This window comes from Uloborus diversus, chromosome 1 (assembly GCF_026930045.1).
Source record: "Uloborus diversus isolate 005 chromosome 1, Udiv.v.3.1, whole genome shotgun sequence".
Taxonomy (NCBI): domain Eukaryota; kingdom Metazoa; phylum Arthropoda; class Arachnida; order Araneae; family Uloboridae; genus Uloborus; species Uloborus diversus.
This window is the reverse complement of record NC_072731.1, coordinates 4,345,046-4,557,349: the sequence shown is the minus strand read 5'-3', so window position 1 is coordinate 4,557,349 and position 212,304 is coordinate 4,345,046. Positions and strand designations below refer to the sequence as shown.

Genomic DNA, 212,304 nt, shown 5'->3' with positions numbered 1-212,304 from the left:
GCAAATTCCGAATGCCATTACTTTCCGTTAAATCACCTTAGATGGCCTAAAATTGCATTTCAACGCTTCAATTTCTCAAAATTCCCGGGAGACCCCCTCCCCTCCATCCATTTGAATATCAGCGAAGGAAAACAAACAAAGAAATCCATCCCTCATTTTGTCAACAATCATGGGAGCTCGAAATCTTCACTTGGCACTGGCCTAAGCCTCTGGGAATAACTGGGGGAGGGGGGGGGGGTGATACGATTTCAATAGAGATCTGATATGTGAGATGGGGCGTAATCTTTAAGTTTGGCCTAGGGGCGTAAATAGATGTTAATCCGGCCCTGACAGCAAGCGTAAACATTCAGCGCGCCAACGCTCATCATTTGTGATGTCATAAAGATTACGCCTTGTTTGAAAAATCGGACAATTTAAAGAATCTCTTTATTTTAAAAAAAAGTAAGGTCAAAAAAAATTTTGAAATTAAGTCTGTGGCGGGCCTCCGCGCAGGTGACCCCATAGCACCTACAGCCTTGAAATTTTGTGAAAAATTATTTCAAGACCCGGTGGTTTGCACCTGGGGTTTTGTTTTTTAAAATTCGAATTAGTTTTTTTTTAAATTAATTTTTAAACTTAAAATTTGCATTAATTGCCTATTAAAGGGGTGAAAATTATTTGCACATATTAATATTACATATCGTTGGAAAGGGTAGAATTTTTCGCGTTCTACGCAATTTGTTTCACTGCTCTAACTTAAATACTGCGCGAGTTATTTGCGTTTTTATCTCGAATTTTTTAAGGCTTAGCTGAAATTTTAGCACTACTTTCTTCATTAAATCTATCAGTAAAAAGTAAAAGAATGGACCCACAGTTTTCTTTTCTACACCACTGGAAAGAGCGGCTTTTTTTACTCCAGATCTAACTCGAACTATGGTCGAAAAACTTAGTTTCTGTCTCCAAAGAAATAAAAGTTACGATCAATTTTAATCAAGTTCGAAAAATCTCGTTTCCATATTATTGATGTTGTATTTGGCGTTGCCATAGTTATGTCTTTTCGATTCGTTTGTTTCTTCTTTCTTATTCAAAAATTTTAAGCGTTTCCATTTTAACGGAAAATCTGAGGCTCAACTCAATTCAAGCCTCGAGCTAAAGAGCAAAATATATTACAAGAGACCACGAATATGAAAGCGACTTTTCAAACGTGCACAACTGCAGTTTTGCAATGATCAGGAGCCTCCTAGCACTTATCGCTCTGCAAGTTGGTACAAATTATTTTGGTGTTTTCCCATTTGGTTCAAAAATTTCTCCACGGGGGACTCCGCCCAACTGAACGGAAACACGATTGACCAATCGGGTGTCTTCCAACTCTACGTAGGGTTTGAAGGGAGGGGCTTAGGTGCTCGGACATTCAAGGCTGTTTTCAAGAGTAAATTTCTAAGCTTAAAAATCTGGCGCCTTAGCTTGGCGCAATTTTTAGCACCATTCGGGGTTTAGAGCGTGGGTTGCCATTGAAAAGTTCAAAATGGTAGAGAAGAGAGCAACTGGGCTAGCACCATTCGGGATTTGGGGGGGGGGGAGTCCTTTTGAAAAGTTCCACGTGGTGAAACTGGTTGCACGTGCCTATGCAAAATGGGAAAATTCATTGAGAGCAATCGTCAGGGTAGCAGACAGGAAATAACATTCGGCTCAGGCATCCACTTCCAGGGAAAACCGGCGTCTCCGATTAATTTAAAAAACATTCTAGTGATAAAATATTAATTAATTCTAAGGAAAATAATAAACATTTATAGTTTATTTTCAACTGAAAAATTAAGTATAATGACTTTATTAATTATTTGTTCAAAGTAAAAAATCAAATGCTAATTTAAATAATAATCTACTTTATTAAAACCGATTAATAATATGTTATTAAAAAAGAGCAAATAATCGCTTTTTTAAAATAGCTAATTTTAGCGTTCATTGAATGATTGATCAGGAACTTGGAAGCTATTTTCTCTAATTTTTTTTTAATAACTGTTGTAATAATTGATAATTAGTTTGTAATAATTGATAATTAGTATTTTGCACATAATCAGTTGTGCATTTAAGCAAAATTCACCGGGGGAGGAGGGGGGGTCGTATTTGACGATTTTGCCAACTAACTTAAAAATATATTTTCATCTCGAAAACCGCGTTTCTCATCTCATATGCTTCTAAGTTCCAAATAAAGTTCAGTATTATTAGCCGATCGGATCAAAATATTCACTTTTGAATGCAGCAGAGAATACTTCTGCGTTTAGAGATGGACACCCCAGCAAAAGTCTCTCATTTGCGTTTGACTTTTTTTTTAAATTCAGTAAAAAGAAAAAAGTGATCTTAGAAAAAATTGTATTGTACTTTTTGTAGAATGTGCAGACAGAAGTTTATAACTTGTATTAATTTATAAACACAAGCGTTTAGTAAGCCGCACTTACATTGTATGAACCTCAATAATTTTATTTATATTTTAGCACTAGAACAAAAATTGGTGGAGTGCATGGGTTCAAATGCCATTTTTTTTTCAAACACATAGTAACTTTTTTCAAACAAAACACACTCTCTCTCTCTCCCACACATCAAAGCAGCTTCTGTTTCCACTTTCGGAGAGGTCATTAATATTCTTTGTCATTACTAGCATATAATAGACAAAATAAAAATGAAAAAAATCAGGAGAATTGCGTTGCATTAAATGACTAACTATGGGCATAGTTTAGGTTTTTTTTTTTTTTTTTTTTTTTTTTTTTTTTTTTTTTAACTTAGATTGTTTTTGAACTGTGATGTTACAGTTCTGGTTCTTGGTAAAAACTAATTCTCATGGTGATGGAACTTTGCACTCTTATAGCTGTGAAATTTTCATTAATTTTCAACAACGATTCATACATTTTTCTGACATAAATTGAAATGCACTGGTTTGGCCAGTTATGGTCACTCTAGCTTAGTAATGGTTGAGGCATACACAGACATTTTTGGGTTCGTCGCACATGACTTTTACGGTCGCCCTTCCATATTGTTAACTCCTACGGTGCTAATTATATTTCACCCCCCCCCCTTTAAAAATCCCGAGCCCCCCCCCCCCCCCGCTCTGCGCACGCCCCTGAGTTAAGGGCCAGGGCCATACTAAAAACTAAAACTGGTCATGCTCGCTGAGTTCAATTATTTTCAGGAAATACACAAAAAAGTATGTTAAAACTTATTTTTTTAGCAACATCATCAAATTTCAAGTAACCAATTCCAGCGTATTTAAATTGAAATTTGGATAAATAACCCCCATTTTTATTAAGCACTTTTATTACTTGGCCTGGTTGTCACGGAAAAATCTGAGGCCTGCTTTCACTTATATCTCAGCAATTAAACCACTTACGGATTTCGGGATTTCTTTTAATGATTTGCTTAATTTAATGGTACAGCTAAACGCTGAAAAATTAATATTCTAAAATTAAATTATTTTTTCGGTTAGGATGGAAAACAGCAAACTTCATGCAATTTCCCCATTAAATGTTTGAATATAAAACCCATTCTTACAAATTTCGTTGCCTTGAAACAGTATTGTTAATCGTAATCATAATGACTATATTGAATCAAGGCATCAATGAAGCAAGCATGAAATTTATTCACTGTCGTTGCTTTTTTAGGGTTTTTATCCTCATCCATGCCAAAAATCGATAACAGGGCTAACTAAAGAGACATATTAGATTCTTTATCACAAAACGTATGTTGTGAACCATTCTTTTGCTTATATCTCAGCTAACTTCGAGGCTTCGGAATTTCACTAAATGATTTGTTTAATCTTAAGGTACAACATAACGCTAAATAAAAATTTTGTTTAAAAACGAAAATCTTCAAAATAACGGATTTTTTTTTTTGAAAAATACTAAGCACTTCACATGATGCACTCAAAATGACAAAAAAACTTTTTTGATTCAGAAAGGCAATTATATAAGAAAGGACAAAGTATTCCTGTAGTTTTCAATTATTTCAAGAAAAAGACTTCACTAACGAAGAAAAGTGCGCTCAAGTCATTTCAAATCAAACTTTCCCATTAAGAAAAATATGCATGTTTCAACCCTCAAATTTGTGATTGAAAGCTAGAAAATGATAAAACATTCTCCACATGACTTGAGCCGTACTTTTCTTCGTTTGTAAAACCTTTTTCTTGGATAGTTGAAAACTACACAGATACTTAAATTGTCCTTTCTGACCCGGAAAAGTTATTTTGTCCTTTTGAGTGCATTATGAAAAGTGCTTAGTATTTAAAAAAAAAATCTCTTATTAATCGTATATTTTAAAAGCGATTTTTGACAAATCGCTTTCAAAAGGTTCGTTTGAACCAGGGCTGCGGAGTCGGATGGAAAATGGCCGACTCCGACTCCTAGATTTTTTTTAAATCTATTTATTTATTTATTTATTTTTTTTCAATCCACTCCAACTAATGGGAATGAGGAAAACCTCAAAACATAGATTGAAATACAACTAATTCCTTTTTATGAAAATATAGCGTTGTATTTCATTGCTAACCTAAGATGCATACAACGTTAGAAACTAAACTTGAATATGAAGTTTTCCAATAGTTCGGATTTTATAAGTAAGAATACTTTAAAATCCCATGCTTTAAAATAATTGAAAAGAATTAATTTGCTCTCCTTTAATGTATAGCATATAAATGTTGATCAAATCGTTCGCTTTCCATTTTTGAAACTGTACTTGAGAGAAAAAAAAAATTAGCTGGACATTTTACATTACATCCATGATTTTAAATAAAAAAAGTAGCAGTTAATGTAAACTAGCAATAAATTAATATTTTTTTACATTTATTACTAATTAACATTATGGATTTTTTTTTCTATTTATGGTGTCATATTTGTTTAGAATAGTAAAACTAATGTAATGTGTCAGAAGATTTAATAAACATTGAAAAGCAGTAAGATTTAAATTTAAGGTCTAAGTATTTTTTTTAAACATTTAAATTAATTTAAATGAGAAAAAAATAATAAGTAAGAATTATAATTAATATTGTGATATGGTATTATACTGATACTTTCATTCATTGAATAAAAAATGTTTCGTTGGAAATTTTTCGAATTTTTAAATTTGTTCACTATGCGGTTGTCGAATGTTGAAGTAGGGGAATATGCGACAAAGTGAATAAGCGGGGCAAAGTGAAATGGTGAAATATTTACTCTGCTGTTAGCGCTACCTATCTAGTAATATTTTAACTATGTAGTAAAAAATGTAACCTATTCTAGCTAAGAAAAGAATAACTCTGACAATCATAGAATGTGATAACACAAGCAATTTTCGAGAAATGATTCTCGTACTGTAATACTTTATTGTAAGTCGAAAATTATTCTAGGTATTATTAAATGATAAATTTCTTGTAATTAACATTTGAACTATTAATTGAGACCTAATATTCGATGCAACATTTATTTAGTTAATATTAAGCCTATTAATATTTTAATTATTTTGCACAGTCAGACAAGTACATGCGGGAAAAGTGAAGAATTAATTTCGTTTAATTATTCAATCATTTATTAAATCTTTTACGCAATTTATTAATTACTTTATTAACATACCTTAATTTAGTAATTCAATTATTCATTCATTTATACACTTATTTTCTTATTCATTCACTGTTTTACTCACTCGTTTATTTGTCCCCATACATTAATTAAATTATTTAATTATATATTTGTTTATTTCTTTCAGCATCTTTTCATTTATTCATTCAACCTTTTATTTACTGATTCCTTTGATCAAAAATATTTTATTTCAAACTTATTTCATTTTTCACTTTGCCCCATGAAAAAATAAAGCGAAGTTTTTCCACTTTTTTTTTTTTTTTTTTGAAAGCGAAAATTCACCGCCGAAAATGAAAAATACTATTTCAATGCACGTTTTATTATAAAATACAATGTTCTTTCATGTACTGTAATTTTCAAAACAAATTTCCGACTTGTTCATTTTGAAAAAGCTCAGTCAGCTTAACCATTTCACTTTGCCCCACATTCCCCTACTCTGCCAAAACAAATAATCGGTTTGTCTGCCGATATACAGTATACCGAATACCAAGTATTCCGTGCATCTCTAAAATAATAATAATAATAATAAATAAAGAAAGAAAGAATTAATCATCAAAATTCAAAGAACTGGGTGGAGAGGTTTTCAAGAAGTTGTTTAGAATTTTATGCTATTTAACATTTATTTACCCGGGATTGCTTTTTTAAAAACTAATCTAAAGTTTATTAGTTTTATTTTATTTTTATCCTCATTCTGGTAACTTTATCAAAATAAGTTTTTGATTTATGTTTTTCCTTTATTTATCCTTGTTGATTTCTAGCTGCTTTTTTTCATTGTGCTGTAATCTAATTTTATAATCTGGACATGGACATAGACTGTAAAGTTTTGATAATTTCGATAATTTTGTAAACTTCTCTATGGGAAAATCATTGTGTTTTATTGAAAACAAAAATAGCATTTATAATCAGTTCATTCATTTGTCACTAAAATAATTTTAATTCACTTAAGACATTAATTATGTAATTAGTTTATAGTTTGGAAATTTTAAGCTTAAAATATAATTGTGTTGTGCATTATTTTTTTTGTTTTCTATGTAGGCAATAAATACTTTCATTATCAATTTGAGCGAGAAAAGTAAAACACGCGAAATTTTCGCCATAATAATACGAGTCTTTTCCCCCTTTCTCACCACCCCTCGACAATAGGAGTAGATAACACAGCATGTTCCCTCCTGTATTCCTACCTCCATTGCAAGCAATCCTTCCACCATGTATTGGCATTTATCGATATTTAGGGATCGCCAAAACAGTTTATTTTAGACAGTGGGCAAAGATGGCGATGGAGTGGCCCAGACTTTCAATTCTCTTTATTAGGAGGTAGGTGTTCTCCACGTGACAAGCTTATCTTGATGTGTTTGACAGTTTGGGCCAGATGGAACCTCACCATTATTTTAAAACCAGGAGAAGGGGTGCTTTTTGTTCCAAAAGGAGCTCATAATGCGTTTTTAATCTGTTTCTTTTTAATTGAAGATTTAAATCTTTCCGAATCAAATAAGATTGCGAAGCAATCTTCGGGGGTTGGTGAGCGTTAACGAGCAGGGGGCAGAGCCCCCTAGTTAATTAAAAATTAACTGTTGTAAAATTAAAACTATTTCTCTATAATTAACTGTTGCACTATTAAAACTTGTTTATATATTTGTTTATTTATTTATTTAATTGAGCAATCACGATTGCTTATTGTTCTCACTTGACTGTTTTTTGGCGTTCCTATGATTTTATTTTCCCACCAGCACCCTCCGCAGCATCACCGTCGACCGGCTCCTCACGATGCTGCTCCTCTAGCGAAAACCGTCTCCAGGTTTCGTCAATATCCTACACTTACACGCATACATACACGCACCTACACACATATACATATATACACCTACACATACATACACCTACACACATACATACACCTACGCACATACATACACCTACACACATACATACATTTACACACATACATACACCTACACACATACATACACGTACACACATACACAAACACATACACACCTACACACTCACATACACACAACTACCCACACACATACACCTACACACATACATACACCTACACACATACACAAACACATACACACACAAACACACACACACCTACACACTCACATACACACAACTACCCACACACTCATGCCTACACACAGACACAAACACACATGCCTACACACATACACATACCCCCGACACACAAATACACATACCCCCTACACACAAACACACATACCCCCCACACACAAACACACATGCCTACATATACACATACACTCGTGATTGCGAAAAACTTAATTTGAATTCAAGTTGACAAAATTCAAATTAATTTTTTTTTAATTAATTTATTTTTATTTATTTATTTATTTATTTATTTATTTATTTATTTTTTGCTTGTTTTATCAACTTCAGTGACTAAAGGTAGTACTTTCAACTGCAGAAAACAATCCCATTAAGCAAATTTCATCCCTAACGCTAGAAAACACTTCTTTATTCTAAAGAAAAAGCAATACAGTGAAACCTCCCTTAACGGACACTCCCGAATAACGGACACCTCTAATTAACGGACATTTTTTCAAGTCCCAGTCCCTCAATATAGGCCATTCCATGTCATTCCCTCTGAATAACGGACACTCCGAATAACGGACAGTTATTTCACAAAAAATTTCCCTTACGATCGTAGCACTTCCGATTTTTTTTCTTTTCACAGAATATCTTAGTAACTGCTTGCCTTATTACAAAGCTTTTCATCCTCCACAACTGATATTCCACCCCCCCCCCCCGGTCATTTCCTTATCACTGTTTCTTAGAATTAAAAGGGTGGTAATGGGCAGAGGCAGCGATTGGGGGCTTAAAAGTTGGAGGCAGAAAAAAAAAGAACTAAAAGGCACGGTACTTTTTGCGGGCAGCAAAAAATGAAAAAGAAAAGAAAAAGTCATAATTTTGTTATGGCTAGTTTTGAGAGTATTGAAGCAGATAAGTGAAAACTGATGTCAGTCTAACAATTAACATACGTTTTTCTTAAGATTTTAATGAATTTTGTACACAATAACTATTCAAAAGTTAAGATAAAAAAGAGGAAACTGGGTGCTTTTTCTAACTGAGGCTCTCGGGAGATGCAATTGAGCAGACCGGCGCCGGTAGTAGTCGGCTTTATGGCGCCGTGGTTTCGTTGGGTTGTTTAATTTTTAGACATGAAAAAGATTTGCCCATATTCAAGGTCATATTGCCAACTGCCAATCGTGCAATAGTGATACTTGAGATAAAATAAATAAATTAACCATAAAAAGTGTGTGGGGGGAGGGGGGTTGCTCCGCGGAATCGCTGCCGTTGGCAAAAAAGAGATGTCAAACTGTTTTAACTGATTACTTTAATTGATTAAATGCTTTTTAAGACAAGTGTCTGCTGTCAGTATACCTTTATAAAGAAAAAACAGATTAATTACACTTGACATAAAACGTAGTAAACCTTTTGCAATTTTTTCGATTGTGTTCTACAAAGGGAACAACAGCATATTTTGAAAAAGGTAAATTAAGTAGTTCCTCCCAATAACGGACAAAACTTCTGGTCCCTTGACTGTCCGCTATTCGGAGGTTTCACTGTATTTAAGGTACACAACTTGCTGCAATTAGCACATATGTTTTTTTTTTTTTTTTTTTTTTTGTAAGTAGGGTGATTTTGTTTTATTGTCTTGCTTACTTCACTATTGAAGGATATAAGATAAGAAACATCTGGTACTCTCGCTGTTTCAGCACATTACAAACATTCCGAATACATTTGAGGCAGTGAGCAGCAAAGGGATGTCAGTGCCAAAGTTAAAGATCTCGAGATAACCTGTACAAATGATAGGAGAAACTCTACTGTGCGTTGGTGCAAGGGATAGTACTAGTAGCCCTGGTAGGTTCTGCAATACAGCGTGATTTACAGAAAAAAAAATGAATGAAAGTTTACCTGGGATCCGAACTACAAATGCATTTTTCTCGAAACTTAAAGAAAGTCCATTTATATTTCTTTGCTTGTCACTAACACAGTTGATTTTTAAGTCCCTACATCATAAAACTTACACATGGTAAAGTATTTCAGCTATATAATTACTCTTTGGAAATACTAAAATTACGCTAAAATAAATCAATTTAACTTAAAATGGCACGTGATAGGAGTTTTCTGTCTTTGAAAGTGGTTTCAGCACGCTGAAAACACCTTAAAGACATTCCAACTTCGGAGTCAGTAATTTCATCGTGGACTATTGAAAAAAGCCTAGTTCTTTCTTTCCCACCATTTAGTGTCATCTTGAGCCACGTCAGAAGTGGGAAACAAAATAAATTATTTTAATTTAGGTACCATGAAGTGGGGCTACTTGAGCCTCCAGGGGCTACTTGAAACCATGAGAAAAAGTGTTAAAATCCGTCCTGGTCCTACATAACTGAATGTATAGACTTAAAAAAACTTTCTCCATTACAGATAGCAGTACTAAGTAGAGGCTGGAGCATGAAACAAAGTTTTTGCTATTCCCGCCTTTTTCTGATTGAGGTTATGATTGCAAGTTGTCTAAACAGTTGTTTTTAGTGTCTGCAAACTTTCACATGTAAGTTCATGGAAACATCTGATATGATCAAGGTCAAGATAGTTTTATGTTTGCATTCTATTTCTTAATACACTAACAGTGTTTTAAGGTTATAGCTATATAATTAACACAGTAACTAAGATAAGTTAGTAAAAGTGCACTGGTTGCCTTAAAATGGGTCTACTTGAACCCAGCATTCAAACAGCTCCAAACCACATTTCATCACTAATTATGTTAAGTAAGGTTTGTAATCTTTTAAAATAAAGAGTTTAGTTACTATTTATACCCGTTTTTTACAGATCTGGGGATAGAAAGGGTCCGAAAGTAAAAGGGAACCCCTTGAAGTAGGAAATAATGCGGATTATTAAGAGGAAAATTACAATTGTGTCCAGATTCAACTAATTCCGGAGAAATATCTTAGAGAGTGGCATCAGCCCATTCTCACTTAAGTAAATTAACTCTAAAAAGGAAATTAAAAGATCGTTCACAAAACAAGCCTGGGCATCCTGTAGTATTTAGTAGCTAGGAAGAGCAAGTATTAAATAATCTCAGAGAAAAAAAAATCCACCCAAGCCAATGGGAATGAAAATCTCCATTGAGAGATTTTCATTCTTTCTAATGTTGAAATAATGAGCATTTCATTTGGTTTTATCTGTAGTTCGATTATGTTTCTATTTGTGAAATTATATTTGCCGAAAAATAAATTTTTATGTATACGTTGATTTTATATTTATTTACATAAATATTTTGCAATTTATATAAATAGTTTGCTCACTAGAATGTACATTTTGAGTTTATTTTTCAAAATCGTTGGTCCTTCTTAATACCTCATCTGTTTTACAGCTTTTTCTAATGGATTTGCTGAGTGGGATCAAGTAGCCCCAGCGTGGAGCTACTTGAACCCAATTTTTAAAAATAGAAAAAATATATAAAGGGTTAAAATTGTTGTTTATATTTGAAAAAAATGCTTTAGGTGGTAGCAGAACGTCTGAAAAGTGGTAAAAACAAGGTTATCAGTTCACATTGTGGGTTTAACAAAGCATTCAGTGTAAAACTCGCAAAAAGTATGATATTTCGGGTCCAAGTAGCCCCACTTTACGATAGTGCAACATAAATGCAGCAAAATAAAGTTTCTAAATGTTAAAAATTCATCTTTTGTACCATACAACATCACAAGATTTCCATCATTGATAATATTGCATAGGGTATCATAATGTAGGAAGTGAACTTTCAACAATTTTAAAAATAGCTTCCAAACAGCCACTTTAGAATGATTCATCAATGCAATAGACTTTGTACTTATTGCCAACTTTTTTTTTTTTTACTAATCATGATTGCTAATTGTTTTCACTTGACATTCCGTTTCCTTTTTGTTTTTTCTTCCGTCCGTGACGTTCCGTTTCCTTTTTCAGATTGGACCGGGGCCTCTGCAGCACCACCGCCTATCGGCCTTTGCAGGCGCTTCTCCTCTGGTCCTGACCTATCTCCGCCAGAATCCAGTGGCGTGCATGTCCTACACACACGCGCGCTGTTACACACTCTCACACACACGCACACGCCTTTACACACATACACACTGACACACACACACACCCGACTTTACACACATACACTCACGCCTTTGTGCATATGCACAGGTCTACACACACACAAGCCCAGCCTACACGTGAACGCACGCCTACACACACACACACAACTATGCACACGTAACCGCCCAGGAGGAGAGGCAGGCTTGAGGGGACAGAAGTCGTTTCTAGAAACAATAACTCAATGAGTAGGGTCCTGCCGAAACTCGTGATTGCGAAAAACATAATTTAAATTCAAAAATTCAATTTTTTTAATTTTTTTTTTGTAAAATAAAGAGTAGAAAACATGTTTGTAACCTTGCCAGGAGAGTGCAGCACAAGGCTTTTTTATACCATGATTTTATTGACTTGGTTTGGTGTATATGTCTGTTCGGGTGAAATCTTGTAGTTAAATTTTAATCGGATTCTTTTGAAATTTAGTATGCCACCTCAGACCCGATGACAATACAATATTCCATAATCAAATTAATCAATCTATTGGACCGCTATAATTGCTTTAAAGTATAAATTACACAGATAAATCATTTTAAAAATATTTTTATATTGGCAACAATACCTTTGAGTTCCATTTTTATCACTTTTCCTTGCATTTTGGAAGCAATTGCGTGACTAATTCAAGTTTTAATGGTTCGTGTAGAACATGAAGATTTTTTTCTCACTGACATAGATTTAAAAAAAAAATTTCAACAATATCAGGACCCCAACTAAAACTATAGTAGAATCATTGTATTAATGTGTCCCCGTCGAACGGCTGAGTAAAAAAAAATCATGTTTATCACTGTTGAATATAATTTATTGAAGCAATTTCTCTGAAGCAGTAAATATTTCTAAAATGCCTAAAGAGCAGAGTGAAAAATCCTCAATACGCTTAAAATTGTAGAGTTTGTGCCAGATAGACGTAGAACTAAAGCTCACATTAATGAAACTGAGATTTGACAGCGTGCGTTTAACGATGATAGATGGCATTTAATGAAAAATCGAATTTAGAAAGGACTTTTTTCTTCCCCTCCCCCCTCGTCAGCCGTCATCACCCCAAATAACAGCAAGTGTGACTTTAGATATAGCAAGAAGTGATTCTACTCTTCTCCAAAATCACTCGAGCATCACTCGCTTCAACTCACTTAGCAGATCCGGGAACAATGTCTTGCTCCGCCAAGCGCGACGCTCATTTAAGTAGTTTCTCTCCATTTTTTTTCTTTTATTTGTGTTATTTTAAGTTCTTTGTTTTGGTTTCTTTCACAAAGGAATGTGTTCTTTTATGTGTGTAAGCCAGTAGGTTAAGAGAGCGCTCTCTGGAGTTATTTAGATTCTTCAGAACGTTACCCGTTATTTCGCGGATAGTAAATGGCATCAGTGCCACAAACAGTTTCATGAAGGGGATGGGGAGGGGGGGAGATAAAGAGGATTTTTTTTCCTTCAACAAATAGTTTGCTATGGTTCCCACAGCTAGTTTGGAATGAGTTTAAAGATGGTGTTTACTTCATTTCTTATGGAATTTTTGAATGTTTTAAAAGATCTTTTATATGCACAGTAAAAAACACTTTTTTTTTTTAATAACTCAACAATGAATTGTTTTCTTCCTGCAAATAAGATAAGTAGGCCTAGGATTTATGGGATCCTATGCAACTTTCTTCGCAGCCTCTAACTTTTTATTTTATTCTCCTCTTACTATGATTCGTTTTCAAATTAATATTGTAAATATTGCCAATGAATGAAATAAAAAGTTCTTTTTTTTCTGAAAGTTTTTCATCAACAAAAATTTACATGAATATAAGACACCAAGATAGATTACAGATTTCTGATAGAGATTTAGATACGATGGCTTTTTGAAAAGTACCCAACCTTTGGCTTTAGAATAAATATTGCAAATCTGGATCACTGGAAACCTTTTCGCCCTCAAGGTAGTCTCTTTGGGATTTTGCTTAATTCTCCCTGCGGTTCTTCAATTGTTGGAAGCATTCCTAGAGGACCTGTTTCAGAGTGGAGCATTGCTCGGTTGCCGTTGCAAACATAATATCCTTTCCTGTCTGAAATATTTTACCATTCAATTGCCTCTTGAGTTTGGGGAACAGCCAGAAGTCGTAAGAGGCCATATCAGGAGAGTATTGTGCCCATTGAAACATCTGAACTTGGTTTTTCGCCAAAAACGTTGAAATCAAGAGGAAATGATCAGGAAAATCTTCGCCGAAAGCCGTCTGCATCTTCCAAATGGTTTTCACTTGGCTATCACCCGATTTCTGTCAAAATTTGATGCAGTAGAGCGGCAAAAAAAAAGTTCGGAAAATTGTTCTCGGAAGTGTTTTGAAAGCTGTTCCATAACGTATGCTTCAAAGTGCTCTTAAAAAAGGGGACAAGTATCCGAAGTGTCTGAAGATTTGTGTGTAAGCTATTCTTTTTTTACATAAGATAGACAGTTTATTTTAAAAAGAAAAAGAAACCAGTTAATCGCTCTAGCAAGAAGCAAAATTTCAGATACATGTTTCTAGTCTAACAGAAACCTTTTGTCAAAGCATGAAATTGTGTGCTCCGGAGTGAAAATAAAGCGTGTTGGCTTTTTTTCCCTCCAAAACTAACAATGTTAGACTTGGGTAAAGGCCCTCTAACTCTGAAACATGGGTTTTCAGCTTAATTGCTTGCGTGTGCTTTACTTTTGGTTCGGTATTTCGATTTTGTTATTAGTTTTTTCTTCTTTCAAACTCGTTCTAATTTTATAAAAAATACTCAAGCTATGTTTTCTTAAAAGTTTGAATAACGGAGAAGATTTTGCTTTCACTGAAAAATGTTAACTAAGACTTAATTTTAACTTCAAACAGCATCGATTTTTTTTTGATACGAAAGAAAATAAATGAGAATGAAAAACAGAATATAATAAAATCATCCTTCTAAAATAAACGCAAAACGGAAAAAAATGGTTTAAAATATTAATCTGCTGATTTTAAGTGTTTTTGTTTTTACCAAAATGTGCTTTATCATTCCTCTTGTTCGTCCTTCCCAACCCCTTCCAAACGCGACGTCTTTTTTGAACTGCCTGTATTGAGAAATCTTGAGCTTGCTTATTAATCGCACTCCGGCTCCCAAAACCTAGCGGACGGATTTCTATAGTCTTTTTGATTGGTCTGACAACTCCCCCCCCCCCCCATATGTCTCTTTTCAAATTACAGTGACTCCCAAAAGTGTTCGCACACCTACGACTTTCTACAAAATAGGCCCCTATCCATTGGTTAGAATTAATATTTCGAAATAGGTAATTAATTATAAGATCTATGATCACTTTTTGACAAAACTACATGAAAAATTTTTAAAAAATATTAAAACTTAATTTTTTAAAAATCAAAAACCAAAACGTGCAGGAAATTTTATCTCACAAAAGTCTTTGTACACTTTTTAAAAATGTCTATATATTAATGAATAATCTAACTTTTGATTAAGTTATTAATTAGTAGAATATCTTACAGTATTCATAACACCTTTAAAACGTCTGATGGGAATAGATTTCATTCTTTTTCTTCCTTTTTTTGCGTAATTTCTGAGTAAGTGTTCAACCTCACTTCGAGTCTTACTGTTTCTAGCTCTATTTTCGTTTCAAAGCCTTATTTTCGTAATCTAGCCTCCAGATATCTCTAAATATGTTACATGAAATTCAAATCTGGAGATTGAGGGGGTATTTTCTAAACTTTAGGACAATTTTCGAGACACTAGACGCCAACGTTGAAAACCCTGTCTTTCTTATCATTGTCTTGATAAAAAACAAAGTTGTTTCCAATAACCAAATTTCTAGCTAAGAGTTTAAAATTGGTTTTTAAAATATTTAAATGAACAGCATGATTCATTATTTCATCAAAAAATTACAAACTACTAAGTCCTGATGCTGATATGCATCCTCACACTAGAACACCTCCACCGTCCTTATTAACTGATCCAACTAAGTTCTTAAGATGAAGTTCTTATTTTTTTTCTTCTACTTACAATCATACAACAATTTAACCAAAAATGTTGAATTCAATTTTATCTGTAAGTAAGACGCAATTCCAAAACATTTTGAGCTTATTTATCTTTGATTTTGCGACGAAGAGCGTAAGCTTTCTGTTTTTCGCACGACCAAGAAAATTTCTGCGGAAAAAGGTCCCATTTAATCGAGCTAATCAGAGAACTTGGCGAACAATTTTAGGTAAAAATTATATGTACAATTTTTCATTTAACTCTGCAGAAATTTTTACAGCACTCAAATGTATATTTTTTATAAATTTTTTAACTTTAAATTTCCGATCACGCTTTGCCAACTTTACCGGTTAACCTTTTCTTACCTTGTTTTCCGTCCGATTCTTTTCTTAAAAGCATTTTATCAACCACTTTACTATAGAATGGAATAAATTAAATAATTTAGAGACATCTCAAACCAATTTTACGCTACTGAGAGGAAAAAATTGAAACTTCAAATGGTGTTTGTTGTTTTTTACGAATACCAGCCATTTTAAAATAATAAGCACAATATTTAGGAATAAATAAACAAAAAATTCAAGTCAAATGACTTTTAAAGGTCAACACAATGCAAAAATATTAAAAAAACGGCATATGATAATTTTAACCATGAATTTATTCGAAAATATTTGAGTGTACGATGACTTTTGTGACGTGCAATTTCTCTGTCTCTTCGTTTTCTGACCCATTTCAAAAAGAAGATCCGTCAATATTTTGAAAAAACCAATGGGTTGTATTTAGAATGACATAAGAATGATGTGAAAAAATATTGGACTTCATAGTCGAATTTAGTTTCGCGTTATTTTGGTTTTACTAAAAAATTTCAAAGTGTACGAACACTTTTGGGAGAAACTGTATATCTTATCTTACGAACAACAATCGCAAAACTTTGATTTTCATGTCAAAGTTCATCTGAAATTGAGCCCTATTTTTTGACAGAAAAAATTTTAAATTCTGCCATGAACTTTTAGGATTTTTAAAAAATAAATTAGATCTTATGAATTACTAACCGTACCCGCTCGGCTTTGCACGTGGTAGAAAATTAAAAGATCATTTGTTTAGCCTGTATATTCACAAATAATGGATGATGAATTTCTCGTCAGTGTGCTAGGTTAATTTGCTCGCCTATACTACGGTTTCCCGTTATGATTATTTGGTAATGTCCTCGTACATGTTATGATAATGTTATCGGTAAAATGTTCTTAAAATTGGAATAGAAAAGAACAAAATCGAGTTTTTGAAAAATCGCTACGAGGTGCAAACGCCCATGCTAGAACTTAATTTTGTGCCAAATTTCAAGAAAATCGACAGAACGGTCTAGGTGCTATGTGCGTCACAGAGACCCGGACAGGGATTCATACAGAGATCCAGACAGAGAGAATCTAAGCTTTATTATTAGTAGAGATTGAGCAATCACGAATTGCTTATTGTTTCATTTGACTGTTGAATGACGCCCCGTGCTTTTTATTTTGCCCCCGCCTTCCTCTGCAGCACACTGGCCCCTCCCGATGCTGCTACTCTAGCGAGCAAAGTCTCCAGGTTGAGTCCGTATCCTACACACACGCGTACATACACACTCACGCCTACATAAACACACGCACGCCTACACACATGAACGCCTACGCACACTCGCGTACATACACATACACACACAAGAGCGCGCGTACATACATGCACACACACAAACGCGAGCTTACATGCGTACGCTTGTGATTGGCAAAAAACATAATTTGAATTCAAGGTGTCAAAAATTCAAATTTTAATTATTTTTTTCCTTGTTGAGTCGAATGATAATCCATGGTTTATATATAAAAACTGCAAAAAGCGTCCCGACTTCTGTTCAGTCTACTCAAAAACATATGAATTTAAATTAAAGAGATTGAAATGCGCTAGAATTTTATTTTTTTCAATTACGAGCTGGGATTTATGCGACTATCAACCTTTCCTGTAAAAAACCTAGTTTCCAATAATAAAATATTTAAACTTCCATTATCTTTGATAAAAAGTATTATTTAGAGAAATTTTATCATTTTTTAATAAAAATCCCACACTTGCAATTGACTGTAATTAACTTTCCCTTGAGGAAAAAAAGAAAATTTGAGCTTCATAACAGAAATCCTGTAGAGGCAATTAATTAAAAGTTTGTTATAGATCTAGTTTCAAGTATCAATAAAGTAAAGGTAAGTAAACCAGCCAATGCAATTATTTGATCTTAGCTTCTTTCTAAAGACTTTTTTTTTTTTTTTGTTTGCTATTCTCGTATCTAAGGAACGCCTTATTTTCAACATGTTATAATATTTTGTGTGGGAAGTAGACTTCACTCGTCTAAATAAATGAAAGATGCTGTCAAATAAAGATTTCAAACTGCCGTATAAAATAATGGCGACGAAGGATAATTCTTTTGAATAAAATATTCGCTATCTTAAAATATTTATTTTTGAAAGTTAAACGAACTAACTACAGCCGTAGCAAAATGGTAGACTGTTATTATTTCGTGATTAGTTTTCAACCCTCATGTAATTATTTTTTAAACATTTATTGATGTTAAAATTAACGAGGGAGATGTATAGCCCAAAACATTAGAAATGAGTTTTAAAATGTATATTTTATACATTTTATAAGTACAGTATAACTGTATGTTTTATTTTCCAGCAAAAGAAAAATGTCAATCCTTATATATTATTTCTGTAGCATGTTTTTTGTTTCTACGCGAGATCTTCCTCAATTCTTGATCAATTTCTTTAATTTACACCTTTTTTTTAAAGCTTATCGTGCAGGCTACTGACGAAAAATAGACTCACGGTTTAAAAATTGTTTTTTTCTGTCAAAAAAAAAACCTGTTTTAAAGAACCAAAATGGGGTTTTCGGTTAAATTTATAACTTTAACTTGCACTGTCACCGCCAGAGCTGAATAGCTCGATCGGCAGAGCGTTCGACTGTAACCAGGAAAATGAGTGTTTGGGCCCATGTCTGGACAATCTGCATCAAAAAATTAGAGAAATAACGCGCATTACATAAACGCTTAATAACAATGAATAACAAATATAAGGGAATAAAATAGATGAGATGAAAACTCTCCTTGCTGTTATAAAAACTTGATGCAAGAGCTAAATTGATTCTTAATTGTAAGGCTTTTTTTTTTTTTTTTAACTTTAGCTCCGGTAATAAAATTAAAGCATAATGTAAGCGAAAATATAAGTATCAGGTTATGATTTCAGACTACAATAGAGTTGTTTTTTGTTCAGAAAAAATAACAAATTGTGTATTGAAATATAGATTCTTCAAATGAGGTTTTGACTCTTTGTACAAATTAAAAAAAATTGCTACCACAATTTGAAGGGTAAAATATATTTTTTTTCTTCTTTTTACAAAAAAACAAAAAGCCTTTCACATTTTTACTACATTCGAAAAGCTACGCTTAAAAAAGAACTTAGTTCAAATTATTTTGTATTTTAACCGTGCTGTTAAATGATGAACACGTGCTGCCATCAAGGCCATAACAGTTCAAACAGCCTGCGATAGCAAATTGTATAAATTTTCAAAAATAAAAACACTTATCTTCAATATCTTATTTTATGTACTATTTCTGTAGATTATTTTTCTGTTGGTATGCGAGAGATCTTTCTTATCTCTTGAAGAAATTCCCCCCTCATTTTAAAACTTATCGGACCGGTTAATGACGGAAAATAGATTTGCGGTCTAAAAATCAAGTTTTTGGGAACGCCCCTTGATGTTGCAAAACCTTGATGCAGCCTGTAGTTCTTGTGCAATTTTGTTTTTAAAGCAAAATTCTAATACAAATTTTCAATTTTTTGCGTCGCTTTCGGCAAGGAAAAAAATTAAAATTAACATGTGTTAACATGTTATTAACATTAATTCCTGTGTGTTTCTTTTTTTTCTTTTTTTTTTTTTTAAATAAAGCTTAAAAGCACTGGACTTAGTTATTCGGTCAAATTCACAAGTTTTTTTCGGTAGAGCGTTCGGCTATAAACTATCTGATCATCGGGCAAGCTCGGGCTGTCCGACATAATAGCAAATTCAGATTAATATTACGCATTACATGTACTCATAACATACAACAGATAACACGCGTAATAAAATAAATGCAGTGGGAATGCTACTTGGTGTTTCGCCTCCTTTATGCAGGCTGCAGTTATTATTCGGATAAGCTGACCGTTAATCGAAGGGTGTTCTTTTTTTTTTTTTTTTTTTTTAAGCTTTGACTCCGTCCGGACCACTAAGCATAATGTAAGCATAAAAAAAGTATTAGATCTACCTCAAGGGAATTGTGGAAAACGCCTAAGAACTGAACTGAACTGAGTAGTTAAGTTTCTATAAATTAGCCGGACTCGCGCACCTCGTAGCAGTTGCAGTTGTTATCAGTCCTTCACATTTCGCGCGAGTTCGTTACTGAAATCTTCATGTTGTGTTTATTAGCTAACAAGTTTTATTTGCAACTAACATTGTAGTTCACTGAGTTATAATTAAATTTTTCTCAGTTAAAAGTTCAAGTGTTTGTGCAAGTTGCTTGTGTCACAATTTCTACACGAAAAAAATAGAAGAAATATCTGAAGACCATAGTTCAAATGATTTCATTGCCCCGCGACTTTTGGAAGTGTTGAAGAGGTTGTATGGTAAAAATTTTTGAATCTAGAAATTTACTTTGACGCGCAACAGGAATCCTTTTTGTGCAGAAAAACATTTTCATTGTATGCTGAAATGTAGATTGTTCTAATAGCAGTGTTCGACCTTTTGTACAAATGAAAAAATATTACGCCAAATTGAAACTACGAGTTTCACCCAGTAAACCTTTAATTATTTATTCGAACACGATATAAAACATTAAAATTATGATCAACTTTATTAGTAAGAAATCATTTTCTACTCCTCTGCTTTCGGCTGAAAAAAAAAACATTTTGTCTACGTTCGAAAAATCACACTTAAAAAACGGATTTAGTTCAACTGGTTTTAGTTTTGAATTTTAAGTGTTCGATTAAAAGAAAAACATATGCGGGCATTTAAGCCGTAACGGTTAAAGCAGTCTGCTATGGGAAATTTTTCAATATTCAAAAATAAAATCTCTTATTTTAAATCTAATGTATTACTTCTCTAGAATGTTTGTTTCAATCGCGACGTGAGATCTTCCTCATTCTTTAATTAAATTCCATGTTTTACGAATAATTTTAAATCGTATCATGCTGGTTAATGACAAAACATAGATGCATGATCTTTTTTTTTTTTTTTTCCGGGAAAAAGCATTTTTGCTGTTTTTTCTACGCATTCCTTCAATGAATAGCATTCGAAAAGGAAGGCGCAATTGCTAGGTTTGTTGGAATGTCGTGCTGTTAATCAGAATGGCGCCAGTCCGATTTCGTATCAATAAATATCTCTTTAAGGTTTCTTTTTTTTCCGTCAGATGCTCACATGAGCAGGACTATATTTGCCACAACATGTTTTTCACATGCACAATTACTGCTTTTTCACGAGTCACTCAGCCACACTTTTAATGATATTTATGTTTGCATTGAAAATACGTACAACCAAAAGGTGAGCGATGATCAAATTACCACAATGTTGTATTTAACGAGGTATTGTTACTGATGTCTTCAAATTACGTGCCTTCTCTTGCGCGCTTACTTTTTTCCGTTTAGTTTTTTCGGTTCTTCTTCATAATGTTCTTTCTTTGAAACTTTTAAAGGGTCACAGTACCTTTCAAGCAATTTCTTTTAATTTATATAAATTTTATATTTCTTTGAAACCATAACATGCATACTTATTTCTTTATCAATAATTTATTTTCAAAATTTAAAAATATTGCCTACTTTTTTTTAAAATTCAAAAAATTGAGGAAAATTTCAACTTTTTAAAATTCCTAAGGCTTTTTTATTTTTGCACTAATTTAAAAAACGTTTTTTGCAAAACACTATAATCATCTCTAAAAATCTGTGCATTCATTTGCTTATGAGTTCATTCGAAAATTTTCTGTGATTAATTATGTAAAAAGTCAAAGTTTTTTTTTTTAATTTGGTTTTTAAAGGTTTAACATGCTCTAAACATTAGAGCAATTCATAAAATGCTTATCCAATGCACAGTTTTGTCAAATATGTTATCCCAATTGCAAAAAGTATTACTTTAAAGCTGTATCTTTAATAGAAAAAAATCCTTAGGGATTCTAATGACATGAAAACACAAAAAAAAAACATCATCGAGAAAAAGCAATTTGAAATTTTTCTTTTGCATAAGAACACATTGGGAGCAGGGCCTAAAACCACTCATAAATTCTTAAATATTTGAACTAAAGCATTGAAAATTTTCCCCTGTGTTCAGAATAGTTTTTTGTTTTGAAATAAGAAATATTTTTTTTTTTTGATTGTTTCATCATTTTTGAGGTACTGTAACCCCTTAAAGAGCGAAATGCCTTGTGAAACGATTCGAAGCACAGTGCGGAATTCCGCACGGGTCGACTAGTAAGGTATTAATTGAAATTTAGAAAAGCTTCTAGTGCCCTCAGGACTTTCTATTTATCTATGATATATTTCGATATTTCTACAGCTGTTAAAAATAGATATATATGTTTGCTATTAATACTTATTTCTACTTTGAGTTATAGAAACATTTTCCATTAAGTCAATACATAGAGCTTTTACTTGAAATTTCCATTAGAGTTTATTTCATGCTAGAAGTACTCTTTACGCTTTGATTTGAAAATGTATTAAAATATTTTTACGGAACTAATTACTTTTTACGAAACATATATTTGCATGCTTGCCTTTGACTCTTTGGTAACTTTAGCAATCACGGTACAAGATAAAAAATTTCGCATTTATAAACATGTTTAAGATCTTCACACTTTAGTAGAAACTTACAGCTCCATATTTGTGAAGTCAGGGTGATGTCCCACGTTGGAAACATACCTATCTTACCGGAAAAAAAAGTTGTTTTTGGAACATTGATGATGACCGTGTTTTCAGACTAACAACACTGAGGCCAGCAAGAACAAAATTCAATCGAACTCCAACTATCCGAATCTACTGGGACAGGACTCCGCTCAGGTAATCAAAAATTTGGATGGAGAAGAATAGTTTTTAATCTACATAAATACTAGTGGTACCCACACGGCTTTGCCCGTAGTTGAAAATTAAAAGGTCATTCGGTTCGCCTGTATATTTACAAATAATGGGTGACGAATTTCTCGCCAATTTGCTACGTTCATTTGCTCGACAATGTTACAGTTCCCCGTTCTGATGACTTCGTAATTTAACTATTCCACGTTGTGATAATTTGCTCGGTAAAGTTTTCTTAAAATTGGAATAGAAAAAGAACAAAATCGAATTTTCGAGAAATAGCTTCGTGGTGCACACCCTCATTCTACAAACTTCGTGTCAAATTTCATGAAAATTGGCGGAACGGTCTAAGCGCTATGCTCATCACAGACATCCAGACAGACAGACAAAGATCCATACTTTCAGCTTTATTATTAGTAAAGAAAACAAAGTATATATGTATGTATATATGTATATCTATATAAATGAAACAAAGGATGTTTATGTGAGTATATATATTTGTATGTATGTTACCTGTACAAATCCACAGTTTACGTTAGATATCGGTCAAATTTGGCAGGTAAGTACTTGAGCCCCCGAGGAGAAACGTAGGGAGGTTTTTGTAACGCTAAAAGAGTACCGAACCGTTCGACGTTTAATTTTAGGCCCCGAAAATGGCATTAAATGAAAATAACAATCCGATTTTCCTAATTTCAGTCTCATTAGAAAGCCTGTGAAAAATACCTCTGAAGTAGATTTACTTCCTTCGAATTTCAAAAGAATGAAACTGTAAAATTAACAGGATAAAAGTTCTCAGCAATTTAAAGAAATGGAACCTCAGTATTAAATCGGAAATTGATACTCTGCCGCGAGCTTAGTTTTAATCAATCATTTACTAAATCACTAACGTATTTATTTATTAACTATTTTATTTACATTCTCTTATTCAATAATTCACTTATTAATTTATTCTCTCTCTCCCTCTCTCTCACTCTCTCCCCTCCCACTCACGGTCTAAAAATTGTTTTTTTCTGTCAAAAATAAAACCTATTTAAAAAAAACAGATCGAGGTTTTCGGTTAAATTTATAACTTTAACTTGCACTACGACCGCTGAATAGCTCGATCGGCAGAGCGTTCGACTGGTAACCAGGAGAAGGAGTGATCGGGCCCATGTCCGGAAAATCTGCATCAAAAAACTAGCGAAATATCGCGCGGTACATGAACACTCAATAATGATGAATAACAAATATGAGGGAATAGAATAAATGAGATGGAAACGCTCCTTGCTGTTATGAAAATTTGGTGCAACATACAGCAATTTGATTCCTAAGTGTAAACCTTTTTTTTTTTTTATAAGCTTTTGCTCAGGTCAGAAAATTAAAGCATAATGTAAGCGAAGATATAAGTATCAGGTTTAAGATTTCAGACTACAATGGAATTGTTTTTTGTTCATAAAAGAATAATGAATCGTATTTTGAAATATAGATTCTTCTAATGAGTTTTTGACTCTTCGTACAAATAAAAAAATTACTACCTCAATTTGAAGAGTGAACAACATTTTTTTTCTTCTTTTTGTAAAAAACAAGTAGCCTATCACATTTTTACTACATTCGAAAGCTACGCTTAAAAAAGAATTTAGTTCAGATTATTTTGTATTTTAACCATGCTGTTAAATGATGAACACGTGCTGCCATCTAAGCTGTAACGGTTCAAGCAGCCTGCGATAACAAATTGTAAAAATGTTCAAAAAAAAAAACACTTCTCTTCAATATCTTATCTTATATCTTATTTCCGCCCCCTCCCCCACATTTTAAAACTTATCAGGCCGGCTAATGACGGAAAATAGACTTACGGTCGAAAAATCAATTTTTCGGAAACGCCCTTGCTGTTGCAAAACCTTGATGCAGCCTGCAGTTCTTATGCAGATTTTTGTTTTTCCAAAGCAAAATTCTAATACAATTTTCCAATTTTTTGCGTCGCTTTCGGCAAAGAAAAAAATAAAATTAACCTGTGTGTATGTGTGTGTGTGTGTTTTTTTTTTTTTTTTTTTTTGAGCAATCACGATTGCTTATTGTTCTCATTTGACCGTTTTTGGTGTCCGTGCCTTTTTCAACTTGGACCAGAAGCCTTTGCAGCACCACCGCCCACCGTCCTCTGCTGGCGGCGCGGCGCGGCGCGGCTGCTCCGTTTTGAGCTATCCGATCTCCTGGTCGGAGGCGTCCATGTCCTACACACACGCACGTTCACACACATACAACTTCACACACATACACTCACACGCGCCTACGTGCATACACACAGGTCTACGCACACACACAACTATGCACAAGTAACCGCCCAGGAGGAGAGGCAGGCTTGGGGGGGGGGGGACAGGAGCCGTTTCTAGAAACAATAACTCCAATGAGTAGAGTCCTGTCTCAGTTCGTGATTGCGAAAAACATAATTAGATTCAAAATTTCAGAATTCAAATTATTTTTTTTTTTTTTAATAAAGCTTAAAAGCACTGGACTTAGTTGTTCGGTTAAATTGATATGTTTTTTCGGTAGAGCATTCTGCTATAAACTAACTAAAATTCGGGCAAGCTCGGGCTGTCCGACATAACAGCAAATTCAGATTAATATTACGCATTACATGTACTCATAACATGCAACAGATAACACACGTAATAAATAAATGTAATGAGAATGCTACTTGGGGTTTCGACTCCTTTATGCCGGCTAGAGTTATCATTTAGATAAGTTGACTGTTAATGAAAGGGTGTTCTTCCTTTTTTAAGCTTTGACTCCGTCCGGACCACTAAGCATAATGTAAGCATAAAAAAAGTATTAGACTCAAAAATTCAGACCTCACGAGAACCCTTTTTGTGCAGAAAAACTTTTTCATTGTATGCTGAAATGTAGATTTTTCTAATAGCAGTGTTCGAACTTTTGTACAAAGGAAAAAATACTACGCCAAATTGAAACTACGAGTTTCACCCAGTAATCATTTAATTTGCTATTAGAATACGATACAAAACATTAAAATTATTATCTATTTCATTAGTAAGAAACCATTTTCTACTTCTCTGCCTTCGGCTGAAAAAAAAAATACATTTTGTCTACGTTCGAAAAATCACACTTAAAAAACGGACTCAGTTCAACTGGTTTTGGTTTTGAATTTTAAGTGTTCGATTAAAAGCGAAACACGTGCGGGCATTTAAGCCGGAACGGTTAAAGAGGCCTGCTATGGGAAATAGTTCAATATTTAAAAATAAAAACACTTATTTTCAATCTAATGTATTACTTCTCTAGAATGTTTGTTTTAATCGCTACGTGACATCTTCCTCATTCTTTAATTAAATTCCATGCTTTATGAATAATTTTAAATCGTATCATGCTGGCGAATGACAAAACATAGACGCATGATCCTTTTTTTGGGGGGAGGGGGGGGGGCAAAAAGCTGTTTTTGTTGTTTTTTACTACTTATTCCATCAATAAATCGCATTCGAAAAGGAAGGCGCAATTGCTAAGTTTCTTTGTCGGTTTGGAGTGTCGTGCTGTTTATCAGAATCACGCCAGTTCGACTCCGTGCCAATAAATTCTCTTTAATGTTTCTTTTTGTCCCGTGGGCAGGACTGTATTTGCCACAACCTGTTTTTTCACATGCACAATTACTGCTTTTTCACGAGTCACTCAGCCACACTTTTAATGATATTTATGTTCGCATTGAAAATACGTACAACCAAAAGGTGAGCGATGATCAAATTATCACAACGTTGTATTTAACGAGGTTTTGTTACTGATGTCTTCAAATTACATGCCTTCTCTTGTGCGATTACTTTTTTACTTTTACTTTTTTCGGTTCTTCTTCATAATGTTCTTTCTTTGAAATTTTTAAAGAGCGAAATGCCTTATGAAACGATTCGAAGCACCTTAATTGTAAACAACATCGTTTAAAAAAAAAAATAGTGTTTTTTTTTTTTTTTTAAACATTGCATCAAATCAACAGCGGTTGTTTAAGAGTACTACTTAAAATATTTCAAGCCATCTGAAAGAGATAACTGTTTAGTAGCAACGGAAAAAAGTAGTTTTTGTTTATAAATTTTAGGCAGGGCCGGATTTAGGGGAGGGCAGGCGGGGCTACTGCCCCGGGGCCTCCACAACAAAGGGGCCCCCACAATAAAATTTTTACAAAACATCCTAACTTTCACGGGTCGAAAATATCGGATTTTTTCATATGTATCAAAATATTCGGATATATATCAAAGTATCGGATATTTTCGAAAATCTGATCTTTTCGAGCCCTGATTAGGGGCCTCCACTTCTTCGTTGCTCGGGGCCTCCACACTTCCAAATCCGGCCCTGATTTTAAGATTCATATTCAATAAGCATTTAGTTAAGTAGAGAATTGCAGTGAAATTCCGTTACAACGAATATCAAGGGAACGCAAATTTTGTTCGTTGTAGTGATAATTTCGTTGTGATAGAATTCGAGCAGTGAAATTGAAATTTCATCGCGACTGAAAATTTTGTTCGTTGAAACGGATATTTTGTTGTATTGGTATTCGTTTTCATGGGATTTCGCTGTATATGTTAAAGGTTTCTTTTCAAACCATATTTGCTTATGGCTGTGTGTGTGTCTCTCTGTATGAATCAAGAATAGATCGTAGTTTGGAATAGTTCAAAAGTACTTGAAGTATTTCGGAATTTTTCTGACATTTACATCACTTTGAAATAAAACAAGTGCATTACAAATCAAAAGATCTCTATTTAATTTTTCTGTACGTTCACCCATAATGATAAAAAGGTTCTTCCATAAATGGTGGCGGCGGAGGTGGAGGTAAAAGTTGAGGTGACCATGGAGGAGGCACATAGTTCCGGTGGTGCCATGCGAAACTGGCTTCCCTGGAATTAAACATTAAACAAATTATTTTCTTTGTAAAATTTCAAATGTATCATCAATTAGGCCTTCATTTTAATTATGACCCACGGAAATCCTGCTTTGGTGAAGGGAATTCCAAGAGTCTTGATTCAGTGGTTTACCTCACGTTTCGACGACACTAAAATTTCCTTCCCCCTCTCACTGAGAAATTCCCCAAAATAGGGAAAACTCTAATGGGTTACACTCCCAGTTCACAGACACTATTTTTTCCGAAAATTAAAACTGAAATGAATTATTCAATAACTTATATTTATTATTAGAAAGTTATTTATGTACATATTTGATGATTTTACAGTCGTATATAATGTAAATACGAAAACAAATTGTTAAGAGAGTACTGATATCTTTAATTCTATTTGGTTCCGTTAGACGGCGTAGTATTTTATTTCGGAAACATAGTATTTTGCAGCCTTTTTTTCAGAGAAAGTTTAGTATTTTTCTATTTTTAAATCTAGCAACGATTTTTTATCAACGCCCCCGTAATAATAAAAGAGGCAATTAAAGATGCATATAGTTAAATCTTTCGTAACATTTACTTATCTGTGTGAAAATATGACACTTAAAGCCATTAAAGGAAAAGAAAAACTAGTATGTTGTGGCTATCGTGAAAACCATAACGCACACCTAACATAGGTTTTACCTATGAACTTGCTTAAAAATTATTTGTATGATAGAGCAGATAAAAGTATTGTCCGTTTTCCACGAGAAGGCACTTCGCCCTGCCTTCTCGAAGGCAGAGTTCAATTTTACCCGGGGGTGACCGGTTAACATACCTACGTGCGTCTAAATGAGACAGCCAGACTTCCTAAACTTGGCATGCATTTTAATGTGCAAAAAAGTCATAGTATCCTTTACATCACTTGCTTCACTTGTTTGTTGCTACTTTCGTTATTCTTACATTTTAGAAACTGCTTTTTTTACGACAAAATTCTGTGATCCGAATATGCCTTCTGCCAAAAACAGCGAAGTAGAATCATCGGATACCACGTGACGAAGGCGGAGTCAAGTGCCTTCTCGTGGATAACAGACAATAATTATACATCTATTTTAACTATTTTTTAGGCTTTAGAATATCGTAACCTGTTATCTTTGGGATTGCTGTTGTAATTGATGTGTTGATTATAAAACCTATTCTTACACCCGCTTTACTTATATACTACTAGCCATTAAAATTGCTACGCCAAGAAGGCGACATGGTACAGATATGAACTTTTAACGACAGGAAGAAGATGATGTGATATGCAAATGGTTAACTTTTCAGCGCATTCAGACAACGCAGGCGCTCGCAGCGACACCTACAATGTGTTTAAATGAGAAAATTGTACAGCCAATTTCCCATGGGCAAATTCAATTTGAATTTTGTTGCGTGGTGGAAAATTGTTGTGATGCCTCGTGTAAGAAGTAGAAATGCGTACCAGCACGTTTCTGCCTTTGATAGAGGTCGAATTGTAGCCTATCGAGATAGCGGTTTATCCTACCGCAGTATAGCTGCTCGCGTCGGTCGATATCCAATGACAGTTAGCAGAATATGGAATCGATGGGTTCAGGATAGTAATACAGATGGCCGTGCTGGTTCTCAACGGGCCAGTAATCACCAGCAGACGAGTGGACAGGCCGAGTGTTCTTAATGGATCGTACAGCCACGTCACGAGCCCTGAGTCAAGAAATGGGATTATTTGCAAGATAACAAGTGTCTGCACAAATAGTTCGGCGGCGCGACATTTACAGCAGCATGGACTGTCAGCTCAGAGGCCATGGCTGCGGCTACCATTGACACTGCATCACAGGCAGGAGCGCCTTTAATGGTGTGATCAGCGACGAACCTGAGTGTACCAATGGCGAGACGTCATTTTTTCTGATGAATCCAGGTTCTGCTTACAGCATCATGATGGTCGAATCCGTGTTTGGCGGCATCGTGGTGAACGCACACTGGCAGCGTGCATTCGCCATCGTCATACTGACCCATCCCCTGGCGTGATGGTATGGGGTGTCATTGGATACACATCTCGGTCACCTCTTGTTCGCATTGACGGCACTATGAACAGTCGGCGTTACATTTCTAATGTGCTACGACCCGTGGCACTACCCTTTATTCGAGTCCTGCGAAACTCTACGTTTCCGCAGGATAATGCACGGCCACATGTGGCCGGTATTGGGCAGACTTTCCTTGATACGGAAAATGTTCGACTGATGCCCTGTCCAGCACGTTGTCCAGATTTCTCACCAATAGAAAACGTCAGGTCAATGGTTGCAGAACAACTGGCTCATCAGCAAACTCCAGCCACTATGGTCGATGAACTGTGGCATCGTGTTCAAGCTGCATGAGTGTCTGTACCTGTACATTCCATCCAATCTCTGTATGATTCAATGCCCAGGCGTATAAGCAGTTGTTGCTGCCAGTCTTGGTAGTTCTGGGTACTAATTTTTCAGGATCTATTCATCCATTTTTTTTAATTTTTTTTTACTTTTATTTATTTATTTATGTTTGTTTGTGTTTTTTTTTTTTTTTTTTTTGAAAATTTTATCATTTTTTGTTATTTCCAAAACAATATATGTGTCCAATAAATATTATTTTGTTATCTGCATTTCTTCTGGTGTAGCAATTTTAATGGCCAGTAGTGTACAAACAACAATCTTAAAATAAAGAATTATTAGTAAAATTTCAATTCTTACTGTATCTCTGGTTTTTCTTCTGGAAATACTGGAATAGGAATAGGCAGCATTATGGTCCTGGATTTTCCTTTTACTAGCCATTTTAATAGCCTCTTCAGTAACGTCCCGTCACAACCTTGAATGGTTACTATGACGCCTATACAAAACCAAATGAAGAGCTTCATGAAACTAAATTTCATGACCCTTGATCACCTGAAAGAAAATTGCTTTATCTTTAAAACCCATTTCGTTTGTTTTAAAGTTCTACACAAAGAGTTGCTGAAAACGACCTCCATTGAAGCTATGCTTCTCACGGGACATTGGCGGCCAGAGTGAACTGGAAAAAAAGTGGCATAAAAAAGCGTTCCCCCTGCTTATTTAAAAGCGCATGCGCAGAACTTTGTTTATATGAACTTCACCTTAAGCGAAGCCACAGTGGCGCAATCGGTTAGCGCGTTTGGCGATTAACCGAAAGGTTGGTGATTCAAGCTCACCCGAGGAAGGGATACGGTTTTGAAAAAAAAAAGGCTATCGCAGGGATGTCGCTATGCTTTTATTTTATAACATAAATTTATAATGTTAACGTTGATAATGTTGAATTGAGAAATTTAACTGTATTAACTGAAATTTAATTCAATGTGTTGTTTGAGTATACCTTCAACATTACAAGCTTATGTCTCTCTTTCTAATGGGGCTACTATAATGCAACATTTATGCAGGCATAGTGCAATCCCCCAACATAGCGTCCATTCTTTCATGTAGCATCACTATCGGTGGACGTAATAACCACGAGAATTTTAGCGCCCAGTTTCCCCATCAGATGGAGGCACCCGGGCTCTGGCACCCGATGCGAAACTGTCCTAGGAATTTAATCTTGTCAAAAGCATTCCGAGCCAAACGAGTACTCGAGGGATCTTTTACATGCCACAGAATCATACGACACGGACGCTGTCGGTTTTCAGCATCTTGAAAATCCACCGACTGGAGCCCGGTTCGAACCTGCGTCTTTGGGCGTAAGAGACCATCGTCTAACCACTACACCACTTTGTCGGCTTATAAGCTCTTTTGTTATTAAATAAAATCATAGCTTCTTAGTGACCAGTCCGTCGACTACTATTTTTTTTTCTTTTTGCATAAGCTTTTGCATTTCATTTGCATACCTTTGCAATCTGAATTTAATAATGTTTCCCACTGTGAAAATTGTCTATGCAATTGGTTGAACATCAATTTGAGGCTCATTTCCCGCTTCTAAATTTAAAAGAAAAGTAAACACATATTTTAGGGAAACATTGCTCCCGTAGCTGGCCAATGTAACTTAAATGATTTTGGATTGTAGCGAGTAGGATCAAGTATGGGGAAAAAATAAAGGCATTTTTTTTAGTTAATTCATTATAAATTTATCCCAATCGTTGTAACCCTTTAGCTCAACAGAGAGGGCGTTAATTAATAAAATAGCTAAATGATTTCTTTATTCTTCAACAAATACAAATATGGCTTGTCGGAACTGAAAAGGATGAAACCTTTTGCACCAATTTTAAAATAGTAACAAAGATCTATTTTAAAGTGTGGAATTTCAGAAGGAATACATAAAGGTATACATGAATAAAACCAAGCTATGCTCATAACGCCATTCACATGCGAAGAATCTTTAACTTAGAAATAAGTGTGTGCAATTTGCTTTGAGAATTCGTGCGGAACTTTGGTTTTATTCAAATTCACATTTCTGTACCTCAGAGCCAGACTAGCGTAAATCCGAAAATTCCGATTTTCCGTTTATAGGTGCATTGTATGTAGAATCCTATTCCGCATCCAGCCATGTGAACGCAAATCTTAAGAAAAAAATCATTTGTAATTGATGTGAAGCACCGTTTGTACGTTTTTGAAGGGACTGCATGAAAAAAGCGTACAAATGAAAAAACGTATAATAGGTATAGGTTAATGTGTATTAGACTCTGCAGGGACCAATTTTAAAAACGTATAATTGATAAAAACGTATAAAAGAGAAACGTATAAACGGTGCTTCACTGTATTTTTCAGTGTTAAAAGAGCGCGCGTCCCTTCCTTCGAATGCGCCAGACAAACGTTTCTCCCCTCTCCTGCAAAGTAGCGATTATGTGACTTACGTTGTTCTGGCTCTGAGGTACAAACTTGACGATAGGATACAAATGAAGGGGAAAAGAAAATTACTTTTTTAAAATCACTTTAGATAAAACAGTGTTTAATTAAAAACATTAAACCAGTCAAAATTAACAATTATGTTAAACGAGAAATAACAATGTTTAATGGCACAAAATCGCAGATTACTGCATACACGTGCTTCGAGGTGTTACAAAAAATCCCTTTTTCAATGCGAATGAAGTGGGCTTACGAATGAAAAAACATCCGACAAACGCAGCATCCGACAAAGCCGAAAACCGATCCATTAGCTCACTTATTTTGCGTTGAAAAGGGGGTTTCTTCTAACCCCGAAACACGTGTATGCAATAATCTGCAGTTTTGTGCAATTAAACGTTGTTATTTCGTATTTTACTTTCATGCACAAAGGTATTACTTATTCACCTTTAACATTTATGTTATAAAATGAATAAAAACATATAAGACAAAGATTTCATCAAAAAGTCAGCATACCCTTCAAATATTTTCCATTGCCATAAACATAGAGTCAGACTCACCTCAGAATGACATCTTTCTAATGCTATTAAGAGCAACATTTGCTCTTCTCTTGTGGATCAAAAAAGGAAAAATGTCGTATTTTGGCTCATCGCACGCTTCAGAACATTTGAGAGCGTGCTCAAATAGACAGGCATAAAAGCAAATGACCTGAAACCCTACGGCAGTGAAAGTTACAAGTCCAAAGAAGCTATGTTTAAGAAAATCATCTTTCAATTTAGAAAGAAAAAAAGGGCTTTCGTAGGACATGACTTGCAGTTTTAAGTACCTAATACATGTTTTGGATGACTTTTTTTTTAAACAATCAAATAATTGTTTATTATGGGAAACTAGAAAGGTTTGATCCACTTTCGACAAATACATTTTTTTGTGTTTTTCTAACCGATAGAAAATTTCCGAAATGACTTTATTTATTTCCTTATGATGCAATTTAGTTTTCTATTCGTAATTTTTCAAGAGTGTTCGAACGGGGTCAAGCCTCCCTACTAGAGGAAAGTTTAGCCCACTTAGATTAAAAGTTGAAAAAATAATGCTAAAATAATTACATGTCTAATGATATGCTATTTCAAGCTTCCAGCACCAATTACATCCATGAAAAAACCATAAATTCTTAAAAGAAATTAGTTTTAATCAGTAAAGAGTATTATGGTTGCCAGAAAAGTCCCAATCAAATTTCATTTTCAAAGCAGCTATTTCTGTGCCTCTATTGATTATTGGACGAGGGAGCTTAATGACATCTGTTTTGAACACAGCAGCAACATCTTCTTTTTCAGTGCAAATAAAACTGATGCAATAGATCTTTTAAAAAAATTTATAGAAAATTCTTGTTCATTTACTTTTTAAGAAACAGCAACATAATGTAAGAAAGTTTAGTTATTAATTAAACATTTTACCGTAAATCTCCAATTTCGATGATTAAAACAGTTGTTTGGAAATCTTTGAAATAATCACCTGTATGCTTGAGCTCTGATAAAACAAGAGCCCATGAGTGCGGATCTAAGTCATAATATAAAAGTCTAAAAAAAATTCTGCGTAATCACATCACAGCTGGTAAGAAAGGTTCGCAATTATTTAAGCCGAGTCGCGCTGGCTTTGGCAAGGTGGGTACCATATGATGCTCATCAGCTGAATGAATGTTTAAACATGATGCTCATCAGTTCAATGAATGTTTAAATATGAAAAAGAGAGGTTGGATCAAACCTCTCCTGTCGTCAAACCTTTCTAGTTGAGCAATCACGATTGCTAATTGTTTTCACTTGACCGTCCTTGATGTTTGGTTCCTTTCTCAACCCCACCGTCCTTTGAAGGCAGTGTCCCCCGGAAGCCGCTTCTCCTGGTCGGTCCATGTCCTACACGCACGCATGCTCTCATACACATACACACTCACGCATACACAACTATACACACGTCACCGCCCAAGAGGAGGGGCAGGCTTGGGGGACAGGAGCCGTTTCTAGAAACAATAACTCCAATGAGTAGGGTGCTATCGCAGCTCGTGATTGCGAAAAAGTAATTTGAATTCAAAATTTCGGAATTCAAATTAATCTCCCCCCCCCCCTTACTCTCACTTTACCACAATTGATGTTCCTTCGATTTCTGGACCCGGGCATCTGCGAGCACCTGTGGGGTCCGGCGGACAGTGCTGTTGCTCTTTCAACAGCACTGTTCACCGACCCCGTTTAAAAACACACACACACACACACTGCCGTGCTAAGCACAAAAGTCGTATCTGCTTTTTTTGTCAAAATTGAGCTAATGTCACCGGGTGATTCTTTGGCACATATTTTATCCAAATACAATGTTTTATAGTCATTTATCAATGGGAAATATTTTTTAAAAAATTCTGAAAAAGGTTCATCTGAATCAAAATTATGGAGGCAACCAACCTTAAACGGGAATTTCTCATTTTGAACTCATTTCAAAAGAGTACTTCCTTTATTTCGTAAAAAAAATTACAAACATGACTAAAGAGTTTGTACGAATTTAAACTTACAAAAAAAAAATCCTCCTCCGTAGCTTAACTAACACAGATGATAAATACAGCGCTTTTATAAAAGGCATAGAACTTTGAAGCTTTTAATTTCAACATGGAATATATTACATGGTTATGTGTTTTCATTCTTCTCCATGAATTTTACAAAAATAATTCTGTTAAACGAAGTGTATTTTTTAGTTTAATAATTCAAATTTGTTTCATTCTGCATTTTTATTTTCTTAAACAAATACTATATACCAATCCCCCAATATTCTTACCAGCTTACCCCACGTTGTTTATATAATCTCTTTCCCTGCGGCAGATGTTTCTAGCAATAAATGCTTATGTTCATTATTTGTGCAGCCTTTTTTTTTACTTGCATAAAATATAAAGTAAATAAATATCAATTTGATAAAATCATTTTAAGGTAGAGAAAATATTAATTTCCATAAAGAACTCTATCTTTGTGCTTGATATCTCAGCAGAATATTTTCAATATTTTTTCAATTTTTCCGCAAATTAAAATAAATTATTGAAGTGAAGTTTTAATGTTTAACCTCGATTCAAAAAGAAAAAAAGAAAAGATAGTATAGCATGTTTGAAAATTGTAATAACAATACGTAATAAGCATTTTTTGTTGTTTATTTTCCCACTTCATGCACTAAATTTATAAGTTTTTCTATGTCAATTTGTGTTTCATGATTTGTCATAATTATGGATTTTTCCGTTATACATAGTTTCTACAGCTAAAATAAATGCAGCATTAATTTTATTGTCATATTTGCCGCCTCAAGATATTGTCGACAAAAAGTGAAAAATTCCGGTCTACATTAAATCAGACTAAGAAGCATTTTTTAGATGAACTTCAAATAAATCCAAATCCTTTAGTTGGAGTTGTGATTTTGCTGGATATAAAGTAAAATGTCTGAAAATTTAACCGAACTTCAATTGAAAAATTGAAAGGATAATGAAAATATATGAAAAATTAAAAGGATAATGAAAATATATGATGAGCTTTATATATGTAACAAGCTTTGCTCACCACACTAGTCCCTATTTTCATTATATACCTTTGAAAAAAAATCCATTGATATCAGTCAATTAGTTCTCAAGACACAAACAAACAAGAAAATGCACTTTGTTATTGGGTTTCCCCTATCTTTGGCAGCTCTTCTCCTTTGGCGTTTTTTTTTTTCATTTACTGCGTGAAAATTGCATATTTTAAAAATCAAATATGCTTAGTTAAAAGGTGATACTCCCTTCGTCTCCATCCCAAACTAGTAAGTAGAGCTACGTTTGAATATTTTTGTACTAGTGATTGATTCTGATGATTTTATGATTTTGTTCGAATATTTTTTAAAGATTTCAAGGTACTATACTATCAATTAACAACTTTACTTGGCAAGTATTCCCTCTTAAAATCATTACCAGCTGAGTTAAAAAAATCCGAAGTACACACGCCCTTAAGCTACGCCCCATTTTGTAAGTACTCTATCCCCAGTATAGCAGAAAAATCAGTTTTTTTTCCTACTAAATCCCTATCCATCAGCTAGAAGGTAGCTTTATGTAATTACTAGTTAACTTATGAAATGGAGCGTGGCTTCGAGTGTTGGAGCCCTGGGTTTTTGACTCTAATTTGATAGTGGTTTAAGGAGGTAAAGCGCGGTAAGTAAATGTTGTTTATTGATAACATAGCTCAATAAAATCTCTGAAAAATGAGCAAATAAAATCATAATCACCAGTTTCAGTACTACTTAATTTAAAAGTACTTTATTGGAACTAATTTGGGTGGGGGGGGGGGGGAGAGTACTTCAGAAAACATTCGTGAAGAAAACGGAACACGAAAATCGGAAAAAAAACGGTGTATTTTGGCTATTGGTTAAAATAAAAAATAAATTTAAAAAAAAGTCACAGATCAACAATTTTCGCACTTTTGATTTTTTTTATAGCTCAAAAAAATGAAAATTCACCACTGGATGTGCAAAAGAATTAACTCGTTTAATGGCTAAATAATGCTGATTCTCGATAAATTGAAGAAACTCTAATTCTAGAATATTATTCAGAAATTAATTTCAGAAACTGAGAGTCTAGCTGCCTAAATACAAATTTTGTTCATCCGCTGTAAAAATAACTCAGTCTTGCAATCTGCTTGAAAAAAAGCTGTCAGCATTGAAATAATCATATATTTTGAAAAATATGAAAATTAAATCAGATGCTTTTCGAAGTCACAAGCGAATCGTAGCTTTTTAACTTAAGAAAAAAAAACTCAGATTTTGAAAGAAATCGTGAAAACATGTTTTATTTCAGAAATAAACTGCTGAATTTAATCGTAAAACTTTCCTCGAAATAGAAAAAAGATCCATGTGCATGAGGGCATACACCCATGGACTTAAACCTTCACTTGTTATGTATATATTCTCTTTTTAAAACTTTTTTAGGATGGATCCAACATCACGGAGATAATCGGAACAAGGGCAGACGAAGCCTTTTCCATTATAACAATATTCTAAATGTTCGTATATTATACATTGATTTCATGTTACACATGTTTGGAAATAAAAATAAAAACTTAGGGGTAAAAAGCAAAGGTATATTTTTATAATTATTTAACAAACATTACACTAAATTATTTTTACCAAAAGATTTATTTCACATCTGCATTTTTTTAAGATTTATATTTTCAAATACCTTTTGCAATTTTGGCAGGGAATTGTTTTCAAAGTATGAAGTATGAAATGCATGCAATAATCAAGTTCCTGTATAAAAAATTAAATTTGGCCAAATAAACATTCTACATACAAGCAAAATTAATAAAACAAATAATTAATTGGAAAAAGAAAAAGGTAAGCTTTTTCTTAAGGTTATCTAATTTTATTTTCTGTATCTAATTTTAGAACAAATATGTACTAATTTCAAGTTGTCCATTTATTTGTACTTTTTCTTTGAAATTTGTGATATAAGTTGGATAAAAATCTTTTTTTTTTCTGGAATTTTTTCATGCGATGCAATGAAGACGAAACTTCTCAGCAATTTTCTCCCGAGCATATATCGATCTAACTGTGCATAAAAGTGGCACATGATTTATTTTTCCAGAACCCAATGTCTGCTGAGGAAGTAGCACTTTTATATTCCCAGTAGGGGCAGGGCGATGTAGGAATTTCTACATCGTGATGCATCGCCATCCTTACATCGCGATGTAGCGATGTAGTTCAAACAGTTTGAAATATTCTTTCCGCTTTAGGGGCACCCCCCTCCCCTATTAGGGGAGTTTTCCTTACAAAAATCCAGGCTTTTGTCAGATCTTTTTCTAATTGGCACATAGGTTCTTTAATCACATGGAGTAGTACCCCAGATGAATACTACCCCATGGGGAACTATCCTATGTGGATTTCCAGCATCAAAGGATATCTGGGCCGAATCGGGAAAAGATCCGACGAAAACTGGATTTTTATAAGGAAAACTCCTATGGGGTTTGCCACACATAGCGGGACGAAAACTACACTATGAGAATTCCGAAACATCAAAAGACAAATGTACCAAATTTGGAACAGTTCAGACAAAAACTGGGTTCTTTTAAGACCCCCCCCCCCCCACACACACACACACACACGTGGTTTCCCACTCCATAGCGGGACGAAAACGGGATATCCCGAGCGTCAAAGGACATCTGTGACAATTTTGGAAAAGACATGATAAAACTGGTTTTTTGTAAGAAAACCCCTCATTTGGTGGTTGTCCCCCGTAGCGGGGCGAAAACTACCCTATGAGAATTCCTGAGCATCAATAAACGAACCTCTATGCCAAATTTTGGAAAGATCCGACAAAAAATGAATTCTTTTCAAGGAAAACCCCCCATCGGGGTTGCCCCCCCCCCCCCACCCATACATTGACGAAAGCTAACCTCCGTGAATTCCTGAGCATCAAAGAACCTCTATGGCAAATTTAGAAAAGATCGGACAAAAACTTTTTTTATATATAAGGAGAACCCCCAATGCAGGGTTGCTCCCCCCCCCCATCTCGGAGGGTTGAAAACTACCATGTGTGAATTCCTGAGCATCAGAGGACCTCTGTTCCAAATTTGGAAAAGATATGATAAAAACTGTTTTTTTTTATAAGAACCCCTCCCGTATGGGGGTTGCCCCCCAATAGCGGGAAGGAAACCACCCTATGAGAATTCCTGAGCATCAAATAACGAAACTCTGCCAAATTCGGAAAGATCCAACAAAAACTGGATTTTTTGTAGGAAAACTACCATAGGGGTTGCCCCCCCCCCCCCATAGAAGTCCGAAAACTACCCTGAGTGAATCCTCTTGCATCAAAGAGCCTATGTGTCAAATTTTGGAAAGATCCGACAAAAATTGGATTTTTTCAAGGACTCCCCCCCCCCCTCCCCTTATAAAGTGATGAAAACTACCCTGCCTGATTCTTGAGCATCTAAAAACCTCGGTGGCAAATTTAAAAAAGATCGGACAAAAACTTTTTTTTTAATACGGAGAACCCCCAATGCGGGGTTGTCTATCCCCCCTCACCCTCCACATAGAGGGATATAAACGACCTTGTGTGAATTCCCGAGCCTCCAATTACGAACCTCTGTGCCAAATTTGGAAAATATCCGACAAAAATTAGATTTTTTGAAGGAAAACCCCCATTATGGGGGGTTTGATCTGCAATGATTTGTTTTACCTTTTTTGGGAAGTTGTTTGTTTGCATTTTTACATAAATAAAAATTTGACATATTTTATGTGCCTCTTTTTTTAACAATTACTTGTCTTTTTTTTTTATAGGGGGGGGGGGGGCTGCAGGCCCGTTGTTTTAATTGTTTTCCCAAATATGACAAAGAGTCTGTACTCCATAAAAATTTTACAGAAAACGAACTAAAACAACGGCCAGTCATGTGTAAAAACATGAATGTTCAAAAATCAAGACGGGAGGGGGGGGGAGTCGATTGACCCCCTGAACCCGTAAATGACGGGCCTGTGAAAGTGACTATACGCTGTAAAGTGGGAAACTACGGTGGTAAGATTCTAAAGTTAGGATTTGATCACACGCACACAAATCTTATAAAATACAGTCGAACCTCGTTATAACGAACTTAAAGGGACCATTAAAATCGATTATTATAAAACGTGGTTCGCTTTATCCAAAAAACAATAAACAATAAGAGAAAGATTGCAAAAAAGTTCATTTCAGCAGTTATTTGTTTTAAGCGTGTTCGAATTAACGAGGTTCGACTGTATTCTCAAAAATAAAAAAAAAACTAATGTGCTCAAAGAAAAAAAAGGAAATAAATTTTCTTAAAAATTTACGAAATTAACGTCCTCATATATGACGAAATTAATTTGACGAAACTAATGTTCTCAAAACTACGAAAATGATTGTTAATTTGACGAAACTAGAATGAAGAAATATTTCGTTACATTTGACAAAATTCGCATCCTCAAACCACTAATAAAAGCAATTTCTTCAATTTGACGAAATGTTCGCTCGGAGCATATCCCTGGAAGTGGTTTCGTCAGAAACGAAGAAAATTTCGTCAAATTTGAAAGTCCATTTCTGAGAGTGCACAGTTTAAAAAATACCGATATAGAGCATATTTGATATTTTAACACTGCTACCTAAACAAAAAAGCAAAAACCTTTAGAGATTAGATTGTAAGTTTGGAAGTTGCGTTGGAAATACTTGAATCCAATAAATATTGTGGTTAGTTATTAACTTTAAGTTTAGGATGTTAATATGTACAGTGACGTAAAGTTGTCATCGCTCAGTTTCAGTTATACAGTAAAAAATGATTCAAAACGAACTTATTACAAGACATTATTTTTTTTTATCAGTAGTCAAATAATTGAGATGAGGGAAATCCAGCACAGAAATAAATTTCATAAAGAAAACCATCTTAAAACAAATAACAAGTAGTAAATTTACCTTTCGAGGATGCAGCAAAAAAATGTCATCAATTCCCAAAAGTTTTTTTTTTATTTTAGCGTTTGAAAACTCCCTGTAAATTAGCTACCAATTCACAATCTTTTAATGAATCCTGTTATTTACAGTAATAAAGCTGTATTCAGCGAACTTTCTGAAATGGGTCAGCTCCAAGTGCAAAACCTGGATGAGGGCGCTCTATTCAGAATACGGAAGTTAAGAGACCCGCATGATTTGGTGATGATCAGACTTGTTACATTTGTCTTGATGGCTGTCATGTTTTTACTATGCACTTTTCACTGAGCGAACTCAAATTTATCTCTTTCTATAATCAGGAATTCTCAATAGCTGCTTCAGCACTGGTCTACGGAAAACTTAGACCAGTCGCAAGATATTTTTTTTCTTGCATTTTTGTGAAACTTTTGTTGTCATTTAAAGGTTTTTTTTCTTTTTTATATTTTTGGCGGCATAATTAAAAAATTTTAATGAACTTTTAAAGATTTTTTGTAGCCTAATTTATTTAATTGACGGAATTTTCCTCTTTTAATGCATCTTTTGGAACGACTGTAGTGCCAAGAATTTTGAAATCCCGCAACTATACCCCGCTGAAGTAATTCTGCCTTATAACTTATAATGCAATTGTGCACACTTTTTGATAAATCATATATTTTTTGACAATTGCTACATGAATTATGAAATAACTAAAAAAATAAAACGATTCATCGGGGATCTTTTTGTACGGTATTTAGTACGAATAAAAAACCAAAAAATGTAAGCTAAAAGTTATACAAATTTGACTTTTTGATACACGGAAATCACCTGACTGCAAACTTTTATTGCAAAAACTTCGATTCAATTTGTGAAAAACGAATTTAAGTTCTTCTTTTTTGTCATTGAACTTCATTGAACATTTACTACACGCAGTGGACAGTGGCGCAACTAAAAAAGTTTAGGGTGGACACATTGTAAAAAAATTCTTTTTTAGTAGCGGGGGTCGGGAGGGTTCCCCCCGGAAAAATTTTAAAACTTTTAGTTTTATTGTGTGTAAACGTAATTATCGTAGACTTTCTTTGGTGATGCTAATGAGAAGAAAGGTATAAGTGGTTCAGCGGATATTTGTAGAAATTGAAAACTTAAAAAGACAATTATAGCTAACCTATATTTATTGACGTAATGGAACTCAGGGACTGCTTCCGATCGATTTTCATTAAAAAAAATTTAAAAAAAAAGGAGATCGAAATCAATTCCTCCTTTCCTTCCCAGTTTTCCGAAATTGAAATTCCAAAAACGTAATTGTTGACAAACTTTGAAGATTTTATGGAAAGGGGGTTTTAGAGCTCTACCCGGGAAAATTTTTCGAAATTCAGGTTCTGAAAACTTAAGCAATATTCTATGATACATTAGAAAGAGAGGTTCAAGAGCTATTCCACTAAAATTTTTATGTAAGTGTAGTTTAATTCAAGTCTTAGAAACGCGATTGGTCGCTAATTTAAGGCTGGTAATTTTTTGAAATTGGAGGTCCAAAAACACAACTTTAAGCGATTTTTAATGTTGTTAGGTATGAGAGCTTTCCCATGGAAATCTTGAGAAATTGAATATCTAGATACAAATTTTGGGATGCTCCATAATGCTATCGGTGGGAGAGGGGGGGGGGGAGCTTCAGAGTAGTAGCATTTTGAAGACTCTTATCTTCTAACGAACTAGAAAAGAAGGAAAGAAACAGGGGAAAGAAGCAATTAGCTGACCAATAAACTATAACTGCAGAAACAATTTTGCTCAAAGATTTATTTTTAAAGGAAATAAATATTTTCTTTCAACATTATTATTAGAGTACGCCAGTAATTCTCAACTTGTGAGGCGCGACTCCTGGCGGGCTCGGGGGAGGGGGGGGGGCACGAAAATATCCGAGAGAAAGTATTATTTAAAAGAATTGGCTAACTGACTGAAAGGAAAAGTAGACATACAAATAGCAACGAAAATGCATTTCAACATTTAGTAATTATCATTTTAAAATAACAACTTTTGAATCAAAACTTACTTCGTAAAAACATACCAAATTAAAAAGAAATTTCATAATTCTTATTGACTTCCTTGGGCCTGTCTTGAACAAAGTTTTTCGAAGGAAAGCTTATTATTAGAAATAACCACTCTTAGTTCTGTTTCTAGATTTAACCGAGATCTATATTTTGTCTTCAAAGAAATCACAGCAGAAAATCCAGTTTCACAAAGGTTGGAAGTTGAAAATGGTAATAGAATGCAAAATGTCCTGAAACCAAGATCAAAAACATGAAAACCACGTTAAAAAACAGGAACTGAACATATCTTCAATTGCTAAACATTGTTGGGACACAGGGCACAATTTTCCCTTTTCGGAAGCCAAGATCATTTGCAGACCTACAACAGTAGGTGAATTAGATTTTCTGGAATCCTTTTACATTCATAAAAACTTAAATAATCTTTGCAATGAGTCTTTTGCTGTTCCGCATTTTTCTCCAATCTTATTCAATCTTACATGTTAGAATACGTCATATTTTGCCTCAGCACTCGCTGATAGCTGATTGGTCAATGTTTTTCCGGTTACGCAATTTAAACTTTCCCTTGACCTTGATTCATCCATTTGTACATTTCGCACTGAGGAAGGAGCCTATTGCCTCCGAAACATGTCTGCGTTTTTATAAACTTTTTATCCTTTCTGTGCTTTTAAACGTTGTTTCATTTTTATCCAATTTACCTTGCACAGAGCTATCGCTTTTCAAAATGCCCTTGTTTTTAGTGCGGGAAAAGAATCATCTACTCCTGACCAAAAGTCAAATAGTGATTTACTATAAGTTGTCTTTTCGTTTCGCCACTTGACACAAAGTCTATGATTTTTTTCTACCTCATCAATGGAGAGTCCTTCGGGAATTTTATGAAACAGATCTCTAACCCACTCGTAACTTGCTATCAGTTTGTCGTCATAAAGAAAATACTTTTTAAAATTCTTTGCCAGCATGGCTAAATGATTTTCAATGGTTACAAAAACAACTTTTACACGTTCTTCTTCAGCTTTATAAATTTTACTACTGTTAGAGGTTGATAATCAACCTCATCTAGGTCCTAGATTGCTTCCAATTTATTTGCATTCAGTTCTTTAATTTCCTATGTCCTGATGAGACTATGCTCAAAACAAACTTGTGCGTAGTAATATTATATTTGTTTTCGAAATTATCAATATTTTTATTTAATAACCTGCTTTAACTATCCCAACTAGCTACAGTTTCAAATTTTGACTGCGACCTCTTATTGGCGAGGAGGGGGGGGGGGGGCGTGAGCTCCCGTCAGTGTTCAAAGGGGGCGCAAAGCTTAAAAGGTTGAGAACCCCTACAGTAGACCCTCGTGTTACGTGGGATGACGTTCCACGGAAATACCGCGTAAATTAAGACGTAATAGTAGTGTTAAAATATGGGTAAGGTTCCATAGATTACAAAAAGTACTTCAGTAGTGATAGATGAACATATAACAAGTTTTATGTGTGCTTCTTTCGATACATATGCACAACGTGCATAAAGAAAACATGAGTTAACTTAGTGCTTATGAAACAGAGCTGGTTATGATAGTATTTTGGCAGCCATTAACTATTGTTACAAATTTTATTAATAGTAATTCTTTTTATGATTAATTTGTTGTAATTGAGCTAAATTTGGCGTTTGTTCCATTAATTTTCATCCAATATTATCTTTGTAACTTAACCTGTAAACTATTCCTTATAATGAATATACATCCCCCTAACATTCGAATGACGTATATGGTCCCCTGATAAGATTTGTGAAGGAAATAAAAAAAAAAAAGAAAATAGAGAAAGAATTCGAAGCGCGTCGAATATTGTGGAGACTTCTCTACGATTATAAATTGCCGGGCGTCGTGTGAATGCGAGAGAGATATTCTGCATTTTAACCGTCTGGTCTCAGCCGTTGGCTGGAGAGTGTGTATTAGCTCTTATTGTGAAGTCTTTGCGCTGTGTTTTTGCGTATTTTGATGTAAATACGTGTGCTTCCGTTCAATTTAAGGTGTTAATTGATATTTTTCTGATTGCTACGGTTAATTTGGCAGTTGTGTATTACATTTCTTGTACACAGCTGTAAATAAATCTCCTGTGTTTTTCTTAAGACTGTCTCGTCATTTAAAGAATGTCTTGAAGTAGCCGGACTCGTAACACTATTTTGCTCTGCAGTTATTTGTGGGGCTTTAATGCATCTATGATCAATTGCGTCACTTCCATGATCCTTCACAAACAATTCACAGAAAGATCATTTGCCATTGTCAAGGAATGGCGCAAAATTTTCAGTGGGAAAGCTTTTGGTTGTGTGTCATCGATGTCGGTATCCTCGTTGCTTTCGCCCTACTTTGTTACTTCTAATAGCTCCTCTTCCAGTGACCTCTGAATTGTGGGAGTTTAATAACTCTACTTCCGGAAAGTGCTCCTGGAACCAATCACAAAATGGCTCCAGTGACCCAAGCTCGCTTATTAGCACACTAAAATGCAGTTTATTGCATTTTATCTGCAATCTCAGGAGTTTGGATCTTGAAAGAGGGGAAAATTTTATCTGTTTGCAATACCGTACTCGCGTAAAATCAAAACTCATCCGCTCAAAATAAAATTAAAGGTGGCCCCGCATAAAAAGGGCGTTTACTGAATTTTCTTACCACTTCTTTTTTATCTTAAATAACAAAGAAGTTTTGAAAAACATTCAACTCAGCATTCTGGAAGGAGAGGGGGGCTGTAGGCCCTCCTCTGGCTGCGCCACTGAATACACAGCAGGAGTTTTAAACTGGAAAAAATATCGAAAACATTAAAATAAAGCTAAACGTTCAATTAAAAATGATGTGAAAGGACTTAAACATTAAAAATTATTAATCGGATTCATCCATTTTGGTGGTTAAATCCCTGGTTTCACCGACATTTAAAATTCCCCCCTCCGAGTGCAATTTTGCATTTTGAGATTCCAGATGCCTTAGCAGGTGCGAAACTTAGCGTCAAAATTCTTTGGTGGCAAATGAAAGATTGGATGAAATATTGGGGACTGCTAGATCTAAAAAGTTATCAAGTAAAGGATCTAGATGAGAGCACAGAGTCACTTTTATCTACGGACTCTACATGTACCCAGCAGCATGCAGCATAAAATGGAGTAAATCAGTCGCAATAACAAACTTGGGGGGGGGGGGGCTATAACCAAAGAAAGCTCCAATTTTTAAATAGCACCGGACACCTGGCTGAACGGTTCAAAGAAAAGCAACTGGATCCACTCCGCTGGGATACTTTCACGTGACGTCACAGCACTTTATCACGTGATCAACGAAGGAATCGTGCGGTGTTTACTGTAGGGTGCTTTTCCAGTTTCGGATAAGGTCTTTGCTCAAAGGCATGAAATGTTTTCAATTCAAAGAAGTTTCAGTTGCTTTTCATCATTAATTTTGGAAATCTTTGGATTATTATAAAGCATCAGTTTTCCTGATCAACTGAATGAGAAGTCTGTCATGCAGTTTACTTTCACGTCAAAGCAAAAAATTAAAGCATTGTTTGTATTTTTCGAACAAAATATGCACAGAATAAATGAAATATTTTCTGTATAGAGGTAAAAACTAAAGCTGCTGTAAAAACCAATAGTAAACATCAACAAAATGTTTAAGTACCTATTAAACAAGTTCTAATCACTGCTTTCCAAAAGTTATCTTGTTTTATAATCTTCATTGTGCTATTAGGTGTGCAGTGCGTGACTTTGATCGTGTCAATGTCAAGCAAATAAAGTATTTTTTTTTTTCTTTTGCCAAAAAAAATCTTTAATTACTGGCTGATCTTAGATATTAAGAAAGTGACAAGCGGCGTCTATTTTTGACAAGCAAGGAATTTTTTTTATTATTCAATGCAGCAAATTTTTCAGTTCAGTCAAAGAAAATGATTGACTGAACTTTATCCAAGGCACTAGACTTCAAATGTTTTTGATTCAAATGTCTAGCTTCAAAATAACTTGGCAAAATTTTAAAGGCTAAAGAGGTTTATCGATAACAGCCAAAATTTTTTGTTTAAATATTATCCGCTGCACTTCCTACACATGTTGAAAGCTCGTTCTCGTAACCACATCAATTACAATACAAATAAAACCTGGTATAGTCCAACCACGGATTGCATGGAATTTTCAAACGTCCAGATAAGACGAATCTATGTGAATAAGGGGGGAAAGTAAAAAATTGATGCACGTATTCCGCTCATTTGAATGAGACTCTGCTTCTGAAAAAGCTGACATTGGTAAAAAATAATAGATTCGTCCATTTCTGGCTGTAAAACGGATGTTTGTCTTTCCATACAATCCGTGGTCAGACAGTAAAGGCGTTCCCTGTAACGCCGAAACACGTGTCTGCTGTAATTGGCAAACTTGTGCTTTTTTAACGTTGTTTATATTACTTTACTGTTCAGCACAAAGGTATTTATTTATCCTTTCTTGCGGTTCACGGTTACTGATATTTTCTTTTCTTTTAGTTTAAGCTTCGGCTTAATCTTTGTCCAATTGAATTCTTTCTTTCTGGGTTTCGTACCTAAGAGAAAACTCTTGGCCTTTGCTTGCATTCCTATTGGTTCCTGATCGGTTTATAATTTTCTCATTGGTGTTTGGCTAATCCGCTGTTTTTATCTCTTAAGCTGCATGCTTATCTGCTCTTGGCTTTTGTCGGATGTCTTTTCATCCATAAGCTCATTACATTTTGCATTGAAAAAAGCGTTCCCTGTAACGCCGAAACACGTGTCTGCTGTAATTGGCAAATTTGTGCTTTTTTTAACGTTGTTTATATTACTTTAGTATACATTTGTTTTACATTTCTAGTTTGTGATTGTTTTAAAATCAAAGCAAAAGAGGACAAAGACAAAAAACATGGACCAGAGATGGGGCCGGCTCTAGCAGTTTTGCCACCCCGGACAAATCTTCAAAGTGCTGCCCCTCCCCACGGAAAAAAAAAAGAAAAAAAAAAGAAACGTTCAAACATTACAAGTTTTCCTTTTTGCTTCACAAATATAGTTTATCTCCGTTCTTTCTGGTAATTCTTTATTTTTAACATGAAACGTTCTTCAAAAACAAAACCTGCCCCCCCCCCCCCGAAATGGTTATGATTGAAAGCAGTTGTTTCGCCGTTGTCTGCACCTATTCTTGAATTCATCGGTTCCAAGTACGATCACACTTACTGCACTGTCCGACAGTGGTACAACCGGACAATATTTGAAGGGGGGCACGCTAAAAATGTCCGATATCTGCTAGGGGGGGGTCCGCGAGCTCTCCCCCGGAGAAATGGTTGAAATTGAAATCATAGGAACGCAGTTTTAGACGGTCTCCGGCAATTTAGACGGTGGAAAGTTTCATGGGGCCTTCTGAGGAATCTTGAAGAAACTGAAGTCTTAAAAACGCGATTATAGGCGATATGTGTTGACATTAGAGTAAGGGATGGGACTTGGGTGCTGACTTCAATGTTTTTTTTTTTTTTTTTTTTGAAAGTAGAGGGAAATCGATCGCCCCTCTCACTCCAATTTTTCAATATTGAAGTTCTTAAACGCAGTTACCGAAACTTTGATGATTGAAGGAACATCCAAGAAACATTTCGAAATAGAAGTTTAAAATGCGTAATATATAAGCGATATTCAAGGACTAGTGTGAGGGTTTAAAGGTCTCACCTTATTTTATTTTTATTTTTTTGAAATTATAGTTCTTTCATTTTCAGATTTCATACGGGAGCATAATCTCTATCTATTTAAAGAGGACTCCGTGCTAAGTTGACGATTTGGAGGATATTAGAAGAAGGGGTTCGAGGCGCGAAACCTTTGTCCGGTAGTTTTCCAAAATGGAAGTCTTAAAAACGCACTGTACACCATATTTGCTAACGTTAGAGGCTCTGTAATTTTTCAAATTTTCAAATTTGTAGCTCCAAAAAAAGGAGTCTTAGAAGGTTTTCGATGTTGTTACAAGGTGAGCTGTTTGATAGTTCTTCCCCTGGAAATGTTGCAAAATTGAACCCCTAAAAACGAGATTAACTGAGCAATAATCTATGGTAACTATCGAAAAATTTAGTTTTAAGGTTCTTTTTAAAAGAAAAAAGATTTTTTCACAACATTCTATATTTTTTCCAATTAAAATTGCTCCCTTTTCCCAAGGAGTGTTCATTTCTTCTCTTTAATAATATGGAATATTTTTGAGTTATTATTAAAACATAAAAATATCAGTTTAAATAAACGTTAACTGAAATAATTGATAGCGTTAACGTTAATTTTATAATCCGGGGCGCACCGAATTAAAATTTTTGAGAGCGCCAAAAGTCTCAATACTTTGAATGAAACTCCAAATTTGCCGAATCATCAGACAGAATTTGCGGAGTAAGGATTTTTTCGGAGGTCACAGTGACCTCCTATCGGGGCGCCCCTGCATATAATCAAAGGTTATTTATGTGGAAAAGAAAGTACTACATGTTTAAGAGGAATGTTTTGAGTCTGAGAACTTAAAATCGTTATTCACTTTTATTCATAACTAGAAAATCGCCCGTCAGGATATGACGGGTGAAAATTGCTTCTACATTTGATCGAAGCAATTGCCTCTTTGGTGATATTTTGATAGTTGAAATTTTGACCTTAACTCCAGTCGATGAACCCTAAATCTAGTAGATAGCGTTCATTGTTGACTCCTTTTTTGTTTCTTCATTTCCCTGGAATGACACGGTCTTACCGGATCCAGTTCAGCCTTATCAAAATAAAGCATCTCCCTGCATGTTAAGCGTTACCAAAACATATTATCAAATGATCATGCCATGGCGCGAGTTACATTGTTGATGACGTTAGGAGCGTTGCTTGATCATTGGCAATTATATATATATATATATATATATATATATATATATGACGGTTTCACTCGTACGGTTCCTCAATTGCCGCCCTTTTGGTGGGAGATAGTTAATACATTAAAGAGTCAAAAGTAGTTTAATAAGATTTTAATAAAAAAGAAAAGAAATTTATCTCTTTTTTTCCTTCGTATTTTTCTTGCAGAAGAAAAAAAAAGGAATTCAGATCCCCACCGAAATATTCCAAAACTTAAGTCAAAATTCGGAATTTCAAGCAGTTTTGAGTAACGCTTGTTGAAAAGAGGCTTGGAGCTCCGTCCAGATTTTTTTTTTTTTTTTTTTTTTTCTAAATTAAAATCAGTTTTATGCTTTTTTTTGGTAACGTTAGGGGGTCGGGACTTCTCAAGCAAGTTTCCCGAAATTGAAGAGTTAGAAAGGTAATTTTAGGCTATTTTTGGATACGTGAAGATACTAAGGTTCGGGGGCGTTGTGCGGAGAGCTTTTCAACTGAACTGAAAAATACGTAACTGTAGGCTGTATCTAGTGGTGTAAGGGTCTCCCATGACTCCAACAAAGACTGGATTTTCCTCCCGAAATATTTTCAAACTTGAAATCATCAGTCTATCTTTGATGGCGTTAAAGAGGATAAGAAACGTTCGGCGGGAGATCTCTGGAATTTTACGATGCCGAAGTTTCAAAAACGCAATTGCGGGCTATCTTTGACGGCATAGGTTCCCAAATGTTTCCAAGTCTTCCAAAGTTCCGGGAAGACGAATGGTTTTCTTGTCTCTCCTTGAAACTTTTGTTGGTATTGAAGTTTTAAAAATTCAATATTAGGCTAAGAGATAAGATGGGAAGGGATGGGGTAGGCGTTATCCTTTGGAAATGTTTCGAGAATCAAGGCCTAAAACTGCACTTTTTTGTTGTTTAGTGACGTTAAGAGATAGAAAGGTTCGGTGTTCCTCTTCCCGAAAAATGTGACATTTTTTGAGGTTTTAAGAACGCAATTTTAAGCTGTTTTCGGTAGGTCAAAACTCTCTTATTGGGAAAACGCGTTAAATTTTTTCGCATCAAAAGTATGAAATTGCCGCCCCCAAAGAAGTGCCGCCCGGGGCGGACTGTCCCCTCCACCCTTCCCTAGCTACGCCACTGATTGGGCGCCGGGCATATTGGGTGCCGGGAACATTGGGCGCCGAGCACGTTGGGCCCAGTGTTCCCGGCACCTAATATGCTCGGCCCCCAATGTTCCCGGCACCCAATCTTCTCATTTCGTGATCGCAGGAGGTTTGGCGAATCAAGAACTAAACGGGCAAAAGATGTTTGCCCGCTTACAGAATCCTTCGGAGTTCGTTGAATTCTTAGGATTTGATTTGAAAATTTAGAGTAAGCATTTTCTTAAACGTTACGCGGGATTCTTCTTAAGAATAGTTGTTACCAGGCACTTGCCTATTTACCAGGTGGTCTTATTACTCCATGGAACCAGTTCCTCATTGTGCATCTAGCTAATACTAGATTTGCGGCATAAAAAGATTGCCCAATTTTATATTACTCAAAAATTAAATGAGGAAGACTGCGGAGCTGGAATGAAAATTACTTACTTCAGCTCAGACTCCGGGAATTTTTGGTCCTTTGACTCCGACTCCTTCACTCCGAAATCAGTGATTCTGACTGACTCCGCAGCACTGGAAGAGTTGCGGACTCGGAAAGAAAATGATCGACTCAGACTCCTGAAATTAATGAATCCCCACTCTGACTTTTTTACCCCCAAGTTAGCCCGACTCCGTTTCCGCAGTGCTGCTTTTAACTCATATTTTTCGCTAATTGTCACTAAGTACTTTCGCTAGATTAAAACTTTTAATTTTGCATCTTTACAAAGATAAATTATTTTCTGTTAAATTTTATTTATCTTATAAATTTTTGTTATCTCTTAAACTTTAGTTCATTGACAGTAGCTCAGAAATTACTCATAACAGAGGTAAATAACTCATCATTAGTTGGCCGTTTTAGTTCAGGACAGAAGTAGCAAAAATATTTAAAACATTGTTTCTAGAGCTTTGATGCTTATTGGTTGCTTTGCTATATCTCTGCCATGAAAGGTCCCCAACCCAGGACCGTATCTATTCACCCGCAGTCCCCGCAATACAGGGGGCCCACGGCTCTTAGTGACATAGCAATCCAGTAGAAAGTTTTTGCACCTTGCTGAATTTTTGCAGGGGGCCCCAAAATCTATAATTCCCCCCCCCCACACCTGGCTCTATTACTTTAGTAAATTATTCAATGCAATCAAAAAAAATATAAAAATGATGAACATATACTATTACCATTTCAAAACATATAAATATCTGGAAAATGCCGCTTAAAGAGTTCTCGCCCTCCTAAAAGTAAGTGACAACAGTACCTCTTTTATTCATTTATTTATCCATAACGTCTGTTTTTCAGCCTAAATATTCAACAAGTCATAAATTATTGTTGTTTATCAAGTAAAAAGCTTTGGTTTCTGTGGTAAAAACTTCATTCGTTCTTGTGAATAAATGTTTAAAATTATCCACAAAATTTGCTAATTCGAAGCTTTAACACGGTGTTACTGCATTGTGCTTTTAATAATTGAAAATGCACTGTCGAAACGATTTGTTAAAGTTGATTTCATCGGCAAAATCAAATTAGCAATCATGAAATGTAGATTCAGGAAAATAATTAAACACCTTAGGAAGAAAGAAAGACACAAAGTTGCATTATATGAATAAATATTACGATTATCAATGAGAATAACCGATATTTAGTAGCAAAAATACAATGTGAGATACAGAACATGATAGTGATCACATAGGCGGATTTAGGACTGAGTTCCTGGGGGGGCAGGATTTTTTTTTTTTTTTTTTGAGCAACATTTTTAATTGCCCTCCCCACCCCTCTCCCATGTTTTTCTTTGTTTTCTGTGATGTATAAGGCCATTCTTTACTTTTTTATGTGTCGTTTTCATTACAGTGTGTAATCATGGTGTCCTTTTTGAATTGACCTTAAAAGAGAGGGGGCTGGTATTGAGAGAGTGGCGCAGGGCTCCCTTTTAAGTGGGATATAGAACATCTCCAATTTATGGGGTCCGGGGGTTACTCCCCCGGAGGAAATTATATAAAATGGATATAAAATTCTGCATTTTGATGTCTTATAAAAATTAATTGGAAATAATAGGCATTTTTTTTAAAAAGTTTTACGCTTTAAAAGTGCTTTGTGATGCAAGTTAATACTTGAAAAGAAATGGTGCACAGATTTAGAGAATAGGTATCAAGAGAGTAACATACTACCCATTTGAACAATTCTTAATTTATACACTTGATAAGAAATAAAATTGAAGCACACTTTGCTTTAGGAGTTTCAAAGATTTGTCTAATTATTTTCAAGGTTTGGTTGGTTAGATTGGGTTTTTGGTTCAAGAGCCCTGGTAGGCTATATTGCACCAATTCTTTTCAGGGATTTTAGAACCTATCAATAATTTGCACTTTCCAGTCTCTGAAATTGAGTAGTAGATTATATACAGTTGTACAGTATTGTTCAAACTTTGTAAGAAATTATATGCTCCACGCTGTTACATTGCGTAACACTTGACAGGGATCCCAAGATTAATAACTTGGGATCTCCATAATTGCGTAATGGGGCTTTCCGCGATTGCCTACTGCGCAGCTGCATGAGAGCGCCTGGGTTATATGGCTATAGACAGTCATGAAGGCATGACTGCAAAAAACCTCCTGACCGAATAGCGGGATAACTTAATGGCATATATTTTGACCGCTATTCGGGAAAAAGGGCAATTTGGCTGCCCATCATGTATATTGTGAGTAGAAAAATAAATTACAGTCGAACTTCCATATATCAAACTTCCACATATCAAAATTTTCTATATATCGAAATCCCAGCAAATTTCCATGTTCATTACATAGAAAAATTGTTTCTAATATCGAAAAAATCTCTATATATCGAAATATTTTCGAGATATTCGTAGATTTTTTTTTCTACTTTAAACTGTTTGTCTCATTCTCATGAAAAATGAAGGTTAGATGAGAAATCAAGAAAACACAGTTATAAAAACATTTCATCAGGGAATAATGCGATCTTACATGAATTGTGCAAAACTTTCGTGCCGGAAATATATCTCCCTCACTTTTTCTTTAATTCAGATGTTTTCCTTACAATGTATGATTCTGGAAAATCAGAAATTTAGTTTTGATTTAGTTATTTTACGTTCTGTTTGTTCAATGGTTGGACAATTTTTCCAGTTTTTTGTTTCATTGTTACATACATTCATTGAGTATGGTGTTAACTGTTACATTTGATAGTATTTTGCTGTGCAAAAACCTTTTAGCTATGTACTTCTTTTCCAATAGCATACATTTCAAATCAGCCAATTTCATTTGAACGTGTGAATCCAGAAGGTTCTTCAAAATCTTTCGTCTGTAACAACCCAAAACATCTAGTTTTTGAAATCACGCAAATTGAAAATAAACATTCTGAAAAGAGAGAAAACAAATCGTAACGAGTAGATCGTTCTGTTAGAGCAAATTGGGGAGGGGGGAGGGAGGGTCCCAAAAGTCAATTATTATAAGTGTTGCAGCTGAATGCATAGCTCGTTTAGCCTATATTTTCATTCATATACTTGACCAAATGGTTTTCAGTCCAAAATAGTGAATTTAGACCAATTTTCAGTACCCCAGTGACAGCTGTACTATTTGAATTTAATGCTCTTTTTTTTCTCTTTTTCTTTTCTCCCTTAAGAAAAGGACATTCGCTATTCTCTTCATTTTCATTGAACTATTCAAAAAAGAAAAAATCATGATCTTTTTTTGTTATAAGATTTTGGAAGATAAGTTGTTACTATATAAACTCTTCCCAAAACTGGGGGCATTGCCCCCTTTGCCCCCCCCCCCCATAAATCCACCCATGCTCTTCTGAACTGTTCAAAAACAAAAAAATAATGATTTTTTTTTAAATTTTTGGAAGATGTGTTGTAACTACATAAAGTCCTCCCAAAACTGGGGGGGCATTGCCCCCCTCCGCCCCCCCATAAATCCGCCCATGAGTGATCATCAAAATCAAGTTATCTTGTAGCATATGCAAGCGGTCTTTGTGTTGTCCTTTGGCCACTAGAGGGCGCCTGTGATGCAGGGAGTGTTTTTGCTGCTAATTTGATAAGTGTTTTTTTACTATAATTTTTCATTATTACTGTCTAGTTTTAGGTTTTTTTTACTTCACTTTATCATGTAATTTAGTTTTATTGTGTTTTGGGGGCTCATTTTTGCTGTTATTGTATTCTAGAAGTGTTTTTGCATTTTTTGGAGCTAAGCCTAACATGTGGTGATCTCCTGGTTTTTGATCTTGTGTGCTTTATTGGGTGTAGCAACTGTTTATTTACTGCTGTTTTTAGTATTTATTCTGTGTTTTTTTGCATATTTATCTTTCTGTTTTGCCTTTTGGAACATATTCACTGAGTAGAAATGGGTGTTATATGCATTATGAAAGAGGTAAAGAGTGGGAAGGGGGACAGGTGGATCTCGTGTGATTTATGTCATATGTTCTGCCTGTATAAGGGGGAAAATGAGTCTGTTTTTGAGGAGGATTATATTTGCACTAAATGTGCTGAACTCTCAGACTTAAGACTTAAGATGCTAGTTTTGGAAGCCCAGTTAGCATTAGGGTGTAGGCCAGTTGTAGAGGGTATAAATGTTCCAGAGATTCAGGGGGAAGTTTCAAATGAGGAGTTAGATTGGGAAACTAAGGGTGTAATTTTGGGGGACTCTATGGTAAGGGAGGTGGGTAACACAGTTGGGAGAGTAAAGCGTAAGGTGGCTAGGTGTTGTTTACCAGGGGCTCGGGTAAAAGACATTAATATGGTTGCTGAAAAGAAGGGAGTATTGAATAAGGAGGATATGGTTACTTTGTGGGTGGGAACAAATGATGTAGGCCACAGTAAAAATGAGGAGTTTTCTAGGGAATGGGAATCCCTGTTGGATAAAGCAACCAGCTTTTCGACGAATGTCCAAGTGGTTGGTTTGCTTCCCAGGTATGGAGTGCATAGGAGCTGGCTAAATCAACGTGCGAGGTGTATGAACTTGCTACTGAAGTCAATTTGCGAAAAGCGCAGTATCAGGTTCATTGATGTATGGAGTCATTGTAAACGGGATTGGATTGCTAGGGATGGCCTGCATCTGAGCTCTACAGGGGTCAAAATGGTTAGTGGATTAATTTTAAGGGCTTCGGAGTCAAAAAACTAAGTTGGAATGGGGGGCATGGTTCAAGCATCAGGTATCGAGAGAATGAAATTTTTTTGGGTATTGCTAGGAAAGGAAATAAAGTGACGAACACGAGTAGTAATGTTAACAACTGTAATTTAGGAAATTTCAGGGTGTTAAATAAAAGCAACTTAGGCATGCTTAAAGTTTTCTATACCAATGCTCGCAGTATTAGGAACAAGATGGATGAATTGAAAAGCGTAGTTATGGATGAGAAGTTGGATGTTATTGGAATTACAGAGACATGGGCTACTGAATCTGATGCAGAGTTATTACATATTGCTGGGTATAATTTGTTCAGGCAGGATAGAGTAGGTAAAAGAGGTGGTGGGGTTTTATTTTATGTTAGAGACAATTTTATTTGCAATGAATTGGTCATAAATGATAAGCCTACTGATATTGATATGGTTTGGCTGGAGTTGATGAGCAGTAAGGGCAAAAAGCTACGCTTTGGAAACATTTATAGGCCACCTAATTCAAACCAGGGACAAGATGAACAGATGTACCGTATTATTAGTGACATGTTCAGTAAGGGATCCGTTATCATAATGGGGGATTTCAATTTTCCGGGTATTGATTGGAATAATTTTTATCCTGGTAATGGCAAAGAAGAGGAATTTTTAAAAGTAATTGGTGACTGTTTCTTAGATCAAGTTGTAACTCAGGGAACTCGAGAGGAGGCCATTTTGGATCTAGTTTTTTGTGACATAGGTAGTTTTGTTCAGGGGTTGAGTGTAGGGGAGCATATTGGAGATAGTGATCATAACAGCATTAGGTTCTGGGTTAAATTTGAAGTGTGCAAAGATAATAATTTTAGGTTTGTGCCCAATTTCAGAAACACCAATTTTGTTGCACTTAGGCAGAGCTTGAAAGAGGTTTTTTTCGTCAGGGTTGGAAAATAACGACGTAGATCAGCAGTGGACGGAATTTAAGGATAAACTTGCTAAAACCGTTGGGGACTATGTTCCATTTAGGAGAAAAGGTGTTAGTACCAAAATTTGGCCCATGTGGTTCTCCAGGGAGACTAAAGAAGCTCTTAATTATAAGCAAGCCACTTTTCGTAAGTTTAAAGAAACTGGTCAGAGTGCGGAGAGGCTCCAGTATGGTAAGGCAAGGCGAAATTTTAAGTATTTGGTACGGATTCAGAAAAGGGAATTGGAGCAGAGGCTGGCAGATGACATTGATGGGAACCCTAAGAGGTTTTTTGCCTACGCTAATTCTGGGAAAGCTCGAAACAGTCAAATTGGGCCTTTGGTTGATGAGTATGGAAATTTAATCCAAAACGATAGGGATATTGCAAATGTTCTAAATAACTTTTTTTCCAGTGTGTTTAACGATAACTGTATCTCAACAGTTGACACTAACAAGACACAAGCTATTATACAGCTTGAGGATTTTGTATTTTCCAGGGAGGAGGTTTTATTTCATTTGAAAAAGATTAAAGCAACTAAAGCTCCGGGACCAGATAATATCTATCCAAAAATTTTAGTTGAATGTGCAGAGGAATTAGTGGATGTTATTTTGAATATTTTCAATGCTTCTTATAACTCGGGGACGGTGCCAGAGGACTGGAAGCTGGCTAACATAACGCCACTCTTCAAGAAGGGGTCTAAAGGTATTGCTGGGAATTATAGACCTGTAAGTTTGACTTCGGTGATTTGTAAGATTTTCGATACTTTGATCAAAATTAAGATCATGATGTTCTTAGAGACTAATAGTCTGTTGACTAGTTTGCAGTATGGTTTCAGGAAAGGTAAATCCTGTACTACTAATTTATTGCATTTCTACGACAAGGTTACCTAGATAACAAAAAATGTGTGGATGTTGTTTATATTGATTTTCAAAAAGCTTTTGACAAGGTACCGCATGTTGCTTTTCTCAGCAAGTTAGCTGACATTGGAATAGGAGGAAAAACTTTACTTTGGGTTAGAAATTGGCTTACTGGTAGGAAGCAAAGAGTAGTTGTGAGAGGAAATCATTCTAATTGGAGTGATGTTTTAAGTGGGGTTCCTCAGGGATCAGTTTTAGGGCCTCTTTTGTTTATTATATTTATGAATGACATCAATGAAAATATTTCTGGAAGCATGAATTGTTTTGCTGACGATGTAAAAGTTATGGGGATTGTCGAAAATGAAGAACAAGTAAAACAGCTGCAAGAGGATTTAGATCACATTACTAAGTGGGCAGATAAATGGGGTATGGCAGTTAATGTAGGGAAATGTCAAGTGCTACACTTAGGTCATGGAAATAAGCGTATGAGATATCGTTTGCAGGGTTCAGTCATAAATCAGGCAGAAAATGTTATGGATCTGGGTGTCTTTATAAATCAGGACTTCAAGTTTAGTCAACAGTGCAGTATTGCTAGTAACAAAGCCAACAAAATGCTTGGGTTCATCAATAGATCTATTTCAAACAAATCTAAGAAAGTTCTTCTGCCTTTATATAGGAGTTTAGTAAGACCTCATTTGGAGTATGCTGTTCAGTTTTGGTCGCCTTATCTGAAGAAAGATATTTTTGTATTGGAAAGGGTTCAAAGAAGGGTAACTAAATTAGTAAAGGGACTCTCAGATTTAGATTATGATACCAGACTTAATAGGCTTAACATGTATAGCCTGGAGCAAAGGAGAGTCAGAGGGGACATGATTCAGTTATTTAAATTTATCAAAATGAAAGATGTAAATGGATTAAATTTTTGCGGGGAAAGCAGGACAAGGGGTCATTGTTTTAAGCTATTTAAATCTCAGGCTAACTTGGAAATCAGGAAAAACTATTACTTTAGCCGGGTCGTGGGCACTTGGAATAGCTTACCGGAAGAGGCGGTAATGAGCAAGGGAGTGGATAGCTTTAAGAGGGCCATTGATCTTCATTGGGGACTAATTAATTGACTAGGACCAGCCTAGCTGGGCCCAGAGCCTGTTGCTGGTCGTCACATTTGTATTTGTATTTGTATTTGTATTTAATATACAACGCAAAGACCTTAAACGAAAACACCCACCACCAATGTAAGAAGGAAGTTGAAGGCTTTCCTCTTTTTATAAAAATATCAAATTTCGAAGTAAATCTTGGTAAATCTACAGCAGCCAACATTAGCACGTGCATTTGTTTTTCATTTTGAGCTGCAGCCTTTGTTGTTCTTCTTCAGCTGAGCCAGTGTTAGATGCAGGAGTCGTTACTTTAGTAGATAGTCATTTACTTTAAGAATTTTGGATTGGACTCTGGCATCTCTAAAATTTTGACATGACACATGGCGGCCCGCATGGTTGCATGAACAGAAAAGTAAATAAACTGTAAGCTGAACTACTTTCAAAGGGGAAAAAAAGGTCTTTGACGTAGATTGGAAATGATCGGTAGGATTATAGGTCAAGCATGAAATGCGAAGTTCAATTCAAGCATTTAATTGTGTTCAAGTATTTGAAAGTTTCTTACTTATCCTGAAATTGCGTAAAGATGTACACAAGATCTGCAGCATCGTATAAAACAGATATTTACTTTTAATTACAACTTTACGTTTGCGTATTTTTTGTTGGATATATTTTAAATTTCGAGAATGAAATCAAATTTTTCAACTGTAGAACAATCAGTGCAATTTTTAGAAAACTTTTATCTTTCCACTGTGAAAAATAAAAAAATTCTGCAGACAGTTTTGGGGAATGAAGTATGAATATTTTATATTAATTTCTGAATGGTTTTTAAATTGGCATTTTTATCGCTCTTTCTAACTCAATTCCCATCATAGCTTTTCCAATTATTTCTCAATGCAATTCATTGGCTATATTCGCATAGACAGGGATGCTCCCCCACTAAGAGCAAGGGTGCACCCCTCCCCCTAAATATCGAGATAACCCACCCAAAAAGCAAGAGCCCCCCTTGGTGGGCACCCCTAGCATAGAGCAACTGCTCTACTAACCGGGTGCATTCTAATAGAGCTACGGGTTCATAAAAATATCCTGTAAACACTGACTGGAACATCATCTAATCAACCAACCGGTGCAATGTCAGATGGGTGTCCACCTAGGGCTGGGGTGGGGGGGAGGGTTCATGGCACAGACTGCACCATTGAAATTCTTAGGAGGGTTGTTTTGAGGGGCATTTTTCTCTTTTCTTTTGCGAGGGGGAATCTTTGTTCTTAGGGGGATGATCACATTTTAGAATACTGTTTGCATGGCAGGCCCTATTAACTTTTTCAGGACATAGAAATCAACATGGCCAGGGCCCAATTTCTCAAAACGCAGAATAGGCTGTTGCCTGGGGCGGCAAAATTTTCACGGGAGGAAGCAGTCATTGTTACTACAATTTGTTCATAATTTTTTTAAATAAAGTATTTTATGTTCCTTTTAGAGAGGTAAGTTTAAAATTCTTTATTACTGGCTTAGGGGCGGTAAATTACTGCTTAAATGTTTGCTTAGTTTTAATTTAATTATTATAAAATTATTTCTTACTAAACAGTATTTTTCTTGTTAAAATAACAAATGACATTGTAAGTAAATACTTTTACAAAATTAAACTGTTTATTAATACTAATCAAATAATGTATAGATCTTATATTATTTTTTAAGCTGGACATATATTTTTTATAGTATTATTTTTTTTCTAACCTCGATTTTTTCGGCATGCCGGACAGGACCAGGCAAGTGTTATTGAAAATCTGGTGACCCCTGAATTTTGCGACATACCAGCTAGTGCAGGGAAATACGGTATATACCTCCAGTTCTTCTGTTCGTATAGGAACAAGCTCTGAAATGTGTTCTTTTATTTGTGTTGTATACAATCTCTACCTTTTTATGGTTAATCACTAAAAAAGGAACACCGTTTTGCATAAAGTTTCGTTAAAAATTAAACATTTTTATATAGATTGCACTTTTTGGGCACCGGTGAAACTCTTGCCGTTGCTATTCTGCCCGCAGGCTTTAGCATTGGGGACCTTTGCTCTATGCAAACACATGGGCAGACTTAGATAAAATGAAAAGCTTTCTGCGAACACAAATATTTACTGGAAAATTTTCTGCAAATATTTATTTTGCCTAACTCACCCTTGAATAAAAAATTAAATTTATGTTCAGATATAAAAGAGAGGGAAAAAAAAGTGCTTTAAATCATTTATTTTATTTTATTTTTTTTTTTACAATAACCTATAGTTTGCTTATTTCTCGCCAACTGAAGAAAACTGCCAAAACCATTTTTTTTTACACATGTGCTTTAAAAGGATTTTGGAGCAAGGCTTTTACTGAAATAAACTGGGATTTTCTTAAAAATTCCCTTTAAAAAAATTATTTTTTTTAAATCAACATCAGCAGTTTGTAAAAAAAATTTCTGCAGAGTCAAAAATTTTCTGCAAACACCGTTCGCGTGTTCATCTATATTATGCAAGACTGCATATCATGGGTGTCTACAGAAATTTTGGGGCAAGTCACAAATGACTTTTATGGGCCCCCCTCCATATTGTTTACCCCTATGTTGCTACATTTATTTCACCAATCTTGGGCCCCCTTCAGGCTCGGGCCAACAGGTGTCCTTTCTCCCCCCCCCCCCCCTCGTGCAAACATAGCTATAAATGAACTGGAATAACATCACGAACTCAGTAACTACTTTAGGAATCAAATTTTGAAGGAAAAAAAATCAGAAAGAACAGAAACAAGAGATATTATGCACAATTTTTGGACTTTCAAAAGGTCAACCCGTAAATAGTGAATTCTTTGGACTTATTATGTGTGCAAAATAAGATATTCCCATTTACATTTTAAAACATTTGCATGTTATTTCTGTTCAGATACTTTCACCTCTACATGGAGATTTGCAAGAAAAGATTCTTCATTCCACAGTTCAAAATCCTATTTGCAAGAAGTACCCACCCTCAAGAGCATATCAAAGGTTCTTTTTACGAACACTGATTGATTTTGTAAGTACTTTTTAAATGCCTAAAATAATGCATTTCATTGAAATCTGGTTTTATTTATGTAACTTTAGTTTTTAGTCTTTTTTTTTTACATGTACAATTTGGCAAGAATTGAAAGTATGTATCTTAAATTGTTGAACTGTTTAACTGCAACAGAGTTGTTGTGAATTGTGAAATATAACCCTTTTTTCTCTTATTTTATCAAAATATGATTGATAGTGAAGGTAACGTGTAGTGATGCCTACACTTGCATCAGCACCAGTTAGCACCTATGCAAGATACCAAATTTTAAGTGTAAATGTAGATATATCACAAACATTTCATTTGAAACATTTGTAGTAGAAACTTTACTTATCTAAAGATGTGGATACAATTTTTTAATGTACTTATGCAAACTATGATTTGATGGTTTAATTTTTATGGCGCAAGAGCCCTTGAGGGCTATACTACGCCAAACAATATTTTATTGTATGCTATTTATTTTTCATTCAAGAGTAAAGCAAAAGAAAGCATATTCTGAAGAAGAAAGCATAAAACTTCAAGTTTAATTTAAAAAGTGCAACTGATAAAAACATATAAACATTAAAAACATTTAAACAATTTGAAGATAAAGACAAAATGGACGAAACAATATCTTGAAAAATAAGGAAAGGACGAAATCACATAATGACGAGACAAACACTAAATTAAAAAGGAGAATCCAATCTCCTGGAGGAAGGAGTACAAATTGCGATGGGGTGGCTCCCCCAGCAACTCCTTCAAAGATGGATTAAAATTATTAAAATATTTATAATGAATTAGATTAAAATTTGGGCAGTTGCATAAAATGTGCAACACTGTCTGATTTACATCACATGTAATGCATGTTGGAACTGGTTCATGACATAAGAGATGTTTATGGGTGAATCTGGTATGTGCAATGCGAAGTCGAGCTAATAAGACTTGTTCTCTCCTGGTGATATTTAATGATCCGAAACCTCCAGTGGAGGGCTGGATCAAATGCAATTTATTTTGGATTTCTGCATTCCACGTCCCCTGCCAATACGTGTTGAGGCTTACAACGATGACGTTTTTGATATCATCGAAAGGGACACTATTATCGAACAGGATACTTGCAGCTCTGGCAGCTGAATAGGCTGCTTCATTGCCTGCAATGCCCACATGACCAGGGATCCAACAGAAGGTAACTTGGAAATTATTTTGCATAAGGTTTCTGTGTAAAAGATATGACTGGATGACTATGGGATGGCTATTATTATTGCAGTGAGTGATGGCTTCCACTGAACTCTTTGAGTCAGTGAATATCACCAACTTTTTGTAAACGGATTGGGCTATTGATTGTAGAGATGAAAATATAGCTTTTATTTCTGCAGTAAATACCGAGCAGGATGTGTTTAATTTTTCTGCCGTAACTTGATCATTAATTATTGTGGAAAAGCCGACGTGATCGTTTGATTTTGATCCGTTGGTGAAAAGGGAATTGTATTCAGAATATTTGCTTTTTATGTCATAAAATATTTGTTGATAGACTGTATCGGCAGTAGTTTGTTTGGGGAATTTTGAGAAGTCATTGATTATAGAAGGTATGACTTCGCATGGTTCAATTAGTTTTATTGTGTTGATAGTTTAGAAATCTGATAGCTGCAGGTCTGAGAGTACCCGACTCATTCGGATCCCAAATGTTGGGGTCATTGAAGGCCGGTGTAGAAATAAAGCAACATTAGATGGATTAAAAATATGGAGATGTAGTGAGTGATTGGTGCAAGGTTTTGTTTTGAAGTAAAAATTTAAAAAAAATTAAAATCAAACTATATGTTAATATGTTTACACCATTTATTGATTCTTAAAATATCTATAAATCCCTAAATTACTATTAGAATTAAGTTTAGTTCAAATTATTTCATATTTTAGGTTGAATCTCATGACTTAGAAATTTGTGATAGTCTTGTGGAAGAGTATAGTGCAATATTTATGTTACCCTCTGGAGATGAAATTGGTTATTGTTCATATGTGATTGTAAGTATAAAATTATTCGTTTTCCTCAATGTGTGAAATTTTTTAAAAAAATCATAACATTTTCCAGTCTACATTGCTTCAGATAAATATCGCAAAATTGATTTAACTGATAATCGTATGAACATATCATGTTTTTAATTACCTTTGACAACATTCACCTTTGATAATACCTTTGATGTAGTGTAAGATGAACCTCTATTTTGTGAATTTCTTTACGTAATAAAGTTTTTTTCTCTTGAAAGTAAGAATATTTTAGAAATTTCCTTGTAAAACAACCTTAAAATCTTCAAATAATGTTCCTTAGTTAACAAACGTCTTTCTTGTAAAATATATATATTTGTTTACCCTCTTTAGCATTTTGTTTAAATTGAAAGTGCATACATAGGTATGTCTCTTTAAACACTATTCTTCTTATATGTTGCAATGTCATAAAATATTGTGTTTTAAAATTAAGAAAATAATTTCCCACCCTGTATTCTAAATGAGATTTTTTTTAAGTGAAAAATTACAACAAGTAGAATAGCTCAAATAGCTGGCTATAAAATTTATTATATTTATTTATTTGTCATTAATGTTCAACATTTAGGATGAAGACTGCAGAGTTAGTCTTCAAGAAAACTCTTGTTTTGTTGCAAAAAGTACTACTGGCCTTTTAACATGGGAAGTAAGTATTGTAATTTTAACCTCATTCTGAATATTGCTGCATTCTGAGACATTAGCATTGCCTCAGATCAAGAGTGAGATATCCTACTGTTGCTTTGAGACAGGGCTGGATTTAGGGGAGGGCAGGCAGGGCTACTGCCCCTGGGCCTCTACAACAAAGGGGCCCCCACAATAAAATTTTTACGAAATAGCCTAACTTTCACGGCTCGAAAATATCGGATATATACATATATATATATATATCAAAATATTCGGATATATATCAAAGTATCGGATATTTTTGAAAATATGATGATCTTTTCGAACCCTGATTAGGGGCATCCACTCCTTCGTTCCCCCGGGGCCTCAACACTTCCAAATCTGGCCCTGCTTTGAGACCATGATTAGTGTCTTGACTTGGAGTAATAGTGCAATGATTGAAAACATTTTGATTCAATCATAATACCTGAAAATCGAAAGTATTCCTCCCTTTTAAATTGCTAATTGCAAAAGGTAGCCTGCGAATTTTATATACTACGTAATACGATAAAGGTGTTAAAAAAAACTGCAAATTCTAATCTAAAAGTAAATCATCATCACTAGTGCAGCCAGAAATACCTTCTGGAAGAGAGTGATTGGAAATTGGTAAAGTGAAGCAACAAAAAAAATTAACAGGTCTAACCAGAGGAAAAATATAAAATTTGCTTATCATTTTGTTTTGCAACTGTGTCAAAGAAAGTTACTGTTGCCAATTCATCCAAGGAAAATGTGATGTATTTATCTTTTGAGATGGAGTGGGCATGTGTGTATTTGCACATAGCAGAGGCGAGGCATAATTTATTACGGCACAATACTTTTATTACACATTACTCACATCACGAACACACATACACAACTATATACATCACGAATAGAACTAGAACTGAAACTTCACGCACAAAGATAACAGTTACGGTTACCGCTAACCGGTTACATATCGATATATGACATCCCTTCCCCTTTACAAATCCAGTCTCTGTGGAGCTTTTCTAGATCTTGTGGATCTGCGCAGAGGAGGCGGATCTGCTGTTGACGACACAGGACTGGCTGCGGTGGTGTTGCCATCCGTCGCTGGTTCAGCCTGGTTGGTGTTGGCCGGCAAGACGACTGGTTCAGCTGGTGGCTCTGCTGAACTCCCATTTGTTGTAGCATCCGCTGCTGTTGTCGCAGTAGAACAGTGGGTCCTGGAAGCAAGATTTGGAGCCTTGCCGATTCGTTCCCATTCCTGGTTCTCCAGATTCCCACCGTCCCTCATTTGGTCAACGTGGCGCCGCCACAGTTGCCCATTGACGTTGATGGTATAGTGGAGTTGTCCGTCTTTACTGACAACTTTCCCGAACTTCCACCTTTTATCACCGTGACAGTAGTTGCGCACTGCCACGTTGTCCCCTATGCGAAAGACACGATCCGAGAACTGAAAGTTATCCTTCCTAATCCTGTCTTGGACCCTGGAGTGCAGATCCGGTTTCACCAGGTCGATGCGTGTCCGGATCTCACGCTTCATCAGCAGCATTGCCGGGCTGTGGAGGGTGGTCATGTTCGCAGCCTTCCTATACTGCATCAGGAAGGCGATGAGCTTTTGCTGGATGGTGCCGGGGTACTCCTTCATGGCGCGAAGAGATTGCTTGACGGTAAACACATACCTTTCAGCTTGACCATTGCTGGAAGGCTTGAATGGAGCTGAAGGTCTATGCTTAATCCCGTTCCGGCTCAGGAAGATCTTAAATTCATCGGACTTGAACTGAGGCCCGTTGTCACTAACTATCATCAATGGAAGTCCAAACCTCGCGAAGCAGTCCCTAAGACATTCGATCGTCTTCAATGCTGTAGTATTCTTCATTGGATACGCTTCCAGCCATTTAGAATGTGCATCCACAATGATCAGATACATATATCCGAACAATGGCCCAGCAAAATCAACATGTAGCCTCTCCCAAGGTTTGCTTGGGTACTCCCAATGGTGGACTTTGGCTTTTTGGGGATCTGTTTTAATTTGCGCGCAGTGGACACAATTCTTTACTGCTTCTTCTATATCCTTGTCTATGTTCTTCCAAAACACGAACAATCTTGCTATCGCTTTCATCTTTACCATCCCTAAATGCCCTTCGTGTAACTCCTGTAGCACCCGGCTCTGGAATTGTTTTGGAACCATGACTCTAGATCCGTACATGATGCAACCATCTTGGAGACTGTATTCCGCTTCCTTCCCCTTTAGACCCTCTCCACTTCGAAGTGCCTGCAACAGTGGTCTGCTTTCTTCATCTTCCTCTGTTCCTTTGGCTAATTCCCTGGCAGTGACTGGAAGTGTCTCAATCTGTTGCAGTTGGAAGAGCGTAACATCATCTCGGACTTCCAGTTCTTCTGACTGAGTCGGTAACCTTGAGAGAAAATCAGCATTCCCATGGTCCTTGGTGTTACGGTAGATGATGTCGAATTGGAAGGATTGAAGAGTCAAAGCATAGTGAAGAAGTCGTGTTGCTGCCAAAATTGGTAGACCTTTCTTCGATCCAAAAATTGCAACTAATGGCTTGTGATCAGTTATAAGAATGAATCTTCGTCCCTTTAGGTATAGGTAGAATCTCTTAACTGCCCACACAATTGCGAGGGCTTCCTTATCAATTTGTGAATATTTTTTCTCTGCGTTGTTAAGAGTTCTTGATGCAAAAGCTATAGGTCTTTCTGTTCCGTCGGACATTTTGTGGGATAGCACCGCGTCTAACCCTACTGGACTCGCGTCGGTTGCCAATGTTACTGGAAGTGCAGGGTCATAGTGCACCAGAATTTGTGGGGAACAAATCACCTTTTTAATGTTATGGAATGACTGTTCACAGTCCTTCGACCAGATGAACTTTGTTTCTTTTTTCATTAAATTATTCAACGGATTAGCAATTGTGGCCAAATTTGGACAAAACTTTCCATAAAATTGTACTAACCCCAGAAAACTTTGAACTTCTTGCACATTTTTTGGTTTAGGGGCACTCGCTATTGCACAGACTTTTTCATCTGTTTCATGCAAACCCTTGGAGTCAATCTTGTGACCCAAAAAATTAATCTGTTCCTCAAAAAATTTACTTTTCCTCAAATTTAGTTTTAATCCATGCTCTTTGCATTTTTGAAAAAAAGTTTGCAGTGCCTCAAAATGTGCATCTTGAGTAGGTCCAGTTATACGAACATCGTCCATAAACACTTTAACCCCTGCCATTCCCTGGAACAGACCGTCAACATAGCGCTGCCAAATAGCTGGAGCCGCGTTTAGCCCATACATAAGCCTTTTGCATTTGTACAACCCTTTAGTTGTGTTAATTGTTAAGAGTTTTTGACTATTTTCGTGAACCTTTAGTTGTAAATAAGCGTGTTTAAAATCTAATTTCGAGAATTCTTTTCCCCCATTTAGACAAGAAAATATCTCCTCCAACCTTGGTAAAGGGTGTTGTTGTACCATTATACTAGGATTAAGGGTTACCGAGTAGTCTGCACACAGACGTATTGATCCATCTGATTTTACGACTGGTACTACTGGCGTTGCCCATTCAGATGTTTCCACCTTTTCTATAATTCCCTCCCTTTCTAATCTGTCGATTTCTTGTTCAACACGATCTTTTAAGGCGAACGGAACAGGCCTTGATCGGCAAAATTTCGGTGTAACGTCTGATTTAAGTTCCAATTTTACCTCATAATTGTTTATTTCCCCTAATTTATCATCAAACAATTCTTTAAACTCATTAAGTAGTTTACTCAGATCATATTTCCCATGTGCACGAATTGATTTAATTGAATTCCAATTTATTTTGATTTTGAAAATCCATTCCCTACCCAAAATGGTGTCTAAGTCTTCCCTAACAATGTATAAATTTAATTTCAATTTTTGATTGTTATATTCAACGTTTACATTTACTACCCCCATTGGTACAACTTTCCCCCCATTATACGTAGTGAAAACCAAGTTAGTCTTTTGCAAAGGTTTCTTAGAAATTTCCCTGAACTTCTTTATGTTCATCACAGAAACCGCTCCGCCAGTATCTAACTCCATGACTATAGGGCTGCCCTCAACTGTAATCGTCAGCATTATTGGAGGTCTTTTCCCCTCCTCCGAAATAATGCTATGTAATGGAACTGAGTTTTGGTTTCCATTTTCGGAATCAAGTTCGACACTAACTTGTCTTTGTTTACATTCTCTAGACTTTTGTTTTGCATAACAAGCTCTCTCTATGTGCCCAACCTTCTGACAGAAATGACACTGACTAGTTATAAATTTGCAATTGTTACGATCATGATTCGTTCCGGAGCAACGCGAAAACGATTTATTCTTAGCCTTGAATGCATCTTTCTGTTTACTTTTTTGTTTATATTTATTTTTCCCACCTGGCCTCTCAATTTTCCTTTCTCCCATCTGATGGACATTTACTGTTTTATCTAAAAGCTCAGATGCACCTTTGAGAGCTTTTTCCATAGCCAAAGCAATTTTCAGCGTTCCTTCTAAATTCGTATCATCTTCCTCAAAAATTCTGTTAAGAATAGCTTTATCCCGCAACCCACTAACAAACACATCTCTTAACATTACATTGAGCATGGCTTCCCCATAACAACACGGAACTGAAAGGGATCTTAACTCAGCTAGATAGTCACTAACCGTTTCCCCTTCCCGCTGCTTGCGATTTAAGAACACATGTCTACTGGGTATAATTAGTGGTTTCGGATTTAAATGCTCTTTTAAAGTAGTTTTCAAGCAATCAAAATCTTTATCCAAAGGATTATCAGGAGCTAGAAGGTTCTTGAGCAAATTATACATTTTCGGAGATAAATTTGAAATAAAAGCTAACCCACGTCTATCTTCAGGAACATTTTGAACCTTTAAATATGCTTCAAAGCGTTCAAGAAATGAATCGAAGCTTTCCTGACCTTCTTCAAACTTTTCAAAATGAACAGAAACTTTTGAACCTTCATTTGGTTTCGTTTCTGGCATAACCGCCAATCTGTCCATTAAAAGTTTGTTTTGCTCAATTAAAGCTTGAACCAGAGCCTCCATGATAAAATATTACTAGAAGATTGATTAAAAAACTTTTACCTTGACCTTGGCTGCATCGAGCTTTATTCTAATCCATTAGATTCTGTCGAAACACTTCACAAGAGTTCCGCTGAAGAATTTCATCACTTCACGGGTTTGCAAATCATTTCGTCGCCAGCTGTGATGTATTTATCTTTTGAGATGGAGTGGGCATGTGTGTATTTGCACATAGCAGAGGCGAGGCATAATTTATTACGGCACAATACTTTTATTACACATTACTCACATCACGAACACACATACACAACTATATACATCACGAATAGAACTAGAACTGAAACTTCACGCACAAAGATAACAGTTACGGTTACCGCTAACCGGTTACATATCGATATATGACAGAAAATATGTGTATAAGTTATTCATTCAGTGGTTAGGCTACCCTACTTCTCTCTCTACTATTGTATGTACATGCCTTTTCGACCTGCCTCCCTTTTGCAAATGTTAATGATTTTACTTATTTTAGTTCTAAATCAACCTCTCTTCCTTTGGGGAGGGGGGGGGTTGTGTTTCACTCAAAGGTATACAGTAGATTTTTAAGTTCTAATAAGGCAGTGAGAAGCAAAGGGATGTTTGTGTTTTAAGTAAAACACGTTTAACAATAAGGTCCTAGGAAGGCTTTCATTGAAGAGTTTTTCTAACTCATGCTGTGTAACAGCACCTACCAGGGCTACTAGTACTATCTCGTGCCCCAAGACGGAGGAGAGGTTCACCTATCATTTCTATTAGTTATCTCCAAATTTTTAATTTTGCCACTTGCATCCCTTTGCTTCTCACTGCCTCAAATATACATTTGAAGATATTTATAAAATGTAGGGCACAATATCGAGTTCTGCTTAGTATTCCTTATAAGGCATAAGCATAAACTAAGAGTTAAATGAAATGTTCGTCTCATCTTTGTACAAGTCTTATTTAGGTATAGTGCCTAAAAAGAGTAGTGTGCCGATCGACGGGGAAAAAGTGAGGTCAGATCTGAGGAAAAACCAGATGGCGCTGCGCTCGAGTAGTACGTTATGCTCCTCAATCAGACTCGTTTTAAATCGGCGATTGCATGCTCATTTCGCAGTTTAAAAGCCCCGTTTTTCGGATTGAACTTATTTCTGCGCAAAAGACAAATTCTGTAATAAGTGCTATTTGTTACATGGGTGTTAATTTATTTTTTGAAGAATATAAAATTACCTTATGCTAATTTATCTTCAATGAAAATAGTAGACTATAAGGGGCCATTCATTAAATATGTAAGGGTCCCGTGGGGGAGGGGGATTGGAAAAGCCTCTACTTACCTTTGGGGGGGGGGTCAAACTCATTCTTACGTAATATTTTCCAAGTCGATATTTCACATTAGAAATTGCGCGGTCAACAAGTGATTTGGCAGAGATTATGTTCCATTTGCGTATGGAAGGTAAGAAACGTGTTAGGATAAGACGTTTTTTTATTTGTTTTACAAAGAATGAATAGTGTAAAATATAATAAAAGAGTCGCATTATGTATGGCATGTTTTATTTTTAATTAATATTACATCAAAAAAAAAAAAAAATGTCGAAAAAACATTCAGTTTAGATTCTAACTTTTCAGTAACTATTTCTTTACACAAAAAGTTAAATTTAATAATGTGAATTTAATAACGATTCCAAGATTTGTTATTTTATCATTTTGAAAAACGAAATGGAATTTTACGTAAGAATGGGGGGGGGGGGGGGGTGAAAAATCTTACGTACCCTTACATGGGGGAGGGGGATCAAAAATTGCTAAAATCATTCTTACGTAATTAATGAATAGCCCCTAAGTATTCAATAACTGCGCGTCTCTTATTTCTCTACTAATAATAAAGCTGAAAGTCTCTCTGTCCGGATTTCTGTCTGGATCTCTGTGACGCGGACAGCGCCTAGACCGTTCGGCTGATTTTCATGAAATTTGATACAAAGTTAGTTTGTAGCATGGGGGTGTGCACCTCGAAGCGATTTTAAATTCGATTTTGTTCTTTTTTTATTTTAATTTTAAGAACAGTTTCCGGAGCAAAATTAGTAAATTACGAAATTATAATGACGTGGAACCGTAACGTGGGAAGAGCGAATGAACATAGCCAATTGGCGAGAAATTCATCATCCATTATTTGTAAATATACAAGCTAATCAAATGACATTTTAATTTTCTCCTCTGGGCAAAGTCCTGCGGGTACCGCTACTTTCAAAATAAAACTGCTTCGAAATTCTTAAGCTAATTAAAATTATCAGGGCTTCTCAGTCTGAATCGAAGAGTCGGAGTCGCTTGAAAACCTACAGACTCCGACCTGTTTTTTTTTTTAATTTTCAAGGACTTTCCTTACATTAAAAAAATAATAGAGTCACTTGCTCCGATCACATATAACATACTAATTTGCAAATAACTGCAATTGGCAAAGAGCTGGCTTGATTATTTGTTGAATTTTCGGTAATACTTATCAACGTCAAACTGCTAGTTTGCTTATTTTTATAACGTTCTTTAGAACCTGTCAGCAAACGGTTTTGTTGTCGATAATTATCGAAATAGAAGTGTTTTTGAATCTGACGTTATCATTGTCAAAAAAAAGTATTTATGTATTTTTATCTTTTATCTCATATGTAAAATAGCGAAAGAAATGTATCCTTAAAAACTAAAAACAAATGGGGAACCTCCTCGTCTCTCTCCTTTGTCTAACATTGCTTATGATAGCTTTAAAATATTCTTTTAAAAGGAAGCGCAGCTTCTGAATCTCCCTACCCTTAATCAGGAAACAACATGACAGTGCTACAATTAAAAAATCTAAATAAGTAGCGATCAAAAGAACATTGTGATACATGTTTTTGGAGGCAAAAAATATTTTCCCGTTGTCGATATATGAGATTTTAACGCCTATGGGAATTTTAAGAAAAGAGAGTCTCGTTGTTACAAATTTAGCGAGTTTCGATGGGGACAGACATCTTTCTCACGCCCTGTAGATATGGATGTCCTGCCACATGCAGACGAGGCAATCGTCTGTGAGAAATTGGTACCTTCAATCCCTCGCCAAGTGTTTAAATTTGCCACTTTTCTTAAAATTTTGTTAGACTGAAATACCTTTTATCTCGATAACGGGGCACGATAACAAAAATAATTATCAATTTCGTACAGGATTCTAAAAGGCTAAAATTATTTTTTATTTTTTAATATAACTTACGTGCTCGTTGATTCCGTTTGTCCGAAAGTCGAATGGTCGGTCGCTAACAGTTACCATCCGTAGCGTTGCTGGAGATTTCCAACCTAATCTCCAGACCTATAAACTGTAGAGGTGGTGCTATCATATACCGTGCCCAAGTCGGGCTCTTTCTCATTTAGGGGCCTCATTGACTCAGGAGTCACTCTATTCTGCTTTAAACTCGTGCTGGCTACATGAATGGGGCTTGAGTCTCCCAAGTGGCATTAAAAACAACAACAAACTGCGCCTTAAGCCATCTCGATTGATAATACATTTGAATTAAAATATAAGTATCAAATTTTCAGTCGATTGTGTAAAATTTTGTTTTGAAAACATCCTTGTCTTTGTGTCTACTTCAATAATGATCTTTTTATCGTCAATATTATTTTCCACATAATTTTCATTTTTACAAAAACTACAATATTTGGAGATTTTTTAAATTTCATACAAACCCGATATTCGTTAGGCAAATTAATATGAACAATTTCATTTATAATAGATTTATACGTGGTTATTTCAGTTTCATCTGCCGAAAGACCAAGTTTTATTTTTTTCAAACAAGGAACACTTTTCTTAACTGCATAATTCCTGATGGACCTTTTCTTTGGTAATTTTTTAGTAAAGTATGTTGGCAGACTTGGGAAAATTGTCGGAATTGCCTCATCTTTCAAAAAAGTTTTTCCCCGACGAATCAAAACTTCCTCACCATTTATAATATGCTTAAAATGCGTTTCAATAAAATGTTTTTCGAAATGCAGAGCACAAATTAAGCAATATTTATCAAAAACTTTATCTAACCTGGGAATTAACATTCCACTTTAGTTTTTCTTCATCTGCTGGAGCTTTAAAAAGCGTAACTTTTTCCTTGCATGTTTTGTTTTGTACCCACTTTTGCACCCTGGTACGAAACAAGATGAAGTTTTATTTCTTCCAATGTTCAACTTTGATGCCTCTATTAAAAGCCTTAAATGCTGTTTCATGAAATATTCACGAAATAAAGGTAAAAAAGAGAAACGCAGAACTAAATTGTAACAAAATCCCGCGTCTACTAATGTAAACACTGCGAAATTGAACGTACATCTCGACCGCACTGCCATCTAGCGGTTTTCATACAATTTGTCTTCAAGAATCGTGGGGGAAAAAGCGCCGGTCGGCACACTACTCTTTCTAGGCACTATAATTTAGGTACACAGGGCCCACTGAAGTATAGGCTATTACAAATTTCTATACTTTATGACATGCATTTTCTTTTCATTTATTTACGTAACATTGCTCATTATCATTCTTTTAATTTCTCATTTTACATTTTAGGCTTCCAAATACTTGGTCGATTGGTGCAGGGAAAACGTTGTTGAGTTTGAAAATAAGTAAACAGAAAAATTAATTTGTTGATTAAATAATGAGTTGAAATATGAAATAAGTATTTTTAATTGAAAATAATGCTAATGTGTAATAATGATACTTTTTTTCTAGAAAACATACCAGTAATAAATGATTTGAATTCGTGATTATTAAACATAATAGGGTTGGCTGGGGTAAGTTGGTCACGCCCCCTGCCTTCCCAAAAAAAAATCGGAAAAATGTATATGGCTTATATATACATAAGATTTTTTTTTACATTGATCATGCAACATTTCATTGCAATGATTGCAAAAAAGTCAGAAAAATGTATATGACTTTTATATTTACACACACATACACACACACACATATATATATATAGGGTTTTTTTTTACATTGATCATGTAACATTTCATTGCAATCATTGGTTTTGCTTATATTTGTACTTCATGTAACTTTTTTCTGGCTTAGAACTTATAGCAAATAGATTTTCCCTAACACATTTTTGTGAGTTCAAGCAACATATTTCAATGAAGCATTTTCAAGTTCTTCCGCTCAATAATTATCAAGTTCAGCTATCTTTTTTTTAATACATAAAATACACCTAACACACACCTAAATACATGAAATATTGTACAAATCTTTTTAATGTTTAACTTAAAGTGTATGTTGCAATAGGATTTTTTACCTACAGTATAAGTATCAGAGAAGAAAGGTTCCTTTTACTACGCAAATTTTATGTAGTAAGGGTGAGTCTCCTCACAATAGTGACGATTTTTTAAACAAAAAGCAACTGATTAAGAAATTTCTACAGATAAAATACAAGACAATTACAAAGACCAAAGGATTTTCTGTTCTCTTTTTGTAATCCCAAGAAGACTTTAAAGTATTGCAGATAATGTCCACTTTATAATTAGTTACAAAATATTGTTTTTGTGCTTGATAATGTTGAAAGTAAACAAACTGAACTTATCATAATAAATGATTTAAAAGAAAAATAAGAAGTGAAATATTTTTTCGAAATGAACTGTTACTTGTCCTATCGTTAATTTAATCGGAAATTATTCATTGCTTGCTTCTGTTACATTTGTTATTAAATTTGCTAACCCCCCCCCCCCTGTGCAAAACTCTGCTTTAATTCAGAATTTAAAAAAATGGCAGCTCTGGCTGCATGTATCAAGTCCTTGGTATCAGCTTTTCATTAATTTTAGAAACTTTGAAATCCACTTTAAGGACTTCAGATGAAATGAACTTTGTTCATTTCTGCAAATTAACGTCATTTAAAATTAATATTAATTCAAATTAATTATGATCAAATTAATGTTTGATAAAAAATAAGAAGAGGGCTCAACAGAGCCAAGCAGTGCAACCAGGTCGCTTCTGGGTACAACAACACCAGTAAGAAGACTTGCAGAAACCTTCCAGGTTTAATATCATCCTTTCTATCCAGATTTAATGAAGCAAGACCTTTTAAGCGCCAGACTTAAATCATAGTATAAATGTCCAAAATTTTCCTGTGTAAATTTTGGTTTTTATACCACAATGTAGATCTGGCATTCATGGGCTCTTGGACTGAAAGAGCTCTTTTGTCCTAATATGAGGGCAACCCCTATAAACAACCTGCATCTGAAAGTGTGAATAAGCGCTTGTGTACCAGGCTGAATCGAAAAAGAAAAAAATTAAGTTCATATCATTATTCCACCTATTACGTTTTTTGCCTGACATTGCCCATCCAAGTTACACCAGTTATGATTTTTTGGATTCTATACTAATATGTAAATGTTGGAACTAGACATTTCTTTCACGCTTTTTCCAGCAGAAGCCAAATGAGCAAGCCCAATTAAGCTAACATTAGGATAAAACTGAATAAATGACACAAATGGAAGAAAAATTTGCATTTACTGCCCGTTACTTGCCCAAGATAGAGCAATCCTAATGGGGTCATTTCCAAAATTTTAAAGTATTTTTTTTTTTTCTGAAAGAACATGCTTAAAAACATAGAAGCTGACCATTTCTTTAAAATAATTTCTCTAAGTTTAATATTTCAAAAAAAAATTACTTAAATCGGTGCTCTTTTATCATTTAACGCTTCTGCCGATGACATCACAAATGATGAAATGCCATTCAGTGTTACCATTCACGGTCCAAAATATATAATTCGCATCTTTACTCACATGTAATGGCAATGATATAGTTGATAGCAAGCGTAGCGCACAATTTTTATTCGCTTCTTGATTATCATAATGTGGAAATGCGGTAGAAAGATGCGCCATAGTGCATCATTTGTGACGTCATAAAGACCACGCCAGACATTTTTAAAAAATAATTAAAAAATAACTGTTGGAAAAATGAAAGTATTTTCTGAGTCCATGTTTTTTTTTTTTTTTTTTTTTTTTTTGCTTTATTCTGTCAATTTCAGTGACAAAAAGTATTATTTTTGACTGAAGGAAACAACCCCATTGAGGCCCCTATAGTGGAGGAGCCTACGTTTCCGCCATTTTGGAGCAAACTTGATCCAGTGCTTCGCAGCGATAGCATTGCTGCTGACGTTTACATTTCTTTAGCATGTGTTAAAGTGACTCAAATAGATGGTTGTTCAGCTGTTAATTGTGCAACCAGCTCCAAAAAAGGATTTCAGCTCTTCAGATTTCCAGCAGATGCAGAAAGAAAAAAGAAATGTTTAATTAATAGCCTGCAAAGTGACTGGCAGCCTGGAAACCACGCCAATGGTTTCCGAAATTTCGCCAATATTCACCTTCGCTCTCTCGTTCCCTGTTTGGTGAATGATTGCCAATAAAGGTAGCTTTCCCTGTTGTACGCTTGCTCCAAAATGGCAGATGCGTTGGCCTCTCCAGTTATAGGGGTTCTACTCCTAATGAGATTCTTTGAATTCTTTATTGCTAGTTCAAGGCCAACAAAAGGTGTATTAGAACCTTAACGAGCAAGGTAATAAGCTATTACCTTTACACATGAGAGTCCAGGTACCCAACAGAGTGACCTTATTCAGCAAAATTAATATTTACTCTTGTTACTAATTAAGAAGTGTAAATGATCACCTTTCCACTGACTTTAGATTGGTGGACAAGACACAATTTTCCAACTGAGGCAGTGAGAAGCAAAGGGATGTAAGTAAAATATTAAAAATTTGGAGATAACCAGTATAATTAGTAGGAAAACCTCTGCTCTATTTAGTGGAAAGAGATGGTACTAGAGATGGTGCTGATCCACAGCATGATTTAGAATTTTTTTTCAATGAAAGCCTACCTAGGACTGCAACTTTTAACCTGTTTTACTTGAAACTTTAAAAAGCTCACTTACATCCCTTTGCTTCTCACCGCCTTAATTAATGTTCCATGCAAAAGTCTTGGATTAATTAGGAACCCTTTTATGACAACTGACAGGTGTTTAGTTTTGTATGAATGATTTGGTCTTTACTAACTTTCTACATCACCCCTTAATCTTTATGTGGGGAAATATATATAACGCATTATTAAAAAAAATTCAAATGAAGAAAATTTTATTGTGAAATGTATTCTATATTATTTATTGTATGTATGAATTATTCTTTATTTACATATAACACCAAAAAAATATTGTTGCTTTTAGAAAAGTTTTAGAACTAGGATCTGGTATTGGACTTCTAGGAATAAGTATTTTGAAGCTATGTCATCCATGTGCATACACATTTAGCGATAAAAGTTGGGAAGTATTAAATGTATTGGCTTCCAATATTGCCATTAATTATGACGAAATTGCCAGTGATACAATTATTCAGAAGATGCAGCTAGTATGGTCAACTATATCTAAAGAAGATTCAACTTCTCTAAGCCCAGATATTATAATAGGAGCAGGTAAATATGTTCTCCCTTTTATGTTTCCAAATACTAAATTTTGCAATTTAATAAGATTGATTTAGATTTTTTTTCAAAGCCTTATTATGGATGTATTGTATTCACGAAAAATTTTCCACTTGAATTTCAAGCTAAATTTCCATTTCAATCGTCCATTTCCTGATATCTGGAAGCAATTTTTGTAAGTGATTTTTCTTCTTGTATGTTTCTCCCACTCTTTTTATTTCCTGACTTCTGATTGGTTGGTTCTCGTCTCTTGTCGCAAATTCTATTGGTTGATCCGTTTGATATATACACTGGTGTTGATATGGTTGATGTCCTGTTTTCTTATGTCTTGTTGAGGGGAGAGCATTTTGAACTGATGAAGAGGCTCCATTGTGGCCTTGAAATAGCCATATGTTGTATTTTATTGATAACTTGTGCGTTATATACTTTCGTTTTTCACTTCAATCATGAGTGTCTATGAGTAAAACGACAACGTGTATAATGTACAAATAAAGAGTTAAAAACTCAGAAAACAGCTGTTTCGGGGCTGTCAAATGCAAGCCCCTTCATCAGTGCATTAAAGAAGAACGAAAAGCCCACACAATGTGGACCATACAACAAATTATTATGCAATTGTCGTATGGTCCACATTGTGTGGGCTTTTCATTCTTCTTTTATGCAATGATGAAGGGGCTTGCATTTGACAGCCCCGAAACAGCTGTTTGCTGAGTTTTTAACTCTATTTTAATACTTTATTTGTACTTTATACACGTTGTTGTCGTTTTACTCATTCCAATGTACAAAGTTTCTTAAACTGTCCGAAAGTATGCTGAAGCTAAAGGAGTGTAATCTAATCAATTTGTATTTACTACAATATTCGTAATGCATAAATATAAATACAGTAAAACCCCTCGAAAGCGGACACTAACAGGACAAACATTTTTGTCCATAATAGGGGTGTCCACAGGAAAGGAGCTTTACAATTTTATTTGTTTATTTTACATTATTCATTTTTTACTCTCTACTTAAATATATTTACAATATATACTTTAATGTCTATAACTTTTTAATTTACTAGTTTTTTTTTTAACAAATACATATATGGTAATAATCAAAGCTATTTTATCGGGTTATGTTACATCAAGTATGTTACAGCAAACTTTCCAATTCATTATTGCCACAAAATTTTCCTCTGACGCATCCCTTTTTGAATTCAACACAATGAAAGCAAATACCCCTCCAAACATAATTTACACAGCTGATTAAACAGCTGATCGCATCCAAAACATTAACAGTTTTGAGCAATTCGCTACTAGTTTTAGCATTTTTCATCTTGTTGATCAAATGCATTAAATCTAGCATATTTTTCTAGCATTAAATTTCGGCATCCATAAGTTGACATTTCAACATTGTGTTGGCTAGCAAGAAGATGGTCTCTATATTGTTTACGAATGTGTTTGAAATTGAGTCACATCGATCTATCAAGAAAACAACATACCTCTTTCTCCAGCAAACATTTTATCCAAAATCCAATCTGACATAATACTGGTTCACTGGTTGTCATCCCTCCAGGTTCTTTAATTTGAATGCTAGTCAACTGGTAAATGCTTTAAATCCAGACCTTCGAAGCAAGGGCGCCCGTATGCAAAAGTGTAGGGGGGGGGGGGGCTCAGATATTTTCCCCATGGGTTAGGAGGGTATTTTCTCCATGGAAACCCATTTCAGGACAGATTAAAGTCATTAAAATATTTCATTTGTAATAACTTATTCATTAATCGCTGGAGAATAAATGTTTTCACATTTTTGCAAAGAAAAAAGTACCAAATGCAAGGAAGTTCTAATTTCAAAGGGGGGGGGGGGGGGGCTCGAGCCCCCCTTCCCCCCCCCCTATATGGGCGCCCTTGCTTCAAATTACTGGAGTCTGGTTGCTTCCCGGATGACAAAAGGTTTCAATTTCATGCTATCTATGGTGCTCGTAAAAATTATCAAACATCTCTAGAAATTTACTCACCATAGCAGCTTTCTGTCCATTAAGACAGAGTTTTATCCTGACGAACTCTATAAAACAAGCCTGTTTCATCAACATTATAAATGTAACAAACTTTCCAATGTTTAATTATTTTATTCTCGAAATGTATTTTTTTATTCCTAAATTCAGTTGTCCACAAAAAAGAAAAGATCCATGTAAATGGCTTCCAAAATAGTGCCCGTGTCCATAATTGATGGTGTCTGTAGTAGAGAGGTTTATAATACATTAGGCTCAATGCCTTACAGAGAGGGGGGGGAGGCTCTGCATTTGAAGGGTGTCCGTTAGGAGGGGTTTTACTGTATTAATAAGTTTTCATTATATATAATGAGTATTTGATAATATTTTTCTCCGAAATACTCATTTTAAAAATGTTATACCTAAAAGAATTGCCAATAACTATTACATAAAAACTCTCTTATGTAACGGTAGATTTATGAAAGGAAATTCACAACACTACCAAGACAACTAATTTCAGTTCCATTTATAACTCAAAGGAATGTTATTAAATGTGTAATATTTAGGTGCAAAAAAGAGCTTAATTTTTTTAATGGTTTTTGCTTATAATTTCGTTAAAACCTCATGTAATGATATTTTAACAAAAATTCTTAGTTAAACCAGATAAAAGAACACTAAATTGATAAAATGTATTCACTTATTATATTTTAGAACTTATGCAGTTTCTTTTTTTAATTCAAAATTTTACTATAATACATTATGTAACTACAAAAAATTGTCATTTATTGCATTTAAGTCAATTATTGCACTATATTTTGAACACTTTCTTTTGCATGTATGCATAAATGTCGAAAAATTTGGTTACTATTATGAAAAAAACACATGCATACAAATTGAAATTTTTAATGAAGAATTCAACTTCTACAATAACTAGATTAGAATCAGCTGTATAAATAAATTACATATATATTTATACTTAAATGTTCACATTGAATAAATATTCAACATAAAACATAACTTTGACACATTTTGCTCTGTATTTCATATTTTCTGACAAAATAGTTCTCTAAAAATGTAGTTTTGGATAGGATGGTAAAAACCAACCGTAGTGTCAAAAAGCTTGCCAACCCCTGAACCATATGTTAGCGTTATAATGAAAAAAATTGAAATATTTAGCAATCATAAGAGTATAGTTGAACATGTTTTTTGACACATAAATCATTCCCCCTCACTTCCTCATTGTCGAAGCACAAGGTATTAATGTTGGAGGATATTTCAACAAAAGTCGCCAAATTAGCTAGAAATGGGCAATTAAACTGTCTGTGTCAATTTATCATTCAAAAATATTGACAATTTGATTAGTTTACAGAAACTTCCATTTCTCGCTAATGTTTTCTTAAAATGCTGCCGGACCTTATACTTCAATGACGGGGTGGGGACAAATGATTTATGCAGGAAAAAAACATGTTCATTTTGCAAGTAAGTAAACAAGCTCATTTTGCATAGCACAATCTGTAGAAAAACCCAGCAAAAACTCTGGTCGAAAGCAGGAGGAAAGGTCACCATCTAACAGGGAAATGACCAGAATGCCGTTTAAAGCAGGTTTTCTTCAGGGTAGAAATGTTCCATATGGGGCTTTTGTGTACCTTTATTTCAATCTTTTTTTTAGAAAAACAAGCTGCATGCCTGGTCTAAAATTCCCAAAATACAGTCATTTCTTGATAACTCGAATCTAAAGGGACCAATGAAAAACTTCGACTTATCGGAAGTTCAACCTACCGCTAGTTTCAGATTTCGACATATAAATATTTAAAACCATCGAATATTTTAATTAATATGTACATATAACAGACAAAATTACAGAACTTAAAAGCTTTTAAGCACAATATGCACAGTTTCTCCGTGAAGAGTTCTGAAGACAAGTTGTGTCTGGTCTTGAACTTCTCCAGCCATCCAGCAAAGGTGTGGAAATTTTCTATGTTCAGTAATATAGCATAATTCGTTGCTTTCTCATTCAGCAAACATCTACTTATAGGAATGGCATGGTCATGAAGTCGATGCTGCTGGAACCACTTGAATAGAGCTGATTCTATTTTAGGAAAGGTGCACATCTTCATTTGTTCCAAATTCGGATTCATGGATTCGTACTGCTTTTAAAGTTTCTCTCTTAATATTGTTGACAAAGTATTTGGTGCCATATTTTAATGTATTATCTTTCTTTTTGATTGTTGGATTCCTTTCAATGTTATAAGATTTACTTCACTTTCTAAATCCAAGGTTTTTAGCTTTCGCTTAGACATCTAAAGAAAACTCTCTCTTGGGAACTTATCAGCAAATGATCAAACTAAAGAATGAATGGGGAATGCATCTTAACTTGGGTCAGCCATTGAATAAAAGCACAATAAGTTGATTTAGCAGCTTGACAGCTTAAAAGTAGATTCGTAGACCAGTAACATGTCTACAGTACAAAAAAAAAAGGCCATACTCATTTCCACATGTGTAACTCTTTCATCCCACATTGGCTCAACACAGGTGTTCTCCTTGCTTTAGAGGTCTATTGTGCAGGAATTGCAAGTGAAGGTGAATTTTTCTCTCACAGGCACTTGAATAAAATATTTTTCTTTTTTATTTTATTCTTTCAAAATAAATTTCAAGTCATCTTTGAAAAAACTTTGAGTTAACTTTGAGATATTGAGCATAATTAGCATGGAATTAAAGACAAAGGGATCGTGACTCTATAAAAACTTCAAGTCATAGCAATATTTGAGTTATCGGACTTCGAGTTATCAGGAATTGACTGTATAACTAATTTAAAATTTTCCGAGATTGTATACTTATTTTATTTGGATTTCCTAGAATGATTTTGGAAGTAATAACTATACCTCATATGAATAACATTCTAGTATGTGGTTAAAATTGCAAGTCTTACAAGTTTCATTAAAAACAATATAGTGAAGCAGAAATATGCATAATGAATGAAAGACAGAAAGCTTCGAGCAATTGTTTTTGCAGGCAAAAATTTTAAGCATTTAGATTTTTTATTAAATTGATTTGAAAAAATGTTATATTACATAATCTTGCACTTTTGTAATGTATGACATTCACACTGTACCACTTTTCAAATACATTGGCATCCCATTTTTCTCCTTATGGTCCCAGGTTCACGTCTATTTTTTTTCCACCACCTGTATTGTTGTTTGTATTTTATTGTATTTGATGAAAAGTTAGTATAATGATACCAACATACTAATAAAAATATTTGTTTCAGACTTGGTTTATGATCCAAGTATGGTTGAAAGTCTTACCCATGCCTTAAAAACATTTTTATCTGAAAAAACTGTATGTGCTTACATTGCAAATACTGTAAGAAGTACAGACACAATTCAAGTATTTGAATCAGCATTAGGTACTTCTTTTTCTTTTTTCTGTACTCTTAAATTTACATTTCTTATGTGATTATTAGGGTGGGCTGAAAAATGGATGTTTTCAATAAGTAACTTTAATTGCAACAAAAATAATTTTAAAAATAAATATTTACGTCTTTAGATCACACAAGCTTCAAAATTTGGAAAATCGCTAAAAAGCAATAATATTTCAAAACATTTTATTAAAGTATAAATATTTTAAAATTTTGTCCTAATACCATTAAAATGCTTACTTTTAACACTCTTTTCAGGAACTTTTAAAATTATTTGCATTCTTTTCCAGTTTTTAATTCATGCGTTAGTGGTAAAGTTTTGCAAAATTAACCAAAATTTGACTTTTTCACCTTCTTTCCCCACAGCAGTATTTCTTTTTTACTTCAGCTTTACATTATTTTCAAAAAAATGTGCATTGTGGAGCCCTTTACTGCTAATGCAATAATATTTTATTACATTAACAACCCAGAACTTGCTACGAAGAGGCAACTGCACCCTGTCTTTCACATCCACCGAAAAATGAAAGACAGTTATTTACATATTTACAGTTTATTTACATTTCAATTACTATTTGACTTTAAACAAGTTTCTACCTTTGAATACAAGTTTGAAAATGATCTTATGACTAAGTGTTTTGACATTGATGATCACCTGTATAGGATACCTTTATCAAGATAAAATTTTTTGTATAAATCCATGTCTTATCTCTTTCCCAAGTACCAATATGCCGATTCACTACCAGTTTCACAATATTTTCAATAGCTAGAGGGTGCCTTATGGTCATTTCGCAGAACTAGTGAGAAAAGACTGGTTTGGAAAAATTCACTACTATGAAATTTGTAAAAATCCGATGGGAGAAATCGAAGTTTAAAAGTGACTTGAAAAAGATCGGAAGTATTTAATAAAACACCAGAAAATACTTAACTAGCTATGAGAAACTTTCTTCTACCAGTACTAAGTTTCGAGGTATTAAACTGCGAAGAGCTGGTCAACAGGTTTAATTTCTTCCTTTTGAATAGTTAAAAAAGGACATTTTTGGGGATATTTTATTATATTATAAAACTAAATAATTACAGAAGTTCAGGGGCGGATACAAAAATATTTTTTGGAGGGTGTGCCGGAAATTAAAAGCGACCCCCCCCCCCCCATACAAAGATTCATAATGAAGTTTTCCAGACTTTGTTTTTGAATGGTTTTTTGGGATCCTATAAGGCCAATTAATCTATTTTTAAGTTACATAAATATTATGCACTTAATATACTTTGAATATGGACAGAAAATATCTTTAACGTTTAAACCAATTGAATATTAACCCTTTATAATTTCACCAAGATGCTATAAAATGAGCGGAAATTTTTTTACATTTTTACTATAAAATATGATATATTTATTAAATCATAACGTATCAAGTTTTAATGAAGAGTTCAGAAACTCTTTCTTTGCAAATTTCAAACCAGTTGCTGATTTGTTCTCAAAGTCATACAGTTGTACAGTCACACATTTTGATACAACATGCAATTTCTATTAACATTATAATTGTGCCAAAAAAAAAAAAAAAAAAACATGTGAATATTTAATCAAATATTTTGCAAATAGTAGCTTCCTGGATAAAAATGACTTTTCTATGTAAGTCAACCCATTTTTTCAAAACTGTTAATTATTGATTCCATCAAAGAAGAATTAATGTATGAATTGCGATAAGTGAAACCTGTGTAAATTGACCACTTGCAGTGCATTACTTTAATAGTCAACTTAAACAGTTGGTCAGCTTATAGAAGTTGATTTATATGATATAGGACTAATTCTTCAACTGAAAAATGCGGTCAACTTACAAAGGTGGTCAACTGTACAGGTTTTACTTACATTCCCTTGAACTAACAAGGGAGTTTGCTCTGGCTTCTGACTCCTGTAAGACCCTCTTATCAAACAAAAGCTCTTTTATTCAAATATACCTCGGATATTTGTGTTCTTCTTAAGTAACTAAAAAAAAATATTCATGTTATATAGCAGTCAACTAAAGATTATAAATGAAATAGTGAAACTACTCTATCCCTTTGAGAGGGGTTCCACTCCCCCTAAAATCAACTGCTGCAAAAGTTTGCTTTTTTAAAAAATCTCGTCTCTTACTCAGGCATTGCATTTTTCTCAATAAGGAATGTTGTGGAAAGGATTGTGGACCTTTTTTAGTTAATCTGCAGAAGAAGTATTTTGGGAAGACAAGAGATAAATTTATAAGAACGTTTTTATACTTGCAATTATCAATTCCAAAAGTGAGTCAGAAGCCTAACTTCAAACCTTAACCCAAAAGTAGAAACTTGTTTAAATTTAAATATTAATTGTAAGTCTTTCTTGGTTTGGTGGATGGAAAGGACAAGGTAAACCAGGGAGTGCAGCCAATTCCTTGCAGAGAGTTCTGAGTGGTTAATGCAACACAATATGATTTCATCACCAGCAAAGAGTAGTATAATGCATATCAATTGCAAACTGAACAGTAAAATAAGAAATACTGCAGTGTACAAAAAAAAAGCTGTTTTTTTTTCTTTTTTTCTCAATTTTATGAAACTATATGCCAATGCATGAAGTAAAACTAAAGGAATGAAAATAACTTTCAAGATACATGAAACGAGTATTAAAAGTAAGTATCTGGTTGCTAATCGAAAATATCCATTTTTGGGCCCACCCAAGTGGTTATAAATAAAAATTTTAATTATTTTTCAGGGTCCTTAAAATTGACATTTGAAATTATGAACCCACCCATGAAGTCTTCTTTTATTTATAATGAACCAAATTGTTTTAAGTTGTACAAAATATATATGAAAGAAAAATAAATTTTTATTTTTGTAAAAAATAATAATGAACTATTACTTTTTATAAGAAACATATGAATGTAAGGAATTTCGTATATAAGGAGGCTATATTGATGTCAGACAATTGCTATATTTAAGTGTACAATAATAACATCCAGGCTTCTGGAAGTTTCTTTAAAGAACAAATATATTTAAATGGAAAAGTAAAAGAAAAAACAATTTCATATAAATTTCTACTTTATTTGACAGCGATAATAAGTCCTTTTGACCAGAAGATTACACACCTTGACATTACTATGTACAATTTTAATTTAACTTTGAAACATAGAAAAAGTTACAAAGATTATTTACTGTTTACTACTTTAGTATCTTAGCCAGTACATGTTAGAACGGACACGATTATAATCAGTCATTGCTTCAATTGGACCTAAAACATAAAGTTAAACATACCATTAGATTTAAATGACAAAAAATATGAATGAATTTAAGGGGGTGTTCAAGTCTAGAAATTCAAAAAAAAATCAGATCACCTGGAGGATTAGAATCACGTCAACCAGGAGACCCCCGCCCCCCCTTTTTTTTAAAGTCCCCACTTTGCCAGCCTCCTCCAACTACAATTTTGATTTTTTTTTTTCAACTATTATGCATTTTTATACTTTTAATGTATAATGTATTAATAAAAAACTAATAAAAATGGATAGTGAAATTAGCTGATTTTTTTTTCTATTGTGCCTATAAAATCATCTTAAAATTAAGCCTCTAGACTAGAATACCCCCTTAATATAATATTAGTACATATTTTACTTACCAACAGCAGCAATAGCTGGACATCTGTCATAAATGTATTTTGAACATACATCTTTCAGTTGTTTCAGCGTTATAGACTAAAATAAAAAAAGAAAAGAAAAAAGTCAGATTTGCATTGTATTACAAATACAATAATCTTGCATAATTTTTATAAGTCAGTGCAATTGACTTAAAAAAATTAAATAATCTCTCCTTGTATCTTAAGGTTTTGAAGGCTATTTGTTAGTCTTTTAATCAGAAATTGTTCAAATCATTTGATGTATAAAGTTTAAAAACCATCTAACAATTTAGGGCAAATATGACTTCAGAAATCAACATTTAATGTTTATAGTATAAAATGTAAAAATATATATGTAATTAGTTAAACTGGAGAGAAAAATCCACCCCCCCCCCCTTTTTTTTGGTCTTCAAAGTTTTTTTAGCAACCAACTGTTTAGAATATACTCTAATGTGCTTGGATGCTGAAATCTTGAGAATTTTGATTAACTAACTTTTCCTACTTTTACATCAGCTCATCCTCTTCATAAAAAAAGAATTTTTTACAAATCATAATTTTTATGATTAGTTTCAACAATGAATTAAAAGTTTCAACAAACTCACTCAGCGTCCACTGCCACAGGCTTTTTGGAGCAGTTAAAATATTTCTGATCAGTTTTGGGAAAGAAAAAAATTAACTTCATGGAGCAAATGATCTGTGCAAATACGAACTGGCTAAGACATCCAGCGACTGCATATCATAACCGGAATGTTGGTATAAAACTATTTATTTTAAAATTTTAATTTTCATTTTATTTATTTTTTTTAATCCCATTAATTAAATTTAAAAATACAGTAGAGTCTTGAAAATCCGAGCTAAATGGGGCTCACGCTATCTCGGATTACTGAAAATTTGGATTATCTGGAAAATTCTCAGCGATTTCAATTTTACACTATTCTAATGGTATAAACTGGAACACCTTACCCTTTCTTGTAAAGGGGAAAGGATGCATTTTCTGAGCGAAAAGTTATCACTTAAATTTCAACAAAAAAATTTCAATATTATTTACCTTTAAACGAATTTTTATTAGTTTTTATTTCATGATGTCTATAAATATGTTTGAGTGTAAACTTGAAGGTAGCTAAAAAATGCATTTTGATTGTCTCTAAACCGATTTTTAGAAGTATTTCCCTGATCAGCTGTATGTATGTGCTTACGTAAGTAAAGTACAAGTACCTCTCATAACGCAAAAACAATTAGTCATGGAAGGTTAAAATTTTGAATATACGACTAGTACGACGTCAAGTCATTCAAGAGAGTCACTTCACCTGTGGATTGCTATCTGATATTTCAAAAAGGCTATTGATTTGTTTTTTGCTGCAAAACAATATTTTGAGTCCTTTTTCATGTTAAGTTACTAGCAATTAATTTATCTCTGGTAGTCAATGATTATTTTATGCTACTTGTCAAATGTTGACACCGACCTCTAATACCTTTTTAATATTTTAATTTTATTGTGTGTAGATAAGGAAATTTTACTTTAAAATAGCAAAACATTTTCAATTTTTAAATTCTGATGCAAATAATTTTTAGTTGTTGAATTAAAATATGAATAAAGCAACTTGAATTAAACAGAACCTCAGACTTTTGAGACTCGGATTTTCGAGTCTCTACTGTACCAGAAAATTAGCTTTAAATTATGGATTAAAAACAAAATTTTAACATAGGAAGCAACGAGAATTACGAGAGAACTAGTTATTATTTTCTTATTAACTAATAATTTGAACCAAATTCCTAATTTCACTTTTTTTTTTAATTTTAAATTAAAATCCAGTTTAGGACAAAGGAAACTTAGCTGCTGAAAGAAATGAAATTGAATTTAAAGAAAAGGTGAAATGTAATTGATTCTCTGTCTTGATAAAATTTCATATATTTTAAACTATGCTAAGTAAATTAAATATTTGATTAAGAAACAAGTACTAAAGTTTTTATGCGTTCAAATTGATGTTCACGGACACCAAACCTCCAGTTTTTAAAAACACAACAGATGTTCATTTACTAAAACTTCAAACTGAAATTTGACAGACATAACATGCCAGAGTTGGTTTTTATAATGTGCTAAACTACCTGATTTTGATTTTTTTCCTATAACATTATCAGTCTGCAACAATATATTTAACCTGAGCTTTATGTGCTAGTACCTTTAACTATAAAATTGCTAGAATATCTTATACATTCATACCTCAATCTTGTCGTCCACTTCAGCCAATGGCAATCTTTTTCCATAATGAAGTACTTGCCTAAGCAAAAATATTGCATTTTTCAACATTATAAGACGAAAAAAATAAATGATGTACATCATTGAAATTTTAAAGTCTAGATAGAATAATTATTAACAACATATTCAAAAGAGGTTCCATTGTACAATTATTGGAGATTACTTTAAGTACCGAGGAAAGTGTCTATAATTCAAAACTGTTCGGTAAAAAATGAAACAAGTTTTCAAATTCTAGAGAAAGTGAGTCAATTTCAACAAAATGTATGAACATGGATTTTTTTTTTCTTTTGCATAATTATCCAATATAAAATTACTATATTATTAAAATTTGTAGCGTGAAGAAAATCATGAACTGAAAGATCTGTTGTCATTTTTTTTTCTCGAATATAAACAAATAAAATTCTGATTTTGGGTTTGAGGCTTTTCCTGCAACTGGGGGATTTAAAAAGTTTCCTTTTTGGATACTTTTCTTCAATCTGCCGCAAAATTTTACTGATTTTTTTTGTTCATGCCTGATTGTTGAACATGTGTCACTTGACATAACTTTTATTTTTGAGGTACACCGTGTAAAGCCAGGCAATGGTAGCCAGTATTCTTATAATTTACGAAAACTAAACATAACTAAAATCAAACATAAAATATGCTAGACTAAGATTGTATTTGTGAAAATAACATTTGATTGCCCAAAATATTAAAATATTTACAAGATGCAAAAGGATTGAACTCTTAAACACAACAAGCAATTTTTCGCGAAGTTTGAGCAAGTGCAATGTTGCACTTAAACTCGAATGGTTGCAATGGTTCCAAAAAATAAAAAAGTTTATTATCTACGGAAATTAAAAATAAAATAAGCTAATCTAAGGCGCGTATGTCAAAATAACTTCCGATTGCCAAAAATATCAAAATATTTACAAGATGCAAAAGGATTGAATTCTTAAACATGACAACTAAAAAACGGACTTTGGTAGGAAAAGCAGACCATTTGGGAACCCTGCATTCAGCAAGAAATTTTTAGTGTGACAAATCTTTTGGGTAACATTCATCACCAAATTTCTTTCAACCAAAGCACCAGAAGAAATGAATTACCAACAAAAAAAAGGATGAGACATCAACTACGGTTAAGTGAGAATAATAAGCAATTTATGATTATTAAAAAAAAAAGATCTACCATGAAATGGCGGTTATTTTTTTTCCAGATTATAATGCCAGACAAAAAAGTTTCTTGCAGAAAATAAATTTTCAGAGGAAAGATTTTGGCATTTTATAACATTTGCAATAGCTTCCAATACTGGCCAAAAAAAAAAAAAAAAAAAAAATCAATATTTACCTGCCAATATCAGCACAATTCCGAGTACTTCCATCCAGATCTTGTAAAATGTTAACCTTTAGAATATTTTTAGCTATTCTTAAATCGTTCTCAGTAAAACTTGTACAAAGTTTCATCCTAAAACATAAGTTTTTAAAGAATTAGAGAACAAAGAAAATAGTATAGACTAAGAAGAAACTGTAAAGAAATAATAACACTAAATGTAGAATATACAGGGTATCTGCTACATTTTGAGTTTTGAAATCCATGACTTCTGCTTGTAACTCTCCATGACTCACAGGATGCAATTTTTCCAGAAAAAAACACTAATTTTTCACAAGAATATCTAGATTAGTGTTTTGTAAAAATTAAATTGCAACCATCTGATCTATGCTTTGGACATATGTTTCTAAAAATTCAATTTAAAGTGAAATGTAAATAGAATTTAAAAACAATTTATGCAACAATGACTAGTGATACACCTGAACTAATTAGAGTTTTAACATAATTATTTTGCTACCAAGGACTTATATTTAAAAATCTATATTTTTTGGATTTCAATAAATCATGCAATATTTTTCTATAGGTAAGAATTAAGATGCAAATTTATGATTTTTTTTCTCCAAAAAATCTGATATGATACAATTTTTCAATCACTAAATATACTGAAAGAGAGTTTGAATCACAAAATGATTTTTCAAAATTAAAAGAGTTTCAAACAAGTAGCAATAATGATGTAAAACAACTGGTGTACAACAAAACACTTGAGCTTCATTTTTATTTCCTTTTTTTTTCTTTTGAATTTTTGTAAATAAATATTTGATTTTATATAAACAAATAATAAAACTAAAACTTATTATTATTATTTTAAAGCTAGTAGTTTTTTACAAATTGTGACTAGCAATACTTTCGAAAAATTACTAAAATTAAGTTCACAATAAATAAAATATCAAATTAAAATATATGGTAACTAACTTACCATACCCACACATTACCAGATATAATATACCGCCAAAGTTTTAGGGTAAGCTACACATATTTTAAAAATACCAAAATTTTTGATTTTTGCAACATTTTCAGACTTTTTAAAATTTTTACAATATAAAATTCCCAGATTTCTGTATTTTATCAAATTTCTAAAGGTCTTTAATTAATTCTTTAGACCAATTTTATTTTCTAAAATCTTCATTACTTAAGACATTGCTGAAAATTAATGGTAAGTTTTATGAGTCTCTTGAATCAACACAGATGCAAATGACTCAAAAAATTATCGAGACAAAGGAGAGCGGCAAAATTAAAAGTCTGCAAGTCCTCAAATACATAATTAGACATATGAGGAGGGTTAAAAATAATGCTAAATACATAATTATAAATGTCCAAATGGTAGAATCACATAGTAAAGAAAAAAGAGTTGAGTACTGTAGAAGCGGATGCAATCAAATTTGGAAATGTGTGAAAAACTGGGACTGACTCATACAAGCGTGAGAAACGACTAAGATGTGTAAATTTTGCACCTAATCTGTACAATTCGATAAATATGCATGTTCTTGAACTCAAAATCCATGACCAGTTGTCAGTTTCTATGGTTTTTGAGCATTTTCTGCTGCAAATCATGACTTTTCGATCACAGACGAAATCCATATCTTTCCCGGTGCATGGACACCCTGAATAAAGGAATGTTTTTATCCCACTTTATATTTTATTCTTAAATTCAAAAAAGTCATTAAAACACTTTCTAACCACGGTACATAAAAGCAAACTTACTCTTAAAATGAAATTTAATTTACACAATAGATATCCACAGAAACTAAATAGATTTACTACATGCACGGAATGAGAAGTACCCAACCTCAATTTGATACGTTCAAATTATAACATCAAAAAAATTCAAAAGAAAAAAATTCTAGGTTTTTGATAAAAACCAACTGTTTCTTTTACACGAAAAACATCAAGATTTAAACAGTATTTAAACTTTGCAATAGCCATAAATTTTAGTATTTTTTTGCACCATCAAAAACTTAAATGAAAAATAAGAACAAGTATAAAAGTAAGGTGACCCAGCCAAAATCTTCCCAACAGAAAAAGATCGTGTTTGATTTGGATTATTCCCTAAAAAGTTATCGGGCAGAAGGGATGGGGGGGGGAGTGCACAGAGTATCATCAAGATTTTTTGCAATTGACTTAGAATTATTTCCCCCAAGATCAAAAGAAGAGGAAAAAAATGAAGATAACAAACCATTCATTTTGTAAGTTATACATGAAGTCATCTAGAACCATGCCATCCATTACAAAATAGATTCCCCTGAAAGACAGTAATATTTTGTTCAAAACACAGCATAATAACCTTAAGCTAGAGAATAAGTTATCAAAATATTTTGATGCAAAAGAAAATTATAAAAACAATTGCTATTTGAAAGACAGATTTAAAACATAGAAAGAAAAGAGAGAGAAAAAAAATTTTTAGTAAAAACTTCAAAATTTTATCGTTTTAGAAATAATTACCATAATCCAGTGTCTCTGTACTGAATGTGAAATGCTTCAAAACTGTGACATCTTGGTTCTCCATGGATGTTTTGAATAAGAGGGTTAACTGTGTTCTATAAAGAAAAAGATAACTCAACAATGGAATATAAAATAACTTTCCGATAAACACGAGACATCAAAAGACCAAAATATTTACTTGTCCACAAAGATATTAGAATTCAGAAAACTGCTTAACTCAGATGGAGAAAAAATTGTACCATTTATAGTTTTGTAAATAATTCTAATTAAATGAATAAAAATAAAAAAAATGAAGTAAAAAATACTTACAGCACTAGATGCTAATGTTTTATCCCAACTTCCAATGTGCTATCAAAGAAAATAAATTTATTTAATAATAATACAATTCTTCCAACAAAAATAAGAATTTTAATTCCTGATAAAAAAAAACAAATTTTATTAAACTTACAGTTTTAGCTAACATCAGAGGATATGTGTCCTCTGAATTATGCCCACATGAATCCACAGCAACAGCTACATGTGCGAATGGCATCCAATCATCTCTGTCACGAATCTGAGAGAGGGGGGAAAACCAACTTATAGTAGTTGAAGCATACTTTAGAGCAAAAGGATTTTAATTACTTCATCATACAGACAAAAAAGAACATACAATGACATATTTTCAGTAAATTACCGCCCATTAGCCAGGGCTAAAGCAGAAATACGTGAAATACACCGCCAGCTCAGTCATTTCCAGCCGAGGACTGCAGTTTCGTGCTTATTAGCACTCATCAGCCCGGCATAGGAAAGTGACTGAGCTGGAGATGGAAAACCTCTTAAGGAAACCAAGAGTGCGAAACAAACTGGTAGCTAATATAGAATTAGCAGACCAGACGAGTGACCGAAGCAATGGTTCGGTTCAATTCTAAGATTGAACGCAAAGGCAAGGTATTTTCAGTAAATTACCACCCATTAGCCAGGGCTAAAGCAGAAATACGTGAAATACACCGCCAGCTCAGTCATTTCCAGCCGAGGACTGCAGTTTCGTGCTTATTAGCACTCATCAGCCCGGCATAGGAAAGTGACTGAGCTTTAGATGGAAAACCTCTTAAGGAAGCCAAGAGTGCGAAACAAACTGGTAGCTAATATAGAATTAGCAGACCAGACGAGTGACCGAAGCAATGGTTCGGTTCAATTCTAAGATTGAACGCAAAGGCAAGGTATTTTCAGTAAATTACCGCCCATTAGCCAGGGCTAAAGCAGAAATACGTGAAATACACCGCCAGCTCAGTCATTTCCAGCCGAGGACTGCAGTTTCATGCTTATTAGCACTCATCAGCCCGGCATAGGAAAGTGACTGAGCTTTAGATGGAAAACCTCTTAAGGAAGCCAGGAGTGTGAAACAAACTGGTAGCTAATATAGAATTAGTAGACCAGACGAGTGACCGAAGCAATGGTTTGGTTCAACTCGAAGATTGAACGCGAGGCAAGGTATTTTCAGTAAATTACCGCCCATTAGCCAGGGCTAAAGCAGAAATACGTGAAATACACCGCCAGCTCAGTCATTTCCAGCCGAGGACTGCAGTTTCATGCTTATTAGCACTCATCAGCCCGGCATAGGAAAGTGACTGAGCTTTAGATGGAAAACCTCTTAAGGAAGCCAGGAGTGCGAAACAAACTGGTAGCTAATATAGAATTAGCAGACCAGACGAGTGACCGAAGCAATGGTATGGTTCAACTCGAAGATTGAACGCGAGGCAAGGTATTTTCAGTAAATTACCGCCCATTAGCCAGGGCTAAAGCAGAAATACGTGAAATACACCGCCAGCTCAGTCATTTCCAGCCGAGGACTGCAGTTTCGTGCTTATTAGCACTCATCAGCCCGGCATAGGAAAGTGACTGAGCTTTAGATGGAAAACCTCTTAAGGAAGCCAGGAGTGCGAAACAAACTGGTAGCTAATATAGAATTAGCAGACCAGACGAGTGACCGAAGCAATGGTATGGTTCAACTCGAAGATTGAACGCGAGGCAAGGTATTTTCAGTAAATTACCGCCCATTAGCCAGGGCTAAAGCAGAAATACGTGAAATACACCGCCAGCTCAGTCATTTCCAGCCGAGGACTGCAGTTTCGTGCTTATTAGCACTCATCAGCCCGGCATAGGAAAGTGACTGAGCTGCAGATGGAAAACCTCTTAAGGAAGCCAAGAGTGCGAAACAAACTGGTAGCTTCCTTAAGAGGTTTTCCATCTCCAGCTCAGTCACTTTCCTATGCCGGGCTGATGAGTGCTAATAAGCACGAAACTGCAGTCCTCGGCTGGAAATGACTGAGCTGGCGGTGTATTTCACAATGACATATGCCACACATGCAACATTTTTACTTCAAATCATTACATTCTGCTTGTTAATAGAGCAATACAAAGTAGTTTTCAGTATTATTTTCTTCAAAAACATATTGTGGCTGTTTCTAAACTTAATACACAGTGTTCTTCAACATGTTTTAGCTGAAAGTTCTTATTCTTCATACCAGCGGTTCCCAACCTTTTTTGATTGTGCGGCCTACCAGTTTTGTAGAAAACATGATTGTAGTCCACTAACTACTATGCATTACTTGCACAGCCAAAATTTACTTTCGGGGGGGGGGGGGGGTGCAACTGTTCATAATTGTTCTTAAGTGTAAATAACATATATCATATTAGGACTGAAAGTGCTTTAAAAACAAGAGTTCTGGAAATGTTAATCCCCTTCTCCCCTCATGTCACACCACAGATATAAATATACTGTAAGAGAACAATTTTTAAGAAAGAAAATAACTTAATTGCATTCACTTAGCTGGCATAGCTGTAAGAAAACTGAAAGAAAAGTCATCGAAATTAAAGCTCCATGGGATTTTTGGCGTTGTTTTTCCTCTACGAGGAAATTGAAATCTGGATTGAAACTGGGCAGTTATAGTGTAAAATAATTTATAACATTCAATACATTTCTATGTTATTATTATTTTTTAAACTTCAATGAAATGTCTCGTTCAAATAGGTAGGATGTCGAAAAGCCCCTCAAATGTTTCAATTTGATGATTAGTCAAGCCAGTTTAACAAAGGAGGAGCATTTTAAACTTGAAGCTTGAAGCTAATACTAGTTTCTTTGGCAATTTTCATTAAAGAAGTTTCTGATTCATTATATTTCATTTTCAATTATAGGGGAAAGTTTTTAAGAAATATGAAAAAACTTAATCCTAAAATTCCTCATTGGCGATGAGCCAGGGAGAGTTTCTGAGTGACGGCATATCTATGAATTTTCGCAAAAAAAAACGGAAATTAACACATCAAGATTTATCTTAGGTTCAGATTTCTCGACCAGTGACCACGGATAATACTAGTTTCTCTGCAATTTTCATTAAAGAAGTTTCTGATTCATATACTTAATTTTCAATTATAGGGAAAAGTTCTTAAGAAATATGAAAAACTTAATTCTAAAGTTCCTCACTGACGATGAGCCAGGGAGAGTTTTTGAGTGACGGTATATCTATGAATTTTTGCATAAAACAGAAATTAATACATCAAGATTTATCTTTGGTTCAGATTTTTCGACCAGTATCCATTGCTCAGCACCACGCTGTTCATGGCCCACTTGTAGGCTGCGGCCCATGGGTTGGGAACCATTGTTCTATGCTATAAAAAACCCATCAAGGTATGACGGGTGAAAATTGCTTCTACATTTGAACGAAGCAATTGCCCGGTAATATTTTGATATTGAAATTTTAACCCTAACTCCAATGGATGAACCCTAAACTCCAGTAGATAGCATTCATTGTTGAGCACTCTTTTATTTGTTCATTCTCTTCTGAATTTGAAACGAATGAAGATGTGTACCTTTCCTTAAGTAGAATCAGTTCTATTCAAGAGGTTCCAGCAGTATTAAAATCAAAACCATGCTTTTGATTTTTTTCTTTCAATATTTTTGATTAAACTGAACATATTGTGCTTAAAAACTTTTAAGCTCTGTAATTTCTTCTGTTATATGTACAATTAATTAAAATATTCAATGTTTTGTATTATTAAAATATTGAATACCAAAACTAGCGGGAAGTCGAACTTCCGATAAATCGAAGTTTTTTGTCGGTCCCTTTAGATTCGAGTTATTGCAAATTGACTATATATAAAGTGGACTCTCTTTATTCTGAATGCTTATGGGATTAAAAAAAAGTGTTCAGATATGTTCATTATAGAGGGAGACTGGATAATGCATGTATTTATTCTATTGGGTTAAACAGACTATGCTCAGTACTTTGCCTAGTGAGGTATACCAGTTACTGAGATAGAGGTGCTGAATTTTGTATTGGTGGCTACTGGAATGTCTAACTCAACTTAGTAGGATCTAAACTCATGCACTTACTACTTTCTTTTTCAATTTAAAAAGTTTTACATAACATTTAACAATAAAATATTACGATACAGCTATCGGTGCAGTATCTTGAAGAAAGAGAGTAATTTTTAATCTGCTTTTGCATTGTGCATTCTCATGCAAGGTACGCAAGTGAAAATGTTTCCGAGTAATTTTCAGCTGCATTTTACTTAAAAGGTCTTGAATATTACTTGATACAATTGTTGTATTCTTGAAATATAGTTCAGTGTTAGAAACTTCAGGCTCATCTTGCTCAGTGAATGACTGTATGTGATGCAGAAATATCCAGGAAAATAATTTTTCTTCTTCCTCTCTCCATCTTGCCCTTAATGCCCTTCAATCATTGTGATAAAATTGTAAATGTAGTTAAGGCTTTCCAATTTGATTTGAAGGAGTTACAGAGCACCGATTGTGAACATGTTCAGTATATAGAGCGGTAGACATAGAACAGGGATTTACAAAATAGCATTCGTAATATTGGAGTGTTCAGAGTACAGAGAGGTTAGCCTATATTAAGTCTATGGAGTTTCGCCGGGACCATCAAAATGTGTTCAGAATAACAGGGTGTTCACATTAGAAAGTGTTCAGATCGAGAGAGTCCACTGTACGTATATATACACAAATTCAAAACATTTTCCTTTTTTCCCCCATTTTATTGCGTGATATGTAACTGTTATAGTTAACTTAAAAAACTAAAGCTTCACAATCTGTTAGAACCAAAAAGAATAGGTCCAGAGACATAATGTTTATTAACAATAAGATTTTTCTTTTTCGTTCTGAGATACCCTAACGGCTTGTTTTAATTTTTAATAAGTAATTTTAAAAAATGCTTACCTCACTACCGGTGAACCTACAAGGTTTGATTGTAGGGATCTCATTGGTGTATGTGAGAGGTACTGATGAGAAATTCTTTTCCGCAAGTTTGACTAACTCGTCATGGTTGATACCTATGATGTTTTAGGCTGAATTAATTATTTTAAAAATCATTTCTTAAACATGAAATTCACAATGAAAATATATCATTTACTCATAGTACAGTCAATAGGTAGGCAAAAACCGGCTTGCCTTACAAAAAAAGGGGTAGAAGATTTTTTTTCTTTCAATTTGTATATATTGATCCCAACATAAAAAAACCAAGTTATCCGACGAAAGACCTTGGGAAAAGTTTTAAGGGCCGAAAAACCGGAAAAATTCATGACTTTTTTGGTGTTTTTCAAAATATCTCAAAATTAGTTAATTTTAGCAAAAAAAATTAAATATAAAGTTTAAAGAACATTAAATTTCCTACAACTTTCATACATATAACTTTTTTGTAGCACAGATAGCAAGTGTGCTACAACTTCTTGAAAGTAAAACATCAGCGTGCAGTTTTCTGAATAACAGCATGCGAGAAGGCGCATCGGAAAACGAAGAAAGAAAAGAATCCTGCTGTGTGACCTTGAAAAATATGTGTCTTTCGCAGCTCATGGAGAGATAGTAGCCCCCAACGTTTCCTGACATTGAAAGGGGAAAAACAAATCAAGAAACTAAAAATGTTGCTAAACTTTTCAAACTAAAGGTTCTAGTCAAGTTCAAACTAAAGGTTCTAGTCAAGGACTAATGCACCTTATTTAATGATAAATGTTTTTTTTCTCTCTCGGAATAAAGGAAAATTGTCTATTTTCAAAGAGCTGCAGAGAGCTGGCTATTCATGCTACACAGAAGTTGTAATTATAAAAGTTGTAGGAAATGTAATGCTCTTTAAATTTTATATTTGAGAATTTTCGATAAGTTTAACCATTTCTGAGATAATTTGAAAAAACTCATAAAAGTCATTAATTTTTCCTGTTTTTCGGCCCTCAAAAGTTCTTCCAGGGTCTTTCGTGTTGGATAACTTGCTTTTTCCATGTTGGGACCAATATGTACAAATTTAAAAAATGTTCTATCCCATTTTTTGCAAGGTAAAATGTATCTATTGACTGGACTATCACTGTCTATCATCCTCACCAAACATTCCAAACTTCTTTCCAAAACTTAAGTCGTTAAACTTTTATAAAACATTACATGATAGTAAAAATTCATTTTAATGCTCCCCCCCCCTCTCAAACATATCATTTTATTCACTGAAGAAGACATCCCAAAATGAAAACTTACATTTCTGAACCGCATCAAGACTTTTGCCACAGTTCTCCAATTATTTTTTACATGAAAATTAGGATTGAGGTAACCAATGTACCGAAGTGCGAGAATTACTATAACAGCTTCTACAATACACTGTACCCAGTATGGTAAACAGCTACCCCAATTCCCATGCCAAACTAATATCTGTTTAAGCAATATTTTGACTTCTGCAGCAGTGTTATTTTTTTTCATTTTTTCCAACCACATACAGAATTGGGAAGATCTAAGAAGTTAAAATAGTTCAGAATTTCATTTAATCCTTTCAGAATTGACCAAATATTTACCCAGAACCAATTTATGCAGATTTGATTAAATATGGTTTAAGATTTGACACCATTGTTTTATTTTATGTGGATGTTGCAAACAGATACAGATAAAATTTTCCTTTCTTTAAAAATCCAAACTCCCGAGATTGCAGATTTCCCATAACGAATTTTGGCCTGCTAATAAGCAAGCTTGGACCATTGTAAATATTTTTTTCCAATCGGTTCCAGAGCTCTTTCCAGAAGTAAAGTTATTAAACACACACAGTTCAGAGCTCACGGGAAGAAGAACTTTTAGAAATGACAAAGGAGAACGAAACCAATGAGATTACTGAAATTGATGACACACAACCAAATGCTATCGCATTGAAGATTTTGAGCCATGCGTCGACAATGGCAAATGATCATTCTGATTTGTTAGTGACAAACGATCCCAGCATGGAAATGACGCGAGCAATCATGGATGCGTTAATGCCCTACGAAGAACTACAGAGAAAAATAATTAAATGATTGTCAAAAGAATATCACAACTTTTTTTTTTATAGACACTAAGTTAATTCATATTTTCTTTATACACGATGTACATATGTGTCAAAATAAGTAAGCATTAAACTTATATATTTTTATCTCTCACTAGAATGATTTTTTTTTTCATCTATGGAACCTAACTCCAATGTACCACTACTACTAAGTACTAATGTAAATGGCTTAGATTTACTTGGCATTTCCATAAAACGTAACCCCTGGATAAAACGAAGGTCAACTGTACATTGAAGATTTCCTCTTGAAATCAATCTTATAGACAGCACAGGGAAAATTTAGCAGCATTATAAGGAATAAAATTAACATAGAATGAAATTAATTTCATAGGGAACTGATGAATAAAATAATAATAGTTTGGGGAAAAACATTTAGATTAATAGAATGACAAAATTTGTATTAAAAAATACACCAAAATGATTAGAAATGCTAAAAACTACTACTTTTCAATTATGATTGCATCATGCAGCAATAAAAGTTTTCGCAATATTTATTCACTTAAATCTCTAATATTTATTCTATTTTATTTTATGTAACATTACTGAAAGGTCAATGCACAGTTACATCAACTGTTTAAACATATAAGGTAATGTCATTCTGAAAAATTATAAAATTTGGATGCACAATGTATTTATGAATATGTGTGCGTAGTGTACACTAAAAGAACATGTGAAATATATAAACTTACTGCCAGTAGCTGCTAGAACCATTCTAGGAGCCAGGAAATTATTTCGCACAAAGAATGACAAGTCTTCTTTAGAGATCTTCCTATAACAATTGAAATGTTAGGGACATAAAAATATGTTTATTAGAATTCAACAAAATATTAAAAAGTTTCATTTTTACTGTCTAATAGCTATTAATAAGAAATAACATAACAATTACAGGTCGAAGAGTGCGAGAGACCATTGAAAAAAAAAACAGAAAGGTGACAAAAATGACTAAAACTTGATATACTCAATCAATCATAGGTTTCCCTTATCATGATTCGGTATGAGATAAGGTTTTTGAGGTATATAATCATATTAGTGATGGAATTATGAATTATTATAAAAAAAGATGTGATCATATTTCATTTCCTATTTTATTTTTCAATGATTTCTAATTTTTTATGTTTCTTTCATCACATTCGATAGTTATAATTACCTCAAAACTGCATTGAGCTTCTTTTGCTGCCTGTTTTAAAGTCCTGTTTTTCAAAAGCATCTTTCATTTTATGTGCAGCTTTAGCTAATGGTTTTATATCTTGCTCTCTCCATTTAAAAGAAGGTGATGGTTTTAAAGTTCATTGAACTTTAAAACCATCACTGCAACGCTCTAGCTGCTTTAGCTAACGGTTTTATATCTTGCTCTCTCAATTTAAAAGAAGGTGATGGTTTTAAAGTTCATTGAATTTTGAAACCATCACTCAACGCTACACATAAAAGCATCTTTGATTTTATGTGCAGCTTTAGCTAACGGTTTTATATCCTGCTTTCTCAATTTAAAAGAAGGTGATGGTTTTAAAGTTCATTGAAAGTAGCAAACCTCGCAAACAATGGATTTATTTTTAAAATCTTTTGCAAATTCTCCAAGTCTACGTAATACTTTGTTTCATGAACAATCTAGAATCTTTATTGTTGTCACTACACCCTATATGTCATTCACTCCTTTTATTTAGCGCTTTTCTTCATTAAATTTCTCAATGTTAAATAAATTTTGACAAAAGTGTGACTATGATACCTGGAATAAATCTCAATAACTTTTAAGCACTAAAAATTGCATATGACATTGAATCCATTCTGAAATAAATATATTTAACTATTCTTCAAAAAAAATTTCCATTCAGAAAAAAAAAAACACACACACACACATACATAAATATGCATACTTAATGTTTTTGCTCGGACCAATAACAGACTGTCCTAAAGGAGTTCCCTGATATGCTGTGAGATGCAAGTAGTCTGTGGTCACTAACTTCAAATTACTTTCAGCTTCATCTAACTTCTTCAAGATATTTTGCCTTTCTTCTTCAATTTTTGCATTATCAAAAGAGCTGTTCTGAGTGATGTCAGCCAAAATATCCACAACTACAGGGAAAAAATATGAACATTTGAAATAGTGTTCACTCTAGGAAAAAAAAGGGCAGGGTGCTGGCCTTTGAAAGGGCACTATTTCCAACGCAGTGTCCCCCCCCCCCACCCAAGACCAATGATGCACCACTCAAAAAGTACTGAGTGCCCCCCTCCCCCAAAAAAAATTAAGAGGAGAAATAACACTTAAAACACCTTGCAAATATTCTAACAGTCTAGTCTGCACCATAATCACCCCCCCCCCCCCTCGATCGCCGTCACCACTGACTTTAGTATTAAATATGATTTCATCCAGAAAACGTACTTGTCTGCAGAATAGGGTTAGCTCACCCCCCCCCACACACACACACACAAATGCCAACTAAGCTAAGCACATTTTCCATACTCCGTAGGAACATTTGGCAAAAACTGAAACTTGGCTTTGGGTGTTTTTCAACACTTTTCAGGCCATAATTTTAACTACCTATAAGAGTAAAAAAAAAATTCTAGGCATTTCAAAACCCTTTGAATTTCAATTTAAGAAGAACAGTGTTTAATTACTGATCTCCCCTTTCTACCAAAGAAACTGCCTAGTAATGTGCATTGTGCCATTGAGTATTTTAGTAGACATCAAAATCGTGATGAGTGTAAATTCTCCTTTTTTAAATATACTACACTTCAAATGGAATAATTAACTTAAAATACTGTGTGCAGTGCTTCAAAATGCAGTGGTAGCAAGTTGTAAAACTAAAAAGACTTTATTTGAGCTCTATTTCCTTGCAATGGAGTTGTTCAAATTCATAACACAAATGTGTTGGCAGATGTATGCGCTCCTAAATGCAATACATAAGCAGCTTGGGCCAAGCTAAGATTTTTATCTCAGACAATGTGAAAATTTAATATATCGGCATTTTAATTTTGTGATTTTTTTTAAAATCAATTGCATAATATTTTAATTTATAAAGGAAAAAGAAACAGTGCAAGATCATTTTAGTTAGAAAAAAGCACAAGTATGTCAAAAGTATGGTTTTTATTGTGTCAATAAGTGTTTTAAATAATCTGTTATATGAATCACACATATAAAAAGATAATAAAAATTCTTAGCAAAAAGGAAAGAATTGAATGAACGCCCAGTCAATGCGATGTTTTTCCATTTCAAACGGTTTTGGGGGGGGGGGGGCTGAGGATGGGGGTTAAAAATCTAAGATATTAAAAAAATACCCTTGCATTTTAGCCCAGTAAGCTTTGTACTATGTTCTTCTTAGGAAACAATCAGAAAGTTAACTTTCCAGAAACAGATGTGAAAAGATTGCTACAAAATCACTAGCAATGCACTAAAATTAGCTAGGCCTAATTTCCACGTGCAAACGAAAAACGGACACAAAGGGCTGAAATTGTTAGGAAAATGTCCTATTCCCTCTCATTGTTGATTCTCAGAAGATCAAGGATGGGAAGGAATGAAACAAAGATCTCTCCCTTCCCAGAGGACCCTACTCCTTCCCACAACTTTTCAAATACCCACCCTCAGTAGAAGGAAGAACATGCCTTTGTTTCCTACTGATAAACCTGTTTGAATTCTGAGAATCTCATCCCCTCTTTGCCTATTTATTTGCTTCCCCTTTTGTTTATGGGGCTGTTTTCAGGGTGAAATTCTGGGAACAAGGATAAGACATGAGCGTTTTTGCAGACGATCGCTGGACAAATAAAATTGCCCCAATATTGCGGCAGGTCGAAACGACGGTTGAGGCATCTTTTTAAAAACACAGGGTGCAATTTCTTTTTTTTTTTTTTTTTTGAAAAGGGCGGGGGCGCATTTCGCGATCTAAAAGAAGGGCAGGGCGCATTCTGCTGATATGGAAAAGGGCAGGGCGCTGCGCCCTTCAAAAACGGCCTAGCGTGAACACTAGAAATACATTAGAGAATATAATTCTTTCAATTCAATTTTTTAATAATTATCATTTTTATAATATTTGCAAGCATTGCAAATAAGACTTTTTTCTTGTTTGCTTTTTTCCTTAAAATATTTTTTTTTTAAATTATTTTACTCAATTTCTCTTTTTACTTCATTATGTATGTTTTTCTTTTTTTTTTAATATTAGAATCTAATTGGTCTACATTCTTTTTTTTCTACTAATCTCAGATTTTATAATTGAAATTAAATCCCTTTAAGGTCAATTCTTTAACTAATAGCTCAATGAGCAACTAATGAACATATTGTGTGAATTGAACCAAAAACTTTTTTGTGCAATTTACATCAGAACAACTGAATACAACATAGAGATATTTAGATCATTTATTTATAACTTAAAGCATAGGAGGGAGAAATATATTGACTTTTATTGATAATTAAGTAGTAAGTACATATTTTTAACTTCTCAAAATATAAAATATTTTATAAGTTAAAAGCATCAAAGACTTAACTGCAAATAAACTCGAGATGAAGACTTCAAAAAGCTTTTGAATAAGATAATAGAACTAGGTACTACATTAAAATAAGTAAATTAAAATGCAACAAAGTATTCAAGAAACAGTATAAAAACATTAAGGTCAAATAATGAAATTGGGAAAAGCAATAAAATAAATTAAAATGTATCTAAGACCTTGGGAATCTACCCTCAAACCCAGTTCCGTATTTATAAACTTAGAAAGGAGTAGCAGAAAAAAAAACAGATGTAACTGAGAAATAAATAAATACCTATGTGCTGAGAAATAACAGGAAATATGCAACGTTGTTTAGCACAGTGCTAAACAACGTTGGATATTTCCTGTTATTAACAGATGTAATGTTTATAAATTCAAAATAAACCAACTTCTTTAGAAAAAATTCAATCTCAATGTTTAGCTACTTTTAAAATTCCTTGCAAAAGACACACAAGTAAAATACTTTATATCAATTTTAGAACAGACAAAAAGACAGTTTAAGCCATTTGAAGATTTTTGAGTGCAAACTATTGTTATTCATAAACTAAAAAGAAAAATATATCAGAGTTTAACGAGAGGCTATGATTTTAAAAATACTGCTTCTTCTACGCAACCAAGTTCACATCTTTTTGAACTAACAGAACTGCAACCTGCAGTTCTGTTCTCTGTAAGCCCCACAATGCCTGTTGTGGAACTTAAGATTAACTTTTTTTTATCACTTTGATTTTAGTCTAATTCTTTTAACTGAACAATAGAAAAATAGATATTGAGTCTCACACATTCTATTATAAAAATTAATTATCTATCAGTTAAAAAGAAATAAACAGTTTACAACACTAGAGAGAAAAAATTGAAAATTTTTCCATAATCAGATTAAACCATTGAGACATAATGGCTTCGTTTGAAGTCGCAATGCCACAGAAAATTAAAATTTACTGAATTTAATATGCATTATTATTAATATAAGCAGTGAGAAAAAACAGCAAAGCAATTTTCTTAACTTTTAAATCAAATTAAAATAAATCATAATTATCTTACTATTATTTAACTAGAGGGTCATTCCATGTCAAATCAACACACTTCAAATCAAAATTTTACCTCAGCACTTTAGATTTTCTTGAAATTTTGTACACTGATATCTTGTGCTAATATGAATAAAGTGACAAAATTTCAAATTTTTACCTTGAATATTTTTTGTATGAGTAGTTTTCAAAAACTCGTGAAAATACTAAGAACGAACAATTTTCAAATTGCTATACAAGCTGTCAAAATTGAGCTAGAGAGGTGGGACAGGTGTCATTTTGTATCTTTTTCAATGCTCTTTTCAGAGACATACAACATGACATAGGTTGTAGTAAAGATTTTTTTTTTTTTTTTAAGCAAATCAAAAATTTTTGATTTTATTTTTTCCAAAAAGTACCACTTTTAAAATTTTCAAAAAAATTCTATAAATAGATAGTACTTTCATAAACTACCATGCAAAGTATAATGGTGGAATGGTAATGGGATCTACGTCAAAAAAAAAAAAATATTACTGACTCCTGTTTTTCATAAATACCCAATTTTAACCAAGTAATAATTATTTTACTGTAGTAAATTGTACTGTAGTAAGTGAAAAATATGAATGCATTGTACTTTAAATTCTTCTTATAAAAATATTAGTAAAAATTAAGGCAAATAAAAAACAAAAATTTTAAATAAAATTATATCAATTTATGCTATCATGAAAAGTTTGTTAATTTACAATAAATATTGTTGTAGGCTAAATAGTTTGATAAGCATATTATTTAAAAAAGACATTTCTCTTCCATTCACTTGATCCAGTCTCTGCAGGTCTAGCAAGTTGGTACCTGTTTGTGCTTGTGAGCAAGTTAGAACAAACACCAGTCTGCTACATGGCCTCATTCGGCAAACTAGTATTTGTTCTAACTTGCTCAAGCCAGTCTTCAGTGTCTCCAGAAGCACCCATTCAGAAAAACCCAAACTAACAAGTAAAAACCCAATTTAAAACAAGTATTGTTTTAAATTTTATTCCTGTTTTAAATTATCTATTCCATATTGTAAAATAGTTGTGATACCTTATACATAAAAACAATTATTACATTAAACTTCGGTGTTTCTCGTGTGTTTTAATAGCTAATTTAATCTACGATTAAAACTTGTAATTAAAAAGCAAATTTTAAGATTTTTTTAGAAAATATGGAAACTAGTGAAAAATGCAGTACTGTGGTAAGAGTTCAGTGCTGTAATCCACTGAAGAAAACAATACATTTTGCTCGAGATAGAAACAAACCGAGAAATGTCACATCTTGGATGACAGGTTCATTTCCACAAATATTTGATGGCTCTGTGATTTGTGATTAGTGTAGAAAACATCTAACTAAGTTAAAAAATACAGTGCCTATTAGTGAAAAAAATTCTAAAAATGAAGATTCTTCTGAGTTGGAGGTGAATGTTCCAGACTTTGCAACAAGTTCAGTGATTGTTCAGACACTAAATACTTCACTTCAAGGTAACGAAATCTCCTGAGAAACTTAGATTTGAAGAAATAAGAGGCTACGTCACTGCTGTGTATGACAACAACTGGTGGCTTGTCTATGTATTAGCAAAAACGAAGAACAAGATGAAGTTAAAATTGCATGTAAAAATGCATTGTTTGAAAAGAAACACTGCACGGGAGGGGAGGGGGGGATGTTGCCCGTGACATGGATCTTCCTATTATTTTGAGAACACTGCAGTCACTTGCACATGTGTTGTTTTTACCAATCATGTCAAGGTTGTATATAAAGCCTTGGGGAGATATAAGCCTGCTATCGGCAGTTAAATCTACTGCCAAAATTCTACCTCAAAAGAAAAAAACTATAGCTAACAAGTAAAGTGCAAACTTTGTGAATGGTTGAAAATTTTGTATTTTAGCCAATCATGCTTACCTTTTGGTACATCAGAAGGAAGACAATTGGCATAGAAAGCACTTTCTTCTCTGTCTGTATACGAATTAAACACTGCTCCCATATTTTCTATTTCAATTTCTAAATCCTTCTCGGATCGTTTTGAAGTACCCTAAAAGTATAGACATTCATTTTATTAAAAAATATTTCATTTAATGAGTAGGATTTTTAAACAAGTTCACTGTGTAATACAATTTACAAGCTAATAACGGCTTAAGAATACCTGATGCACTATTTCAAATTAATAAAAATAATTAACAAATTTTTGAGCCTTGCAGTCTTTAACAAAAGTCTAATAAACACCATTTCTTAAAATAAGTTAAATACATTACTGTAATTATACAGTAAAAATTGAACAAATGTCAAATTTTATTTATTTACATAAATACCTTTTACTGTTCAAAGTCAAATAATTTGTGTTTGCCAATTATATAAGCCATGATATTTGTTATCTTTTTTTTTCTACTTGATTAATTAAGCAATAATTTTTATTATTAAATCAAACAAGCCTGGTTTTTGCAATTCAAAATAAATAAATTTTAAATATTTGATCAAATACAATTTTATCTATGTAGATTAACATTTTAGTTTCAAACATACCATATTCCGATAGGTCACCAACAATATTTAATGGTTGAAGTTGAAAGATAATGCAGTGTAGTACCTTTGGCTTCTGATTTTAATTTTTATTTACTTTTTACAAATGCATGCTTGAAGTCTGTATTGAATCAGGAACAAGGAACTTAAAGAAAATACAGTGCCAGATTTATGAAGTTTGATGATGCTTGAAATTTTCAAAGCATTGATTAAAAATAAAAATCTAAGTTTCATTTTAATAATTCAAACATATTTTCATAGATGAGGTTATTGAAAAAACTATATTAAATAGGTATAATATATACATATTAAAACACTGTCAAAATTTAAAATAATTTTTTTTCATCCCTTGATTTTGATACCTGGTCACGATCACCATGATTCAGGAAGTAGGGGGGCAGTTCTCAAAAGGTGGGAACAAACACAGACCTCAACTTTGAAGCTTCAACACCAAATAACTTTCATTTTAATTAACTCAAAAATTTTTGAGTTAAATTATAATACTGTATAGAGACAAGAATTGCCATAAATTTTTGAAAAAATGCTCTTCAAATGCCCTTAAAAAAATATTTTCTTTGCTAAAAGGCACAATTTTGGACATACCAAAACGTTAACTGAGCAAATGTACCATTAAAAAAATTTTTTTTTTAATTATTTCCATACGTTTCAAAAAAAAATTAAAGGCATGAATCTTACACTGAATAATTTTTTGTTAATATTTTACACAAATAACAAAAGTAAAGACAGACTATTTACTTTGTAAACGATTTTAGAAAAAAGTAAGTTTGAAATTTGATGCATGTCCAAAAGTTACGATCTTTACAATGCTATTTTTTGAGAACTAAGTATATGATGTTATTGTTTTAAAGGTATTTATCGATCCTCAGAATCAATTTTTAATTGTTTAAAAGTGTTTTCATAAGCTTTTATGCAGTATCTTAGAAGAAAAGTAATTTTTCTTAAACATACATGCGAGATGTCCAAATGGTGTTACGATCTTGACGCCGATAATTCTGTCCGTTTATTCATAATTTTTAGACGATCCACTGTCTTCTAACCTCAATAAAAAAGGTTATTATAATGTTATCTTCTTTAATCCATCGGTATTTTGCATAATTAATACGTTACACATTGAACAATACATAAATTACAGTGGAAACATGGCTGGTTATGATCGCAACGAAAGCCATTTTGCGCTAAAATCGCCAAGCAAACCTCCATTGGCGACAACACAGTATACGATAAGCTAAAGGTTACCAGAGGGGAATTCCAGTTAGACAAATGTAGTTTATCGTCAGCTGCACCAGTTTTGGCGACGTTATCACCTGCGCTAGCATTTTTTCCCCCCGCTTTTATTATTTTAGATTTTTTTTTCTCCTTTCTTTTGGAAACATAATTTAACGATCTCCAAATAGAAATACGAATTTCTTGTTTCAATTTTTTTAGACATCGTTTTAATTCTTATGACATTAGAAAAAATATTTATTATTAAAACTGATGATGTAACTTTTTATACTTGTATTATTTTTAATTTGAAGCATTTTTTTACCTTTCATCAACTTCTTCAAAATCATTCCAAAACTTTATTATATGTAAAGAGCAGTATGTATAGCCATTCAAGTACTTCATAATTATCCCCTTTATTAATAAATTGCAAAATTCAAAAAGTAGTAAATAAAATTTTCATTGGAAATGTTAAAAATCAGATTAACAATTGTCAAAAATGGTAAAACTTACATTATGATGATGTCCAAAATCCGTTACCTACAGGACAACAATGTCCAAAATCTGTTACCTACAGACTGCTGATTTAATTTGCTAATTAACAATTTTTACAAATACCTGCTGTCTTTTCATGTTCATATATTGTGTTCTAGATATGCATACTATAGAATAAAAGCAAAATTGATGTCAAATTTGAAAATTTTTGAAATTGCTCAAAGTTAACTTTTTTGTTCCCACCTTTTGAGAACTGCCAAGGGATCAATGCCATCCAAAGTTATAGACATGAAATTTATTACCTAGGTTTAAAAATCTATGCATCAAAATCAGCTAATTTGCCGCGAAATATGCACAACAATTGCTTATTTTCTAACACTGAGCAAATACCACAATGCTCATAAGTGGGAAAACAGAACTTAAGCTACTTGCCTTGAATGCCATGTGCTCAACAAAATTGGCAGTACCATTGCTCTCGGGACTTTCAAACCTGCTCCCGGAATCGATCCAAAGGCCCACGGTTGAACAAGGGGTATCTGAATACTCAGTAGCGATTTTAAATCCATTTTCAAGAGTAGTGACTTTTGTCTCAGGAATATTCAACAGTGTTTGCGCATAGGTGGCAGTTGATAGCTTTCGTAGATTTCGAACCTGAAATAAAAGGTTTTAAGATTAAAAAAGCATAATAAAGGCAGGGGTCCGGCCGGAGGAAATTTGGGTCCGTTAACGGATCCTTCACAAAAATCCGATCAACCAAAACGGACCTTTCACAAAATCCCAAACAACCAAAACGAACCTTTTTTTTTTTTGAAAAAAACCGTTTTTTTTACCAACCCTGATGTGGGGTCTTAGTAAGTTCTAGTTGTGCACTTCCCTTTTTGTTTTCAATAGGGTGTTCTAAAATGCCTATTGACTCATTTCTTTAGCCTACTTTCCCAGTAAAAGTCAGAGAAAGAAGAAAAAAACATGAAACAGTGTTCGCGCTCAACTATCCGTAACATGGGTCCCAGGGACCCATTAATGAAATAGATTTGGGTCCTTTGGTGGAAAAAATGACTCCCTTAAATTTTAAACAGAAAATCTTAGTGCGTAAATGAATAATATAAAAATATTTATACTTGGGGGGGGGGGGGAGGCATGAAATAAAATAAATTGGTTATTTTTGCCCTAATTCTTTTGTGATTTTATCATTGTAAAATTACTTTCAAATAATACACTTGCAAGACTCAGTTATGTGAGAAACTATTTGGTCAGTTACAATGAGATTAACTCAAAATTTACTTTAAAAATGGGTTTTACCATAAAATATAAAACAAGTGCCTCTGATTGATCAAGCAAAAAGCACTCCCTTAACTTTTGTTTTCCTGGAAATTTTTCTTAGTGAAAAAAGCAAACAGACCCCCCCCCCCCTTCCCAATTATCATTGGCAATTACATAATAATAATAATAAATCGCAAGCGAATGAACCCAACGCAAAAATCGCGATCGCAAAAACGAAACATTTTCTCATATGAGTGTGAAAATTGCTCATTTGCAATCTTAAATCAGTATATTTGACTTTATTTTGACTTGTTCAAAATATCTGTTTTGATTTTTGTTCTATTTTTAAAAATGGCGCGATCGATTAATACCCGACTTTTGCAAGTCCAAATAAAAATAACCCATCAGAAAGAGATGAATTATTAGAAAAAGAACAAGGTTAAAGTGCTTTTGTATAAAATTCAAGTATTCATAAGCAATTTAACAAGAAAAATGTAAAGTTCCGAACTCTTTGTGTTTAGCGCGATCTGGAAAATATTCGCCATTTTTTTCTCCCCTCTTTTTATTGGGGATGCAAAATGATGATTTTCAAAAGTAATTCTGGTTACATGAATACCAAATTGCAATATTTTTACTGTACAATTGTCTTGTATTAATCCTGAAGATTGCATTGAAAACCTCTCTCATTTTTAGTCTTCATTTCTGTTTTTAGGAATTTCCTCAAGACAAAAGTTGAGGGAAAACTTATTCTTAGAATACAGTACAGTGGGCTATTTGTGAACTTGCTTCCTGAGCTCTGCCCAGGAGGTCACTGTAAGCTCCAGTCTTATCACTAAAATTCCATTGACTGATCCACAATTGGGGTGTGTTTGAATAGCTGATAAACAGATAGGGTCATTTTAGTCCCTTTCTGTTGATTCTCCTGGTCATTTTGAAGCTTAAAAGCATTTACTAAATAGATCTTTAGCATTTTCTCCCATTTTTTTTCTGGTTCTTATCTTTTGGGTTTTCTGGGTCCCTGGGACCCGATTTTTCGCGGAAGTTGCGTCCCTTTCCCGCGAATTTGCGTAAAAAACCCGCTATAGCGCGTAAACGCGAACCCTGATGAAAGAAGGCTTAATGCATCTTGAAAATATCGCGAAAAACAAAAAAAGTCAAAAATAAAAATAATAATTAAATAAACATCGAAAAATTAAAAATTGGAAAGTAGGGCATTGAGATGAGGAAAAATGTTTGTCGGTTTGTCCTTAAATAAGAACTTTTAAGTGAATAGTCCGATTCGAACATTTTTTTTTTGTTTGAAAGATTTCGGCGAGGACACCTCATTCCTATATTTCAATTTTTGATTTGAACTATTTTTCTTTCAATTTTGAACAGTTCAAAAAAACTCCTATGGGGAAATTCAAGGCCATTCCGAACATCGAGGCAAATTTGCTTCAAAAACTTTGTAGGAAAAAGCTTTTGATGAAAAACATGTATATAAAATATCTTTTTGATGCGGACAATTTTCCGTTCAATTTTGAACAGGTCAAATCCCTTAACATTAACTCCTACGGGGAAACTGAAAGTCAACCTAGATTCCGCACTTGAAGGCGGATTTACTTCAAACAAATTGTGTTGGAAATAGCTATTGACAGCAAACTCCCAACTCCCACACTATTAGGGCACCTGACTCCGACTCCTGTGCCCGACAATTAGTCGGACCTCGACCCCCAGACTTCGACTCTGACTTTGTAGCTTTGGCAAAAAAATTATGCACGGAGGAAAAATGACAGACTCCAATTTTTAGACAAGCACATATATTTCCAAATTATAAACTGAAACAGCTAGACGACGATCTGAAACTCCTGAAGAATGTTTTAGTACTATATTTCTTATTTTACACCCATTTTTCTCAGATAACTTTTTATTTTAACTTGAAATGACGATGCTAACTATACCTAAGCAAAATCGGTGCAATAAGAGATTTTCCCTACCCCATCTTTCGTATATTAATTGTTGTTTTGCTATTTGAAAAGTCAAATTTAATTCAAAATGCTTATTGGGCAGACTTGACAGAAATAGTCAGTAATTTAAGACAAGTTTGTATTTAAGTTATCTTATAAAAAGATCGTCCGCAAAATGAATAGAACAATTAACTGACACGTAAGAAACAAGTTTCGGTAACAATTTTGGCCAGTTAAACTTTCAGTGTCAATAAAGGAAGAAACAACTTTGACCATTTTCAAGATACAAACTTACAGATAAGGATTTTAAAAAGGAGCAGGAAGAAAATTTTAATAATTTCACCGCTGCCATGTTGAACGACCCCAAACAACAACCTTGAGTGAGTTTAGATGTACACTAAACTTTTAGAATGAAACTAAAATGAGAGAAATATCATAATCATCTCTCCAAAATTAATAAAGCCTAATATTTATTTTATAACAAACTAAATATTAACTAAGGGTTTTATCTTTACTTGTTCCTGATGTCAAACAAGTATAACATATTTCGCTTTACAACTTTTTCAGCTTGCGTTCGACAAACCTCACCGGTCTACCGGTCAGTACCGGTTGCTAACCGCAGTGTTCAGTTGAGAACTACCGGTTAACTGGTTGCTTCCGATGTCGCTTTATGAGCCTCACCGGTTGATCTACCGATCGACCGCAACTCTAGCTGGTTGATTGGTCTATGGAACCACGTGATATTTTTGACCAATTATATGTATTTTTCACCTGTGTGTTATTCGTCTGCGTCATGTCTGCGCAAGTAACCGGTTTTCAACCGAAAGTGTTCGATGAAGCATTGGTTCGCGAACAACCGGTTAGTAACCGCTAACGTCATTGCTATCACATGATTAATCAGCCGGTTGCTACCGGTCTTGATCCTCTAACGTAAGCTCAGTAAAAAGCAGTTGTGCCAACAGGACTTCTCAACTCATCTGCTGTCGTTGTCATCGAATCACAGTGTTTATTTTTTGCAAAAATCGGTAATACGTATGTTATTCCAAATGTATGAGTTTAAACAATTGATTTGCTGAAAGAGACAATCTTAATGATACAGAAATGGCCACCGACAATTCTGGCTATTACGATTGGAATGCTACCCAAAAAAATGTTGATCCGGCTGGAGGTGCTTATCGTTACGATTTTGGCCAGCCAGAGTTTGGCACACAACCTCAGTTTGGCCAATTCGATTACGACAGTTCTCAAAATGTAAAGATTTCATCTCATCCTAGCTCTGCACAGAATCAGGGTATCTACTATACGCCCCCTACAGCATACGCTGGCAGCATCTTAACTCCTGAAGCTTCATCGCCATTCACTGAAAGCAACGAGGAAAATTATGAAGACGAGCCTCCTTTGCTTGAAGAGCTTGGAATAAATTTTGATCACATTTGGCAAAAGACTATTGCAGTTTTGAACCCAATCAAAGAACCTAATGCTTCAATTTTGCAAGAAACCGATTTGACAGGACCTTTAGTTTTTTGTTTATGTTTTGGTGGATTTCTGCTCCTTAGCGGAAAAGTTCATTTTGGGTACATCTATGGTATTGGTGTAGTGGGGTGCATTTGTATGTACGCATTATTAAATTTAATGAGTGAAAATGGAGTATCTGTTGGTTGCACCATAAGTGTGTTGGGATACTGTCTACTACCCATGGTTGTTTTGTCAGGGCTGTCGGTATTGTCATTAAAAGGTACTATATGTACTGTCTTCACTATTATTGCGGTATCCTGGTGTTCTTTGTCTGCTTCTAAATTATTTGTAACAGCCTTGGCAATGGATCATCAGCAACCTTTAGTTGCATATCCTTGTGCATTATTATATGGGGTATTTGCATTGTTAACTATATTTTAAAGCTGTATTTAAGGTTATGTAATCTCACCCTGTTAATTAAAATATATTTATGAAAAAGTTGTTTGAGAGTTTGTTTAAACACGTTCTTATTAGAAATATTTATCTGCCAAAATTGCTTTTGATGCAGAGTGTACCATTGAAATTTTTAGGGGGAGGGTTGAGGGGTATTTTTCTCATTTGAGTGGGGGGTGCGCTCTTGCTGTTAGGGGGCACCCCTGTTTAATGAAAGTCTAAAATTTTCAAACTAAGCAAAGTTGTTGGACTTAATTTAGGTTTTCATAGTAAATGAGGAACTGTGTGTGTGTGCTCTCTGTTGTTGTTTTTGAATTAATTTGTGTGTAATGTCTTTTCATATTTTGTATGCAAATCAAATATTACATTTTGTAAATGATATTCATTATTCCACATTAATTTTTTTTTTCAAAAGTTTTCATAAAAATTTTAAAAATACAAGATATGAACTGTCTTTTCGCAAGTAATTTAATTGCACATTCAGTGCTTTCTGTATAGAACATGTACTTTCAATGTTGTTTTGGCACAGTTTATTTTTGATGGAGAAATACATATTTTGATTTGAAAAAAAAAACTCAACAAAAAGTGCAATAATATTTACAAAAAAAAAAACTTCTGTTTTAAGTTAAAATTTTTAAATATTTTTTTTTTAATCATTTACTACAGAGCCAAAGTCTTAGGCAAGATTTAATTTTGATGATGTGATAATCTCGATGAGTTTTCTTCGTTTTTCCTGTCATAACCGTTGTTCAGAGAAAGAAAAATCAAGATGAAGTGAAAACCTCATAATAAATTGACCGTATACTTCCAGGAAAAAAGACAGGAACATTTTGGTCATGGTTTTTGAAAATTAGCATTCATTTAAAAAAATTAATAAATCATGTTTACAATCAGCAATTTTATTCAATGTAAATTATTTCTGAATTAGTATCAATAAATTAATGCCTTTTAATTTTTTGAAGCCCTATTTAATTTTTTTTTTTAAACAAGTACCTTTTTTCATGAAATCAAATCAATGGAAAATTCCTGAAATAGATTTTCTCTCACTTTTCATGTAGTTGGTATTGGTAATTAAATCTTAGTGACTTACAAATTAGTTAATACTCCTACTGGTCTTTCGGGCCAGCCAACATGAGTATGTACTGGTCTGCAGACAATTTTATGTTTGCAAGTAAAATTATTTGCTCTTTATGATTACATTTATTAAGTTATTTTAAATACAACTTTCATTTTCTACTAATTTATTAAACATTAAATAAAACACTAAATTATAACTATAAATATATTCAGTGTGCAAATGTACTGTTTTGCAAATAAAGTTCAAAATGGTAAACTAACAAATGATGAAACAAATAAGCAGAGTAAAAAAATTCTACTGATGAGGATCTTTTAAGACTGTTTAGGAAAAAAACTCAAATTTGAAAATTTTTGGTAGCAAATTAGATAAGCAGGTTCATAAATGAAATTGAAAGTCTCCATAAGTAACGGTTCACATTTTATTCTTGCTTTTTTGCTTTAATATTTTTATTTGTTAATTCTCTTATCTGTTTTTATTTAGCTTAGGAATATGGGTTGGTAGAATAGCTCGTATGACCATAATTCTTCTGAAAAACTTGTGACTTAAAACTCAATGAAACCCAACAAAATAGAAATTGATAGGGAAATCATGAAAAAAAAGAATCATCATTGATGCACAATTCAACAAAATACATACCTAGAATCACTCTTGACCAGGGACGGATCCAAAAATTTATGCAAGGAGGGTTAAGTTTCAATGGCCAGCTATTTAACTCTTAATAAAGTGTTAGCGGGGTTAACACTTTTAAGCAGGGGTTGCCCCAAAGGTGATGCCCCCCCTCTCACAATTTTTCATCATAGATCGTATTTCCTCAAATTTTCATTGAAAGTCATATTTCTTTAGGCAGACAGGCCGGTCACTAAGGTGTATCGAAAAATACTTTTTTTCGAAATTCTATTTGTCAAGTTGATAAAAAGTCGTCACTACCGACCCACATCCTACATAAAAAATTTTATCCAAATCAAAAAAAAATTAGGTGTTCCGCACAAGACTTAAAGTTTATAATTTTCTTCAAAAAATCCATTTTTTCTTTTTTTTTTTAAATAACAGAAAAAATGTTAAAAAATTTTCAAGTTGAAAATTGTGAGTTTTAAAGCCAAGAATTATCGTCAAATAAAAGGTTTTGCGCTCAAGCCAGGGTTGGCTTTCTGCCGGCAGAAACTGGTTTCTGCCCTGCCGGTGGCAGAAACTGGTTATAACCGGCAGAAACTGGCAAAAACTAAAAAGCATCTTTATTAATTCAAGTAATTACAAAATGATATTTGTTTAAGTAAACTAAAAAATGTAATTCTATTTCATCATTATAAAAAGTACTCATTGCCCTTGATTTAGTTTGATCAGAAAGAGAACTGTTTAACTGCAGATGCTCGTAGCATTTGTATTAATCTAAAGGAGGAGAATCTTAAGGGCACTTAAGAAAAAGAAGTGACATACAGATTTAAACGGGCAGTTACTGGTTGTTATTTGCTAGCTTATACGTGTCATTTAAAATGCTTGGGATTAAATTTATCATTTGCTCAAGAAGAAAATGCCAGAATTTTACTTGCCGATAGTAACCTCGATTTTATACCTAATATCACAGCTTTACAAAACAAATTGACCCTATTTCCCAAAACTTATTTTTCCAGTCAAATTTTAAAACCACCCCACTTACTACATAGTAGATCATTTTATTTAAAAAATATATACAATTGATGAAAGTTTCATGAATCTTTGCTGTGTCCTTGATGGCTTTGCCAACTAGTTCTTCTGTTGCGAGAGTATTCTGTTATTTCTCCTCTATTCATATTAAATTAAGAAATCATTTAAATTTTCAATTCACCTTTTCTTAGAGACAGCTGCAGAGGGCAAAAAACATAATTTTTGATTTTTAATGATATTGTAATTAAATTGTGCTTTGGCTAACATTTCATTATTTTCCTGTGCTGAATTCCTATTGAGTATCAAATATTTCTTTTATGTCATTTTTTGAGTTTTTGCCAGTTTCTGCCACAAATGTGGCAGAAAGGGGTTTTTGCCATGCCGGTTTTAACCGGTTTCTACCAGTGGTTTTAAACACCTAGGCAGAAACTTGTCAACCCTTACTCAAGCGCCATTTAGGTTCCCGCACAGTACGCAAAAATAAGAATTTTTTTTAAAGTGCAAGTTAGAATTTACTATATTAATGTATTAGCTTTTTTAAAAAAAATTTTGTTTGCAAATGTTGGTTGAAAAATGTCTTTGCTAAAAAAGAATTTTTTAATACATTGTGATATAAATAAAAATTATTTGAATTTATTGTCTTTATATAAGAATAGTTTTGTGAAGTTTAAAAAAAAACTAAAGGTTTGAAAGTAATCTTGCAAACATCACTTTCATTTTATTACATAGAAGTATGTTATCACAAGAATTAAGTATAAAAAACTAAACGCCAAAACATGTGTAGAATATTATGTGTATTATCATATTATATCAAGCCTTTTTCATACACCTGTTTTTCAACAGCGCTAAAAGGAAGCGTAAGTTTTGCTGGAGGCTCTTTCAGTACACCATTTGTAGAGTACTGCCAAGTCATATAATAATAAGCAACCGTCGCGTAGTTTGGTACACAAAAGTGTGCCCTTCGTTTCATATAGAAAGGGATTTTTTTCCCAAAAAATAATGTGACTGATGAAAATGCTGACTACAACTCTTCTACAGCAGTTAGTTTTAGAGCTTAAATAATTGTCAACATTTAGTAGAAAATCTCCACAAACCTCATAACCTTCTAATAATTATTTTTAATACTTTTCTTTTCTTATGGGAGTCATGCTTGGCTTTTGCTCAAGAACTGCAAATTTGAGACAAATATGATGTCTTTGATTTGTATTGCTGTATCCAATTTAACTACATTAACGGTAGTTATTGTATCAGTATATTTTGGTTCATTACAGCAGGGAGTGAACGCTGATTGGTTTTACCGAATCAGTGTCAGTAAAACTTAAAAGAGACATTCAAAAACTGGCGCCCCTTAAAATATTGCAAGTCATCCTGTGTTTCATCCAAGTTTCTGTCACCTCTTAGGAAGGGAATCTTGCAGACTAGTCAACTAATTCATCGAACATAATTTTCAACGTAACAAGCACATTTATAATATCAGCTTCATGGTGACAAAAACATCGGCAGGCACTTTCTACAGGTTAGAGAGCATAAATAATGATAGGCTTTTTATTGCTTTCTACTTAGGAGAAAAATATTGTGCACTTTTAGTAAGTTAGAGGTTTTGAGTGTTTTCCTTAAGCTTATTGAAGCGTTCCAACCTGTTCTGGTTACTCCAGCGGGTTTTGCAATGTGTGCTGCATTTTCTCAATTTTTTCTAAAGTGCAATTTCCTTGGTTTTAAATTTTAGTGACGGTTTTCGAACACGTTATAATTTCTACCCATTTTCTCAATTGCTGAACGTATGAAACTAAAACCTCAAATGAGAATACAGATTCATTTTCATCGTTCATGAGATGAGACACAAAGTTTTTCTTGCTGATCTTGCAGAAATAGGAGGAAGGTGATTCAAACTTCAAATGATGCTTGTGAAAATTCGTTTTATGAGGAGCAAAAGTTCGAAAACATTTGCATCGAAAATCTTTGTGGGACTGGAAATCTTGCGGGATTTTGCTCTCGATCCCACAGGATTAATCCCGAATAATATCATGCGAGATCTTGCAGTATTCGGAGCCGGTATTTCAGGATTAGAAACCCTATTTCTAACCAAGCCACAAGACCTTGTTGTTGTGCTTTTTTTTTTGTGTGAAATTCACGGAAGTTTGGGATAAATTCGGAAGACCTATATGTTATTTAGATAGTTTTTTCCTCCGAATTTACTGTGTACATTTTTCAACTTGAAAGAAAGGAAAAAAAAAATTCTGTTATTCAAAAAAAAATTTTTAGAAAAAATTTAATTTTTTTGGAAAATTATAAATTTTAGGCCTTGTGCAAGACATGTAAATATTTTTTGATTTGTATAAAAAAATTTCTGTGATATGTGGATTGGGTCGGTAGAAGCAACTTTTTACCAACTTGACATCGAAAAAAAGTTTTTTTCGATGCACCCTACTGGTTACGTTACTTTGAAGATATGAAATACAGCTATAAAATAGTTGGAAAAAGCACACACATGTGGTTTGAGGTGGTAGAGTGCTCTGAAAAAAAACGTTAAGCTCACTAGAGATAGCTATTCTTTTGAAAATGAACAAAAAAAACTCAAAATAGCAATAGCCCAGTAAACGGACCTGTTCAATCCTTCGAATTATGACGTGCTAAATGTCGAACAGAACCAAAAAAAAAGTTAACATGATTCCAAGAACTTTTTTTTTCCGGGGGGGGGGGGGGGGCTAAAAAATTGAGGTTAAATAATAATCACATTAAAATTCTTGTCAACTGGGATGAACTATGTGGCAACCCAAATTTCCAGTTTCGGTCCTAATGTGACCAACTACACTAAAAGTACTTATTCCAAATGAAAATCTCGATAGTGATAAAATCATGAATCACAACATAGGATGGAAGGAAGTATTAGGTTAAGAACCGATATCTCCATTGTAAAATTTGTGCAAGTTCAAAATCTTGTAACTAATGACAAGAAAATTGTATAGTAGAAACAAAAATATAACAGATAGTTCAAAATAAATTGTTGATTTAACTGCATTCAAGATCTTTATTTGGTACTTTAATGTTATAAGTAGGTAGCAGAGCATTTTCAATCCTAGCAATTTTTTTCATATTTATTGTCGCCTGAGAAAGAAAATTTTTTTGGCGATGCCGTACGTTAAATATTTATATGCAACCAGCTCAGAGTTTCTCAAGGCCTATATTCAGTAGTGGGCTTCTTAAAGCTGAAATGATGTTAATCCTGATGAAGTGTTAATATGTATCTCTAATATCTTTCGTTTCTTGGAAGCAGATTCAACAATTGGTGAGAACTGGAGATTGCAATATCGGACCAAAAATTCAATACCGGCATTCGATATTTTTAAAATGTGATATACGAATACCGGTTTTTGAAATTTCTCGAAAATTGCTCGAGAAAATATTGTTTTGTTGCCACATTTCATAATTTTGTACAAAAATTGTATTATTATGAAAATTTATTGTGAACAAATATAAAATGAAGGAACAAATGTCATGATAAAAAATCAATTCTAGTAAAAAACATAATGCATCTATTGAATTCTCTAAGCCTGGAACTCATTTTAGTGCTCAACTTTCCTGCAGTTGAAACTTAACTTTCTGAATTCACACAGGTCTGTGAACGATGCGTGATACACCTCCTCTAATTTAATTGCCTAAAAGTATTTTATTTTCAAAACAAATCGGTTTGCTGCATGTCATTTTTGGATAAACCCTTTTGCGTGTGTTTTCTTTCATCTTGTGTGTGTTTCAATTATATTTTTAATTTAAAGTTTGTTGAAATTTCTTTCCTGAGAGGCGATACTTTTCCAATATTAACATAATTTTCTCTTGAATAGGGGGGGTTTGTGTTTACTTTTTTTGCCCTTTGGTTTGAAATTTACGATAAACTTGACTAAGTTTGATCTTGTTAGTTTCTCTTATTCGTTTCAGCTTTCTTATCAAAATTCTTTGCAATAATAATTATGTAAATATCTGAAAAATATCTTTGAATTCGTAGAACATATTTATGCTTTTCCTCTATGCAAATTTTCAAGGCAATATATAATTTCTAAATATTATCTTGCCAAGTATGAAGCCAAATAGCGAGACGGCACAACAAACCAATACTGGTGCCAACAAATTGCCATTTGTAATGCTAACAAGAAACAGTTTTTGTTAAATTTTAGTACAGTTGAGACAAATATTTAAGAAAAAAAATCATAAAGCATTCCTGCAATTGATGGTTTGAATAAATTGTTCATCGGACAAGGGGGGGGGGCATTCAAAGTTACACTCGAAATTAGCTTTCTCAAAAGGGAAAATGAGCGATCAGGGAAATGGAAAAAATAAATACATAATGCACAAAATACTTTTGTTTAATAAAATTCTATTAGTTCATGCTTTTGAAGCTGAATTTTTACATCAATAGATTGATTTCGGTTCTGTTCTGTATCATGGGAAAATAAATGTACATTTAAAATATAAGTAGATATTTAATAAGTTAAATTGAAATTTCTAGAATTAAAACTATTTAATTTTTTCAGCTAACACCAAAAATACCGGTATTACGAAATTGCAAAAATTTTCGAAATACCGGTATTTGGTATACTAGTATTGCAATCCCTAGTGAGAACAATAATATTTTGTTAACGTATTGCTTTTCAAGTACATCTAAAAAAGTACTTCGAATGTTAGAAAAACACAATTTTACAAAATTCCTTTTAAAGCTGAGCAAGACTTGGTTCTCCAAGTACCATAATATTATGCCACAATGTGTCATTATTTCTTCCTTGATTAATTGAAGTAATTAGACCACAATCGGGGAAAATAATATACATTTTCATAGCCAACCCCCCCCCCTCCAGTTATAAAGTTTTCCCCACCGCAGAAAAGCCGTCCTGGACAAAATATAATTTTAAGAAATAAATAAATACCTTACTCAAAGCTGGGGGTGAAAGTAAATTACCTCCTCCTAACACCCCCCCCCCCCAAATGACAGGCCTGCCTAACACTTAGGACAGTGTGAGGCAGTTCAACTTATTTGAGTTGGCAATCTTAATGCAAGAGCTGCACCAAAGATAATAGGGGTAAAGAGGAAGGGGCTTAAAATTCATAATTCAGTCACCATACTGGAGTGGACAAAGACACAGCTCATGTTTGCTGTCAAGTGTATTTTTCTAATGGCCATTCTATCATCGCTACGGTGTGTGCATTTCATATGTGTTTCAATGTTGAGGCACTGGCTGAGAGTAGATTGTTTCATGGATAAATAACTTCTTCCTTGGACTCATAATCATTTGAAGAGCAACGTTTGTCAAGCTGTCGGCAACATACTTGTGGATTTGCCAGAGAGAGTTCAATTCCTATCTGAAGGAAAGATATTTCAGTATTGGAAAGGGTTCAAAGAAAGGTAACTAGACTTGTAAGGGGACTTTAAGATTTAGACTATGATACCAGGCTTAAGAAGCTTGGAGCAAAGGATAATCAGAGGGGACATGATTCAGTTGTTTAAATTTATTAAAATGAAAGATGTTAATGGATTAAATTTTTTGCACGGAAATCAGGAAAATGGGTCATTGTTTTAAGCAGCTTTTTAAATCTCAGGCTAACCTGCAAATCAGGAAAAACTACTAACTTTAGTAGGGTCGTGGGCACTTGGAACAGCTCACCGAAAAAGGCGGTACAGTGAAACCTGTGTAAGTTGACCACTTGCAGTGCACTACTTTAGTGGTCAACTTAAACAGGTGGTCAACTTACAAAGGTTGATTTATATGACAAGGGCTGATTCTGTGCCTGAAAAAGGTGGTGAACTTCACAGGTTTTACTGTACTGAGAAAGGGGGTGGATAGCTTTGAGAGGGCTATTGATCTTCATTGGGGGCTCATAAATTGACTAGGACCAGCCTAGTTGGGCCCAAAGCCTGTCGCTGGTCATCACATTTGTGTTTAAAATGTCATGACACAAGTGTATTCAAAATAATAGACGATCTGTCTGACTCGATCTTTAAATCTGGGTGAAAATTAATTTTCAATGTTGTTCTTTCTGCTATCTAAAGGGAAAACAATATTTCTGCAATGTATGCAAATCCTTGTAGTATTTTTGGAAATACAGCAGTCACAATGAAGAGAGAAATTGGTGCCGAAATCTAATCCTCACCAGTTCACATGTGCACTAAATTTCATTTGATTCCATGCATTGCATTTCGAGATAGATCACAAAAAGGAAAAAGCCAAGTCAAACGCATGCAAAGTCAGACGGACAGTTTCTAAAAAATTATTGAAATAAAGTCTAATAAATGTGCTAATCTGTCAACATTCGAAATTTTTCGCGAGACCACTAGTTTCTTCTGTATAAAATTGACATAAGAGTTCTCAAGCTCAAAATGTATACAGTTAAGCATTGTTTATACATCTCTTTCAGGGTTCGTAATGAGTTTCAGAAATAAAATGAAGGAGTAAAATAAGATTTTGAAAGAATACTAATGGGATGTTATTAAATGATGCTGCACTTTTTTTCAACATATTTGACTCCCTTCCCTTTTTGTCTCACTTCACCTTACTCCTCCTCTTTTTACATGTCATATTTTTTTATAATCATATCGATATAACCAGAGCCGGATTTAAGGGTGGGCAGGCGGGGCTACTGTCCCAGGGCCTCCACAACAAAGGGGCCCCCACAATAAAAAAAAATGTTTACAAAATATCCTAACTTTCACGGGTCCAAAATATTGGATATATACATATATATCAAAATATTTGGATATATATCAAAGTATTTGATATTTTCGAAAATATGTTTTTTCGAACCCTTAATAGGGGCCTCCACTCCTTCATTGCCCCGGGGCTTCCACACTTCCTAATCCGGCCCTGGATATAACTGTGTGACATCACTTATTGTCATCCTCTCTCTTCCCCTTGCCAATTTCATGAACCCGTCTCCCCCTCAAAGCATTGTCCTTTTTAGAATATCATAACTGCAATTTACTAAACAATTGTTTTTTTTAAACACTATCACTTAATATAGTACATATACTTATGTATTTTTGAATATTTAAATAATGATTAGAGAACCTGACTTATGTTGCTGAGAGTGTGGTAGAGGAAAAAACAATCATAAAACTTGAAAAAATAGCCAAGCACCATTTAAGGATGTTTTACTAAATCTTATGAAATGCCTTAGTCATATAATAATATTTTCATTCAATTTTTATAAAATATGATCAATTTGTAAATCACATCTTTATGATAAAAATGAATATACGAAATTACTACATTAAATTCACCCTTATACCTTCGCTCTTGTGATGAAGTTAAGTTGTCGATCGAAGTATTTTATGTTACTATCCAGGGGTCTGGCCAGAGGATATTTGGGTCCGTTAACGGACCCTTCACAAAAATCCGATCAACCAAAACGGACCCTTCACAAAAATCCGATCAACCAAAACGGACCTTTCACAAAATCCCGATCAAACAAAACGGACCCTTCACAAAATTCTGATAAACAAGATCGGATCTTTCACAAATTGTTTATTGAAAGAGCAAATCTGAAAGTAAAATAACGCATATTTCTGTGTATAAACCGATAATTTTTTGAACCTTTTTTTAAGTCAAATAAGAGGGATCAGATTATAATATATTGATATTTAATATAATATTGATATTTAATATAATATGTATTGATATTTTTTTTCAAAATTGGCTAATTTTGAAAAAAAAAAAATCGGCACTCTTGCGATGCTCCTTCAAGCGATAAATAATTCTAACTGCCAAATAAATATAATGGTTCTTTGTTGTATCACAGTTAATTAGCAGTGGTCCTGTTGTAAGCTTTCCTGAAAAGGCATTGGTAAGCACTTTTCTCCCCTCTCATGATTTAATAAACAATAATAATATATATCTGCGAAATGAACTTAGAATTGCAAAGGGATAGTAAGGGTGGGGGAAAAAATATGATCGCTTCAATCGCTTCAGATAGGGTTACCAACTTCAAAATTATCACCACTTAGCGTCTGGCGTTGAACCTTTAATAATGACTTGGTTAGAAAATATTCCCATCATTTTACCAGCTTGTCAATATTTGCGTTTTTACGGTGGGTGTGGTGCGATGTTTAATTGTTATTTTGGGAGAAAATTATATGGGTTTTGATTTTTCGATGCTAACAAGAATGATTAACTTTAAATAAACTCTTTTAATTACTCTTTCTTTTTTCTTTAGATGTCTACATTTTGAAATATGCAATCTTTTAACATCCGATATGAGAATCATATTTTGTTCTTTTTTCAAGCTAACATCGCTTTATTAGGATGCAAATAAATGAAAAGTCTTTTTATTTGTTAGAACTCTCATTTCAAGTTTTTAAAGCAAAATTCCATTTTCTGTTATTAAGTCAAAAATTAAAATGCTGAATAGATGGTTTATTTTATTTTATTTATTTATTTTTTTGTTTCAACTGTGTCCACAGATATTAATGAAATGTTTATCATAGGACTCTAAAATGCAATTTTAAAATAATTTTATCAAAAATATTTCTTTCACTAGCTGTTTTTATACTTTTGATGCCTTCACTTTGAGAATTGCGATCTCTTTGCATCCACTACGGATATCCGATTTTTAGAATTTTTGATGACTGTTACGCTTTGTTAAGAGGTAAACAATTAAAATATCTTTTTATTTTTGTTAAAATCACGGAATTTATAAGTTTTAAACGAAATTCTGTGCTTTTTAAGAGTGTCTTGAGTCAAAAAGTTAAATGCTGAACCCTATTCTGAATTTTATTTTATTAATTTATTTTTTTGGTACAATTATTTTAAATACTGTACCGAAATATTTCTAGTAACTATTTTTCTAGTCTAATTTAACATAATGTAGAATGGTAGATAAATATTGATACTTGAGAAAGATGTCCCCCCCCCCCCCCCCCCCCCGCCAAATATCAGACCACTCCAGAATGATTTTCTCGACATAGAAGAGGAAAACACTCAACTTTAAGTTTAATTGATGCAGTTTGTGCCATCTCTACACTCTAAAATTTCGTTTTAACAAAAAAAATTTTTTTTTTTTGCATAATTATTTGATTTTTCACAAAATTAATTCATTTTTCACAAAATTATTTGATTTTTCACAAAAAACGGACCCTGTGAAAAATCCAGGACAGACCCCTGCTATCATAGAGTAAGGTTTTGTAGTCTTGAACTAAAAAAGAAGGAGTCAAAACCAAAATGAAGGAGTCTGAAGGGCCCTTCGGAAAAATTTCCTAAATGAAGGAGGATTGAAAGAGCGTACAAACCCCTTGTTTTATATACGTTTTTATCATGTATACATTTGTTAAATTCGTCTCTGGAGAGTCAAGTAACATATTAACGTATATCTATTATATGTTTTTTCATTTATGCACTTTTTTCATACAGTCCCTTCAGAAACATACAAACGGTGCTTCACTATGCGATTTATGTGTTAGTGCATTATTGTTCCTTCTCACTAAAAACACACCTGCAATTGAACCTATAAGGGAGAAAATGATTTTAAATTTCACATCTTTAAAAACATTTTTTTTTTTTTTTTGAGCTTTTTTTTTTTTTTTTTACTGTAGCAAACTTCTTAAACCCACTCCACAATACATTTTTTAACTCATTGGAAATATAGACTGACAATAATACATAGAAAAATTAAATTCACACGGTATAAAGCTATGAACCATATTTATTCACAGAATCATTGGTTTGCAAATAGTTTAGTTTAGATTTAACATTTGAGTTAAACATTTATCCAAAGCTTTATAAAAAGAATTATTTTTTTGCCTTAACATTTTAACATAGTATAAAACAATGAAAATGCTAAAACAATAAGTTTAATAAGTCTAGTAGTCAGAATAAATTAAAATGTATAAAATTATCACCAATCATAGCCAAATGTGAGGATTAAATTAACCCTAAAAAGCTCAGAGCAATATTAAAATGTTTTTCTGTGAATAGCGCGTGCATTATCTTCATCATATTCCTTTTTAGATACCCACATCTTTTTGAAGGTATCTAATGAGGCTAAGATAGAACCTCCTATCCATGTTGAATATAGTCTTTCTTGAGGAGCTGAAATTCGTATTTTAACATCCTTTGGTGCTATTTTCTTAACTTCACTCAATAAGCGATCTCCAAAACCTTTGAATAAAGTTGAACCACCGGAAAGAACAATGTTTTGATAAAGGACTCTTCTTAAATCCAGATCTGATTTGTGGATAGCATATACTAATACTTCATGTAAGCCTTCATCTTCTTCACCAATATGATCTGGTCTGAAAAGAATCTCTGGGGCTCTGAATCTAGCAGGACCTATTTCTAACGTGTTTCCGTCAGGAAGGGTATATTGGGCTTTCTCCAATTCTGTGGTTTCTTCACGTTGAGGGTTACTGGCGAGATAGCAAGCTCTCTCTTTAATCATTTTTACTATTTCAAATTCAGCCGTAGTTCGGAAATTCCAACCTTCTTTTCGTAGCAAAGTGCGCAAATGTCGAGTGACATCCCTTCCAGCAATATCTACCCTCATTATGCTGTTAGGCATAGCAAATCCTTCATAAATTGGAACAGCGTGAGTTACACCATCACCAGAGTCCAGTACAACGCCTGTTGTACGACCCGTAGCATAAAGGCTTAGAACAGCCTGCATTGAAATGAACAGTGCAGGTACATTTAAGGTTTCAAAAAATATTTCCGCCGCCTTTTCCCTGTTTCGACGTGGGTTCAAAGGCGCTTCTGTTAATAACACAGGATGCTCTTCTGGGTAAGTTTGGAGTTGCTCCTTTGAATAAATATACTGCCATATTCTTTCCATGTCATTCCAATCAGTGACAATACCGTGTTCCATTGGATAGCGTATGGTAAGTAACCCTCTATGTTCTTCTGCCTTTGGTCCGACAAAAACGTCACCTTCCAGTGCACCAGCCATGACACGAACATGTTTAGGCCTACCAATGTAGTTCGGAAAATGACATTTTGGAACTTGGTCACCTGCGAAACCGGCTTTGATGACACCAGAGCCATTATCAATGACTACAGGTTGATTTATAATGACATCATAAGCTTCCATTTTATAAAAGATGCAGTAAAATATTGAAAATTTATAAACTTTCTTTCACAGAATTCAGTTTCTGAATTTCAATCTGTGATTGTGCTATATCATGCAAAGCTTTACGTATCTGTTCTAATAAAATCTCACCAACATGAACAACTTTTTCTAACTTGAGAGCAGCCTCTTTATTTTCTTTATCTAAACGCTTCAATTCTTCTTGTGACTCTTGAGTAATATCTTCATTAGGTAAAAAATCAATCAAAACATCTATTTCTTTAGCTGTATTAGCAATGAGAGAAGCAAAAGTCTGACAGTAATCTTCTTTAGATTGCTCTGACTTTACGGGAGATTTTTCAAAGTCGGGAAAATTTCCTAACTGTGCAGTAGCTTGTAAGACACCAATACTGTTACAAATATTCTCAGCTTGAGCATCTACAGCATCGTGCAACTGTGTTAAACGATCAGCCATCAGCCTGAAGAAAAAAAATAACAATTCAAACACACACACACATTGTATATATTTGAAAAATGTTCCGACTTTAAATACTGTCAAACCACGGATTGCATGGAATTTTCAAATGTCCAGATAAGACGAATCTATGTGAATAAGGGGGAAAAGTAAAACTTTGATGCGCGTATTCCACTCATTTGAATGAGACTTTGCTTCTGCAAAAGCTGGCATCGGTAAAAAATAATAGATTCGTCCATTTCCGGCTGTAAGACGGACGTTTGTCTTGCCATACAATCCGTGGTCAGACAGTAGACTGAAAAGATCAGCATTAACAGTACCCACGAATACTAGTAGCAATCGCTAACTAATCACTACTTCTCCCAATCCCACTGTTATCAATTGAAACGCCATTAATTGTTTCTTTTGTATATTTTCCAATTATGATTTTTATTTCTGAAACTAAAAAACATATCCCAAGTTTTACTGCGGGGGGAGAAAGGTGGGTTTGTCACTTATTACTTAGTGCACATTGGGTTCACCTAACTTCAGACTTTGGAAGGGGTTCCCAGAACGAAAAAGGTTGGGAAACCCTGATATAGACCAACGTGCGAACGATGTTCACAGAAAATTTTTGGCTTTGCAGAAAATATTTTTAAGCTACTGACGTTAATTTTTTTTAAAGGGGGGGGGGGGAATCCCAGTTTTTAATTCTGCTCCAAATATATGCCATTCTTGCCCTGTCTTTTTTTTTTTTTGTGCAAAATTCTAAAAAATGATTTCTTCTTCAAATAGTGATTATCCTACGCTAATTACTTAAAGATAAAAATTCAAGACAAAGGAGCAAAGATTTGAAAATGGAGACTGCTGCTATTATGACTGTACAATTGTTTATTTTACATAGCCTGAATCACGTAAGAAGAAAATTGAAGTTTGTAAAATAATCAACTTCACAGAGTAAAAAACGCAGATATCCGCACCTCATTAATTTTACTTTTTTAACAGATAATACGTATGAAAATACGGTATTTATTTTTATGCAGAAACACTTAGCTTTAAATGAGTAGCTGTTTTTCTAGATTTGTTTACAAAGTTGTTTACAAAGTTAAAAATTTTGATAAAATTCTGAAGTAAAAAGCAGGTAGTTATTGTTTTATCTTTGTCAACAACTTGAGTAGTTTCAGATCTACATGAACTTGTTCACTATAAAATAAAAATAATAATAATGATCATGTGATTGATATTGAGCAAAAAATAATATTTAAAGAGGTTTTTCTTCAGTTAGTGAAAAATAAGTATAAACTACAGTGAAGCACCGTCGATACGTTTCTCTTTTATACGTTTTTATCAATTATACGTTTTTAAAATTGGTCCATGCAAAGTCTAACACACATTAACCTATACCTATTATACGTTTTTTCGTTTGTACGCTCTTTTCATGCAGTCCCTTCAAAAATGTATAAACGGTGCTTCACTGTATGTTATTGCAAAAAAAAAAAATTTAAAGCACTTTTTTTGTATTTGTTTATTTTAATAGTATTTGTATTTGCAGAAAGCTTTTCATTTTATCTAAGTCTGCCCCTAGTTTTGTCTCACAATTAGTAACCATTTGTTCAAAGCATTGAGAAGGAACTACCCTCTGAAATCAACTCGGGGTGTGTACCCTTTTGGATACTCGCTAAGCGTAAGGGGTGGGGGAGGGGAGTATTCCGGTGCCTGGTTGAACATTTCAGAAATCTGGCAAGCCTAAATAAAAGTAAACAATGCTTTGCCTTTTCAGCAAAAAAAAAAAAAATTCTTGAGAGGGAGAGCTTAAAAATAGTAAAAACTTGCTACCAAGCAGGCGGGGCACTTAAGGGGATTAGGAGGGGCAATTGCCCCCCCCCCCCCCCAGTTATCTGAGAAATTATTTGTTTACTAATACTGAGAGTAGTTTTGTTGTCGCCTTGAAAATGCATTGAGTTTATTATCTTTGCCCCACGTTACTTTGCTACATAAGAATGCTAGACATTTTTGCTTGGGTTTAAATTTCCCATTTCGGAAATGTCTGTAAAAACTTAAAAATTATGAAAAAAAGCGAAGACGAGACTCTCATTTACGGATAGGATACATTGATTTATGTTTAAAAAGGTGATACAGAATCTTGGAAACGCCCAACCATTATATTTAACAAACATAAGATCGCGTTCAAAATATCCCATTGAACAGGAAAAAAAGAGACACAGAAATTTAAAACAGGATATACAAACTTCTGATGAAACAAGATTTTATTAAAATATGTGTGCAAATTGGATGAGTCACACGATGACGCTGATTATACATACATCATATTTATTAAACAAAGCAACAAAATTACATATTGCTTTCAAAAATACTTTGGTCCACTCAAAGACGTAATTATGGTAGAAACAAAGGACTCAAACATAAAAATTAATAATATAAATGCAAAATAATTTTCAAACTTACAATCATCATAGCTCTTCCATAGTTGTTAAATTGACATTAGCTAAGTAGCCGAGCATTATGCCATGTAAAAGTAAGAACTAATAGTTTCCTTTTATACCACCAGTTGAAGACAAGCGAAACACAGAGTTTGCGTTCGTTGACTTCCGGTAGCTAACCGGCGGTTGATCACATGACAAATAATGACGTCGGCTCCAAGGCTTTAGCATGCGCTGACGTCATTAGCTTTCGCGTGATTGACTGGCTACCAGTCCAACGTCCAACTCGTCGAACGCAAAGTGAAAAAAAAAAGAGGCTTGTGTTCGCATGGGGCCGTGGTAGCTAGCCCGATCGGTAGAGTGTCGGATTCGGGGCGGGAGGGTCCTGAAATCGAACCTCGATGGTCGAAGATCCACCGTCGTCATTAAAGGGAACTGGGCGACGTTAAATATGCTCGTGGTCTTAATGTCCTCCAAGTGAAACGATACCTCTGGGGGTGCTAGCACCAGGAAGCTATTAGCTCCTGGTCTAGTTCTAAATTCTCATTAACTGTTCGATCCGATGATGGTGCTGCAATCTATCGGTATAAAAAAAAAATAAAGGCAAGGCACTTAGTATGCAGTCCTCGACATAAATACAGTTGTAGTCAGTTGTGACTCGGAATCGAATGGACAGTATTCACCTGACGTCACTGCAGGTAAAACCCTCACTGCAGTGCATTGTGGGAACTGTAGCAGACGAAAATCCGGCACTACAGCGTATAATAACACTTGCTTTTGTGTGGCTTATAAACTCTTCTTTCTATTTAAAAATGGGAGGTTTTTTACGTTTTTAACTAGGAAACGTTGTAAAAGAATGATGAACGATTCATTTGATACGAAATACTCTCTTTATTATCGTATTTTTACGGGTTTAAGCCTCTTTGGTTCCTTATCAGAAACATGGTGAAAACTCGAATTCTCTTTTTATTTTCCCTGTTTCACAGCATTTTCCATGCATTCGTAAGTCTTTTTAAGCGTTTAACATGTTCATTATGCCCATGAAGTCCAGTTCCTTAAATAAAACGAGTTTTTTTAGCACTACTGACTCTACAATTGGTCAAAATACCCGCAGACGGACAGCTGATGGGACCGTTGCCAAACCGTGAATAAGGTCCATTGTGTTCGCATACGCAATGGTTCTCATAGCAACCATGATGACCGGTGAAAACCTTCTACGGCACTCACTGCAAAGTAATAAGCGGAATGACCGCGGCAACCGGTTTTTCTATTCGAAAGGAAAACTAAGAATTTTTAACAAATGTAATGTTATTTTGAAATAAAATACATACTTATACTGTTACTTCACAGAAATGAATGGATATATTTGAGGCGCGGTGAGCGAACAATTGTATATAGCTCAAAACTAAATAAATAAATATACAACGGAGGCCCGACAGCTTCATTTTGTTCTGCAGACTGACGTTTTCGTCAAAAAGAAAAGGAAAAAAACAGAGACTTTTTTTGTTTTTGTTTTTTAGATCATGAAGAACTGGTTCAATAAAACTTGGATAAAATCTTTGAGAAAATGTATCCCAAACAAAATGTGGGAGGCCTCAAATGCGACTGAGCTTTCCCTAAATTCTGAGGTTGGTCGGACTTAGCCCCTGTTCATCCCCATTTGAAGAAATGAAGTTTAGCATCTGTACACCTAACATGCATAGAAAAGTCCGCGTCCTTTAGAAGTCAGGCGGCGCAATTGCCCCTCTGACTTTGAAAGATTAATGCTTTTACAAATACATAACTGGAAATGTTTTTTTTCTTCCCCCGACCAAGGGCGCTCATATAGGGGGGCTTGAGCCCCACCCCCTAGAAATGAGAACTTCCTTGCTTTTAGTACTGTTTTCTTTGCAAAAATGTAAAATCATTTGTTCTCCAGCTATTAATGAATAAGTAATTAAAAATGTCAAATTTTAATGACTAATCTATTCTGAAATCTGCTTCCATGGGGGAAAAATCCTTCTAAACCATGGTTAAAATATCTGAGCCCCCCCCCCTTACAAATTTGTATATGGGCGCCCATGCCCTCGACAAATTACAATATAGTACTTCCTTCTCCTTCATTCAGCGAATATAATCGAGAAAAGAAAGACAATTCTTGTGGTAACTGCTTATTACTGTCCGGTAAATCAATATCAAACCTCTAGAGTGAATAAGGAGATGGATTATAAATTTCAATTTATCTTTCTTCAAGTTTTTATACGGAGCAGAGAAACAAAAATAGAAATAGGGTGAATCTACCACTCCACCCGAATGTGAATTTAAATAATAAAACTTGAGCTATGCAGTCAAATTGTTGGCTGGCGTTAAATTCTTGTAGGACTTGGGAATCTCTATAAATCAAACTTTTGAATAGAGCAGGGAAAGAGTTCTCAATTGCTACCTCTTTCCAAACTTCAATTTCTTCAAGAAAAGTGTAATGCCTATGTGTTCCAATACTTCATCCTTGAAGAACCAGTATTTTTAATGAGACATTCTATGCTAGATGCTAGTGAAAAGCATAACATAATAAAGCAATTTTTTAGACATTCTTCAGACACACAAGTAACTGCCGACCCATCTAAAAAGCCTGAAGCTGAATAACATTCAAAGTTTGCTTTGAAGTAGACAAACCTACGAGATTTCTTCCTCAGAATGTGTGTCTTGTTGCCATATATCCCTAGTATCTTACAAAACTGTGGCATCAGTTTGCCTTTAGTTTAGAATTAACTTAATTTAATAACACAAAGGAATGATGCTTTTCATGGGCAGCAAGAACCTGGCAAATCAAAACAAAAACTTTGTTAAAAAAAAGAATTGAAGAGAATTCTTTTTAAATGTATATGAGGATATTGATCCTTCCCCCAATCTTTCAACTTCCAGAAAATAGAATTTTTGAGCTAAGTTTGGGAATTAGTTCCGGTTTATCAAAGTATTTCTACGACTTGATTAGCATAAAAACTTCAACCATGTGTCTTATAAACTAAGAATAATATGGGTTGAAACTTCATCAAAAAAAGTTTATGCAGGGAAAGAGATGAGAAAGGGAATTATGTGCAGTAAAATACACATGCTTCTTAATGCAAGCCAAAATTTTGCCAAATATTTAATTTTTGAAATGATTATTGAAAATGAACAAATTGGACACCTTGTATAAAGTTTTTAACAGCAAAAAATACGATTACATTTTATGATCCTATTTTACAACTTGCAAAAATTATTTAATTCAAAAATCTAAGCATTATGAAGTAATTAAAGCTTAATGTACAATGAAGTGAAAATACAATGGGCAATTCTCCTGAAAAGCTAATTTGCATCCCAAATTTTTCAACTTTTCATACGGGGTGCAGTTTGGCATTTTACAGATTATTTGAAGGTTAATTTTATAAATGACGAAAAATGTCAGAATGGATTTTTTTTTTTGCCTTAGTTTTCTTACATTTTGCTTCATGAATAAGTTGATCTATTAATACTTCATTAAATTTATTCTCTAAAATCAAAATAAATGAACTAAAAATTCTAAAGTATTGGAAAATTTAAAAAATACTCATTAAATAATTTTTCAAATGAGCTTCGATTAAACTTATGAAATAAAACATCCAAAGGTTAAAAAATAAACTTTCAAAAATTGGCATCTGAAATTATTGGAAATAACGCATTTTTGTCATGGTATCCTCAGTCTATTATTACCAACTGCATTTTTATAACTTTTGAACTGGATGTTAATGACTAAATCGTAAAACTCTCCTAAAACCCTGGATTACACCATTCTTAGAAGATTTTCAAATGAAATGCAAGGATAGGAAAAATAAATCACTGGAAGAGCTTTTCTGCATTTCATATTTGCTATTCTGCACAAGTTTTCTAAATGTTTCTACATAATATTGCGTTAACTTGAATCTATTCTTTTTCCTCTTTTTGCATTAAGAGAAAAACATGTTCGGGAAGAAAATAACTAGAACTTTATTGCTTCAAATCTCCCCCCCCCCCTTCCTAACGGGGAAAAATATGAAGACTATCTAAAATCATTCAATAGTTGGGGCAAGCTTGACCTGGCTATGTAGATGCTAATCACAACATGGCGACGCTGCCAGGTTAGGTTTGCCCTAACTATAGTTACCTAAGTTCTCTGGTTATCAGAATACAAGACAAATGAGCATTTGAGTTCTTACTGCATGTGCAGATACATATGTGTGTGTCAGCAACGTAAAATAAATTCTTTTGGAGAACAAAAATTTATAATTTTCTTGCAAAAAATATTTATTGCAAAACACATTTTTCAAAAAACTTTGTATAAATATATAAATTACAATTTAAAAACAAAAAGACCAAGTCAGTCTTAAGGATGAAATTTCAGAAGAGATTCTTCAACAGATTTTCTTAAGTATGATATAACTTGCTTAGGTTCATCACTTGCTGTAATGGCAGTACCTGATACAATGAGATTGGCTCCTGCCTGAAATTTGAATTCAATCAATAAATGACAATAAAATTCAATTTATTACAACTATGGTAAAATCAATGCATTTTCATACCCACAACAAGGTACAGTAAAATGTTTAAGGAAAACATGAAAATGTTTCACATTAGAAGTGAAATTTCCAATTTTTAATGAATTTATCCCACTCAGGTCTTTTATTATGATTTTTTTCATTACCCCCCCCCCCCAACAGCAATTTACGTCCTTCTTTCTACCCAAGAAAGAATGATTGCCTTAGCAAATTTTGTGATGGGAAGGTCGGGGAAGAAGGGAGGTGAGGGGGTATTTGCGCGATCACTTGAAAGTGACGGTGAAATGGCCGTGGCAAAACAATAAGCGCACAAGTCTTCAGCAAAAAATAAAATACAAGAAGGGTTGAAAATAATAGTCTACAGAAAGTTGCAAAGGTCTAAGTGGCAGGATAGCATCGTAGACAGAAATGAGCAGGTGTTATGGAAGTGGATGCAATCGGATTTCGAAAATGCGCAAACGCTGACGGTTGCTATGTCATTCTCAAGCCTTTCCTCTTCCCTATTCAGAGCTCTTCTTTTTAACTTAGAAAGAACATGTGAGTCAGCAAAAATCATGACAGGAAGATTGTAATCTATCTCTTGAAAACCCTCGGCTGGGAACTGGAAAAAATACAAAAAGCGAAAAATTGCGAATCCGCCGAAGATTTTATCTCTGGTACCGACGAAGTAAACAAATTTGTGTTGTTATTGTTTAACACCGATATTTTCCTATCATTGTGACCATATCATATGCCCGCTTTTTGTATCGTAAACGACATCGGATTTGCAAGCATTAAACAAACAGATTGCAAGCATTAAAAGTATAAAAACGGTAAATAAAAAGTTTATTAAAGTAAAATAATTTTAGAATTACTATTTAATAGGTCTGCACGATGAAATTATTAATATCACTGCCATATTTGCTGAAAATTCGGAATTGTGAAAAAAAAAGATGAGTAAAGGTTTAAAACCAGACACTAAATGGCGATAATTTTAAAGTTGGTAACCCTAGTTGAAGCTATCACATTTCAATTCGCTGAAAAATGCTCTTTTTTTTTGTTTGTTTGTTTAAGTCAGAGGTTCTCAAACTTCAGACCTCCGCGGACCCCCTCCGGAAAAATTACAAACTTCACACCCCCCCCCCTGCGCAAAGAAAAAAAAAAGATTTTACAGTTAAATCTATTTTTTTATAATATATTTTTATGCTTTTTTTCCTTTAAATTTATCTATTCATTGTTCTGTATGTTTTTCAGAGCTATTGTCTGGTTTTCATTTTTTACATTACTATTTTGAGTTATGGAAGTAGAACTCTATTTGAAATTCAATAAAGAATAAAAATGTTATCACCAAATTTCTGCAACAAGTTAACTAACAAAAATGAACTTTTGAAGTTAGTGAATAAAACGGTTAGCCAAGTTTAAGTGTGTTAATTTTTCATATGAGTTGTATTTTTATGGCGTAGTAGGATTTTAATTATTATTTGTGGTTCGGGCAACCTACCCTGGCAGCGTTGTAATGCTGTATTTAGAATCTGTGTAGCCTTCACAATGGTGCCAGCTTAAGTTTGCCTCAATCATAGGGAGCCACCACCTTCTGCTCGGTATCATCACCAGTCCCAGGAAACTGCAAGCAGTTTCCTTCTTCACAATCAATGCATTATTAATGCTTTAAATGTAATTATAATACTAAAAAATATGCTTACCGTTCATAGAGAAATTCCACTTGCACCAGTGCTACAATTATTATCACCAGTGCTATTTTATTATGTCCAAAGTTTTAAAAAGAATGGTTGAAACTTTGAACCTCAAGGCTGGTTCAATAGTTTGCAGTCGATTTCTTTTTACACTTATAATGTTGCAAAGTGATGAGAATGTTTGTTCACATATATAAGTTGAACAAAAAGGGAGAAGATGTTTCAGTGCTTTGTTCGCTAATTTTTAAACACACATCGGCATAAAACCAAAAATGACATAAATCATTTTCTTTGAAAAAAACCTCCAAAGTTCCACTGCAAGATAAATCTACAGTAAAATCCCTCTAATACGGACACTAACGGGACAAATTTTTTTGTCCGCAGGACAGGGGTTTGATAATGTTATTTGCATTGGAACTGGGGAATTAAAAATTGTCCACATAAGAGGGGTGTCCCTTAGGAGGGGTTTTACTGTACTAATTCATTAAGAGGCAAGAAAGACTAGCAATGTCTCTTTCTTTAAAAGGGTATCTTATTAAGTCATTATTGGTGTCTGGTTCAGGGAAGTACTTTCTGAAAGAACTTGACAAATCAATCATGTGCTCGACGATAATGTCTTGGACCTCAGAGGGCGGACTTTGTTCGGAGGCAGTTAAATAGCTTTGTAAAACCGGCAAAGCACTGTACAATTTTTTTTCAACTCGACCTCCCCCAGTTTTTCTATCATAGGTTCAATTTTTTCTTCGATGAGGAATGTATTGATATCAGGTCTTCGTAGCTTCAAGTTTAAAACATTTAAATGCGTGAATGCATCAGCCGAATAAGCGATTTTGCAGAGCCAAGTCATGAAGCTTTTCTCGTAAAATAATTTTTTTGTTTTTCTTTCCAATAAGAAAGTCTTACTTCATCAGCGAGTTCGAAAAAAATGTGTGAGAACGTTTCCTTGAGAGAGCCCGCACACCTCTGTGTGCAAGAACAGCTGTTAGTGGTCACTTCCCATTTCCTGACAAAGCAACGTGAAAATGTGCGAGTTCAAGAGTCTTGACTTTATGTAGTTAACAATTTTAACAAGTTCATCAATTACAGTTTTTAATTCAGGTGACTTTTTTTTTACTGCTAGGGCCTCCCGATGTATTGAGCAGTGAGTCCACCTTGCATTTGGAGCAACACACATCATCAAAGTCATCAATCCTATTTTATAGCCCGACATTGCTTCAGCTCCATCAGTAGCTAATCCAACACTTATTGGAATCTAATTCATGTTCTTTAAAATAACCGTCAAGGGCGTCGAACACATCATTTGCATTGTTATGAAAAATTTCTTTACAAAATAACATGTCTTCAAAGACATGTTTTTCATATTCGTAACGAACAAATGCTAACAAGTGAGATTTTTCCGTTAAATCTGTGCTCTCATCCAATTGTAACATGTACATTTTGGTAATTTTCAAGCGTGAAATTAATTGAAAAAGCATTCTCAGACACATCATCGATCCTTCTTTTAACTGAGTTATCGGATAAAGAAACCTTTGGCCGCAGAATCACCCAGCATAATGCTACACATAGTTTTGACAGCGGGCATAATTAGCTCTTCTCTGATGTTAAAAGGCTTTCCCGATCTAGCAATCAACAAGGAAACAGCATATGATGTCATGGTCGCTTTTTCATTTGTAGTGTCTGTTGCAATTTTTTCCATTTGGTTTTTAGCTTTTTTCATCTCTTTGCTTTTTATTTTAAAGAATTCTAGAGACTTACCCGCAAACTCTGAGTGTTTTGTTGATAACTGTCTATGGAGCTTAGCAGGCTTCATTGATTCATTTGACAAAACTTCGTAGCATACTACACAATGCGGTTTTTGTTCAGTCAGTACCAGCCTGAACAAATCCAAAATTTAGATATTCCTTGCAATACTTGCATTTTTTTGCTTTGCTTGCACTGGCACTGGGATTTGAATTTGATGGCGTAGCATGATCTGGGGGGTTTTCTTCAGTTACCAACACTTTTAATTGAACCCGTTTTTAACCAACGATCCATCTCCTGATTATTTCTTTTGACTAAACACAATGCAGATATCTTAGAAATAGAACTAACGCTAAGATTCTTTTAGAACACTACTCTGAAATGAACTGATGTGGGAAATTTATTAGACTCAAGGTGCGAAAAACAGGAAAATTGAATATTACGGTTAAAAAAATATCTCTAGATCCTTTCTAGAAGCCTAATTGTGTTTTTCCAGAATGGTTCAAGTACTATGCATTATTTCCCTGCAAAATTTCCCGTTTTACTGGAGTCCCCCCCCCCCCCGTAAACACAGTCTTTTATGGGATAACACTCACCATTATGTTTTATTGTTGTTTCCAAAACTGTTTCTGCAGTTGTGAATAGTGGGAAGTATCTTTTCGTGTGTTTTTGCACTAGGGCCACCAAAATAACAAGTTTATAAGTGATTTTGTGTCGCTCACTGGTTTCAGGGAATAGTTTTAGTACATGAAATACACCGCCAGCTCAGTCAATTCCAGCCGAGGACTGCAGTTTCGTGCTTATTAGCACTCATCAGCCCGGCATAGGACTAACTGAGCTGGAGGTGGAAAACCTCTTAAGGAAGCCAAGAGTGCCAAACAAACTGGTAGCTAACATAGAATTAGAACTGACCAGACGAATGACCAAAACAATGGTTCAGTTCAACTCGAATATTGCAGGCAAGGCAGGTATATTCAGTAAGTTACAGCCCTATATAGGGCGGTATCAATCTTATTATAACATTCATAACAAGATTTCACAGAATTCTATAACAAAGCATATCATGTCTTACACATACAAATAAAACAATTTTATGAATTTATACCTTTCCACAAAGTTCAATGGTGTTTGGACCCACACCACCATCCACTTCAATATCAAGATTACGGTAAGTTGATCTAAGGTATTCCACCTAAAAAAGATATAACATTTATTGTTTGCACTTGTTAAAATATACTGAGACATAGATATGAAAATAATAAAACGTGGCCTTTTGTCTTAGCTAAATTAATTGGAGGAAGATTTAAGACTTACATACAGATAGAAGAATAAATAGACTTTTGAAAAACTTTAAACCTAACACTTCAAATTTTATTTTTTTCGCAAAACCTTAAAATAGACAACATAGCAGACTATAAAGTGTAACAAAATAACACAAGCAAAGATGATATTGCTGTATCACTTTAGCCATAAGTAAAATGTATCATTTAACATTTGAATCCTAAAAATGTGATAATTTTTTGCATGTTAGATGATTATTCAATTAAAACAAAGATAAAAAAGAATTTTAATTACTTCATTTTAAATTATCTTACTTTCATTTATTTACTTTTTGTATAGACCTTAAATTTTTATAGGCATATAAAACAGATTGCTCAAGTTTCACAAGAAAATTTCTCGTTATGAAGAAATCAGTGTTTGAAGCAAAAGATTTTTGGGCAGGTTATTAGATAGCTTGAATAGTCTGAAGATTTCAAAATGACTCAGTTCAAAGAATTTCTGCATGAAGAAATACTTTTGTAGCTTGAATCAAAATCACAAATTTCTGAACTTTCCGTTCAGACTGCATCAGTCATCACCGACCAACATTCAACTTTCCGCTCAGGTCAAAGATTTCATCAGTGACTGAGAGCATTAAATACAGTATGAAACTAAAAACATATTGCTGGTAATTACAGGATCATATAACTAAGGCACTTAAATATTACTTATCACAAATGCAAATAGATTTTGTTCTAACACACATGGCCTCACTGAGATTTGTTCATAAAAGTGTTTGGCAGTGAAAGTGTTGATCTTGTAATCAACGCATTTGTTATTTCATCATCCTTTAACAAAGAAGATCTATTTCATCCACCCCTCAATGAACAAGAAAACGATCAAAATAGTACAGTAAACAATTTCTACAAAATAAACATGACATTCATTAACTTCATTATTTTTCAACCAACAAATTTATGTGTATGAAATATATTAGGCGCTATCCCAAGGATAAATATATTCATGCAATTACACGGGCCCCAAAGCAGAATACTTTACAATGTTCTGCAACGTAAAATCATTTGACCAAAAATTGTTCTGCAAGTACTTCAAGCATTGTACGCGAAAAAACGTGACATTTTCCACAAATTGGGTGTCAAAACTCAAAATATTTTCATGTAGGTTTTTTTTTTTTTTTTTTTTTTTAACTGGACTGTTGCTATTTATTTCTGTGGAAATGAGATATTTCAGAAATATCACAGATTTCAAACAAACGACTAATTATAGAGCACTGAAGTTGGAAAATTAGTTGATCATGAAAAAACTATAAAATCAAAAAAACTTCAACAAGGTCTCAAACCTAAGCCGATTGAGATTCTTTATAGTGGATGAAGATCTACTGGGAAAGTCTACAAAGGACTAATCGAATCCAACATTGTGAGCTTTCCGCCAAATTATCGTAATTTTCGAGAGTTTTAGATTTTTTTTTCTAATTTTAAGAAATCTGCAGAATTTCTGCAAAAATTCTGTCTTGAGTTGGAAGATATTTGTAGAAAATATGCAGTTTTTACAGATTTTCTGCACCGCAGTATCTGCAGATTTTTAGCACCACAGTATCTGCAGATTTTCTGCACCGCGGTTTCTGCAGATTTTCTGCACCGCGGTTTCTGTAGAAATTTCACTGAAATTTGCAGAATTTCTGCAGAAAATTTGTCAGTTTTCCTCTCACATTTGATCAGAATTGTTCTGCGGCTCAGGCATCTGTTCTGCGACGTACGTCGCAAATTTAGTAGTATTCTGCTTTGAGGTACACGGGTCATGTTTAGGATTATCATAATTAAAATGTTGACACCTCCATTCACAGCACTGAGGGTTGGTATTTTAACCACTTATTTTGGTAAAAAGTCAAAGAAGCCTGAAGAAATAGGACAAAATGGACGAAATTGACTATATGAAAATCCACTCTCTTATGTGTTTAATGCACAAAATTATTACTATGATGCAATAGAATCATCACATAATTCAATTAAATTATCATTTTATTGCAACAAGAACATTTTTAGCTTAATATAACTAAAATAAAATGCTGGTAAATTAATCATAATGTTTGCATATTAATTATATGAACACAGAGAAAGTGTTAATTACACTTTGACACCACTAATTTCAGGCAATTTTCTATTGGTTAAAGTTAACTTGGTTTAAATTCAGTGATTCACATCAATAACATACTTCCTCTAGCTTCTGCAGACTGTTAAATTGAACTTCTAAGTGCAGGACTTTCCTAGAAGAAAAGTGGCTTCTGAGCTTGAAGTGAGCTTTTTTCTTAATAGAAGAATGATGTTAAAGGGAATAGTTCTAGGAATTATCAAAATTACAAATAGGCGGAAACCTAAATTAAACACATCCAAACTTTTTATAAAAATATTTTCTGGAAAAAAAGAAAAAAAAAAAAGGAAAGGAACAAAACATTGTTCCAACCACTGCATCCTTGAAATGAAGCAAGTTTTCAAAATAGATTAATATATGATTGAAGTGAAAAACCAACATAAATAAAGCAAATTTTAAAGAAAAAGCACACATCTTTCTCACAAGAAGCACAAACTTTTTCTTCCAAATTTGTACTTTATTTACGCTGGCTTTTCATTTTAATCATATTGTAGAACAAAGCTTATATGATAATTTTTCATTTAGCTCAATATATGTTTTGCTTTTTATTTTTTAGCCTACTTTCCCCGTAAAAGTCGGAAAAAGAAGAAAAAAGCATTGAAAGAAGGGTTAATGCATCTTAAAAATATCGCGAAAAACAAAAAAAAAGTCAAAAATAAATAAAAATAATCAAATAAATATCGAAAAATTAAAAATTGGAAAGTAGGGTATTGAGATGGGGAAAAATGTCTGTCGGTCTGTCCCTCCTAATAACTTTTGAATGAATAGTCCGATTCAAACAAACTTTTTTTGCTCGAAAGATCTCAGCGAGGACACCTCTTTCCCATATTTCACTTTTTGATTTGAACTATTTTTTGTTCAATTTTGAACAGTTCAAAAAAGCTTAACATTAGCTCCTATGGTGAAATTCAAGGCTATTCCAAACTGTGAGGTGAATTTGCTTCAAACAAACTTTGTAGGAAAAAGCTTTTGATGAAAAATTTGTATATAAAATATATTTTTGATATGAACAATTTTCCGTTCAATTTTGAACAGTTCAAATCCCTTAACATTAGCGCCTACGGGGAAACTGAAAGTCAATGTAGATTCCGCACTTGAAGGCAGATTTATTTCAAACAAATTTTGTTAGAAATAGCTCTTGACGCTTAACTCCAGACCCCGACTCCGAGAATTTAGGGGCACCTGACTCCGAATCCGACAATTAATCGGAGTCCGACTCCCCGACTTCGACTCTGACTTCTTAGCTTTGGCAAAAATTTATACACGGAGGACAAATGACTGACTCAGATTCTTGGATATTCATCTCCGACTCCTTTATCCCAAAATGAGATTGACTCCGACTCCGAATCCACAGCTATGGTTTTAACTGTGAAATAATTATTGTTGATATGATTTGTTTTTATTTTCCCGCTAAAGTTTTAATTTAGGTATTCAGTTTTTGAGGAATAAACTCGAACTCATTTATATTACTACATAAAGATATGCGCAGAGGATTTTTTTTTTTTTTTTTGACAATGAAAAGTATTACTTTAAGTTGACATTTTATTGTTTTTATTTATTTTGGCAAGTGCATTAATTCATTTTAAAAATTATTTTTGGCAACAGGGGAAAAGAAACGATTTTTTTTTGATATGATGCATTCATTTTAATGAGCTTATTAATTTTAATTTTTATTATTTCGTTTTGAAAGCTGTTAAAGAATTTTTTTTAATGGAAAAAAGTGTATTATCTGCTTTGTTTAAAAGGTGCTTCTATTTTATTTGCATCTAATTTTTTTTAGATGAGTGAGGAATATTTTATTCCCAGAAATTAGCTTAAAATATTAAAAAATATGTTTGAAACAATTTGCGATTTTAGCTATTTTTGAGAATATTGATCAGGTACTAGAAAGTAGTATGGGTATACGGGAAAGTAGGCTCGTATAGTTCTAGACGGAACGTCTTGTTATACGCATTAAAACTAACCATCATTAAAAACATGAATTAGAACTACATTTTAGATTAAAGCTTACCTTAGACATCATATCTGTCATGAATTTTTGTCCTCCAAAGCCAGGTTCTACGGTCATTATAAGAACTAGATCCACATGTTCAATCAGCGGAACAACACTTTCAACTGATGTTCCAGGTTTCAACCCAACACCTGCCTCCAAAATGTCATTCAATATTAATATATATGAAAAATAATAAGACAAAATAAATTGAGACGAAAATACACTAATTATGTGGTATATAATAAACAATTCAACAATAAGTCAGTGGCAGATTTAATGTGTCAAGAATGCAAGGAACCCCCACAATTAACATTAGCTGTATAAATAAGTTTCGTATATATTTACACTTGAATTTTTTACACTGAATAAATATAGTAAAAAGTAAAAAAAAAAGATTAATTTTGACACATTTTGTTTTGTTTTTGATATTTTCTCACAAAATAGAGTTTCTTAAAAAAATAGTTTTGGACATGCGGGTTTTGAACAGAATTGTAAAAACCTTGCCAACCCTGCTTTCATTTGCACACATGCATAAACATAGGGACATTTGGTTATATTTTCAAAAATAAAATAATATAAAATAAACTCATGCATACAAATTGAAATTTTAATTAAGAATTCAATTTGCATGTAACTAGATTAATATCGGCTGCACAAATAAGTTGAATGTTCAGATTGAATAAATGTTTAATGTAAAACATTACTTTGAGACATTTTATTTGTTTTTGATGTTTTCTCAAAAAAACAATTTCTCTAAAAATATAGTATTGGACAGGACGGTAAAAACCAGTTTTAACGTGGTTTTTACCGTAGTGTCCAAGACCTTGCCATCCCTGATTACAGCCTATAATTTATTCTATTTGTGCAACATTTAATATGCATAGAAAATATAAAGATAGACTGAAATTCATTCAACGTTATTACTTTTAGAAACATATGGAGTCTAATCAACTACAGTTGGGGCAAACCTAATCTGGAAACACTGTGAGTTCTAAGCAGATCTAAACTGCAGCAGTACAAAGCTGGTAGGTAAGGCTTGCCCCAACTATGGATGAAACATAAAAAATTTGAAAGGAAAAAAAAACAGTTTCTAAAAAATAAAAAGAACTATGTTATGAAACCCGGCTGCAATCCTTGATTGGGAAAACTTTAATTTGTCACAAAAAAATTCCTCCCTATTTTATTCTTTTCGAATTTCTCTCCCAATTCAAAAAAGAAAAGGAGAGACAACTATATTTTATTTAAAAAAAAGAAAGGAAATTTCCGATCTTATGAGAAGTGTAAATTAAGTTGAAAGAGTGAAAAAATATAATAAATACCTTCATTCCTGCTTCTTTAATCTTCCTGATTACTTGCAAAGGATCAGCTGCAGCTTCAATATGAAAAGTGTACTGTTCAGCTCCAGCATCTGCAATAGGCTCAATCCACTAGAAAAATATTTTGCTTAGTCCATAATTAACACTTTTAGGATTTTTTGGAGGAGAGAAGTATTTAAAAACAAAAAATGTATAGAAAGAAGCCTTTAAACCATGGTTGTACTTTTTCAATTAGGGGGGCTAATGAGCTGTGAAGGGGGGGGGGGGCTTAGCCCCCCTTAACTCTGCCCATGATTTCAATATTTGACTTTTTGAATTTGTGTTTTGATTAGAGATGAAAACAGTAGGGGAAAAACCCGGAAAAAAAAAACGTTCTTTTTCGAAGGAATTCTGGTTCCGTTTTAGAAATCATTACGCAGTTTTGGTTTGGGCTTTCTGTTGGAAAGGAAAAGAAAACCAATTTAGTTTTGATTTGGACTGGATTGGTAAAAATCAAAACTCAATAGCTTTCATTTTCAGACAGTAAAGTTAAATTGTTTGGATGGGGGAAATAATACTTCACAGGAATAATTATTCCCAAATATACACACAGGAATAAACTGCACAAAATTCTCTGATGAACAATAAAGATATAAATAAAAAAAAGAAGGACGTTGCTATAAGTGTTTTTTAAAATCTCATTTGTCATCAAATTGCAAATCAAAGCTTATTCCTTGTTCAAAATGTGAAAGTCGTGACCATAATTATTTATTTTGCTTTAAAGAAATTAAAGAACAAAATCTTGAGAAAGATAAAAGTGGTGCAATTGTGTCTATGATGTCGGAGCAAAGAGTTAAACAGAATAAATCTACGCTTTTACAAACTCTTTGTGTTTCTGTCGCTACTGGAAATAGATGCATTCTAGCGAGGGTTCTTTGCGATAGCGGGTCTGAAAGGTGTTTCGTGAAAAGTTCCTTAGTGAAAGAACTTAAATTGAAATCTATTAGGAAAGAAAACTTGTTGATTTACCCTTTTGGGCAAAGACAACCTTATGAATCTTGTTATGAGTGGTTGTTCTTGAATTTAATAGTATTGTACAACCATGCAATTCTATTAAAATAGAAGCTCTTGTAGTACCTGAAATTACCGGGGCAAAAGTAAAACCTGTAGCATTTGAAATTATAGAAACCATGAGAAAAAGCGGATATACGCCATCAGATGTAGGTCTTGAATCTGAAATAAACGTATTATTAGGCTCTGATTTCTTATGGAAAATTCAAAAGGGAATTGTCGAAAATTTCACAAAAGAATTGTATGTAGTGGAAACTATATTTGGTCATACTGTGCAGGGAAGAACTGATTCAAATAAGAGGGACGTGAATTGTTTAAGGGTTTCAGTTGGAAATATAAACACCCAGGTAAAATCATTTTGGGATTTGGAATCTCTTGGTATTATTGAAAAAAATGAAGGTAACACTGCTAATCTTGATGCAGTAAAAGAATTTCAAGCAAATTTGAAATTTGTAAACGGTCGTTATGAAGCACATTTATTATGGAAGGATTCTCGTGAGTTACTTGGAAATAATTTGGAAGTAGCCAAAGTAAGGTTTTCTAATTTAGAAAACAAACTCTTGAAAAACAATTCATTGTTTGAGGATTATAACTCTATTTTACGGGATCAATTTGATCAAGGTATAATACAACTTTGTCCTGAGGAATTTGTTAATAATGACTGTTATTACATGCCGCATAGACCTGTAATTCGTGAAGATAAAACTACTTCAAAAACGCGTATTGTTTTTGATGCGTCATCCAAACAAGCTGGATATTTATCTCTAAATGAATGTCTAAGTCCCGGTTCAAATTTAAACCTAAATGTATTAGACATAATTTTAAAGTTTCGTGAACATAAAATTGCATTTTCTGCCGATATTGAAAAGGCTTTTCTTCAAATTTCTATCGCTGAAGAAGATCGCAACTATTTAAGATTTCTATACTATAATAATTTTGATATTCATGAAAATATAGTTCCTTACAATATGGCGAGATGTACTTTCGGCGTAACTTGCAGTCCTTTTATTCTCTCTTGTACGGTGAAATATCATATAAATAAATACAAAATTTCTCATGAGAAAACAGTTGACATGTTAAACTCGTCACTATTTGTAGATGATTTTTTTTTGGAGGGCAAATACTACTGAAGAAGCTTTTAAGTTGTCGATAGAAGCTGTTGAAATCATGAACAAAGGGGGAATGAACTTAAGAAAATTTGAAACTAATTCAGAAGAACTTAGAGCTAAGTGGAATGAGCAGGACTGTATTGATAACTTTAATTCTGATAATACTTCACTGAAAGTACTGGGGTTGATCTGGAATAGCGATAATGACACTTTTAGTTTAGATTTTCGTAATTTGTTATCAAAAATAAATGATAACTGTACTAAACGAAATGTCCTTAGAATTGTAGCTATGATTTTTGATCCAGTTGGATTCATAGCACCTTTTGTCATTCGTATGAAATGTTTCTTGCAACAATTATGGATAGCGGGACTGGATTGGGATGAAAACTTTTCTGGCGAGCTTCAAACTAACTGGAAAATTTGGCTTGCAGAAATTGAAGACCTAACTCAATTGACAATTTTCGAGGCATTACTTTAATTCTTTAGTAATCACGGGAAAAACTGTTATTCAATTGCATGTGTTTAGTGATGCAAATCCAAAGGCGTATGGTGCAGTAGCATATTTGCGGTATCAAACATCGCATGATAGTCTCAAAACCAATTTTGTCCTGGCTAAATCGAGGGTTGCCCCTCTAAAGAAAATTTCGCTACCACGACTTGAACTAATGGGGGCACTCATTGGTGCAAGAATTGCAGATTATATCAAGAATTTTTTTATTAGTGTCGAATATTTTTTATTGGACAGATTCAGAAATTGTTCTTCATTGGATAAAGGGTTCAAAAGAAAAATGGAAACAATTTGTATCTAACCGTATTGCGGAAATACATGGTCTATCAGATCCTAATTCATGGGGACATTGCGAATCCAAAATTAACCCCTCCGATCTAATTACAAGAGGTTGCTCAGCAAAAACCTAAATAAGTTTTAAACTATGGTGGAATGGACCAGAATTCCTATCCCTACCTGAAGATCAGTGGAAAAGTGCTAAAAAACGCGCAAAACAAATTGACGTTTCTGACAAACTTTCTCGAAAATCAACACACATTTTGTCTTGCGTACTAAAGGAAAATGATGTTCCAATTATCAACATAGCTAAATCCAGTTCTTTAACAAAACTTTATCGTGTAACTGCATGGATCTTCAGATTCATTTATAACAGTAGAGTAAAATTTGAGGAAAGAAAGCGCGAAGAACTTTCAGCTGATGAAATAAAACGCGCAGAAATTTTCTGGGTGAAAACAGTTCAAAGTGAAAGTTTTCACGATGTTATAAAGTGCTTGAAAGCGAAAAAGAAGATTCCCAAGGAATCGAACATTTTTCAGCTAAATCCTATATTGTCAGAAGAAGGTGTACTTTTAGTACGGGGAAGGTTGCAAAAATCTAATTTAACTTTTCATGGGAGACATCCTATTATAATTCCTGATAAGCATTTATTCACAAACTTGGTCATAAAAGACTCTCACGAACGTGTTTTGCATGCAGGAGTGGCCGACACTTTACTACAAACTCGGGAAAAGTTTTGGATTCTAAGGGGAAGACAATGTGTAAAATCGGTTCTTAATATTTCTTATATTTGCAAGAAATTTAATATTCGTCCTGGGCAACAAGTAATTGCACCTCTTCCCGGCGATCCAATCAACGAATCGCCTCCCTTTTCGGTCACAGGACTTGATTTCGCTGAACCCCTTTACGTTAAAGGCAGTGAAAATAGGCATTATATTTTATTATTTACCTGCTCAATTACTAGAGCAATTCATTTGGAGCTTGTCAAGGATATGACAACTGCTGAATTTTTATTGGCTTTTCGCAGGTTTATTTCTCGAAGAGGTTTGTGTGCTATAATATATTCCGATAATGCAAAAAGTTTCAAAAGAGCTGAAATTGAGTTGAAGGAAATGTGGAAGGCAATCCACCATCCAGAAGTTAAAAAATTTTACTCCACTCTTGGAATTACTTGGAAATATATCGCTGAACGTGCAGCATGGTGGGGTGGGTTTTACGAAAGAATGGTTCGCTCGGTTAAAACCAGCCTACGTAAAAGCATAGGAAGATCATCTTAAACTCTGAGTGAGTTAGAAACTCTTCTTGTAGAAGTTGAGGCCATGATCAATTCTCAACCTTTAACCTATGTTTATTCAGAGCTTGAAGAACCATTGCCCTTTACGCCTGCCCACTTTTTGATTGGAAAACGAGCCATGTGTTTACCTGTAATTAAAATTAATGATTTAAATTTGCCTGGAACTAAGGAAATTTTACTCAAACGTTAACGCTTGCGCGAAACAATATTGAACCACTTCTGGAAACGTTGGATAAACAAATACCTTCTGAATTTAAGGTCAGCACATCACACAAACCAACCAAGAAATTTAATTTAATATTCTACTTGATTTTGTTAAATATATTTTTTTATGAACAACTGTTCATCTGGGGGGAGTTGTTAAATATTTTATTTGCATTTATAATTTGCATGTATTTTTTCTCGTTTCAGTTAAACTTGAAGTTGAAGTATTTTAATGTAAATTCATCGCGTGATCTAATGACGTGGTATGCGCCCTTTAAATAGGCTGAATGCCGGTTTAGTGTTCTTGACTCTTGAATCAGTCGATACTGTATATTGATGGCAGTCACCCTTAACGTGACTGAATTACCTCTATAAAGATGTTAAATACTATATACGTGTACATATGTAAATAAACCTTTTTATTTTAAAATAATGAGTCATGAATATATTGCTAGCATTTTAACTTAACTTGAATACAGAGGAAAATATCTTGACTAATGAGACCAAACTTGGCGTACTTGGAAATTTCATCTTGATACATTTATATTTAATAGAAATAGAAATGCAATTGTTATAATTAGACACATATTACTCAATATTATTGGTTGAATGACGACTTGACTTATTTCTGGTGTTTGACCAAGAGAGCTCTTAGTTATAAAACAAAAAGGTTTTTTTCTTTTTCTAATTAAATTTACTTTTATGTGTAATTCTGTCAAGCAGAAAAAGATGTGTGGATTGCATATATTTTTTAATGCTTAACCCTTTATATGTTCCAAGAAACACAGAGCTATTAAGAAACCCTATTTTTATTCATAAAAAGAATCAAATTTTCCATTTTTTTCCGAAAAACCCCGGCGAAAAACTGTTTTTTTTCCACCACTTAAAAATTTCTGGAAATTTTACATCTCTAGTTTTGATGAGAGAATAGTACATTGAAAGCAAATTCAATGCACTCTGTTTAGCTGCTTGTCTGTCAAACACTTTGGCAAAAAAAAAGGAGGGGGGAAGCTGAGTTACAGGAGTTGAATGTTATTTTCCATGTTTCCTTATCACAAAGCACTATGTCCGCACAGAAATAAAAGCATATAACTGAAAATTTGGCATTTTAAAATTTTATCATTTTCTTGATTAAATGATACTATTAATAAGATTCAAACTTTTAATTAGCTTTAATCCTAACTTTGTTATTGAATTCAAAGTTTGGGAAAATGTGCCTTCATGCTCTTGGATTAAGATTCATGTAGAAATGTTTAAAAAATCCAAAATAACTTATCTAAGCTGTTTACGAATTTTGATAAGGAAGAGAGAGAGAGACAGAAAAAAGAACATTTCCCCAATAAAGGAATGAAAGAATAAAGTTTACTTTCTCAGGATCAGCAACCATCATATGCATATCAAAAAAAGCTTGAGGAAGCTTCTTTTTCAAGCATTTCACAACGGGATGTCCAAAAGTTAAATTAGGCACAAAATGACCGTCCATTACATCTAAATGTAAATAATCAGCTCCTGAATCCAACAGTCGCTGAGACTCAGCATAAATTTCTGATAAATCAGCATTTAGAATTGAGGGACCAATTTTACAATTGATCAGAGGCCGACTCATTGCTTTATTTTTCAAGTTTTTTTTATCAGTATCAAACAAGTTTACAAGAGTTTTAATGCAGAGTTGTTGATGAAACTTCTCAAAATCACGCCAGTCTGAAACAGCTGATAACAGAATTTTGCAGTTACAGTGAAATTTCAAAGAAAGTGTCTGCTGCACCTCAGAAGAAACTTTTTTCCTTTTACCCTCATATCGGTTGCGTTCGACGAACCTCACCGGTCTACCGGTAAGTAACCGGTACAAACCGCAGCGTTCTATCATCTATCGGTTACCTCACCGGTTACCATTTTAAGCTGTTGATTGGTTGATTGGAGCACGTGATCATTAGCTGTCACGTGATTAACTAACCGGTCGCTCCCGGTCGAGCTCGTCGAACGCAACCTTTCTGTAACTTTACCGGTTGTTTTGCATCGATTTCGATTTCCGTTTTTTCCTCAATTTTGCTATAATATTGCATTGCAAATAACTTCTAAGTAGTATTGTGGTCGGAGAAACTTATATGGCCTCAATTAATTTAAGATTAAAAATGTGGTAAGCTTTGATATTTCTACTAAAAGCATAGGTAGAAATTAAAAAGAATATTTCTTTCTGAAAGAAAGCTTTTTGACAGTTATTGTATTTAAAACTCTTTTTTTTTAATGTCTTTTCATAGAAAAATCAGTAAGCGTTGAACAAGATTTTACATCGTAGTAATGAAGAAGCTGGCTCAATGCACGTAATCTATTTATTTAGATAATTTTACAGATTTGTTTTGTATCAAATTCACATGTTGTGCTTTTATTGTTATCGTAGTGCATAGTATTTTATTTTGTTGTTTAGCACCTTAGTAATTGGTGAACAATTGGATTACTTATTGTTTTCGTCTAATTTTCATTTCTCTCGTCTCTTTACGTTCCTAATTTTACAATAACCTACTATATAGATTATTAGATTGCAATGATCTACCACGCCCCCTCTTCCATCAAAGCAACTGTAGATTTGTTCATAGTTAAAAAAGACCATTTTTACTTTGCATTAATAAAGTGCAGACAATGATTTAAGTTCTTTTGATGGAGAATAGGGTCGAATGTACTCCATACATCGTTTCAGAAAATAAAATTTTCCGTTCATGCACCGATTATGCCCTACAGGGTGGCGACAGATCAGGGAAAAGTCAGGGAACTTTATCACTCCGGGAAAAATCAGGGAATTTTGGAAAAATAGCATAAAATTAGGGAAAATTGATCAAAAGAATTCCCCCCCCCCTTGCAAAATGAATTACAACTACAAATACAAAAGGGACGACCAGCAACAGGCTTTGGGCCCAGCTAGACTGGTCCTAGTCAATTTACAATCCTCAGTGAAGATCAATGGCCCTCTTAAAACTATCTACTCCCTTGCTCATTACCACCTCTCCGGTAAGCTGTTCCAAGGTTCCACTACCCTGCTAAAATAATAATTTTTCCTAATATCCATGTTAGCCGCAAAATCAACAGAATTCATAGAAAAGATTGCTATAAGAGTGTTAATCTTCCTCTTTTCCATAGTTGGTTTGGCTGATGTTGATGTGTGTTTGATGATGTTTTATAAAAGGGGGGTGTGAAAGTAAATTGTAAATGTCACATTGCAGTTTTTAAATATTAAGCTTTCACTAGGATCTTGAAAATGTTTCACTTTAAAAAGTAGGTTCGCAATCCAAGTGAACTGTAAACTCTGGCTCGTGTCAAATGAAAGAGGTTAGATTGATGAGGCAACATAGATGTGCAATGAGATATCTGCCTTGTCCGTGCATATTCAAGCTCTAGAACTGAAAATAGAAGCTGTAGTCTGAACGCAAACAAATGACCCTTATCAATCATTTGAGGAAAAAAGTCCGTTCCTTAAAAAGGTAGAGAGGGAAGAAAGGATGTGTGCCATATTTTAGAGTTTAGCAACATTTTGGCATTATATAAAAAAAATTACTCCTAGAAACTTTTCGTTATATAATTATTTCGACCTGAAAGGTTTTACTAGCGCAATAACTGCATAACTGCGTTGAATTGGTGAGAAAAAAAATATAGAAAGACTAGCTTTGCATTCTTTATGGCAACCCTACTCTCGCCTGTTTTCAATTCAAATTAAATATAGGAGGCGTTTTCTCTGACCAATGGCTGCTGAAAGATGTTAAACTAAGCCCTACCCACTTACATAGGAAGTGGGTAGGGCTTAGTTTAACTTACCTGTCCAATGAAACATCAGCTTTGACTGCAAAAAAATTGGAACTGTTCACCTTTTTGGCCAATTTCTTAAATATCAAGGTGACATATTCAAGCTCTAAAGCCAATAACACGCTTGTGAATTCTGTTCTTTAACTTTTTTCCCCGTATTGCCCCTTTACGAAAATGGACACTTCTGAAACAAAGCAGAGCGAAAGGTAAATTCTCTGCGGACAGACTTTAATAACTATCATTTCTTGATTAAAATACTTTATATATGCTTTCAAAATATTAAAGTTCTAATCTTTATGAGAAGATGTAACCTTTTTTTTTCTTCTTTCAATTGCAGTTTTGTCTTCAAGGTAAAAGATTTCTACAGTTAATCAAGTTATATAATTTAAAGCCTTATAAATCTCATATTTTTAAGATGGCATCTGGAGAATCTTCAGAGAGAAGTAATTTTGATGAGGTAATTGTCTTCTTAATATTTGTAAAATATTATTCATTATCGTTATTTTGTTTCATTCTATTTAATTTTTCTTTCAGTGTTTTAGAAATCACCCTTTTATTCTCCTCCATGCTAAAGATAGCAGTTTTAATGTCTAAACCAGTGGTCGGAAGTAGCGCACTACAAATAGCGACACTACTGTACTAGCAACTTTTTTTAGTAGTTTGTAGTGTAGTGCGCTATTTTTTAAAAGAAGTAGAGTTACGAGTAGTTCGATACAAAAAAAAGTAGTTTGTAGTGATTTCTAAAAATTACTTTATGAAGTTAAAAACAAAAAGGAGAAAGGTTCAAATGAATCCGACTGGCTTAAATCTTACACAATAACTATATCAGCGGATGCAATGAGAAAGACGACTCATAAAAATATGAGCTGACCTCAGACATATCATTTTGATAGCATACGTTATATCTATTTGATACCATTAGTTTGTTTGTCATTGTACTTTTTATATTTTGCCAATATTTGCAATGAATAGAGTGTGACTTAGAAAGAAAAGAATAAGTGGTAACTGCCAATTTAGTAGCAAGTTTAGGGGTTTTGGCAGCCGAGAATGTCCCATGGATGAATGTTTTAGATTTCAATGGCATTATTGTTCCAATATTCACCAAATATGGAAGCTACTGTAAATGTTATAGAAGAGGATGATATTGAACTGCCCTGGTCGGCTTACAATAAATATTACAATGTTATAGAAAATTCAAAAACAAAATTTTCCCTTTCATGCACAATTTGCCCGTTAAGCAAAAAGCTTTTAGTATCGATGTCATCCACATATACTATAAAATTGCTCATTAAAGTAAGTAAAGCATTCTTAGTTAAGTTTTATATTTCTGATAGCTTATTTATAGTAATGAGATAGTTTTCATGTTTCTTTATTTTTGCTTATTTAGTGATTTAGTGTTTATAAATAAACAAGAAAAGTCAATTATTAAAAATGTGCAAAATTTTCTCGATTATTTGGTAAATTGTAAAAAAGTTTTTACTTCATTTTATCAGTGGCATAAGAAAGGGGATGGTGTCCAGGTTTGAACCCCTTATTTGAAGCTCAAAAATAGTTAATTAGTTCCCATAAAATTTATTCCTATAATGAAAATTAAAATTTTTCTCCTCTGTTTAAAATATGTTTTCCACCATCGAAAGAATTTTATGTTTATGTTCTTCAATGTAAAATTGAAAACAAATTATGGCTGTTTCTATTTACATTTTCAAGAAGCTGAGTTGCATTTCTTGAATTGAATATTCACTGGCAAGAAAGGATTAAATATTTGAAGCTAGAATTTAGGGCTCGACCGATGGCATTTTTTGGCCGATGGGCCGATGCCGATTGTTGGCCGATTGTTCAAAGATGGCCAATGGCCGATTGTTTTCCTACAAATGGCCGATTGCCGATGGGCGATGCTGTTGGCCGATGGCAAAAAAAGAAAAAATTCTAACAGAAATAAATTGATAAGATTGTCAGGATTTAAAGGATCATTGATTCATTTCACTTTACTTCCTTTCTACGAAGAAGGAATTGTAATCCCAAAAAAAAACCCATCAGATTTCGACTTAAATTTTTATTTTACGATCATCCAATTTAAACTTCACAAGTTTTTTCGGCGCATATGTACATGCATATGTACCTAAGAACATATAGATGATCGAAATATCCATTTTGAACGCCTCTTTAGTTAATTATCGCAAATTCTCTTGTGATATCTTCATGCTCGTAAACTTACATCACTCAAAAACGTTATGAAATAGTAAGTTGAAAACTCATACGTACGAAGTGTGATCTAAAAGTTCGAGGACAAGTTGTATAAAAATTTACCATAAATAATTCACATTTCTGAAGTACATCTATCTACAAAATAGTCACCTTGAACGACTATGCACTTCTGCCAACGTTCGTATAGCTTTTAGAAGGACTCCTGGAAGATATTCATCGCAACCTCCTGTAAGGCCTGTTGGGCTTCTGCTTTAACTTCAACGTGGGGAAGAAGCCGACTTTCATGTTGAGGATGCACGGTTCGATTAGTCAATACTCTGATATGGGAAACAAATAGCATAACGTTTCGTCGGACTTAGCTCTGTGTGACTTTTACCTGTTCCCAGCAAACAAAAAAACATTTGCATGGATGCCGCTTTCTACCGTCAGGAGAAGATAAAGCTGTATCACAGAAGGTAGCGAAAAATGGCTTCCAGGAGTGTTTCCAAAAGTTATATGAACACTGGCAGAAGTACATGGTCTCTCATGATGACCTTTTGAAGGTGGATGTGCTTCGGTAATGTGAACTATTCTGGGTAATGTTTTATACAGCTTGTCCCCCAAACTTTTGGATCGTACTACGTACAATCTGTATAGGATGTAGTTATGTTTCTCCTTTTTTGACTGCTGTATGACAGAAGACAAAGAACAACAGCCAAAAAAAAAAAAAAAAAAGAAAAGAAAGAAAAAGAAAGAAAGAAAGAAAAAAGAGAAAAAAGGAAGAAAAACAAAGAGACTGTTTAATAACCGATTGATATATTTTTTTTTAATTGAACATATAACTAAGATTACAGTAATATTGTAATAATGTATGGATTTAGGTAAACTAAACATAGTTAAAATTCAATTATGTTGTTTAATCATTCAAAAATAAATTAAGAATTAAACTATGAAACTGTCAACAATTTACGCAATTAAAGCGGAAAGATTGCACTTAGACATTTTTTAGTCATCAAATTAAACAAAAAAGGTAACAGATAAATTACAATATTAAATCATAATATTAATATTTTTATACTTATTTAAATTTATGAATAGAAAAGTTTGCATTTTTCATAAAATGTATAACAATGACATAAATTTTGCGGAAAAAAGAAATAGCCATGAAAAGAGCGAGGTTCTTAAAATGCAAGTACAATAAACAAACTCAATATTTACACCAAGTTAATAACTGAATACATATACTACTTGATCTGACATTTGCGCACGCAATATTGAACAATTTGATTGTTTAATCTTTTATGAAGCACTACAACCAAGTTCAAATTATTTTTTTCAATTTAACAATAATTTTCTGAAATTTAAAAAATTGCATATAAGAAAATCCTTGAAACTTTTCTATAACATATTATTAAACATATGATGAAAACGAAAAAAACTTATTCATTGATTTTATATAAATACATAAAAATAGATACTTACAACAGAAAAAAAAATCGATCGCTTATAATGATGCAAAAAAGATGCCGCATTATAAAATATAGGTGAAACGAGTATAAGAAATACGCAAAATGACATTTCTTGACCAAAATAAGTAATCGCTAAATATTTAAGAAATGCTTGAAACGACGAGGGTGGGTTAGGGGAGTCACCCTCTGATTTTGGAGTAACTCACAACGTTAAACTTCGGCTTATTTTTTTTAGCACGGAACCGCTACCACCAATGCCTCGGAAGAGTTTGTAAATCTACTTCAGCACTTCCGAAGAAAAAATTCAAAAGTCCCTTTGTTTTCCGAATTATGTCACCATTCAAAACGTCTTTAATCATTTTCTTACATTAATGCTCTAAATTCTTCCTAAAGAATAGATAAATCTTGAAAAAAAAATTCTATTTTTATGAATGGTGTTAGTTTTAAACAACTCAGAAGTACAACTAGAGTTTAATTTCAGAAATTGAGGGAGTGGGAGGAGGGGCACGCAAGTGTTCTCGGAAATACAAAAAATAGTCATAAAGAATAGAGTTTCAAATAATCATAAACATTAAGCAGAAAAAACCTTTTAAAAATTGCACCCGAGTTTGTTTTGACGTGCAGTGGCGGATTTAATAGCAAATGTTGCAATTGCGAGAGAGGCCCCATAACCATAGGGGCACCGTAGAAGTTACAAAAATGCTTGTGATAAATGTTTTACAACTTCTGTGATAAAGAAATACTGCCCCAAAATGTATTTCGACGGGCCTCAAACTTTTAGCTCCGCCGAAGCGATACAGAAAGGACTGTAGTACTGTGGTTCATATTAAAAATATCGAAAAATTAAAAATTACCGTCGGTTCAACGGGAATCTAACAAAATGAAATTAATTTGAATTTTGACATTTGGAATTCAAATGTTTTTCGCAATCAGGAGTGCGTGTGTGTATGTAGGCGTGTTTTTATGTCTGTGTATGAGTGTATAGGTGTGTGTGTGTGTGTGTATGTGTAGATGTATGTGTAGGTGTGTGTGTGTATGTGTATGTGGGTAGGTGTGTTTGTGTATGCGTGTGTGTGTAGGATATGGATGCAACCTGGAGACGGTTTTCGTTAGAGGAGCAGCATCGTGAGGCCGGTCGATGGTGGTGCTGCAAAGGGAGGCGGGAGAAAAATAAAATCATAGGAATTCAAAACAGTCAAATGAGAACGACAAGCAATGTGATTGCTCAAAAAACCGGTTTCGCCATCTCATATTTGTTTCCACGGTCTCCAATTTTGCAATCTATCACCAAATGATCGTCAGTATGAGACGCTATATTAGTTTTGCATTGAAATAAGTAATTAATAGCCACAAAAAATCAGTTGATAGGCTTTTTTGAACACCCGATCGAAAACAAAAAGGGAAGTGCACAACTAGAACGTGCGCACATCCCACATGCGAAAATTTAGCCTTCTACAGCTTACCATTTTTGAGTTATGACTTATGAGAGATACATACGTACATCCAGCCGCAAGAAACAACGCAATAATTAACTGAGATAAATAAATACCTTTGTGCTGAATAGTAAAGTCAGACAAAACAACGTAAGTAGAAGCACAAATTTGTAAATTACAGCAGACACGTGTTTCAGCGTTACAGGGAACGCCTTTTTCAATGCATAAAATAATGAGCTTATGGATGAAAAGACATCCGACAAAAGCCTTTTGTCAGATGTCTTTTCATCCATAAGCTCATTATTTTTTGCATTGAAAAAGGCGTTCCCTGTAACGCCGAAACACGTGTCTGCTGTAATTTACAAATTTGTGCTTCTACTTACGTTGTTTTGTCTGACTTTAATAATTAACTGGTTTTGTACCTGAGTGCAGTATTAAAAACTCTTTGATGGGTGACTAAAATAGAAATTCATACTGAAATTTATGTAAACAATTTTGTTTGAAAACAATAACTCCCTTTACTTTGTATTAAAATGTAAAACAACAAAAGTCCTTTTATTTTCAAAAACATCGGCCAATTCCATCGGCTTTTCGATGTTTTTAAGGTCGATGGGCCGATGTTTCCTGCAAGTTAGCATCGGCCGCCGATGCCGATGGCAAAGTTGTTGAACCATTGGCGCCGACGCATCGGCCAGGCCGATGCATCGGTCGAGTCCTAGTAGAATTCTTTGACCTTTTTTTGAAGAATATTCGTAAAAATTGTACAAAATGTTTTTTTTTTCTGAGTCAGTTACCGCTTTATGGCAAGGGCTAAGGCAGAAATACATGAAATACACCGCCAGCTCATTAATTTTATCCGAGGACTGCAGTTTCGTGCTTATTAGCACGCATCAGCCCGACATAGGAAGTGACTGAGCTGGTGGTGGGAAACAACTTAAGGAAGCCAAGAGTGCCAAACAAACTGGTAGCTAATATAAAATTAGCACTGACCGGATGAGTGACCGAAGCAATTCACAAAGTTTCACTGAAAATACCATGCCTTGCCTTCAATCTTCGAGTTGAAGCGAATCATTGCTTCGATCACTTGTCTGGTCAGTGCTAATTTTATATTAGCTACCAGTTTGTTTGGCACTCTTGGCGTCCTTAAGAGGTTTTCCACCTCTAGCTCAGTCACTTCCTATGCCGGGTTGATGGGTGCTAATAAGCACAAAACTGCAGTCCTCGGCTGGAATGACTGAGTATTTCTTGTGCAAATTTGTGAGTGTATTTCTTGTACAAAATGGTTTAGAATGACAAGTTGGCTCAAAAAAAAAAAAAAAAAAAAAGAAAAAGAAGGAAAGAAAGAAATAGATAACTCTTATGAACATTGCATGTTCAAATGATCTGATTTTATTAAAGTAAACCACTTTTCAAATTTTTTCGTTCAATCCTCAAACAGTGTGTGCATGCTTTTGATTTAATTAATTTTTAAAAGGTAGCGACTACATTTCAGAAGTAGTTTGTAGTCACTACTTTTTAAAATTACGTAGTTATAGTTGTAGTGTAATTAACTATATTTGTAATAAAGTAGTTGTAGTTGACTGCAAAAAAAAAAGGTAGTTTTTCCAACCACTGGTCTTAACTGTTATATCTTTGGTACTTTCCATATAAAGGTTTGGTCCGCTTGGTTTGGCTACTTAATTACTTTTCATATTGGCACCAAGTAAAAAAATAAACTTAAAGAAATTGACGATATCTTCAATTATATGGTGGCCCTAGAGTTTAGAAAGTTGTTGCCAGCTAAGTCGATGAAGGTAGCTAGTGCCACCAGATATGAAATTTTTTGTTTGCAATAATAATAAATAAATTTTAGGAATGCATAATTTGAAAGCTTTTGTACACAAGCCATTATTTTGAGGACATTGTAAAATTTAAGCCTGGTGTATTTTTTCTGGTTTTTTCTCTATTTCTCTTTTTTTGCTAAAAATCTTTTTTTGCATAACAATTTATAACCTTATATGCAATGAAACTACAATTTTTAAAATAGTACATTAATTATTACATATATTTACAGGTACTTTTACAACCATTTAACTATATAGAGCAAGTACCCGGGAAACAAATAAGAACAAAGTTAACTAAGGTGAATATCTTTTTAATTAAATTGTGTATTTTTATACTAATTTACCTGATGTACTTATTATGTGGTGGATTATTTGGGCCATTCAACGAAAAAGTCAACCCTTTGTGCCACACATGACAATTCATATATTTCATTAAAAAGTAATAATTTTAAAGGGCAATGACGACACATTTTTTGCTTAAGGACTCACACGTAAGTTTGTAATTTGTTCAGCAGAAAAAAATTGTTCATTAATGTTTTAAAGTGTTTTTAATGAAATATATGAGATATCACATCTGGAACAAAATGACTTTTCCGTGGAATGGCCCGTTTATGTAGTAAGTTTTTGTAGTGGAGGAAGTTTCATATTTCCTTCTATTTTTCTCTCACATGACAAATTTGAAAATTTTATGTTAGAAAAGTTTTGAGGTTAATATTTATACTGAAAATAATATAGAATAAAAAGGGGGAAAGTAAACAGGTTTATTTTACAGAACTGAATAAAAGACCTTTAAAAATTATTGATTGTTACAAAAATTAACAGTACTAACTGCAATATCATTTTCAAACTGAATATCTAGAAGTCAAAATCATTCCATTAGAAGTGAATCATCTCTGTTAAGTGTTGGTTGAATACAAAAGCAGAATTTTATTACTATATGCAATACCCCAGGAATTTACAATTGAAATGACATGCAATAAAAGGTCCAGGTTTCACAATATAGTATTGTGACAAATAGGACAAATGCCTCTACGTTTAATATGTGCAGTCCTCGCTATATTAGTAGAATATCCAAAGAATCTTAAATGGATAAATTTTTTTTAGAATTGTGAAAGAAAACCATCTGAATCAACTATAAAAAAGGACTTTTGAGTGATCTCTAAGTATAAAATCAAATAAATGCAGTGACAGATAGTGAGCGCACCAATATACCGAATACCGGTATTTTGAGCTATTTTGAAATTTCGTAATACTGGTATTTACTGGGGTAATTTACCAGTATTTTTGATATTAGGTAGCTGAAAATAATAGTTTAAATAAAAGAGTTTTCAATTTAATTTATTAGATATCTACCTTTATTTTAAATGCACTACATTTCTTTTTCCATGATGACAGTACCAAAATCAATCTATTGTTGAAAAAAATTGGCTTCTAAAGCACAAACTAATAGAATATTTTTAACGCATTAAACATAAGTAGCAAAATATTTCAAAATGATATTTTCATTACTAGATGGTGAGATGGATCTCATTTTCGCATGTGTTCCCTTTTGTAAAAGTTAATTTTAGGTGCAATTTCGAATGCATTTGTCTTGTGAATAATTTATTAAAACCATCGATTTCAGCAATACTTTATGATATTTTTTAAGTATTTGTCTGAACTGTACTGAATTTTTTCAAAAACATTTTCTTGTTAGTATAAGAAAAGAAAACTAACAATATCAAATTTAGTTAAGTTCACTGTAAATTTCAAACCAGAGGGCAAATAAAAAGCAAACAGAAATCTATCCTGATCAAAAGAAAATCATTGAAGATGATGTGAAAATTGGAAAAGTATTGTCTCTCAAAGAGAAATTACAACTAGGTATAAATTCAAAATAATAATAATAATTGTAAGAATAATACTCACAATACAAAAGAATCACACGCATACAAAATAATTTTTCTAAAAATAACATGCAAAAGATCAAATTCAAGGGCGCCCATATAGGAGGCAAGAGGGGGCTCGAGCCCCCCTCCCCCCCTAGAAATTAGAACTTCCTCGCTTTTAATACTTTTTTCTTTGCAAAAATGTAAAAACATTTCTTCTCCTGCCATTAATGAATAAGTTATTAAAAATGTCAAATTTTAATGACTCTAATCTGTCCTGAAATCGGTTTCCATGGGGAAAATATCCTGCTAAACTATGATTAAAATAGCTTAGCCCCCCTTACGATTTTGCATATAGGCGCCCATGATCAAATTGTTTGAAGATAGAGGACTTTGAGGCAATTATTATGGGAGGTTTATCGCACACTGTAAACTACCACAGGCCTAGGTGAATTCAGAAACAGTATTTTCAACTGCTGGAAATTTGTGCATTAAAATAAGTTCCAGGCTTAGAGACATTTCATCAGATAAATCATATTTTTTACTATTATTGATTTTTTTTTTTTTTTGCAACATTTTTTCCTTCATTTTATATTTGTTCATGGTATGTTTTCATAAATAAAACAATTTTTGCACAGAATTATTAAATATGGCAGCAAAACAATATTTTCGATATCTTTTTGAGAAATTTCTCATACCGGTTTTCGGGTATCATATTTGAAAATGTGGGATATCATGTTTAATTCATGTTAAACTGAATACCGGAGCTGCAATTTTGGTCCAGTATTGCAATCCCTAGTGATAGATATCAACTAAAATTTACAATATACTTGCTTAAAAATATAAATGAAATTTTATTTCCAGAAAAGTTATTTTAAATCCTTCATATTGCCTAATTATTTGCTGTAGTTATTTTGCTATTGAGCACAAGCCCCACTTGAGCGCTTTCAAAGTTTATTATCAAAATAAGCTACCTTTTTACTTATATTTCATTGAAGCTTATGAAGCTTAGTCTAATCAAACATTGATGAACTAGTACTTCTAGCACTGCTTCTATTTAGAGGGGAGCCCAATTTTTGGGGGAAGGTGAAAATAAACAGCAATATTAGTTAAGTATTTTAACCTTTTGTATATTAATTCATTGTAAAACCATTTGTGTTCATTCATTACCTTTTCCCACAATTTTAATCCAAATTGTTAAAAATGCCTACTTTTTACTCATTAAATTGAAATAATACTTCTTACAGTTATTTTGTTGTTTGATTTTTTTTTTTTTTTAAATATATAGGGGAACATGGGGCAAAATGAAATGATGAAATATTTACTCTGCTTTTACCTCCACATGTCTGATATAATTTTAACTATGTAGTACCATATGTAATCTATTCCAGTCAGGAAAAAATACCGCCGAAGGTTAAAGCATTTGGTAATACAAACAATGTTTAAAAATTGTTACTCATATTGTTGTAATTCAAAAATTATTTTTGTTACTATAAAATGATAAAGTTCTTGTTATTAACATTTTAAATATTAATTGAGATCTCCTAATATTCAATGTAGTATTAATTTAGTTAATATTAAGCTTATTTGTATTTTAAATAAATTGTGCAATTAGTCAAGTACGTATGGGGCAAAGTGAAATAGTTTGTTTCATTTACTTACTCAATCATTTACTATAAATCACTTACATTTAATTTTTTAATTAATTCAATTACATTCCTTCATTAAGTAATTCACTTATTTATTCATTCATTCATTATTTTACTCGCTCATTTATTTTTATTCATATATTGATTTATTTGTTTATTGTTTCTTTATCTTTTCATTTATTCATTCAACCTATCTTTTACTGATTTTTTTTTTTTTTTTTGATCAAAAATATGTTTTATAATTTAATAGAAAATATTTCATTGGAAAAATATTTTATTTTTCATTTTGCCCCATGAAAAAAAAAGGTAAAAAATTTCCACTTTTTTTTTGAAAACTCAAATTTGCAGCCAAAAATAAAAAGTTTCAACGCAAGTTTTATTATAATATACAATGTTCTTTCCTTATGGACTGTAATTTTCAAAACAAATCTCTAATTTGTTCATTTTAAAAAAGACTTATCCTGCCTGATTACGGAATCCAGACAATTTAATCAGTCTCTATCCCTAAATTACACTCAGGCAAAAACAGTGCGGGGGTTGTATTACCAAGTCGTAAGATATATAACAAAAACAGTGTCATGATCTTAGTATAACATTCATTTCTTTCGAAAGCTTAATTGCATACTCGTGGACCATCAAAGTATTAAAAAAGAACTGTTAACATAACTGTAAAGAAAATAGGAAATCCAAGCAGAAAGAAAAAAGACAATTCATGTTTGAATTATTTTACTAGAAAAGTAAAAGGAGAATATCAATTTTCAGGGTATTCAAAACCTACGAAAAAAGTGCTTCTAAATATTAGTTCACACTTCAGAGATTGAAATTGCACACTATGAACTAGAAAAGTTTTGTTCCTGTTAAGGTTTTAAAATAGGACAAGGCCTTGTACATTGTAATTCAAAAGTGATAGTCAGACTTAAAATCATTATTTTGAGGAAACTAGTTTTTTTAATTGTTTTTTTTATTGTAGAGATACATATCTTTGATTTTCAAGAATAATATCTTCAAACATGTCAAACCCTTCCCAGTTTTTTAAAAATATCAATTTTTACTCATAATTGGAAAAAAAAAGGCAATTCCTCAGTTTCAGTGTTTTGAATCTTCCACATGTGGGTTTTCTCAGATTATTTTGTACAGGGTTTGTACGGGTCATGGAAATCCTGGAAAGTCATGGAAAAAAAATAAGCAAATTTCAGACCTGGAAAAGTCATGGAAAATTGAAATTTTCATTCAAAGTCATGGAAATTTTTTCCAAGTCATGGAAAAATGTCTTGGGCCAAGAGAAAGTAACAGTATCTAAAAGTGCACCAGAAATATTGTGTGATTTAACAGTATTGCTTCATAAAAGCTACAAAAACTGGAAAATTAAACGATGCGAAAAACAAATCTGAATTTTGAAATCTCATTGCATCCACTTCTGTAGCAGCCGCTCCTCTTTTTTTGCAGTGTGATTTCACTGCTTGGACGTTACTCATTTTGAATTTACCATTATTTTCAACACTAGTTAACTTCCACGTTCTTGATTTTGTCACATCCTCTTTTAGAAACGCTATTCAATTGCATTCGATTTTGTTTCCATCACTCGTAAAAAATTTATTATTGAATTTATCAGAGTTTATCTTAATTTATTGAAAGTTTCAGAAAATAAAGATCTTTAGTCTGGTGATAGAATACAGAAATAGGAGAATTCGAATACTTTTAAAACCGTAGTGCCCAACATATGGCCTGGAAAACTGATCCATGCAACCCACTGCTACGTTCAACGTCAAAAATCGAACATTAAGTTCTGGAATTTCTGAACCTATAAATTTATATACATTTGAAAATGTGCAAATTAGTAAACAAGTACATTTAAACCAGAAGATCTATTCACAACTAAATTTTTTTTTTAAATATAAATATCATTATTAGAATATCATTTATTATTTAGAAACATGAATTTACTAAACAACGTGACTTTACTTTAAAAAACCAAAATACTGTCAAGTTATGTGGATGATTAAATTCACTGTTGGCACTAAAAAGCAACTTTTGAAGCAATTTATTGAAACTTAGTAATAACTCATCCAACCTTTGTCAAATTCATTAATATTCTGCCTGTTTATAAAAGAAATATTAGAAATTTAAGCATCATACCTTTTGTTTCACTGCATTTTTACTTTACTTAAATTTAAATGATGAAGACAAAAAAAAAAAAAAAAAAAAAACTATTAAACATTTAAGCATTATTATATTCCATTCACTGTATTTTTTCTTTACTTAAATTTATATGATGAAGGCAAACAAGAATAGTTTAGTTTTTTAGGAGTACACTAATATTTTTTAAATCACAAGTAAGTGCTTCGATGAGGTAGTGGCATTAACTTAGTGCTCATTTCTAAAAATTGGCAAGTTTGACATTAAATAGTACCTACTATTCTCTTTATCTAACAACGTCATGAAAATATTTACGAAGTCATGAAAAAGTCTTGGAAAAATCATGGAATTTTTTCATCCGAATAGAGTATGAACCCTGTTTGTAGGAAGGGGTCTGAGATATTTTGGTCCAATACCTAATATATCTGTTAATATAGATTTTGTTTGGAAAAATTATATCTATGTAGTTGTTCAATGCATATAAATTCAAGTGCATATTCGTTCCGAAATTGTAAGAAAGTAATTTTCTTGTCAACTCTTTTTAAAGGCATTTAATTACTGGCTTAACATTCCAATGGACAAATGTAATGCAATTGGTGAAATAGTTCAAATGCTACACAATGCTAGTCTTTTGTAAGTATATTTCTTTCTGATGATATAGTTCATTAAAGATTTGAATTTAATTAATGTATTCTTACTGCAAATACTTTCAATGAAAATATTGCATTGGGGAATATTCTGGAATAATTAATGTTTTGCTGTCAACTTTCATCTAATTCATGCACCATTTACTAGTGATTATCCAAAATGAATAGAAATGGAAATTCCCAAATAACAATAATCCTGATTAGAGCATTATGTATAGAAGAACATTGAAAGAGTAAATTTTGCATTTAAAATGGTACCACTTTCTTAATTTATTAATGCTTGCTTTAAGATAGCAATATTTTCTTCCTTTCAACAATTTTTCACTATGTAGACTTTTCAAAAATATATAGGGTGCCCGTAAAGTCGTTGACACATTTTAAAAATTCACAGAAAAGCAACAAATTGTCATATAAATATTTGGTTTGCCTCTTAATACTTCATATGTTCAAGAGTTTTTTATGACAGTGTATAAAAAGGAAAAAGTAAGTTAATTGCTGTATCCTTATAGTAAGAAAAACAAGCCTCATGGTAGGTGTTTAATCATTTTATTAAACAGAAAGCAATACCTTTCATTGCCAGAGTTCAGTGTGGGCACCTAATCTCATGTTACCTAAACCTGAAGTTTTAATTTATAATGGCTGTCTCAATTTCTTTTGTCTCTGTTATTGATAGTTACCAGTCACATGATCTTTTTAATTTCATTGAATTTCCCCTACCAAAAAAAAAAAAAAAAAACCATCATACAATTGTGGTTCTTTATGGCAAAATTCATTAGAAATTCAGCCTTTTTTTCATCCATAAAGTGTCTTAAGTTTTATCAAGAACTTCAAGGATTTTGAAAGCTTAACCGTTTTTCAAACTTCCACACAGGATGCTATATCTGCAATGCTATTATTGCAAAAGTAAACTTTCTTTGATAATATAAGTTCGCCATAAATTCATCTAAGAATGTGGGATAAATTTGCAAAATTGTGATGCATCAACACATCTAAGGTTAAGAAAATAGCTCAATTAGATCTGCAGAATATAAAGAATTTGGATTTTTCAAGGGAGCCCTATTTTGAACGCTTAGATAAGATAATTTTTTGTGAGACTTTGTTAGGGTAATGTCGTCTTTTGGTGAGATTAGCTGTAGATAATATAGTTCGGAAAAATATTTCAATTGTGGCATTTTTATTGTAATTTAAAGTTTTATCAATTGAATGATTTGGCAGATTATCTTTAAATTAGCTTTAGTGTTTATTTATTTATTTTTTTGTTGTTGTCTAATTTATTTATATTTTTTAAAGGGTTGATGACATAGAAGACAATTCTAAACTACGTAGAGGCATTCCTGTAGCCCATCATATTTTCGGCGTAGCAAGTACAATTAATTCAGCTAATTATGTGTATTTTTTGGGATTAGAACGAACCTTAAAACTTGGTCATCCTAAAGCAACTGAAGTTTTTACTGGTAAATTAGACATTTATGTTTTTATTTCAATAAAATGAAAATAAAATTGCATGATAATAATGTCTTAAATTACGTAAAAAACTAATAAATGCATGTATGTGTATTCTCTGGGAAGTACAAGGAACAAACTGTTTTAGCTTTATTTTAGATGGCTTACTTTTTTAGCTAAAAAAGCTTGGCAGGCACGTCATTTCGATTTTTCCAGGAGGCATGGCATGAGAGTAAAGGGTTTTCTGTACACTCAATGCAAATTTAATCAGAAAACAACAAAAACCATGCCCACTTGTATGTAAAAACATAAATTTTTCAAAGGGCGTTGGGGGGGGGGGGGGGCTAAATGAAGAGCCTGGAGCTAAGTATCAATTATATCTTATAAGAAACATTTTCAGGAGTTTAATTTGAAATTAAAGGGTCTTCCCCCACAATGAGTTATTGTCTGCTCCTATGCAATGAAAGGAAGTTCTAATGCATACTTTTTTTAAAAATGATAATGTACATGAAGGCTCAAATGGACTTGACAGCACTTTAGCAAGTGTGGGTGCAGATAATGGGCATCATTGGCCTCTGTATGTTGTTATTTTGCTCGGCAGTACAACTGTACAAAAGGTGCTGTCAAACTTTGTTTGAATATTTCGGTAGATGTCCAGTTTTCTTATAATGTAAAATTATATTCTGTTCATAGTTAAAAATTAGATCTAAACTTAGGATGTCTATAGAGTGCCAAATTGCACATTTAATACGGATTTCTGAAAATATACTGACTATTCTGTAATTTTCAGATAGTTTTAAATTATTTATAATATTTTGATGTTAGTATTAACTTTAAATTTTCTTTCATTTGAAAAAGAGAAAATCATCCTTCATTTAAACTGTGTTTTGAGGTTGCAGTTGTGACACTTTTATTAGGAATTATAATTTAAAGTAGTTGCATTAATGAAATGTTGTTGTTTAATTCATGTTGTTTTTCAATACTTTAAACCTTAAATAATATAGGTTTTCATTTTAAAACTTATTATTGTAATTCTTTTCAGTTCTTAAAAAGACTTGAAACTTATAGCAATTATCGGATTTTGAAACTGATGAATGAGTGAAAGGTATGTTAAAGCTTTGAGGAAAACATTTCATTTCATGCTAGAATTGTGAAATAATATGTTGAATCATAAAAATTTATGCTATCTGCTAGGAAAAGTTCTCTGCTCTGTGAATGTCTGTTAACATCGGATTTCATTGAACACTTACCTTTTAAAACTTTTATTATCCTAAACACATTGCTACTAAATTTTCTTTCTTCTAGCATATGCTGCTGTAATGTTTTCCTCTGGCTTTGCATACTTGATTTTCAATTTTTTTGAAAGTGCTTTCCGTGAAGCTTAACACTTGGTGTTTGCTTTTAAAAAATCCTCAATCCTACCTGTTGACAACTTGTAATTTTTCCGGGAAATCAAAATTCAATTACACTGGTAGTTAAATAGTAATTGCTTAATTTTGTTCTGATAGTGATTCTTAGAAACCCAAAAGTAAATTACAAAACATTTTTCAAGGTGATGAATTTATCAAGCTATATTCATGATGAATTTATCAAGCTATATAACTTTTATTGAGTTTATATGTCTGAAAAATATTTTTAAATTGTGTCTGTATGTAGTGTATTCCTCCGTATAATGTCATCTTCTAAATTCAGAAAGCTTCTATGGAAAACCTTGAGATGATATTTAAATACTGTATTACCCTGCATTAGTCGGCATGCCACAAAATTCAGAGTTCACCAGTTTTTAACCCTTGCATGGTCCTCTGGCAAACCAGAGGGGGAAAAAAATAATAATTTGAATTTTGACATTTTGAGTTCAAATTAGATTTTTTGCAATCACTTGTGCTTGTGTATGTAGATGTGTTTGTTTGTGTCTGTGTGCAGGTATGAGTGTGTGGGCATGTGTGTGTGAAGGTGTGCATGTATGCTTGTGTGTGCAGGATATGGACGCAACCTGGAGATGGTTTTCGCTACAGGAGCAGCATCGTGAGGCCGGTTGACGGTGGTGCTGCAGAGGGAGGCGGGGGGGGGGGGGGAAATAAAATCATAGAAATTCAAAACAGTCAAATGAGAACAATAAGCAATGTGATTGCTCAAAAAAAAAAGGAACCACAACATCAAAGATGGTCAAGTGAGAACGATAAGCGATCGTGATTGCTCAAAAAAAAAAATTGAACATCTTGAATTCAACATCTTGAATTCAAATTATGTTTTTCGCTATCACGAGTGTGTGTGTATGTAGGCGTGTGTGTTGGGGGGGGGTATGTTTGTTTGTGCGTGGGGGGTATGTGTACCTGTGTGTGGGTAGTTGTGTGTATGTGTTGGCAGGGGTCTGTCCAGGATTTTTCACAGGGTCCGTTTTTTGTGAAAAATCAAATAATTTTGTGAAAAATCAAAAAATTTCGCAAAAAAAAAAAAATTTTTGTTAAAACGAAATTTTAGAATTTAGAGATGGCACAAACTGCATCAATCAAACTTAAAGTTGAGTGCTTTCCTCTTCTACGTCGAGAAAAGCATTCTGGATTTTTTTTTCTGATATTTGGCGGGGGGGGGGGGGCATCGCTCTTTCAAGTATCAATATTTATCTACCATTCTGCATTATGTTAAATTATACTAGATATATTTCTGTACAGTACTTAAAATAATTGTAACAAAAATATAAAAATAAAATAAAATTCAGAATAGGGTTCAGCATTCAACTTTTTGACCCAAGACACTCTTAAAAAGCACAAAATTTCGTTTAAAACTTATAAATTCCGTGATTTTAACAAAAATAAAAAGATATTTCAATTGTTTACCTCTTAACAAAGCGTAATAATCATTAAAAATTTGAAATATCGGATTCTCATAGCGGATGCAAAGAGATCGCAATTCTCAAAGTGAAGGCATCAAAAGTATAAAAACAGCTTGTAAAAGAAATATTTTTGATAAAATTATTTTAAAATTGCATTTTAGAGTCCTATGATTAACATATCAATAATATCTGTGGACACAGTTGACCCAAAAAATAAAATAAAATCAACCATCTATTTAGCATTTTAATTTTTGACTCATAACAGAAAATGGAATTTTGCTTTAAAAACTTGAAATGAGAGTTCTAACAGAAATAAAGAGACTTTTCATTCATTTGAATCCTAATAAAGCGAAGTTAGCTTGAAAAAAGAACAAAATATGATTCTCATATTGGATGTTAAAAGATTGCATTTTTCAAAATGTAGACATCTAAAGAAAAAAAAAACTGTAATTAAAAGAGTTTATTTAAAGTTAATCATCCTTGTCAGCATCGAAAAATCAAAACCCATATAATTTTCTCCCAAAATAACAATTAAACATCGCACCACACCGTAAAAACGCAAATATTGACAAGCTGGCAAAATGATGAGAATATTTTCTAATCAAGTCATTATAAAGGTTCAACGCCAGACGCTAAGTGGTGATAATTTTGAAGTTGGTAACACTATCTGAAGCGATCATATTTTTTCCTTACCCTTACTATCCTTTTGCAGTTCTAAGTTCATTTCGCAGATATATATTATTATTGTTTATTAAATCATGAAGGGAGAAAAGTGTTTACCAATGCCTTTTAAGAAAAGTTTACAAAAACACTGCTGCTAATTAGCTGTGATAAAACAAACAACCATTATATTTATTTGGCAGTAGCAATTATTTACCACTTGCAGGAGCATCCCAAGAGTGGCCGATTTTTTTTTTTTTTTCAAAATTAGCCGATTTTGTATAAGCTGATCCCTCTAATTTGACTTAAAAAAAGGTTCCAAAAATTATCGGTTTATACACAGAAATATGCGTTATTTTGCTTTCAGATTTGCTCTTTCAATATACAATTTGACAGATCCGATCTTGTTTATCAGAATTTTGTGAAGGGTCTATTTTGTTTGATCGGGATTTTGTGAAAGGTCCGTTTTGTTTGATCGGGATTTTGTGAAAGGTCCGTTTTGGTTCATCGTATTTTTGTGAAGGGTCCGTTAACGGACCCAAATATCCTCTGGCCAGACCCCTGGTTGGTGTATGTGTGTGCAGGTGTATGCGTGTGTGTAGGCATGTATGTGTGTGTGTGGGTAGTTGTGTGTTTATGTGCGGGGGGGTATGTGTATGTGTGGGTAGATGTGTGTATGTGTAGGTGTCTGTATGTGTTTCTGTGTGTGTAGTTGTATGTGTAAGTGTAGGCAAGTAATCAGGTGGAGATGGTTTTCGCTAGAGGGGCAGCATCGTGAGGCGGGCGGTCGATGGTGGTGCTGCAGTAGGAGGCGGGGGGGAAATAAAATTATAGGCATTCAACTGTCAAGTGAGAACAATAAGCAATCGTGATTACTCAAAAAAAAAAAAATTAATTTGAATTTTGACATCTTGAATTCAAATTATATGTTTTTTGCAATCACGAGTGTGTATGTAGGCGTGTGTGTTTGTGTGTGGGGGGTATGTGTGTTTGTGTGTAGGGGGTATGTGTATGTGTGTGTAAGCATGTGGGTTTATGTCTGTGTGCAGTCATGAATGTGTGGGTAGTTGCGTGTATATGTGTGTGTATGTTTTTGTGTGTGTATATGTGTGTGTATGTTTTTGTGTGTGTGTATGTGTAGGTGTCTGTCTGTATGCGTGTGTGTATGTGTGTGTAGTTGTGTATGTATGCGTGTGTGTAGGACATGGATGCAACCTGGAGACGGCTTTCGCTATAGGAGCAGCATCGTGAATAGCCGGTTGACGGTGATGGTGCAGAGGGTGGCGGTGGGAAAATAAAATGATAGCATGCCAAAAACAGTCAAATGAAAGCAATAAGCAATCATGATTGCTCAAAAAACAAGGTTTGGAAAATACATTAAATACCATGTAATAAATATTTGTTTAACATAAAAAATCTGTTCCATATATTATCTTATTCATATTAATAAAAGTTTTAATTTTGTTAAAATGTTAAACAGCAATGTTGTTCTTATTATTGCGATAAGAAAAATCTAATTGAATCTCTCTAATTAGAATTTGAAATATTTAATTAAAAAATTATAAATGAGTCATTTGTAATTCAATTACTCTTATTTCTTCTGTGTCATTTTAATGGGATATAACTAAATTGATAGTGTCATGCGTCTATATGAAATACATTCATTTTATCTCGCTTCTTGTTCTCTTCTTTAAATAAACAAATTTTTTCTGTCTAATATTTTTTTTTTGCAAAAGGATTTCCATGGCATGCCGAAAAGTTCAAATTTCCTGTCATCCTCAAATTTTATTGCATACCTGCCAACTCTACTGGGTTCCTGGTTTTTGATCATTTCTCTTGATTGTGTATATGGTATAAGGAACATTTAGTTGTACTAAGAAGAAGAGTAAAAAATCCCTATTCTCCCCTAAATAACTGAAAAATGGTTTGTAATATTCCTGGATTTTTTAATCATCAACCGGATATTTTTTTCAGTAGATGTTGGCAGGTATGTATCGGCATACTAGGGATGCTGTGTAATATGGTATATATGTAAAATCTTTTTAAAACTCTATTATTGTAATGAATACCTTAGGACTATTTTACAGAGCAGTTACTGGAACTCCATCGAGGGCAAGGAATGGAAATTTATTGGAGAGATAACTTTTCATGTCCAACAGAGCATGAATACAAAGAGATGGTCAAAAGAAGTGAGCTTATATTTTATTTCTTGGTAATTTGAAAAAACAAAATCAATACAAATTATTGAATTCTTTGGATTGATACTTTGTTGTTAGAGCCAAAGTTAAGCTTTTTCTTTTTTGAATGAATGATAAAAAGAGTTCTGTGCTCTCGGGGGGGGGGGGGGGGGTCCTTAAAATGGTAGTCTGTATTCGATCCTGGGGTGTATCCAAAGTTAGAAATTAAGATGTAGAATTGAGATGTTATTAGTTCCATTCTTCCCAAAAGGGGTGTTTCACTCTGGCAATATTTTGTAATAATTCAAGCAGGGTTGGCTTTCTGCCGGCAGAAATTAGTTTTTGTTGTGCCAGTGGCAGAAACTGGTTATAACCGGTAAAAACCGGCAGAAACTGGCAAAAGCTTAAAAAGGTCTTTAATAACTCAAGTAATTAGTAAATGATATTCATTTAAGTAAACTAAAAAATTAAACATCATTTCATCATTTAAAAAAATAAAATCTCATGCTAGTGCCCTTGATTTAGTTCAGAAAGGGAACTTTCCAATTGCAGAGGCTTGTAGTATTTGGATTAATTTAACGATTAATTTAACAAAGGATAAAAAATCATACAGGGGTGCTTAGGAAAGAGGAGTGACATACAGAATTAAACAGGCATTACTGATTGTAATTTCCTCACTTCCTCTAAATTGTTTGTGATTAAAAGTCATGTCATGTGCTTCAAGAAGAAAGTGCCAGAATTTTACTTGCCTAAATTTTGTACCTAATGTCACAGCTTTGCAAAACAAATTGGCCCCATTTCTCAAAACTTATTTTTCCAGTCAAATTTATACCACAACCCCAGTTACTACATGGTGGACCAGTTATACAATAAATGAAAGTTTCACGAACATTGCTTGCTCCTTGATGCATTGTCTGCTAGCTCGTCTGTTTTAAGAATATTCTAAAACTTCTCCTTTGTGCGTAGTAAATTAAGAACCTGTTTAGATTTTTGAAACCACCTTTTATAAGAATCAATTGCAGGGTCCAAGCAATGTAAAATTTGATTTTTAATTGCGATAATTTTGTTATAAAATTACAGTACTTTGGTTAACAATTAGTTATTTTTCCCATGCATTTTCTGTTGTATATCAAGAATTAATTTTTCATTTTGTGAGTTTTTGCCATGCCGGTTTTAACCGGTTTCTACCAGTGGTTTTAACTGCCTTGGCAGAAACGTGCCAACCCTAAATTCAAGTAATTGAAACAGAGCTGACCACTGTTAAGATCATTGTTGGAATATATTTGCAAAAGGTATTGATAAATAAGAGAACACTGATTGAAAATCATTTGAAAAAGCAAATTTTCACTCTACCAAGAAAAAATGAGTATAATATAAAGCTAAATCTAAAAAATTGATGAAGGGTCTAAATTTTTGAAATTTTGTATAAAAAGTTAAAAAATGATGACTGGATGCAAAATCATAGCCATCAAACAAATATTTTTGGGTTCAAAATGCAACTAACATCTGCTAGTTTTGATTCTTGGATGTGTTCAGAGAGGATGTATTCTCAATTTCCCTCCCCGAGACCAAGGGTGCAGAATAGGTCTGATTTAGGGGAAATTTTGTTCCCTTGTCCTGTGTGATGAGTTTTCACTAGTGATGTGCCGGATCGTTAAAAAAAGTAGATCTACGGATACGGATCATTCGTGTCAAGATATACGGATACGGATCTCAAAATTATTTTTACCCAATTCAACTATCCAAGTCTATGATTTACTCTTTAAAGAAATCTCCATTAAAATCGAGGGAGAGTTGGAAGGAATGGGCCAGCGCTGCATTAATGCTTAGATGGAATGAAAAATTATTTCTAGCTTGCTCAATAGATGTAGGATACAGGAACAAGAGTGTAAAGCTGCTACTGGACAGGCTAGAAATAATTTTTCGCATTTTATTTCAGCATAAATGCAGCGCTGACCCATTCCACCCAACTTACTCCGACCGACGAAATATAGAGCCAGGAACACCTTTACAAACAGTAAATACAATAGAGAATTTAGTCTCACTTTTTTGGAAGGATGCCAAGAAAAACAAAAATGAAGAATAACAGAAACCCCAAATCAATAACAAAAACTAATATTAAATTATAAATTAAAAAACCAAAACATTTCCCAGAGAGCCGACCACATATTAAGATGAATTTCGCGGGTCAGATTACACATTTGTTAACAAATATGAACTGACAGCAGGTAAAAATTTTAAATCATTGAGCTTTTTCTCCTTATCTTCCTATTATGAAATCGCTACCAATCACGCATATAAAGGCTTTAGTTGGAAGTTTCAAATAAATGTCAAACGCAGAAAACTTCGTTCTTTCAATTAGGGCCAACATTTTTAACGTACAGGTAAATTTTTACAACCCTAATAGTGAAAAACATTCAGTCGGTTTTTAATTAATATCTCCGGTAATTTAAGTTCTACAAAAACAAGGCCAAGCTAAGAACACTTTTGATCAAGTCACCTTTTGAACGAAAAATGAACTATCAAAATCGGTTTATCTGTTTAGGAGCTACGATGCCATAAAAAGACACACTGACACACTTTTAAAACTTATTTCCCCTTCTTTTTTGCAACCAGGGGGAGGGGGATACAAATTGGCTTCTGAAATGATACCTTAAAATTTAAATAGGGAATAAAACCTAATTTAAATGGAATTTAAGAGTCTTTTATTTAAATATTTAAAATTTTTTAGAATGAAATGATCCGTTTAAGATCCGCCAAAAAGTTATGGATACAGATACAGATCTTTATTTTCCCTCAGATATCCCGAACATCACTAGTTTTCACTCATATTTTAAGCTAACCCAAGATAGTGAAAATAGTCTGTCATACTTTTTTTTAAATGTATTTGGTAAAAATTATATTTGTCTTATTTGGTCTGCATTTTTATTTTGAATGAATGAAATTATTATTTTTTCTTTTAGAAACTGGTGGGCTTTTTGGCCTTGGTGTTAAGTTAATGCAGCTATTCAGTGATAACAAAAGGTATGTGTTTAAAGTACTATTAAAAAATTACTTTTAACTTGTTTGCATGAATAAAATGTTCTCAAAATAAGCTTTAAAAATTGCGCAAAAAAGGGGGGGGGAGTAGTGAAACGAAAGAAAAATTTGTATTCTTGCCTGCAAATAATACAATAAAGTTCTTGCATATAAACTATATTGTGCCTGTGGAGAATATTTTCTTTTTTTTTCGGAATTTCTCTTTTTAAGAGCCTGGTTATCTTTTTGTAAGGCATTTTTGTAACTCCTCTAAAAAATAATTGATGTAATAAGCTCACAGCTTTTAGTAATGTTAAAATAAGAAACTTGCATGACATAAGCTTTTATTAATTCCTTAAAATTCAATTATAATAATGATCAATAATAATTGATATTGGATTAAATGCTGTTACTATTTTCATCGAAAGCACATCTTGTATTATTTAATGCAGAATGTTCTGTATACATTGGGTAAATGTGATGGAACACTTTTCCAGTAGTACTTTTCGGGAAAAATTTTCTTGAAAAATAATATTTTAACTTAATTTTTATATTGATTTCCATTCCTACACTAAGCATTCTTCTTATTATTTCATTTCTTTATCAATCATTATTGTCCATTAAATTTCACTGAATTCTATAATAAAAACTAAAGATTAAAACCATTATTCTCTCTCTCTCTATCTATATATATATAAAAAAAGAATAATCAGACTGCAACCTCTATTCTGCCTTCGCTGTGCATCTTTGTTACTTAACCTTGCGTTTGTAGCCTACAGAAGCGAAAGTAGTGGCATCAATCAGCTTCACCTCATGAATCTGATCTGAGTTTGGCGCCATCGTCAACTTCATGATTTGACCAGATTTTTTTCTTTGAAGGGATCATTAAATCATTTGCATCTTCATGTAGTAAAATATTAAGTCTTGCAGTATGGTTGTACACTAAAGCCCATGGGGCATTTAACTCCCTGGTAGCCCCCTTTAGGACTTACTCTTTTGCACTGACGTTCCCATGCTGGAACATTTGCCAATTGACCCCTGATGTTAGTTATTTACATAATTGATTGGAAAAGTGTTTCATATACTACTTATTTCAATCTTACTTTTCTTTGAGAAGTGCATGTTTGTAATCAATTCGCTTTTTTTTTTCCAGTGATTTCTCTAAAATCATTGCAGTCATGGGGTTGTACTTCCAGATTAGAGATGACTATGCAAATTTGCAATCAAAAGAGGTACTCATGCTTTTTTAATGCATTCTTATACTGTGCCCTTCAACTAGCATGGAATTTCCATAGTTGCTATGGAAATAAGTCATATTCAAATTCATAATGAATGTTTAAAATGATTTGGAAATACCAACACCCAAACGATTTTTAATGTTGTATCCGTATTTGTAAACTTTTTCTAAAATTTATGTGTCAGTGTCAGTCATATTGTGTAAGTGACAAGCTATGTTTGAGATTCTTGTTCGCAAGACAATCAAGTTGATAGGTGGCCAATGTTGTAGGGTATGGTCTTTATGATACAGTTAGTGTAATAAATCCATATTTGACAAATATACAGTTTTTTTTTCTTCCAAAAATTACTGGCTTGTGAGTCTTTATTTAGAAATTACTGGTATGTGAATCTCTAGTAGTTAAAGTGTATAAAGCTTTTGTGACATGTAACACAGGCATGTGCCCAGGATTTCAAAATGAAAGGGGTTTCATGATTTTTCATCCTTGCAGAATTCTCAGGAGGGGACAGTAATGTGTCAAATAATTCATTTTGGGTTACTGATCACAGTGTTTATTTATTTTACAGCTTACAAATCTTTTTAAATATTTTTTTTTTTTTGGAGCATACTGCAAGAAGTATTAAAAATTTTGAACATTTTTTTTTGTTAACATGTTGTGTAAATTTAGTTTGATACTGAAAACACAAAAGTTAATTTTGCTTTAATGTATATGTCTTTTATTTTACCTTTCATTATTTTTTCCTCAATGGGAGGGGTTTAATCCCAAAACCCATTCCTTTGGACATGACTATGTGTTAGACAAAAGCTTGTAATAATTCTTTTATCAGAACCAAACATGAAATTAAAGAAGAATTTATAATTTTAGTAAATCATTAGATTTTCTTTTATAATGTACTAAGTTTTTCATTTTTCAAACAGAATTCTCTTATCCTTTCCTTTGGTTATTGCACCCTCTTGGCCCTTCATTTAAAAAACTTTCTACCATTATGCCAATATTAGATCAGTAATTAATAAATGAAGTTTAGTGTGACGTTTACTAAAGGAATGCTTGCTTGTGAGCCTTAAATGATTTTTAAATTTTACTTTTTACCCCAAAATTAAACATTTTATCCAATGAGCAAAGAAAAAGGGGGGGGGACTGTAAAAGCATAGTACTGTGTGAAATAAATTAAAAAAGCTTTCCTAATATCAAAGCAATGTTTAAAGTGCTAGAGGTAGTATTTTTAATTCATTTCTGTGCACACGTACAGTTTTATATCAAAAGTAGGCATGCATAATTAATAGCATCACATTGGTGTAATTGTGCTATAACATTTTTGTTCTTCTTGATTTCAAGTTGAGACTTTGATTTCAAGTTAAAAGAGTAAACTTTTTATATGCACCTTTCCTTTATTTCTTTCAAGAATGGATTACATGTTTTAAATTCTCAGGATATCTCATAAGACATGTATCTGAAGTTACTATAGTTGGTACAAACCAAACCTGCCAGCATCGTAATGCTGTGATTAGGATATGTGTAGCCTTCACAATGCTGTCAGATTATCTTTGCCCTAACTATTGTTCATATAATATGCATTTTTTTAAATTTTAAATTAAAATATTTCTTTTTCAGTATACTGAAAACAAGAGCTTTTGTGAAGATTTAACAGAAGGAAAATTTTCTTTCCCTATCATTCACTCTATCAGAAGCAATTTGGATGATCCTAGGATTATGAGTATCCTTTGGTTTTGATTATTACATGGAAATTTCTTCATTATTTTTGGCAAAATGATCTTCAAAGCATCAATGAATGTGCACAGAATCCCCCCCCCCCTCCGACCAACATTTTTTTATTTAAAAGAAATGCCCAACAGCTGAGTTATAGGGCCCAGAGACTTTCTTTTCTTCCTTATTTCGAACTCATCAACCTGCTGTAACTGAGCTGTTCAGTAGGATTGCTTTCAATTCTTTGGCTATGGGGTTGTAACTTATGGCTTTAAATCATTTTATTTAAGGCTTTCAACTAGTTTGTTTTGTAGCCAGCTTTAATTTATTAAATTCCTGAATTATATTATATAAGGTAACCAATAAAGTTCTTGCAATTTTTTAACGGTTAAAAAGAAGGGAGCTTACAGAAAGTATAGCCTATTGTAAGTCATCGAAGTGATCTCTATCAGCAACAAGGACCTTCTGCCAACATGTGTCTAGCTGTGCAATCCGCTAATGGTAAGAATCGACGGTATCGGAAGCAAAGCAGTGCTTTGCGTAAGACTGTTTCAATTGTGAAAGATTTTCACCAAAGTTGATTGTCCAGGGAGTGATAGAGGAGGTAATCTGTTGGAGCAAGGTCAGGTAAATATGGTGGATGGCACAAAGTCTCCCAATCAATTTGCCAAATCATATCCATGGGCACCTGTGCCACAGGCGGCTGTGCATTCTCATGCAGGAGGACTATTTCCTTGAGATTCATTAGTGATGGCTCCTTTAGTTGTAATGCCTGTTGCACATATTGCAATTGCTGTGAATATATGACCACAGTGATGGTTTGGGACGCTGGAAGCAGCTCATAGGGAATAACTTGGTTACTAGTCGACTATACAAAGCATGATCTTGCGTGGGTGCATTCTGTATAGGTGGTCTCGTCAGTCTTGTGGAGCAAGGGGCAGTGTCTTTTGATGACAACCAATGTTTGGAACTCTTGGGAATGTCATACAGGACTGGCTTTTCATCACCAGTAAGCACTTGATCAAGTATGGATGAGCTACTGGGCTGAGAAAGCAACAGCATGCATACTGTCACTAATTGATTCCTATGAATTCTTACAGCTTGTGCGAAAGCTACTCCTTTAGCCTATACAACTTACCTAAACTGTGCAGATGAAGTCCAATTGTTTCATTAGACGCTTGAAACTGTCTTGCAAGTTCACCACATGTTTGGTTACTGTCCTCATTAATGGCAGTCTCCAGGGCTTCATCATCCAAGACTGGTGGTTGTCCACTACAAAGTTCATCACAAAGAGACAAATCTCCAGACCTGAAATTTTTAGAACCATTCCCTTGCTGTACTGTCACGCACAGCACTATCCTCAAAAGTTTGACATATGCGACAAGTTAATGCAGCAACTGATAAAGTCAACTTTAAAAATCATAGAGCAGGGGTCTCCAACCTTTTCCACTAGCGGGCCACATTGTAAATTTTTGGAGACGAGGCGAGCCGGTTCAACAATATTTTAGCTCAGATGTTCTATTTAGGTCTAACCCCCCCCCCCCCCCGTCCATCACGAATAAATTTTTCTATATGTATTTTAATTAAGCGCTCAGTGGTGGTTTTGAAAATTTCTGTGCTTGCTTCTAAGTTGCTGTATTTCCTTGTATAGTGGCCGCCGCTTATATGAATCACGCTTGATAGACAGTTTTGATTCCATAAAGCAGCTGATTCAATTAACCACTGATTCAATTAACAGGCGTCCGCTGTACATATTTGCTGTTAGCTAATTTAAATTGTATTTTAAGTGCCAGTAAATCTCTAATAACATAACTACAGGGGGTCTTGTAAAAATTAGAATAGTACAGAAAACTGAAATAAAACGTATTCTTTGTCACAAAATAAAGTGTTTTTTTTTAAGGCTAATGAGTGAGTGATACAAGACAAAATCATTGAAATGTACTACAAATTTATTTTATTGAATTAATAATGATTTAAAACTTGGAAATAAATGAGAACACAAAATGTGCAAGCTTTTAAAATATTTTAAAAAGTTAAAAAAATAATGAGAAGATTGTATTAGTTTGATAAAATTTCAGTCCATTCAGAGATAAACTTCGTAGTTCCAATCATTAAGAGGGATTTTAAATGTTCTTCTGATTTAATGTACTTTAATTTTGAAAACGTCTGTTCACATTTGTAAGTGGATGCAAAAAGAGAAAACATAGCTCTAGCATGATTTTTTAAATTCTTAAGTCTTTCTGATAGAGAACTGTAAAATGGAAGTAGGTTACTTTTCTTGTGGCATTCCTGGAAAGCTGTCTTGACAGGGCAGGGACCATCGGGACAAATCCTCCCCCGAAATTTTAAATTATCTCCAAAAAATAAAGAAACGAAGACAATCTAATCGAAACTCTTCCTTCGATTCCTCCTTCACTATCACTTGGCCTTGTTATACAAATCTTCTTTCATTCAGACCTCTTCTTCTTTTCGCCCCTCCCTCCACACCACCATACATTTTTTTTTTTTTCAAAATTTCAAAAAGTCCTCATTTTTTCACACCTTGGTCCATTACTGATTGCTAATGACTCTTGTTACGGATAACATTTTAAAAACATTCTTTGATATACACTTCAACAAGAGGCGTAACAGATTTACATGATCAAAACTATCATTTTTAATCCTATCATACTTTTGATTACATGCTCAATTTTGTAGATTTTAATAAAGTCAGCCTTTAAGAATATTAATTTATTTTTTGAGGTGGTGAAAGTAGATTACTTTTCAACTGTGACTATTTTCACTTATTTGCATGAAAGTTATTCTAAAAGCCCCCGACGCATGCATTTGTAATTGCAAACATGTAATAAACACTATCAAGTGTTATAGACCGTAAAAGTGTACTCTTATTTTGTGAACTCCCTAATAAATAATTCCGATGGAATATAAATTAGTTATCAAGTATTAATGAAGTAATTAATTAAAATAATTATTTGATAACAATTTTTAAAATACATCATTGTTTAATTTTTGCAAACAACATAATAAACATAATTTTTAAATGCTATTTTCCCACTTGATTACGTGTCCTGGAACCACCTTTGCCTCGACCATGTCCCTCCCCGAAAAAATATCCTGGCTACGGCCTTGTGTCTTGAGTAAGTCATTAGTTATTAACTCAATGACGTTCAGTTGCATTTCAGAAGGCACCTTGTCAATATCACAATTAAAAGGGTTTTGACAGAGTTTAATTTCGTGTGATGTACGGTCAACGTCTTCAAAGCTACTTGTGGGAGACTTTTGATTTCTGTTGTCAAGTTTTTTCGCAAAATTCAGAATCTAACATTAAAGTTTGGCTACATTTAAATCTGGTGTCAGCCTCCCTCTCAGGCTGAGCTGACCACTAATTAAACACTGGTGAAGACAGGAGTGAGCACGTTTTCCTGGGGCCAGAAAATGCCCCATGCCAGGGGACTAACGGGAGAATGTGGCGCGGGGATAAGACATCTGTTCTCGAAAAGAGAGATGGGTGCTGCACTCATAGTTAACGGTAAAAAATGATTAAAAATAAGGGTAAAAAGATTTTAAATAATTGATTGTAATTAAAAATAATGCCATTTCCAACAAGACTGTCTCTGTTCCAAAAAAAAGATTAAAAAAAGTTTGTAAGCATTCCATAGGCCGGACAAAATCTGTTCGCAGGCCATAGGTTGAAGAACCCTGTCGTAGAGCAAACAATACCGAATGAGCTCCTTTGACACTTCCATTTTGCTACATTACCGTATGATGTCTGCTAGTGCTGGTCACCCCGACCGGTGTTTAAAACACGTGATTTGTGACAGCCCCTAAATCACATTACTCACTAACTCTGTTTACCTATTATCATTTCTTCCTATTGGAAAGTAAAAACGGCAATAACTTTATTAGTTACCGTATGCATGGACATGATGAGCATCAATGTAGTTAATTAATATATCATATTTTGTAGATGTTCGTGCTTGATATATTTGTTTGAACTTATGCTACTTTTATCAATTTCCATTTGTTTGGATATCTTGACAACGATTCAGACATAATCAGGCAGCGTACTACAGATGTAGAGATTAAAAAATATGCCTTAGATTTGATGGAAAAGTTGGGATCGTTCGAGTATAGTCGAAATGTTCTCAAAGAACTGGATTCTCAGTAAGTATATATTCTAACAAGTAATTTTTGCTGCATTTATTGATCGATTTGTTGGACTAGACTTTAACATGGTTAACTTGGATATAAAAAAATTTAAAAAAAAAATAAGTTAAAAGAGGAGTGGTTGAAATAGTCTTTTACAATTGTAGCACAAAGGGATGTAAGTGATAAAATTAAAAATTTGGAGATAATCAGTACACATGGTAGGTGAACCTCTCCTCTGTCTTGGGGCAAGAGATGGTACTAGTAGCCCTGGTAGGTGCTGCTATACAGCATGATTTAGAAGACAATTTCGGTGAAAGCCTACCTGGGATGTTATCTTTAAACGTGTTTTACTCAAAATTTTAAAATGTCCACTTACATTCTCTCCTCAATTTATCCTAGTGAACAGTTTGAAACGTTTAGTTTTTTTTTTTTTTTTTACAATATACATGAATGCTTTTATTTCAGGATAACAATTGTCTCTGGCATTCATTGCAATTCATTGTGATTGGAACATTCATTAGGGATATCCCCTGACCAATTTTATGCAGAGTAGAGAAATTTTAGAAATGTATTATTGAGTTTAATGTGTTTTAAAGGGGTATGCAAGAATAAATGTATACAGGGAAGTCAATAAAAAATTTGATTTTAAAGTAGAAAGGTGACTTCACTCAATGCTTTGTACTTGGAAGATATATTTTTTTAGAGGGAGGAGCAGATGCTATATTGTTTGACTATTGCAACCTTCTGTGTATTCCCATGTTGTAAATGTTTTGTTTGATGTGTTTTGTTTTTTCCTCAACTTGATACAAAACGTTGACAGGCTATTTGCTGAGTCTCCTGCCTAGCCCGTTTTCAAGAAGGGGATTTGAAAAACTTTGGAGGGAATCTTGGCTTAATGTAGCGTTTTGAGATGATAAAAATGTAGGTCTGTCGGGTCTGTCTTTCCGAATAACTTTAGAGTGAACGATCCGATTCAAAGAAATAGGTTTTGTTCGAAAAATATTGACACTGTATACCCATCTTTCACTTTTTGATTTGAACAATTTTTCATTCAATTTTGAACAGTTCAAAAAAAAAAAACGGTTGAATGAATCAACCAATTCAAGCAAACTTTTTTGTTCTTTGAAAGATCTTGGCAGAGGCACCTTATTCCCATATTTCACTTTTTAATTTGAACAGTTTTTCATTCAATTTTGAACGGTTCAAAAAAAAAATCGTGAATAAATATTTTAATTTGAACCAAGTTTTTTTTTTTGAAAGATCTTGGTGAGGGTTCTTCATTCCCATCTTTAACTTTTTGATTTGAGTTAATAAATTTTAAGTTAGAATAATTCATTCAAATTTGAGCAGTATAAAAAAAACTTTTGAGTGAATTTTCCGATTCTGGCGAATTCAATTTTCTTTGAAAGATCTCAGCGAAGACACCTGATTCCCACTTTCACTTTTTGTTTTGAGCAATTTTTTTTCTCCAATGTTGAACATTTCAAAAAACATAATGTTAGCGTCTGTGGGGAAATTTAGGCAAATATACAAGGGTCAATTCAAAAGTAAGGTTCTTATCGATTTTACAAATATACAGCACTGCCTATTCTCATTGAAATCTATATCGTTGGAAAGAAAAAACATTTCTCTATTTTTATACATAATTGCCATCTTTTTCTGTGCGTTATTGTCGACAGTATCGAGTGTCACAGAATTCCAACACCAGAGTGAGACCTGACAGTCAACAAACCACTCTATTCTTAAAGAATAAATACCTTTGTGCTGAGAATTAAAAAGTCAGTAATCCAACGTTATTAAGCACAAAACTTGCAAATGATTGCAGACACGTGTTTCGGTGTTACAAGGAACACCTTTTTCAATGCAAAGAAGTGTGAGCTTTTGGATGAAAAGTCATCCGAGAAAAGCTCTATTCTTGATTGCAGTTTGAAACTGGAATCTAGTGATTGCCATTTGTTTCCTAAGTTTAAGGAACACTTTGATGGCCAACGTTTCCAGAGTGAGGTCGAAGTCAAACTAGTATGTTGTGGCCATCACGAAACTTTCTTCTATATTTTTCTTTTTTTTTCTGACCCCTCCCAATGCTTGACAATATGCAATATTCCCAACAAAAACAAAATTACACATGCAAAAACTAGACGACCATCCCAATGTCTGAATTATTGCAAAAGCAAAGCAAAGAGCGAAAATTGAAAGTTATTTTAAAAGCCTTGCTTGAATTAATTATAAATATTTTATTTGTTAGCAAACATAAGATGGCAACAGTTAAAAATTTTAAATCATTGAGATAATATTTCCGATCATTTCCATACAATTAAAATCACAAGAAATACACAGACGACAATCTATTATGATTTATCTTTCTTATTGTTGCATTAATAAAGCTATTTTTATTCGCAAAAAAAAAAAAAAAAAAAAAAAAATCAACACCTCTTGGAGCGATTGGCGTCAAAATTGAACCAAAGTCTGTTTACATATGGATTCACATATATTCCAAATTTCAACCAGAACGTAGCATTACTTCTTGAGATAGGGCACTCACAATGGAAAAAAAGAACGGGTGATTGCGCTACCCCCTTTTTTGCTGTTGACACAAAAATAAAATCAGTTCTTATACCCACTAAAAGCTACTTGCCGATAAATTTTTCTTTCATTCTGTTGATTATTTTTTGAGATACAGCAGTCACAATTGACGACAAAAAACATTCTATAGCTCAACCCCCGTTTGAGTTATTGACACCAAAATTGAATCAGCACCTGTTCCTGTTAATGGCAACATATGGACCAAATTTTGTTTGATTCCGCTAGTTACTTCCTGAGGAATAGCAAGCACGCGTAACTCAAAAAACGTCCCATTGCTCCACCCCCCTTGGAGGAATTCGTGCCAAAAACCAATGGGCACAAGTTCACATAGGGGCACATATGTGTACCAAATTTCGTTCGATTTCATGCATAGTTTTTGCTGTAGAGCGGCCACAAAAAACTGGTCACACACAGACGTGACACACACACACACACAGACAGACATTTTCCAAAAATGGTCGAAATGGACTCAGCACACCTCAAAACGTTCAAATCCGTCGAAATTTGAAAATTTGCACGAATCCAATACTTTCTCCTATATATTAGATATAGAAGAAAGTAAAAAGGGGTGAAACGCTTCCTCAACGGGTTGGCGGTAGAATTCTGTGACATTAAATACAGAAATTAGGGCACTGTTGAAAATAATGCACAGAAAAAGATGGCTATTGTGTATAAAAATAGAGAAACTTTTTTTCTTTCCAACGATGTGAATTTCAATGAGAATATACAGTGCTATATATTTGTAAAGTTGATGGGAACCTTACTTTTGGATCAACTGTCGCAGATCCTGAACCTGAAGACAGATTTGCTTCAAGCAAATTTTTTCTTCAAAAAAGCTCCTGACGAGGAACATGTAAAGGAAAAACAATTTTTATTAAGTTGTATTTAAGATGTAAGGGTTGTTTTTGAATGTTTCAAAAATTCCTTTCACTGATTAATAAAATTATTTATTGATTGGTCATTGATTGTTACATGAAATTTTGAATGTCGAGACTTGTTTTTTTTTTCTATTTCATGTTGTTCTTATAATTTTTTGATAGGGCTAGAGAAGAAATTCAGCGTCTTGGCCATAATGCATTTTTAATAGCAGTGTTGGATGAACTTCGACTATGGTGATTTTTTGCTTTGTATTGATCTTAAATGTGATACTCAGAATAAACTTTCAAAGTCATGATCACTTTACATCTTGAAATTTATTTAAACAACATTATGTAATTATTTTTAAACTTTCCAAGTAAATAAAATTTTCATGCAAAGTGTTTGTGTTCATTTTCAAAGCATTTTATAATATGAAAAGTTAAGTTGTTGTCTGTGGCAGCACTTTATAAATGGAGTTTTAACTCCCTTGGCACAGTGTCCTAAATTTTGCCAAGTGTATATTAGCTACTTTGTACGTGGAATATGCAAGGAGGTACAGAACCTACTTGGAGTAAGTGGCACATGTCTGTCTTAGCTTTAGCAAAAAATTCAGATATTGTCTGCAAGAGTTGAGCTAAGCTTCAGCTTCTGCTAGTCTTTTCAAAGAGCTCTATGTAATTTGTCAATTTGTACAATCATACACTATACTTACTGCAAATCAAAAACTGTATATCAAGTTTTTTTCGCTTAGACACGAAAATGCAGACTTAAGTCTCCAAATGGGCAATGATACGTAGGGGTCGAAGTAGTGCTATATATCCTATATTTTCAAAAAAAGCATCAAAATCGTCCTATATTTCCTATATTTTTCAAAAATGTCTTATATTTCCTATATTCCCGTTTTATACCATACATATATATACCTTTTGAAAAGAACGGTAAATAAACTTTCTGACATCGGATTTTTCGCTGAAAGTACTTGCCCAAACGAATTTCAAATTAAAAAACACAACTGACTAAATTCTGCAACAGGCATCTTCTCTCATTGGCTACAGCAATGTGACGTCACTCTATAGTGGGTGGAGTTTCCAGAACTAATGCTGAATTGGTTTTAGAATTTTGTATTGGGGGGGGGGGGGGGGGGGCAACAGCCGTTTCTTTTGTTTTCCATCATGGTTTTCGTTGGTATATTTTTGCGTTCAGTGCATTTTCTGATCGGAATGTTCTAATTTTCTTTTTGCAATCTTTTCTTTTTGTGAAATTTTGGGATTGTGGAATGGTTAGTTCCTTATGATGTTAAAACGTAGTTTGTTGTAATAAGTGGAATTATAATGGCAAAATCGCATCGCTTAACAACATTTCGTGTGGAGTCGTTGAACCAGGAGGACATGAATTCTACAAATTTTGGTGCATGGTGCACTAAAGGAAAAGATTATTTTTGCCATTTTTGCAACTGTTCAGTGCCCATAAACAATACTGGATTTTCGCAATTGAGGCAGCATGCTAAAAAATTCAAGCATAAAGAAAACTCTGAAAAACGTCAGAAGTATCCTTCTCAAGCTCTGATTGTTCTTAATACAAGTGGTAAAGGGTTCAGTATAGATATAAAATCAAAGAATAGTGGAATTAGTACTTGGGTCATGAGTAAGGAAGAAAAAATAAAAATTATTTTTGTTCAAATTTTGTTTAGTTATTTAGTCTATAAAGTACACTTTTTTCAAAAATGATTCTTTCAACTACAGGAAAGTCATTATAGATGTAAGGTATTTTGTTTGAGGTTTTTTAAAACAAAATCATTGATAAGAATAGCTGAATAATATATGATATGTATTATTTCTTTTTTCATAGCAAAATTATTCATACAATGTGTCCTATATTTTTTGTGGAAAATGTCCTACATGTGACAAGTCGGTCACTTCTACCCCTGGATACGTTGCAGCAATTTACTGACACCACATTCTTAGGAGTGATTTTGGACAATAAATTAAGTTTTAACACCCATGTGACCTACGTTAAAGAAAGAGTAAAAAACAGACTCTCAATGATGAAAGGCTTAGCAGGTGTGAAATGGGAATGCTCTCAGTTGACTCTTAATAGGACTTATAACACCTATATTAAACCTGTCATTAAGTACGGGAGTGAAGCTATGATTACAGCCGCAAAAGACAAGATCGACTCTTTAGAAAATTCCCAAAACTAGGCACTACGAATGATCTCCAGTGCTGTGAAAACGACACCTATTCTAGCTGTGCAAATCTGTACCGGTAACGCTCCCATTGCCTCAGAAATAAAGAAACAAGCAATATATTCGTATATCAAACTAATCTCTTCAAATAGAGCGCACTGGACTAACTACACTTTCCCTGTAACACTAACAACTCGGGTGTCTTCAATTGATGTCTACAGTGGGCTTTTGCGAGACATGTATCCAGATTACCTTATAGAGAGCGGTAACTTGGTTAACCCCCTCTACTTCACAAACATCAAGAGTCATTTACAGAGTAACAATTAAGATGAAAAAGACATCCCGGATGCATATAAACAACCTTTACTCTGCTAGACACCATGTAAAATTTGCAGAGTGCTGATTGGATACCGTGTGAAAACATCAGCCGTCTTATGTATAGCTTGTTTTGCATTCTCTGATTATTTTTTCATTTTGAAACGAAACATGTCTTCTAGACATTATGAAAAGAGAGGGCGAGAATTTAAAACATTCAAAAGTGAATTTGTAACTTCCGAGGAACAAAATTTGTTCATTACGTTAAATGGGGAAAAAAAATGACTGACACATGAGCCGCTCGGAAGCCAATGCGGTTAAGTCCATTTTTGGATATTTTCTGATTTTTGGAAATTTTGATAAAATAAATGTTAATCTTCTTAGTTATTAAAGGATTTACTCGTTGGTTATTTTTTTCTAGGTTAGACAGCCCTTTTTTTAATAGCTTCTGAACATGTTGTATAATAATTTCAGAAGCCATTGTGAATAAGTCCACCTTTTATTAATATTTTTTTACATAAACTTTGAAATAAAAATTAAATTATTCTTCTTCTTTCGATATTTGTTGGCAACACTGAAAAACAAGAAATTCATTATACAAGAAGTCATAATCCCAGTGGCAGATACTTGAATTCAGATTTTTCAATTGCAAAAATGTATAACCTGTATGTCGAACAATGTAATGAAGAGCAAATTGTACCAGTAAAGGAAAAGTTTTATTACCATATATTTTCGACAAAATTTAACTTATACTTTAAGCAACTTTCAAAAGATACTTGTGCAACATCCGATTATTTGATAATAAAAAAGCAATCTACAATAGATGAAGAAAAAAAAATGCAACTGAAGTTGAACATGACGAACACTTGCGAGATGCAGAAATTGCCCGTAATAGTATGGCTAATGATCGACTAAGAGCTTCAGACGAAATATGCATGTTCAGTTTTGATTTCGAAAAAGCATTACCATTTCCGAAACTATCCACATCAGTGGCTTATTACAAGAGAAACTTATTTGTATACAATCTTGGTTGCCATGATTTAAAGACTAACGAGGGCTACATGCATGTTTGGCCTATAACCCAAGCATCGCGGGGTTCATAAGAAGTGTCATCGTGTTTATCTAAACACATTAAATTGTACGCAAAGGATTTAAAAAAAATTATAATGTATTCAGATTCATGTTCAGGACAGAATCGAAATATAAAAACTGTTAAGTTTAATGAAATTGGTTCAGAGTGAAGACATAAAGTCTGAATCGTTTGAGCTTAAATTTTTATTAAGTGGGCACAGTTATTTGCCCAATGATGCTGATTTTGCAGTTATAGAAGCTTATGCAAAAAAAATCTGTATATTTATAACCCTAGTGACTGCTATCATATAATACAAAATAGTAAAAGGAAGAACCCTTTCAGAGTTGTCGAAAAGAATCCATGAGAATTTCTTTTCACAAGACCATTGGAAGAAGCTGTTACCAACAGAAAAAAAATCAACAAGTGGATTAACAGTCAATTGGCTTAATATGAGATGCATAAAATTGGAACCCAAGCAGCATTAAGTTCAAACATAATTTTGACGAGGATGATACCTTTCATGTAATTGATTTTAAATAAATAAATAAAAAAAAGGTAGGCCAGTAAATTTAAAAAATATAACTCAACCTATATTCAGAACAATTTCAAGAGAAACAAAAGACATCATATATGTTCAGTAAAGTATATACCTCCAATTAAACACTACTTTTACAGGACATTAAGGACAACACATGGAGATCAAGATTTACATTTAAATAACTTGTAAGAAGATGGTTTTTGTTATGATGAATAAACATAAAACTTATGACAATAAATGTTATATTATTATTTTTACATAAATTTCTTATATTTTTCATCTGCCAAAAGGTATAAGTCCTAAAATTTTTAAGATGCTGTCATTATTTCAATAAATACTTACGTTTTTATTTACACATCCTGTACATATCTTGTTTTTTTGCAGAGTTTACATTTCGAAAAAAGATTTTATACACTTTTCTAATTAAATTAATAAATCAAGAATTTTAAAAACTAATGTATCAAAAAACATTAATTTTCTCAATTTTTGTGTTTTGGACTTAACCGCATTGGCTTCTGAGCGGCTCACATTTTCATTGACTGGCCAATCAGGAGTCCCAATATTATTATAAGGTCTCTAACTGAGTAATGGTTGTTTACATGCATCCCGGACACCATTCTAAGAGTAAACGCACTGTGTATGCTCCACGAGCAATACCCTGAAAATGAATGGCTGAGAGCTTTCACTATTCACTGACGGCTGTTTTCGGCAGAACAAAGCTGTCGCTGGTGTATATAGCAATCTTTTCTCCATCCAAGAACCTGTTGGTTCTCTCAAATCAAACTTGGATGCAGAGATCCACGCCATTTTCCTGGCACCTCATAACCTTCAATTTAGATTAACCGACTTCTCCAAGGCTGTAATCTTGGTTGACTCCAGAGCAGCTATAGTTACAAAGATCCAAATCACGAAATCAAATATCAGTTCAGAAATTGAAAAGAATGATTCTTCTAAGAGCTGCAAATAAGACCATAATCTTCCAGTGGGTTCCCTCTCACGTGGGCATTCATGGAAACGAAAGAACTGATTCCCTGGCTAAGCAAGGTTCTCTAGATAGCCAAGTGATGGATCCTATTCTTATTGAGTCACTTACTCGTTCCTGCAAAATTCAAATTCAAGACTGAGTTACGGCCGCAAACAAAACCAACTCAAACGGCAAACCTTGGGCCAAAATTCAAGAGACTCTGAGGACTTACTGTAATAAACCTCAAGCGGAAGCTGTGGCCCTTTTTATGCTCTCTACAGGCCATGATTTCCTGGCTGAGCACCTCCACAAGATAGGTATCTTAACATCTAGTACCTGTCTAATTTGCGGTTCTCGCAACATGAATGCTAGTCATCTCCTCTCGTACTTGAAACTTGACCCAACTGATCAAAAACTAAAATTACTCGGAAAGCTTTATTGGTCTGCATGATCTGTCATGGACTCCCTGAAATGACTTTCTCTTTATTTCTGCTACAATTGGGAAATCCTCTAATTTACTTTTTTTTTTAAATTGCTACTTTTGTTGTATGTTCAATTGTTTATTGTAATCGCTTAATGTGGATCGTACAAACACAAGTGTCAACCTTGCTTTTGTGATCCCAGCGAACATATTCTCTATGCGAACAGTAGTGGTAATTGCTGACTGTGGGAATTGGGAATCTACCAGAAGTTTGAGAATTGCTGGAACTTATGACGAAGGGAGGACAGATTTTACCATTTTCACGTCTTACGCCATCTCCAGTATAGGTCAAAATTGTCTTCGAATGATTCGGGAAATTACACTGCAAGTCATGACCCTATTTGGCTTGTTGGAAGCCTTCAATCGAGATCATAGGCCAGAAGGTACCGATTTCCCAAATGGGGAGGGAAAGTGATTACGGTGAACTCTCTCTGATCTGAACACTCATGGGACCGAACGAAAGTTTTCAGATTATGGGTGTGTACATTATACAGGGAGACAGGAAATGCATGCATATGTATTATTTTGGGTTAATAAACCGTGTTCAGTACTTTTACTGGTAAACCATACCAGTTACTGCGATAGAGGTGCTGAATTTTGGATTGGTGGCTAGTGTCTAATCCAACTCAGTAACGTTTAAGTTCTTGCATTTCTTTCTTTCTTCTATAATTCAAAAGGTTTTACATAACACTCAACCAGGGGAGGGAGCGGTTGCTACCCCAAATTTATCACTAAGAATAGTAAAAAATGCGTAAATTTAATTTAGATAACTTTGAAAATCATTTGCCTGCATTTTCAGAAGAAAAAAAAAATGACTGAGAATAATTGTTTGCTGTAACCAAAGAACTCTTCATATGGGCTAAATATTACAAAATTGTGTACTCTATGTTATAAAGGTCTTGTATGATATTCCTGTATAGTGTTCAGAATGCGCAACTTTTACGTACGTGTGAACTCCATGTCATTTTACATAACTTTTTATACTCATTTATAACTTAATGTTTAGCTGGTAAGTGATCATTGATTCTTTGTACTAGAAACACATTTTAGCAACTCGATGTATTGTATGCTTTCATAGAAATTTTTTGTTGAAAAATATCCTACATCAAAAAATACTTTCATATCAACAAATATACTTAAAATACACCGCCAGCTCAGTTATTCCATCAACAGCTCAGTTATTTCATATTTGATGGAATAACTGAGCTGGCGGTGTATTTTAAGTATTTCTGCCTTAGCTCTGGCTTTAGGGCGGTAACTTACTACAAAAAACAACAAATATATCTTGAGGCTCTTTACTTGACAATATCTGACTGGCACAAGATGATATTGAAGTGTTACATCTAGACCGCCTGGAAGAATTACTGGAATGTGACCTTTTCAATGATGGAAAATCTGAAGTCATTTTAATATGTATGACTTTGTTTGAATTTTTGTTTGCCTTATTTACACTGCGGAGCGTTTTTTGAACAGTGCTATATGCTCTATCATAAAAATGTCAATCCGCTAATCTTAATTTTTGGATTGACATTCGAAACTCTTAGTAATTTTTGCACTAATTCATACTTGAACCAAGTGTGGAACTTTGTGACAGAACTTTCCGTAACAGATTTTACAGTATGCCAATGTAGTGTGTATGCCAAGAGGTAAGTTCAATATTATGTAGGTCGGTTATAGAAAACAAAAAAGAAAAGATTTCACTTATAAGTAAAATTTATAGCTTGAGGGAAGAGGAACTATTCTGTGAATTGCGACTATACTTTTTAATGACGCAAAATAAATACTAGCCCAATTTAAAAAGCTTTCTTGGTTATTTTAAAGAGAGGAATTAGAAGGAAATGTATGCTTTAACATAACTTTCTTGCTTACATTGTTTTTTGACAGTTTCAATCAGGTCAGTAATTTGAAAGATGACTTTTCTGATTAAATTGAAGAATCAACCGAAATAAAGCACAAATTAACACGAAAATACAGCATATAGCTATTTCAAGGCTACAATGGAGCCTCTTCGGTGCAAAAAACTCAGCATTCAACCAGAAAGTCGTGGGAGAACTGAACGTTTGACTTTTGTGTCTCATGAGGTTAGAGAATTACCTTCGAATTAATGAGGCAAGCAAGACCTTCAGCTGTACTGGCAATAAAGCAAAACAATAGATATGGATTAAATATATAGTTACAAAAGTTTCTGTTCTTCCTGACTCCAAAAATAGCAGATTAAAACTTTACTAAAAAATAAAAACCAGTACCGAGATATTTTCTGAGATAACTTATTACAAAATAAATTTAAAGCTTCTGTCGCAAAAATTGTAATTGTTCTTAACAAACCTAATTGTTCTTGACATTAAAACCATTTTATTATCACTTCTTGCTAACCAATATGTATTTTTACCGTACTGAAGAAATTCATGTTCAAGAAACTCGACCCTATGCCACTCCTGCACTCGACAATAAAATATTACACAGTCGCATTTTGACCACAAAACTCCTTTTTCCACCGTCATCTGACCAAAAATAGCACAAAATGTTTTTTTTTTTTTTTTTTAAGGGAGAGGTTGATTATAATTTCAAGCAATTTCCGAGTTTCGCACTAGGAAAACTAAAATCCTCCATCTTGTTGATCCTATGCTTCTAGCTCTTCCCTAACGGGAATCCTGGCTACGCCCATGTTCACGTTCAGTGGTAAACACTTAAGGGTTATATTGCTCAGCTGAATGATTTTATGTGATGCAGTAATATCCAGGGGAGAAGAATATTTTTTCTTCCTTTCTTAATTTCCCCCTTGTTGCCCTTTAATCATTGTGTTAGAATTGTTCATTTGGTCAACTGGCTCTGATATCCCTGCCTTGAAGGGAATCCTTAAAAAAGCCCTTCAAGAATGGACCCTGGAAAACGAGTTCAAGATAAATTCTGAAAAGACAACTTTTGAACTTTTCACTCTGAGCACAAAGAAGCACGACATCAGTTTGATCTATAGTGATATATATTTGAACAGGACTGATTGTGCTACTTACTTGGGCATGGCACTGGACTCGATACTACGCTGGTCTAATTATATTCATCTCGTGGTCGTAAAGGTGACGAGCTGATTTAACTTGCTGAAAAGAATAGCTGGGGTAAAATGGGGAGCTTCCCAAAGCGTTCTTATCTCCACCTTTAATGCATACATTAAACCAATTTTCGATTACGGTGCTGAACTCCTTATCACCGCTTCTGATAGTGCTCTAGATAAACTGGACGTTGCACAAAACAAGGCATTAAGACTCATTACTGGTGCAGCAAAATCAACACCCTATTGCTGCTATGGAATTGCAAACTGCGACTTATTGTTTGTCAGATAGAAGAACCTACAGTGCTTTATCTCTAGGTGAGAGATTGCTTAGAAAAGAGGGTTTTTGGAACAGCTACATCCCTCCTCAGATCAGACTCAAAACACAACATCCTTTTCTTATTTGAGTTTCACCGACTTGCTACAGATCGTCTTGCTCGATGTCTCGAGCATCAGACAACCCAATTTTAGACCGTCCATTTTCCCGGGTACTTTAAATTACGCTACTGCTAATTTTGGGTGCAGCCTCTTCGTAAACATTCTTCCTCACAGGCTGAGTTAAGCGGCTTCTGTTCTGGCTACCATTCATGAAAGGTATCCATTTCAAGATTGGCTTCACGTTTATATCGATGGATCTGCCACAGCCTCCACAGGTAGGGCTGGTACTGGCGCCTTTTCCAAATTTTTCAGCCTGAAGGAATCTCTTAGTGCCTGGTCAGATAATTTTGACGGTGAAGTTTTGGCAATTTATATGTCTCTTAGGGCTGTCACTGAGCTCTCTTGCCAAAAAATTGTTATTTTTGTTGACTCCCAAGCTGCAATACAGTCAATCACAGACTATAACCTTTTCCCAACAGAGACTGAGTTTGAATGTAAACTCATTATTAGTTCACTTCTTGAGACCGGCAAAGACGTTTTGCTCCAATGGATACCAAGCCACTGCGGCATCCATGGCAACGAGCAAGCTGACTTGTTGGCTAAAGGGGCTTCAACATTAAATCCACCTTGCCTCCCGATCCCTCTTCGAAACGCCAAGCGACATCTTGTTAATAATATCAGGCTCAAAAGAATTTCATCTCTCCGTGGCATTGCCAGCGGAAAATCTTGGGCGTGTCTTCTTGAAGACCAAACAAGACTGCAACTTTCCCTTCTCCCTAGAGTTGAAGGGGTTACATCTTTTCGTCTCATTGCTGGTCACGACTACTTACAAGCCCATCTTTTTAAAATCGGACTGGCCAGTTCCCCGCTGTGCCCACTATGTGAAGGGACTAAGCAAATGACATCTTTTTGATTGCCCCGTTCTTCTCGACGTGCTGAAGGATGTCGTCTTCAGGGAGCTTTCCCGCTCTGCTACTGCATCTCTGTTGCATTGGACTGCAGGGCGCCTTATGTCCGAAAAGACGTTGGTGGGCGTAAATTTGTGTGTTTGTGTGTGGGAGTTATGTGTGTTTGTGTGTAGGCGATATGTGTACGTGTGTGTAGGCATGTGTGTTTGTGTATGTGTGCTGGTATAAGTGTGTGGGTAGTTGTGTGTATGAATGTGTGTGTGCGTGAGGGCGGGGTATGTGTATGTGTGTGTAGGCATATGTGTTTGTGTCTGTGTGCAGGCATGAATGTGTAGGTAGTTGTGTGTATGTGTGTGTGTATGTTTTTGTGTGTGTGTGCGTGTGTGTAGTTGTGTATGTATTCGCGTGTGTGTAGTTGTGTATGTATGCGCGTGTGTGTAGGACAAGAATGCAACCTGGAGACGGCTTTCGCTATAGGAGCAGCATCGTGAGAAGCCGGTCGACGGTGATGGTGCGGAGGGTGGCGGTGGGAAAATAAAATGATAGCACACCAAAAACAGTCAAATGAAAGCAATAAGCAATCGTGATTGCTCAAAAAAAAAAGTGTTAGAATTGTGAATGTATTTCAGGCTTTTCAATTTGATTTATTAAGGGGAATATTAGAATGTTCAATTTATAGAGCGGTTACAAATGAACAAGCTTAAAAATAACTTTCATACGATAGACTGTTCAGAGCACAGAGAAGTCAGCCTATGTTAAGTCTATGGAGTTTCGCCGGGGCCATCAAAATGTGTTCGTAATATCGGGGTGTTCACATTAGAGACTGTTCAGATGAGAGAATCCACTGCATCGCCGCCTGTAGTAGCAGAAATCGTACCAGTAAACGGCGACACTCATGGAAGTGGTTCAGCTGCTAGTCGCAAGCGGCACAGGTTTGGGAATCAGCCTGGCTATGTATAAATTCGTACAATTCCTTCAAACCACATAGCGGTACTTATGATTTTTGCATTTTTAAAATAATCGTATCGCCTTTTTCTTTGTACCTGACTGAGTTGTAAAGATCAAAAGATTTCATCAGCAACAAAAAGCAATTTACATTTTCATTGAGGAAAAATGCTAAGGGTATTAATATGAAATGATTTTTTTTTTTTGTTAAGTAAAACGATTATAAGCTAAATTGCAGAAATCATTTGAATCAAGAAAAGAAATTTCAGTTGCATTTTATGCTAAGGCTATGTACTGAATATACATAGCTCTAGATTAGAGGTCGCCAGCGCACCTACTAGTATTTAAAAATAGTCCGTTTTTACCATCGCGAATTTTGTCTTATTTATTGATTATTATTATTATTTTGGTAAAGGGTTCATTTTCGTGTTTACGTTCCTTCTACAATTTGACTTTCTCTAAAAAAAAATCTTGTCAAGCGGCAGATATTTTCTGACTAATAAGTAAACTATAGCCTGTATGAGTTCTCACATGTTTTCATTTAATTATAATTGCCTCCATTATGTTTAAAAATTTGCAAAATATTTTCTTTTGTTGTACGCTTATAATTGTATATTAGACAAACTATGTCCAGTGAAATTTTGCTTGTTTTTGTAGAGTATCCTTGTATTTTGTTGTTAATATTATTATCAGCGAACGGGGTTTACTTTTTGCGCTGAGTGCATGTTTTTTTTTTTTTTAGTGGCTACCAAAAGTGCAAAAGTGGTTGCCATTTTTTGTGACTAAGGTAGCCATTGGCTACTATTCAGAATTCTTAGTCTAGAACTTTAGTACTGATGCTCTATCATTGTTACCTTGTACTCAATTGCAATGTGATGAAAAAAAAAAAAAAAAAAAAACGCATTTTACTGGTAAAGAAAACAAAATTATTTCGTTAAAAATATTAATGAAATGAATTTTAGTCACTGGAATAACTAATTTATTATAGTTAAATTATGTCCAATCTTATTAATGAAGCGGGGAAATGGCATCATGTAACACTCATTCATTATTTTGCCAAGCAGCAGGCTGCGCTCCCAAATACTCACTCGTCAATTCTCCGGAAACTATTTCAGTTGTGTATCTGTTCTTTTTTATGAGTAAAGGAAATGACGTAACGTCATATCTCAGACCGGAAATGAACTGATCAGCAAGATGAAACTGCAGTTAAAAATATCTATTTTTTATTTCTATTTTACGGGGAAAGATATAAATCAGAGAACTGGAACCAGTAGTGTATATAAACCGAAGTTTTGACCTCCACCGGATTTTTCCAGTGGCGAAGGGTCACCAGATTTTTCCAGTAGCTACTTCATCATGAAATTGTGGATGACTCGCACGCACGACCTTTGGCATTCTTCCGAGGCTGTCAATTCTGAAGATACACTGACGAGACCAAGCTTGGTTAGTTATAAGAAGACTTTATACTGCTTTTACATCTCAGAAGATAATCGGATTCTGTTCATGGTAATGTCGAACGGATCTTGGTCGTCGTCCTGTTTTTTGGGTCAGATTGACTCTGACGGCAATGAAATTTCGGCTTCTCAATTCAAAGACTCCGTTTTCGTAATGACCCGCATGTCAGACTACACGCTTCGATCATGGAGGTTCAGAAGTTCTGGAGGAGTCATTCACGCATGGGAAGCTGCCACGCCACCTTCGGGGACTTATCTATTTCAAGTGAACTTGGTTGTGTACGCGGGAAAGCTTTACTTTTTCGGAGCGAGTGATGATTTCGGCGAAGTCAGATATTGCAGCAGTCCTGACGGTAATAACTGGTCGTCCGTCAAACCGGTCAAATATGGAGGCGAACCAATAACGTCATCAGCCAGCCCCCAAGTTGTGACTTACCAAGGATTTCTGTATTTGGTGTACAAAAATAGCCAATTTGGGTATTATTGGATGAAATTTGATGGCGAGGCTTGGAGCCACCCAGTGAAGTTGACGGACATTACCTATCTCACTTCTCCTGGACTGGCAGTTCACAACGGGTATTTGAAAGCCATATTTTCGGACAAACCATACTATGATGAAAATATTGATACAAATGTTTATGAATATACCTTTAACGGAAACTGCTGGAGTCTTCCAATGCCCAGCACGGTTATTGGGACCTTGGGTGGAGTTGCACTGGCAACTTTCGAAGGTATGCTTAATAGTGTTTACATCGGAACGGGATAAAATGATTAGCTTCAAAGAACTCTCGTATCTCTTGACAGCAAACAAATACAAATACAAATACAAAAGTGACGACCAGCAACAGGCTCTGGGCCCAGCTAGACTGGTCCTAGTCAATTTACAATCCCCAGTGAAGATCAATGGCCCTCTTAAAACTGTCTATTCCTTTTCACATTACCACCTCTTCCGGTAAGCTGTTCCAAGGTTCCACTACCCTGCTATAATAATAATTTTTCCGAATATCCATGTTAGCCTGAGATTTAAATAGCTTAAAGCAATGACCCCTTGTCCTGTTTTCAGTGCTAAACTTCAGCCCCGTAACATCTTTCATTTTAATAAATTTAAACAACTGAATCATGTCCCCTCGGTCTCTTCTTTGCTCAAGACTGTACATTTTTAGCCTTCTAAGCCTGGAATCATAGTCTAAGTGAGAAAGTCCATTTATTAGCCTTGTAGCTCGCCTTTGAACCCTTTCCAATACATTAACGTCTTTCTTAAGATAAGGAGACCAAAACTGAACAGCATACTCCAAAAAAACGTCTGATTATCCCCGCTCGGATTATTCGCGGGTCTTTTCACATTTTCCCCCCTTAACTTTATGATTGTGTTATTGTTCGATTTTAGATTTTACCTATATTTTTTATATTCAATTCAAGAAGATGCAATGTAGCTATCTTTTTAGTTAAATTTTAAATGTGTGTGAGAGTGCTATTCATATTTTTTAGCTATTGTATATGTTACCGTTAAAGTATGAAATCCGTTATTTTATAGAATTCCTAGTTATTTCATGGAATAACTGATCGTGTCCGTTAAAGTGTAAAACTTTCTTGTATTTCATGTTTTAACTAGTTATTTCATAGAATAATGATCTGCAGCCCGTTAAAGTGTAAAATAATCTATATCATGTATCTTGCACGACAAATACATTTACCTTCCACCCCTATGTTACCGCCAAAATGTTCGTGTAAAATCCAGTGTGTCAAAAAAAAAAAAAAAAAAAAGTTTTTGTTTTAGAAATAATGTTCTTTGTAATTCCAAGTGTCATTTTAGTAATCCTTGTTGTAACAAATGATTTTATGGCATGCTTCCATAAATACCATTTATACGCAGCAAAAATTAGATAAATGGTTTCTTTTTCATTATAATTGTCTATAATTAGTTTATCTATAGAATACCTATATATTTATTTCATTTTAGATAAATTGTTTATTTTACAGTTTAATTATCTCTCATTAGTTTATTTATAGAATACCTAGTTATTTCATAGAATAACTAGTTAAAGTGTCAAGTAAATAACATATAACTCACTTTAACGGACACGATCAGTTATTTCATGGAATAACTAAGTATTCTATAAAATAACAGCATTTTACACTTTAACGGTGACATATGCACTAAATGTCGTTTTTTAAAATCTATTATTCGGATTATCCGCTGTCAGGCCCAACGAGAGGCCATGTCAGAACAGTTGGAAACTAGGGTCCGGGTCTTGGGGGGGGGGGGGGGGGCACCCGGCGACACTGTTGCAAAAAAAAAGAAAGAAGGAAGAAAACGGGGGGAAAAAACTCCAAATAAGAGAAAACGTGTAGATTTAGAAAAATTTACTCCGTGGCACTTAAAATAGAGTTAATTGTTTTTTAGTTGGTAGTTCTGATCCCCCCTTTTTTTCTTGTTTCCCTTTTCTTTTCTTTCCCCTCTTTTTTTTTCTTTTTTCACCCTTTTTCTTTCCCCTCCCCCTTTTTGGAAGGCGGCAGGGGTCCGGCGACATGCCGTAGCATTCACATTTCCATATGCGATTGTGCAGATAATCGATATTTTGGCCGATGAGGATATTTTTGGGAGACTTAATTATTTTCTTTCACTATTGACTTATTACATGTCCCCCGCTGCAAATCCGTTTATTTATTGCATTCTCAGAAAAGATTATAGAAATGCGTACAAGAACTTTCCCAGAGTTTTAATGCAAAAAATTCGAGGACTGGACTGAAACCATATTGTTACAAATTCTGTAAATAGTAATTATTGTAGTAACGTAACCTGTAAATAGTTTCCCGTAATGAATATACAGCCCCTATACATTCGGCTGAAGTATATGAAACCCCTATTCTTTTTTTTTCTTATTTCATTCACAGATTTTATCAATGAAAGTGTAGAACGGTGTAGCATTTTCTGGAATATTTGAGAGATCTCTTTTCGCTGTTTATAAAAGCGTCCCGCGTGATAAAAAGTTTAGTTTCGAGTTAGTTTTCGCTTGTGAATCGTTGCAGCGGAACGCTGAGAGCATTCATTGCTCTGTTTTGTGAAGCCTTTTGAGCTGTTGTTTTTCGTATTTGGAAGTAAATACGTGTGTAACCGTTGAGTTTACGGTGTTGAGTGATATTTGTTTAATTGCTGATGATTAATTTAGCAGTTGTTGACGATCTTTTCTGTTTATAGTGTAAATAATTTCCTGTGCTTTTATATCAAGAACTGTGTCGTCCTTTCAAGAAAGTTGGAAGTCTCGCCGGATCCGTTACAATATGCTGCGTTAGTTATGTTACATTATTTTTTGCTAGTTTCAAGCACTGTTGCCACGTCAAAACGTCATCTCATGGCCGGGGGGGGGGGGGGACTTTTCATCATTTTATAAATGGGAAGACACTTGAAATTTAGTTACAGAGCCACATTTTCATTTTTACTTTATCTACAATTTTTGTTTTTATAAAAACAAGAAGGCAGTACGCTAAAACGTTATGTGCGGAGAGAAGTATCGGCCTAAAGAAGGTATCGGTCGGCAAATTGGCTATAGTCTGCGCTCTTGTTTTCATAAGAAGTTAAATTCCTGGATGAAGCAGCAACTAAAAATGAAAAGGTGGCTATGTAACTAAATTATAGGTGTCTTTGGGCCACTTGACTACTGAACAAAATTTCGAATTTCCAAGTCTACATTTACATACATATTTATCAGCAATACACGGAAGATTTTGTAGTAAGTTACCGCCTCTAAGCCGGGGCTAAGGCAGAAATCGGAATAGGAATCACATGAGCTGGAGGCGAAAAACCTCTTAAGGGAGCCAAGAGAGCCAAACAAACTGGTAGCTAATGTAAGAATTAGCACACCAGATGAGTGACCGCAGCAATGGTGCGGTTCAACTCAAAGATTGATGTCAAAGCAAGCCTTAGCCATTTCTGCCTTAGCCCTGGCTTAGGGCGGTAACTTACTACAAAATACCATGCTTTGCAATCAATCTTTGAGTTGAACCGCACCATTGCTGCGGTCACTCATCTGGTGTGCTAATTCTATTAGCTACCAGTTTGTTTGACTCTCTTGGCTCCCTTAAGAGGTTTTTCGCCTCCAGCTCATGTGATTCCTATTCCGGGCCGATGAATGCTAAAAAGCACGAAACTGCAGTCCTCGGATGGAATAACTGAGCTGGTGGATGTATATTAAGTAATACACGGGGGAAGAGTTTCTCCGTCTAAGTTTTTCATCTTAAAAACAACTTAACTTTCCTTATTTGTATAGAATATCAAAATCGGTAGGTAATGAAAGTGATATTTTTTATACAAAAATAAGCAACTAAAATGCTTGTCATACGGAAGAAGCCCTGTGCTAATATCTTGTGGGCAGTATTACATCTCTTTTATACATTCTTTTATTAAATAAGTGTGTGTGTGTGGGGGGGGGGGCGGGCATTTCGTTTGCTGAACATTTTCTAGTGTAAAATTCAAGAAAACGAGGCTTCACGCACACCTTCAAAAAAGTGTTTAGTGCAACCTAAGCAAAATAGAACATGTTTGTATGTTTGTTTGTCTGATTATATAAGAGGGCTGCGATCAGTTTTTCGCCATTTGCAGACACAGAGCATCACCTGGGAGGTGGTGCCTCTATCGAGGAATAGCCATTACACCGAGAATTTTGGCGGCCAGTTTCCGCAACAGATGGAGGCACCTTGGGCACTCTTCAATTCGAAACTGCACTAGGAATTTGATTTTGTAGAGAGCATTCAAAGCCAAACGAATATTTAAGGGATCTTTTAGATGCAGCATAGTCATACGATGCGGACACTGTCAATTTTCTGCAGCTTCAGATAAAGCTCCAGACTAGTGGTCGCCAGTCGCCAACAGTTGTGTGACCTGAAAGTAGCTGCCAAGGAATCAAGTCCCAGTCGCCAAAAGTGGCGATCAAGCGTTTCTTTTATGTTTAAAATAATATTGCGTACGACGACATGATTCCAGTTCTATTTGAGCTCTTTTCTTGAGTCTCTAGTAAGCGTTATTTTGATTTTGTACAAATATATTTTTTTTCCTCGTTCATTTCAAACTGAATATTTTCAATTCAAGAAACAAAATCATTGGCTACTAACGTTTTTTATATCTCTTCGTATTTAAAAATGGTCCGTTTTATTTATCGTTCTTTTTTTTCTGGTAAGAGGTTCGTTTTAGGGTTTACCGTTTGCAACTGATTTCCAAATTCCCTGCAAAATAATCACGTCAGGTGACAGAAATTTTCTGATAAATAAATGAACCAGAGCCTGTATATGAATTCTCACATTTGCTTTCATTTAGTAGCTTACATTTGTGTTATGTTTAAAAATTTGTAAAATACTTCCTTTTGTTGCATGTTTATATGTTAGTATTAAACAATATATGTGCAGTGAAATTTTGATTGTTTTTGTAGAGCTCATAACCTTTTAATTTGTTAATAATACTAATAACAAATAAGTCATTTATTTTTTGCGCGGCGTGCCTACTTTTTTTTAACAATGGTAACCAAAAGCGCAAAAGTGGCTACCATTTTTTGTGACTTTGTTAGCCAGTGGCTACTATTCAGAATTCTTAGTCTGGAGCTTTTTACCTTCATGGGGTAAAACTGTTTAGAAGATCGAAATCACGGATTTTACTGACTATAATTACTAAAATAGAGCCCAAATGCTGACTAAATACTGATCAAATTTTAAAAAAATACTGATTGAACTTCAGCATTATAATTAGCAATATTACGCATTGTAAAATGGATGCTTGCTTTATTTATAACTAGTGGCACCCGCACGGCTTCGCCCGTAAGAAAAAAATTAAAGGTCTTTTGGTTTGCCTGTATATTTACAAATAATGTATGGTGAATTTTCTCGCCAATTGGCTTGTACCGACGTTACAGTTCCACGTTATGATAATTTCGTATCTCGCCAATTGGCTTGTGCCCATGTTACGGTTCCACGTTATGATAATTTCGTAATTTATGATAGTTTTTTTTCTTAAAATTGGAATAAAAAAAGAACCACATCGAATTTTCGAAAAATCGCTTCGAGGTGCACACCCCCATGCTACAAACTAACTTTGTACCAAATTTCATGAAAATCGGCCGAACGGTCTAGGCGCTATGCGCGTCACAGACATCCAGACATCTAGACATCCAGACAGAGAGACTTTCAGCTTTATTATTAGTATAAAGATTGGAATAAAAAAAGAACCACATCGAATTTTCGAAAAATCGCTTGGAGGTGCACACCCCCATGCTACAATCTAACTTTGTGCCAAATTTCATGAAAATCGGCCGAACGGTCTAGGTGCTATGCACGTCACAGACATTCAGACATCTAGACATTCAGACATCCAGACAGAGACTTTCAGCTTTATTATTAGTAAAGATAAAGAAGATAAAGATGTAAGACAATGTACAATTTGTGTTGTAAACCTAATCTGGCAAAATGTTGATGAAAATTTGTAGGTTTAACAGACATAATTACTATATGAGATGAGTAGAGACCGAAAAAAAAATGTTTGATCTTACAAACCAGGAAAAACTTTTAGGAGCCACACAAATAATTTTTAGGATTTTAGACACTTGATCCAATTAGAATGAAAAATCCTGAAACTGGATAGTGGTGTGAAAAAACACAGCTTTGTTAGTACGTCGTACTACACCTGCAAGTGCACTGAAGGGGGGGGGGGTCGATCTAGCTATTTTAATCGATGCAAGAAATTAAATGGTAGATGTTGGATTTAACCTGCAAAGCCCTTTCTCTTCTCTGCATACAATGTTTTACTCTCTCTAAAATAAAAAAAAGATGAATTTATTAAAATACTGAAAAATTAAAGTCTTGTTTGAAGGAAAATTCAGTACAACATGGCTTGTGAAAAAACTAGTCAAGGTTCTATTTTAGTCGCCCGGGCGGCCTGGCATACAGAATTATTTCAGACTCTGATGATAAGAATGACAAACTTTTATTGCAACTAGGAATGTAAACAAGTAAACTTGACTAATTTAAAAGATCTTGCGAGTGCTCTGAATAATACTATAAACTATTGTTATTAATTGGTCATCCCGTTATTTTTTCGTTTAAAAACTACTGGAAAATTACTTAAAAAAATTATGAAATCAGGAACCAGAGAGGTAAAATATCTATAAAATTACACATTTGAATTTATTTTTCAATTAAATAATAATAAAAAAACACTATAGATTTGTTAGTATGCAAATATTCCAGCATACTTCAGGATTTAAAAAGCTTTCTGGATTTGTCTGTAAAAAAGAGAAGATTAATAGTTTTGTATTAAATTAAAATGTAAAACATTCACTCCATGATTTTATGCAGGGCTAAGTGACTGTAGAAACAGAAGCAAGTTTTATGATGCATAAAATAATATTTATTTATCATACACACTACGAATTTTAAAGTATTGTGGTATAAAGGGAGGTTAACTATAGTTTACAAAAAATACAGCAATTATTCTATTAAAATGATACTCTTATTTTACCCTTTGTTTAAGCATTAGAAGCAATTTTAATCAGATAAAATTCAAAATCAAATTATTCTCCCTAAATATTTATTAAACGTTGTAATCTATATATATATAAAAATGGAGTTTGGTAAATTTGTTCCCTAAGATCTCAGAAATTATCCGTCAGATTTGGCTGAAACTTTCACCGTTTGCTCAGTTTGGTACTGGGAAGGTTTATAGATTAGTTCGAAAAAATTCCGATTGATAGTTCCAATTTTAGTCCCAATTTTCGCATAAATGCCTCAATATGACGGTGAAAAAATACGTGCACATATTAAAATTATGTGTCCATCGAAAGCGCTTATTTTTCTGCTGAAGATGGCATCTGTTAAAAAGTTCTAAGTTGTATGAAAAACGAGTTATGAGCTTTTTTTGTTCCATGTTCGAAGGCTTTCCTCAGCCCAATTCCTTATTTAGTGTATCATCTCAACTACCAGCTCATAGCTAGAATTGTTGAATATTTTTGTGTTTCGTCTGACTGTTTGAGGCTTTTCTCAAGTCAAATATCAAAGTAACGTTTTTTCCCCAAGATTGGCTAATAATAACTAGATTTGGCTGATTATTTTCCATTTAAACGGAACTTTAGTGTAATTAATGGTTTTTTTAAATTATTTGTGCTGTTTGGACACTTAATGATTATCCAATCTAACAGCAGAAACTTCGCCAAAATTTATGCAGAAAGATTTCAGTATGGGATGCATTTGGCAGTTTTTTAAACTGTCGCGGTTTTTAAAGCCAAAGACTATGTAATAATGTTTGTCAGCTTTCACCATGTACACAAAATATCGCCAATCAAAGAATCTTTAAAAACTTTTTTTACTGTAAAATAATCCAGCAACTAAATTAGGCAAATCCATAAACAGCACAAAAACTTCCATTAATGTGACTTTGTGCACAAATTCAAACCATCGCCAAATGTTACTACTTATTTTGGAAACATTTCGGATATTATTTAGCGTCATTTTGTCGTGACCAAAAGTATCTCAGCATCTGGTGACAATATCTCTTTAACAAAAATGAGTAACATGCCGTTTTACAAAGTAAGGAGGGGGAGCATTATCCAAGGTATCCCAAAACGATTCCCGCAAATTCTGTACCATTTTAAATCGCACCAAGAACCCACAATAATTAAAATTTTCCAAAATAACTAAAGCAAGGTTAAGGGGATTACGGTCGCGCGGCTACATTTTTTTGAACAGTTCACACTTCAATAGACATACAAAGAAGATAAGACTCCATACTGATAAATCATTTTAAACATGTGAAGTTTAATTTCATACTTCGGAAATTCTTCAAATTTGTATATGGTTAAATTTCGTGTTTTCGTTTCTAAATGAATACTATTTTACTCTTTTTACTTAATTCTACTTTAGTTTTATGAGTAAGGAAGAAGCTAGATTTTAAATCACGTCAAAAAGGTGTGTTTTAAATTCTTTCACTTAAAACAGAAAACAAATGCAAGTAACGATTGTTTCTCATAATTATTGCTAACCCAGGCAACGCCGGGTATTTTTGCTAGTTACTTCTAAAAAGGAAGAAAAAATTAAAAACTTGATAATTTTATTCCAACATATAATTCTTGATCATCCATTTTAATCGTGGTCAAAAACAAAAGTGATTTTATAAAAAATGTATTGCGGAAGTAAATAAGATTTATATTGTTAAAGGTTCTGGTGCAGCTTCAACTTTCTTGAAAGGACGACACAGTTCTTGAGAGAAACACAGGAGATTTATTTACACTATGTACAGGAAAGATTGTTGACAACTTCTAAATTAATCATCAGCAATTAAGCAAATAACAATCAACACCGTAAACTCAACGGTTACACACGTATTTACAACCAAATACGAAAAAAAAACACAGCGAAATGCCTCGCAATAAACAGAGCTAACTCACACAGAGCAAAATAAATGCTCTCAGCCCAACGGCTCAGTTGAGTCTGACTCTTTGTCATGCAGGACCGCTATTTATAAACATCGGAAAAATTCCACAATATTCCAAATGCTTCTCGTATCTTCTTTTCATTCAGAAACCTTATCAATGAAAAATAGGGGGACTGTATACTTCAGTCGAATGTACGGGGGCTGTATATTCATTACAAGAAACTATTTACAGGTTACGTTACTACAATAATTCTAGATGAAAGATAATTTAACAAACGCCAAATTTACCTAGATTACGACAAATTAATCACAAAAATAATTACTATTTACAGAATTTGAAACAATATCAATAATCATTTATATCAAAAAAATAAGAATCATTTACAGTTTTAACCATGCTTTGAAATCACTTGAATTTGATTCAGTTAAACTAGGCTTGCCAGACGTCCCGGTTTGACCGGGACAGTTCCGGATTTTAGGCGAAATCCCGGTGTCCCGGCCGGTTTACTTCAGGTACCGGAAAAAGATAAATTTGAGTAGATGACCAAAAAAGTCTACAAATGATTAACTGTGAAGGGTTATTTGGATAATTACTTTGTCATTTGAAACATAGACTTGTAAAATTAATATCGAATCAGCTTGTGCGGATGTTTACAACAACATTAAAATCAAAAAAAGTTTCTAAAAAAAAAGTCCTAGCAAATAAAAAATACATGTTGTTCAAGTTTTTATTCCTCGTTCGAAGCATTTCTTCTTACTAAAGTAACTAACAAACATTAACATGTAAGAAATAAATATTTAAATTTATCGGCTTGTGTCATTCATTATTCCCCCGTTTTAGGTTCATAATTAGTATTGATCCATAGCAGTGAGAATGAAATACCTTCTAAAACACGCTAAAAACTAGCCAGGGATGTGTTCCCTTCATTGGTGTTTGTGATCCGAAGTTTCCAAAATTTTGGGCTGACAACACATTCTGAAGCTGAAAAATTATTTTAAAAAAAACCTTTAAAATGTTGATTTTCAATAGTTTTTGTAGCATATTTAAAAAGTTTTTACGGGGAAAGGGGGGGGGGGTCGAGCTTCCTTATAGTTTCTGAAAATGTCACTGTCTTCAGAAAATTTTACTTGTTTCCACTATCATCCCTTTTTTCCTTTTGAATCGCGACGAGGGAGGAGGGGGGGGGGGTGTCCCGGTTGAACACTTCAGAAATCTGGCAAGCTCAAGTTAAACAATATTGACCAGATACTCATTCAGTTGCAATCCTGCGGAATGTATCTCTGTACATATGTTTTTTCCGTCAGGATCTATCAAATGCGGAGAAAGCCCATCAGCTTGATCTCTTACTGTTGATCAAATATTTCATTTAGAATTCACTCAACTGATGATTTAGATTAATTATTCCCCATTTTGTATTAAAATAGACGGATTTTTAACAAGTTTTGTATCTGTGGTACACTGCCGTAGGTAAGTAAAGGGCAGTAACTGCAAATATTTCATTTTTACCCCCATTTTTATCATTGAGTGTATGCTAGCTTTATTGTACAGGCTTCCTTATTTGGTTTCCGCTGAATAGATGAATTATGTCCTCATACAAACTTAGTTTTTTTTTTAGGACACGAACAGTTGACATTCCAATAGAAGAAATAAATGACACAACCAGTTAAAACATGTGCTGCTAAGAGGTTTAGATGCATGTTTCTTCTTTTTTTTATGACCTCATTATTGCTGATGATACTTTGAGCTTGTGAGCATAAACTGAGTGTGGCCAACTGAGTTCCTTGATGCATTGCACCAGTTTTTATATGAAGATATTTTATATGTATGATCTAAGATGAAAAGAACATCTGCGTCATTAGAAATTACTTTTA

General features: G+C 33.8%; 7 protein-coding genes across 10 annotated transcripts; 3 read left to right on the top strand and 4 right to left on the bottom strand.

The window, feature by feature from the left end:
* The first annotated feature begins 59,258 nt into the window (after positions 1–59,258).
* On the top strand, positions 59,259–86,331 carry LOC129227781 (protein-lysine N-methyltransferase EEF2KMT-like). Its single transcript, XM_054862392.1, has 8 exons — positions 59,259–59,660; positions 61,773–61,901; positions 63,810–63,914; positions 64,501–64,578; positions 74,165–74,220; positions 77,801–78,045; positions 83,283–83,420; positions 86,152–86,331. The coding sequence occupies exons 1-8, from the start codon at positions 59,553–59,555 to the stop codon at positions 86,259–86,261; spliced, it is 969 nt and encodes a 322-aa protein (XP_054718367.1). The 5' UTR covers positions 59,259–59,552; the 3' UTR covers positions 86,262–86,331.
* A 128-nt stretch (positions 86,332–86,459) lies between these two features.
* On the bottom strand, positions 86,460–113,800 carry LOC129227729 (mitochondrial-processing peptidase subunit beta-like). Its single transcript, XM_054862336.1, has 14 exons — positions 113,689–113,800; positions 110,620–110,838; positions 107,854–107,983; positions 102,322–102,520; positions 101,140–101,219; positions 98,323–98,435; positions 93,559–93,663; positions 93,420–93,458; positions 93,111–93,205; positions 92,845–92,910; positions 90,630–90,746; positions 89,267–89,324; positions 87,049–87,124; positions 86,460–86,667 (listed from the first exon to the last, which is right to left on the bottom strand). Exons 1-14 carry the CDS (start codon positions 113,743–113,745, stop codon positions 86,603–86,605), a joined length of 1,419 nt encoding a protein of 472 aa, XP_054718311.1. The 5' UTR covers positions 113,746–113,800; the 3' UTR covers positions 86,460–86,602.
* A 560-nt stretch (positions 113,801–114,360) lies between these two features.
* Positions 114,361–115,418, top strand: LOC129227791 (protein YIPF5-like). The gene has a single exon (XM_054862404.1). It carries the CDS (start codon positions 114,495–114,497, stop codon positions 115,287–115,289), a length of 795 nt encoding a protein of 264 aa, XP_054718379.1. The 5' UTR covers positions 114,361–114,494; the 3' UTR covers positions 115,290–115,418.
* Positions 115,419–127,683: 12,265 nt separating this feature from the next.
* LOC129227739 (alpha-centractin) lies at positions 127,684–129,219 on the bottom strand. Its single transcript, XM_054862347.1, has one exon. The coding sequence runs from the start codon at positions 129,079–129,081 to the stop codon at positions 127,951–127,953; it is 1,131 nt and encodes a 376-aa protein (XP_054718322.1). The 5' UTR covers positions 129,082–129,219; the 3' UTR covers positions 127,684–127,950.
* Positions 129,113–129,532, bottom strand: LOC129234279 (mediator of RNA polymerase II transcription subunit 21-like). Its single transcript, XM_054868275.1, has one exon. The coding sequence runs from the start codon at positions 129,530–129,532 to the stop codon at positions 129,113–129,115; it is 420 nt and encodes a 139-aa protein (XP_054724250.1).
* A 6,686-nt stretch (positions 129,533–136,218) lies between these two features.
* Positions 136,219–152,795, bottom strand: LOC129227801 (ribulose-phosphate 3-epimerase-like). The gene is made up of 5 exons (XM_054862415.1): positions 152,440–152,795; positions 146,636–146,743; positions 145,335–145,469; positions 141,000–141,086; positions 136,219–136,426 (listed from the first exon to the last, which is right to left on the bottom strand). The coding sequence occupies exons 1-5, from the start codon at positions 152,677–152,679 to the stop codon at positions 136,310–136,312; spliced, it is 687 nt and encodes a 228-aa protein (XP_054718390.1). The 5' UTR covers positions 152,680–152,795; the 3' UTR covers positions 136,219–136,309.
* A 285-nt stretch (positions 152,796–153,080) lies between these two features.
* LOC129227750 (terpene synthase-like) lies at positions 153,081–189,123 on the top strand. 4 transcript variants are annotated; one of them, XM_054862365.1, is made up of 12 exons: positions 153,081–153,210; positions 153,332–153,390; positions 155,203–155,322; positions 162,005–162,073; positions 167,975–168,060; positions 169,365–169,528; positions 175,098–175,199; positions 178,151–178,211; positions 179,359–179,437; positions 181,055–181,157; positions 185,197–185,311; positions 188,920–189,123. In XM_054862365.1, the coding sequence occupies exons 3-12, from the start codon at positions 155,281–155,283 to the stop codon at positions 188,993–188,995; spliced, it is 897 nt and encodes a 298-aa protein (XP_054718340.1). In that variant the 5' UTR covers positions 153,081–153,210; positions 153,332–153,390; positions 155,203–155,280; the 3' UTR covers positions 188,996–189,123. The 4 variants fall into 4 exon arrangements, with proteins under 4 accessions (XP_054718340.1, XP_054718333.1, XP_054718348.1 ...); XM_054862358.1 differs by having other exon boundaries at positions 153,332–153,394; XM_054862373.1 differs by lacking the exon at positions 153,332–153,390.
* The last annotated feature ends 23,181 nt before the right edge of the window (positions 189,124–212,304 follow it).

Coding starts and splice junctions, on each gene's coding strand:
- LOC129227781 (XM_054862392.1), top strand. CDS start 59,553: ATGAAATCAAATTTTTCAACTGTAGAACAATCAGTGCAATTTTTAGAA. Junction 63,915..64,500: donor GTTATTGTTCATATGTGATT/GTAAGTATAAAA, acceptor TTCAACATTTAG/GATGAAGACTGCAGAGTTAG. Junction 83,421..86,151: donor AGTATTTGAATCAGCATTAG/GTACTTCTTTTT, acceptor ATTATTTTTCAG/GGTCCTTAAAATTGACATTT.
- LOC129227729 (XM_054862336.1), bottom strand. CDS start 113,745: ATGGCAGCGGTGAAATTATTAAAATTTTCTTCCTGCTCCTTTTTAAAA. Junction 110,839..113,688: donor CCTTTTTAAAATCCTTATCT/GTAAGTTTGTAT, acceptor CTTTTATTTCAG/GTTCGAAATCTACGAAAGCT. Junction 86,668..87,048: donor TCCAGCTATTGCTGCTGTTG/GTAAGTAAAATA, acceptor TTTATGTTTTAG/GTCCAATTGAAGCAATGACT.
- LOC129227791 (XM_054862404.1), top strand. CDS start 114,495: ATGGCCACCGACAATTCTGGCTATTACGATTGGAATGCTACCCAAAAA.
- LOC129227739 (XM_054862347.1), bottom strand. CDS start 129,081: ATGGAAGCTTATGATGTCATTATAAATCAACCTGTAGTCATTGATAAT.
- LOC129234279 (XM_054868275.1), bottom strand. CDS start 129,532: ATGGCTGATCGTTTAACACAGTTGCACGATGCTGTAGATGCTCAAGCT.
- LOC129227801 (XM_054862415.1), bottom strand. CDS start 152,679: ATGAGTCGGCCTCTGATCAATTGTAAAATTGGTCCCTCAATTCTAAAT. Junction 146,744..152,439: donor TGGTTGCTGATCCTGAGAAA/GTAAACTTTATT, acceptor ATATTTTTCTAG/TGGATTGAGCCTATTGCAGA. Junction 136,427..140,999: donor CCATTGAACTTTGTGGAAAG/GTATAAATTCAT, acceptor TTCAAATTTCAG/GCAGGAGCCAATCTCATTGT.
- LOC129227750 (XM_054862358.1), top strand. Junction 162,074..167,974: donor TAAGAACAAAGTTAACTAAG/GTGAATATCTTT, acceptor CTCTTTTTAAAG/GCATTTAATTACTGGCTTAA. Junction 169,529..175,097: donor AGCAACTGAAGTTTTTACTG/GTAAATTAGACA, acceptor ACTATTTTACAG/AGCAGTTACTGGAACTCCAT.